The 254,274-nt window shown below is 37.4% G+C and overlaps 3 protein-coding genes across 6 annotated transcripts; all 3 read left to right on the top strand.

The window, feature by feature from the left end:
- Positions 1-11,204: 11,204 nt before the first annotated feature.
- On the top strand, positions 11,205-165,671 carry KIF6 (kinesin family member 6). 4 transcript variants are annotated; one of them, XM_066178435.1, is made up of 22 exons: positions 11,205-11,339; positions 12,215-12,321; positions 14,315-14,389; positions 26,144-26,291; positions 28,845-28,954; positions 37,280-37,409; positions 45,350-45,556; positions 50,513-50,656; positions 54,769-54,855; positions 57,819-57,922; positions 72,233-72,338; positions 73,203-73,329; positions 75,347-75,559; positions 104,971-105,073; positions 111,906-111,961; positions 134,896-134,946; positions 149,619-149,700; positions 150,684-150,819; positions 152,316-152,398; positions 159,324-159,413; positions 161,337-161,443; positions 164,302-165,671. In XM_066178435.1, the coding sequence occupies exons 1-22, from the start codon at positions 11,274-11,276 to the stop codon at positions 164,316-164,318; spliced, it is 2,349 nt and encodes a 782-aa protein (XP_066034532.1). In that variant the 5' UTR covers positions 11,205-11,273; the 3' UTR covers positions 164,319-165,671. The 4 variants fall into 4 exon arrangements, with proteins under 4 accessions (XP_066034532.1, XP_066034531.1, XP_066034534.1 ...); XM_066178434.1 differs by having other exon boundaries at positions 152,313-152,398; XM_066178437.1 differs by lacking the exon at positions 45,350-45,556 and having other exon boundaries at positions 152,313-152,398.
- A 6,368-nt stretch (positions 165,672-172,039) lies between these two features.
- On the top strand, positions 172,040-181,045 carry LOC136286639 (potassium channel subfamily K member 16-like). The gene is made up of 5 exons (XM_066178431.1): positions 172,040-172,252; positions 176,217-176,331; positions 176,864-177,030; positions 179,404-179,569; positions 180,822-181,045. Exons 1-5 carry the CDS (start codon positions 172,040-172,042, stop codon positions 181,043-181,045), a joined length of 885 nt encoding a protein of 294 aa, XP_066034528.1.
- A 4,658-nt stretch (positions 181,046-185,703) lies between these two features.
- On the top strand, positions 185,704-211,547 carry KCNK17 (potassium two pore domain channel subfamily K member 17). The gene is made up of 5 exons (XM_066178432.1): positions 185,704-185,910; positions 197,332-197,446; positions 206,366-206,532; positions 207,687-207,855; positions 209,607-211,547. The coding sequence occupies exons 1-5, from the start codon at positions 185,704-185,706 to the stop codon at positions 209,900-209,902; spliced, it is 954 nt and encodes a 317-aa protein (XP_066034529.1). The 3' UTR covers positions 209,903-211,547.
- Positions 211,548-254,274: the final 42,727 nt, after the last annotated feature.

Below are 254,274 nucleotides of genomic sequence, written 5' to 3'. Positions count from 1 at the left end.
CAATAAAACCAAAGAGAACTGAGTAGGCAAGACTATTTGGACAGTTGGTAACTGAAATTGTTCTGCAGACATATAATATCAGAATTAAACAACATTTTGTAATATATCACAGCCTGACTAGCTATTCCTAGTGCTATCTTAGATCCATTTTGTTTTCCACCAAAAACTGTATAGTGAATTCAGGTTAACCAGGGTCCTTTGAGAGATTTGTGGGATAACAGTTTCCTGGCTTCTTTTATTCACATACTGCAGTGACTGTTAAAGTGGAGATGCTTCAACGAAGCCAGAGAAAAACATATGCACTCAGTAGACAATGATGCAGACAGAAATGCCAGATATGGTATACCATATTAACAGCAATCATCATGTGTTACAGGGGATCCTAGGTAGGAATGAGAGTTCAATTCTGTGGAATGTATCAAATGTAAGTGGCTTGACTGGTATGATTTTTTTTCCTTTTCTTTCCTAGACATTCTCTTTTCTTGCAAAAGATTTATTTTTGAAAGACTCCAGGAAGCTAAGAGAGCCTATTAGACTGGCAATTATCCTGAGTCACTTCCTACAATGGTTTAAAACAACTCAGGAATCTTCTCTGTGGGCATGAATGCAAAAGTACACCAGTGCCCCACAGAGTTGAACCAGTAAACCTGAAAAGAGTAATAACCTACAGCTAATTACATCACATTTTTAATTACATTTAAAGAGTGTCAAGGTTGGAAAATAAAATGCTGAAAAGTGATAGATAGCAAACACATTATGATATGGATATGTTTAGCCACTACCCAAGTATAACAGCTGTGGCACAATGTGGGATGGGATCCAGCTGCCTGAATTTCAGTTCAAGGCATTTAGCCCAAGAAAACTTTCTCCTTGCAACTCTTGCCACAGTTGATGTGAGCCTGATGCAAACTCAGAGATGAAGTATGCACCTAAAAATGCAAGCACACAGTTGGAACTGGTGCTGCAATTTTTGTACTTGTATACTTTTAGGTGGTTTGGTTCATCAATGCTTATTCTCTTTATTGTTGTTCTTTCTGTATTATTTACTAATTAAAGAAAAAATCTCTCAACATTTCCGAAACTTTTGCCCATGTAATCCTACTGAATTTTTGAGATATCACATATCCCCCAAGGTCCCCTGAATACAATTTTACTCCACTGCTGTCATGATACTGTACTTTTCTCCTCATGTAAAGCTGCCATTTCAAGAAGTAATGCAATTTAGCCATGGCACACTCATTTGTCTTCTCAGGCAGGAAAACCTACGAAAGTTCTTCAGCTTTTCTTCTGAAAAATGCTACAGTATTATGGACATAAGCAAATAGTCTTGGCACTGGTATTCTTAGAATTTATACAAACTGTAGAGACTTCTATGCTTCAGCTCCAAGTTTTATTACCACACCAGCCAAAAGTGACCTTGTGTGCTACCCCACCTGCAGAAGAAATTAAGACAGCTTGTCTATAGGATAAGAGCACAGGATCTTGATAATGCCACAAAATATTTCCTAAGCTTTTAAAATATAAGAAATGAAACAAGGAAACAGAACAAAATGAAACCACAACAGACAGGCATTCTTTTTCCTTTGGACCTATTAAATACCACAACTAAGAAGTCATTCTCATTGGACACTTAATATTTATTGTGAATACTATTTCCAGCACCTACACAGTAGTCTATAGAAATACATTAATTTACAGGATTAAACAGAAGGCCACCAAAGTTCAGATAACATTTATTTCTTCCTAGACAGAAGAAAACCTAGTGTTATAATGAAGACAGGCAAGAAAACACCTTTACAAACTTACACTAAGCATATTGACTTCTCCAGCATCTTAGTCACTGCTGATCTTACACATAGTTCAAGATATTCAGTATCCCACAGCACCAGGATTTTGTGTCTGAAGTAAAGCAATGATGCTGGATGGGTGTGTGGGTGTGTGTGTGGCGGGGTGGAGGGGGGTGTTACATTATGTAATGGGATGGCTATTGTGCTTAAATTAAAAACAAACAAACAAACACAACCCAAAAAACAGTCAAAAAAACTTCATGAAAACCCAGTGAGCTCAAAGTGAGCTGGAAATTCTCATAACAACCAGAATAACACCTCTCATGTCTCTCAAACCCACTGTGTCTCAAATCCCAGAGTGTGGTCCTTAAGATCCCAAAGCAGCTTGAAATAAACAAAGTTAGGACACCAGCATATTCTAAGACCAAGGTACAACATATTGTCAAATGTGCCCTAAATCAGTACAATTTGTTCTGATATAACTATTTATAGAAGACACCATTGGTGAAGTTATCAGTGATGAACCAGTTAAGATAAAATTTGTTAACCAGTTTCACAAGAAAAGGTTATTGTACTTTGTCATTTCCTTTGATCATTGCAAGTGTAGACAGAAGGTGACAGGCTTAAACAAATATTTTTAAACCTTTTTGTTCATTGCACAGATTTCACGCCATAAAAGTTGTTACTATAAGATTCTTGTCCCAGTTAGGTCCAGGAATTATCTAAAACCTAAGTTTTGTTCCTTCTCCTCCCACCTTCCTCCCCCCACCACTAATTTGGCAGATCCAGGAAGGTATAACAATTTAATTGCCCTTGATCAAGTTTGTCAAGACAGGAAAACACAATTTGTTAATAAGAGAAATTCTTCAAACTTCTGAATACTCAATAGTCTCTAGCTGACATATAAAATCATGCAATATCATGTTATATGTAAGAATTATAATATTATGAAATTATAATAATAGTATATGTTTGGAGGAAGAGATACTTTCTAAAGCCTTAAACATATGATTAGATAAAAATTATACCAGCTTAAATAATTTGAAAAATAAATTGAGGGCTGGAAGGTATGGAAGGACGTGTGAACCTGCAGGAAGAGATTGGGTTGTGTGGGGACTGTTGACCAGAGCATCACAACCACAAGATTACCAACAAAGAACTGGCATCAATGCCTGGCTTCCTTGAAAAAACAGAATGAAGACACTTCTACTTCCTCCCCATCTCTGAAACATGACGAAAACTACTCTATATTACAATCAGCCATAGTAGCTCTCTGAAGTCATCCCAGAAGCACAGGACCACTAGAGTGCAGTAATGTTTGGAAGCAGCAGGGGGGATCAGAAGCGAGTGACTTCTTTCACATAGAATCAAGCCCTCTGAGGATAGTCGACTGAGCTGAGAGGTTAGCCATGAGCATCCCCAGAAATTAGGGAGTGTAAAAGGAATCCAAATGCAGGAGAACGATTAGAAATTGGTGGATGAAGTATTTTGTGAACTTTAGTGCTGGCAGAAGAGCAGAAAGCAGCTGACAGTGGCAAAAAATGTTTTTTTTACAACAAATAGCTAAACCAGCTTCTTTTCTTCACACTAGTGTTACAAGTCAGATTTTGTTAATGTCTGTAAATCTCTTTCAGATCTTCCAATGGAAATTACCATTCAAGTTTTATAAAAATATTATATAAAGGAAAAGTTACAGTGCCAGAATATATACAATGAATCTATGGGAAATCATTATTCTTCTATGTTTCAAGAATTGTTTGACAAGTATTGAAATTATTTCTCTGGGAACCAATCTGACTTAAATGTGCTTATCCCTTGACTTTTGTTAGCTCATGTTTGCATTTACTGTCCATTAATAATAGATAAACACAACAGCCTAAGGTACTTGATTCTTTTATGAACTGTAGATAATTCCACATTTCAGTCCTACATAACATCAATAGCATAGGGAAAACTGGAATGTGGCAAGAAGCCCAGGAAAAGGCAAGTTGAGTTGGATTGGGAATTAGCTGGAAGGATAATAATCCTGCAAGCCAATATTCATTAAGTAATTTTATGTGCAGCAGAAGAAAATCATGATACACACTTGGCATCTGGAGACTCGAAAATGCTAAGAAAAATATTTCAATAACTGTACAAATTGGTTAACAGTTGTGACGCAAAACAATTATTTCTATATCCCTTGACTCAACATGATTCAGTTCTACTCAGCACTATCCTGAAACTCCAATACATAATCTAAAGAACTGCTTATCAGACAGCCTAGCTGTTTTCTGAGATGTTATACAAACCTTCTTCCCATTTTTCTTCCGCAGCCATGATTTGCCCTACATCCAAACCACGTTCACTTCAGCAATGTGAGATTAAAATTCTGGAGGTGCTTTGGCATACACTGGGGCCTAGGCAAGTCCTATGAGGGCATGCAAATATATCAAAACTGTAAACAAGAATTCAAAACAGTCAATAACTAATAACAAAAGCAGATAAAAATTAGCATTCTTAAACTGGTCTTCTGGAATAAACTCATATCTGTTCTTAAACTATTAAATATGAGCCAAAATAACATTACCACCTTCCAAAGGTGTTTCATCTTTTTGTAACTCATGATTTGCACCAGACTGCACGCTTTAGTTATATGACTCTTCTGATAAGCCATTCAATGCAAACTGCAAATAATAAAAGCTCCACTGAAAAGGAAATGTTATATTACTAGCAACAATTTAGCTCCTGAACTAGCCATGTGACTCATCCAGGAGTACGGCTGCATCTCAAGGAAGGCTTTTGGATTTTCCCACTTAAGAAAGGCTGGTGCTACTCCATCTATCTGGATGAGCATTAGAGAAGAAGATAGTATTTATCTGAATGTAGATAGTAGGCAGAGATTTGGGGTTGTTTCTTTTGTTTTTCAAGTAGGATTTCTTGTTGTGCAGCTCACTGGGTCAGAATTGACCTCTGAAAATGTAATGCAGTCCTTACATATCCTGCTAGATTTATACAATGCCAAGTGGTTTTTTCTTAGTCCAAAAAAATCATAGCCTTTTCAAGGACAGTAACTGTTAAAAAATGTTATCTGTTGTTTTAGAAGTGTCTATGTGCTAGTCATCTGCAAGAAAAAATATGTTCTGAAAAAAGTCTCAAAATTAATTTATTTACTGCCTGAAATTCATTATTCATGTCAACAATCTGACATACCCATGTTTTCAAATATTGTATCTAGTACTTCATCTTCATTGCCTCAGGAAAAAATCTTCATTGCCTCTGGAGTGTGTGCAAACCACTGACCTCTCTCCCATGGGTCACAGAATAATGCAAACTTGAGAAGATTAGGTCCTGATTTTGTCAACAGTTCTCCACTGAAATATATACTGTTAGCTTAATAATAACTTAATCTAAAAAAATTGTGGTTGGCATGTATTTGTCTATCAAATTACCACCAAGAGGTTTAGCAACCTTACTTTCTGAAGGATCCACAGAACATGGAATGTAAATATGTGAATTTATAACTCACCATCTTGGTTGTAAATGACTGGGAAAGATTAAAACTCTTGACAATGCTTACAATAAGACACTAGTTTGGAGAAGAAATAATGGACATAAAGTGCAGTACAGTTACTGACTTAGGAAAGGGGATTTATTCTATTTTCATCTTTTACTGGTTTATGTTTCCTCTGTTGTCTTCAGCCATATGTAGAAAACAGGTAACATGCATATGGTCACCTGTGCTTGTAATATTAGGGTCTGAGACACAGCTTTAATTTGATAAGGATTTTATTCCAAATGCAAGAGAATTGCAACTCACTAGTTCATTACATTCTTCAGGATTCTTAAGCGAAAGATTCTAGGGAAGTCTAAAGGACTAAGTACACAATCCATGGCCAAGCTAAGGACAGAAGGTCAACACTGGGTAAATGAACAGTTTGTATTTTAATACAGTTACTCAGACAAGAAGTCTGCCTTTTCACATTGGGAAATAATTGATGTCTGCAGTCCCTGGATACCAACCCTTGCCCGTTTATGAGATTTCTCAACTGCAGATGCACATCAACAAAATGACAAAATCATGCAGCCTTAAAAGTATCTGGCATTTGAGATGCAGAATCACAGAATGGTTGAGTTGGAAAGGACTTTAAAGATCATCTCGTTCCAAACTCCCTGCCCTGGTCAGGGACATATTCCACCAGACCAGGCTGAAATTTGCAACACTAATTGAATAAGCAATAGTAGTTGGTTTATTTTAAACTCAAAACTGAATATTAACAAAAAAACCCAAACCAAACCAACCTAACTAATCCTCTTTTTTCCTTTCACTACCTGAAAATAAATAGAAAAAGGAGGATTTAAAATACTGATGCACTGTGCTTACATGAGGGCTATTCTATTTGATTTCAAACAGTTCAAGAATGCATCTTAATTTCTTAATTCACAGAATTGTATGGGGAAAACCAGTGTTGTCATGTTTACAACATGGCACAAATACAAGGAAAACTTTAGTGGGAAAGTTGGTCTTGGTATTTTAAGGCAGTTAGTGCCTCACTACTTAAGAAACCATTTTCTCTGGCTTCACTGCAGGTTGTGCTTGCAAAATTGGACATATTGTTTAATTATTTCACAGCCTAATTTTGTCCTTGAAGAAAAAGGCAGGTACCAACTCTAAACATGTTAATATCAGGCACATCTGGCTGGAGCATATTACTACATCCAAGCTGAAAAAATTGTGAGCCTGTGCAAGTGTTAGCGTAAGAAAAGAATGCTCATTGTGGCAGTTTCCTGAGATCAGTGAACTCAGGCAGTATAATTTCCCTGAGTTTTAGGTATGCTATGCTACTTGGACTATGACTCAAACTTATGCTTCCTTACAGGCGGCCATCTTTTCTTGTACAGCTCCCTTCATCACCCTGAAAAACATTTCTCATCTGCTCACCCACTCAAGTAGTGGTCACCCCCATGCTAATCCATCTTCTTATGAGATCAACTATTCTCCTTCTGTATTTTCCTTAATTACTCTTGTGTCCATTCACTTTCCCCATACTAGCTCCACACTTCCATCTATTCCATCCAAATGAAAAGGCTGAACAAAAAACCCTCAAGAGATTTGCTGCGTCTACTTACCTTTGCCTCCAAAGTAACACTTCATTTTACTTTCTTTTTTCATTTTTACATTACCTAAACTATGAATTTTATTTTTACTGGCTAGAGTTCTCCTTTATACTTATATTCTAGAGACTCTTTCCCTACAGCTCCCTGCATCATGCCCTCTATTTTCACTTAACAGTAATTGTGAAACTGAGATCATGACATTTATCCTGTTTATCTACAAAAATTAATCTTACTCCATGGCTGTAATCACCATCCATTGCATTGTTGTATATTCCCACCATCTGTCCTCCGTGAATGACAGCTGCTCTACCCTCCCCTCTCACCCAATCCCACACACAGACTCTCAGACTGTTGTTGTCTGATATCATCCTTTCAGTTATCTCTCTATGCAGTCAGCAGCTGTGCCTCCTCCAGCAACTCTCCTGTCTTTACCACATTACTTTGTTTGTCTTTAAGGTCCTGGTCCATACTGTCACACCTTACTCATGACCAACCTGCAGATAGGTTTCTGTCTATGACTTATCATTGGTATCAATTTCATTTTATACTTTCGAACATACCTTTCCCTGCTTTCTGTGATGCTAATTTTCCTTCCCCAAAAGAGCTCTGCAAAGATCTGTAGAATCATATAATTTTCTTTCTTTAAATTCTCTTTACAGCAACAGATTGATAGGAAACTCCTAGCCTCTGACTATTCTGCTGAATATTACCCGCACTATTTGTTTTCCTCTTTTCCAGCATTACCACCTGTCCTAAACTTAGCAAGAGCTGTTTGATACGCCTTTAAGTTTACACAGCGATGAACAAAACTTCTAATACTTGACTTCAATTAAGATTTATTGTAAATCAATGGTATCTAAAACTTGAATTTTATAATGTTTTGTTGAAAGTGATGGAATTTTAATCGTCTTCAAAAAAGAGCATAGACAAGCTAGTTATACAATAACTGTAAAAGAAATTATTCATTAAGCAGAATTGAACATAAGATTCTAAATTTCTCACCAGTTTTTAGATAAAAAAGCCCAAAGCCCACAGACTTTTATACCAATGGTCACCTAGAATTTTTCTCTCCTTAGTCAGAGACAAATCAACAATGGACTTTGGAAGGTTTCATAATAAAAAATCAATAAGAAAAACCATTATGCTAAAGATCAATGTGGGAAGAAGGTAGAGAAAATTATACAGATAAGATTTGCAATGCATTAGAATTACATTTATGTCTCCTGTTAACACTTCTCATGCTAGTTTCCAACAAAGGATCCAGTTTACCATTTAGGGATGAACCCCTCCCCACCCCAAGCCCCCAACCAGAAACAAAATGCCCAGCTTGAAAAAAAGATTTGTTGTCTGTTGCAGTCAGAGTCCCAGGAATCCCTAAATTCCTCCACGAAATTTTTGTTTACTCTAAAAGAGTCAAGCAATTAAAGACATGTAATTATGGATATGCATAAGCCCTAAGGAGGACATTTTCAAATTTTCTAGTTTGACTGAGTCTACCAAGACACACATTTTTAGGGCACATATAAATGTGTTGGGTAAGAATGTGAGAACAGTGACATTTTAAGGTACTTTCCAAATGTTTTTCTTACATACATGATGATGTAGCCCTGTTCCCTAAGAAACAGATTATAACAGTAGCCTGAAAGAGGAAAACATCTCTGTCCTTCTCTCAGGGCTGGACTATTAAAAGCTGAACAACGCAGTTTTGTCTACATGACGGCATCAAACATTTTAATGCTGAACATAAAGCAGAAGAAAACAAGGGTTATAGGGCTTTGGGATAATACTTGAAATATAAAAACTATTGCCTCAACTTTTTCACATTCTATTTAAATACAGAAACCTAATTTTCTGTATTACCACACCTTTTACTATAAACGTTGAACTATTGCTGGCAGCGCTCACATAACAAATTCAACAGATACTGTACCTAAATATAGGCCCCATTTCAGACTTTCATTTCTGGTCATTTAAGAAGTGTTTCTGGTCATGCAAAAGATACATATTTGGCATTAACATTTTCAGGAGTTGGATGATGACACAAACTCAGGCTTCAGCAAGAGTTTTGGCCCTTCCTGCCCAGTTGATCTATGGAAAGATTTTAGTGTTCTAACTTCTAATCATTATCTCAGCCAAATGGCATGGTAGTTGCCAAGAATAAATAAAGTCTATGAAAAGTAAAACTTTGGGGAAAGATAGAGAGGACTTGAAAGTTTGGGCTACTATAAAATTTACAAGGCTGTTTATTTGGAAGCATAGTGAGTTGCTAGGTGACATAATGGAGCACAAGTCCTTGAATTGCCAGGTCCAGAATATGCTATGATTGATATTATTTTTCTAATTGGAAGAAAATGACAACAGTAAAAGTAGACGATTCATTGTGATGCTCTATTACTTCAGAATGCAATGGCTGATCTTTTTAAAACATGGAAATGCCAGATCCTATAAGTCACACGCTCGTATAATTATTTCAAGTCTGTAGGTTGCTTGTGTTGTGTGGTTCACTTCCTCAAATCCTGGAGCTGAAGAAAGCTGACACATCTTTGAGGTTTAACATAAATGTAAATACTGAAATTTCCTTAAGTACAAGGTGATTTCCCAGAAAATACAGAAATAAAATTTCAAACAGTTAATTTAAAGCAACCCAAAACTTTTCATGTCTCTAGCATAAGATATAATCTCTAGACCTGTACATTTTTAGTTAGCTGTCACTTTCAGTCTTTTCTTGAAAGGCCATTTTTTTATTCTGGAAGCAGTTTGAGTCTAAGCCGGCTCATTGGCTTCTCTGTGCCATATTCAGACTATCCTATAATAAAACAGTGTGTCTTCACTGTGCCACTGGCTCAGAGTTTACAGTTCAGGCTTCAGGTTGAAGAAAGCCACCTAAACCACTTTCAGAGCAGGTTTGGCCCCAGAAGCAATAGTGTCATTCACCCAGCCCCATACTCCTGCTACTGAACAAAGGCAGACACAAAATGGCTTTCCTCACAATTAACTGCAATATTATAAAGTCTACTGCCCAATTAATTCACAATCCAGCTAAGCTGCTAAATAACACAGCTGACTATTAAATTTAGTTTACTGTATAGAAATACAAAATACTGTACTGTCCTGCATCGTTTCAATTCTAAACCAAGTAAACCAACATTTCAGTTCCCGAAACTTCAATTAAACATCACAATTCTTTCAGAGTTCTGGAACTGAAATTATTTATGCTTCCCTCCCAAATCCTGATCTCTTAGTCTAAATTCATTGTATGTTCTGCTTCCCTCTTGGCTGCAGTTGTTTCCCTACCTGTAGTCACTTCTGCTTCTAACATCATCTTCAACATGCCCATCCCAACTGACAAAACAAACGTTTTTTGTAATTTTGGTGCAATACCAAGAAAATAATTACTATTTATTCCACTATCCCATTCCAATGTCCTGTTTCTTCCTTCACTCTTTATTTAAACAGCAAGTAATATTTTCCACTTGTTTTTATTTTTACCCTTTTGACTTTTTGCACTTGACTTTAGATGGTGATCAGCCCTTTTCTATTTTATTCCCTGAAGGTGCACTTCTTATCCCTCACACACTTTCTGAGACAGTTATTTGCTCAGTTGAGAGGAGGAAAAAAACCAACAAAAAACCAACCCTTTTCCCTACTATTTTTGCTATTCGAAATACAAGTTCAACATAGTTTTACCATATCTGAGTTAGAGAAATTTCTATCCTCCATAATCAAGTGTCTGATTTTCCACTTAAATTAGTGTGCTTGCAATCAGTGTAATCTGATCCCTGCCACTATATCCCACCTAAACTAAGGCCAAAATACAATCATGTTGTTTGTGTGACACTTCAGTAACCACTTCACAGAATAATGGGGTTCTGCTCTTAATGCTCTGTAAGTTTAGTTCTCGTAGCAAGACATCTTCTTTTTCCACTAGACGTTGTTTCTTTTTCACAACCATTTTTATATTAGAATTAAGGAGTTGATGTCCTCAGTGCCTGTAGCCTTGGTATTTCTCTCCGTGGTGTTTCAACTGCGTAAGGGCAGAAGACCTTCTCTTGAGCCTTACACAGGTGGGATGAGCCGGGACATCCCTGCGGACACAAAGGTGCGGAATCCCCGGAGCGCTCCGCACGTCCCCCGCACCTCTGCGCTGGGCGGTGCGTGCGAACTCCCTTTGCTCGCAGCCGAGAAGCTCCGGCGGCGGGGAGCACAGCTAGCGGGGAGCCGGCACGACGGGCTGGGCAGGCGGTCACCTGCGGCAGGCGGGGCCCGGCCGCTCCCCGCTCCCTGAGGCGGTGTGGGAGCCGGGAGCCGCTCCCTGGGGCCGTGTGGGAGCCGCGCGGCGCGTGCCCGCCGGCCGTGCCCGGTTACCGTTGCCGGGGCCCGGCGGCGGCGATGGTGAAGGAAACGATCCGGGTGTTCGCGCGGGTGAAGCCGCTGGGCAGGCGGCAGCAGGCGGGGGTAGGCTGGGAGCTGTGCTCCGGGGGTGCACCGGGGATGCTCGGGGGATGCCGGGGAGATCCAAGGGCTGCCCGGGACCCGGATTCGCCGCTCGGGTGGGGGCTGCGGGGCGGCGCCCCTCCCCTTCAAGAGGCTCGGGCGGCTGGCGGGGTCTGAAAGGCTGTTTCGCAGGCGGGTGTGCAGCTTCTGCTCTCCGAAGCCTCAGGAAGTTCTTAAAATCACAGAGTAGAGGAGTTAAAGCTGTAACTGTTGGGGGAGTGGCTGAGAAACTTACTTCCAGCCTAGTTATTTGAGAGAGGCTCGGCAGGAAAACACTTGATGAGCGTCTCTGGGTTTGTGCAGTTCAACAGTGTTCTGAGCAAGGGAGGGGAACGTGTTGCTTGCTCCTGTCCCAGTGTACAGCTGCCTTCCCAAGGGATAATAAAGATAATAGAAGTGTTCCTCAGGAACCGTGCATTTAGGTCTCTTAATTGTCTTCATGTTTTAAACCAGCTCTTCTCGTCACAGCCTTTATCTTGTGGTAGTCTTTCCTAATGTATTCTTCCAGATTTTTTTGAGATGTTTGCACTGGGGGCAATGCTTTGGTTTTTTATAACATCACAGGTATTAAAGTGGTTTAGTAAGCAAATTGTGTCAAAGAGGTTACCCTTTTGTTTCGAATGTTGTTGTAGTGTTTACGTGGTGACAGGCTAATGCTGGTATGTGCTGGTTTAGTGTATAGTAGTTAAGGAAGATCTGCTCACGTATTTAGTGCAATTTTTAACAATTTTATCTCCAGACATTTACAGGTGCTAAGCTTAGGTAAGTGTTATATTTAAGGGTAATGCTGTTCTATTGATGAAGTTATTCTGTGAATTCCTATCCATCTTTATTAGAGTTACTCAGTTGATAATGAGGAACCTCTGTCCAGTCTGGAGATCATTGTGCCACGTGACTTAGCAGATGGGTTCATCAATAATAAACGAGAAAGCTACAAGTTCAAGTGAGTAGAAGCTTTGTCTTTGTACTTTCTGCCCTTAGTGATTGACAACACTATATGCAGTGCAAAAGAATCTGGAAAAGTCTAATTATAATTATAATATTAAATTATGGTATAGATGGGTTTCCTTAATAAGGGGAACACTTCAGTATATGCTCTTCACCACAATGGGTCTGGCAGCACTGGATGAAATTGTCATTCTATTGTCTGTCCGTTGCAAGTCATTATGCATTCCTAAATCTCATCTCAAACATTCATTTATCAGTTCTTCTATTTTTGCACTTTGTTTTGAATTTGTGTATGAAGACTGAAGCAGGACTGTGTGTTTTCTTGTGGTCTAATGAGTTTTCATAGGCTGGCTAAAGAAGTCTTGATGTAAAACATTCTGTTTAGAAACTGTGTTTCAGACATAGCCAAAGCAAGGTAAAGAAAACCAGAAATTGTTGAAAGAAAGAAATCATTGGTTTTAGAGTGCAATTATTTTTTAGGAATTTAAAACCAGCACAGCAACATCAAACATTTTACTACGTAAACAGAAAAGTGAGTCAACACTTTAAAATTTTGGTGATGAATAAGGGTAGATATGCAATCACCTTTAATGGTGAGATCAATACTGTCTTTTTCCAATTCAGATATGCTTCATTTTTTATAGGAAACAACAAGTAATTTGTTTCTCTATGCTTTTAAAAAAGAGAGTTCCACATAAACAACTGCAGCTCAGGCTGATGTCGTTTTACATCAGCTAAGGTAATCTGCTTGGAAAGAGAGGAGTTGCCCTCTCCAAATAGATTGATTACTACATTAGGCTGTCAGGCTGTCCAAGCCTGACTTAATAAATGCTGATATTTTTGTCTGACTTGATAATTTATTAAAAACTCTGTAGAGATGCATTTTGAGGAACCCTATGCCTTATTATCCTTAAGACAATGGAAGAATAATTGTTTGAGTTGCTTGACCGATTAGCAGGGTAGAATAAATGCTTTTGTGTTTTGTGTATTGCATTTGTCTGTAATACTGTACCCATTGCATGGGTCAGCATGGTGCCTTTCTACACACTCTGGGGAGTTCTGTGTGTGCAAGACTAGAATTCCAAATGGGGTGGCAACACAGCAGTACAGGGGGCTGCTGGAACATGTGGATGGCAACAACTTCCTAACGTAGAGTTAAGCCAAGCAGGATATTTGCAAGCATGGACAAACTGTTAAGGAATATTATGCCTAGAGGTAGCTTTTACTGCAGCGGCCATGAGATAATGAAATTCAGGATACTGAGAGAACTGGAGTAAGGCAAAAAGCAGGATCACAGCCCTGGACTTCAAAAATACAGACTTTGGATTGTTCATGGGTCTGCTTGAAACAATTCTCTGAGACACATACCTGGAAAGATGAGTAGGAAAACTGGCTGATTTCAAGAACACCTTCTCCAAGCTCAGAAACAGTCCATCCACATGAACAGAAAATGATGCAGAGGCAGCAGGAGGATTGGAGCAAATGGTCCCTTCCTACCTCAAGAATTCTGCAAAATAACTGCAGATATTTTATATAGAAAGTGACAAAACATATTTAATTAAATATCTCATTGTGACCTATAGTAATTGTGCAACAGAATGAAGGAAGTGGCTTGAAAAAATGTGAGCCTGGCTGTACTGGTGGGATGCTGTATTTGGTTATGGTGTAATTTATTTATCCAGGATTCAGTATGGTGCCAGTTACAAACACTAATTCTCTTGATAGATTTAAAATACGGTTTATTTTTTTCTAAGCCACATCATTTTATCAGAGGGTTTTATTGTACAGATCTTGTCAAAGCAGCTCTGTGTACAGCCTATTTATGTACAATAGCACAACAGCAAGCTGTGGTTAAGACTACAGGGAAAACATTGTACTGTTATGTAAGCCTAATGATGTAAACATTGTATTACAAACACAAACAAAAATGTATGAATCAAGTACTGTTTTAACATTCTAAGCAATTAGAATTTTCTTAATATTTTCAGATTTCAGAAAATTTTTGATCAAGAAGCCAAACAAGATGTGATTTTTGACAGCATTGCCAAACCAGTGGCAGAATGGTACGTTGTTGATCTTGCAAGTAACCAGGGAAAAGCTATTTCTTCTTTTGTTGCATTACTTGAAGGAGAGCATTCAACTCTTTGTCTCGTTGTTGTAAAAGTGGATTGATGTTCCTATTTATTAAATACTGACATGTCTGAATGCAGGAGATGTGCAATTCCCGGAGAATTTTATGCATAGTAAGGTTCCATTTTTAACTCTTAAAATAGCAAGGCTACTGTTGCCTCTTTTTTTGTATAGCGAGAGAAATCCTTGCCCAATTTTTTTTCTTTTGTCTGTAATATAAGCTGACTTCATTGTCTTAGAACAGTATTTTCTGTATGGTTTAATGTGGAGGTAAACCTAAAGAAAATTTTATCCCGCCATATAATTTTCATTAAGCTAGGGACTCTCATTAATGTTTGTGGAGATATTCCTAAATCTTGTCCTTATTACTTTTGTTTTAACATGTAAGGCAGTGCTATTGGCACTGTTTTTTTTTCCTCCTCCATTTTCATAATTAAACAATGCTCACATCTGACAGTTTGCAAAGGTAAATGTTTAAGACTGATGAAGACTTCTGCATTCGTTGTGTGTATTGAATGCCACTCTGAAACAGGTGGATTTTCCAATGGAAAGTGGTTTTATGCCATTCTCTTTGCTCAGTTTACTGTTTGCATTGCTGAAGTTTGTACTGGTTTTAGTGTGGGAGAAAACCCCATGCTGGAGGAAGCAGAATTTCTGCATAGTGTTTGCTTGTTTATGGAACTTGTTAGGGTTATCGAACTTACTGCTCAAAATCCAGACTTGCAGTGAGTTGGGAAATATTACTTCAAGTGCCAACTTCATTCTCATTCATTGTCTGAACCCATCTGTTGATTTAAGACATGATTCTGCAAGTTATTCCTCAGTCTATTGCACAGTCCTGTGTTTAGCACTGTAGGAAAACTAACATTTTCAGCTGGACACTAAGCCTTTCTCAAGTTGTTACGTGTAAAAAAAATATATCTATCTCTTTATAGTTTCATGTTCTTTCTCTTCATCCCTACTGTTTTCTTCTCTGAAGTCCCACAGAAGCAGAAAGGTAATTGACAGTGAAAATGAAGAGCCAGTGAATTTGAAATTTCATTAGAATAAGCTAAATATATTTAAAGATAATGCTTGTTATTTTTTCATCCAAAAGATATTTCTTTACTTATCTGACATTTTCACACATAGCTTAACATTAACTCATAGGCTTAATTTTAAATATTTCTGGGTTTAATGTTGACTGCAGAAAAAATCTTTATCTAATTTGAGGGTGTTTGAAAAGAGAAGTGTTAAAAATCTCATTGTTGCATACTATGGACTTAATTATCCTCAACAAAAGCTCAGAGTATCAAAATTAACGAGCAAGAAACTGCCTACTTTTTACAGTTGAACGATTCATCAATACAGTGCTCTAATAAACAGGAAGGGATATTCTTCTTTATTTCAGTGTTAGCTGATAAAAGACTTGGTTTATATATTCATTTTCTTCATTATGTAGGCTTTAGTTTCACAGTTTAGATATTTTTAAGTACTTGAAAGTACTTAAATGCTGTTAAAATCAATAGTGTTTAGGCAGACAATTATCTCCAAATAGGTGAGTCTTTATATTTAATGCTAAAATTGACTTATAAAATCATTCTTCATGAAATCAAGAATTTGTCTCTGAGCATTATAATGTGGTAAAACTTGTATTCTATGTTTTGCTTGTGTTGTTACTGATAATTTTAATTGTATAGAGTAGGCAATAACTGAAGTATGTTCATGTTTTTATGCACTGCCTTAATTTTTTTTACCTCTTTTTAGACAAAAATATGTATTTCAAAATATCTTCAGAGTCATGAGGCTGCTTGGCTAATGGAGTCCTGAACTGGGTCTGAAACTTATTTCACTCTGTGGTTAATGATACCATTTTTCTTTCAATCAAGAGACAATAAGAATTTCCCTGTTTCTCTTAAAGACCACAATTTTTCACAGCAAAATGTCCTTCATTATTTGTTTCTTTCACAGTCAATATTCTCTTGCATGAAAAAGCTGTTGCAAGTACACAAAATTCTGTTGTTGGAGCCACTTTACCAAGGGAACAGTTTTTGTGTGTGTATTTCCAGGGAAAAGAAAATAGCAGGAAAATATAAATGAAATAGTTCAGTACCATTTTGACATTCTTTGTCATGCATTCTTACAGTCTTGAGAAAATTCAGTTAGAGAGTTGAATGCTCAGGGGAAAAAAAAAAAAAAATCTTGGGCACTGTTTAAACTAAAACCAGAAAGGCAATGTTCAGGATTCTAAAATCTTTCTAGTTTGTTCTTGGATGGATGGAAATTGGATGGAACTTTTCTCTTTTTATTTTTTTTTTCTTTTTAAGTGTGTTTTCTTTGATGTTGGGCCACTACTTCTCTTTCTGTAAGTCCAGTTACATTGTCATGTTGCCTGTGGTTTCGGAGGCACCAGACATTAGTTTGTTTAATTTGCTTCTTCAGTCAAAAGTGCCAGCCTCTGCAAACCATTATAAGCATATGATTTGCTTGAACTTTATTACTTTTTTTCTATCCTTGAGTCATCTCTTGCATTGTTTTTTTCCCTTCTAATTTTAAATATATATTCTTGATAGTGTTTTTGTGCAGAGTCAACTTGATGTTTCAGAAGCAGCACTAACTCTGTTACTCTATCAAAAACAGAGAAAATAAATAATACCCTACTTTAAAAGTTTGCTAATGACTAAGCATTGCTTTAGCCTCACAAATAAACAAGGCTACTCTCAGAATGTTTCAAATATTAGTATTATGATTATATGCACAATCAGAAGTTAAGTAGAAAATGGTAATTTTTCTTCTGTTTTGAATTTGTTGAGTTTTCAGTTTTAATATGGTCGATGTTTTGGAATTAGATTTCTTGATTTATTAAAGAATAACATTTGAAAGTATTTTCTCTTCAGTTGTCTCATGCAAATTAAAGAGCTCAGCTGTTTATAAACCTAATTGCAATCACCTGTGATCTGAAAAATTTAATGGCCTTGGGGGTAATGCTCCCATTGCTGCAGATTCTTTCTGGTTTCTTCTCATGTGCTATAATCTTAAGACTTAGTATCTGTAATATATAAACTACTTCAGTTTACTCTCAACTGGTTTTGTTGGGTTTTTTTCTGCTGTGTATTCCTACAGAAAATATAGTAAAAATATTTTTATTAAAAATTACTCATTTTGTACCTAGATATATTTATCATCTGGCTCATCTGCATCACCAAAGTCTGTAGAATCTATATAAAGCAAAAGGACACGTTGTTTCAGATGTCATCTTGAAAGAAATGTAGCCTAAACGTTCCCCTAAATTGAGAAATCAATAATGCTAGCTGTTCTTTCTCAAAGTGACTACAATTATGAGGCAATAAAAAGTGAAAAGTTTCATTGATGTTTCTTCTCAAATGACTATTAGTTGCTTGTGTTTATTTTGACTTAAATTGTGCAATTTTGAATTCTTCAACAAGATTGCTTAATTTAAGTTACGGTCTGACATCTTTGATTCAGAATATCTTTGTGTCACTAATCTGTAATGGTATTTATAGTGAAATTATAAATATATTTAGAGATCTTAGTCAAAACAAGAAAAGATATTACTTTTTTTTTCCTATAGGAAAACTTCTGAAGTTTCTAAGGAAACTTGCCTGCACTAATCTCTTAAAAACAGCTACATGCGCATTTGGAAATCAGTTTTGTTTTTTAAAGATGAGGCATTACCAATTTGGATTTGTTCCACAAATCTGGCAAAGATATAAAGAAAAAAAAGTCATACTGAGATACTTTGTTTATTTTAATTAAAAGAAACTTTAGTCTGACCTCCAAGCGTTAGAAGATATCTGAAAACTGAGTGTCTGTGGAGACAAATTCTTCTGAAAACTTATTTCCCAGATCCCTGAAATTAAGTTCTTCCTTCTTTTTATCTTCAGTATGATTTGAAATGGGTGGGGGAGAGCTGGTTTTGCCAGGGCTGTGTTAATTTATTATTTTAATATCGATGAAGTGAGGTTTATTGAGATAGAAGGAAGGAAGGAAAATGAGACACACTGATAAAATTTTTCAGGTCTGCAAGAACTGAGATAGAGAGGGCCAACAGTACCCAAATATCAAAGATACTGGTGTCTTCTGCTTGTTTCGTTAGTATTTTATAGTTATTCAATATTTGTTTCAACCACATGCCCTTATGTTACTACTCATTTAAAATTAAGACCGCAGAACTCAGGAAAAAATAATAATATGAAGCCAAAATAAAGTAATAAAATAAATAAGTTTTAAGATAAAAGTTGTTGCTTGTTCTCAGGATTTTCTCTTACCTACTTAAAAAACGCTTACAGAATTTAGTCTTCCTTAATAAGGGGTTTTCATTGTTTTATATATTCATATTATAAACTTTGTATAGAACTTTCACTTTGAACTTTTCCAACTGATTAGAATAATTAAGTAAGAAGGGATCTCTGTAGGTCGTCTGGACTAATCTTCTGAGGAAAACAGGTCTGGCGTCTAGATCACATTTCTCAGGCCCTTTTTCAGTAGGGCCTGAGAAAGTGTCCAAATACAGGAATCCCACAATCTATCTAGGAACCTGTTCCAAGGCCTAACTACTCTCACTGTGAAGAATATATTCCTTATACCCACTTGGAGCTTCTTCTCTTGCAACTTGTGACCACTGCTTAGTGTTCCACCAGTGTAAGCCTCTAATGATCCATTGCAGAAGATGGTAATTAGGTACATGTAAGGCTTTCTCTTCTCTGGGTTGATAGGAAACAGTTCACTTGCCTTCTTGAGTGTGATGTACTGCAGCCTGAACTCAATTGGTTCTAACAGGCTTACTCCAGTTTCTTTAGAGCATTTTTCGTCTACTGGGGATCCCAAAACTGGAGACAGAACTCAAAGAGGAAAGTTTCTTTTCCTTTTTTTTTTTTTTTTTTTTTTTTTAAACGAAGTTTGGAGGTAACTGTTCTGTTCAGTTCAGCAAATCTGGTACAGCAGCAGAGGAAGCAGAGTTCTTGGTTATACTTAGGCAAAAGCATCCCTAAAGTCTCATTAACAATGAGCACAGAAACAAATGAAAAGTTCTGTGTCCATAAGCTTTAAATAGAACAAATGATCTTCACTGGAAATTAAAACAAAATGTAGTAGGAAAACCCAACCACAATAGAAAAACCTCAGTCTGCTTTCAACCTCTGTCTACTGTCACTGAGCTTTTACCACTATTTATATTGTCTCAGATACTCAAGGACAAAATACTGAATGATATTGTAGATTATAGTAACTACCCATAAATTGTCTAGCTCTCACTTGAGGAATTTGTCACTTGAGAAATGTTAGGCGGTTATAAACATAAAATATCTATCCATTTAAGTGGAATTGCTTGCATGAGTTGTACTTCTGTATCAGACTATATTTGGGAATTGGACTTCTTTCAGGAATGAGACACGGCAGTGGAGTGACTGGAAATGCCAGTATGGAACTCTGTAACATTCATTCATTTCAATAGGGGTCCAAACTGAATTTTCAAATTAAAAGTTCATATGTCACTGAGCATCTTTTTAAATCACCACTAATTCCAACTAAGTTAGAACATGTAAGTTACTTGATAAGTGAGTAAGAAAATTTGAGGGGAATAAACCACATGATATTGCTCTCCTTTACATTCATGTAAAAAATTGTCCTATGCTTGATAATGGATAGTTTCTTGAAGTCCAAGGTGCAGAAGAAAACGCACATCATAATTAATTTTTCATAAAGCCAAAAGTGATTTTCTTGAGCAATCGTCATTACATAAGCTTTTATGTAACAATACTTGGGTTGTTAAGTGGTATTAAGGTTGTACTGAAAGTGGAATATATAAGGAACATTTACTTCAGCTTTCTGTTTTCTATTATATGTCTCTTTTTCATAACAGAAGAAGTATTAAAACTAAGAGTATTCCATGTTAATTGGAAAAATATTTGTAGAATGTATGTTGGGATTTTCTAAGGTGTTAGATGTACTTTTGATGCATGCAGATAAGTGTAAATCCTGTAGGATGTTTGAGCATTTACAGCAGCCATATATCTGGATCAAATTTGAATAATCTGTGGAACGTGGTCTTACTTAATACTTTCCAGGTAGAGAATTGTTTCCCAGTGGAGGGAAAGTATCCTTTAGTATTCTGGTTAGAAAAAATACTAAAAGTATTGCAATTCCTTTCTCAAACACTGTTGTTGGGGGAGGTTTTTTTGTTAGTCTGTGTCATAGCTGGAGTTAAAACTTGAACATTTTTAATTTATCCCATCATGTTGCTGCCATAATATATGTTCAGGTTTATTTAAGAGTGGTTTCAAATCAATCTTCTAGTCAGCAGTGTGCACAAACCCCCTTTTGGTTGGAAAAGGTGTGATTTAAATTCTAAGCAACGTAGAGAGTATATTCAGTGCTTTCTTTTTGTTTAAACTTGTTGCTGTGTATCTCTGTAAGGTGAAGCACAAGCTGTTGTGTTTCTAAAAACCAACAGTAAGGTTTCAGTGCTTGATCAGAAAAGAAGCATTCAATTCTTTGGGTAAAATCTAAGAACAGATCTAATCCTTTTCTAAATTATAATAATCTTGAAGAGAACATATAATTAGATCCTAAATTATAATGCAGAATAAAAGGATAAAGAAGATTTAGGCATGTAATGAACAATAATTATTCATACTTTGGGAGTTGCTTGCCTGCAATTTATGCTGTTATTTACTTTTTTTCCATGCACTCTGTCTTATTCTGATTTCCACCAAGCAAAATCTTTTTGCATTATTTTGTGTTGTTCAGTGATACTAAATTTACTGGAGAGATTTTCTTGTTGCATAAATACTTCTTGATGAGCTCATAATACTTGGCAGATAATCATGATGTTTCTTCATCAATATTTTGCTTTAATCGACTTTTTTTTTCAGTGATCAAAAAGACATCCCACTCACCTCAACATGCAGATGTGGTTACATAGATGTACATATTTCCATTTCCAGTATATCAACCAAACATTATTTTTTCTTATATTCAGTTTTGTAATATGTGAGTCTTCATATGACTTGACCACATGTATTTTCACTGAAACACAAAAAAAATAGTCAATTTTAAAAGATAAATTTACCAAGTGTTGACATAATTATCATTTATGCTAAAAAATCTGGAAATCCTAATATTCTGGTATCATGAGTTAAATCTAAAATTCGATTTCTTTATTTCTGCCCTCTCTGGATTTGCACCTTTTGACTTTTTTGGCGCCTTTCTTGGCAGTCATGAAACAGATCTTTCACACATTAATAAGCCACGATGACAACTCAGTATATTAAATGAGATTGAAATACAACTTTTTGCAGACCTATTGCATGTCTATGTTTTCCCTGATATGTCATGTTTTTTGTGGAAATCTTGCCTTAACAGAATTTGAAGCCTCAGCCGGGTTTCTTTGAGATTTCTTTATATGCAGAAATTCAGGCCAATGAGATTTGTCCCCATTCAATGCATCTTATTGTTCACAGGTATGAACTTCAACAAGTCAGACTTACTGCTCATGCACATGACAAATTAAGTTTTCCTTGACACATTTAAGTTAGTCCATATTTTCCAGATAGAAACATAAAATATATGGTTATAAGCAGTACAACATGCTGTAGTGAATAATGAAAGTGATCCCTCTGAATTCTGTAATAGAATGCAACAAATACGTAAATTTAGAGAAGATTTTAGTCATTGTATTTTAAAGTTATTTTTCTCTGTGGTAGGTATTTTTAGGTCTAGCTTGGTATTGATGAAAAAACAAGATCCTCCAGTAACTCTGGCAATCATGACTTCAGTAAAATATGCTAGAGACAGATTTCTCCAACAGCATTTTAGCTAATCTGTCAGAGAGTCGTCCATGAATTTATGTGCTATACAATGTTGTATAAGTGCATGAAAGATCTCTTCTGCAAAGCCTCTCCTTGGATTATGGGTCTTTGTTGTGTTTTGTTTGAAGTAGTAAAGAGGCTACTTATTCAACAAAATGTCTCCTTAACCATGCCAAAATCCATCTTTCAGAGAGAAAAAAAAAAGGCAAAATTCTGATAACACCAAGGGGGCATGACTGAAAATACACTTTTAGTGTATGATTTTTATTTATGCATTGTTTTAAGTCCTCACCTGACTACCATCACTATCCATGTGAACCTGTGTGGTTTCAAATGCTGAGTTTAAAAAAATTTTGGGACTTTTGTTCAGAGACTCTGAAGAGCAAAGATGCAGACTTTGTCTGTGGGAACTGACATCTTACAAAGTAGGTTTTGCTGAAAAGGCAGAAAAGAGCTGCTGGTCTTTCCCAGCAAAGAAAAACTTCCACAACTGTTGGGGACAGCCTTAATTTGCAAATGAGAATCTTCAAGGATCTCTTAGGTGGATGCTGTTTAGAAAATGTGTGCTTCTCTTGTCTTGTCTTGCCAATTTTTTTGGTACCTGCTGTAGTTTTATTTCAGGATGAAAGGGACAAGGTGTGTATTTTTGGCTCACTGTACTGACTTGTAGCATATGAGGGACTCATCACTGTGCCAGGGGTAATTATGCAGTATAGTTTGATGTTGTTTTCTTAAATAGCATTTTATGGGTGGCTAACAGTTTATGAAAGTTTTTAAGCTTTTTATTTCCCTAAAGGAATTGTGCATCTTTGATTGAAAATATTATGTACAAATCTCAAAATTCCTGAGTATTTAGTAAAGAGGTATTGAATTATTGATTGATTTAGTATTGGTCCATCTACATATAGTTACCCTTTCAGTGTTAAATTCTTTGGGAAATGAACTAAAATTAGGTTGATGGGGTTTTGGTTTGGGTTTTTTTTGCCTTGAAGTACTTAGAAGTGGAAAAGAACGAAGTTTATCTCCAACAGATATTTCCTATGGTGAGAAGTCCACAAGGCTCATCCTGTGTTGCCATTGATTACAAATAAAGTTACTTAAAACAAGTGTGAATAAGACACATCAGACATGGATTTTTATGACTTAATCCATGTTATCACATACAGACTTTCAAAATTGACATTGACTAATATTCCCAATATAATACTTAGAATGGTAGTTATACGTCTTTAGTTTTGAAAATTGTTCTTTCACAAATATATATGTATGCACAAACCTTGAACTTTTGTGTAGTTCTTAAGTTTAATTCTTTCTCCACAAGCTGATGCAGGGGAGGCTTTTCATTTTTGCTGCATCTTTCCCTCTTATCTTTTCAGGAGGTGAGATCGTAGTGTACATCTTGCTCCTGAGCCAAAGGAGCTTTCTCAGTCCTGCCTGAACCCCTAGTCCCTTGTCTCTTATATAAGTGTTTTGCTTCTCAGACGTAGAAAGGGAATTTGTTCTCCATCCTGTCCTCATGGAGTTGCATGTTACTCTTAGAAGGCTTTGCCAGCAGTTTCACTGGTACTGTTGGTAGTCTTCTTTCCTTACAGGCTTCCTTAGCACCTCAAGCAGGCTATCCTTAAACTGACTTGGTAGTAGCTGTAATACACTGAATGAAAGAAATGCGTGCAGTAAATATGGACAGAATGTGATTATCTGTGTATATATATAATTATACACACACATATAGATACACATAAATTGAGAAAATAAGGATTTAGCTCAGAATTTAAAGAACATAACTGTGGAATCAAAATAATCTCTGTAATACAATATTAAGATAACCTATAATTGCATTGGATTAGAAGAATGCATTATTGACATGAATATGTTCACATTTTATGAGCTGTCAGGATTTTCTGGAAAACTTTTCAGAGCTGTGCTGATGCACTGCAGAAAATATAAGAATACATAAGAATCAAATAGCAAAAAGAAAACACACTGAGTTTTGCAGGTGTTTTGACAGCATATGGTATGTGACATTTTATCCTTTGTTTACATGTGAGGTGATTCTAATCAATAGCTTTTTCTGAAGTACAGGCATGTTGAGTTAATAGTTTGCAGCCACACATTCACTAGTTTTTAACATCTTACAAGGCACACCTGTAAAGAAGAGGAGTAAGAAAATTAAACAATCCGTGTTGCTAGCTCTGGAGAGCCAGGGAGCTCTTCTGTGTGAGCTGAAGAGCAACTGTACTGTGTCAGACCAAGGTTCCGTCTAGCATAGTATCTTGTCTGTCACAGGGGCTAACAGACAATGCTCAGAAGAGAAAAATAAATGAAGTATGTAGACTTGCCTCACCCATGTATCCTCTTAGTCTTTAGTTATTTGTAGTTTAGGGACTTTCTGATTTCTCTGTGATTAGTAGGCCTGAAGAAAAATTTTTTGATGATTTAGTCCAATCTCTGCTGAAGCCTGTGTGACATTTTAATGTCCAAAACATGGTGTGGCAAAGAGTTGCACAGCTAAATTACAATTTGGTGGAAGAATCATTTCCCCTGCTAGGTTTCAATCTGCCATATCAGAACTTCTGGTGATACCCCCTACCTTCTGACAACTCATTACTGTTGTCAGCATTCAGATTTTGTGACTGGGGGCACTAGAAATTCCTAAGATGGATGAATGAGGTGTTTTATCATAATAATTGTTTTGATTTTTAACATCTGGATTCTAATATCTATATACAGTCTGTCTTTGCGCGTTTTGGGACCAGATGTTCGCTGTAGCTCCTTTTAACATGTTTCTGTTTTTGTCTTTGGCATCCTACTGTAATGGATTAAAATAAGTGATTTGGCAACTACTCAGGCCTTTAAATAAACTTTAATAAGTTGAAGAATCATGGCATCTCTCATGGCGCCAGACCAGCAGATATCTATATAAATGTTTCTTTTCCTCTTATGCAAGGATTGTTTTCCCTCTTTTTATTTATTGAAATCGTTGCTTATTTGCCATTTTTTCTTTAAACAAAATTCACAAGAATAGTTTTTGCTTTTCAGTTTGTTGAAAAAAATTGAAAGGTCCTTAAGCATAGTAAATCCAATCCAAAGTTTAAGATGATTAATCTTATCTACTCCTTGGTGGAAATCAGGCGGAAGTCAATGGTGGCAGTGTGGTGAATTAGAGAAAGATATTTGAACTGGACTTTTTTTAGGCACTCCTGCAAACAGAAGTAAGAGGTGTGAAAAAGATGATGAATGCCATTTCATGCTATGCCATTAATAGCTATTTTGTCTATTCTATTGAAGCTTCTTGTACAGTCATAAGAGAAAAGCTTGCTATTACTAATGTGAGTTTGTGTGTTCTCACAGTAAATGAAGATTTTATTACACTGATTTAAGCACAGGTTCTTGTGCATACCTTTGTCCAAGCATAGTCTAATAGTTTAGTATAGTCATATTTGCAGAATAAAAGCTGGACCCTGGTATAACAGTATCCTTATGTGAGTTTCTAACCCCAGTGTAGTTTCCTGTTTGCATTTAATGAAGTCCTATGTGAAATATTTCTTGATTCTTCTGGTGTACAAATGGCACAATTCCTGACATCTATAGTCTTTAAAGCGATTAAATATCACCCTTGCAAAAATCATCTGCCAAACTATAAAGTATGAAAAGATAGTGTAAATAGTAATAAGTATCATCAGCTAATAATGGATTAAGTCAAGGCATCAAGAAATCCTTCCATTCTAGATAGTTTAAATTCTATGGAATTCAAAATATATGTACTTAAGTGTATTCTTGTATTACCAAAGACATATGGTGTGTAATTAAGAATTACTGTTAAATGGACAATTTATTCTGCCTTAAATATTAATTGTCTTCCTTTTTTTAATTGTATAGTGTTTTGGCTGGATACAATGGTACTATCTTTGCATATGGTCAGACAGGCAGTGGCAAAACTTTTACCATCACAGGAGGAGCAGAACGTTACAGTGATCGAGGCATCATTCCCAGGACTTTATCTTATATTTTTGATCAATTACAGAAGGTATGGAACATTATTTTCTGTTTATTTTTAATGTCTGGTTTCAAATATGTAACTATTGCTAAAGGTTGTTTTTATAATAGTGTTGGTGGAAGTCCTAAAACTAATGCTCCAAGAAAATATCTAACTTGACATGGTAATTACTATATGCAAGAATATATTTGTAGCTGTTTTGGTAACCTAGTTTATTGCAATAGTCTGAAAATAATGGACATCACAGTGGGATTTTTTTGTAGTTTTAAAACCCAGACTATATTTAGTTGGTGCAGCATACCTTCAGATCACAGAAGGGATTCTTCTTGTCTAAGACTTACATCAACTCCACTCTGGTTTTGTATTGCATGCACCGCATTTCATTTTGACTTTCTATGCATTGAAATGAGTCAACAAGCCAAAGGATGTGCCAGAATAAGTGCACTGATTGTTTATGTTTATTATGTTTGTGAAAAGTTTATTTTTTTTTTTGGTGTCTGAAATACTCACATGAGTGAACACAGTCAAATATTCCAGCACTTTTATAATTATAGGAGGCAAAAGTGAAGAGAGGAAGAGAGGAGTTTGGTTTAATTTATGTTTTGTCTCTTCATTTACTCCATCAGGCCTATGACTCATTAATCTTCATATTTTAGCAAAGCTATTTAATTAAGCCAATTTAAATACTATTTGACATAAACATAACTCATTCCACTGTGCTTTTATATTCTTTCAGTCATGCACTAGAGTACCAGTCTGTTTGCATAAGGGTATATGTCTCAGTTAAATTAATATGCCCTTTCTCAGGAAGGGTTAACAACAGTAAGCAATTACTTTGGCACTTTGGAAGTATGGCTTTGGCAAGTAAGTGTACAGAGCATGTGGCAGAGGCACAAAAACTTGCCATTGTGGGAAAGGAAATGAAAAAAAACCACATGATCATGTAATGTTAGACTTCTGCTGCACTCACACAACACCCGTGGAGAACTTTTGTTGTGGAAAGTGAACAGGTTTATCGTGTAATTGCCAGCAACAAACAGTGTCAACACACTAACATTCTTTTCTAATGTTAACTATGTAATAAGAGCAAAAGAAGATGAAAAATAACTAGTATGTTTTTCACCTTCTCAGCACAGAAATACAAATGTTTCCCTCTTCAGACTGGGTTTTGGATCAGAATCTATACTTAGTTATGCTTATAGAGTTATTTCAATCTTCCTGCTTCCAAATCATAGAGTCGTATATTTTTTTTCTTAGTTCATTTTAAAGACACTCTTCTTGGTGTTTTATCTTTCCTCTTGCCTTTATTTTCAAATCTTTCCCCTGTTTCATTTCTTTATGCCTGTAGCTGTAGTTTGGAAGTTGCTCAAGTAGTGGACAAGAATCATTTGTCTTCTAACCCTAAGTCGGATGAAACAGGAGAAAGTGAAATCAGGGACATGAAATACAAGACTATTTAAGCACTTACTTGGACAAAGACACTGCAATTTGAAACCAAAGAAACAAAACTTTTTACCCTAAGTGAGAAGCAAATCAAGCCCTTTGCTTTTTATAACATCTCCTTTTAATTTAGAAATTCTCCTATTTCCACAGCATCCTGTTTGAACTGTCCCATACTACATTTTTCCATCCATCTGTAGTGTATCTTTTAAATTATGTCCCTTGAAATAGTGAACTGTCATAACCAACTAAAAAAACCATGGGAAATAATTATTAAATGAAAGTGACAAGTTATATCTCAAAGTATTTTCCAAAAAGAAAACTGTAGTGTATTGAATTATTAAATTTCTACTGTGAGTGTTTTACAGTGGCTTTCTCTGATGAAAAGAAGTGACTGATTGTTCATTCTTTTTTTCCCTTGATTTTGGAAATCACAGCCCACTATTTTGAGGTTTATGTTGTTTGGATTTGGCTTTTGGGCAGGGGAAAATTATGTCTGCAAAAATCAGTTGTGTTAAATTACTTTTTGGCAATGTAACTTACCAAAAGAATTGTGATTGCACAGAAAAGCTGACATCATATACAGTTCTTTAATGTTTTGAAGAGAGTGAAAAGCAGTATGTCATTGATGTTTCTAAATGGAGTAAATCTTATTTTTGTTGCTGTTTTTACTTTCTTTTTGTTTTTTCTTTCTTTAAACATAGTCTTTCTATCCATAATATGAGCGTTTACCTTTTTATACTAACATTCCTTTTTAGTGCAGAAGTGAAAAATGTCGTGCTGCATAGTTCTGCAAGCAGCTCCCATGTTCTGAATATACAGGGACTTTTTAAAGTACACAAAACCAGTTAAAAATCCCAGACTAAACTCATCATCATGGTGGAGTTTTGTGGGGGATTTTTGTTTTAGTAAGTTGCGTGTGTGTGTGTGTGTTTTGGTTGGGGGATTTTGTGGGGTTTTTTCCTTTCTTCTTATGCGTATGGTAAAACATAAAAGTATCACAAATTGAACATGTGCACCATACCCAGGAAAAGGGAAAGAGACAAAGTGAGAAAGTGACCTAGAAGCCGTAAAAATAAATTTTTCTTCTATTCTACCTCTGACTTCTGTTTATAGCACTATTGTTTCTCCTTTCTTATCCAGGATAGCAGTAAAGTGTACACAACTCATGTTTCCTACTTAGAAATCTATAATGAATGTGGTTATGATCTGCTGGACCCAAGACATGAGGCCTCCAGAATGGAAGATTTGCCGTAAGTAATAAGATTAGAAAAAATCATCAAAACCAAGAGGAATCATTTTAATATACCCTATTACATTGTTTGGGGACTTTCTGAAGTTGTGCTACTGATCTCAGTGTTAATTTAATCAGAATACTTAGTTTTCACAATTTTATCAATGGTGCCTTAATATTCTGTTGTTTTGTGTGTTGTATGGAGGCTAGGGATTAACCGAAGGTGAAAGGATTAAAAGTGTTTGTTGCTATTATGCAGAAGAGATCTCCTGCAGCAACTGACAAGGAGAAGGTGCACTTGTTTTTCTCATGGCAGCCTGTCTCTTTGTATGGCATGTATGACTGTGTGTGCAGAAACATGTAACATGTGGCATTTCCTTGCAACAGTAATGAGAAAATCTCCCTGCTTCTATTTGGACCTTTTCCTTCAAGGATAGTTATTTTTCTAGAATCTGCAATTATGAAATAAGCCAAGTTACAGCTAGAAAAAAGTTCCACAAGGAATTCCAAAAAACAGTATATTTCCTTCAGGATGGATGGTTGTTATAATAGTTGTCATTGATCAGACATTAGCACCTACTAATGCTCGGAGAGGGGTAGTAAACAAAAGTTTCTAAGTCATGAACCCTCCAGCTGGTGAAGTTGAAGACTTCTAATTTGTAGGAAATCCAAATCCTAGTCTCCAAGTCTGAAATAATAGTTTATAGTCTGTGTTATTTTTAAATAGCTAAGCAAACACTAAATTGGCATGAATAAGTGAGTTGTTTACTGGATTTGCAAGTGCCCTGAAATTATGCTGGGCACCATGAATTTTATCACTCAGCATGACAGCAACAGACACTTGTAAACAGCAATGAAATCACTGCTGATACAGGAGGAGGAAACATACTGAAAATTCTCAATGGGGCAATAAAAGAAAATCAGTAGCATTATATTTTGAAATAGCTAATCATGTTACTCATATATTATTAAACCATTTCATTTATTAAAAAAAAAAATCTTCCAACACAGTATTTTATCATGTTTAAATGGAGCTTTATTTTTCCACATGGTATGGCATATCTAGGATGTGTATGTATGAAATAATTTTCAAGATTGATCTTTATAAAATAATCTAGTCTAGAGAATAGGAAGGCAGCAGACAAATGCAAAGGGTGGGACTGGGCTGTGAATTGGTCTAATTGTTTCAGTTTCTTTACCTGAAAAATGGAAGTAAAATTTTGCTTTATGGCACATCAGTGCTAAGAGGACTGTGTATATTTACCAGTGTCTTTCATGACGAAGTTTAGGATTCTAATTTATTACCTGTTTCCTGTAGCATGCAGACAAAAATCTTAATCAAAGGCTAGTTTAGATAATACAATTTATTTTCTGTGTCCATTTTTACAGTATGTAAAAATAGTATATTAAACTTTTTTGAACTTTTTAAAGTTAATGCGCTTTATTCAAGTTTATTGCATTATGAATTTCATTTATGAAGTTATTTGAAATATTTTATCTGAACTCATTACATTTAACATTTTATAAGAAAGAATTTATTCAATTCAAAGATACTGAATTTTAAAAATGTAATTGCAACTTTGAAACATATTTAAGGTCATGTAGCCTGGGAAATATGTCATATCTTAAAACTAGGTACTGAATATTTTCTAATAATTGTGAAGTTAAGAATCTTCTGATGAGTTTATGTATGGTGATTCAATTAAACTAAAGAATAACTCCATGTTGTGTATAAGGTTATTTTAAAAAGTAAAAGTTGATAGATAATTTGCTTGTAAATTAGGAGTAAAGCATGCTGGGATAATCGTAATTACCTGCAAACTTAGATAGTGTTAGATCACTTAAATCATTGCAGGATGAGTTTTAGTTAAGATAATAAATTTTTCTCTGCAGAGTAACTAATATTAATAAGTTTAAGGTTTTACTGTACGTGGACATTATTATTTCCGCTACATCATTTGTCAATATAATATGTTCTGTAAATTAAAACTATATGTACATGACTCATATTTAGCCTGTGTAAAAGTATTTAATGAATAAAATATGTTTTGTTTATTTTTTAATATTGTCATATGCAGATTCAACACTTAAAAATATCTGGTGTCATTCTGATCTAAAAAGGGAGTAAAAGTTGCAGGAATGGGTAGTTGCATGATTAACTATATTTCAATTACTTGATTAATTTTCCTTTATAAGAAAGCAGAGATTACAAATAAGTGAATAGTAATCATATATTTTAAAATTTATCAGGTATTTATTACCTAATATATATTTTTTGGAAAATTTTATATGCTTAAAACCTCTTAATATTTTAGTGATAGCAAATACAAAATAGCAAAAGCAAAATACAAAATAATAACTTTGATTGCTTGAAAGCCTGTATTTAATGAGAATATCAAAAAGAACTTATGTTTTTTGTACTTTAAAGGTGTCATATTATGCATAATTTTCTGTTAAACTGCACAGTGGATCATTTAAGCTTTAAGCACGAGAAAAGGCAAAGGCAGGGTATTCACCCTAAATTCTTGGGTAAATATTAGCTGTCAGTGCTGATTCCTAAGTCTTTAAGATGGACAAGAAGAGCATTGAAGAAATGTGTCATTTTAGAAGAATAAGCAAAAAAGATTAGTTAACCTTATATAATGTGCAGATTCTTCTGGAACAGAATTATTCCTATTCTTGCAAAAGAGGGGGATGTAGTTTGAATGAAAGATAGGTACTTCTGACCAGCAAACTCTGCATTCTTACTTTATGTTACCTGTTCAGTGTAAGGACTAAACACAGATTTCATTCAGGTGGTAGAAGTTATGAAAGGCTTGTGGATACACTACAGGCTTATTGATAGTACTTGAAAAATGAGACAATTGAATTGTATTTGATGCTTAAGGCAAAGTGAATAATAAACATTTTTAAAATTGTTCATTTCATCTAAACATTACATGATTAGACTTGGAATCTCAGCTCCTGAAGTCAAGGTTTTGTGTGTAGCCATTATTTGCATGTTCTGTAGATGATGAAATTTTCATCTTAGCACTGCTTACTCATTTCGTCCAGGTCTGCCAGATAAGAAGGGAAGAGGCTCTCACGAAAACAATCACAACTTTTCTGGAAATAAGTTCCTGACAAATGCGTGAATGTGGGCCATATAGCTGCACATCAATATGTCTATCTATATGTATACTTAGTCAGATTCCTACACAGAATTATGTAATTATTTACATATCTGTGCATATGTAGGGATATGTATACATATACCTATTTGTATACATGCATACAGATATTTGTATATGTACACATTAATAGGTATCATGTTTCTAATAGTACAGATATTTCTACAAGTAATGTTGGTTTTGAAATACCATTGAAATTCTATTTTAACAGAAAAAAACCCTAGTTTTCTTGATGTTTAGTTGGAATATTACTCATAACCCATAGAAGATATTTCATGTACCTTAATGTTTCACAGAAAATATACTTTAGTTTACAATTGTGACTTGTTTTATTATACAAATCTGACAGTGTTTTAATTTTGTGACACTGTAGATGAAATCCAGCATATGCAGATGCAAAAAAACATTTGAAGAATCTTACTTGCTAGAATGAAGAAATTGAATTTAATATGGACAATCTAATTCCCTTTTTAGCTGTAGAGAATTCCATGGTCATACTGGGAAATTTTGGTTGTTTTCAACACATAAAGGTATGAAATTATTACTATGAAATAAAGCTGGTAGAAGACTATTAAAATACTTACTGCCACCTTATGTTTTCATAAAAGTTTTGCAGGAGCGTTCACATTAGGAATACTTTTCTAAAGCTCTCAATGTACTGTGCGTTTGTGCCTTTTATCTCCAACAGCTTCTCAGTTGTAGTGTATTTGTAATTTCTGTAACCCAATGTTACTGAATTTCACTTTGGTTACAACCTACCAGTAAAACTCTTCCTAAAATGTTTTTATTTGTTCAGAAGGAAGAAATTTTTTGACATCATATATAACAAAAAAGACTGAGGCGATAGAACCATTAGTCAGGAATGACTAGATTAATTCATAGGTAACCAATAAGTTACTGCTTTACCTGTCTGATGGCAGGTGACCCTCTTGCATGTGAAGGCAAACTACAGTTAGTGCTGTTTTGCCTTAGAATGACAGTCTAAGTAATTGAGGAGCTACTTGTCAGAGAGCTCGGACAACCATTAGTCCAGAGTGATGTGGCCAGGGGAAAATAGAATCTAAGCTTCAAGTCAGCAACTTTTTGTGTGAAGATTCTTTAAAGTCTTCTTTGAGAGGGAAATATTTAATTTTTAGTATGATGCTGTCTGACTTTAAGAAAACCACACTTTAAGCTGAGGACCAATTAACTTGAAACATCAACAATGATACCTTTATCAGTATATTATAATAACATGCAGAACTGTTATGTTCCATGGGGTCAGTGTGAAATAATACCTCTTTAAAACAAAACCTGTTCCTGCATATTGGTAAATTACCTCAAATGAGTTTATACTCTTCTGTTTCTCTACTGCCCTCCAAGGGCCTTAAGAGTTATCAAATTGCTGACATGGAAAGCTAAAACAGCTACTGTAATAATTCCTGTTTTCCTTAACAAAAAAGGATAAAAATAAAATAAGGCTAAAGGAATAATTTTCAATTAGGAGTGAAATGTAGGAAATACATTTTATTCAGTCTTATTTTTTGATGCAAATAAGCATGATTCTCCCCTCCAGTCTCAACAGTGTTAATGTCAGCCCCTTTTAATGGCGGTACCAACTATGTAATCTGGAAACTGACCACCAACCATAAACCTTCAAGAACTATATTTTCAGTGTTCTGAAAATTATCAGTATTTTAAAACTTCAAAGGTTAATAGTATTACTTGTTCACTTTTTTATATGAAATAGGTTGTTTCAAAATTGAGTGTTCATTTTGTTACTACTGAATACCAAAGGTTAAGAGTATACAAAGTTTTGTAAGGTTAGACTTTTCTTTTTATTAATTAGGAGACAGCTAAAAACTGTTTTGAGTAATTTCTTCGAAGATTATGATTATTTTTAATTACAGTTCGAACAAATTACAATTTAAATGCATACAATAACTTCAGCATACAAGATATATTGGTAATTCACATCCATGTTTTATGTTGATTTGTTTCCTGAAAAAGAGTACAAAGTCCAATGAAGCTTTTTTAAGTTAACTTTTCTACAAGCATTTGGTGAGCAAATATCAAAGTTTATTTAACAATTTATTTTTTTTTTTTGTGAGTGAGATTATTGATGTTGCTTGCAAATTCTTACAGATTTTTGTATGTTTTGTTTGTGCATGAACCACTGATCTTGCTTTAGTTTTGATTCCTTGGTCTACGTGGTGGGGTGAGGGGAGAGAGAGAGAGAGAGTCCACAGCTTTTTCCAGATCTCAGTAAGAAAGCTTTAGCAGCAAATGGCTTAATAGGGTGACCACTTTGGTAAGACAGAATAAGAGGAAGAAGATAGGTAGCAAGTAAATCTTGCATCCCATCGCATATTGGGTGTCCTGCATCCATGCTGCATTGAACAGAGCCTGACTGGATTTCCCCATGACGCACTGCACGAGAGCAGTACAGGTCCTGACCATGAAGAGAAGGTTTCCCTTTTGCTCTTTAGAGCCTTTGTGTAATTTCCTTATGAGAAAACAACTTCCTTCTAGAAGGTGTTCTCCTAGAACTCAGTGAATTTATCCTGCAGCCAAGGGATCTGTGCAGCACAGCTCAGGTCTGAATGCCCAGCTGTGTGTACAGCACCTCACAGGCTGCGCCTACTCAGGTTCACTATTATATGAACTCCTAAATATGTAACAGTCTCCAGTCATGTCCATAACATCCAGAGCAGCCTAACTGTGTTTTTGCTGTCTCAAAACAGAATCCATTGGAGACAGTGGGAAGCATTTCCTATCACAATATGACATGTCAAGCGAAGAGTCTGCACGAGCACTTACTCATCTCATAGTTCTGCCATGTCTCATAAGGGAGATTATGCTCTAAGTCTCTACTTAGATGGAAAATCAAACGTGTGCTGTTAAAAGTTGTACTGGTAGCTGAATAACTTTGTAACCTTGCCTCTTCAATAAGTATTGACTTTGTCCTCTGTTGTGGTATTCAGGGAGTTGAACTTCTGAAAGATCATCTTTTTGGGATGATACATAACATGATTATCCTGACCATACTTTCCTAGAAGCTAAAGTTCCTTGCAGTTTTACAAAACACTACCTATATGTATCCTATAATTTTTTCTGTTCTTCTGAACAGACTTCGAGATGCATACTTGCTTCTTTCCTCTTTTATCTTTTTCTGAAATTTATTTTTGGATGTATAGTCTCCTCTATCCTCACAATGAAGTGGTATCACTATATCCTGCTCATGTATTGGCATAGAAGCCATTTATCTTCAGATGTTGTTTATTTGCATCATTATGAATAATTTTAAATGTTTAGAAAGTTTTTGAGGTTATTTTATATTTCTTCAATTCTAAGCCCTAGAGACAGATATAATAAGAGGAAACCTGACTTTTAAAATGGTCATTTTTTCCCAAAATATATTTGGGGGGAGGGGGGGTTATTATTATTTATGATACACAAATTAATGAGGTGGTATTAATTAATCATTGATGGCAGCTCAGTTGATGCAGGAAAGGGCACAAGTTATTAAGGGTATACTGTAATCAGAACTGCTCTGGGCTTTAGTGTGTGATGCACAAAGATGCATACAGAATACAGCTTGACATTATCAAAAGTTTGATATGCAAGAGCAGAATTATACTCTGGAGTTTATGCTTTGAATGGGGAAGCTGAGTTTTGTGATTATATGAGAAATGTCTTATACCACCACACAAAAATAAGGCTAACAGCAGGAGGCAATCATACATGGAAAAGCAATTACTGTGACTACCAAAGAAGCTTTGTGTGTACTTTTTACATGCAATTTTTTCTTGAAAAGAGTGAATGCATTGCAGTGTGTTAAAATTATTGCTTTATACCCATTTGAACGTTTTGACCATCAAACTGTGAACTACTCCCACAATATCTAAGAGTAATACTATGGAATACTGCTTTGATGCTTGATTTCGTTCTCAGTTTGGGGGGGAAAGTCAAGTAAAGCAGAACAAAACACAATCTCTCTGGTTTTTAAGCAACTTGAATAATTAACATGCAAGAACTACCTACTGATAAAAATTCAAACCCCATACTCCCTCTTGTGGTTTATCTTGAAGAACATGAAAAAATATTTATATACATATATGTATACATTTAGGTGTTCATCTATAGATAGAAAGTATTATTTATGCTTACGGAGGAAATAAAGTTTTGGTTTGACTAAAATAATATCTTCCAACTTTTAAAGAAATTCTATTTTCTTTTAAATTGTATTAGAACATGTAATTCATCCTGAAGGACATGTTATTTATCCTCAGATTTAATGTACTTCTGTTTTAACAGATTCTTCTCTCTCAGAGTTTTCTAAATCCAGTGAAGCAACCACTTGACCTCCATGTTGGATACTGTAGAATGTCCCAACTGAAGAGACTCTAATGGCTACTCAGTAATGCCAGTGAAGTTTAACTCCCAGTAATCATTTTAAAAGAAAAAAAAATTCCTGTGTTAAAGGACTGTTCAAAGAAGTGAAAAGGATTTTCAGTAACGCTTAGCAGCTCTTCTGGAGCTTTTGCCATATCCTTGCTACTTGCATCCAATTCCTTTCTGAGGGCTTTAGTCTAATAGAAGTGTAACTATGAACATTTCTAACAGGAAATAAATAAAATCATTCTGTTAGTTTGCTTTTAATTTAAGAAAGGGATAATTTACAATTGTAGTTACTACCATTAAGAAGAATGAAAACAGAAATAATCTTGACAAATACAAAGTTATTAGAAACATGTTGACTACAGATGTGTTGATTCTGAAATATTCCATGCCTATTTGTATGTCAAAATAACGGTATGCTTTGCTTATCATCTCTATTGGTAATAGCAAACAAACTCCTACATATTATTTGTTTGGGGTGATTCATCAAATCTCTTACTCTTGAAATTTTACTATATCTCACTAAATAAAAATCCCAAAGCTTTCTCTAAAACTTGCAGTTTTCTTATATTCCTTTTATATGTGAAGTTTCATAATAAAGGAATAAAAAGGAGGTGACAGTTAAAAAAAAGAGTCAAAGCTTTCTTTAATGTTTATCATTTATTTTTCATGTTCTTTCATTATGATTGTGTTTGCATTTTAGATTTCACCTTTTAGGCACAATCGAAATGAAAGTGTGAAACAGCAGCACATTAAAACTCTAGTTTTCATTGTTGTTTTTATTTTGCATGTAGAAAAGTGACAATAATGGAAGACTCCGATCAAAACATTCATCTTAAAAACTTGTCTCTTCAGCAAGCAACCAATGAAGAGGAAGCCTTAAACCTACTCTTCTTGGGGGACACCAACAGAATGATTGCTGAGGTGAGATTTGCTGCTCCAAATTTTAATACCACCACAGTTAAAATGGTTAAAATTATCTCTCCTCCTCTCTCAAATAAGATGTATATTTTAGAAGTTCTTGGACATAAGTTAATATCCTCTTTTTGAGTGTATTTCCACAGTGAAATTAAATAAGCATTTCTCTGATGGGAGCGTTCCATCGTGGATCTGATTGATGGTTCTTGATGTCATAACTTACTGAAATTCAAATAAGTAGAATACAAAAATTCTTGTAAACTATAGACTGACTTTTGAATGTGACATGTATCAGCATACACAGACATGTAAAGATAAGAAAATGTGTCCTTGAAAAGCATTGTCAAACATTCCCAGTAAAGTTTTTCCCTGGAAGCGTTCATCACCAGGTTCGATGGGGCCCTAAACAACTTGTTCTAGTGGAAGGTGTCACTACTCATGGAGTGTGAGGGGACTGGGGGGTTAAAACAAGATGATAATTAAGGTCCCTTCCAACTCAAACCATTCTATGATTCTATGATTAAGCACTCAATTGCCTTTGATGTACTTAATATAAGTCTCCTCTTGTTTTCCTTCTTACTGCATAAACACGTGGTGTTATATGTAAAAACACAAAACAAACCTCCTCAACCAAACAAATAAACAAACAAAACCCACCAAAAACCTAAATGGTAGTTCAAAGGAAATTCAAAATAAATATACGCCAATATTCAAACACCAAGGGTGTTTTTACTGATTCTGAAAATTACAAATTAAATGTTTCTGTGTCTGACATACGTAAGGTTTTGGTTTCTTTTTTTCCTCCATGCTTGGATATGGAATTTAAATATAAAAAGTGTATTGTATAATATGAGGACTGGCAATGTGTCTTCACTACAATGGAGTTAATTCTCTTTTAGACCTTTTTGGGTTCCCTTCCTCTGTATCTGCAAAAGGATATATCATAAATCGCTGACTAGAAAGACACTTAGACTGCATGAATAATCAGGTAGTTCTGTGTCCAGCTGGATGACCACATACACCTGCACACAGGAAGAAGCATTTGATTACAATATGTAAATAGGAAACACAAATATTTGTTCTTTCGCAAGGATGACTATTTCAACAGTTATATTTTGAGAGGTAGGAATATATCAGGGCAAGAGATAGTCAACATAAGGTCTGCTCAGAAACCTGAGCATTGAGGCAAGGAACTGCTTCATGATACTGAAATAGAAAAATTGATACTGTGTGGAGGAGAGCAACTTTACAAAGTGTAATAAAGGAGAAAAGGGTTAATCTAGAGATCTAAGGAAGAGGACTTATGACATAAAACATAACTTCTCTGGAGTTCCATGTTTTTAAATCTTGAGTTAGGATAGTACTTTCTGACCTCTGAAGATTAGAACCCTCTTAAGTAAACTTTAAAGAAAAAAAAACAAGATTAATAAACCTAAATAGAAAAGAAAGTAAAATAAATGCTGGATTCATATTTTTTTAATGATGGATTGGGCTGTGGAAAAAGGCAGATGACTGTCATGGATCACATATGAGATATGTAGCCCCTAAAATTGCAGTTCAGTGCCTTAACCCTGAATAACCTTTCTTTGAAGAGTTGACTCTTGAAAATAAGATTGACAATTTAATTTCTGTATTGCCTATGCTAATGCGGTTTTAACTTGTGATTCGAGGGGTGCATTTTTCCCTCATCACTGTACTGAAACAAAAGCCATCGCAATATTGAAAGTATTTTATAGGCACCATGAGTTCATTCATTAAATTTCAGAACCTAAGGGAACTTTTATAACTGAATGCTTCTTTCCCACGTGTAACTATATATCCCAAGCAAAGGAAAAAGAAAGGAAACTAATCTAATTTGTGTAGGATTGCTTTATTAGGCAATGTAGGACTGGTCCTTTAGTTTTGATGTGTACTATGAGTTGTGTAAATGGTAAGATGGAAGACATTTGTGCACAGACAGTTCATAAAAATCCAAACAAGAATTTTTTTGGCTCATATTTTGCCAGAGAGAAATAGGCAGAGATCAAAACCAAAACAACTGAGTGTCTTGTTGGCAGCTCTGCTGAATGTATGGACTAGATTTTTGTTTGCTTTCCAATAAAGCAGTTTCTTGTAACATTTGAATACATGAGAATCTGCAGCAACAGATTATAAAAACTGAACTGTTTTCTCATATTTTCTATCTGTTTAGACAACTTTATTATTTCAGTATCTGAAATACACACTGAGGGTTTAAAAACCAAATTTGCAATATAAGCAGTTGGTAGCAGCAACATCTAAAAAAGCTCCTGTGTGAAAATAAGTGTTTGACTATTTAGGTAGTGTTTTCAAAACATTTTATTTTGGTATACCATTAATATACCTTCAGCTGAAATGATCTTTTCTAAGTTCTTGTGATGGGAGTCTTATATGACCTCTGTCTTTTGAAATAACCTGCCTAAACCTCTGTGATTTGAGAATTCTTAGTGTATTTTAGTATTTCTCTTAAAGCAGTAGAGTAAGGTAGCCTACCAAGGATGTGCAGCAATTTCAAAAAGTGCTAAGTCTTTTTCTGAGAGTAGTAGGTCTGAAAACTGCAACTGCATGTACAGTTAGAATTTATGTTTCCTCTAATTAAAAAGTACTTTGCTTTATGACGAAGGAAATGTTTCAGTGCATAGTTTTATACCTATAGCACTCCATTTTAAAAATTTGGGACACAGTGTATACTGCAAAGTACTTGTTCCACCATTTAAAATGTTTGTAGTACTCTTGAGGCAATCAGTAAGCTTTTAGGAATTCTTAGATATGTTTATTTCAAGAAAGAATGAAGCTTAAAGCTTTAAGGATAGTTTTGGATAGTGACCTGTGAATTGAACTCATTCTACTTGTATTTATTGTATATTATTATTCTCTTGAATGTATTTGGAAAGTCACTGGTAGTGTTTGACTGCGTTTTTTATTGGATGAGACAGAAAAAATAGGATTTCAGTGTGTGAACATATGAGATTAAATGTTACTTTTGACAAAAATGCATGCTATCTAGGTAAGTGCTGCAGTCCAGAAGAAATTGGAACTTTCTGCTTTCCTAGGTTCCTCTTTGGTGTCAGTTGTTAACTTATTTCCATTCTAACAAACCTTTTATATTGTATTATTAGCACCAAGTGGCATCGTTATTTCAGGACAGGTGTTTTCATTTCCACATGTGGTAAAAAAATTACTGGTCGTACATACTACTTTGAATAGTCCTTAAACTGCTTTGGGATTTGTATGGATAAAAGGCACTAAACATAAGGTTCAATAATCTCTTCATCAGGGAATATTAATTACTTTAAAAGTTACCTGAGTTTAAAAGTTACCATGGTTCAACTGAGAAACTGTACTTGTAGTAAATATGGAAAGATAAGGTATTGCTTTCAGGAAGTAATTGCACCTGTTCTGATCCTTTTATTTTCATAGCAACAACTTTTCAATTTCAACTCTAACAGGTGTACCTAAGTGCAACTGAGGAGCCCCTTCACCTGCAACATACTATTTACAAAGGAAACTGAAGTCATACTGAGGTCTCTCTCATCTACCAGATACAAAGACAGGCACCTCCTTTTCTTCAATTTATATGCTCTTCTTTTTAGCATAGTTCTACTGGGACTGGTGGAGTTTATATTCATTAGGCAGAGATATCCATCTGAACTGTGAAATGACTGTAGCTGTCAAAACATCTTCTACAGATATCCCTCTGATTGTAGCATGACATTGGAGAAAATTGATTTGATATCAATCTTGGATGCCAGCAGTACTTTCTTTTTTTCTCCTTGCTCTTCTTTGAAAAGTTTAGAAGCAAAAACTCCTTAAGAAGAGAAAGAAGCATTCCTTTAAAAAAAATTTTCTACCTTTTCACTGTGACATTCTCTCAAAAAACTGTGAACACTCAGAATCAGCCCCTCTTTATGCATTGGCTAGTCACTAATTCACTCGTTCAGGAAAATCACGTTCTGTTGTCTAAATATGTTGATCCAAGGAAGAAAAGATTCCACTGGAATGGTGTAAGTTTCCAAGTGGAGATCGTTTGCAAAATGGGCTGAACAACTGCATTTATCACCTGTGAAATTGTTTTCTCCCAGTGGTCCGGAACCCTTTCATGTATTATCTCTGTCGAGAGTGTTTTGGCAGCCATAATCAACACATTATCCTTCCAGATAGTAGCAACTTCTGTTAGTCTAGTGGTGGTTTTTAAACAGCTTTTCATATGTCTTTGTTCTATTTACGAAACTTTCTCTTTCTTAGGTCCTCAATCCTTCAGAACTCTGTTTAGATCAGTAGCATCCATGTCTGGCTATTTTTAGTGAAAACATTTATGATAGCAGCTGCAACAAATAAAGAGTTTGGGAAATACATAAATTCCTGTAAAGGGAAGAATTCCTGCAGTGTTTACTTGATTTAAAATAGATAAGAATTAGATTAAGGTGGACAGCTTAGGTTCCAGCAAGTTTTTGGATAGTTCTTGACCTTGTATTCCTTGAGAGAAACATCTAACTCAGAAGCTTCTTGCAGTATGACTGTGATGTAGAGTCTCATTTAAGTAGAAGCCGCCTTCTTGCAGCCATTGTATAAATAGATGTAATAGTTAATGTCACAAAGCTTCTATACAATTTAATTTCAGCAAACACAGGTATACTTTTGTCCTGGAAAAAAGCAAGACTGGCTTGTTTGGCTTGAAATACACCTTGTACATATTTTCCATGATCAAATGAAAATGCTGATGCTTTACCAAGTCATGATCTTAAATGTTACTGAATTTGTCCTTTACCATGCCACAAATGGGCAGCAGTAGACGACCTGGCATTAAGCCCTTTGTAGTGTTCACGTGATATCACAAAGAATCTGAAGTTTGCTTATGTGGTTTATGATGTCACAGAATTCCTGGAAAAAATTATTCTTTGTAAGTAACTGCCGCTCATCAGTTGTTCTATATATAACTCTCACAATAGCAACCATCTGCTGAGAACCAGGCCACTCCCCTCTTTCTTTTTTTTCCTTCATCACATCAAATTAGTGTGAGGATGATTTCATATACATATGGTTTGAATACTGCTAACAAAGCCAAAATGAACTCTGAAAACCACTAAAGGAACATTTTAGTAGGCTCTGAGACACTGTCCAGAAAATGTTACTTGTTTTCTGTTTTCAAAATTTCTAAAAAGATGACTGGTGATTCTCAGAAGTTGCCTACGTAAGATAACAACCAAATAGCAAAAGAAAAGGCTTGAGTTTGGACTGGAGATGCCAACAAATAATCATTTCTGTTATGTGCAGTGCATCTACTTGTGTGGTAAAAGTAGCAAAGTGTGGGGGGATTATGCAGTTAACATTTCATAGTCACATCCCATTTAACAGTTTAAATTTTTATTGCTCGATGCTTTCTGCAGGAGTTCTAGCAGAGCTTCCTGTGTATGGGAATTGCAAAGCAGAGATAGAATCATACTGCAAAAAGGAGTATTGATGTCTTGATTAAACCATGGTTCTACTCCAAAGAAGAACTTTACAAAAATATCAGTTTGGGATTCTAGCCAATGACTTCCAAATTAGCTTCATTCATTTTTTCATTTACGAGAGAAAAAGAAGCTGTGGAGAGAAAAGCAATGAAATTTCTAATGACTAGTCCAGCCAAATCTACTTCGAATACGCAAAATAAAGTTGTGGCTAATGTATTGCAATAGAAAATAAAAACCTTGTAGAGCAAATATTGCCATGTGCTTGTTGGAACTCAGAGTCCTGAAATTATTTTTTTAGGATTTGAATTATTTTCTGCCTCTGTTAGCATTAAATTGGGGTGACTAAAAGCACATTTTGAAATACATAAGGTTTTGCTTCAGTGTGAATATCAAGTTTGTTTAAGAATACTTATTCAGAAGTATGATGACTTCTTCAGCTTCTGTCATAGCAACATTTGCTTTGTGCTTCCACCTGTACTGATATTTGATCTGGCTTAGACTTGTCTGCAGTATAGTGTGACTGATGCCATGCCTGTAGTGAAAAATGTCCCTAAATATCAGTTCTGTTGAGGGGAATGTCCTTAAATATTAATTCTGCTGTGGATTTTTAGCTGGAAAACAATAAAATATCCAGTCCTGCGTCACAGACCTGCAAATAAAAATATCATAGCTGTCCTAGTAAAATAAGTGAAGCTGGCTCTGATTATTCATGGAATCAGAATTGCTGAATAAAGTACATTTTCACAGCATATAGCTTTTTCTTAGTTAAACTGTATTTTAAGTAAGTTTGGGAGTGTTTTTTTGCTTGACACCTTTCCCTCAGCCTGTTTATTTTCATTCCAACATCACCACTCACTTCCTCTTCATTTGCCCAGCATCACCTCTGAGGACAGCAGACATGTGAGTGCACTCTGATGCTCATTTCACAGGATTATGAATTCCAAAATTCTTCCACTGAATAGAGTAATCATTTTTTAAAATTATTTTTAATTTTTTATTTTTACCTGAATCAGTTCTCAAAACCTGTTTGGTTGTGCTGGCACTATTAAGGCTGAAGAGGGGGAAGTTGAAGTGAAGATAATTGAACCAAAAGATCCAACTGAACCAAAAGATCCATATTATTCCTGTTAAAGGACTTTTCAGCTTGCATTCTTTCTGCAAAGGCTGTCCTTTCTGGATCAATAAGACAACATCTTCAATACCTGCAATGGGCAGGCCATTTTAACATCTACAGTGTTGCATGCTAAAGCAGGTTATGTTTAAAAAAAAAAAAAAGGCAATGTATTGGTATATCTGGTCTGAATCACAGGATAGGCCTACATAAAAAATTACTGCACAGTAACAGAGAAATAAAGTAGAGACAAGACATTATTGTAGGCAGTAAAACCAGGATGATTTTTTTACTTTTTTCAGCAGCTATAAAGAAGTGCAGATTTAGTTGCTGACTCAATAACATTGATTTATTATTTTACTACTCTGTTTTTTTGCAGGTCTAGCATTTATGTCCTACAAACAATGTAGTCACACTTGTTATAGTTTAGGAATAAAAATACTATCTGTATGTTAACCTTTAATCTCCATATATAATCTAAAGCTTTAGCTATTTATTAAATGAGGATTATGAGGAGTAATTTTAGATTTAAGTTTCTAACAATGCCTTGATAAACAAAAGGTGATTTTTATATATTTTTTAATAAATATGCGTATGTGATGGCATATAGGAATTTGAAATCTAAAGTTAAATAACTGAGAGCTGTTTAAATCTCAATCAAATATATTGAGAAAATCTCTGAAGTGATGTTAAGATTGCACATTTCTAAAAATTGACCAAGAATTTCCATGTTTTAAATTAAGGAGATATGGCTGTAGTTATTCCCAGAAATATACATTTAAAGATAAATATTTTATGAAAACTCTGTCATGCCACCTAAAAATCTGATACTGATTTTAGCAAGTAGAATTTTTCATAAAGGTAATAATGCAAAAGTCTAAAAGAAGTCCTAGTCCTTGTTAGACTGGTATCTACCTATCAGAAAAAAAAAACAAACAAACAAAAAAACAAAACAAAACAAAAAAACCCCACAACAAACCAATAAAAAAAGAATTGATGTCCAATGGGGAAATTAATAACTTCTCAGGAATCAGCATTCAGTAACTTTCCCTCCAGTCAAGCTGCCCTTTTCTAGTATTCCTGAGATAGTAAGGCCACTTGTTTTGCTGATTTTAGAGTGTTTTGGAACAACTTAATTGCTTACAGTACAATTTGTCCAGATTAAAGTTTTCCAAGTATTTGTCCAGAATGTGAATGTCAGGTAAATCCTTTTGGGTGCTTTATGCATGTTCATTACAGGTCCAATAGCTAAAAAATCAGATAGATGATTTCAGTTGCCAGATTACAAGAAGAGCTATAAGAGCTATAAGAAGATTTTTTTTTTCCACTGAACATTGAGAGTTCTTTTTTTCTCATCATTGTAGACGCCAATGAATCAAGCCTCAAGCCGATCTCACTGCATTTTCACTATTCACATCTCCAGCAAGGAACCTGGATCTGCAACTATCCGACGCTCCAAGTTGCATTTAGTAGACCTTGCTGGTTCAGAGCGTGTTGCAAAGACTGGAATTGGAGGTCACTTACTGACAGAAGCCAAATATATCAACCTGTCGTTACATTATTTGGAGCAGGTAAAATTGAAACCTCTAGAGTAAAGCATTTCTCCCTTTACTAAATTCCTGTTTAACAGTGTACAATGTTTTGGAAAACTTAATTCCAGTATTCAGTTAGTCTTGGGGTGTTTGTTGCAGTTTTTTAAAAATCATTGAATTGATAGGCCTTCCTTTAAAATAAAATATTTTAATTTAGGGAAAACTTAACAATTAAGCAGTAAGATTATAGTAGGCATACAGGGTAGTATTTCCAAAAGAGTTTTCTTGTTTTCTTTGGAATACTAAAGATATTGAAAAGATTTCAGCTATATTTCTTCTAAAAATGTCCTTTACAATCTTCTTCCCCTTCCACAGCTGGGATCAGGGTGTATCACTGAAAAGAAAGTGTTGGGTCAAGCACTGTAATATGGTAAATTATTAGACTCTTCTTTCATGTGTTGTTTTATTACTCTACCATTTTAAATCTTTGATCTTTTTGAGACAGAAGCTATCATTGATAATGTATTTATGGATTGGCTACCATAATTGGATTTTTACCAATAGTACCCATAGATGTAGTATACTAATAAATAAATATTTATATTATTGTCATTATTATTATTAATCTCCATGAATATTTGTCATGCAGGTGTTGTTACTAAAAAGATTTAACCTCTTAATTTAAGGTGTACTAAAATCCCTATCCTTCTGTCACTCTTGCTTTTTGGTTTTCCCCTTTGGAAAAGGCAAATATTGAGCGAATAGATTGCTCCTAACTAGTCTTATTCATTAAAAAAATATTATTTTAGACAGCATCAGTGAGAGGAAACTTTGGAGATAAAGATTTCCAGTAGAAAAATTTGGTTAATTATGATGATTAATATGTATTTCACAATAATTAGATAATTATTAAGTTAATTATTAAAACAATTATTTTAATACTGTATTTTTAAAAATATTTTTAAGGCTTTAATACCTATTCTACCATTATATTTTATATGGTTGATGCTTACCAAATTAGGGTAAGAAACACTTGGCAATGAATGAAATCTCTTTTGTTAATGCGGTGCTGTTAAGTTGCAATCACTAAAGATTTTCAAGTGTCCATTTCAGATCTCATACCTGTAAGAGAAATTAATTTCTTCCTAAGATTGAATATATGATATTGTTTTCACACTACAGCAAACACTGTTCCTGTTGCTAGAAATTACTTATTTTGGGGATTCTGATGGATGATACAGTATTTTCTCCTAAGGCTTCTTTAAAAATTTTTGTGTAGAAACATAACAAGTCTGTGAGGCTGTCATTTAGGAGGACAATTAAGTGAGATAGGGAGAACAAAAAAGGCTTAACTGTAAAATTCTGTAAAATTAAAAATTCTAAATATCTGTACTTTTTAACTTACTTTATAGTATACTTGCTATTTAGTAAAATAAACAGTTGAGGTGACCATGAAACCTGAAAATTTTGTGGGTGTGTGTATGTGACAATTTTTTAAAATAATGGTTAGGAAATAAAATTTTTTTACTTGCTGGAAAGAATATTTTTCATTTTTGTACTATGTTTATTTCTGTTAACAAAAATCTCTTGGATTTCATTTAATTTATGATCAGGGATATTTCATCTGTCAAAAGAAGAAGCTTAAGGTACAGCAGGTGGCAGTCAGTCATTTACTATCACACTGGATTTTTTTCATGGCCCTCATTTGTTTAAATTTTACCTTGAAGAAAAATGTCTGTATTTGAGTAGTACTCAAGGGAACTGATAAGGGTCAGTGCCTCTAAAATGGACGTCTTCAGCATCATCCGAATTATACTCAGGATCCCTTTTTATTTATTGTATGATTTTTATGTATTTGACAGTGAAAAATTTTATTTTTTCATGCAACTTTTAATTCTTGTTTTAGAGAAACATTGTTGGAAATAGGCATGTTGGATTCTGTCTGGGATTGTGTATCAGTAGAAATGTTTTCTAATATTGAACAAAAGACCACCCAAAACAGTAAAAATTTCTTTTTGTTCAGTGGGAATTGAACCATTGAATCTAGAACTTGCAGTGAATGACATAAAAGTTCACAAATGCCTCAAAATCAGCTTATTAAAATTCTCAACTCTTTAACTATCCACTGGTGGTCTAGTGTTGATTTTTGCCATTTTGAAACATTTTTGACATTAAAAGAGTCACGTTAAATGATTTGTATCGAGATGTCAATGGGAACACAGTTCTCTGTTACTGGTGCTTGATCTACTCATTAAATATTTGCAGCATATTAAAATGGTGTTCAAATAAATCCACTGCACTTTTACTCCAAGCAGCCTCTATGTCTAGAGAAAAATTAAGATAGTTTCATGCAGTTGATCTGAAACGACAGCAGGAATTTAGAGGTCCTTACTACCATATCTGGGTAGCTTTTTTTGTCTGAGAGACGTAGTAGTACGTTCTGAAATTACAATTTCAGTGTAACTGTGCATAGGTAGATATTCCCTTGTGATACAAATATAGAGGATCCTGGACCAGATTTAGAGTTGCAAGTTAAAGGTTACACTGCCATGTGATTTGACACTATAATGGAATTATTTCCCCAAAATAACTGAGTACAATGTTCTCACTACTTTAATGAATATGTTTGTTAACCGTCATTTAACACGTGTTCCATGTACAGAATGTTGAAAGATTTTATCCATTAGTGAATGGTTGGTTCCCATATTTACCAAAAGGGGGCTTTTTATTGCTTTGGGGTTTTTTTTGTTTTGTTTTTGTTTGTTTGTTTGGGGTTTTGTTTTGTTGTTTGTTTAGGGTTTTTGGTTTGGGGGGTGGGTTTGTTTGTTTTGTTGGTTAGTTGATTTTTTTCTGTAAAGACCAGAAGTTAAGCTTCCAAACCCTGCTAGAAATGGGAAGTAGGGTGGGAAACATAAAATAAATACCTCTGAAGCAGGAATGTGGCTTCAGAGCATGTGATATACTGAACAGCAAGATAGAGGTGTACCTGACAGCTCTGTTTCTGTAAGTGATGCACCCCAAAATCCCCATCTCTTGAGGATTCTCTGAAGGCATGGTGGTGTGAGATACTGGTGCCAGTCGGTTCCTGGCACAAAGGATGTGGACCGAAACATGGGCTCTTGAGCACACATCAGATCATGTCAGGACTGCTTCTGAGTCTTGCACTTTTATGCTTAACAGTGTTTCTGCATGTGCCAGGGAAATTTATGTGTGATTATACCTCCTGTGTTTCATATAGGATGCAATTTTACAAAAAGTGACAAGAGTTCTGACAGCAACTAGGCCTTAAAGTGGTTTGTTTGACCCACTCAAAATGAAACTTTGTGCTTTAGTGATATTATTAAGCTTAGAATTACAAGTATTAAAGAAAAAGACAAAAACACTTTTTATATCAAAAGGATAATAACACCTTCTTAAATGAGACAGTTTTCTGATTATTGCATTTGGTGCCTCTTAGAGAATCCAGATTCAGCTTCTGTACAGGTGGTCTCTGTCACTTTGACAAAGAATATTACTTTCTTCTCCTTCACATTCTCCTCTTTCTATTCCAGATCCTTTTTTTGGATTGTAAAGATTAATTTAGTGGTTAAGGTGAGGTTTTACTAATAGGATTTCAGACTAAAATCGTCTGTGTTGTGGGACTGTCACATGGCTGTACAATGGGTTCAGCATCATGACAGCTGGTCACAGGTTTTCAGTGGTCATGTGGGAAGGTTCAGATTCTAACTGGGCTGCAGACTTCCTGCATGAACTTCAGAAAAAATCAACTTCCCAGTAACAGTGTTCCCATTTATAATGGAAATAACACATCTTCTCTCTGGCTCTTTTCCCATCTTGTCTATTTCAATTATAGTATCTGTGTGGCAGAGGCTGAGAATGTGCTTATTAATGTATGTGCTAGACTACTATGAGATTTCTATGCAGTATTATAAACCAACAAAGCTTTAACGTGTTTCCATAAAAGAAGTTGTAACATGTGACATTTCAAAACCTTGATCCAAGAATGGGTTTCCAGATTCCTTTACAAGATGGTAATTTTCATATTATGCATGTGTCTCTCTCAGGACTGCCTGTGTAAGATTTATAGTTTTAACTTTTAACTTTCTGAAGACCATTAAGAGAAACTAATGCCACAAAAAGTCACACTAAATTTTCTAAAACAGCAATTTTGTAAATGTAGCATAAACAAAATACACACTGATATGTAACACTTATTAGAGAAAAACCTACTCCTGATGGTTTAGGAGGGCTTGCACAACTCATATAGCCAAAGTTTTTCAGTACAGTTCTTGGCCAGATAACAGTTCAAATCCTTTATATCACAGGACATCATGGGGTAATCTAGCTTTTTATTTAATAATTAGGTCCCATAATGTAAACAGCTGAGGAGGGAAACTGAGAATAGTAGGTGTACAATTTCCTTTTTGGCCAGGGCATATATATTCTAAACTGAACCATTTCTTTCCAGCAGTACATTGTAATCATTCACCCTTTTATTTGTGCATTGCTTTCCAAGACATTTTCTCAGAAATAAATGTATTGGCCCATCTAAGATGTGTTTTAAGAATGTATAATTTTTAAAGCATTCTTTAGCAAATATTGAGGAAGTTTTTACTTTAATACTATCCATATTTTATAGTTATGACAAAAAAGTCATGAGGAAAATTTTCAGTAAGTTCCTGTGTCTTAGGAAAAACTGTGGGTTTGAGTTTATCATGTTCAGTTTCCATGTTGCTAAGAGACTGTAAGGCTAGGGCATGATAAAATTTAATGTATTTGGTCTTTCAGGTCCAACTCTTACAAAGACATATAAACATGGTGAAATTTAACTTGGAAAACCTTCAATAAAGCCAGTGGGTTTGCAGCTAACTGTGGATTGCATAAATATCATTTTGTTGTCAAAAGTTTCTGAGCAGATTGGGTTTGTTCTTTTTATGTGTCAAACATTGATAGACGTATAAATTTAAAAGTCTTTTATTTTTGCTATTGTTTCAGGTAATAATTGCGCTTGCAGAGAAAAACCGGTCCCACATTCCTTACCGTAACTCTATGATGACCTCAGTGCTAAGAGACAGCCTGGGAGGAAACTGCATGACTACCATGATATCAACACTTGCTATGGACAAAGGAAACATAGATGTATGTTCTTTCTATCTATCTTGAACAAAAATCCTGTCACTTCTCTATAGATCCAGCTCTTTTGATCTTTAGTATAGATTAAAATTCAAGTATATAAGCTTTTATTGCTGTAGAATATGAAGAAATCCTTTAGAAAATGTGCTTGTCTCTAAGTAATCTCAAGACAAGTACCAGTTGGGAAATGACTTGCACCTAGTAATGAACTACTCTTTTTTTTCAATTTACTGATTTACTTGGTGAATAAATTTTTGATTTATTTCTGCTGAAAACCTTGGTGGAACTTCTGTTAGACTTCTTTGGAGTCAAGATTTTATTGATTATGGTAGAAAAATTGGGAGTTCACTAGGAAGGAAAGGGAATTCTGGGGGTTGGGATTTATGGAAATTTTTCAAATATTTTGTGTCCTGTCACCAATTTCCTGCACTGGAATTATGTGTAGTGATGTTTTCTTCTCTTTGTTTACAAATAGGTCTAAGTTTTTATCAAAGGGTTGTAGTGAATGGGGCTACATCTGGCTGGAGACTGCTCTGCAGTGATACTCTTCAAGGTTCAGTTCCAGGGCCAGTTCTGTTCAGTACATTAATCGATCTGGATGCAGGAGCTGAAAGGCCCCATTAGCAAGTTTGCTGATGATACCAAACAGGAGATGCTGTTGACTCTCTTGAGGGACAAGAGGCCTTGCAGAGGGATCTAGGTAGATTGAAGCATTGGATTATGATTAATGGGATGAAATTTAGCTGGAGTTCTGCACTTATAGTGGAGTAATGCCCAACAGACACATAATCTGGGAGACCAGTGGATGGAAAGTAGCCCTGCAGAAATAGATCTAGGGGTGCTGGTCGGATGAGCAGTGAGCAGTGAGCCCAAGCAGCCAAGAGGGCACCACATCCTGGGATGCATCAAACACAGCACAACCAGCAGGTCAAAAGAGGCAATTATTCATGTGTCAGCCATTCTCACCTTGAGAACTATGTACAGTTCTGGGCCCTGCAGGTTAAGAAGGATGTGAAGGTTCTTGAGTGCAGCCAGAGGAGGGCAATAAAGCTGGCTAAAGTCCAAGAAAAATGTCCTGTGAGGAGCAGCTGAGGAATTTGGGTTTGTCTGGTTTGGAGGAAAGAAAACTGAGGGTGACCTCCTTCCTCTCTGCATCTCCATGAGAAGGGAAAGTGGAGAGGGAGGTGTTGAGCTCTTCTCCCTGGTATTCTAGTGATAGAATGTGTGGTAATGGTTCAAAGATATGCCAGGGGAGGTTCAGGCTGGACATTAGGAAGCATTTCTTTGAGATGATGGTGAAACACTGGACCAGGCTGGAGAGGTGGTTGATGCTCCAAGCCTCTCGGTATTTAAGAGGTGTTTGGACAATGCCCTTAACAATGTGCTAATACTTGGTCAGGCAGTTGGACAAGCTGATCATTGTAGGTCCTTTCCAACTGAAATAGTTTTATTCTAAAACATGTAGCAATGTGAATACATAGAACACTGCTCAAAGCCATTTATAATCTGCTTATTTCCTGATTTTCCTAACACAAAAGCATTCTAATATGAATAAACAAGAAAAGAAAAACTATTTAGTCTAAGACTATTTTCTGAAATACAGTGGAAAGCATTATACTCAAACCATACTTCATCTAGTTATAGACTTTTACTTTAGAAAAGTGGACTTCTTCTGTTAAATGAAAACATATTGTTCCGATCTGCAAACATAGTTGTGCAAACATGTTGTCTGGTTACAAATGCAGCTGGATAAGTTTTTTAATTTTATTTTAAGTTCTTTGAGATCAGAAACCTTTCAAATATGAATTCATCAGGTGTGTATATCTCACACTGTGTTCTAGACCTCTATTTTGGCAATATTTAGATCAAGCAATTATTCAGAATAAGCTGTGACAATTTTCATGTTCTTGCTTTAACATATAGTATTCACACAACATATCTTATTCTTTGGTCCTCCCAAAAATAAAAATAAAATAATTTTTTAAAAAACCAACACAGCAACAAAACAAAACAAATCCTTTCCTTGCTCCCCAAAACCTGAAATGTCCAAATAATATAGGTGGATGATAAGCTAATATGTCTGAATAATATAAAAGGATGCTAAGTGAATCGCTAATCATCACAAAATGTGAGAATTAGGATAGGTGCAAGAGTCATTATCCATAGCTGTGTTAGGATTGCCTGTTGTTTTTTTCCCTTGAATGTACATTTCGCTCACAAACAATGCATAAGACAGAACTACCCCCACTATGAATTGAAGTTGTATAATAAAAACCACTTTCTTAAGGACCTGGTGTTGTTTCTTATAATGAAAGCAATGCAGCAGAGAATTCAGAGTAAGAAAAGGCACTCATACGAAGAGGACAATTAGATTATTATCCTAGAGAACTAGATTATATTCCTACTTCTACCAATGCGTTTGTACAGAATTTCTTAGATTACTACATCACATTTTTGGTGCTAGTTTTTTGGAGTGCTTGGATGAAGATGTTGATTCTGAATTGTAGATATATCACTCAATATTGCTGTAACTATAAGCAGAATTTGTTCAGCAGGAAGCTGTTTTGAACAGATGATAAAATGACAACAATTGAATATAATTTTTTGGTACTTTTGACTTCAGTTTCCATTCATTCCACACACTTGCAGCAAAGAAGGTTAATGGATTAATTCTTGTAAAGCCCTGAAGTTCTGTGATGATAAGCATGGTATAAAAATGATTAGGAAATTATATGTCTGACTTGATTACCATTTTGATGGCATAGAATAAACAAATTGTAAGCTAACATATTGAACATTGAGAACTGAATTGATTACCTACTCATTAATTTAACATGTGGTCCACACTAAACAGGGCAAAGAGATCAAGTGGAAATTTATGTACGTGTACTGTACATAGAGTGTGCTTACTATATGTATACAGCTTAATTAAAATCACATTGGCTGATCATCATTACAAAGGCACAGCAGAGGCAGACATAGACCCAAATAATACTGTATGCAACTCTTAATTGAAAGGCCTTCCTTTCCTTTGATTCTCTGTGTATATATTCTGTCTTTAGCAAGAAACATCTTTCCCCATGTAACCTTTATTGAGGGTTCCAAACCAAAACCTCCAAGCACTTACTGTTGCAGTAGTGAATTAATTTAGAGGCTATGTATAAATTCTCTTTTAAAAGCAGACTGCCGGATCCCATAAGAGTTTATCATACGGTTTCTCAAGCATCATTTGAATTCCTAAGACTACTGTCTGATATTGTATGTTTTATTATTTGACCTAACTGTAAACAATTACTGAGGTTTTTTTCATTAAATATATTTCTTGTAGCAGGGTCTGGCATTTAAATATCAGCTGATCTGGAATGTGAGAACAATACTTATCAGGATCTTTGATTTCTTTCTGTGCACTAGATGGGAGTACACAAAGGCTGTCACAGAGTTTCCCCAACCAACTCAGTCTTGTATCTTTTTTTTCTGTCTTCCATTCCAGCTGATTCCCATTTAGCTCATCAGACAGATTTTTATCTGGTATCACAGTTCCGCTGTATGCCTCCCAGTTCCGAGTCTCCTAGCTTGTTTTTCAGTTGTCCTGGATTTCCACTATTCTTCCCTTCATCTCTTTTCCCAGCTTCTTTTACATAAAATTGCCTAGTCCTCTTTTCACCAAAAAACCAACCAACCAACCAACTACAACCACAAAAAAACAAACCAAAAAAAACCCCCAAAAAACGCACACCCCAAAAAAAAAAAAACCAAAAAAACCCCACCTCTTATTAGTTTTCTCTTTTTCTCATCAGTCAAAAATTATTGCCTTCTGAGTAGCATGGCTTTGTTATCCTATAGTTCCAGCTGGGGATTTACCTGAAACACATTTGGTCAGGGGATAAACTGTATCAGTAAAATATCCTGTGATTTAACAGTTTTATATGCCCTTGTCATTAATATGCTAACCTAATTTCCCTTCAATATTGTTATTTTGGAATATGAAATGATAGAATATTTCTGTAACATACTGGCAAAATGGAAATGTGTTTTAATGGCTTCATTAGCAATGTGGCTACTTACCTGGTGCAAAGGTAATTGGAATTCTCTCTCTCTTTTTTTTTTTTTCCTTCCAGGAATCTATATCAACCTGCAGATTTGCACAGCGAGTTGCTCTTATTAAGAATGAAGCAGTTCTTAATGAAGAAATTGACCCCAGACTGGTGAGAGCTGTCTGGGGACAGGGGGAAGGAGATTGCTTGGTTTAAGTTTTATTAAGCATTAGCAGTCAAATTGATGTTGGGGATTTTATACTGAAACATCCCATTAAATCATTTTCAGATGCAAGCTCCAACTTTTTTCTATAAAATAACTCCCACTTTAATTTTTTCTTTTGGGCACAATTATAATTAAGTGAATCTTTATCAGATCTCTAAAGTCTTTCTCAACTGAAGCATCTTAAGGCATCTGAGGAGAAATGGTCACTTTCATTGTCATCTTCGTATTGCTTTTTTAGAGTGATAATTCCTAAGTCATAGTCACAGATCATTGGATGTTTCTAAAACTCTTTAAAAAATTAAGATTGCTAGTCACTTGATGAAGGCATAGAGCTGCACTGAAACAATTTGTGTACTAAAAAGCTAAGAAACCTACCAATACTAAGTACTTGCTTGAAATTGATTCAAGGAACATTTTAGATAGGAAGAAAGACCTCTGTGAAAAAAGAGGAAGACAAGCAAAGGAGACAGAAATGTGTCATTATATAGCTAATTATTTCATTCATTGTTAGTTGGTGGTAATTAGAATATTTCAGTTACTGTTCATAATTGTGCTTTTATTTCCTCTTGTCTCTTGTCCTTGAAGTTCAAAGGGAATAGATGATCCTTGTCAGGTTTTCAGCTGATTTTCTTTTTTATTATTATTAATTTTATCTTTCTTTCCAAGCAATTTCTAATGGCAATAGTTCACAGATTAAAAAAAAAAAAAAAAAAAAAAAGGCCAAAAAATAAATCCAGTAGGCATTGAACAACTTCATTTCTATCTGTCTGTTCTTTTTTCCTTTTCTACATAGATTTTCTAGTAGCAAATCATGCCAAACATTTCTTCTGTGGCCACAGAAAGCTTAGATTGAGGTAAAACACATGCAGGCTCCTGAACATTTACTACATCCTGTGGAGCTATACTCCACAGGTTTGGTATGTCTCGCTCTGCAGGATCATTTAGCAAGTAAAGCAAAAGTGGGCTCGTGAGAGTTAGAAAACCATCCCTTCTTGTGGAAAAGGCAGGGGAACACAAGTACCTTGAATTTATATGGCCCTGTGCTCATTATGGAATTTGTTGCCCATCTTAGGTATATTCCTAGGGTGCAACCTTATTATTCTAAGTGCATTAAACTTTTTTCTTCATAAAAATCATTTTATTGTAAAGAAATAATACTAACTTTATGAAATATTGAAACACAATTTATTGGCAGTATCTATCACTTGTGAGTTGATTGCATGCTTTATAGGGGGAGTTCATAATACTTTTTGGTGGATCTGAGTTAAGTCAGATTGTTGTGTAAATGTTATTCTTCATAATGGAGAATTCCTGACTTTTTATCTTACTGAGAAGATGAATTTATACCTGTTGTACTTTTAGGTGACTCATCTTTGAACCTCTCTCACTCATGGGTAAAGGATATAATTTAAACTGAAAATCAAGGTCAATGAATCTTCTGTCCATATCCTGAAATTGGTATTTCAGTTGTTGTCAGATTGAAGTTAGTCGTCCTAACAAGTCTGAACATTGAACAGAAATGTTACTATGATTCAGCTGTCTACCATTTTCCACTCCAGCCCAAAATTTAATTTTCTTGACTCAGTAGGTGGCACAAACTACATCAGAGTGTGGCACTAAAATGGAACAATATAAAATTAGAGTAAAATGTTTGGCCTGCAATATTGTCTTAAGTGTTCTTGCAACTGCTCTAATGAACAGTTGTCACTTTAATAGACTATTAAATAAAATATTATGTTAGACTTTCATACTTAATTGTAAAAAATAGTTAACTATAGGTTTAGAGTTAAAAGAAATAATCATATGCATGTTTAAAATAATTTGATTTTTAAAGTAAAAATTTAGGAAGTTACAATTAAATTTAACCATTAAAAGAAATAGAAATGGTTGAAGGATTTTTAACATCCAGTGAAAGTACATGTTGTCGATTTCAACAATCTCATTACTGGAAAGCACGTGCAATCAAAAGCAATTAATTTTTCCTTGAAAACATTCTTCTCTTGGAAACTTATTTTGCATAGGAATCAGTGCATGCATATCCAGCTAAAAATATCACTGGACGACTGATACATTTGAGCCGTATAAAGGGAAGCTTCATTAAATGATTAACCGTAAAGAATCCAAGAATGCATTCTTTCATGTCTTAGACTTAGGTATTTGCATATTTCCCTGCTTTGTAGAATATTACTTTGAGAGTTTAATGATTAGTAAAATTTGGTTTTATGCAGACATTTTTTCCCAATGTACAGATTCCAACAATTACTTCCTAGAATTTAAAAATGTCGTTCAGTTTTCCATGTAATATTTTCACATTCATTACTACAATTTAATTTCATTATGTTGCTTCATGTCATCTGTTTGTTGCTAGCAACTGGTGCATCTTACAAGTATAGTATGTTATAATTCTAATGATAGCAAAATGTCCCATGAAAAAGAAAAAAAGATAAGATTAAAATTAAGATATTGTTTTGCAACTTCTGTTTCTAAAAGGGAAAGCAAAAAAAAAATCAATTCTGTAGTTGCCCTTTCTCCAACAAAGATGTCAGTTCTAAAACGTGTTTTCATTATTAAGAGGCAAAACTAATCAGTCAGAAAAGATCTTTTTATTCTTATGTCAAATTATATTTCTCTTTTGCAAAAAATCTTTTCAACTCTTTCTGTACAGCCATGTCTTTTAACACAAGAATTTACTGAATTGGAAGACTTTTCTTGGGTTTCTGAATGGAAAAAGAGAGAAAAAAAGGTGCTTGGTGTATTTAAGGCATTTTGACAGTTTTTAGAAAAGACATCTTTTTTAAAAAAAGAGAAAACTAAAGTATATTTACCTAAACTCAACCTTCTACTCCAAAAAACATAAACTAGCCATTAATTTGTTGATGATGTTTGGTTTATGTCTTGCTGTTTATAGATGATTGTCCAGCTGAGAAAAGAGATCCAGAATTTGAAGGATGAATTGGTGCTGGTGACTGGCAAGCAAAGAACATCAGAGCTTTCCCAAGAAGAGCTACTTCAGTAATGTCTTACATAGTTTTCATTTTCTTCATTTATTATTATACTTTTCATCAGTTCCTTTATTGGCATGCATATTTAAATTCGTCTCAGAGTTTTAAATTTCCTTGAGTGAATAATAAAGTGGAGTTAGGTGCCAGTTTAGAATGGAAGATTTCCATGAAAAGCTCTGTGAGGCTGCTGGCTGTGTTTTTGCAGCCTCAGCATTGAGGAAGTGAAGTGAAGTAAACGCAAAGGATGGGAATGCCTGTCAAATGCCAGGCAAAAAGAAGTGTTGTATAATCGGGCAGAATGAAAAACAGTCTTTCTCAAAACTGGATATGCAATCTGAGTAGAGTTCAAAAAATACTCTTCTGCTGCAGTGTTAGTTTGACATAAACCAAAAGAAATCTCACATTTCTGATCCACAATTAATCAATGTCTTAAAAGCCAAATATTCTTCTTTTTTTTTTTTTGTTAACTGAACATGCTGTTGAAATATAGCATTAATTCATGTAAATACTGTAATATTCTGCAGCTTTTGGTAACAGATCAGTACACCATATGAGCTTTCTAAATATGGTGTATTTACTCAAGTTTAAATGTTCAGAATAACTGAATTCAATTTCCAGGCTTGAAATTTTGATTCTGTAGTATGGACCTATTTTATCACTGTACCTCAACTCTATAAAGAAAGAAGTGACTGCCTAATTTTGTTTGATTAGTACATTAATAGTAACCAAACTGAAGCTGTGGGAATATTTAGTCCTTAATTTCTCAAGGGACTGGTCCAGAAAACAACTACAAGTATTAACAATTTCCCCTGACACACAGGAGAGTCTGGAGACATGAGGACAGGCTTCTACCTTGAACCTTGAATTTCTCATGTAGATTGTTGTTACTATTAATCATTTACATCAGCAGTTATTAGTATATTCTCCTAACCAGAAATGTCCCTGCAGTTCCTACTTAGTTAATATATATTTATCATCTGCCCAAACATGAGAGTCAAATGCACAAATAACATTACAGAGTAGCACTACATGGGACCAAGACTAAGCATAGAAAGAGAAATACCTTTCTTTTTCATTATATGCAGAATTAAAAACCCTTATTAGTTTCTTTTTACTCTTCAGAAGATGACTGACTTTCAGTAATTTTATTCAGACACACTTAAATAATCTACATTTTGGTTTAAATAAGTGCTTTCATAACATTATTGTAAAAATCTGTCACATGAATTTTCCACTGTGGTCTTGTTTCCTGCTTACTTTGTACAGAGAAACTGGGGTTTTGGAAATAATCTGGATTTTCTAAGACCACAGTAACAAATCTTATTTCCTAAGATTTTTACCTTTTTGCCATGGAAATGGTAATCTTACAAGTAGAAATGGGTTATAAATAGTAATGGATTAATGGTTGATTACATTTCTCATTATGATTATGCAAAGGAAAACTAGGAATGTTCTGTCTGCGTACAATTGCACTATAGCGTCTGTGAGGCCTGGTTTCAGAAATGTGACTAAGAAGTGTGTCAGTTGTATGTTTTTCCTTTTTATCTATGCAGCACAATATATAGTGCATTACACTATCAGGAGGGGTTTCTTTTGAGATCGTAACAAGAAATTTTGCATCCTATTGCTCCAGAAAGAAGCAGCGTGGAGACTAATGAGTTTCTACCTGTGTTAAGTCACATAATGACAAATAACTTTCAAGGACCTCAGCTACATTAGGTCAATGCAAGATTTTAAAGTTTCTGAATTTATCATTTACTTATATTTACTCAGGCTCATGTAACACATGTGTTCATTGTTTCAAAAATAAGTTCTTTCTTGGAACAAATGTTGTGGAATTAAAAAATAGAACAGCACTTAAATACTGCTGACTGGGATATAATAATTTTCCTGAAGATCAATACTAAACAAGAAGGGCCTCAAACAATTAACCTCATCAGTCATCAAAGCCATATAATGGCATTTTTCGGGGATCATTTTCTTAATATTATTTAAAGGGGAAAAAAATTGGATATACAGAGTTTTTTCAAGCAGAGAGGCAAAGAGAGTGCCAGAAAATAACTGTCACGTACATGAGTCAGACTGGCTTGTTAGTACTTTGGGCTGCAGTTGAATGGAATGTTGAAGGCTAAGTCAATCTTTTCTAGAACAATTCGAGGGAGGGAAAATATCAAATGTCAGGGTTTATGAGTTTTGCATTTGTCTGTGCTCATGCAAACAGAACCCTCACAAAAAAACAAATGATGTGGCTCAAACACCCAAATGAAAATGTAATTAAATGATAGTATAAAAAGCTGCTACTTCAATGAAAGTATCTTTTTGTGGTTATGAACATTTATACTTTTTGAGCTTGCTTTCATATGGTAGTAACATTTGTGACCATGCTGATTTACATGTCTGAGCTTGAGGTCTGTAAATGTTCTGAGCATTTTTGACAATCAGCAGATAGCATCTAAGTGTTCTGTCTCCAGTTAGAGTCTTTCAACACACAACACAGCAAGTCTTGATGACAGTTCTGTTTATTGGAACTGGCCATCTGAGTTTGGTGCTACTCATTATCTGGAGAGTTTGTGCACATTAAAGAACAAATATTCAAGTTAGTAGTCCAAACAGAAGTATGGGCCTGGATGAGCGCTGATAAAAGCATGATTGACTATTACTGAAAAATGTCTATGTTGGGATTTGCATCTGGTTTTGCATCTAAAATGAAACCTAAATAATATTATTTATCAGAAGCCATACAGATCAGTTTGTTATGACAGGCAGAAGAAGAAAAAAAGCATGGTATAGGTGATAATGCAATATACTCTCATGTACTTTATTTCAACTGGCCACCAAAGAATGATTCTTAAGGGACTAGTATTGTAGGGGATTCTTTTATTATTATTGTTTTTATTATTGATGCTTTTTTAAAATGTCAGAGAGGAAATTCAAATTAAGGTCATTATGGATTTCAAATCCTACTTAGATATTTTTGCTAAGTTAAGATATCTTCTGTTTAAACTTAAACTGTATCTCATTGTGTGTGTGTGTATTTATATATATTAATAATTCAAGTTTATGTAGTTCTTTTCCAAATTCTTAGACTTGGACTGAAGTCTAACTGTGGTTAATTTTATTGCAAATAATTGACTAGTAAGGAGAAATGTTACCAAGGATAGTCTTGTAAAAAATAGATGTGTTTTAATTATTATTTTTCTGACTCATCATACATACTTTAACAGAGGTCACAGCAAAATTAATCTGTTGAAAGTATTCTGATCCTGTCGGGGTTTTTTTTGTTCTTTGATGCTGAGCAGAGATGGTCAAAGGTACAAAATGACAGTGAAAAATTCCATGCACTGAGTCCACATTTATTTTTTTGTCCCCCACAACACTTTATCTCAGGCACTTTTCAGTAGAAGACAGATGCCAAAATGAAACCGAGTCAAGTGATACATGTGTAGATCCATTTTTTTTTAGTTTAACACAATGCCTATGGTATTGCGTAGGGTTTTTTGCTCTCTACATTAGTTGCAGGAATTACGTATTAGTAATTGCCCAGCAAATAAGTGTTATCAATATGTAAAAATTGTATTTTGTATGTCTCTTGACTTACTAAGTCAAGAAATGACAAATATTTCTTGCAATAATGAGCTTCCTTCCACTTGTTTGCAATCAGAGCATTCCAGATGGAATTGGTGGGCTACTCAGTGCAGGTGGAATTGCTAAGTATTTGCAGGTAGCATATGAATAAGCTGGTTTTCATTCTTGATTGCTTTTTTCCTCAGTTAAACCAAAGAAGGTTCTTCGGGGATTTATGTTAATATTTTTTTCTTTTAATGCAAGGAAAAAAATCTGTCAGATAGGCTTTCCTCATTATCACTACCATGTCACATTACCATTCACTAAGTTTAAAACAAAATGGAAAACAAATGCTCTTGACTTTTCTTGGGAATGGTAAATTATAATATGACGCTACTTACCAGTTGTGTGACTAAAGCTACAGCTGTCTGGAATTCAGAATTCTGCGTTAAATGGTGAGCATTTGCATTATTGTGTCATATTTTTGATTTTATTATTTTTTTCTCATAAATGTTAAACATAAATTACTTCCTCTGCTCTCATTTTGTCTATCTAAAAAGCAAAGCTTAAAAAATTCAGCTAGACTACGTAAGTGGTTCAGAATGTAGTTCATAAAATGCTTCCAAAATCTGAATTGCTTGCTTTGGATCATACCTTCTACTTCCTCAGCAGTAAAGGGCTGATCTAAATATTTCTTTGAGCTAAAGAATTAGTTTCATATTTAAGGGAAAAAAAATAGAAAAGGACCTCTTTGAACTATTTTTAAAAAGTAGAAAATAGCATAATACATCCCAAATACAAGGAAATTGTACTCTTTCAGGCTTCTGTATTATGCTTTAGAATAGAGTTAAATTACCTTCAAATGTTTTTTGTTGTTTTGTTTTTTTTTGTGAATTGTATGCCAGCAGTAAACGGGAAAGTCCTTTTTGGTTGAATCATTTGGGATTTTTTTTTTTTTTAATAATATAAATGAGCTCACTAGCAATTTGCAGTGTGTGCCCAGAAAGTCAGGATTTCAAATCAAGGTCCTATGTTCCAGAGCACCCACGCTTCCAGAGCTTTTGCCAGTTGGAAATTGCTAAGAACAGGACCGGAAGTACTGGCTTAGCACTTTAATTTATTAATAACTTTACCTTATTTCTTTCAGATACATATGCTATTACAGACACTTCTATTTTTTTCTTCAACAGTCATATATTGTTCATCTTACTCAAGTCCTGGAGATCTCATTACTTCTGTCTTTCATTTTTTCTGTTTCAACTTTGTGACATCTGTATGCTATTCATAGTATTAACAATATTGCACTGTTGTACAATATAGAGCTTTAACAGTTACTCAGTTAAGCTGTTAAACAAATGGCTTCCTTTACAAAGCAGAGCAAATGTTCTTATTTGCTGATGTCAATGTTCAATTTCATTTGCAAGGTGGAAGAAATAAAGGCATATCACCTTGTCTTTTGTCAATGCAGCTTTGCAGACCATGCATCTGTGTTGACGTTAGCAGATTGACCAACATGAGCTGTGTAGGCAATATTCAAGAGAAAACAAGCTACCTTAGCTATAAAGTAGTCCTACATGTTATGAAATCTCTAGCAACAGCTCAGAAAGTTCAGATTCCTAATGCACGTGCCGAAGCTACATGCTTAAATTTAAATAATTTTCTGTGATCCTGCTTTTTGTTCCAGGAACCTGAAAGTAGGGGAAAAAATCTTATTTAAACTGAACACCTTTTACATTGAAACTATTCAGAGATAATAAACTGTAAAGTTCTTTTCAAAGCATAGCGAGTTTGTTTGAGCATGGGTGTGGGAGGGATGTATATGATGTACTATGTCCTGTTTTTTAGTGTTCAAAATTATACTGGTGATCTAATGTTATATGGTTTTAACAAGAATAGTGAAAGAAACGCATATTAGTGATGTGTAAAGAGAAGACATAACATAGCTTCAGTTGATTATTTAAATGTTTGAAAAAATCTTTTAGCCAATTTTCAAATACGTATGATCAAAAGTGATTATAGAAGGTTTTTGAATCCCTCTGAAATTCACTGAATATTTGGTCATCTGAGTTCTTCTGAAAGTACCACTAAATACCTGATTACATTTTTTGGCACTTTAAATACTTTTAAAAAGTCTTTTTTTTTTTTTGAGCTTATACATCTAGTTAGTAACCATTGATACTTTACAAATTTTTTTAAACTACTTCTGTCCTTTATACTGTAGGATTATCTTGGTGTTCATCCATATGGGTACTTTTGGCTTCTTTGAATTGCTGTTATGCTTGTCCTATATAATTTCATTTCATTTCAAGTTTTTCCTACTTTGTAGATACTTTGATTTTTAAATTTTGATAAACTAAAGGTTAGTTTTCTCTTGCTACTTTTAGATATACTCCAGTGATTAGAACATAACTACTGTTATGGCCACAAGTATTAGCTGGCAGTGAGTAGCATTCCTTTATGTGTGCACTTTTGGGTTGTTTTTAAAAAGTGCTGTTGAAGAAAAAAATCATCTACTCAGCAAGCTACTTGATATGTTTCTGCTCTGCAAAAAAAATTGCATGTGTAGAATTACAGGCAGTAGGCACCTTTTTCTGTCATAAGCCAGTCTTGGTCTTTTTATTCTCCAGTCCAAATCACCCCTTTTCTTATTGATAGAAAGATTTAGAGCTGTGTGCATTTCGTCATTGAAATGAATGATTTTCAACTGTGTAGAAACTCATCTTACATCTGTTTGCCACATGGTAGCCGTCTAATTCAGAAGAATCTCTGGTAATATGTAGCTGTTAGAACATGTATAGGTATTTTTTAAAACGGAAAAAATCTTCCAAACTGTAAAAACATAAGACACTCAAAGACTTACTGCTCTTACTACCCTGGTCTAAGACTGCACCAAATCAAAGCAGCCTATATCAGGGCTATGATAATAAAACTATTCTATGAAATGTGTACTGAAGGGATTGTACAAAGGCTTATGTAACTGCTTCCCCTATTTAGTTACCTTAATTAGTATTACTTCACCCAGGAGTTAGCACACTTTTGTTAAATGAGAGGTTAAGCAGCTTTTCTGGATACAGAATACGGCATTATCCTCTATATATGTCAGTTGCACTGTCATGTGCACTACCTGTCAGTAATGTATAACAGCTCTTCTCAGGGCAAGCTGGATGTATTCTCTGTACTTCTACCTTCCGTCATTTCATACACAACAATGCCTAGAAATACCTTTCTTTTTGCCCATATCTTCCATAGCATTATTCATAAAATCCAATGCTTTGAATCTCCATGGTCTTTGCATACTGATGCACACTTGAAGCTAACTTAGTTCAAGTTAGCTGTTCTTAAATGTAATAGTCATTCTGCTTCCACTATCATGCATTTTTTAGATCAATGAATTCATATAATTTGTAGAGATGTAGAGTTTCTGTTTAAAAAATATAGATATTATTAAACGTGACCATGATTTTCAGAATTAATATATTTTAAAATGAATTGATACCAGTTAAGTTACCAATAGGAAAACTACTGCAAATTCAAGGTAAACAAACTTGTTTAATTAAAACTACCTCTGTGATTACCACAAGTGCTTCATCAGCTGCCTTGTTAGCAGTCTATTTTTCATAAACTTGGATCTTTGCTTGTGAGAGAGTTCACAACTGACACACAAAATTAATTGTTATTTAAATGAACTTAATTTTGATACATAACATACATTGTCAGTGATCAGAGGTTAAAAGGCAAATTCTCTCAGAAACCAATCATGGCACATAAAGCAAGGTCAAAACAAGTCCTTCCAAATCTGTGTTTTGAGACTATGCATCCTGCAAGCTATTGAGAGCTCCAAACTTTAAAAACATACTCAGTTGGCTGGGAGTGCTTTTCTGATGCATTTCAGCTGTGTAATTTGAATCCTGGTTCATCCAAACAAATGACTGATTCAGAAGCAGATTTTTAAAAAAATATAGGTACGTGTAATTTAATTAATGGGTTAATGCTCAGTTAATCATTCTGCAGTTGTGCTATCAGAAAAAATGCATAGAATCTGAAGTAATGTGGGTAGAAAGGTTTTGTGATTTGTGTGGTCTAGACAGTAAGCAGTCTTCATTAAAGAAGTATTTCTGAAGGGAAGAAAGTAACAGAAGAGGAATAAAGCTGATAATGTAAAAGGTGTCTCTAAGCTGCAGTTCAGTGTGTGTTTACATTATTTTTAAAGAAAAAGATATAGAGAGGGAAAGGCTAGACCAAGAACTTAGGTCTGATTTACAGTCACTAATGAAAGAGCACTGTTAGTTTAGCACATTTGTGTCCCAACTGTTTATGACTGTTCTACTGTGAGTTTTCTTCCAAGCATCAGCATAAGGAGTTGGGCATGACACAGCTTGTGGTTTCACATTCTGGTAACATGATTCAAATCCGCCTGGATCAGCACTGTAGTACCTTTCTTTTTGGACTATGTTAATATGGCCACTATCAAAATAAGTTTTGAATTAATCTCGTAAGTCACTTAATACTGTTCCCTTGGCATTGACTTAAATACTTTTGTGCATGTGTGTAATCTTTTGTTCATTTTTTGGGGTTTGTTGTTTGCTTTTTTTCTGATGAGCACTGGGAAGAGAAAGCCCTGTTCTTTGTTTACTGCTGTTTTTCACAGAGAATGGGTCTTTGTTTCATACTTCCATATCCTTCATACTTCGGAGAAGTTCTGTTGGGAAAACTTCTTTTCTGATATAGCAGGGTTCTGGCAAGAGGCTTCAGGACACCCTTGCTCTCATTAGTGTGAGTTAGGCTTGCTGTTCTCAGGGCAGAAACTTGCAGTAGTAAAAACACCAGAAATCTATTAAAAATTACCTTTGGAGGCTTCATTTACTTTCATAATATTAGATAATATTTAATGCTCTATAATTTACCTTACAACATAGAAGAGAAAAAAGAAAAAGGGGAATAACTTTGGATGTCTGTGAGTTATAAAAGACATCTTCAAATGATACTGGTTTTCCTGTCATGTGAAATTAGCTGTGATCATCCATGTTCCAGTTTTGATTAACACAAACTCTGCATGGAAAGATTATTGAGAGGCTTACTAAGCTAAAACTAATAAAGAATGCAGCATCTGGCTTGCTAATGTTATTAGCTACAAAAAATGAAAGACTATTAGTTTAATATTTGTTTATATACAAAAATAGAGTTTTTAGGATTTCTAAAATATATTTTAGGTTTGGGGTTTTTTTTTAAATACTAGTTTATTACTTTCAGTGCAAGTATCTCGTGGCTAGGTACTTCTATTTCAGATTAATGGAGCCTTTTCTGATGTAACTCACCAGCATAACAAAAATTCCCTCTAATTCAAATAAATTAAATTGACCATCTTATGTTAGAAGAGTACCAAATTCTGAAATATATATTCATACTGCATATTTCCACTGAAGCAGTTAAGTGTGACAAGTAAGCAATCAGTTATTTTCAATTCAGCACTTGTACTTAGCTCAATAATTAGGTTTTCATTGAATTTCAGTTAATTAAAGAGTTTCCATCATAGCTTTTTCCTATCAAGTTGGCTTGAAAAGCAGAGTAGTGTGAATTCTTAGAGCTAAGTATTTTTTAATAAGGGTCTCTCCAGTGTGAAATAAAATTCCTGGTGTTCATCTTCAGATGATAGTACAGAAAGCATCTCTTTATGCCATTTTCTGCTCCAGTCAGTGACAGGTATTTGTTACAAAGTTTTTGGTGTCCTTTCATTACTAGGTCTTTGGCTTGATTATCTTGAATTTTAGTTTTATTTAGGATATTATTCTTTTTGCTACCAACTGATATATGGCATTTCAATTTTTAAGTTATACCAGAGAAATAGAATGTCAAAACAGGAATTTATTTCTCCTGCAGTCCATCTCTCATATAACAGGGAATTCCAGGACTGCTGTAGTGTTAGTCTTCATAAATACAGTCAAGAAAGGAAAACATAAGATCATACTGTAAGTGGCAGTGTTCACATATATTCTATATTTTGGAAAGTGGTTTTGGTATGTTTATTAGTTGATTTTTTTCTTCTTCTTCTTGATTCTAGCTGGTTCTCATTATATGTTTGAACCAAAGCATTTGGACATTTTTCCTTCCCCTCTACTTTATGAGTTACCTTGGCACTCTCAATCACATTGTAGAACCTATGTATATGATTTTTCTAAATTATTTTCCCATTGACTTTTGTCAGTTTGTGTAATGGGAAAATTAAAGCTCAGCCTGGGTTGTTTTTGGGAGAAGAAAAGCTCAGTCACATACTTACAAATTTTTCAAACATGGTGTATATTCTGTGCCCAGAATGCTCTTTCCTTTAGCAAGTTCATTATCAAAATGCCCTTCTTTGGGCAGCTTTATTTCTTAATACCTATTTTGAGAGGACATGAAAATATTGACCATTATCCTCAGGATAATAGTGTAAGTAAATAAAATGATTAATTGCTTAGGTCATTTTGAAAGAAACTCTAGTTCAGAGCTCTTACAGAAAATAGGATGTACTGACTGACTAGGTGTAAGGTCTCAGGGCTGAGCCACAATAGATGACTAAAAATAGTTTATTTCCTATGCCTTTTTGTTATTCTACTGGGACTGAGTTGAAAAATGGTCCTTTGGAAAAAGATAATTTTTATTTTACCTCATGATTTCATATTACCTTTGTTCTGCCACATACTCATGCCTCTGAGTAAGCCAGTGAAGCAAGATTTGCTAGAAAGTTCTCTGGACATCTTGTTCTCAATGAATTTCTTGCTGCTCCTCAACAGCTAGACCCTACTTTGTTCAGTGTTGGGGTGTTTGATCTGTTTTTCTGGTTCAATTCTTGCTGACATATTTTCTTGCAAAAGTCTTTGATTTGAGAAAAACAGCCTAATGTGCATTCTCCTTGTACAAAACTAAAGATCAAACATAGGTGACTATCTCAGAAGATGCTATTATTGCTAAGGAGAATGGTATTATCCATCTCTTAAAAGTAACAGGAAGAAAAACAAAAGCTATTTTGGCTCTCCTTTATTTCCAAAAAGGTTTTTCTCACTGTCTCTCTGATGGAGGATGAATACAGCCTGTGCATGGTGTTGACCAGAAGGAATGTGTTGGACTTGTTATTGTAGATGCCCTATATGAATTTCATAAATCTTTTGCAGCCTTTTTTATATAATTCTGTGCTCTAGTTTTCATATATTCCATATATTTGATTTTATGGAGTATTTAGAGATAAGTAGTAAACTGATTTAGTCAGGAATATGAGAAGTAAAAGGTTATTTAACCTGTAAATGCTGTTGTCGTTTGTTTCTGTGCCATCTAGAAAACAGATATACCTTGTCTAATACAGGAAAAAGTAAATGTACAGTAAGGTAAAGTAAATAAACAGTAAATGTACAGTAAATGTACAGAATTCCTTTTTTATGCTTATTATCATCTGTATTTTTTCCCTTGCCCTGTGATTCTTTATTGTCTCCTTGATTAATCTTGTGAATGTTTCTGGAACTGGAGTAACATTGTCTTTTTTTAGTTTGTAAAACTGAAGATCAGAACTCTGTGAATTCATATGTTGTTTTGACAGTCTTTGAGCTGATAAATCACTTAAATGAGAGATAGTTCAGTTTACTAAGGTCTACTCATTGAGAAGAGGATCTTCAAGTATGTCTGTATTGCATTGCTTATTTTGTACCTTTGTTTAGTGCTTCAGTTTTCTGGAAGAACTCCCAGAATATCCAGAATGTTGTGTTGCCAAACTCTGTATTTATTTTAGGAAGAGTTCTGGTGTTTTTTACTGAGAGAGTGAGGGAGGCAGTGATTTCTTTTGCTAGTACTCATGGAGATTTCCATGGCTGGTTTTCTTTTTTTTTTTTTCTTTCTTTTTCTTTTTTTTTTTTTTTTTTAATCCATAGAGTTTAGACTTGGATTGTCAGTTCCTTTTCTTGTTCTCATTCTTAATGATGAAATATTGAAAATTTATCTAAAAATACACTGACAATCCAGGGTTTCCTACAACTGAGAAGGAGGCTGAATTGGTTTATAACTTCAGATTTACACTGTGCTATTTCAGACTTGACTCAATCTTTTCATCCTCAGATCTCTTTTGGCTTCTATGTGCTACTTGGAAATCAAAAAATGAATTAGACTGTTGTGTTTTTTCAAGAATTCAAAAAAGTTAATGTAAGAGAGAGGAAATAGCAGTTTATATCTAGAACTACATCTTGTCTAATTTGTTAGACTTAACAAATGAACTTTGACTCTTGACTGGAATAATAATTTTAAAAAACAGAGAGTAATTTTTAAGCAATTACATATTTCCTATCTTTCTCTTGAAATATTGTCACATTATGGTAATAGTAATTAAACAAGTTAATGCAATTTATTTGATTCCCACAGCCAAAATCTGTTGTGATCGGAGTATTGGTAGATCCCTGGCAACGAGATAATCTTGGAAAGATTAAAATATCTCCTTCATAATTTCTAGTTCAAGATAAGGGCTCATTTTTATAGGTGACTTCATATAGTCAATCTAGACAGTATAATTATCAAAAAACATTTCTTGTTTCCTCTTACTTACTGAAACTAATAAGGTGCTTAAGATAGTGACAAATACTGACTTACTCTGTGTATGTGTAATCACAATCATATTCTCATTATTAGCATAAATGCCTCTTTTCCCACTGCTCACACAAATGCCTGCCTCCATGGATGATGGATTAATTCTCCTGCTCTTTGTGCGTAGTGTGTCTGGAGAGGGTAACTTTGTACTATTGGCTTTGTTCTGTTGTACTCTTAATGCTGTGAAAAATCATGTAGCATTAAGTAAAATTTTGGGCTCTTTTACTGACTAAATTTTGTTGTCTCTTCAGTTGAGAAGCAAGTCAAGGCCAATAATACTTCTGTAGCTAATATTTCTCTTTAAATATCCTCTCTTTCAAGCCCTCCACATGTACAGCTCACATTGACTTCAGTGAGTGTCCTATAAATTCAGAAGTTGAGAATTTTGGACATTTGATGACTAGAATAGGCAACATATGTGTCTTTTGTTATTTAACTGAAATGATGAAAATGGGAAAGCAGAGCTTGTCTGAAACTAACCCTCTTGTTGCCTTTTTCTTCTGTTTTGAGTATTGCCACTTAGCTATCTTGAGAGGAGATTAATGCCAGAACTTTCTGTTATGTTTTCCAATTTTCATCACAGTCTTGGCAGCTACTGATTTTCAGATATTTATCTCCTGAAAATAAAGTTGGAGGTTTTTTCTGATTGTTGTGCATCTCATTTTTTTACTCTTCAGCGGGGATTTCCTATTACTGTAATGCGAAGAATTTTCGTGAGAGAAGTCTTCAGAAGCAGGGAAATACCACAAAACATACTCTGGGCTCAGCGTTGGATGCTGAAATATTATAAAGCCTAAAATTTTTCTATCTGGTTACAACAAAGTGATTCTGATAATAAAATGGCAACAAGATTCCCAGTTCTGTAACTGAAGAGGATGAATGACTATGAAGTGACATTCAGAAAGCTTGCATATTAAGTGGGGAGCTGAACTAAACTAGTCCAAAAGAAACACTAGGCACAGAGATGAACTCTTGACCTTCTTGGGCAGTTGGGCGCTTGATGCACCTACCTTAGATTTCCTGGCTCAGGCTCAGAACTTAAGTTCATCTTCTGAGGATGATAACCTAAATAAACATATAAAGTTACAAAATTCTGCTTTAACGATCATATACCTGTCATTATTGCCCACCATTTGCCAATTAAATAATTGAAATAGCATTTGTCAGGAACCAGTAAGCCATAAAACTGAACCCAGTTCATGGAGTTTGAATTTGCACTTGCAGTTTCCCAGAAATATACCTTAGTAAGTGGGTTGAAAGTCTATGTTGGGCTTACAAATCTTCTTCCCTTTGTCTTGAGAATGAACTGCAATGCATCCTGAAACATGAAACCTGGAAAGATGGTGACAGCATGAAAAGGAAGTCTGACTCTATCTGTATAAATGTGGCATCCAGCCTAGGACATGGTATATTATGCCTGTGTAGGTTTCCAGTCTGATAATTTTAATTTTGTTTTGAAAAATAAAGAGGGTGCTTCTCTGTGCCAGATTGTCTTATGAAGACCAAACTATTGAAATAGTTGTTTCTCTGTAAGGAAGATTTGGTCAGTTGTTTGGAAAGAACACATTGCAAGAGAATAAAATGCTAATTGTATTTCATTCCTCAGAGGAAGAGCAGTAGATCTTTGAGAAATGTATAAATATATGCATTGAGTGATAATTTGCCTTACTTGGTGATTGGAGCAGGTAATTTATGCATGAAAGCTATGCTATCTGATGACTGTTGTAATTGAAAAAGAAGTAGACTTCTCTTTTGCACAAATAATCCTATGTAGTAACAAATCCCCTGCTCAAAACCTCTTAAAATCTAGTCTTCTGAGAGAGCAGGTTTTGTCTTTTCAATTATGAGATAGCAGAAGAGCAAAAGGTTACAAAATAAATGAGAAAAAGAAAAGAATACTTCTTAGATGCTTTTAGTTCTAGAGCAATTCCTTAGCCTGTGTCAGTGTGTTCAGATATGCAGTTGTAGAATCTTCAGTATCAAATCCAGGTTTAATTAATCAGAACAAAAGTACATTTCAAATGCATGGACCTTGAAGAAAAATAGTCTATTAATCTCACACAACTTGGTGCATATTATATTGTATTTGATGTGCCACTTTGCAGAGTTGTCTGATTGTGAAATTTTTTTCTTCTCTTAAAAATGTTATTTCCAGGTTGGATGAGTTAATTGACACGTTTCTCAAAGATAACGATCCTGATAGCTCTCTGGATGTTGGTGCTGACATGCGCAAGATCAAATATTGCTTCGTTCATATGAAGGTATTTTGTTTTTTTAAAGAGATGAAAGTGCAGCTGGCACTCTGAAAATAACTTGGAGACATTCATGGTTGAAAAGTGTTAAAGGAAATGCAATGCAGTGGAGAGGTACTGGAAAAGGGTGAAACAGTTGAACTTTAAAGTGCATGGGGAACTCATAGAAGATTTAAATTTAGCTAAGAAAATTCAGCAGCATTTTGTGGAATCATCAGCAAGGATCCAGGCATGCAGTAAACTGTAAGAGAGCACTAGAAGTTACTGGAATCAAGACAAGTTGTTTTTATATGGATAGATGTTCCCATCTGTATTTGCAGCATTACTGAGGCTTTATTTTGGGGAAATTATGTTGAAAGAGGTAAAAATGTAGATTAAAACCACTATATCCCTTCATCTGTTACACTAATTCTTCTGTAAGGTGTTGCAAGATTCTTCTGAATCATTGAGAAAACGAGATACACTTGCTAATTGTGAAATTATAGAACATAATACTTTTCTATATTTTGGGATATAGTTTTTTCAATTTAATAGTGTATACATCCCTGATCTTAATTTATTGTCCTTAAATAATAAGCTTTCAATTATATTTTTAGTACTGAAAGTTCTATGACACTAGAATACTGGAGTTTATTGTGTAGAAAGAGTAAAACAAACTGCACCCTTGCTAATGAAGACTAAAAAATACAATTTGTTTCATACTTGATACAATGGATATACTTTGACAGTAAACTGTGGCATGATTTTTTTTTCTGACAAGAGTATAGAAAGGTTTTACCTTTCTTACTATAGCTAGACTCTCTCACAATAGAATACAGAGCTGGATGAAAATTTAAAAGGGGTGTGATTTTTTTTGTTTGTTTCTCCTAATAGCAAATTATAAATCATCCAATGACTTCAGGTCAAAAACTGCTCTCACAAGACATCTCTGAAGAAAAAAACAGTAATGATGAACTGGAAAAACTGAAAGGACTTCTGCAACAAAGGGACAATGAAATCAGTATCCTTTGTGGTGAAAAAATATTATTTGGGTTTGAGATGATCTGACTTGCAACCATTTTTCTTTGTGTGAGAGGGGCTGTACTGGGTTAAAGGAAATACTCAATTCCCAGCTTTTGTATGACAGGACTTCTGCTTTGCACCTGCTTCTCTTTCCAGTTTTGCAAAAATCAAAATCCTGGATCCGAGCAGCATTTAGCTTTAGAATGGTCCAGCCAATAACCAACTATTATGGATCCAACCACACCTAAAACATTCTCCTCAAGCAAATTAAACTACTTTTTAGAGGGCAAAACTCTGATGCTATATAAAGACCAATCTATTACCTTACAAAGAATAGAATTTCCTCTGTGTGTTATTTTTAGCCAAACGAAGTGTTGCATTGGGGACTACTGGGCAATTTGCCCACAGAACAAATATAAAACTCATAATTTTAACATTTAAATTTAAAGCTTTTTGCACATAAAAGTGCTAAACTGCTCAGACGTGTTTTGTTCACTTAACTGTCTCACAGGAAACACGAGTAGCTGCACTGCATTGCGATGGGTGGGAGGTATTTTTAGCAGGTTGGCAGACCTGTGGGCTGGAAACTGCAGCCACTGCGACCCCAGATTTGTGGCTACTCAGTGGGGAAAGTTTGTAATACAGCAGAGAAATTAAAATATGGGGTTGTGGAATGTAAAGGTAACAGAGGTTTTTGACTTTTTTTAATAAAGAGCAAACTCAGTTGCATTCTTTGTGCTCAACAATTCCAGCTTAATTTTATATGTCAAATGAGAATAGCATTTTTCACTGGCATGTAACATGTTACCTGTCTGAACTGAGGTGACCGGAAGAGTTGCCTATTTCTGTTCTGTCACAGATTATAAGATTTTGTTTTTCCAAGGTGCAGTTTCAAATTGCTCTAGCTAAAACACTGACTAATTCCTTTCAAAAAATTCTTCCTTTTTTCAATGTAAATTTTAATATCTGAATTCCCAGAAACATTTCCTCCTGCAATAAATTATTTCATTAATATGAGAAAAAAAGTTAAAGATTTCTATCAAATGCACTTGTGCTCAACAGATTTATACAGCTTTTCTCACAGAAGTAAAAGGAAGAAACTTCTGTAAATCCATGTAAAAGTTAAATAGAAAGTATAAAGGAAGAGTTTGAAGACAAGACTGAAGGGAGTCTACGGTGGCTAAGTGACAGTACATCTTCACTAAAATATTAAATAACATGTCTAATGTGGTGAAGTGGTGGGTAGTATGGAAACTGTTGAATAAACTATGAGTTCCTTCTTGCCTACAGTAGCTAGAAGCTATCATAAAAACTGAATTAGAAACTGTTTTATTATTATTACCTACTCCAGTCAATAATATTCCCCAAAGACTACTTAGATTTTCTGCAGTTCATTAGGAAGATTAATTAGGATTAAAAAGAATAGCATATAAAAAAAAGTATATCACAGGGACTTCAGTGTTCCTAACTGAATGCATGCAGGATTTCCATTATATGTCTTCTATAGGCTGTAGACAAAATGTATTTATATCTAATATACTTCCAGTAAATTCACAATGTTACTGCAAGAAATTTCTTGAAGACTTTTTCTGAATTTTAGTAAACCTTTTGTGAAAGGCTTATAGATGGGATACACTTGCAAGGCTACCTGTAAATGAAGAGGTTTTCGCTTTTGTTTGCAAGTCTTTTTTGTTACAGAATTTAAAAAAATAAAAAAGGGACTACTCCAATGGCAATAAGATCCTGTTTTTCTGTAAATGCTTTTATCAGGAGTTGTTGGAATGGGATCAGCAGTTGTGATCAATGTGTGATTTTGTTGTTTTAGTAAGAATTAATCTGCTGTTTGGAAAAACTGAGGTGGATGAAAAGAATTGCAAAAAATATGCCCAATTTTAATTTCTCATTCACACATATGCTTCCATAATGTGAATTGTTTCACTTTGAAAAAAAAAAAGGCTTATGGACAAACAATGACACTTTAAAAAAAAAATTTATTGCCTTAATATATCTTGCAGATATTCTGGTAACTATGCTAAAAAAAGAAAAAAAGAAAGCACGAGATGCTCTTTCACAGCTTAAAGCCACCTCTGCTGCTTCTGCAGTCTTGGAGCAGTCTCATTCTATGAGCTTGGAAGAAAGTCAGAGTCCATCTAGATGTTTTAGTCTGAAAGAGGCAAAAGATTTCAGCTCTTCCATTCCCAGACTACCTCTTCTTTCCAGAACAACAGGTTAGTGTAATTAATTAAGTGAACAGATATTGGAGCATTCCAATATGATTAACAGTATATCCTTCAAATGTGAACCAAAACAAGGAAGCTTTATTCTCAGTACCAGTCACGTTGTGCTAATTCTATATCTGCAGATGCAAGGTTTTAAATTTAAAACCCTCTGAAGTGGTGATGGCTTTTCCAAATTGATATAAATACTCTATTGAACAGCCCCATGGAGCCATAGTATAAATTCAGTTGCAGGCCCTTGATTCTTTCAGTAAATTCACAGAAAAAAATGGGGGTTTGAGCATAATTCATTAAGAAATATAAGGAAATAATATTTTCCCCTGGAAGATCCATTTCAATTTATCTGTATAAGTGATACAAAAGGATTTATTTTGTGTTTAAATCATTGTAGAAGCAACTCAAACAATTGAAATAATGTTGACCAGTTAGCCTGGATCGCACAAGTAGGGCAGTTTTTATAGTGGTTATTTGAAAAGGGTTAAGTGTTGAGCATTGCAGTTTTCTTTCCTTACACCATTTAAGCTGGTTATTTATGAAAATAGGTAACAACATTCTTGCAAGCTGTTCATTTCAAAATCCACATTAAAAATACTTCCAATAACTGTTGATAGATTTTTCTTGCATGGTTTCACATTTTCTTCATTTTCTAGTTGAATTGTTTGAATAAAAAGATTTTTCAGTGTCACCAGGTTCTAGAAGTGCTAATGTTTTTGTTAGTAAAGAACATGCCTCTTCCTAGATTGTCACATAAGAGTTTTACATATTCATGATTTATATTTCTGTATACTTTTTATGCATCTTTCAACTAGCTGAAAGAAGAGTTTTCAGTGTGAAACTCAGACATGGCACTGGCAAGTAGAAACTTAGATTTTGCTAGAGTGCTAGTGGGAATGGAGTTCTTAAATGATTTATGTTTGGCAATTGTCCTCTAAAATTGCATTGTAATTGAACTAGTCAGTTGTCACACTTGTTATTTTGTTTAGTTGCTCAGCTACTGGGGAATTCCCTTTGCCTTCTACTTTTCCTATTTACCATGCTTCTTCTCATTTTATACAGAGAATTTATTGAATTTGGTGTCACAATAATATAAACTAAATATAATCACCTCCTTGTAACACAAAGCTTTTCATTACCTCAGAAATATGCTAGCAAATACCAGCTATATTTTATCAACAAATAGCTAGAATAATTACATCTTTTATACAATGCCACTTATTCTTCAGTGTTTAAAAAAACCCTCATAAGCAGTAGCAAATACTTGGTATTGATCAATGCATTCCCTTCTTGCAAACATTTGTGCAGGTATGTTCATAGGAGTTTTCTTTGAATCTAAAGTAGGAACCTGCATGTCAGCTCAAATTGGCTGGATTGTAGAACTTTATTGTCTGCATTCTGTGCTGGCCGGGCCAGGTTGGAGGGGGCCCTGAGCAGCCTGGTCTAGTGGAAGATGTCCCTGCTTCTGGACAGAGGGTTGGAACTCAGTTGTCTTCAAGGTCCCTTCCAACCCAAACTATTTTGTTGTCCTTTGCTAAGTTTGTTAAGGCATTGTTCTCACTTGAGCACAGAGCCTCATTTTTCATTTATTGAAAGCCTGGAAATTATGTTCATCATTATAAAATTATCCATCCATTTCAAAATCCACCTGAACTGTATATATATATTATATATATATAAATGCCACTTGGTCTATAGGCTTTAAGAATTCACTGAAAATTGTGAAAGGGCTTAGGCCTGAGCCAGGACCAAACTCCCAGGTAGATGCTTTAGTGTATTATTAAAGCTATTCTTCATCATTTAAACCCTTTGCATACTTTACATCATGTATGAAGTTTTCAATTTACAACATGAAGGCTATATGGTATGTTAATTATTTGAACAATCTAGCTTTCATTATTTAATTCTGTACCCTTAAACCTACCATCAGCCTGATTTAATGCAATATAGCATGATATTTCTAGTGTCTATAATGTGTTTTCCATTTTCTTATCTCATTTCCTTATCCTGAAAATTAAATTAGGAAATCAAAAGAAAGTATAGGAAAAAAATACTTAGTTTAAAAAAATAGTTGTTTGAACCTCTATCTAATAATTTCTTTTAAATATATCTATATATTTAGAACTGTACATTTATTTTGCAGTTGATTTATTGTGTAGCTGTAACATTTACTTGCCCGGAAACAGATCTTTACCATTTGGTGATAGAAGACAGAATAATATTCTTACCATTTTTTTCTGATATGATCTAGGACCATATCTACATTGGAAGATATGTGTAACTATGTTTCTTGTCTATCCTATCCAGACACTGCTTTAAGTAGGAGAAAGGCAGTCATACTATTTCACTGCTGATCTTGATGTAATAATCTGTGTTAACAGAAAATTTATCTTGATCTCATTACAGCAGTAAAACAATTCCTGGTCCAAATTTGTCCCACAGCAGGCTGACTTTGAAGCTAAATGAGTAGTAACTTCTACAATAGTAAATGTTTTTAAGGTACAGCTGTAATTTATCTCTTTTTAAGTCCATCTTGCATTGAATGTGTATGATCTTTTCAGAAGAAACTGAGTGAACATAATATGTCTTCAAAGGTTTGACATATGGTAGTATTTACCTTCCTGTACAGTCTGCCTTTTCCCACCACGTGTATGCCTGAAACTCTAAACAGAAGCCTTTAATGACCGTACAGACTTAAGGATTAACAAGGCCTAACCCCCAGATTTGATTTCCATGTAGGTTTTTGTGCAACATTATATTATATTATTGGCTGATAATACAAAGTTGTAAAGAGTTTATTCCATAGAATGATAGAAGGTTTTGGGTTATGTAAGGGTTCTTAAGAATCATCTAGTTTCAAACTTCCTGCCATGGACAGGAGTGCCACTCACTAGACCAGCTTGCTGAGGGCCCCATCCAAGCCGGCCTTGAACACTTCCAGAGATGGGAAGGTTCCACAACCTCTCTGGGCAACCTGTTCCAGTGCCTCACCAGCCTCTGAGTAAAGAATTTCTTCCTAACATCTATTCTAAACACACTGTCTTTCAGTTTAAAACCATTGCCCTTTATTTTCTCACTATCTGTCCATATAAAAAATCCCTTCTCCCTCCTTTGCTAAACCCCTTTAGGTAATGGAAGGACACCATGAGATCTCTCTGGATCCTTCTCTTCTCCATGTTGAGCAACCATAGCTCTCTTTGCCTGTGTCTGATTTAATGTTGAAAGGTACTTTTTCTGAACAGGTATGTCTTTAGCTCCTTGTTTGAATATCATTATCTGAAACAATGTCACTAGTAATGTTGAACAGGAGGTTTGATATACCACTGGAGACCTAACTAAGAACAACTGGAACTGGACGTGTGGATCATTGTTGTGTTTTGTATTGTGTTTTTCTCAGTTTGTGTCAGAGTCTGGATTAGGTCGTTCTTCTTAATAGCCACAGCAAAGAAATATGTAAATGAAGTGTCCTAGTAATGCCCTAGCTTTCTCTACTGATACTGGGCTACATAGCATTGAATTCTACATTAGTTAAAAATGATACCAGTTTACATGCAGTCAGATTTCTTTTTCTTGGATCCCAGAAGACTTCTTCTAGGAAGGAGTGGTAGGTAGACAGGCTTACCTGGAGGCAGTGGAAGGCTGCCTGCTGCTGTCATTTTGTCAAGTCAGATGGCATAAGACAGTGTACTTACAGTGAACAGACCAGAACTTGTTATCTTAGTCCAAGTATTACAGCATGAAAGAGTATATCTTGCCTTTTAATACCCATACTCCATCACAGAGAGCTCTAAATTATAAATCCATAACTACACGAGGAAGAGTGAGCAAAATAGTCTAACATAGTAGTTGCTGCTATTATTGCATCATAATATCTTTCATTAATCTGAAACACACATGACTGGCTATGAATTTAAGTTATGTTTTAGATGAACATTCCAGAAAATACAAAGATAAGTTATTGGCATAATAACCTGAACTTTACAAATGCTTCAACAATTCTGCTTTTAATATAATCATTTAGTTCATCGTAAAGTATCCAATGCAGCTTTAATTGTGTTAGTTATTTATACCTTCTAGAGATATAATTGTAGAACTACATGTAATCTTTCTTAGGAGTCGAGTCACTAAATTAGTAGTTTCAAGATAAATCAGAGAATGAATCTAGCAAAACAAAAAAAAAATCAGACTTCATCAGACAGTAGAGGGATAAATATTATGTTGTATTTTCATTTTATTGCATTATGTCACTACTTCTGTTCAGAGAAGTCTTATTTTGAAATCAGTCACTGATTTCAAAGGCTGCTTCCTGCCTCTTAGGATAATTCTGTCAGCATAAAAGACATATGATACAGTTTTTCCTCCTGCTAGATTTTTTTTCTCCTGAAATGTAAACAGTTTGGTTATCAGAAAACAGTGTAACTATTGTGGCATTTAAAGAATACAGTAAATCTTAGTAAGAGGTTCAAACGGTTGTATATGCTGATGGATTTGAGAGTGATTATTTTGCTCTCACAAAGGATTTTGTTAGGATCATGTTTTGACCAGTTTTAGCTATTTCTTTTTTCTTTCATTGAGGAGTTGTGAAGACTGAAGACAGTTTTCTGAGACTTTTGTGAAGGATTTACCTCCTGGGTATCCCACTCATGATTTAAGATCACTTTTTGCTTGACACTATGCAAACACCCATATAAAAAGTATTTCTGCTGAAGGGCTGACAAGCTGGCTTTGAAATGTAAGGTGAGAGATGGTTTCTATTAACAGATGATGCTTATGAATAGTGTGAAAGTAGTGATCATAACACACATACTGCTACATATCTGAAAGATAAAGATTTATCTTGTCTATTTTTTATATATATATGTAATAATTTGGGGAAAATGCTTCCTTCTATTGTTGAAAACCCACAGAAAGTTCCTAATGGAAAGGACTGACTGAGGTTTTCCATCAGAGTCTCTTCTATGCCTTTCAGTTCAGAAAAAAAAGGCCGGTCTCAAACCTTCAGAAAAATTAAACGCTTAGCAAACCCATATGTTTCTTGGAGAATTTTTTGTGTCCAGTAGTGCTTTGGGATATCTGGGGGCAGAGTCTTGGCACTGTGCTCATCACAGATCTTTTGTTAACAAATGCATGTAGTCATTTTATTGCTATTTGGCCAGTAAAAGAGCTCACTGATGCCTTTAAGGCACTGTTCAAAATTACTGTTGATCTTTCTCATTAGTCAGAAAAGAATGTTCTACATTTTCTGTTAAAGGTCCAGGAAAAGTATATATTCCATTTGCTCTCCAGCTGAACTTCTACCAGCTCCTAGTAAAATGTAGTGCATATTTCATTGCTACTGTTAAATCTTTGTAACAAGCTATTTAAAACAAGATGTGTTGTTTTGCTAATTCCTTAAGCATTAAATGTTTTCTATAATGTAGAGTGAGTATTTGCTACAATATATTTTTCATTATTGCCAAGTTTAAGGACCAAGCAGGAGGTATCAGACTGCACTGCTTGATTTAGTTATTTTAAAAAGTCTTCAAAATAAATTCAGCAAATGTTAACAGTCAGCATAAGCTTTGTTCAATTTGTTCAATCTGATAAGCTAAACAGAGTTATTTTTTGGTATTTCAAGTTACCAGATAAAACATGTATTGCTAGAGCTCAAATTTATGTCATAAGTATGAATGGCTGTCTATCATCAGTGAGACGTGTTTGTAGCATGTAGTCGTGGAAAATTTTTGTCATGTGCTGTTATACATTTTGGTATCTCTGTCTTAAAGATCACAGTTTTATTCCATTTTTAATCTTCTGACATGAACAAAAAGTAAGAATTAAAACTCAAAGTAGTTTCTAAAACAGAATTACCTTCTTTAAATGTACAGTGACTGCAATAAATACCAAACAGAGTAACTCTGTGAATTTATAGGAGACTCAGCTAGCTTCTGGGGCTTGCTCTTTGGTTTGTTTGGGTTGTTTTTTCGTTGGTTTTTTTTTTGTTTGTTTGTTTGGTTTTTTTCCCCAAATCTATTCTTCTATCTGTACTGCTTCCAAGAGCTTTATTTTGTTGGAATTCACAGTGAGTCCACTGTGACTTTTGCTTGAGTGAAGACTTTGAACTGAACTCACTGAGATTAGTGAACAGCAAAAAAAGAGCTGTGTTAAGAATTCTGAGACTCCAGAAACATCTCTGTAAGAAACAACAGATGATGTCATTCTTTGTGACAAAGAAATATAATTACATGTTATAGGATTTAAAGTGAGCTCTTACAATTGATATTCAGTGATAAAACCCTGTGTGTTACAATTTTTGTCATCTTAACTAAGTGTTTATAAATATGAACATAGGGTTATTTTTAGGAGGTGAAGCCCAGATTTTCTGCTTTGGAGCTTGGTCCCCATTTGCAACTTCAAAAGCAAATTTTGTAACTTGTAAGGATTTAATAAGAGTGAGGAGCAGATCATTACAGTACTTTCACTAATTTTTCAGAGACACTGGAACTTACTTATATATTGAAAATGTTGTTATGTAAAACAACTTACTGCTTCCATTAACAGCTTTTTCTTTCTCCACTTTTATTTGGTATTACAAAACATTTCTGTTTTTTCTAAGATTCTCATCATGTTGTTCTTTCCACTTCTCAAGTGGGAATCTCTTCTGATGTAGAACGTATGTTTGGAACTTGTTAAAGATGCTTTTGGCAGTTTTTACTGCCTTCCTCCTGAGTCTGTTTAGATGGGGAAACTTTCCAGTATTTTATGCCAGTTTACTGTTCTCTTATCCAGATTAGTCTGCTAAGTGTAACCTAGTGTTCCTTGGAAGTTCTTCGCTATTTCAAATCTTTTTTGGATTCCTGTTTCATTAGCCGTATTTTGGCTGTCTAAAAATACTATTGGATCCTTCAAACTAATGCCTTAAAGTTGTTTTGGGTTGTTTTTTTGTTGTTCTTTTTGGTGGCTGAAGCTCCTCAACTCTTGATATGTTAGAGATAAAATATGCTTCCGAAAGTTTCTGCGTGCTTGAAGGGTGATCAAATTCCTTTATATATTGACTGTCAGGTTTGGCAAATACCTCTGTTAAACTTCTTCCATATTATTGTTGTTATGAACGCCAGTCCTGAGAGACTACAGTGCCTTTTAACAGCGCCACTACATGCACATTATGTATGCGTGTGGATAATCAAAGTACTAGAAAGTTCTTCTATTAGCTTACCCTCTAGATATTTCTGTACAGAAATTACTAATTCTATAAATAATATAATAGTCTAGAGTTCTGTCTCTCTTTTGTTTGTGTATTTAACCTAAAAAATGCATTTTTTCATTCTGTTCAAGAAACAGGTATTTTCTTGAAACTCTAGTCTCAGCATATTTGAATATAAAACCAGAATAGAAAATATCGGAAATATTCCACAAATCCCTACCCTTTTTTTCTGATATTTGCAGTACATTTAAGCAAGTTAGGTTTCATACAAATGTTTCAGGCCAATTTCATGCTTCTGTTCCTGTACGATTTTTCCATTGGAGATTTGTATGCCCGTTGCCTCAGTGAAAATTGGCTCTTAAGTTTTGGATGCTTTCATTGAAAAAATCATTGCACAGTTCACTTACCTCTGATCCATTATCTTTTTGTCTCTTACACTTTTAACTTTGAAATATCTATTTAGTAACCGTGCCTTTGATTCATTAATTTTCAGCCCTGCTATAAGTTCAGAAAGATACTTTCAAAAAAATAACATTATGTCCACAGGTTACATTGTATTTAGGCTAATTTGAGAAAAATTAGACCATTATTGACATGGGTGGGAAAGAAAAGAATAACCACATTGTGAAGGGAAATGAGCTAACAACTACAAATGGAGTGATACTTGGTTTTCCACACTTATGCAGCAAGTTTGGTAGATTTTACTTCTAGATCTAGTAAAAGCTCTTGCTGATTTTCATTGCAGGGCTGGTCTTACAAATCTCTGGCTGAGGTGCTGTCCTGTAACCATCTACCAAGCTACACTGAAAACAGTCTTTGATCTATTTGTTCATAGTCAAGTAGCAGCTGGTCTAAGACTTCCTTAGGGCAATTTTGGCATTTGAAATGATTACACGGAGTTATACAAAGAGCTGAAGTTGTTCTTTGTAAACCTGTGCATATCAAAGATCCTTCATATGTAGGTAATTATGGCCATTTTCCTGTAGCAGAAGTTATGCGACTGAATAAATTGTTTAGCATTTGTAAGAATTTAGCAGTAATTCCAGCTCTTCTTCAAATCACTTGTATCTGACTTGAATGCAGTGAATGGTGGAATTGAGCATGGCAAAGTTCTACTTTTGTGTTCTATCACAGTGCACTCATGTTTAATCTTCTTAATAGTTTCTCTGTTTTCCATTTTTCCTGGTAATATTCTTCCTAGAGGTGAGTCATTTGGTGATGATTGAACAAAACATTTGCTGAAAGATTTTGTTGTTGTTGTTGCTGTTGGTAATAGTTCTCTGCTAAATACTCGCACAAATAACCCTATCATACTCTGAGCCTCTGCCTGATTTTCAGCATACGTTTACTAAACCCTCAATCAAATAAAAGTGAATTTCATCTTCCACTGTTTCCTAATCATCAAACCAGTGTCCAAGAATTTTCTGTAACCACTGTTCTCAGTCTTTTATTTTCTTGTGTCTTCAGTGTAAATATTTCAAGCCTTTTTATTTTGGTCACTTCATGGCCCTTGGAATGCCGCTGCATGTTCATGTTACTTAACTTGCTTATGGTTACTATCTTAGCTATTGTAATGTTTATTGTAACCCTGTAATTCCTTAAAATAAAGATCATCTCAGAAACAACATTCTGAAGTTCAGCTCTAGGCAAAATTAACACAGACATGTAATCTGAAAATCTCATGCTGTTAATATCGGATGTTGTGTTTGAAGGCTTCTGCAGTTTATTTTGTTATGCATATTATAATGTCACTTTTGCTTTCTGCTGCTATTTTAGGTTTTCTACTAACTAGATATGAAAGCCTTTGAGAATATCAGTTTATTATGCTGGAAGTCACAATAAACTTTCCTAAAAATCTAAATGGAGAGATTAACTTCTTTAATATTTATGCTATGTATTTGAAGCACAGATCTTATGAGGAGAGGCTGAGGAATATGAGGTTGTTTAGCCTGGAGAAAAGGAGGTTCTGGGTGGACCTTATTGCTCTCTACAACTACTTGAAAAGAGGTTGTAATGAGGTGGGGTCAACTGCTTCTCCCAGGTAAAAAGTTACAGAACAAGGGGAAATGCCCTCAAGTTGTGCCTGCAGAGGTTTAGTTTGTATATTAGAAAAAAATTTTACTCATAAAGGGTTGTAGAGCATAGGAACAAGCTGGCCAGGGGAGTGGTGGAGTTCTCATTCCTGGAAGTGTTCAGAAATTTTGTGGATACAGCAGTTGGACATAGTTCAGTAGTGAACATGGTGGTGGTGCTGGGTTGACAGTTCAAGCTGGAGATCTTGATCTTAGATGACCTTGGAGATCTTTTCCAGCTTTAACAATTTTATATATGTATGATTTACACTCTTTTTTGGAAGACACTGGTGTTTTTCGTCCTTATTTGTTAACAGAAATCAAACCAGTTTCTCCATATATATGTCTCAATAATACAGAGAATAAAAGAGGACATGTTCCTGCGTCACTGCCGAAACAGACAGCAGCACCACCTCCTGGGCATAAAAGTGCTGGAAATACCTGCATCTGTTCCAAAGCCAGATAATTTGCAGGAAGGGTAAAAACCCAGCATAAACTGCTGATTGATAACTTGTGGTTCAGTTTGAGTTTTTTTCTTGATTTCTGTTCTTAGTGTTTAGATGAAGTGCAAAAGCAGAAGATTTAATATTTCTTCCTGTTTTTATTTGCCCCCATAATTCTGTATATGTATGTGGGTAATTCCCTTCTGGTTTCTGATGTGTCATACACATATTTAAAATGATAAGTATTTAGACATTTATAGCTCAGTCTTTTACATGTTTGTTTTGTGGGTACTGCACCATATCAAAACATCCACATGGCTGAGGGAGGATGATTTAAGGTAAATAATCTCCCACTCTTATAGGGAATCCCCAGTTTGGGGACATAGCCTGTAAAGCTAAATTAATCAGAAAAAGGATAAGTGCTTAGAAAAATAGGTTCCGGGAAGTCATGAGGTTCATTGTATCATTGCATGACCAAACAGGATTTATTGTCAGGGCTTCTGTAAATAACTCTTGGTGCTTTGATCTCTGAAGAAGTACAGGTAGGCATGCTGTTAGTTCCCTATGATGTAAGTTGGACCTAATCATATGTCAAACACTCATGTAATTTTTTGATACTCTGTGAATTAGAGCTTTAATCTGTTTATCCTTACTGTTTGAAGAGGCAGTGTTCAGTCCAGAAAATTTCTTTCCCATGTCTAACTTCCCTTGTAAATCGTTTCAGGTTACTATCATGTATTGCTCTTAGATATGACTTTGAGTGATTTAATGGTAAATAAAACTGGATACAAAAATTAAGGTATTTTTCAAAGAAAAAAAAAAATCCCTGACAGGGATTTCAGAACTTTAGGATGGCCTGGAATGGATTTCAGTTACATTTTGAAATGTGGCCTGTTTGATTTTAATTAAAATTTTTGAAAAATGCTTCTTTGAGATTGGGATAATAATGAGGAATAACATTGCACTTCAATCCATAAAATTATTATGCATTATTATGGCAAAATGGGAAGAACTACTCAGAATGTACATTATTATTCTTGAAGAGAAAATTTTCCTGCAGTTTGTAATACAACTTGGGGGTATTTTAGACTGCAATAAATAAGCATGTTTTAATCTGTGACTGACAAGCACTGAATGAATAAAGCTTTTTCCAAAATGATTTTGCTACACCCTTCCATGCAGTTGTTGTCCTAGGTTTGATTCCTGCAGTGTACAGCTACAAATTTAAACTGGTTTGATATTGATTTTGGTATAAAAAGTATCTGCTTATTTGTTAAATAGAAAATATCTCTGCATCTATGTCATGTCACAGTTCTACAATATTTCTCTAATTAAGCCTTTGACCTAGAAGTGTCAGTCATTTGGGACCTGCCTTGTTAAAAACTCTGCTAGAAGTTGCATCTATTACAGAAGGGAAGATCTGTGGTCAGGCCATTGTTTCAGAAATGTCTTCACTGTTGGCATCCTCATGAGGTGCCCCAGAGTTTTCTTGTCTTCCACACTGTTAAAAGTCTGATTTTCTCCAGATTTTTAAAAAGACGGAATAGATTGAAGGGTGTCATCCATGAGAGGAGATGTACGTTTTTATATTCCTATGACTGAACTTGCTAACTGTAGCTCTTTATATTAAATCATTGAATTTATATTTAGGGGAAGAAAGCTTGGGTAAATTGAGTCATGTCATGAACTTTTTGAGTAAAATAAGTTTAATGCTGGATTGAAAATTTCTGTGATAATGTCTAAAACAGTGGAGGGGGATTGAAAGAGAAAATTGAAAAGACGATTGGTCTTTTATTCTCTCTTACATTCTGTTTCTGGGAGTTTTTATTTGAATGTCAGGAATCTTTTTGATCTGTTTAATGGAATAGATTAGGAGACCATGTGCTGATTACAAATAGAAAATGTGTTTCTGAATACTACTTTTGTCTTTCATGTGAAAATACTGTGGCTGCCAGGAAACTGTAGGAGGAGTAGACAGTTGAAGCAATTGATACTACAATAGTTATTGTACCTCACACTTGACTGTCTAACTCTGGGAGGAGAAAATTGATTTAGAAGGGGTAAAAAGGAAAGGGCAAGCATGGATTGGAGTTGACTTTTATAAACAGGATGGAAAAGAGCAAAAATTTTTGTGGCTTAGTATGTGTTCCTAATGAAGCTGTGAATGAGATCAGAAATGAGAGAGACTAGGTTCAAGGGAAGGAAAAGCTGAGTTACTAGGAAATAAAAAGTGAACCCAAGAGAGTTATTGAATGGAAAATGGCTAGAGAGACAAGACAGTAAGAAGTACTTTGAAATTACACATTCAATGAAATGGAAACAGGAATTGGGAAGTGGCTGCTGGTCATCCTTAACTTACCTGTAGCACACAAAAAACCTGAAGGTTCAAAGAGGAGTCACAATTACATTTAACAGAGCTTCCTTAAATTAAGAGCGCTGTAGGACGGTACAGTTTTTAACTGATGCATAAATAATTGTGATCCCTTGGTAAATTTGTTGTCTTTAAGATGAAGAGATTGGTCTGGAGTCAAAGCAACCAGATTAATAGCAGATTTTTATTTTCTTTATTGATACTTTTAAACACTTGATTTGGAAAAACTGTGTTGCTACAGTCAAAGACCTAATTTTGTCATAATAAACATTGTGCAGGGCAAGGTCTGGTAAAACACCTGTTAACAAAGTCCAAAAAAATATGATTCAGTCATTGACAGCCTGTTCAGTTCATCTGATGAGCATCATGTATTTCATGATTTTCTGTTGCAGCAGCCCAAGTGTTTGTTATAGAGGCTTTCTCATTGAAATTTCCTTATCTGCCTCTGAATGAGGCATAAATAGTGTTAATGCCAAGAATAACAATGACTGTGTTACGTCATGTGCCAATGAGTGGTCTCTCTGCGGGCTTTTCATAAGTTTCTCCTTACAGTGCATTCACGTGTGAGGCTGTACAGAGAAAAGAGAGGAAAAATAGCAAAATGGAAAAAAATGGAATAGTATCAGGTCGTGCATGGATGAAGTAGTCAGTGTGTTTTTGTTTGGAACCTGTTTGATACTATTTTTCCTGAGAAGTATAAAAATGAATTTATTATTACTGGACTTTAATGCTTTGAGTGGTCAAATATATATATTACTGGCATACGTTTCTGGGGCTAAATTGAGGTTTTGTGTGGCTGAATGGAATGCCCAGCTTGGTTGGATTGAAAAATGTCATAAGACTTTTTTTTCCCCCAGATATTTCTGCCAAGTGCGTACAGGAAGTGGCTTTGGCAGTTGTATCCAAACAAGTAACTTCATTTCCTGGAATCTGCTTTTTTGCAAAATGTAGGCTTTAGGAAAAAAAGTGTAAAGAGGGATGTTAAGTGCTAGAGGCAAGATCACCCTTAAAAGCCTCTGAGAAGAAGGCACAAATTATCAAACTGCATTTTTTCTAGATATAGTCACAACAGTGTTATCTGTTTTTTTGAAATTGATAGTTTATTTATATAGTAAAAATAATATTAATAATCTACTGATCATAACTGCAGATAATTAGTGAAACCATTATGTTTACTACGGTCCATTTCACCATGGTCTATTTTATGTCTGTTTAGTGCTTACTGGCAAGGCAGCCACAAAGTATTTGAGATATAAGAGAATGTGTTGTATGACTACTCACGTTATAAGGACCTATTAGCAACCTGAGGTTTAGGAAAACTTCTGTTTACTGTCATTAAAATAATATTTAAAAGAGAATAGATTTGCAGGTATAATTTTCAGATATAAAGGAGGCATGAGTGGTTGTAATATTAAACATATTCTGCTAAAAATATGAACATTTTATCTGACTGGTCAGGTGCTATTTTTGCAGAGTGGAAATTCATCTTTTTCTAGTCTAACTTGCTGGATTTGAGCCATGCTTTTTTCCCTTTGTTGTTTTTTTGGGGTTTTTTTGGGTTTTTTTTTTGTTGTTGTTGTTGTTGTTGTTTGATTGTTTGTGGTTTTTTGTGGGCATTTTTGAGTTTTGGGTTTTTTTATGCCTACTCTCTTGAAGTTACTAACCTTAATATTTCAATAATAGTGCTTGCACTTTAGTGCAGTGCTGGATAGCTGCCAAGAATATAAGTACTGCATTCATCTTCCCTTAATCTCAGGGTCAAATCATTGGTATTTTTCAGATTCTTGGAAACTACTAGTCAAAAGCTGGTTTGCATCACATAATTTTTTTAAGGGTCGTTGCTAATGAGGGGCTATTTCAGAATTGGTAAGAGGGAAATGAGAAATGCAGTAGCAAGAGTCATACTGTGATGCATTAGATACGAACCTTGGAAAAATTTCCATTTTCCTTGAAATAATATTACAAAATCCTTAATTTTAGACAGCAAAGTAAATGCTTAGAAAAAATCTTAATTTCAGAAAAAAATCAGATTTCACAGATAATGAAGAAATCAGAATATATTTTTTAGTAATAGATGTACAGTATGACAATATGTGAAACAACTTTGTGTAACCATTGTTCTGTGTACAATCTTTATCTAGTCATTAAAGATTCTATTAGTGGATGAAGAGACAGGAAAAATGTTTTGGAAGCAGTTCAGAACAATAATTAAAACATAAGTAAAGATAAGCAAACGTATACATTTCCCAAGTGGCACAGGCTGGATTTGCTATGTCATAAAGAGCAGTTGCTGTAAATTTTGAGGGGACTGAAAACTTTACGTTCCCTTTTCATATTTACTTCTTTTTCTATTTTATTCTTCATGCAATCATCTATTTTTTGGTTTTGTAATGTTTACTTTTTTATTACTTAAGCAGAGAAGCTTCAGACAGTTGTTAGCAGTTGTGCGCCTTGACTACTTGTGCCACTCTTACTATTCCAAAAGAAATGAAACTTCTTTGTAAGAATAATGCACGAGCTCCTGTTAATATTTGCCTTTGTATGTTACTGATTTTTCACTGATTGCTTGTGATAAAGTGCGTTGTCTAAAGGAGGTTGTTAGCTGGCTTATTCTTGTTTGTCATACATAAAGCAACTCAGCTTTCCACTGCATTATAGAGGCAATACATTGCATTGAATGAGATGCTAGAGTGAGATGCAGAGCATCTGGTTTTTATTTCAGGCCTTATTATTTACTAAGTTTGTGAACTTACACAAGTGACCTCATTTCTCTGAATCACTTTCTTCAACTGTGAAATAAATTAAGAGTGGCTTATCTTCCTTGGTCACTTAGAAATTTCATGTTCAAAGGCCGTGTGTAAGAGCAAAATCTTGTTTTTCTAACATTGAGGTGCAGTTGAAATGATTTGTGAAAGTAAGACAGTGAATTAGATGGAGAAGCCAATACAGAATCTTGGAAGTATTGACTCTTCATTTTTAGTTAGCATAACTATTCAACCCAGCTCTTGAAATTGTTTCTTTTTATTGATAACTGATTTGTTTGGGAAGCTTTGCTGAAATTCTAAACTATAGTGGCTACTTAAAATTCTGTACAAGCATGGTCAAATATATGATATGTATGATATTTATTGTAAATTCTGAGAGTAAGCTGCATGCAAGTATATTTCATGCAAAGCTGTCTTTACTTGCTCAGTAAAAGAGAGTAAAGTAGTCAGAGTGGGCTGGGAAAGTTGTGTTAAAATTATTGAATTTTTTATTATGAATCTTTTCATCTGCAATACCTCCCCACTTTGATCAGCATTCTTTATTTATGCCATTTACATCCAGCTATAATTCTGTGGAATAATTACAAATATTTGAGAAATTTCCTTTAATCTTTAAGTGTACAGAGAGAGAGTGACATTTGTTTGAATAATGACCAGTGGTTGGAAACAGAAGAATGTCATTGCTTTGTGTCAGAACTGTTAAAGCAACTTTTAGGGAATACTAGAAGAAAAAGAGTTCTGGGAAGATATCCTTTTGACTTGCAGCAGGTTTATTCAATTAACTAAAGTCTGATAAAAGGGCTTGTGGCTCTGATACAGCACATTTAATATTGTAGTAAGGTTGAATGACAAGGAATGTCCATAATTTATTGTCCCCTTTTGATCTTCAGGAAAACAAGCGGTTTAAAGCCATCAAATAAACATAGTGTACTTGGCTTTCAGGAAGAATTATGCTATTTTTCTAGTGATAGTCACCTATTTCAACATATTTTCAAAGAGCAAAACTGCTTTTAATTCTATGTCCCGGCATTAGCAGATTTAGAGCGACAGAGGTTATTAGTTCAAAAATTTTCTTTTGATCCTTTGTTGCACCTTAAATATATAGTTCAACTGATTACAAATTTTGGTTTAAAAGGAATTGAAAGAAGTTGCTTTTCACAGTGGGAATTGTGACAATATGAAATGGAATTTCACTCAAATACTTTATATTACATTATTGGGGTTTTTTGTTTAGTTTTGGGGTTTTTTTGTAAAAGAAGTTCCCTCAAGTAGCTCCTGAGACCATTGAATTTTCACCAGAAAAACTCTGTGGTATTCTGAGCCAGAGAGACAACAGGGCATTCTTGCCTCTGTGAGCAATCAGTTCTGCCTTTAATGTCCCTGATACAAGAATGTCATCACTTTTGTTTAAAATGAGAGGTTTTTGAATCACGGAAATAAAGGGCAATAATTAAAATTCAGAAGAACCCAGATTAACTTATTTTTAGTTATGATCATTCTCAACCTTAATACAATAGACATGTTAGCCATCATAACAGTAAAGTTTTCCCTATCTCTTGTTATTTACTGTGGAGACTATAGGCAGAATAGATAAAGCTGACAATAAATAAGTGGGAGCAGTTCTCTGAAGAGAATATATTTAGGTTATATCATATGTTGTATAAAAGAGAAATAAATTTTATTTTGAATTATGAAGATGTCCTAATATTTGGGGAGAAGGGGGGTTTCACTTGTTTATTCTCAGGAGCAAGAAAGGCTTTGTATCTGTCTGCTTATCTATATGTTTATTATGTACATATGTTGGCTGTCTCTTCAAATGCCATGAATGTACTTGGGGGAAAAAATACATGCACCTTTTTTTTTTTTTTTTTCAGGATCAGGAATTTAGCTTCTAAATTAATTTGCTTTCCATTATCACTGTTGAGGATGGGAAAAATGTGTAATCATGTAGTGCAAATATACATCTAATAGTACAGGATTTAGAATCATTATAGTTTTTCAAAGGCTCATGGAATTGATATATTTCTATAAATAGGCACCCACCTATAAGACAAAAAAATAAATGGTCAAGAAATTGCTAAAAATGCATGGATAGATTTCTGAAAGACAAACATTTTGTGAATTATTATAAGCAAGTAGATGTTGCCAAATTGTAGGTTTATTTTACCACACTCCAGTATCACATCTGACTTTTATATCATGGGGAATGGTTGCTGTACATGAAGACAATGAATTATTATTTTGCTGAATGTGGTTATTTGTTGTTATGGAAGCAAGACTGACTTTTAATAGCATAGACCACACTAACCCACAACTACAGGGCAAAAGGCAGTTCCTGCCTTTAGGAACAATTTAAGATGGAAGCTTCATCCAAAATTTGAATTAATTTTAGCATGATGAGATTTCAGAGATTGAATTTGAAGTTAATGTGTTTGCTTCTTTTTCAAAACTATGTTTGTAAACCCTGACCCAGTTATTTCTAATGTTTTCTCTGAAGACAAAAGATAACTTGAGTAGCACAGATCTTTTTGCCAACTTAGCGGCAATTATGAGGTTTTAGCTGTCTCTGGTTCTTCATTCTCCCTTTGTTATGATAGAAATTCATTCTCTGCAGCAGATCTGCCCTCAAAGAAGATATCTTAGTTGCTTCCGTGACCCAATATGGTGGGATTTCACCTTGAGAGTATGGGAGAATAGGAATTAATTGTCCAGTAATTTTACAGTGCTCATAGTTTTATGACTCTAAGCTCAAAACAGAAGTTTCTTTTCATTAAGCAGGAGTTCTTCATTAAAATGCATTTAGATATATTTAACCAAAAAATCTCACTCCAAATTTCTACAGTAGTAATAGCTGAAATATTGTTCATGGTCAGTGTGATCCCCCTTGCTGCTTCCAACATGTAGCAAGCCTGAGACTGTCAGGTGAACTAATTTTTCATGAACATGGTCCTCCTCTGTTCCCCTTTATATTCCTCCTTAGTTCTGGGAGGAGTACTGTAGTTAAGCATAAAATGTTTTCTTAATTCATCATCACTCAGCATGTACTATGCTCCAAAAATGAATGCGCAAAGACGAAAAGGTCCAGGTGAATCCCTGCATTGAAAGGAAAAGGCTTTGAGATCTAGCTGCAAAGGGCTAGACATACAATGCAGTAAAGAATAATTTTTCTTTAGCTATTTGAAGACTGCGAAATTGGCACTGGGGCACTCTCACACTATATATTTGAGTGGCTATTTTCACAATAACGGTGGATGTTAAGGATTGTATTTCAGGTGAGAATGATAGTACTAGTTGGAGAACTTCACATTCCTGGTTTTATTTACATTTTCAATTTAAAATATAGTGATTTAAAGCATTGCTTCTAGGTCAGACGAGTTATTAGAATCCTATGGATTGGGTTTTTTTCAGATGTTTCTCAGTCTTCTATAAGGAGTGCCTCTGCCAAGAGGAATAAACAGTGATATTTGTTTGAATTCCAGAAATATTTCTGTAGTATTAGTGAAATTTCTAAAGCATTTTTTATTCCTTCAGGCCATCTGAATTGGAGATACTTATTACCACTTACTACTTTTAGTCTTGATGTAAGAAGTGAGGTTATTGCTTTTATCATTTTGTCATGGATAGAAGGTCCCAAATTTACCACATACAAGGTTTTAGAGGCTTTTAGCTGATACATAGGATTAGGTAGTGCAATACTAACTTTCACTGACCCTGATAACACTTTAGCCCAACTTCCTTCCATCCTCCTTCACTCAGATGTACATTTAGGTGGTGTTTCTTTTGAACTGCACTGCAATAACAAGTTACACGTTTTCAGTATTCACTTTCGTATATATATATCCACCCGAAGAAAAAATACATCCAAATACATAACTTGCAGCTGCTCTGTGGTTTTACAATGACAACTTTTAACCCCCTTCATGGTGAAATTGACAGAGCAGAAGTACTGTCATACCTAAAGTAACTGAAGAGGGATACCAGTGGATGCAATAAGAGGATAGGAACTCTGTTGTCACATTAGGAACTTAGAAGCATGAAAGCCGATATTCAGTAACAATAATTAAAGTCTCATTAATGTATAACCAGAAGAAGAGTTGCCTCACAAGGGCCTAGCTTCAAGCTGAGTTTGTTGTCAGTTATATTTTTGTTGATTAAAGCAGTATTTCCATTCAGTATACATAATTTTTTCCCTGTCATGGTTGATATATTTGTAGAGTGTGGATGCGTTTTTATTTAAATGCAACTTTTCCAAGTTGTCTGTAAGCTATTAAGTAAAGAAAATCATAGATTTTTCTTAGAATTTCTTAAGCTTGGGCTGTGTTAGATAAATAGCAAAAAAACCCCCACATTCAAATGGAGTTTATTTCTCTGCCTTCATGCAGAGTTTTCCTCTGGTACCTGGGACAACAGTAGACTGGTGGTGCTAGTAATGACTGAAGTGAAGAAGGCATTCAGAAGCACTGCCTTTTTCATCTCCTGTGTAACTAGGTCCCCCACCTCATTTAGCAGGGGACCCACGTTTTCCCTGGCCTTCCTTTTGTCACCTGTGTACATATGGAAGTCCTCCTTGTTCTCTTTAAGCCATTTCTTTCCATGTTATACTTTGTGTAGCCCAGTACAAGAATGGAACAGTTAAACAGCATAGCCTCAGTACATATAAGGTGATAAGGTAATGTTAGGTCACAAATTGGACTTGATCTCGAAAGTCATTCCCAACCTAGTTGATTCTGTGATCCTGTAGACTTACTGTACAGCTCACATAAAATCAATGTGAATATCCAGTGGCACTGGAAACAGGCAATGGTTTCAGCCTTGGCAGAAAAAATACTTTTGATTGAACCAAAGGGAAGATGCCTCATTCTTTACTTTTCTCTACAGAATGAATATACTAAGGATGGAAATTAAACTTGCCTTTTAACAGTTTTCAGCTGCATCTCAAAAGGTCTTGCTGTAGATGAAATTTGATATCCTAAAAACTTGATTAGCTGTTCATATATTTTTTGTAACAAGGACAGCTACTACTTTTCCATTTTGATTAATTTATCAATACTTCCACAGAGGCAGGATTTCTCCTTTTGGAAACGACTGCTAATTACTATAGCTTAAACCCCTGTGAACTTAAGTAAACTTCGTATTATATATTAATAATGTTCAAGTTAATATTTATATTCCTTCTCATGGAATCTAAAGGTTGTATTCTTAGAATATTGAAAGTGAATACTACTGATGTTTTGCATAATTTTGTTCATAAAAATGTGATGTGCATGCTATTTGTCATTATTGTCAGAAGAAATGGATTTAAATTCTGAGCTCTTTATCCCATTTTTAGTAAGTAGTAGGATTTTGGTGAAACTAACTTAAATAGCTCTAATTTGCCGCTTTAATAAATTATTTTGATGAATGCCTCTGCTCAAAATGTTTTATTTAAAAATGCAAAATACAACTTTACTTAAACCTGCTCAGCCTTCTAGACTGTGTTAACACTGTTTCAGAGGGCAAGTACACTTACTGCATGGGTTTGGCCAAACTGCTTTTAAAAAAGGATGTATATGGAATTCAGAATAACTTTTCTTTTTTCTACAGTCTACAAAGGTTTAATGTTTCCTTTACAATTCAATCCTTCAAGATAGATTTTTTTCCATTAAAAATGAAATGTAGTCAGAAGAGTTCTTAAAAGCAATAAAAAGCCTTTAACAGCTGAGGAAAGTCTAAAACAATAAGTTTTACCTCAAGATAGCTGAGAATTTTGTAAAAAACAGTATGATAAAATTTGAAAAGCAGAAGTGAAAGTTCAGGAGAGAAATTAGCCAGTTTGATTTGTCAGGCCCCATTGCTATCTCCTCCTTCTCTGCTTTGTCTGCTATTTCAAAACCACTATAGATAAAAAATAGAATATATGAATGGCTGGACTGGCAATAACTGCTTTACTCCTGCATTCACTAATCTTTACCTTGTGTTGCCAAAATGCACTATTTGTGTAACATAAGAGGCACAATGTCCTTAATTTCAAAGCAAATTCAACAACTTTTGTCAGAGTAGGTGTTTAGGAGCGTGCAAGTTACACAAGTATTCTCTAAACTTCTGCTGAATTATGGGCACAGGACTCCCATTTTAATTTTGCTGGACTTCTGGAGCTTGTCATGTGCCTAGAAGTCATCAATTGTGAGATTAGATGAAACTTCTGAAGGCTCAATTTTGTGTGTATATTTAGAGTACAGTTAATACACATTGATGCAGTCTGTAATGTAGTAGTTACAGGATTCCTTCAGAGAGGGATAAAATGTTTCTTCAGTAGATGAGTGCTTGAAATTTATTGTGGTCATTGCTGAGGTATAACATGCCTAATTACTTTTTCAAATCTGGACATTGGTACACAACAGGCTTCTGTGTTCGTTCTCAGAGATGAACTCCAATAAAGTTTCAACAGAGCAGTAATCAAATTTCATTTTTTTACAGATAAATTTTGCTTATTTATTAATTGCTAATGTTCAGTTTCCAAAAGATCTAAAGGATGGAAGCAGTAAAGCTGTTCATCTTGAATATAAACAGATAGTACATTTTAAAATTAGTTAATTTAGATTGCTGCCTGGCAAAAAGAAATAGCTTACCAGAAAGTTTATCTCATGGCTTCTTCTCTGAGTTCTCTGCCTCCGCATACCCCATTCAGTGCGGCTATTACTGCTGGGAGAAAAAAAAAAAAAAGAAAAAAAAGATCAATTTCTCAAGAAGCGGCTCCTGCACTCCTGTAGTTTATCGCATAAATATTAAAAGAAAAAGATATCCCCAAGATAGTACTAATTAATGGTGTACCCAGTACAGAGGATTTTTTTTTCTTTTCTACCTAAGGTTTAGTATAGACAGGATTCTACTTCAGAAAACCTCAGTATCTTAATAAAGAAAAAGCTAAAATGTAATATGAAATTAAAAATACAGTAGGTTTCCAAAACCAGATTGATGTTTATAACAAGTTCTTTTCCCTCTTCTAAATTGTTCTGAAAATGAAATATGCCTCTTGTGGTTTATGGTGTTACTGGCAAGCCTGGTGGTAGAAATGATTCTCCAGACACCAAAAATACATGCAGATGTCTACAGATGTCCCTAACAAAAAACTTCACTTGCATTTGGTCCAAGCTGTTATGACTCCATTGATGTAGGTTGTCATTTTGTAGAGCTCTTAAAATATTCTTATGCACCACTCAGAGTAATTCTTCTAAAACTGAGAAATATTGAAAAGGAGAATTTAAATACCGTATCACTCAAAACAGTATAAAACATGCAAATTGAGCAAATTTTTTTGAGACTATTCTATTTTTTTAGAAATATGTTGGTCTGGTTGAAAAAAGCAGAAAAGTTTTAGAGCCTAAAAACCCTTTTTCGGGTCTAAAACAGAAGTGGCAAATGTTGCTGCTACAGCATGTCAAGTATATTAAGCATGTCAAAACTCATTTAATTTGCTATTACTCAACTGAAATCCTCATCTTAAGCTCAGTGGTCTAAATTTGATTTAAAATCAACTCTAATTTGAGTTGACTCAAGTACATAAATATAGGTCCTTTCTTGTATTTAGTAAAACTTTTACAACTGTTTCAACCATTGGGGGGAACAGATTTAGATTCCTAAAAAACAAGGGAAATGCACAGTTTCTTTTTAATATCTGGTGTTTGATGTAAACTGCACAATGCAGTATGATATATATATCCTGTTTTAGGAGAAGTTACCTGAAATGTGTGATTCTGTCATGCAGAAATCAATCTTATTTATTTAGAAGTGGCAGCACCATTGGGTGGGTCTCCTAAAGTTCTTGTGGGTTTGACTTCATATTTTCCTTCGTATCCGCCCACTGAACTTCTGCCAAGCCTACCATGCTTCATTTCATGCTTTCCCTTTGTACCTACTAATTAAGGACTTTCAATGTGTGTATGTATTATACAATTGAATACGATCTCACAGGCAGCTTTAAAGAAGTAAAAGGCTGCAAATAGCAGATGAAATTTTTTTCTCTTTGGAAATATACAAGGTGCCATGCATGAAATGTAAAATATTTCTCCAATAATATTTGTGTCAAAACACAACCATTTTATTCCCCGCTGCTGAGATCTGTAAACATTTTGGTTATGCCAAATAGCGTCTAACTGCATTCTCATCTCTATGCTCCAACTTTGACATTGGTAGCTCTGGTGCCCACTGGCTTTTTGAAGAGAGTATACTAACACAAAAGTTGGCACGCAATAAGTCATCAGTGCTAGTGCAGATAATTCTAGACCATCTTGATTCCATGCCACGTAATCTAAGAAATTATAATAAATATATATATATATGAGAAATATAAAAAATTATATATGAGAAATATAAAAAATTATATCTGAAAAATCCACAAGAAATAAAAACATCATCAGACCAAAATGATCCTGTTAACTGAGTCTGATTTTTAGGAAAATATGCACTCCACCAGGTTGAGGTCATGAACATACTTAAAGTTGCTGTTATCAGTTTCCTTTTATCCTGCAGTTCTCCCTAAAATTTTGTTTTGCAACATATGGTAGGGAAGCAAACTGATATACTAATTTTCCAGAAGAGGAAAATGAGGGAGAGATACTTCCACAGTTTCAATCTTTGAACATAAATATCACTCTAAGATTCAACCTGATGTCAGACTTACAACATTTCAGTAAGGAGCCTAAAACCACAATTCTGACTTTCATTAGACATTAAAGGCCAAGTGGCTTTTGTTGCAAAAGTAGAGGTGTTAAAAGCATAACCGTACTGCCACTTGAGATTTCTTAAAATAATGAAACTGAAGAAATTCAACTATCATATCTCATTTAGAGTTTTGTTGTTTTTCTGTGGTCTTCGACAATCTTAAAATAGTCAATTTCATGTTCTTTAAAATTAAGTTTATAGTTCATTTAACCTTTGGCTTTGAAATACAGTTCAATATTTTCCTTACTACTCCTTCAGAGGAATATTAATTAATGTAGTAGTCTAATCCTTATGAGATTCTTGTAAATAGTTGCTTGCTGGGTTTTGGAAGTATTTCAGTTGAACTTTATAAAAATTGACTTTTACAGAGTTTGCATTATATGTAATAGCTAGGGTTTTTCAGTTTTATTTTAGTCATCTTAAAGTAATCCCATTTTTCGTGATATTAATTGCATTAGAAATAGTGTTTGTCTTTGTTTTGTGTCCAACTTGCTACTGTACAAGATTGTTCTTTGCTGTTAATCATTTTCAGGGTTTCAACAAATTGTTCATTTTACCCTCTTCCTCCCCTCTAAATAAACAAACTCCAGAGCCACAGAAATTATTTTATGCCCATGTTTTATTTAGTTCATCGCATCTGAATATTCTGGTTTTCCTTCAAGGCTTTTAACTTCCCCTGAAACTGTTCAACACTGCAGGAGTTCTGTGAGCAATATTGTTATATGTCTTTCCCATTTTTGAACTGTAGTCTAGTGAAGGTAGCCATGTGTAATACACATGCTTTTCATGAGAAATTTAGCTGAGCTTTGCAGTGGGGAAGTATTTGTTGTATATTATTTTGCCATTTGTTTGCCTATTTTTAAGTATTTATTCTTTATTGACTCATTATTTCAAGCTTTATTACATCTTTCTCCATTCTGAACAGATGGCTGTGACATCTTGATGGATCCTGGTAAAGATGTAATGAATTATGCTTACATGACCTCTAATACCTTAGTTCTATTGCAAAGACTTACCAAATAATTTGTCTTTAGTTTCATTTGAAATTTTTTGCAGTTCCTCTGTTCCCATTTGATAATATCTGGAAATACATTATAGCCCGAACAGGCTGACAGTCCTTACAGGCGTGAAGACTCACAATTCAGGCTAGTTGCTATCCTGAAATTCTTCAGACTACCTTCAACTGAATGAGAGCTTTCCTTGAGCCTAAGGGCCTCTTGGCTTCTATTAATTTCAGTGGAGGGGTTGGGAACTCTTGTCTAACAGACCACTTAGTAAAAATGAAATGAAAATGGAATGACAAAGTCTTTTACTCTGAAAATGAAGTTTCTGCAAAACAGATACATGGGCAGATATGTGGACAGATGCCTTTCTCATCAGAATACATTGTCTGAACAGTTATTCCCAAGGGTTTGCTTTTGTCAGCAGTCTTAATGTTCCTCCCTCAGTACAGATCAACTTGCAATCTTAATACTTCTCTTCTGGAGAGTTGTTTCCAATTTTTTTGTGGGTTAAACCGGCAGCCTCTGGCATGAGGCCCCTGAAACCCCCTCAGAGCTCTCATACCAGGACCAAAATCTGGTTGCAGGATGGTGTTGTGAGGAGACACTGTGGTTCTGCTTTCAGACAGAGATGATGTCAATTTCATGCTATTGTTTGGCGGATTTTCCCAGACCAAACTGAAAAGCAATTTAAACTTTTTCTGTAGGCTTCATGCATTAAACTTTATGAAGATCTTCTCTCTCTCTGAGCAATAACCCTTTTACAACAAACAAACTGAAAACCAGAAGGTGGCCAGACTCAAGACTGGAAGTGTCCTTTCCAGATTCAACAGTCTTTAAATTTGTATGGGGGAAAAAAAAAAAACCCAAGAAAAAGAAAAACCCACTAAAATAAAGTACTTTAAAATTGTCCAGTATTTATAAATTTTGATCACTAATACAATCTGCAGTAGGATTTGTTGGTGCTAGATTAATTTAAAAATCAGAATGGTCTTGTAAATATACAACCATGTTTGATCACTTTTAACAACAAAATAAGGTCTATGTTTATCCCCTTGCATGCTCCTACCTACTCAATGTAGTCCTTGAATAATTCCAGTGCATAGTATTTAATTTAAAAATAGCATTCAGCCAAATAATTTCTCTGTTGGCAGTTGAAGATCCAGAGCCACATCATACCCTACATGTTCCTTTAAAGTTAAAGTTTATTTAACATTTGGTGTTTAGGATGGCTCTAAATAGCATTTGTGTATGTAACAGCATAGATTAAATTCTTAAAATCTCTAAATTAGTAAGTGATAGAATAGCATGCACATTATCTGCCAGGGTCTTTGCTGATATGCAGGCTTCTACCTCCTGTAGGCATAAAACTGAGTCCTTAAATCACTCTGGTCTTTTCTTGTCTTAGAAAGCAATCAACAGCGACCAAAAGCCTTGTTATGTTTTTTTTTTCACTGTATTTTGAATTATTACTGGTTTTGAGAGTTTAGCCCATCATCAATACTAGAGCAACCTTTCTATTTCTTGGTCAAGTCAGATCTTGTTGCTGTAATTCAGAGCTTGGGAGATATTGCTGCTGATTTACCAAGTTCAGTGGGACAGTTGTAATTTGCACATTTCAGTGGAGGAGCCTATTCAACCAAAATTTTTGTTTAATGTGAAAGCTGAGAGCATTCACTGGGTCAGAGAACAGACTGAAATCAAACCTTCAATGAGAACATTCCTAAACATACAAATTCATGATGTGGATTGAACCTGAATTTTACCAAAAATTTCAGCTATGTGAACTTGCTATAAATGATGATGGGTTTGCTGTGAATTTCACATTGTGTGAGTTTGGCTTATTTGTGTTTTGGTATTCAAGCCAAGTAACACAATCTAACAGGAAAGATATAATTAAAATTAGGTTGATACAAACTTTATCTCTTTTTTATGCAATTCTGTCAACTGGGGTTTCATGAATGTGATTGCAAAAAAATTTTATGCATTTTCCAATGATCTGAATTATTTTTTTGGTAATGACTATTCCAGGTCACATTGTAATGACTTGATGACATGTGTTTCCTGGTTCTCATCCTGCAGGATATGATGGTTCTTCGTTAGATAAGAATTTTCAAATATTTATTTTGTAACACCATGCCATGGTAATTAAGATGGAAAGGAGGAATTTTTTAGCTTCTTAAGAGTGAAAGAAATTGTTTTCTCTAGAAGTTTTAGCTGAACAATTCCACTACCCTGCCAACTACCCCTACCACATAAACCATGGAAAAGAAATAATCTTCACTACTGAGCAGAATGAAAACACAACTACTCCATCAAGATTTCACTATCTCTTGCAGTCTTTTACTGTTTTTTAGCATTGTTGTCTTCCCTTATTTTCTTCATAAATGTCTCTACCATTACCCATAGGCTGCAACATTATTCTGTAGCTGTTGTATGCTTATATTATACTGAAATACAATCTCAATAGTCCTTTCTAAGTTTCTTTCCTTTTATACCATTTTCAGAATGGGTTTTTTTACTACTTCATATGTTTCTGTATTTTGTTAAAGTGAACTGCATAAATCAGAAAATTTCCCCTTCCCAAGTGTTCTGGGAATCTATTTTTGCGTGCTTTGTTTGGCTGTACTAATTTGATGCCTTTTCAAGCTAGTGCTGGAAAATGATTATCAGGTTACCTTTAATTTTGATTGATGCATTTCTGCCAGACAGTAGTGGCAATCGTGGTAATAGTTTTGTTTTCCAAACCTACTGGTTTTACTTGTACTCTCAAAGACAGCACATGGTCAAAAGAGTTAAATACTTTACACTGCTGTGTTATGTATGAGTAAGGGCATGTCATTGTTTACCTTAGGCTTGATCAAGATTTTTTTCCAGGCTATCTGCACTTATTACAAGCTTTTTTTGCAACAAAAGCATTTCTAGGGGGTCAATTCAGGCTGCATGTTAAAATTAGTGCTAGAGATGTCATGAACGTACCATAAAATTCTGCTCACAAAGCTGTCTGTTTTTCTACGAGGCAAGCATGAAACATGAACATTATACTCTCAGGTCATCACCACAGAAAAATATATTTTCCTGAATTCTTTTGCTCTTTTGGATCACACAACAGTAAATATTGCACTATATCTTTCTTTGATTTTCTTATTCAAAAAGGGTGGAGCATTTCTGCATGTTTTGCCATTCAAACATTCCTGGTGGTTCTATTTTCAACTCAAATTTTTTAAATTAGTAACAGATGTGCTGATTCTTTCGACTGAAACAGGGGGCAAAATTTTCTCTATATTTTAAAGAAATCTTTTTACACTTTTACTGACCACTGAACCCTGAGTCATAGTTTCTGTTACCAGTTTTCTTTGTAAATAGTATCTTACATCACAGGTATCTCGCTGCAGTCAATGGGAACTTATCCTGATACACGTATGATGAGGTGCACCAGAATATATTTAGAATAACTTTAAAATGCAGCTTATGAACCAGTAAGGGGGTATTGCACATCCCAGCCTGTTAAGCCTGTTTTGCCTAATTCTTGCCTCAGCTTCACTGATGCAAATGAGTATAAGACTTGGTGATGCTGACCCTGAAAACAATGTATTTCATGCCTCTGAAATGAGCAAATTGTGTTAAAGAAAGTGGAAGAAAGGGGAGAAACCTGGAGAAGGAGAAAACACTTACACCAAAATGGCAAAGCAGGTAGCCTGAAAAAGAACTGATATATGTGCATATGTCACTGGTAATGCTGGTCCATTGGCATAAAAGATAGAGAAAACACTTGCACAGCAAAAATCTAGGGAGTTTAATAACTCTTGTTCAAAATGGATTTGGGGGCCTTGATAGCTCTGAGGCAGGAAGGCAGACTTGTGGGTAGGACAAAAGAATGACTCAGGAGGGGGAAAATCAAAAGAGAATCAAATTCCAATTAAAGGAATATCGTTTTCAAGGTTTAAGTTGCAACTTGGAGGTTGAATTAAAGGTGGAGCTATTTTGCATTCTTCAAAAAGTTTGAGTGTTAGAGTCCTCCCCCTTTCTGCCCTTTCTGAACTATCTTCATTCCTGCAATTTATTTAAGTGCAAGTCTCATCCTTTCTTCTTGCTTATTTATTGGCAAATATGTATTGGTGATAAGACAGATTCTGGTGTAAACTCTAATTCTTCTTAAGCCTTTCAATGTTTTTGTTAATAATACAGATACAATGTGTCTTACTGGGATCTATAGATCATCTAGCAGTAAGAACTGAAAATAATGCAGACTGTAGTATTTTTCTATAGTGACTTTAAAGATTTGAAGGCCAAACAAGTCTTGACATTCTGATGCACAAAAGGAAACAAATACCATGTTGTAAATGTAAAAAGGCACCAACCATTTTTGTAGGTAGAATTCTTGCTTTATCTAAAAGGGTATTGAAAAGTATTTAGTAATACATAATTAAATAAGCCTGATTTTTTTGTTCCAAGAATTTTGAAAATATTTGAGGTATATTTAGGGCACAATGTGAAACAGATGAAAGAAATACAGAAGCAAATTGCATTGTGCTGTTGTGAAAATACCTCTGGCTCACACTTAATAATATTTCATGTATTTTAAATTTTCAAAATTCAGTTTTACTTATGAATATCTAAAATTGTCTTGATGAATTTGTACCTCAGGCATTCAGACTTTAGAGAAGTGATGTGGAACATAAGTAATTCATCAGATAATAGAAATCTTTTGTCAAAAATGCTGTCCAATCAGTGGAAAACCAAACTTGGTCTTCTCTTTACCTTAAGACCCCTCGGCTGACTTGCTGCATTTATCTAAAAAGGAGTTAAATCCATGCAAAATATCTATCTTTTTATGACTCTGAATAAGTTCTCTTTTTTTGTCTTGGGGCAGGAGGAAAGATGTCACTTGGATGCCAGGAAGCTTTTGAAGTTTTCAAGCGGGACCATGCTGACAGTATAACCATTGAGGACAACAAACAGCTTCTGAAGCAGAGGTGAGTGTCACATAAAATATAGCTGGGGAAAGACATCTGAAAGTTCATCAGCAGTCTGGGCGAGAACTCATAATTTTACACCTGACATCCCAGGCTTCTGATGAGGACTCATTACAGGCACTTCACCTTTTCTTACTTAAGACATTTCATATTCAGAAGGCACTGAGTGGTATAGAAGTCTGCATAGAAATGAAAATAGCATGAGGAATCTTAGTGCACATTTCCACTGCTTTTATTCATCTTCACAGCCATTATGAAGCAACGTGGCAATGGCATTCATGATCAAGAATTATCTAGGGGAAGTGAAGTCCCTGGGACTGAATCAATTACTGCAATTTCCATTGTCAAAAATGCTTTACTGGCTTCAGCACTGAAATGGATAATAAGCTAGGAGATGCATAACATATGCATGTCTGCATGTGCATGTGTCCTTAACCTGTTTGCCAAGTGATTTTAGCTTCTCTCTGCCAGTTTTGCATTCACAAACAGAAATAATATTTTCTTCCTCCACATTTGTTGTTAATGTTGGCAAAATGCTTCATACGTCTGGTGAAAATAATGATAATGGCAAAACTTTGAAAACATGAATTTTCATACAGATTTTAAACCTCACAAATTAAACCACCAACACTTGTCTGTGTGGATAGCACTACTGCTTCAATGTCAGCTTTTCAAGTGTTAACCCTCTTAGTACTGCAAAAGAAATATACGGTTTTGAGATTGCAGAGGCCAAAAGCAAATCTCTCAATCTATATTTGTAACTACTCCACTAAAAATTGCTTAGGTGTATTTTGTTTGGTTTTTTCTATTTGGTTGGTGGGGTGTGTGTTTGTTTGATTGTGGGGTGCTGTTGTTGTGGTTTGGTTTTTGTGGAGGTTTTTTGTCCTGAGGTTTTCTCCTTCTCCAGGTTTCTCCTGCTTTCTTCTATTTTCTTAAACACAATTTTCTACTTCATCGGCATGAAAGACATTTTTTCCAGGGTCACCAAGTCTTATTTCTTTCAGTAAAACTGAAGCAAGAAATGATCTCCACATCTTTGTGACTTTCTCAAGTTCTTGCTATTTATCACTTTTCTGAACTGATTAACTTTTTACCTCAGCCACAGGAATGCAAATTACTAAGGTATTAGATGTATGTAAGCATTTATCCATGTAAACTGAATATTTAGTAATGCCTTTCTTATGATGAATTTATGAGATCATGCCATAGCAGTGCATCATCACTGCATAAATGATTACACTGCAGTCATTTCTGGTGTTGCTATTCAGAATACTTAATAGTTACAGCATGATAATGAGAGCAATACAGTTCTGAGCCATACAGTTCTGAGCACTTCCTCTAGTTAATCACAATTCTTCCATATTTTTTCTGTATGTTATTACTATGAAGCAAATCAGTATTTCCTTCTGGTTTGAGAATATATAATATTGATGAGCAGAATCTAATAAGTTTGATAGATTTGCTTTCCTTAAAGGACAAATAGATTCATACTAATGCCTTGTGTAACCCCTCTCTAATAGGCATCAGCTGATTGCTAAAATCAGTGCAAATGTGTATTTTGATACTTTGGAACAAGGCACTTTCCCCCGCCATTTGCAGTCATTTTTAGCGAAGATGCCTATAGCTCCAAGTTTACCAAGTTCATTAGAATGGATTTGTATCAAATCCAGTCTGTAATTTGAAATGCGCCTCTGAACTACTAGTTACACAAAAGCTCTGTTACCCAGCCAGTGTTCAAATTGCACAGGAAGGAGAGTGTGGACACCACATGTTTAAAGGTTACCATAGCTTCCCTTTATGTGTAGGCTTCTCTTGTTAATAATTTTGTTTATAGTTGCATAACCACTTCTGTCATACCACAAACAGTGTTTGGTTCACAAATTACTTATTTTTAGCTGTCTTATTTTTTCCTTTGGGCAGATTTTCTTGGCTTGCTAATTATGACAGAGTCCGAGAATAGGCTGAGTTGGAAGGAATCTTTAACAGTCATCTAGCCAAACCCTGCTGCAATAAGCAGGGACATCTTCAACTAGATCAGGTTGCTCAGAGCAAAGCCAAGATTGATTTTGAATGTGTCCAGGGATGGGGCATCCACCACTTCTCTGGGCAATCTGCTCAAGTGTTTAACCACTCTCACTGTAAAAAATTTCTCTCTTATACCTAGTCTAAATCTACCCTAAAGCACTACCCCTTGTCCTATCACAACAGCCCCTGCTAAAACATTTGTCCCCATTTTTCTCATAATCTCCCTTTAAATATTGAAATGCTGCAGTAAGGTCATCCTGGAGCTTTCTCTTCTCCAGGCTGAAAAGTTCCATTTCTCTCAGTCTGTCTTCCTAAGAGAGGTGTTGCAGCTCTCTGATGATTTCTGGGACCCTGTTCTGAATCCACTCTAACAAGTCCATGTCTTTCCTGTGCTCCAGAACTGGACACAGTGCTGTTGAATACATTTAGTGCTGGTAGCTCAATGTGTAGCTGCACTTTGAGCTCTGGTTGGCAGGAGCCTGAGGCAAGAGGCCTTGAACTGGCACTAACCCTTCGCATGACAAAAGACACAGAGACCTATGGTCCCAACCAGGTGGACAGACACTTAGAGACACAGTTGGAGCCAGTGCCTCAGGATGAAGAGCAGAGACTTTCCTGCTGTTAGACTGTGAGGGTATAAAAATCCAGGGTTTCCTTTGTTCAGGGTCCCTCCTCAGATGCACACAGCTCAAGGTGTTATCCCACTGTTGCATCATGATTAAATTATTTTAAGGACCCAGACATCTGAGTCTCTGCTATGGGAAACCTGGGGCTGAGCCAGTAAGGAAATGTCTGAATGTGGTAAGTGCAGGGAATCAAGCAGTTCACTTGTTGGTTCACTGGAGCCACTCATTCCAAAGGGGCTTTGGTCCTAGCTCAGGTGAGGAGAGTCTAAGTCATTTTGGCTGAGGACATGGTTAATTTTTTGTGGTAACCATGAGGGGGCAGGGCCTGGAGCCATGTGGGTATAACCAAGACCCTGTTGTTATTCAGCACCATCCTATCATGGCCAGAGGCAAAGGATGCTCTCTCATTTCAGAAAAGAGTTCCTTTTCCTTTGAGGGAGGTGTGGCAGAGAGAGTGATGGGGTAACACTGCCCCCAGCTGAAGGAGGAGCATTTTGGGTGGCATGACTGTGGTTGGGTCAACCTCCAAACTTTCTCTTTTGTGCACTTTTGTTATGAATATTTTTGCTGCTATTATTCATTTTCTTATTTCATTGCTGTTTCCAGTAAATTGTTCTTATCTCAATCATAACCTTTGCCTTTTGTGCTTTCAGCTGGAGGGGGTGTAAATGGAAGTGTAGATTTTTAGTGGGACTCCTAAATCAGAGAATACCATTCCTAAACCATTCTGGCCCAATCCCTACACAGGCAGCATCACTATACTTTTCCTAGGTTATCTATCTGTGCTTCTACTGCCTGTGCAGTAGAAATTCCTGCTTGTACTTTAGATTGATTTGCAGATCTCAACTCAGCCATGCTGGTCTCTTGCCTTCCTTGCTTGATTTCTTGCTCCTGGGGATTGTGAGCGTTTGCACTTCATGGAAAACATTCTAAAAGATGTACCAGCTTTGTTCTGTACCTTTGTCTCTGAAGGCAGTTTTCCAGGGGATCCTATTGACTAACTCCTTGGAGAGCTGGAATTTTGCTTTCCTAAAACTGTGTGGCCTAACTTTACTCTTGCCCTGGCCCATATCCCTCTGGACTGTGAACTCCACCAACACATGACCAGAGCAGCCCAGGCTTGACATCTCCATTTAACTCGTTACTTTGGTGACCAATAGGTCCAGTATCACCTCCCTCTGGTAAGGCTGTCTATTACCTTGCTTAAGAAGTTATCCTCCATGCAGTCCAGGAGTCTCTTTGATTGCCTACTGCTTGCCATGCTACTTCTTCAGCAAATGCTGACTTGTTTGAAGTCCTCCAGGTGGACAAGAGCCAGTAAGCATAATGCCTCCATTAGCCGGAGCATGAAGACCTCATAAATAGGTTCCCTTTGCTCAGGCATCTTGTAGTAGATGCCAACCACTCCGTTCCCTCTGTTGCCTCAGTCTAAGATTCCTACCCATCAGCTATCAGCCTGCAGATAGCTGTCTTTCAGAGACAGCTCTTCACACTCAGTCCACCTCTTGGTTTAGAGACCAACCTCTCCCCCCCTCCTCCTCACTTGTCTCTTCTGACAACCTGTAGCCATTGATAGACAAACCCAGGTTATGGGATTTACCCCACCAAGTTTCAGAAATGGCAACTAGATCATAGTTTTCTAGCAGTGCAGTGACTTCCAGCTGTTTCTATCTGTTGCCCACGCAGCATGCATTGGTATGAAGGCACCTCAGCTGTTGGCTGCTCCATCTTTTTAGAAGAACACACCTTAATTCCTCTAAAGTTTTATTTCCTTGGTGTTCCTGTATTGGCTCCTGTTGCCTGAGAAGCCCCTGGCATATCTCAGTAAGACATCAAGTGTGCATTATATCATTCTTATATTATTGAATGGTGAACTGTTTGTGAGCATACTTGGAGGTTTCTCTGTGAAGGTCACAACTGTTGCTTGGGCTGTGAAATTATTCATATGGATGTGACAATACATGGTCATCCATATAAAATATACATGTATTTTTTCTGTAACTATTGGTGTAAAAATTATCAAAAGCAGTCAGCTAATTAAATCAGATGCTGAAAAGCATTTGGTTTGTTGAATATATATATATATAAAAGAAAAAATCTGGTTTTGAATAAAGCTTTTCACCTACTAAGTCAGAGCTCTTCACTGGTGCAGTAGCTTAAACTGTAACTCAAAAATGTCTCTGAATTTAAAAAGTGGGAAAACTGATATAGTCAAAGAATTCAAGTGAAGCAAAATTGATTAAATTTGCCTTCAATTCAAGCTGCTTATGGGAAGTGCCTTTGTAAGATAAAAAATGTGACCTTCTACAGTTTTACAGCAATTCTTTTAAATTTTTCTTCCATACATTAATAACTGCTTCCCTGCTTAAAAGAAACCACCCTGTGTTTATACCCAGACAGAATCCAATTTCTGCAATTTGAACTTTCTATACTTGACTTCCAGAAAACTTAATAATATTCTATTTCTTAATGGAATCATGTTCTCTTAGGATTGTTCCTCTGAGGAGGAGAAAAAGCATCCCATTTTCTGGTGAAATACGCTACCAAGCAATCTTTCCAGTAGTGCCACTCCAATGTAATATTGCATAATGCATGAAGCTTTTAAATCTCATCTTAGTCAATATTTCCAGTAGTAAAATTCTACTGAGCTTACAGCTGTGATGTAGATCTAGTGTCCTTTTTGTTGTTCTCCATTTTTTTTCCATTTTCTTCTTTCCTTGCTTTCTGTTTTTTAGCTGGTTAACAGCTAACTTGTTTTTTCAGTACCTATGGGCAAGTTTCATGGAAAGGATGAGTTTCATTTGGGTCATTTGTTGTTGTAATTTCTAATAATTAAAAACAAGTGAATAGTCATTTAATTCACTGAATGTCTCTCTCATTAGACAGCTTCTGAGTTTGTCTTGGTTTACATAATGAGTTAGAGATTTGTTTTCCAAGATGTTTATATTTGAATTACTGGCATTTGTATTCAAAGACTAAAATCTTTGCCAAAATGCTTTTTCCACTAAAATTAGTGGCTAAATTCACTCTGGGGTTTCATATGGAGTATTTATCTTGTAGGTAATAGAAGCCATGATTTGGCAATTTCAGCCTTTCTGTTGAGTGGTTTCCATGTAAGATATACATGAAGTTTTTTCAGCTGACAATATAATTGTTCACTCATCACTATTCATAGCAATATCACCTTTAAGCTAGATACTGCCACTTTTATTATTATTATTATTAATGAAGTATTGGAAATAGTTTATCCACATTCAGTATTAGAGTCAAGTCTTATGTATTTACCTGACTAAATTTGTTTTACTAGGATTCATAGTCACAGATGGAATCTATTGAAATGTCATAAATTAATGCCAAATTTCAGTGTTTGTTATTGTGCTGGTTTATAAACTATGGTGTTTGAAAAACAGATACATGACGTATTCAACTGTTGGCAGTAACCGAGGAATAAAGGCTGGATAAATAGCCGACTTCAACTTTTGCAGATAAATCTCTCTGTGAACATGAATCAGAGTCAATAGCCAACATGAGATTTGTCTCAGATTCTATAAGTAATAAGTAATTGATGGACTTACTATGGGACCTGAGGGAAAGAAGGAGAGAGGTACTTCAGAGCTTCTTCCCTTTGATATTTACACAGTCCTTAATGCCTGCTCAAGGATCTAAGTCAACCCCAGTAGAAAAAGCTTTTCTAAAGTCTAACAGAAGCTTCAATGGCTTCCACCTTTTTATGTAAGAAAGAGTAAGTGCTCAGGAACCCTCCAGCTTCAGCCATTTAGGTTTTTGGAATTCAGACTTGAAAGCAAATGTTTGTGAGCAGATACCAACTTAGGCACTTGAAATTCTAACTTGTTCCAGTCTTATGAAGCAATGAGAGAAGGGGGAATTTTTCATATCCCACCTGTGTCGGGAGAAGCCATTATTTGTTTACTCTGTCTAGCCATTTTTTGAGTTAGACAGATGTACAATTTATGGATTTATTTAGTTACTTTGTCTAGATAAAGACTCTTCTAGATGGTTTCTTGTAGACCAGATAATCTCTCCTAATGGAAAATTGCTTCCAATTACTTCTACTTACAAATTAAAAAGTAGTATAGAGTTATTCTGTATTTTATTTTGGTAAACTTCTGTAACTAGTTGTTCTTAGGAATAATTTTGCATCATTATGCTTGCATTGACAGGTTTGATGAAGCTAAGTGCCTTGGAGAGAAATTAAATGAAGTGAGAAATAAAATAAGTGAGTACATTTTAACTTCATTTTACCTTTTAGCTGATGAAATCACAAAATTCAAAGATATGGGCGGAGATTCTAGTTTTTTAAAAGAAAAAAGTCAATGCACAGCTAAGACATCCAATAAGGTAAACTGTAAGCTGATGATAACAGTAATAATTTTATGTACAAGTTATGATTATTTCAAATACCATAATGTGAAATCCAGCTCCTGTCTTTGACAGGATGTCTGAAATTTATCAAAAAAGAGAAGGTATTGGCATGGGACTTTTTAATTTTATTTTGGAATAAAAGGATCTAAAACCATAATTTGAAAATATCATATCTATGGATTAAGGATTGTATTTATCCATAAATATATATGACTTCTGATAAAAGATTACTACTCTACAATTTGTACAGATTAATTAAGCAATTTTGAGGAGTGCCTCAGTTTGGTGGGGAGTTTCATCATTTTTTTTTCCTTTAAGGCCCCAACAGTATATGTTTGGTGTCCAGTTTCAGATTGCTCAATATCAGAAATCACCCATAGATATATTCAACCCCAAGGCAGGTCTTATATGATCTTCCTAGAAGCCTTTGATATGTTTCTAGTTGATTCTGGAGTTCTGTTGATTCCAAACCTGGAGGCTATCCAGGATTTCTGTCAGATGTTAAACAGTCTTTTCTGTCCCTGAAGTTCTTGGAGATCAGGTTCATGTCCTCCATTTTGCACACACTGAGGTGTGCCATGTCTCTTCAACGTTTCATATACAGGCTGTGAGGGACCAGATTGAAAGGTAGTCTGGCATCTAGGGCAAGTGGTGTAGATCTTGCTCTTATTTTCTATCTCCTCCTTCTTTGGGTGGCACCAAAATAGACATGGACAATGAAGTCATTATTATCACTTCATGTCTTAGAACAGCAGTTGACTTCTGGGAAAGGATGAATATCTCACAACACAGCTGCCAAGTGCTCTGTACTTACACCATAGCCATGATTATATTCTCTGTGGTCATAAATGATAACTACTGCCAGATTCCCCTCCCAATCACCTTTGGGTACACCACAAGTCCCTCAGAGTATATTTAAATTATGCCAGGTATGCAAAAAGCCTCAGCCATGTTGGCAATGTGTTTTCAAGCCACAGCACAACTGATTTTAGGAATAGATCCAGAAGCAGAGACATCAGGTGCTGAGCCCTGCTGCAGAACTTTTCTGAACTCTTGGTTATTTCTGTAAGACATGACACTGGAATTCCTTCAGTAGGTTAATTTTCCTCTGTCAGGCTGGCCAGAATATAAATGTCAGTACAGAACCTGTGCATGGATATTCATAGATTGACCCATGCAAGAAGAATTTCAATATCTACGTTGCATCTATGGGTCTCTGTAGTATCCATATAAACTCACTTAGCTCCTGCCAAGTAGGCTTTTTACTGTGGCAAACTTGAAAAAGCAAGTTAAACATGCTGTGGAGGACTCTCTTTCCTCTGCTGCCATCTTGAAGTCCACGCTGTTCTGCATTCCTTCTGTCTCTTAGATTTGCTCAACTATGTTATACCCAAGAAATTTCTTAGCCTAAATAAGGTGTAGCCAAAAGTCAGTCCTGTCAAGCTTCTTTCTCTTATGGAAGTTGAAATTAATTTTAGAGCAGGAACAGTGAACACCAGCAATAAGCAGCTAGGCACAAGCACATCTTTCTCAGTACCTGGGCATGCAACTGTGCTGCTTGAAGACAGGAGCCTAGCAGCCACCCTAAATGCACCTTTTACCTGGGAAAGAACAAATATTTGGAGGATATGGGGGACAGTAAAAGATACAGTTAGACACAGGGCTGTCCTGAAGGTACCACTTGCAGTGTCATGCTAGGACAGGACTTGTGTGATCTTTTAAATCCCTTGAAATTTGAGTCTCTCAGAAATAATGTAACAATGCAATATAGACATCATCTCTCAAGACTGTTTCCATGGATTGCTGCAAAATCTAGAAGAAACCCTTGGTTTGGACGGAATTGCTGTGGGTTTTTCCTCAGTAAGTTAGGCAAAACTTCTGATAGCTATAGTGCAGTAGAGTATGGATTTCGATATTAAAAATATCTGTTTAAAATTTGCTTATGGTTAAGTTCTTCAGTGTTACGAGTGAAACAGTGAAGTATATCTGGGAAACATGAGTGATACAACAACAGTATGTGTAAGCTAAATAACCAAATCCCTTGAATAAAGCAAGCAGCTTGATCCCTTGAATAAAGCAAGCAACTGTGTAACAAATCAGTAGTGTTGCACTGAACTTGACAATGCTTACATGCCTCTTGTAGGAAATTGTAATAGGTTGTAGACCACATGAATGTTGAAAATTTCCTTTAGGAATCAAGCTAGAAATGTCCCCAAAGTTCTAAGAAAAATTGCACAAAGCACATTTTGGTCTTGTTTTGGTATATAAATAGCAACAAGTAAAGCATTTTCAAAATAAAATTTCATTTCCTTACTCCCTTTTTTTATTTTGGTAGTAGAATGGGAAAATAGTATTTTCATTGAGTTTTTACTCTAGTTCTGCTGTATAAGCAAGAAACTCTATCCATGTTGTATCCATTTATAGCTATCTGTATCCTGATCAATGCAGATTATGCAGATGTAACTACTTTGTGGATGGTTTTAAACACTGATGTCTGAGGCTGAAAAGTGATCATACCATAAATTCCTTTCTTCAATTCTTTCTGTGTAACACTCTGCAGCACATGAAAATTAGCACTCTGATGAATACAAATATTACATTTTATTCATGTGTCCTTTCCTCCTGTCCAGCTTTGTTTAGAAAGTATTTGTTAATATATCGACCTATAAACACCTCCTAAGAAGTATTCAAATTTTGCATCCAGCTCAGCTTAGTCAATTCAATTACACTACCTTATACAGTTTAACAGCCTGGAGCATTTTTTTTCAGTTAACTCTGTTTCATCATAGCAGTCATACTCAGAAGATCATTAAGGATGCTAAGTGAGTTTACTAACCTGCCAAATTTTTTATTGAAATGTGATATGAGAAATAAGAGTCATCTGTGGCCTGCAACTAGATCTTTAATTTACTTTTATTGTTGTTTTGGTTTCCTTAAGCATTCCTGTCTGCCTTGTTGTGCACAATCAAGAACAGATCCCATCAATATCAGTTTCCATTATTTCTAAACTACTCTTAATAGTATGAAACTATGCACCACAGAGGCCATAATAATCCATTTCATGCAGTCTGATTATATTTTGAGATAGTGACAGCAGCATCTGGCTGTAACCTTTATGTCATAAATACCCTTTCATTCTGACTTTGGAAATATTAGTGTTTTGCAGTGAAAAGTACACACAATACTCCAACCCCATCTCAATTACACTAGCATTTCAAAAACATCAGGAAATTAGGGCTGTAAAAAAAATTGCGGTAGGATTTTCTTGATAGGCTTCTGTAGATGTTACTGCTTGCACAAAAAGATTAAGGAAAATGATGTCTAGATGTAAGGTGGATTTCAAGTGTGGAATAACTATAATATCAAAATGAGGTATTGTGACCAAAAAACCTCTTTGTTACTATACCACGTAGCCCTGGATTCTTTCTCCTTTTATGTTTAATAGCAGTAGATAGATATAGATATAGATATATAGATATATAGATATATATGTATTTTTTAAATGAGAAATAAAATTTCTTAGATTTCTGATTATGCTTACTTTTCACAATGACCTCCTAGAAGTAAGAGGATGAATTTTATTGAGGACGAAAATTGTCTTTTTTGGATACTTGGGGGGGGGGGGGGGGGAGAAAAAGAAGAAAAAAAAAAGAAAAAAAAGAAAAAGAGGGAAGTGTTTTTAAGTCAGGGTCATTTTGGTGGTGCAGTTTGCTGCATTATCACACTAAACTCTGTGTAGGCACAAATAAAGGAGCAGAGGGCTTTGGTGCAAGCATTGAGGGGCAATTCTTTTTGCAAGTCAATATTACATAAATACACCATAAAAAAGCAGTGAAGTGGTATAGATTTTGAACATGTAGAGATGTCTGGATTTGTTTGAGTGAACTATTCAAAATTGTTTACATATGACTGGAGAATGTACCCAAGGACTGGGCTTTAAAAGACAAATATGAAAAACCAACATGAGTAAAACTGGAAAAAAGTAACTGAGAGGCCAGGAAATAATGAGAACTCTGAAACCAGCGTAGGAGAAGTGGAAAGTGGGCCAGCACAGGCACGAAGTGTATTTTTGCCTTACTAGTCCGACATTAAAAACTTTCAAAGTGTATATTTTGTTAGCTAAAAAAAAAATAGAGTTTTTTTTCCTTGGGAAAAAAAACGTGCTGTGTGACTGCATGTGTTTTGTATTGTATAATTTTCAGAGAGTTAGGATCTCTAACAAGACTGTAGATCCTTTTGGTATTACTGAAAAAGATGGTGAAGGAAATTGGAAGCCTAAGGCTTTATTTCATTATAGTGAAGAAGATTTCTCTTTGCAAAAATTTGAGTGATTGTGCCTAGCACAGTGTGGCGAGTCAACCTCAGCTGACTATCTAGCAGCTCTCTCACACCCCTTCCTCAAAAGCATAGGGGTGAAAAGTAGGAAGAAAAAGATTGTGGGTTGAGATAAAGAGGAGAACATGATTTACCAACTACCAAGTTAAAAGGCTGAAGTCAGAAAAAATTAATTTATTGACAATTAAAATAGAGCTGGATGGTGAGAAGCAAAGACAAAACCTCTGCAATAAAAACTTCTCCCCTTATCCAGTCTAGCAGGAGGGGTTTTTTTCTAGGTTGCTGTTATCAACAAGGTGGTTTTACACTATTACTGCATACATTCTGTGTCAAAATACTCTGACAGTAAGGATTACTCTACACCTGAACAAACTGTAAAGCATTAAATAACAAAAAAGGACCCAACTGCTACTACATTAATCAAAGAGTGTATTGGGGGAATTACAGCTTCTATTTTCAGTGTAAATTAAACTGACATATTCATTCAGAATTTCACCACCAAAAAAAGTTTCCCATATGCAAGAATGTGGTGTGTGTTAGAAGCATTTAAGAGTAGTAAAGATTTCCAGTTCACTCCTATAAATTTCTGACTATTTTGGGTTATTTTTACTCCTGTTAGATGTAGTTTTTTCCTAGAGGAAAAAAAAGCATACTAAATGGTATTTAATGCCTAGAGGGAAGCAGCTGTTGTTTTTAGTCTGTCCAGAAATCAGCTAACAATATGATTTGATTGAAGCTGGGAGAGGAAGGGCAGACTCATGTGGGAGTAATAACTGTGTGAGGAAACAGGCACTCTCGGAATGAAAAAGGGTAGGTGGGTGGATTATGTGCACATGATGTTGATGGTGCATCTGTACCCACAGGAATGCTGAGCTGTTGCAGTGCTCTGCTTCATTTCAGGCTTTGATTTTGGTGCAGAAAATCATAGAATACCAAAGCAAATTATAATCTTTAGTGATGGCAGGTTCTAGTATTGCAAAGCAAGGTTATTGAAGAGTCCTCATTTAATTTGCTTGCAAATTTTTCAAGTAATGTTCATATGCATCACAGTTAATGGCATGCTACACTGAAATGGTAAGGATGGAGGAAAGCAAGGACAAGATATGTCAGCACTCAAAGATAATATTGATTCTGATTCACTAACTTGTATGTCACACTGCTATCTCTGTGGATGCACAGTAGATGTTAAACCTACTTCAAACATAATAAATATAAACCCAGAAATTTTATTCTTTTTGTCTTTGTGCAAGATTCTGTGTATGTATACATAAAAATCAATCTTGTTACTGTCACTCTTCCTCCCAATGTGAATGACCCAAGCAGACCTACATTAAACTCTAAAGTAAGAATATTTCACACAAGGATTTTCTTTACACCTACACAACTTTATGAAGAGAACTGATAGCAGCATTTTTGCGCAGAGAAGAAAAGCAATAAGATAGATGAAGTCAAGTTTTTTTAGGCAGAGATGGTCTGAGAGCACGCTATTGTCTGTGGTGTACATCTACGTTGTTGTAGCTTCACATGCAGGCAATAAGTTACTTGGAAAAAGACGGATCAGCTAGTTAAGAACTAGAATCCCAAGGCTGATACTAGGAATGCTACACATATTTTAAGGCATGATTATGTGAACTAAAAGAATTGAGGGAAGCCATGCATGAGCAAATAGTATTTTTAAAACATTTGCTGAAGAAGTATCTGTACTTTGGAAGGATGGAATTTCTTGTTAAAGAAAAGTTCCATGCTTTACATGGAACCTAGATGAAATGAAAGAGCTGTGATGATTTATTATATGAAAAGAAAACCCATCAAAATCAATGCACTGCTTTCTTAAAGCTCAATAATATTGGTAGTATTATCTATTTCTTTACAGTAATCTAAATGTTCTGAGTTACAGACATTAACGTAACTGAACATTGTTTCAGCCATGAATGAAGTGAGGCTACAATAAGAGAAATTACTGTGCTTTGAAATGCACTCCATTCTTTAGTGTAATATTCTGAGGTACTTATTCTTTTATGGAAATAAACATTGTGACTTCCTAGTTTCTGATTTAATTCACTGTTCTAGTGTAATTCCAGAAACTATCAAGTTCTTACGAAAACTTATATGTGCTCAGCAGATTTTACTGGAAATGACTAGTATAGAAGTAAAAATGGCAAGATTTGGTTTAAAAAGGGATTGAGAAACTTCAAGAAGAAAGGTTACATTCCACAAAAAATATGGTTCAAATGAGATCCAAACAACTCATAAATAAATTAATTGTGTATGCAGATTTAATGAGCAGATAACTCAACAATGGCATTCCACAGCATTTCATCCTTCAGGTAGCTTGTATTTTCAGCAGAGACCTTTAAAATCCATGGAACTTGAAATCTTGAAATCCTCACTAAAGAAAATCTCTAGCTGAGGTTGAGTTCTACTTGTGTATGAATTGAAAAGAAGATTCTGAAAAGATTTCCACATTTATCTTTATTATTTTTTTAGTTGATCAAGGGCAACAAGCATTAGCTATAGATTCATAGAATCTTTGAATGGTTTGAATTGGAAAAGACCTTAGAGGTCATCCACTTCCACCCCTCCTGCCATGGGCAGGGCCACCTTCCACTTGAACAGGTTGCTCTGAGCCCTGTCCCACCCAGTGCAAATGGGCACTGGGTGCAGCAAATGCTGTGCAGCTCATCCAGCACATTCTCTATCAGATGTGCTGTGTGTGCCTGCTCCAAAGCCTGTTCAGTGTCAGGCTGCATGCATGCTACATGTACCATGATTTGTATGTCCAACATCCCTTGCTGGATTGCTCAGTACCTGAGAAATTCCAGATGAACAGCCAGATCAGCAATCTAGAAGAAGCTGAAACAGTAGCTTATCATGAGAAATAGGAGATTTGACACAAACACATCAACGTAGGCTTCAAGCTCTCAGAGCAAAAGAGCCTGCCTGCCTGCTGCTTCACCACTTCTATCCTGCACTGGAATATATGGAAAATTAAAGCCACAATACACATAGTTTCCACTTACTTCTTTTCTCCTGGAATGCTGCCTGTATGTTGCAGATGTCCTGTGTCACTTGACAGAGTCAGTCTTGGTATCAGGACACAAGCTGTATCAGAAAAGAGAAAACAAACATTGTTTCTTCCATACTTCATCTCAGGTGTGTAACTATGCTTCTCAGGTGTGTAACTACGTTCTTATTTCTAAGGGATGTTGCTTATGCCTAACATAACAAAGCACATTAGCTCTGCAAAACCTGCAGCCATCTGTGAGAAAAACAGAAGAGAAAACAGGCCATGGGGACAAACAGTCCCCCAGATGTAATTTCCCAGCTGGGATGTTATTCAATGTGGCCCAGTGCCTAGAAGCCCCAGTCTGTTTCTGATCTGCAGGTCAGTTTCAAAGCAGTTTTGTAATAAATGAGGCATGTTTATGTGTCCACCAAAAATAGCAGTAGCTGTTAAAGCTGAAGCCATTCAGCATGGCTGACACAGTCTTCAGATTCTTTCTCTTTAATTTCTTGGCCCAGTTGTTTGGCAACTTAATGCTGAAAAAATAAAGTTCCTATGTGTATTTGTTTTGGATAAATATCTAAGCATCATGCCATAATGACAGCAGTTTTTGAATCTATTTTTTTTAAATATTGCATTTTGATTTTTGAAGGCAAGGAACTGGAAACACAGAAAAATGGCTGAGTTTCTAAAGATATTATTTTCTTAGCTTCTTTGTTATCATCTGCAGTTTCTTCTTTGTTAGAAATGTAATTTACTTTGCTTTGCAGGATGCTATATCTTATTTTTCTGTTTGGTTACAAATCATTCAGTTTTAACATATTTCCTTCTTTCTGTGATGAAATACAGCTTACTTTAATACTGATTCTGTTCAGGTTCTTTTTCTACCACTTCAGGCATGATTTCTATGGCCTAGTCAGCCAGGGATCTGTAGAGCATAATCTAAAATGGTGTGGTCTTTCACAGTGTCTTCTGGAAGGTCTCTCTCAAGGTGCTGTAAGGCAGAATAGGTGTCATGACTTTCACACAGGCCTGGCAGGTAATTACCACATGGTGACTGGTTACTATTCTCTTGGGGCAGGCTCAATGGTGTGATGCATATTTCCACAACCTATTTTCTTGTCCTTCGAGCAGAGATCGAGTTGGATCATAATATAAAGCAGACTGATGGGAATGTATTTTTCTTTCTTGCTGGCACTTCAGTGAAAGGTTCATGTTAATGATTTTTTGTTTGCTTCTTCATAGTGTTCATAGTGAGGGTAATCAATTAACTACTTTGTAATCAACAGATGATATTTTGATTCATATGAATTTTTTTTTTTTTTTAGAATCTCAAAAGTCTCTGCCAAGTGAGCAAGGCTTAAATTGTCTTGAAGTAGTACAGATATGTTTGCTGAGTATAAACTAAACAACCTATGACTAGGTAATTTATAAAATAATAATACTTTTAGCTGAATGAAGAATCCCCAGAAAGCTGATAGTAAGATGTGCAAATAAGGATGGAAAAAAAGACAAAAGTATAAACTTTCTTTAAAAGCCTGTAAAGTGTTATTATCCCTTTATGAAAACAGTAGAGAAAGTCTGTCTTTGCTATACTTATGGCAGGCATTGTACATGTTATAGGTCCAAACCCTAAGCAGAGCAGGAAAAATCAGCAATTTCCAAGGCTGAGGATCAAGACACGAGCAAGGTACTGAGAAGGAAGATGTGAGGGAGCAATGCTGGGGCAGTGCTATGCTCCGTTTGGCATACCAATTGTAGTTGCAGTGTCCCTGGAGCTCTGGGTTTTGTGGCTTTTTCAAGCCTAACCCTAAGTGGAGCAGAAAAATCGGAATTTTTCAAGGTGAATTTCCATTTTGTGGGTGGTTCCAAGGTGTGAAGGGAGCAATGTTGGGGTTGGCATGCCTTTTCTAGTTGCAGTGTCCATGGACTTCAAGGCTCTGTGGTTTTCTCAACACTAACTCTAAGCATAACCCCAACCCTAAGTGGAACAGTAAAAGCAGCTTCTTGCCTAGGCGCCCAGGACATAAATTGTGCCAAGAAGAAAGCTGTTGAGGGAGCAATCTTTGGGAAATGGAGTGTTCCTTTTTCTAAATACAATGCTCCGAAAGCTACCAAAATGATACCCACTAAAACCTAAGGGAACAAAGTCAAAAGAAGAGACAGGAGACAAAATTCATTAAAAGAAATGAATAAAAGAAATGTAAAACAAAGAGAAAAAAATAAAATTACATGAGATGGCATAAAGGGCAGTGAAATAGACCAAATCCTGCCTAATTGATCCTCATTGAAATCACAAGAATTCTTCATTTCAGGAAAGAAAATGAAATCTTGAAAACAGAAAAGAAAGTGTTGCAAACACACTGGAGATATGATCTAATAAAATGCAAAGAAAGAAAAGAAAATTCGGAAATGGAGTGGCTACAAGAAAATGGATAGGGATGAAATGAAATGCAGTGAAAAGGACCAAAACTTGCCAAAATTCTTACTGAAATCCCAAAATCAGGAAACGAAGTCAGAGGAAAGGACAGAAGAGGTGGATGAAATGAAATGCCTAATGGGAAAAAAAAAAATTACCAAAGGGAAAGCAATAAAAAGGCTTGGGATGCCATGAAGTACAGGTAAATGAGTAAAACCTTGCTAAAGTAATTGGTCATTAAAAACGCAAGCTTTAATTTCCTTTCCCCTCCTTATCAGGAAAATTTTCTTTCAGGAAAAGAAGCCAATTTCTTTGTGGTCCTTTCATTTGACATCGTTGCCTGATTTGGGGATTTTAGTAAGGTTAATTTAGGCAAGTTTTTGGTCTTTTCACTGCGCTTCATGGCATCCCATGCCATTGGATTGTTTTCCCTTTGGTGAAGATATTTTTTTATTATTAGGCATGTCATTTCATCAATATTGTCTCCTGTATTTTGTTTGGGTTTGTTCCCTGATTATGGGATTTCAGTATGGTTAATTTTGGCAAGTTTTGGTCCTTTTCACTGTACCTCATTTCATGCCAATCCATTTGCTTGTGGTCACTCCATTTCCAAATTTTCTTCTTTTTTTTAAATTGCATTTTATTGGATCATATCTCCTTTCCAGAGTGTTTGTAACACTTTCTTTTCTGTTTTCAAGATTTCATTCTTCCTTTCAGGAAAGGAAATAAAATCTTGCTATTTCAGTGAGGATCAATTTGGCCAGCTTTGGCCTATTTCCCTGCACTTCATGGCATCCCATGCCATTTGATTGTTTTCCCTTTGGTGAAGAGGTTGGGTTTTTTTCATTAGGCATTTCATTTCATCCTTTTCTTCTCCTGTCTTTTCTTTGATTTCATTACCTTATTTTGGGATTTCAGTTAGAATTACTGCAGCATATTTTGGTACTTTTCACTGTACCTCATTTCATCCCAATCCATTTGTTTGTAGTCATTCCATTTCCAAATTTTCTTCTTTTTTTCAATTACATTTTATTTGATAATATCTCCTTTATTGAATGTTTGTAATTTTTCCTGCTGAAATTAACATTTCTTTAATGACAAAATCTGGTGATGAAATCAAACTATAAGGCAGAAGAAGATATTTTTAAAAACATGCCTGATTAAAAAAAAATCTTCACCAAAGGGAAAACAGTCAAATGGAATGGGATGCCATAAAGGGCAGGGAAACGGACCAAAGCTTGCTTAATAGATCCTCAGTGAAATGGCAAGATTTCATTTATTTTCTGGAAAGGAAGAACTTCCTTTCCAGAAAGGACTTGAAATCGTGAAAACAGGGAAGAAATTGCAACCAACACCATGGAAAGGAGATATGATGAAAAGCATTCTAGTTTTTTCAAGCCTTACCCTAATTTTGGCAGAAAAAAAAGAGCATTTTCATAGGCACAGATGACCAGCACATATGTATTTTCATGGAGTGAAGCGTGGAGGGTGAAATTTTGGGGCAGTGGCATGCTCCCCTTGCCATGCCTTTTCCTGTGCAGTGTCCCTGATCTGACTTAGTTTGTCTCTACCTTATCCCTAAGAATAACCCTAATCCTAAGCAGAACAGGAAAATTGGACTTATAGTGAGACTGAGATGTCCAGCACACTGGTGGTGCAGGCTCTCTCCCATAAGAGCTACACCTAGGTTTATGGCAGCTGTGACAGAGCTGTTTGTTCTGCTGCTGCTGCATCATGCTCATGCTTTGGCTATTTTCAGAGAAGAGAGAAGAACACATGTCATTGCTGTCTCTTCATTATTCCTTAGCTGGTGTGGGATTTTTTTATCTGATCTGGTAGAAATGAGACCGGCAAGAGAACCAGGCAGTTATAGTAGCTTTGCTGCAACCTTTTTTTTTTTTCTTTTTTTTTTTTTTTTTTTTTTTTTCTTTTTTTTTTTTTTTTTTCTGCTCCTCCTTATAAGAAGAGGATACTATCTTTGGTAATATAGTCTTTGCAGCAGCACTCAGCAAACTTATTTCAGAAAGCAGAGGTCTTTTGGCTTCAGGGGGCAATGCATATGTTAATGGCAATGCTTAATATTGTCCATTGTTTCAGAGTCGCTTGCATATGTTTATTTTTACTTTCAAACAATAGGCAATGCCTCAGGGTTAGAGTGCATATGCTGAATGGGTCCCCAGAATGAGAAAACATGATTTGTCAAATGACTTATTCAGAAAATACCAAACTGAATGAACTCATTTGAACAGCTCTATTATGCTCCCCTGGTGTGCTATTCTTTAAACAGAAGAACCTTATTAGTGTAACAGTCACCCCAGGCCCAAGATGTTAATGTTTTCTTTGGCTCTGGGTTGGAATGTACGTATGTAGGAAACATTTTCATTTTCTAATTATTACAAATGATGTTCTGTTCTTTACAAACAGAACTATTTTCAGGGGGGAAAGTTATTCTCAGGAAGAAACCAAGTAAATATTTTTTATTAAAGGTTTCACTAGAATAACTAAAACAAATTGAGCAGGCTCATTGGATTTAATCAAGCCATTATTATAAACTTGGAAAAATAGTAACAGATTTTCTGCCTGTAAGTTGTCTTTTGACTGAATATAGATGGTCATTGCTAGATTGCTACACTGCATTTTGCTGTTTTATTAGGCTCTTTATTAGGCTATAGTATGTTCTTATGTCAATCTATTAAATTTGCTTTTTTAAAGAAAAAATGCTAGTTGGTAATTGATGCTATATTATGAGGTGTGTGTGTTAAATCCTACAATCTTTTGTACAAAAGTTTTTCTTGATCTTACAATCACAGAATATACTGACTTGGAAGGGACCAATCAGGATTATTGAGTCCAACTCCTGGCCCTGCACAGGACAACCCCTAGAGTGACACCACGTGCCTAAGAGAATTGTCCAAATGCTTCTTACACTTTGTGAGGTTTGATGCTGTGACCACTTCCCTGGGGAGCCTGTTCCAGTGCCCAACCACCCTCTGGGTGAAGAACCTTTTCCTGATACCCAATCTAAACCTTTCCTGGTGCTGTGCTCGATGATCCCAGGACATGCTTGGCCCTCCTGGCTGCCAGAGCACTGCTGACTCATGTTCAATTTACCATAGACCAAGATCCAAGGTCTCCCTCTGCAGCACTGCTCTCCAGCCTCTCTTCCCTACTATATACAGACAACCAAGTTTGCCCCATTCCAGGTGCAGAATCCGGCACCTCCCTTGTGTAACTTCATCTAGTGGGTGATAGCCCATCTCTCTGATTTGTCAAGGTCTCTCTGCAGGGCCTCTCTGCCCTCAAGGGAGTCAACAGCTCATCCCAATTTAGTGTGGTCAGTAAACTTAGTATTCCCTCAAGTCCTGCATCCAAGTAATGTATGTCTTTAGTATTGGATGGCCTGAGATTTTAACGGTGAAAAACCAAGCCTTCAAATTTCAGGGAAGCAGGCCGCAGCTTATTCAGAGTAGTACTGTCCAAGAGTGTCCTATTCCTTTCTGAGCCCAGAAATAGAAATTTGTTTTTCATCGTATCTCATGGTTCATTTACACATCCAGACAGCATTCATGCAGACTTGTAGCATAGGCATACAGACCTACACATACTAAAAGACAGTAGCTGCTTTTTCCTTATCAAACTTGTTCCTAAATCATGTGATGTCACTACAGCTGGTTGTGAATGTTGCAGAAGGAATGCAATCAACCGCAATTAGCTGTAATATGAAGATTTTGTCATGCTCTACATTTAAGGCTGAGGAAAGATGTCTGTTCTGAGCCGGTTACATCATTATACCAGTTATATATAATCAGGTTGCGTTTTAAATTGCTGAGCAATTTGAGAAGCAGACTTAGGCTTATCCACAACAGTGGATATATGCTGTGTCTTCACAGGAAGCTCTTTCAGATTTTACTGGGTTGCTAATATGTGTCTAACACTCAAGGATTCCTTGAATCCTTGTGCTAATATGCTGATATGTGTCTGACACTCAAGGATTCCTTGAATCAAGGAGTCACTTCTCGAAGGTTTGGTAAATATATTACAAGTAAATGTGCATCAAAAAATGTGTTATACACTCATTCTTACTCTGACTTGTTTCCATCATCCCGAAATGTTTATATGCATGGCCTCAAAACATGGTAGCATATCTAATCAGCTTCAGCATAGTAATTTTTTTAATGTATTTTATTTTTAATCTGTGGCATATCTGTCAGACTCTTAACATCAGTTTGTTTCATCTGACCAGAAGTTACATAGCAGTATGTGTTAAATTCCTTGGGTAAAAGCAAAATTTTAAGTTTCTGAAATGGAAGTACATAGTGAGCTCTGGAAATCCATATTTAATTTTATGTTGGACAGCCCGGGCCAGAAGAAATGTCACAAAATGAAACCGGACATTAAATTGTTGCATGGAAATTACAAAGCCATGAAGGCAGTATTGGAACAGAAAATAAACATATTCATCTGAAACTTGGATATAGTCACTCTCTGCTTAAAATATTAACTGAGACTGGTGTATTATTACCAAGAAAATTTGGGGGTAAAATCCTTTGGTTTTGACTTTGCTTGTTTGTGCTTTTAAGAACCGTTTTAATCCTTCTTAAATTTGCATATTTGAAAATGTGAAAAGGATAGGAGCTGCTTACAAAGCAATTTCTCTGACTATTTTCCTTATTCTTTCTCTTCACATTAATTTCTAAAAAATAATCAAGAGATAAGCTGCATTTAGTCATATGAGCATCCAGAGCACTAAATTCACAGATTATGGCTCCTTATCCATTTGGCATTGCTTTTCAGTCATGCTTTTTGGACTACCTTAATATTTAACTCATGAACAAATAGATGTGATAAACAACAGGACAACAGTTTCCAGATGTGCATCTTTTCCGTTTCTTTTCTAGCATATGAAGATAGTTAAACAGAATATTTGTTCACTTTGGACAATACCTAAAATAGCACTCTGGCATCTAAGGTATAGCTTAAGTGAAATTTAGGTAGCTAAATTCAGGAGAGCTCTCCAGGAAAAACAAAACCAAATAAATCCCCCACAAAAAACTGTTCACTTTATTTCCTGAATGCAACAAACTGCCATTGCTACAGCACATACAGAAGTGCTACTTTGTTGGCTGAGCTGCCTATCCACTCCCCATGGAGTATCCAGACATAATGTGTACTTCTGCTCAAGTCCCTTGGAGTGTGCTTGCTTCTATATATCCATGCTTGGCTAAAATGCCTGGTCAGAAATAAGTAGTGACAGCCAACCTTGGGACATGAAAACAAAGGTCCAAGCATTGTTTTTTAAATTCAGAAAGCATCCAGGTTCTGATTTTCAATTTCAAGGAGATGCTGAGCTGCAGTCCAAAGCCCTTAGTGTTTTATGTTGATTTTCCTAGATGTCCCAGTGTTGAATATCTGTATTTTTAGAAAAAGTGTTGAAGTGTTCCCAAAGGAACACTTCAACAATTAAGGCCTATATAGCCTATGACAGTCTGTGCTTAGAGGAAGACAGAGGTCTAGAATCATATCAGCAGGAAAATTAATTCAATTTCTCGATAGTTTTGCTGTTTAACCCTGTCAAAGCTTTTTGTTTGTTTGTTTGTTTGTTCTTTAACAGCCAGAATGTATGAAAGACTATTAGAAAAAAAAATGGTGGGATGTGGGATAAACGATGTTGTGGAAATGCAGGCCAAACAATAAACAGTTACAGGAATGTCCTTCAATCAGAAAGTGTAAGTCATCATCTTGTGAGGGAAAAAAAGTAATCTGGCCAGAATTAACAAGAGCATGAAGAAAAAGGGGAGGAGGCTTAATGTGGAGGTTAGAAGTAAATGCATAGAAATGGATTGAGAGTTTAGATGACTGGATATTGAGTAGCTCAATGAACCACAAGATCATTGAATCCAATGTTTAACCAATCACCATCTCTTCAATTAGACCATAGCACTAAGTGCCATGTTCAGTTGTTTCTTGAATGCCCTCAGGGATGGTGACTCCACCACCTCCCTGGAAATTCCATCCCAATGCCTGAACACCCTTTCAGTGAAGAAATTCTTCCTGAGAAATCAAATACATTGTCATCCTGTAGCAAGGACTGGCAGAGACTGCTATCACATTAGCTTTCTCTCTGTAAATTTGATCATGTTTGAAAGTGCTAAATGTGTCAATAAAATCTGTTATTGTCTCAACTGAATAAGGCAAGGAAGGGAACATGCCCCAGTCAGATATTTTAAATATTAATCTCAAAATGTGTAGTATCCTACATCATAGTAAAATGTATCCATTTGAATCTGAGATATTTAAATTCCAAAGGAGATTATGTTGGGAAACTGTGTATTTCCATGTGTATTTGGAAATGTGCTGAGCTTAGGCTATGGTTTGCAGCTATGAATTTGTGGAAGTCAGGGTTGTGCTTCAAATTCTGAACCTGTTGTCCTTCCTGGGAGCTCTGATTGATGAGTTCTCTTAAATCCCATCAGCTTCCTTGCTCCCAATGATCTGGCCCATCTCTTTGCTGGCAGTTGCTTCCTCCAATCTTTTCTTCCCAGCTGGCAAAAGAGGGTGTTTACTTGTATTTCAGATATTGTAGTTGAGTAGATGATAGTGTGTCAGCTTAAATTGCTGGTATGCTTGTGCTGATGTGCCAGATTCTGGAGCTAGAGCAGCCAGAACATGGGCAGACATTTCCTTCTACATCCTCTGCTGTGGGGCAGTGACCTTTGACAGCAAACTTTGGGATGGAGGGAAGGGAGAGGGAAGAGGAGAAAGGAGACGCAGTAAAATCTTAAACCACTGCAGAAGGCAGAAATTTGCTGTAGCAGGTTATACTCTACAGTATGTTACCTGAGGTATTGTCATCCATATATTTAATGCTGACGAGGGCTGTATTTCAGACCTGGAAAAATGCATGTGCATCAGAGAGGCCATGTGTGTTGCAATAGGATGCTTTCCTCCCTGGTGCCACCAAGGGCTTTCTGAAAATGAGAAGCTATCAAATTACATGGGATTTGGCCAACCATGTATTCCAAAATAAAGCATTTCCATCAGACATAGTGTTGAGCCAGTTTACTAATGCAGACTACTTTATCTCTGCACATTGTCCTAATAGAGCCAACTGACATGTTTTTGCCATTGGAGAAGGACAAAGCTTGAAAAGAAAACTCAGAATTTGTCCCAAATATTTCTCTGGGTCAGAGAAAGGCTGAATGGTTTATTTGCTCTTAGTGCTGCAGGATTTTGCATTAGAACAGAATATTTTCTTTTATTCCATGACTTTCCCTGTCATATACTTTTCATCATAGAGTGTGTTCTCATACAATTTCATCACCAGATTTAAAAAAAAATATTCTAACACATCTGGTAAGATTTCCTGTAACTATCTCTGTTTGGTCTTCTCAGTTTGAGAAATTGTTCCATTTGAATATCTACACTTCGGTTCAATGTCTCCTACTTTCAGGAACACTTTGTAAGCTGTTACAGCTCTAACCTCAAGCTCAGTTAAAAATATATCTATACAGAGTTCGTGGAAGTTTGTGATTGCTCCTCTCTTTGTCTCTGTCTGAGTGATTATTTGCTCACTATGCATCTTTAATTTCTGCTCATTCAGCAGGACTTCTTATCTGATTCAAGTGGATGCATGCAACTTCATGAATCAGATTTATTAGTTCCAGAGTCTTGAGTTGGTCTTGATAGTTGGTCTTGATAGTTGGGTGGTAGCTGCGTCCAACAGCAAATATAGGGATGTTGCACTACAAACAAAACCCCCACTTATTTCCTGTCATGGTTTAAGCCCAGCTGGCAAAAAAGCACCACACAGCCACTTGCTTGCTCCCCTCTGGTGAGACTGGGGAAAGACTCAGAAAAGTAAAAGTAAGAAAACTCACAGGTTGCTATAAAGATAGTTTAATGGGTAAAGCAAAACCTGTGTGTGCAGGCAAAGCAGAATAAGCAATTTCTTCACTCCCTATTGACAGCCAAGTGTTCAGGCACCTCCAGGAAAGCAGGGTTCCTTCACTCCTAATAGTGACTTAGGAAGACAAATACCATCACTCCAAATGCTTCTGCTTCATTCTTGTTCCCCCTAGCCTTTTTAAACTAAACATGATGCCACATGATGTGGAATTTCCCTTTGGTCCATTGGGGTCAGCTGTCCCACCTGTGTTCCATCGCAGCTTCTTGTGCACCCCCCACCTATTGACTGGTGTGGCAGTGTGAGAAACAGAAAGAAAGATAAAACAACATCTAATACCATATAGCATGATTAGGGATCCAAAATCCCTGGATGGTGAATTCCAGGAATCAGATGCCCTGGATGCATAAGAGGATGTTCTGCTAGATATTTTATGTAACACCAAAAAGGATTTTATAATGAAGAAAGTTAAACATGCAGCGTCCTATTTGAGGTGTGAAGATCTCCATGATGAAAGGATGTATTCAGATAAATGCAGGCTTGGAAAATGTAAAATTATAGAAAAATACTAAAAAAACCCCAAGAGATGAGAAGTCATTTACAAAAGCTTTAGCCTGTCAATTCTTGAGTTAGAGGTCTTTGAAACCTTATAATAGTATTATGTTGAGGATCTAATAAAACATAAGAGAAGTTTTAAAGCCTGTAACGTGGACCCAAACAAAACAACAAAACTTTTTTTAAATCAGTGGGGTTTTTAATTATAATATATTCACTTCTGTATTGTCTCAAAGCATATGCTTCAGGTCAAAGCATTCCTTGTCTGTAATACATTGGAAAATAATTTCAGATCCTTGAAACAGTCTGGAAAAACGCAAAGACAAGAAGTTAAAGGACAGCCATATTATGTATTCTGTCATATTTAGTCACAATATGGGATACTTTCCTCTGGTTTACATCACTCTTAATTAGATTTCCCTATTCCATTTTGTCTTCTCCATCTCCCTCCTTGCTTTTGTCTCCTGTCACAAAGCCGAAGTTCTGTGTTACCAGTTCATCTCTTTTCCATACCTACACGTCTCCACAAATGCAGGCCAAAACCAACAGATTTATCACAGCCTTAATGACAGCTGGCTGCATGCTGAGTGAATTCTTGAATTCCACAAAACTCTTTTTCTTGCCAAAACCTGTGGAGTTGCAGCAGTCAACATTTTATTGGGACCGTTATCTCCAGATGAAGAATGACTCTGCTGGAAAAAATTATTTGGTATCAGCTATAGACCTATTTTTAGCTTCTTGTTTGGTGAAACTTCAGAAAATACAATTAGCCATATGTTGAGAGATGTTCTCCACGTCTTAAATTCAATTTTTGGAAACCACATTTAAGCACTACCTCGTCCACAACTTTACACTTGGAATCGGAAGATGTGGTGGGGTTTTTATATGAGAATGTGATTCTACATATTTCTTTGGGTATATATTTATGTTTATGAAGATTGTAGAGCTGGCAATACTTAAGACTGAAATCTTCCTTTTGTTTATATTGGAAGATTTGTGCAGGCAACAGTACTGAAATCATCCCCTACTTCAGTCATTTATGAACTTCAAGCCTAGCATTGGGGCAATGGTGTTCTCAGAGGCAGAAAAGCAGAGCAGGTCAGAAACATTCATTCTCCCCCACAAGTATTTATTGTGAAAACAAAACAAGATTACTTTAATCAAAAACATACACAGAAAATCTCGAGGGTTTGTCAAAAATAAGAGTTTCTAAATGAAAACAATTTTTTTCCCAAATGAAATCTAAACAAACTGTCAAACTTCAAATTGGATTAAAACAAACTGGAAGATTAATTCATACCTGTCTGGCTAAGTCTTGATATGGATTTATAGTCAGGTGCGTCATGATACCACCATGTCCCCCAAATCAGAACTCATGTTTGGACTACTTTTCCCATAATACAATTTCAGTTTCTCCTTAAGAAGTTTTCTGGGAAATTAAGTTCACTTTCTGCTGCCCTGAAAAGGCAGTTTTGACTATGTAAATTGGATAAATGTCACCTTTCTATTTCTATTTAAAGAAGAAAAACAAAGCTCTTTTGCTAGAAGAATGGTAAGGCTGGAGTTTTATTTTTCTAGCCAATGGAGAAGTTTCCTTTGATTCCTCTCTGATTACAGGTGGTCTGATTCAAACTTCTCATTCTTTCACAAAGCTGCCAAATAGAAAATTTTCTTGCAACATCATCGTCCATGTCATGGATGGAGCAGAAGTGTACAAAGGTTAGAATGAAGGGAGAGTGGAACATTTGGGACAAATTCACACTGCTGAATGGTCTGACAAAGCTTGCATTACAAGTAGAACTCCTGCAGCCTCTGTGGTTTCTATCCCAGCTGTGCTCAGAGTAAAATCTATGTAATAGAAAGTCAAGACTCTTGGCTATAATCATTTAAAACCTAGTCACAATGTAGTTTGTGTTTCCACATATTTGTATTCATTGCAAGCTGTTGTCTATCTGCTTAAACTTATTCTGATCAGCTTGTTTGGCCTGCTTTTTTTTCAGTTGACCTCATTGCCACTTGAAACACAAAACATTTAGATTGCTGATGATCTGTTTCTAGCAAGGTTAAAGAAGGAGATACAACACCATTTATTAACAAGATTGAAAACTGTATGTCGCCCTTATTTTCAGGTGGCTCTTGATGAAAAGCCTGTTGTCCCTACTGGAACCATTTTTTTCAAACAGTGGCAGTTGCCTTTTGCAACTCACAGTGCTTAAGAGAGTTTCTGAGCCCTTACACAAAGATAAATGTGTAGATTGTTTCTGAGGCACCTCTGTTAAAGGTAATCCATTGAGATGAGTTCCAAGATTTCGAAAAATTGTTTCATGGCTTTCTCATGGCCCAGTGTTGAGCGAGTAACATCCCACTGTGTGAAACAGAGGAATGGAATACAAGGATCTAAATAGTCAGAATAGCAAAAAGCAATTTGAGGAAAAGGTAGCATGTTTAATCACATTTCATTGAGTATGGAAATCAACTGAGTTGCTTTATAGGGCTTTCAAAGCACAAATAGCATGAGTGTTGATCATTCAACTGGGTTTTATCAGTAAAAATTAGTAATCAAGGGTGTTTTTTCTATAGTTACAGAGATCAGCTTATTTAACTGAATGTGGTTTTTTCGTTGAGTGTTAGTACAGCTGAGATGGAGGATTTATTTGTTTTTATAGCAGGGTTAGATGAAGTTAGCTATTTCACTTAATCTGTTTCTCAGTAGCAGAAGGATTTCCTAATTTTACAGACTGCAGTTTCCTAACTTTACAGGTAACTTTAATTACAGAAAAGTTCATTAGTTTAATTAAAAATAATTATAAAGGTTAAAACTTCCTCTGCAGAAAAATACAACTCTATGTCTGTTTTATAGTCAAAGAGTAGGTAGGGTGTTTTCTTTGGTTTGTTTTCTATAAACATTCAAAACAACAAAAATTGAATGTTATAATGCAATGTATTGCAAATAATACATTTCCTACAATGCTACTCAATACTTAACAATTATTCTCATAATTTCCAAAGAACTTAAATTTGTTATAGTTCTTTTGTGCTCACAGAACAATGCAATTCTCATGACCTGTGAATTTAAATAGCTTTTTACATCCTCTGGTTAAGCATTTGCCAACTTTTAATGACTTAATTTGCCTCTGATTAGCTTACTCTGTAAGCAAACTAGACTTCAACAAATTAGACTTCACGTGTAAGCAAAGTGATATTTTTAATTCAAAATGCATGCTAATATGATCTAGATAATGTGGGGGGAGAAGTGAATCCAGCATGGATTTTTTTTTTCTTTCCCTGGTATCCAGATTTGCATCTTTGAATATTATGAACAAATCTCTGCTTAGAAATTGTTTTAATTTGAAAACTCAAGAGGCATAATCCCATCCCCTTTCAAAATACATTTACTGCTGAAATTCCATATTTAGGATTATGTTTTTCCTTTATTGGTTCCATTAATGTCTTTGTTTAATGGCATCCCATGTGGTAATCTAATTATTGTTTGGAATAATTGGGAAACTGGCCCACTGTCATAGATCAGGTAGGAAATTGATAGAAGGATAAAAGTGATATATGGGGCATGGGAGTCTAACTATGAATGCTGAGATAATGGAATTGGTTCATTTTTGTTTAAAAACCAATGGCATATGCACAGTGAGTCCTGCTGAGCAGTTGCCATGATTTAGGAATATTGCTGCCCAACTCAGTGCCCCCACCAAAGCTCTCCAAACCACACACTGCTGTCTCTCACTGCCCCATTCTCCCCTTCCCAGCTGTGGTGGGATGGAGAGAATTATTGGAGGCAAGAAAGGCGAAGATCACAGGCTGAGATAAGAACGATTTACTGGAAACAACAATAAGATAAGAAAATGAACAGTAACAGCAACAATGTTAATGACAGAGGGCACAGAGAAAGAAACAATTCACATGGAAAACCTCCCAATATTAGACAATATAGGATGGCTCCTTCTGCCATGTTTACTTGACCCTTCTCCACAGAGGAGTGTCCCTTTCTCCTGCCCCCAGCAAAGACATGAAGTGGTACAGAATAACCTCATGGTCCCCTCCCAGCTACTGAAAAATAAAGCCTGGACAGAACTAAGACAGTAGCAAAACTTGCAGAAGCTTTAGTACATGGGATATTTAAAACTGAGCAGGACAGACCAGAAGAAATGGATTTTGGGGAATTAGTTTTTCACTGGCAAAGGGGTGGACTAGTGACCTAGTATCTCGTAAGTACCTTAAAGGCTGTTTGAACAAATATTTGGAATTCCATATGTCCTCTGGTCCCATTTGGACATCTTTTCTATCTAGCAGTAGGAAATCATTATCCTGTGAAAGTGCTTGACAGTAAATGCTTAATTTTCAGTCTTTCTTACTGGACAGTTAAATCTCAGTGTATGTAGAGTCACGTTGTGCCTATTTGTTTACTTGCAGTAGAGTAATCAACTTGTCCCATGGATCACAAAAAGCCCTTAAAATTGCCCAGCAGCAGAGGAGTTTCAAACGGTGGGAAATAGGCAATGACTTCATTGATTTTTGACATTTTGAATTCTAATTATTTGCATTTTGTGTCTTTTACAGACCACCTGAAAGGAAAGATAATCCAGAAGCAGATTCAGAGAGCAGCTTTAGGTAAGAGCATAACATTTCAGATAGGATACAACAGGGCCAACAAGCTCTCTCCCAGGGCTCAATCTGCTTGGGAGGCAGGTTGTATTTTCTATGACTTTTTTTGCCACAGTACTTCTACAATAGTCCATGCCACAAAGAGCATGGACACTGTGAACTTTGCCTGAAATTTGACTCAAAAGGCGTCTGATTTTATATGTGGTGAGAAAAATAATACACAATTCTTACAGATTTGGGAGTTTGGTTTCTGATTAGTCTGATCTGAATTCCCATTAACAGATATTGATTTGTCCTGAGGCTGAGCTAATAGCCATGTTGCCGCAATCTAACATTCTTATAATTTTTCTCATTCCAAGGGTGACTAAAGGCCTATACAGTTCATTTCTTTCACATCTAGTTATTGAAGTTGAGAAGTTGTTTCTTGCAGTTTCTGTTGACACAGCTATAAAGCTAAAATTGTCTGTGTAAGTTGTTCACAAAACTGTAAAGTCATCCAGATTTGGTTTAAGATGCTTTAAGCTGACTCCACTGACTTTGTACTGAAATGGCCTAGGAGTGTTCATAAGAGAATTCCACTTTGGGGACAGTAAACTTCAGCCAAAATTTGGCAGAAAACCGCTGGGGCAATCAGTTTGGATCCCCCCTCATTTAGATCCATAAAAGAATCCCAAAATGTACCTTCCTGGACCTACTTCACATAAAAGATGGAGCTAACTCAGACCAGATTGCAGCTGATATGTGTATTTCTATGTATACATAACATAGAGAACATTTGTCTCTTAATAAGAAGAGAAAATTTGGGGACTACCTTTTCTTCCAAAAGTCAGGTGAGTAAGTTACTTCAGAATAACAAAACTGTTTCTCTTTCTAATCTGCCCATGCATCTCAGGCTTTGGTGATGATGTTATTGTTTCACACTTTTATCATTTTTTTATTTTGATTTAACAATCACCATTAAAAAGAATTTTTTTCTATGTCAATAAAGCCCAGGAATCAAACTCAGTTGATTTTTATCAGGATGAGAAGGGAAAGTGAAGGAATTGCTGATCTCTTCTGCCTGTTATCCAGTAACAGGACAAGTGTGAAAAGTTCAAAGCTGCATCGTGGAGGTTCAGATGTGATGTTAGGAAAAGATGCTTAAACAAGAACAGGCTTCCTTGACAGGTGATCAAGGTCCCATACCTGACTATTTAAAAAGTAATTGAACACCCTGGTTTAATAGTAATTTGCTTTCACTTTTGGTCAGCCCTGAAGAGGACTAGATGATTGCTGGGAGTCCTGTCAAAGTCTTCCCCTTCTTTGCCCTCCCCTTCCCTCCTCTGAAGTTCAATTTAATGGTGTCATCTTCAGAATAACATGGAATTTTTTCTTTAATTCACTCCAGATTTCAATAACATCTATTTACTAAATTTTTTAACACTCTTGCAAGTTACATCAAGATGAATCATAGCAGTGCTGTTTATGAGAATTCCTTATTTAATGTTTTGAACAATGAACTAATATATTCTGAATGTGTATTTCAATCTGAATAATATTTGGTCTTGTACACTGACTTTTTTACTACATAGAAAAATTATGTTTCAAATGCTGTTTTCAATAACTACGCTGGTTTTCAGAACATAGGTAGGTATAATTTTTCATGTCCTTGGGTAATGCCACAGTAGTGACTTTACCAGCTATACATTCACAGTGTGAATATTGCATTAGTATTTCACCTCTGTAGCAGGCAACCTGTGTGTTTCTGCCTTTTGTTTTGAGCATTGCTGTCTGCTTATTCTCACTAAGTCTGGACTGCACAAAGTATTTTCCAGTATTTACATTATTATTTTAAATATTCTGGATATTTAGACTTAATATTTATTCTATGAGTTGGGGAGTATTATTTTCCTGCCTGCCTTTCTGGATGAATGGTCTTTCAAAGAGTAACAGGTGCCAAGTCTCCCAGGAACTTCTTGATGATCAGAATGTCATCAAGATATTTTTAAATGAAAACTGCATGGTCAGAAGTCTAATTAAGGGTCTGTTGAAATCCCAACATGAAATAAAACATACTATTGTTTCAACTAGAAACAAAGTTAACATCTTCCAGCTGCCTTTTTTTTCTTCCCCTTAACTTAAAGCATTTTATGGCTAAAACTCTTCAAGAAACTATTCCAGTCAGATTTTAAAGAGTATAGATCTGTGTCCCTTACGGCTGTGCTTAAGATGTGGATTTATTTTTGAAGGAAAACACCATTACGTAGCCCATTGCTCTTAGCTATTTCTTTTAAATCACCATATGCTGGGAGTTAAAAAAGGACACAAATAGATGGGAAGGATCATCAGAGAAAAGGGATGCTCAAAATTTGTCACTGCACTACCAGAAACACTGAATACTTAATGTAAATTTACAAGGATTCACCTCAGTGTGCCTTTCATCCTTCCTAACTGCCAAAAAAAAATCTTAATGTGCAAATAAATTATTTTAATTATCTTTATGAAGATCTTTCAGAGTAACACACTTAACTGCATTTTAGGCAAGATTTAAAGTTTCTTTTGCATGCCTAACTCCACTTCAGGAGTATTTAGAATGAAATAATGTGCACACTGCTTAAGTATTGACAGCAAAAACACTGGCTCACAAACATGCTTCTGGGTGGAAAAGATGTGAGGAAAGAATGGAAAGAGAAGCTTTCCCTGAGGTTTGCAGTGTTTTAGACGAAAAGTTGGTGTTTGATTCTAGTGAAGCATCATCTTATCATATTTTTAAGTAGTATTCCTGTAAAATGAAGAGCCTGATGGCAAAACCTTTTTGCTTCTGAAGAGGGTTGTTAAGAGTAAGTTACTTTCCAACTCTGCTGTCTTTGTAAACCTACTTGAAATAAAAAAAAAAAAAAGGATAAATGGAGATCTTTGTAAGGATCTTGCATCGCTTGTACAGATTTCAATATTAAGGCACAGTTTATCAATATTTTATTAAAAAACTGCAACCAAACCACACAAAAAACCCACTTGTTTTTCCAGGTTTTGTAACTTGAATTTTAGAAATAAGATCTTGTATTTCTGGTGTTATTCAAAGAGCTATTCCCAAGTTCTTTTTTAATCAAAATTCCCTTGAAAAAGCTGAATCGTCATAAAAATAAGACTCTGACGAGGTGAGTCAGAAACAACAGATATGATTCAATCCCTGAAAATGCATACCAGCATTTGAGTTAGTGTGGCAAATGCCTGCGAGCAAAGATTTTGGCATGTTATTTTTATATTTGGATTTGTAACACATATTTGGTTTTAAGCAAATATAGGGAAATTTCTGCTTATCTTTCTTCCCTTCACAGCTTTATCTGTACCAGCTTTTCCTACATTTCCAAAGCTAGATGCCTATTCTAAAGATTTTAGTATCAGTCTATACCCTTTTTTATTCCTTGCTGTGTGTTTCTTTATAGCATGTTTCATTCTGCTTACTCACCTTTCCTTGTCTAGAAGTGAATGAACGTGATCAGCACAGAGTACAGCAGGGACAGACAGGGCTGTATAATGAATGCAGCAGGGTACTCCTGCAGGAGTATTCCAGCCAGTCTTAGGAAAGGATTTCAAGCAATGATTTCTCCAATGCTTTTGATGCTGCCACTACCACATACCAGATACCGGGATGCAAATACATTGTCTGACACATTTCTGCATATCAGAAGAGTTACAAAGGGGAACTGCTACTTCCGGAGTTGTCCAGAATCACAGAATGATTTGGGTTGGAAAGGAAGTTTAATAACCATAGTTCAATCCTCCAGCCATTGGGTGGGAAATTTTTCACTACATCAGGTTGCTCAGAGTTCCATCCAACCTGTCATTGAACCCTGCCAATGTGGCTCATGCCACTAGAAATGCTAGTCCACCATGGTTTGTACCTGCTCTGGATATAAGGTATGTTCAGGGAGTGTATGGGAGTCTTCTCTGCAACCATTGCAGCCTCTTCCAGACATATATAACATTAATTAGTCCAATAATTATGACTGTCTTGAACTCATCTGCTGTGATCTGTGTGAATGGAAAGCACATAGCACTTCCAAACTGCTGGTTTGCATCAGAGTTAATCTGTTCTTTAAATAAATCCATATTTAAATAAAATGAGCTTGGTTTCTTTCCCTGCTTTACATCTTGTAACTGAGATGACATTTAACATTTTTCATATGAAGCAGAAGAGTCTTGATCTGCATCAATGCCATGAAATGAAGAGACACAAGTGTTTTCAATCACAAAATGACAGAAGCTGAGGAAACTGGCAGTTTGTGTTTTCCCACACAAATCCAGCATAGTCCATGGAGAATAATAGATGGCCTGTTTTAAGACCAAGTCATTCTTGGTGATGAAAAATGATATCCTATGTATGGGTTAAATAAAGCATTTTAGAGTAATAATCTGAAGTCCATAATTTCAAGGAGGGTTTTTTGGTTTTGTTTTTGGGTTGGTTGGTTGGTTGGTTGGTTGGTTGGTTGGTTGGTTGGTTGGGGTTTTTTTGCTAGAGATAAGCCAAATGTACTACCAGGCATCCGAGGGCTAAAACATGCTAAAGAGCAGTGCAGTAAGTTTGCAATAGCCTTAGAGTAAGGGAAAGATTTCTCTTCAAGAGTTTACAATTTTTATATTCAGAATGTTTCTGTGTGTTATGTTCTTCTGTGCATTTGCACTTGAAATGTCAAGGAGCAGTGGTGTTTTTGCACAAGTTCTTGTGCATGCATCATACTGATTTTTGTTCCTAGGATGACCTCTAGTGGCATCAAGGCCATTTTCTTTAGGGATGAGTTTGATTTCTTTAGTCTAATTCAAAGGAAATAGGAATTCTGAGTGACAGAAAGCTGGTAAGATTGTGCTTGCTAAAAGGGACGTTTATTTTTCATTGTTTCTAACACAAAGATACTAATATTACAAGTGGATGAAAATTCAAAACCAGCACCTCTTTGTCTTTTTAAAAGAGTTTTACTCTGCCAAAGATACTGATACTTTTGAATTACCTTTGTACAATTATTGTAACATATTAGGTGCTTTTAGAAATAATTACCAAATAAATTTTTAATCAAATGTTTGCAATAGTTAGAGACAATTAATTTTGAAAACATATATAAGTAGTTGTTTGGACATTACAAGTTGTTAGACTTTATCCTTTGGTAACTGTGAAGCTACACACCATAACAAACTTACTCTCTTAGTTTTGCATGCTATTTTGTGCTTCAAGTCAGCCTAGTTTATGGCTGAAATGAAAAATTCTTGAAGAGTTTTTTATTTTTGTACCTACCAAGTTCTTCTGTAAAGATGATCACAATCAGGAAAAAAGCCACAGATTCAAAGCAGCAGCTACACTAGCTGGAATGATGCCCTTGCTTGCCACAGTACTTGAGGTTTCTTCTTAGATAATGTGTTTTGGGGATTTCCCAGCATTACATAGGAATTAAGTTTAAAATTGTAGGAGTACGTTCTATAAGAAGACACTTTTTACACCCGTCCCTTTAGGCCTCAATCTCACACAGACCTTTCTTTCCACAGATTTCTCTCCAGTCCTTCTGGGGTGTTTTGTGGTATTGTTTTTTGCTGTATTTTTTCTATTACTTTTTTTAGCAGGATTTACTACATCCAATGTTAAATTCTAGAGGCAGACATGAGTCTTCTCTTCCAGTTTGTCTTCAAGAAAGAGAATACTGATATTTACTGGAAGTCTTTGCAGCTATGTCTCCTGAATTGTCAGAGAAAATTCTGAGATTACTTGTGTGTTCCTATTAAGCTTCCCATATGACCCACTCAAATCCAGCTGCCAGATCTCAGAAAAGACCGAAGACATTTTTGGATCAAGTGACATTTTTATTAGGAATCATGAACTTGTAGCACAGCTACCCAGTACTCAGCTTTATTGACATTGACTCTGGCATTTCACTGTTGTTGGAACAGCTCGCAGTCTCTGTAAGCTTTCTTGTAGTATTTCTTTTGAAATAATGAAAAGCTCAGTGAGAGTTGTATTGTTATTTAGAAACTCCTTCTGGTGCCTAACAAAACAATCTGGAGATGAAACTTTCAATTCTCTAGTTTGGTATATTAAAATAAGATATTAAGATTCTGTGAGGGTAGTTACACGTTGAAAGAGTCATCAAAGAAGTTTGCAGGAGTTCTCTTCATGGAGTTTTCACAATATGTCTGGACATAATCTGGTTCAGTTTTCACCCAGCCTTAAGCAGTTTGAGCCACACAGGCTTCCAAGGTCCCTTCCAACCAGAATGATTCTATGATTCTAAAACACAGTGGAGCGAACAAAAAATAGATCTGGTTCTATGCACACAGACTACAGATTCTAGGCCTAAGCTTGTTTGCTTTACTTCAGTGTATCTTTGAGTACCTATCTCTTTTGGCTCTAAAAAGCTGGAAGAAAGTTTAACTAAGAATAATATGGAGTTTAAGGTGCTGTAAGTTTCTTTATTCTGGCCATGTCCAGTGGGTGTGTTGGGCAGCTTGACTAGTTCTGTTTCAGTCAAGGTTTCCTCCATGAAAGCTCTCTGTAATAAAAAATTCTGTAATCTAATGAACTGTAAACAACAAATGGAGCCCTTTCACATCTGTCTTTCTGTGAGTTTTTCAAGGTCAGACCTAGAGTAGAAATTTCTATCTAGCTGATTATGTAAAGAACAGGACAAGGGGTGAGTGTGATATCCAGCATTTTAGAACAACTTGCAGGCCTGGTAAAAAACTTCTGCCATTTTTTCTTTTGCTGAAATAGCTAAAGGAAATTAATTCATTCCCTCTTTGCTGAAAAATGTTTGCATATTTGAGATCAAAATAAATAATTACTTGGAACAAGTAGCTAATAATATCTCACAAATGTGCAGAGGTTGGATAGAACTTCTCCAGATAAGAATCTTGTGGTTGAGTTGTAATTATTTCTGGATATGTCAAGATTGTCTCTTCTCAGTATACGGTACAGTATAATTCAGCCAACAGCTACCAGAACATCAAGTCCAGTGTCCTTTCCTTCACAGGTCATAGGAAAGAGCTGAGTTATGAGAACTCCCTAAATACCTCTGTATTTCTAGTACCTTCTTGAGCTGGTAGCACAGTACAGACAGCCCAGCTGTTCTGCAGCCAGCAGGTATGTGCATGGGAGAACCAGCAAAAGCATGGCACTCCTTGTGGGATATGAACATGGCCAGCAGGAATAGGGGGTCCTCAAACCATAATCTGGTCCCTACAACTGTCCAAGTTGCACATGGCCCTAATCTAATACGTGTCATAACACTGAACAACATCAAAATGAATCTTCTTAAAGAATGACATTCCTGGTGACATGAAATCCTACAGTTGTAGTTTCAAAAATTTTATGGAAAACTCATACATCATATCAACATTTAAAAAAGCATTTAGGAAACTCATTTAGAGGGACAATGGAGTAGCCATGCTGGAGAGTGGAAACTAAACTTTCTGTAGTACTTTTGTCTTTATTCTGCACTTAACTGAGGTGAGGTCTTAGCACATCGCTCTGCTATTTGCATAGGAAAAAACTATTAGATCTGTGATAGAGGAGCTTCAGCCCAACACCTTTTGTCTTATTTGAGCCAAGAGTTAAACTAAATAATTTATAGTGCAACCCCATGCTCACAATAGATTGATTTCACCAATGATGATGTGTCTTTCCTTTGTGCTTTCCATCTCCTCTTCTCTTTAGCAAATGAAAGTAGCAGAAAGAACAAAATTGATCAGAGTGGTATAGCCATATAACATTTGTTTGGTTAGTATTCACTTCTTGAATCAAGGTCAAAACTCTTTTTTTGTCTAACTTGAAGTTAAACATCTGTCATGGCTCATCTATACCTATTCACAGCTGAAACAGAAGCAGTTAAGGATAAGCATGTATGCTTATTTTTCCTTAATATTCTTTCAAAGGACATTGCTATAAATTTAGTGTCCAGAAAAAATGCTTCTGTGCATTGTCATGAGCATTTTTACTGACAGCCACAGACAGTCCTATGCAGAATGCAGGTAAAACACCCCCTATTTTTCAAAAACACCAGGCCTATGGAATTAATCTCACAGTTGCTATGTGCATTGCATTCCTAAATGTGATCTGCAAGCACTGACCTTGCTGCCCATGTCTGTGTATGATGTTCGTGCACAGTAATCTGTGACACTCAATGTGACTGCACCTTTAGCACCCTTACGTATGTCTTATTCGTAGGAAAGTTGTGCTATATTATTCTCAGTCAAGTCCTTCTCTTGGCCAGACATTACTTTACAAAAACTTTGGTAGTTATTCAACTGCAGTCTGGATATTGGTGGTGGGGTATTCCTAATGCCTCCTGACAAAGTTTAGAAAAGAGATTTTTTTTTTCCATGAAAACTCTTGGATTTTGTAGAAATGAAAGTTTACAAAGCCTCAAAGCTTATGTATGACAAATCATACCCCTTCTTGGAAGGCAGAGAAAGATCACTCAAACATATCAGGTATGATTTTAGCTAATATTATTAACAAGAAAAATGATGCAAGAGGAATTGCCTGTAATCAAATGGTAAAAATTATTTATTAAGTGTAGGCAAGAATCTGAGTTAGTAGGGTGTTCTTGGCTAAAACCCAGCTGTTACTGTTCCACTAGATTAACTGGCATGTATGGAACATATTAAACTTGAAGCTGTTTTGTTGGGGTTTTTTTCCTCCCAGTATATTTTAATTGTGTATTTGGAAAATAACAGAACATTTTTATCCATGATGGTTTCAGAGGCTTGTATGCTTAAGTGCAGCTGACATGAAGGTAATGCCTTCTGTTTTGTATTCCATGTATTTTCAGAAAGAAAAATTTAGATGTCTACTTTCAAAGAAGAAACTTGAGGGAATTGAAGTGTGACTGTATTTAGGAAAAACAGCGCACTGAGGTGGAAAAAATAGCTCTGCTTTCCAGGTATACCTTGGAAGTTAGTTAGTTTGAGCCGGTATTAAGCCAGAAAATCAATTAGCAATGCAATGCTACCAAAAAAAAAAATGCATGCAGCATACCAATGGGTCCTCTTACTAAATTCAGTGATTAAAATAAAAATCAAAATCAACAAAATACACATCCTTAATCCCCTGCACATCCATTAACTTGTAAAATGCTGAAAACAGGACAGTGTATTTCAGTGTATTCTATGACAAACTGGCTGAAAATTTAAAAAATCTATTACATTATGGTTAAGTGAATTGCTCTAAAACTCACAATATAAACTCACTCAGACATTAGGATATTTTTATCTTCTCCCAAGTTACATTGTGCCTACTTGTCTTTGCTTTTGTATAAGGTACACACATGGTGCCCAGTGACAAACATCATGTTGCCCAGGGGAAACATAAAGAAAATGAGAATTACTTGTAAGATGATCCTGAATAATGATAGATGGGTAGTTCTTTAAAGCAACCAAAAAAAAAAAAAAAACCCCCAAAAAACTTACAACATATGCTCCAGTTTGAAAGCACTAATTCTTGAGTTTGCCACAATATGCAAAGCTGATAAATAATGCAGTAATTATACTAATGGGATAGTAAAGTCAATTCTAAATTTGGTTACTTCAAGTGACTATAGATTTAAGCAGATAAACACAAGACTATCTAGTGAAAAAAATAAATATATTTGACTGCAAAAGTACAGCTGAAGGGCAGGACACAATGTTTTTTGAGGCATAAGACAATAAATCTCTAGGAGTTTGACTTCCAGGATACACTCAGGTTGAGATATATATGAGCACCCCTGAGAGTATAAAGTTCAGGGTCACAGAGAGTTTCTTGCAAAATTTTCTGGCAGTAGACAAGAATCTGCCAGAGTATTTCAGGTTGTTGCCAGCTTGCAGTAAACTATTGTGATAACACTTGGTATCATTCTAGAAATAGTGTGTTTCATCCATGCTTTCTATATGGCTTTGAAATACTGATCCAGTTAGCAGGTGCTACAATTTCCCTCTGGTAAAAGAGAGAAATTTCTCTATTCATTAGAATAAAATAATAATATCTTAAAATGCCTCTTACACTCTTCTTTATGGGAAATAAGCACCAAAAATTACAAATCTTTATCATATGAACTGTCAACTCATGCATAGCTCACCTTCATCTCTGTGTGGGTAGCTGGTATCAATTGTATCCTGTGCACACTTCACCAAATGAGTTGTATATGAAGATGAAGCAAAAACAGTTAGCCTGAAAGCAAGCATAAAATTTCCTAGCTATTTCCCTACCCAATGTAGCACTTTCAGTCTCTTCTTTACATTTTTACATTCTTTACATTTTACATTCCTAAAAACATCTTCACGATTTAGGATTCATAATTTTTGTCACTCAGCTCTATGTGTAGTTATGTTAATGTAAAAAAACTAATACTCCTTTTCAGTATGTTGCTGACTGCTGCCAAAATAGTTCTGTTGTACAGAGCTGGATGCCAACAGAAACCCCTAGTGTACACAGAGCCAATGTTTTCCTAAACATGCATGTCATACCTCCCCACACCCCTGAAACCTGGGGCTGCATTATCCAGGATTAAATTGCAGCAACTACATTTGTTGCCCAGGAGAAGTCACTGGGGCACAAAAAGTGCATGTGGTATTACACTCCAGCTGAATGAAATCATCTCAGCTGATGCACTAAAAGCATAGAGCTAAACTGTACAGCTGAGTTTCATATGACAAACTGGCAACCAATGAATTAAAAGTGAACCCTGACTGAACAAAGCAGATACCACTTTGAGTTCTGTGCAGTTGCAGAAATTATATCTTATAGTTAATATTTTAGCAGTAGCACGTCTACTACATCTTTTAATGTATTGCAAATTTTTTAATGTATGTGTGAAAAGCTGATGTCATGATTTTTCAGTGCTTCGTAATCTACGTGTAATTTGTATATGTGTGGTTAATATATCTTTTCTGTTTCTGCATGGGAAGGCAGATGTGTACAATAAAAAGAAACTCTTTAGAGGAAAGAAAGCATTTTTTTCTTAGGTGTCTAAATTATATTTGTGAGTAAATATTATGCTTTTTATGTTTTACAGTCTATTCATTCAGTGTCCCTCTAACATGATTTTAAAATGACTGAGCTGATGTACTGAAGAATGCTAATGTTAAATATGAGATACAGTGAGCCAGTAACCTCTGCTTTAGCTTCCTTTCTTCAGCTGTAGCTGAAATTGCCTGGACTGGTAAGAGGAAAAGGGTGTGAGGCAGCAGAAGCCCAGGGGCAGAAAGAGGCCACTGCAGGGATTCATCAGGAAAGGTAAAGAGGAGGAGAGGGGAGAGTAGAAGTAGCAGGGAATGAGGAGAAGGCAGAAATAGCAGGAAACATAAGTGTTGAAATACAGTCCACAAGACCTTAGATGTCTTTTTGCTTGGAACATCAGGAAAGAGCCATGATCCTTTGTATATATTAGAGTAGATCTATTGCAAAGGTCTAGTCTTTAGAGCAGAATGTTATTCAGTTCACAAACACATTGCTGCTATGAGCAGGTATGACAAGAAACTGAAATGGACCTTGCAACAGCTTGGGAAAAGACACTGGAGAACTTACAAAGCAGTGCCCCAGCAGGCATGCCCTGGACTTGACATACTACTGGACTTCACCTGACACTGTGATCAGATCTCTTCTGCTTTTGTGACCCAAGCTCAGTGATGTGCACAGGGATGTGTAAGTTTTAGCCATTTATCTGATGCTATATCTGCTGCTGGGGCCATACCAGCTTGCAGTATACTCATCTCTTTCCATTCACAAAATTGTGCTGCTCAGCTTGTCTACAGCTATGCTTCTGCCATTCATCACCAGCTAGGGATAATGGCCAGACTTGTATTCATAGGTGAGGATGCTGAGTCCTTTTTATGATAAAGGTTTTAATCTCATAAAAAAGGCTTTATTATAATTTCTGAAGGTAACGTGCAACCAAATAATTCCGTCTACAGCATGTAATCAGCAGAAAAACACCCATCTTTTGCTGTTTTTCTATCCAAGAGACAACATTTTGCCTAAGTTTGGCTGACCTTTTAGAGCTAATATAAAAATATTTTTCCAAGTACTAGATGTCCTAATAAACCAAGGAAGGAAAGTTATACTCTGGCTTGTATTGCTCTGTAATAACTAGCAGAATTCAGTGATGTTTTCATGTAGCAAAGTCCTCCCTTCACAAACAGCATTAACATTTTAACATGTTACTCTCTTCCACTCTATATTATTTCCCTTCTTTATAAGGGCCTAGAGCTTCTGCCTCCTGAACATCAGACATCACCACAGATTGTGCAAATAGGACAAATGCTCTTCAGCTTGCTCTGCAGAGTCGCCTTCAACCTGAAATTGGCTCACCCTAGGTCTGGCTGGAATATTCATGAAAACATAATAAGGATTCTCACATGGTCTGTGAGCATGGCTCACTACAGAGCGATTAACTCCCTAAATCATTTCAGTTTGTTCCACAACAGCACATTTCCCTCGAGCCTGGCTGCTGTGTGTTCATGAAGTTCACAAAAGCATGAAGCCTCAGGGGCTCTGCAATGAGAGTCTCCCCACAGGTTCCATCTGTAGCTCTATGCTTTCCCACATTATGCCTTCTCCTGGGGATGAAATGTGACAAATCAGAAAATCCTCATCCCTTGTGTTGGGGGTTAGGTTTGTTCCTTCTTTCTCTAAAGAATTTTTTCCCACAAGTTACCAAGGAGACCAAGTGTTGGATACTTGAGAGTACTTAACCGAAACAAAGAGGTGGACAAAGGTAGAAGGGGGAGATAACGCAGGTAAAAGACAAAGCTTGAGGCAGCTGCGCAGCGGGCTCTTCTTTTTCCGGCGTTCGGGGCGAGGGAGAACGGCTGTTGCTGGCTGGAAGAGTTTCACTGTGGCCAAAGGGATCCAGTCCTGGGAAATCTACTATCACCGGTTCGGCCTGAATCCTAAGTTTTCCCTGCCACCCGTGGGAGCTGGTCCAGGCACTGCCTCGCCTTCGGCTTCTTCGGCGCTGCTCCTCTTGCTACAGCGTGACCCTGCACCCCCTGCCCTGCCGGGACATCCTGCCCCTGCCTGCCGGGACACCCTGCCATCCCAGCTACCAGCCCGGGACTTTTCCACTGTTCCAGCTTGGTGCTCTGAGGATCCTGCAGAAACACCGAAACCAAACTGCCCTGGGTTTTCTGAAACAAAGCCCTCAAGGTTCTTGGTACTGTTGTCGTTTGTTATTAATGCTGTAGTTGTTTGGTGGAGGAGGTTTTTTTGTGTTTGTTTGCTTTGTATTACATACTGGTAAAGAACTGCTATTCCTATTTCCCAAATCTTTGCCAAAGAGCCTCTGATTGTAATTTTACCTGGCAGATACCTGTCTTCCCAAACCAAGACACCTTGTAATTGTGGAAAGGTTTGCTCCTTTCCTTAAAGGTTCTGGCACAGTTATGATGACCTTTTTATTATCTGTTATGTTCAAATATAATTGGTTATACAATGTCACTGTTGTAGCATCTCCTCTGCCTCCTGTCTTGTTTGTTCACTTTAACATTTTAAGCAGGTTGTATTTTTATCTTTTCAGGGTACGCTCCCCACCACAAACATATTCACCCTATCCTTCTTTGTAACCACATGCAGCAAGGCCTTTCAATGTGTGAAATGAGACTTGTGTGTGGGTTTTGTCCACCTTGACTGCCTGTATTAACATGCTTGAGCTAAGTAATGAAATAAAACGCTTTTCAGCTTCATCTGTATTAAGCTATAGGGTGCTACTGCAAAAGATTAATGGTTTCAGCTGGTGTGCTGACAGGCAGAGACGGGTCATTGCTGCCCTCTTGTTCCAGACAGAACTCCTCTCCTTGAAGAGAGGGTGCACTCCTTAGGCCTTGTGATCGACTTACACAGAATTTATTTTCTTGGCAGAAATAAGAGTCGGGGTGGAAACCTGCATGTATTGTACAGAAAATCTTTCGGGTTTTTTCATTTTTCTTGAGTTAAAAAGTTCAAAAATGCTTTCTTGGGAACCTAAAACTCTTCTCATTCATTTCAGAAACAGAAACTGTTGTAACATTAGTAGGTAACTTTACATTTCCTTTCACCACTGAACATATAAACCATGATGGAAAGACTGTTTTACCATCTCTCAGAATAAGCGTATTGTACATTGCATGTTAACTAGCTCTGTTACAGGATAAGGAAATTATAAGCTGCTCTCTTAGACTAACTTAGACTACTCTTAAGGTATTTCCTTAGCTGTCCTTTACCTTGAAAATTTTCTCACACAGTTTCAGAATATCTTCCTTATTTATACTAATTATCTGAATTTATTGCTTTCCAAAGTTAATCTCTCTTTCAAGAGCTACTGCTGTCTCTTCTTTTGAAAGAGCTTCTGGTCTTGTTTTAGTTGCGAAAACCATTGCAAAAAGTGGTTGAATGCATTTGATAGTGTTTTATGCCACATATGAATGTTTAACTTGCTTTTATTTACATCTAAAATTAATGTTCCAGTCTTGAATTATGAAAAAACCCAATTATAAGCAATTTGATTCAAATCACTAGTTTTTGACTATGTCCTCTACTAAGTAAGGCCTAAATAAGGAATTTGAAGAAGCATTTCCAGAAAAGAGAAATGGTTGATGACCCCCATTTCATTACCTCTCAAAAGCTAGTTTTTATTTTAATTAGAAGTTACTTCTTTGGACACCATATAGTCATTGCTTAAATCTGATCATTTATCCTATAGCTGTTTCAAATCCCTCTGAAGAACTAATGTTTGATCCAGTAGAAGAGAATCTTCGAATGCAAATTGAAGAAGAAAAAAAAAGGTATTATTTCTGCCTCACATTTCTACCATCCTTCAGAAGATAAATTATACTGATAGTATATTCCAATTACAATTCTGCACACACAGCTACCCTCAGGGTTTTCTCTGACATTTTAAAAATATCAGCTCTGCGGTTCACTAATAGTTTTTAAATTTTTGTATATGCTGTTGGTTTGTCTCTCAGATGCCTCAGTAGATGAGAGAGGAAAATTTATGCTTGAGCTAAAGGTTAAAAATAAATAAAAACAGCTTAATGTCGTCCCTGAGGATTAGTGTTTGCAACCTGTTGTTTGAATGCAAATGTATTGTGAGCCTTTTGGGTTGATTCAGAAAAGTCCTGCCTTTCTTGACCTAAGGGAAACCTTTAGGTTATACAGGACTCACTAAGTGTAAATAATATGCAGAATACACATTGATTAACTGATCCTGGCTATACTGTCACTGTAGCCAGGAGGATAAAAAAAAAATAGATACAAGGATATCAGTATGAAGTATTTTGCTAGCATTTATGTTATTCACAATCTCTGAGGAAACTTCTGGCTCTCTCATACTCCTGGTAAATCTCCAAGTGTCTAATAGCCAAGTGAATGAATGAAGCATCCATGTGACAGGGGAACCAGTTTCAGCTCCTATCTGAATCCAAGATACCAGTTATTTATTAATGGTAACATGATGAGAATTCAAAAGAAATAATTTTCATAGTTGATTGAACCTGTATTTTAACTGTTAATCAACATTGATCCCACTTGAATTTCACTAACTTCTTTACAAAATAAAAGGTTTTTGGAATAAGTTTCTTGCACTTACTGTCCCGTGAAGCTTTTATATAATATGAGATGTTTCCTTCTACCATCTGTGTCCTCTGTCTCTCTGCTTATTATACATTATTTTGTAGTTTAAATCTCTAACTGTTCTAGGTAGGATTAACCCTTGTTCAGACATATGTTGGAAAATTTCTAATGCACTTTCTTCTTCTAATATTAGCTATAAAACAGTGTACAGTCGCTTCAAAGGGCTGAAAGTAGAGATTGAGCACCTGCAGCTTCTTATGGAAAAAGTGAAGATGAAGCTGCAAAAAGACTTTGAAGTCTGGTGGTCTGAAGAGGCAAAAAAATTCCAGGTATGAAATCATTTTGTATTTCTTGCATTTTCATGTAAATATAGCATCTTCACTAATTTCTTAAAGAAGTAGTTAAATGACTAGATAGAAAGGAGTATGAAAAATGGGATTTCAGGGTCTGGTTTGCCTGTGCTTATGCCAATATAAGTTGGACAACGGTAATGTGAACTATACTTGTGTAAAGCTAAAAAAATCAAACAAACCCATTTTTTCCTGCTCTATTTTCTGTTTTGATATCCTCTGAAACAACTTGATTGATGGAGAGGAATGGGCCTAAAATGCCACAACAACTCTGAAAGAACAGTACCAGATTGCAAAAAATAATCTTTTTTACTGCTAGCAAAACTATGATTTCATCAGGTTTTTTGCAGCAAATATAGTTACTTTTTAACTTCCTTTGCTCGCAAAGACTCCAGTGACCTTTCAGCTTCCCTGGGCTCTCAGAGGGTCAGCAGCTCCCAGCACAGTATGTTTCTTCACTCTCTAGCTGAAGTCCACCAGTGTTTAGGCACATAATGCTCTAATGCAATGACTTGTGTTAAAAATGAACTAAAGAGCTGTCATTTTAACCGGTATATTAGAAGTTCATAACACAGTCAGTCTGAAAACTACACTCTACTGAAACAACCTAGCTTTCTTGTGCTCCCCTTCTGACACTTTTTTAATGACTTGCAAGTAGTGACACAGCAACTCACAGCAAAGCTCTGCCATGAAACGTACATCAGCCTCTTGAAAAAGAATGCTGAGTGCAGTCCACCCCATATTATTTATTATTAACTGGAAGAGAAGATTTATGCCTTGAGGAAAAGTTGTTAAAAAGGAAGTTTTAGCCTATATTTTGGTTAATCCTCATGAGTATAAATTTAAACTGTATTTTTAAGAAAACAGCCTGAAATAAATAGAGAACTTAACATGGGGAGCTTAGTTATCCACACAATGCCACCTAAGTAACTTAAGAACAAGTTACCATTACCAAATACTTTTCCAGTTAAAATCCCTAACCATATTAGTGGCAAAGAGGATGACATTTTAGCCACCCTCCTGTCTAAATATTTATGCTTTTCAAAGCACTGCAAGTAATATTCTTGAATCCACTGCAGCACATTTTTCTCTATCCCTTAACAGGAGAGTTCCAGGATTCAACCTCTCATGATTCATCATCAGATTAGAAAACTGGAAGATGTAATTGGGATTGATTTCCTAGATCTTGACCCATCTATACATCTGAGTTCCCTAAGAAACTGAAATCAGTGAACATAAGCTGTTACATATTAAAAACCTGTAACTTGAGCTTAAAAATACTTGAACCAATCAAAATACTTTTTTCTTTGTTCAGAAGTGTTTGTGCAAGTGGAGAAAATACTGTGTGATTCAGACTCTGTGTTTTCTGAATGAGCCATTGCTTACCTTGTTATTGCTGAAATTTATAGGCCAATATGAAACACTTTTAAAAAATCCCATCCTCATAATTTTGTTTTTCAATCTAAACCCAGCAGGAAAAGCCAGAGATGGTTACCTCGCCAAATACTGCCACTGTTCCACAGTTTATCAGATCTTCGCAGCATCTATCACGTAACGGGTAAATTGTTTCTTTTTCTCTTCCTTCCTTACATGGGAAAAAAATGCAGTTTTAGTAAAAGTGCAGTTGTCCAGAATGCTTTTGCAAATATCACACTGAAACACTGTATTTTCAGTTACAACAGAAATGATTGTGTAGAAATTGAAATTTTATCATTCTGTTATTTGGAAGTCCTATTGAACGTAGGACCTCAGTTCTTTTGACTTGTTCGTCTTGGAACCTTGGAAACCCTTTTCAAGGGGCCCCATGACAGCTAAGAAGGGCAAGCCTATTACCGATAAGTTTTGCTGTATGAGGAGACTATATCTCCTTTGGGATGTATGCAGGGGACTTTAAAAAAATCTAAAATTATTTCATATATATCCTAGATAGACTTGCTACTGAAAAACGCCATGGCACTACATTCATGAAGCAAATTATTCCACAATGATATTATATTTGATATTGTAAGATGCTGATGTGTCATCTACAGGAGAAAAATGTAATCATTTTGGTTGTTTCATCAACAGTCACCTCTGATTTCAAAACCTCTAATTTAAATTTGCAGTAATAGGTTTTTTCATAACCATCAGGGAAAGTAGAGTGCAAGAAACCACATACCTGACTGTGCAGGTTTCTTTACTCAAGGACAATAAATGGAGGTGTTCTCTCCCCTTCCTCCTTCCTTTCTCCCACCCTTTTCCTATTTCCCTCCCCACCTTTCTCTGGCTCTCTTTTTCTGCCTCTCTCTCCTCCTTCTCATTATGCAATTAACATTTCTCTGATGAGTGGCTTTACCTACATTTTTATGACAGTAATCTGCATAAATGATGTTTCCTGCTTTTCAGCAAACATAGCCATTAAATAATGAATACTGAATTTTCTTAAAACTGTAAAATAGCTTCTAAGTTTTATTTTACACTCTCATGTATCTGTAGTAAATGCTTCATAATCAGTACAGAAAATGATAGACATAGTCCTCTAAAGTTTTCTGAGAAGACATTTTCAGATCTCTCAAACTGATGAAAACCAACTCCCGTCTTCTCTACTTTGTTTTCGTTCTTATTCTGTGTCCTCTCAAGACTTAGGGAAATGGTTGGCAGGTTCTAGGTCTAATCTGTGCTGTTCATTTCTGGTCTCAGGCTGAAGATTTCTTGTCCCAGAGAAAAGCTGATGGAACAGAACATGAGAGCATTTTTGCTCTAGCTTAGCGCAAATTCAGCCAAATTAGCTCAAGCAATCCATGACTGTCACTTCCTTTAACTTTGTCCTGTCCTTTGAACTAGGCACCTCTTGCACAACCTCTCTGCCCTGTTGATCTTGCAACAACAAATTTCAGTTGGTGTGCTGATGCATTGCTCAGAAGAGCAATTCTTTTTGCATTCTAATTAAAAATTCTAGAACTAAAACAAACATATAGTAATGCCCTGGCACTTTCCAGTGCAATGGGGGACTGGCCTCCAGCAGTATGGAATCCTCCTTTCCCTACCCTAGCTCAGAAACAAAATTGCATAACTAGTTTCTTTATGGTTTTTTAAGCTTTTCTATCAAACACCTTTACTGCTCATGTTTATTACTGGAGGACAAGTCTAAGAAATGTCCATCTGGCATTTTGACTAGAATAGGGAAAGGCGCGTGGCTGCTTTCAGCTGCCAGGCTTTCTTCAGAGTCCCATACTGCCTCACATGATTTCCTGCAAAAAGCAGATGTTCTTTGCAGTGAACAGTTTCTCTGTGTCTAAGTAATGGGCATATTGACTGAGGCTGACTGGATGATCCTTGCATAAATATCACAGACACAGGGTATTTATCTTCTGGAACTAAAACTGCGGAGGAAGTTGGGATGAATGTAGTTTTATTTACCCATCTCTATCAATATTCTTGCAATAATCTTTAAAAGTCAAGCACTCTTTCCTTCCTATGATTCTAGAAAGTTGATCTTATTTTATGTTAGGCTGTTTAAACATATTTTACTCAGGTACATTTCCAGCGGCATGTATATGAAAGTAAAAACACTATTTCTGCTTTTTCTGAGGCAGAAGCTATAGGCTTAACATCCCACTGTGCATGAAAATTTACTTTTTCCTGTACCTGAGTCAATAATATTTTAGAATAACAGTTTCAAATTTCACAGACTTTAAAAGAATAAAATAGTAGAATATTTCTTTCCCAAGGATTTCCTTGGCCCCATTTGACACAGGAACTTTACTTACCATTTCCCATAATTGTGTAGAATGAGTCCAGGCTACAGGCACTTCTTTCACATAGTCCTGAGACACAAATGGCTCTTTTTTTCTAACTTGCCTAAAAACCCTCTCTTTCTTTGGAATGATATTGCTATCTTCACTCAGCAGAACAACCAGCCACCAAAGCAAAAGCTGACACAAATTACATTTGATATAAAACCTGTTTCCAAAAAGGGATTCTGTTAACAGATGTGTTCAATAGATGTAAGGTCTAAAACTTAGTAGGCTAAATTCTAAGACTGCTGTTGACAAAGTATTCAGTAAAACCATTCAGACAAATTCCTGAATGGGAATGGATGTAAATACAATCTTCAGGATAGAAATTATAAATTATATAACTCAGCATGCAAAAGACAGATATATTCCTAATACACATACGTGTTTGAACAAAGTCTTTTGATCACCTTCTAGTGCATGTTTTGTGTGAATTGTTATTTTTTGACACACCTTAGTCATGTTTCCAGAGAAAATTAAGCCTTGGGAAGGCTCAAATTTTATTTTCTGCTAAGTTAATTTATAACTAAAATAACAGAGAAGGGAGGCTGGTAATCCTTTTGAGGCTTAAAAAAGATACACACACCTAAAAGGCACTTGATTCATGGCCAAATATGTCTCTTTTTTCAGTTGAAGAAATGGCTGAATTGTTAAAGTGTCAAAATGAGTCAACGTTAATGAAAGAGTTGAAAAGTGAGACCGTTTCTGCCTCAGTCAGTGAGGTCTGAAAGGTTGTGGTGCTACCTGCAATTCATACTGTATATACGTTTATGTCACTTAATGGATTCCTGTCAAGTCTGCGAGAAGTCTGAAAATGCATGTCAGGCTCAGCCCTCCATGTGTGCTCCACACATTCAGAATTAAAGCACAGCCTTTTGTTCTTCCCTATACAGTCTCTCCCACAAAGGCTTTCATTTAAGGAATTTATCACATCCTTGTCTATTCAAATTGCCTTTCTCACTGAACATTTAGTTTCAGGAGTGTTGAATGGTTCTTGTATTCCGTTTGAATCATATAAATGTTAGATAGTTATTCAAATCTTATAAAAATTTGGGATTTTTTTCCTCCTCTCAGAAGGAATGCATTCCTTTTTATCTCAGTCAAATCTTTCTTAACCTCACTCATTTCCTTTTACTGCATCTCATTTGTCCTATTCCAGCAAAGCCCCACAATATGTTCGACCTCAGACTCCTCGGCTGTTCTGTTTTTTATTCAAAATCTTCCTGGCACTTTAAATTCCCTTGGAGACATTTTCAAATAACTCTTCGTGTTGTCTGATGACTTTAAGCATCAGATTTTTTTAACAATTATTGTTCTGGATTGCAACAGTTACTCCCTATATTAATGTTGTGTGAAATAAGGTCGATGTTTACATATTTTACAGCATTTTCGATCTAATCATTTTTTATTCCTGCCAATTTTCTGCAATGTTACATAATGATAAAGCATAATCTGGAAATAACATCATCCATTAGTGACATTTCAAAGGTTTTCACATTCTTTGGTAACAACTGGAATAATTTATCTATGAATTTGCAAGTTTGCCCAAGTTTAATTTTGTATCCAACTACTAAAATGCTCAGCTTTTAAGCAGCTTGAATCTTTCCTGTCTGTACACTGAACATCTGTTCCCCTCATGTCCAAAGCTCAGGATAATGGGACAACTACAGCTGAGGTTTTCTTAACATTACAGAGGTTGCACACCTTCAGATTTTCACTTGCCATTTTAATCTACCTGATTTTCCATTATTTTTCAGCTGGCAAACTAAGTCCTCATACCATGACATGCAACACCTCTGCAGCTCTTCTACCCCATGTACTTGATGGAACTGATCAGTCCATGGATCAGTTGTCTCTGGTCCTTGGGTTCCTGCAGCAAGGGAAACACTGCTGCAATCCTGTGTATATCTCTATGACCACTGCTCCATGCCTGACTGAGAAATACACCCCCAACAGAGTACTCTCTCCCCCAACGCCCCCAAAAAACAAAGTTATCCACTGGGTGAAACTTCAGGTACTAGGTTATAAAAACAAACAGACATATAAGGTTGACAGACTATTTTTAATATGCAGAAAAAGTAGGATTTTTGCTGAAGTTCTCTAGAAACAGTCTTTGAGATTTCTTAAATTCAACTCAACGAAAAATCAGATAGAGTCAGAATGAAAATGGGAATTATACACTGTCAAAACAAGCTGAATAATGTAAGAGGTTAAAGTTTAGGCAACAGACAAAGAGACATGACTTACCTACCTTGTATGTCCACCCAAATCCAAAATGTCATCCAGGAATGCCTGTTTGTACATTAGAGAAATGCTGAATGGCACCTCTAGAGATCTCTGGATCAACCCCTTGCTTGAAGAAGACTTCCATCACACTGAAGTGTGTCAGGCATGGTTTTGTTTGGCTTTGTTGGAGCATCCTGAGATGTCCAGTCCTTCAAGCTGATCACACAGAGGGGGGTATCATTACCCCCACCCCATGCTGATATAATGACTTTCCATTAAATCTAGAGCATTACTAGAACATTTCTTAGTTTTTTGCATTACTAGAACAGTGTCTGATACTCGGATGAATAGGGAGTGTCCTGACTTCTAAAAACAGGCTAGGAACAAGTTGCATCTGAGCATACAAACTACTGTACAGCAAAAGAGTATAACTCTTTTGTCCCCTTATGATTCAGCTTATCTTGCAATCCTCCATCCCTCTAGCCTAGGAATTAGAGAAATCTCTAGGATATAAAAAAGATGGATTTGGGTTGTGCCAAACTGAGGGACTTATTTGTTAGATTAGTATACTAATTGTTAACCTCTTACGTGGAAGCAGAACTTTGAGTAATTTCAAAAATTAGTTATAAGCTTCCTTATAAATTTTCTTAACTTGCAGGAGAACAGTTTGCATCCCATGATAAAAATGTCTGCTTGCAACCCCAAAGGCACAGGATAGGCAGTTAACGTCCATCTCTAAGCACAGTAATGTTAATTTCCTGATTCTGGGCATCATCTCAGTCTAAGTGGGTTTTTTTTATATTGCTTTCCACGGGTGCCAAATTCTCCAAGGCAAGTTTTGCCATATTGTCCTCAGGTCCAGGAATGTACTTGAAAGTGACATCCCTAGAGTTCCAACCATGCCACACCTGTATTATATAGGGTTTTTTAAAATCAGTCTGAATCTAAACCCCCTTTTAAATGGGGATTTAACAGTTTTGGGCAGGTTTTTTTGCTTTAGTTTTTGTGTTGTTTTGGGGTTTTTTTATTTTATTTCAGTAGGAAAAAAAAGTAGTTCAAATATATAAACTACTGCAACTTAAAAATAGAATACTTCAGCTGACTCACAGTATTTGTAAAATTATACATTTTGTGCATGGCAAAGAGAAAGCAAAGACACTTATTTCAATGAAAAGAAAGCAATGGAAAAGAATCACATTAAGTCACATTATGTTTGTTGTAGGCTAAGAATAGAGTCAGGGATGGTTGCTGTGGTTCAGTGGATGTGTAGCGATTTATTAAACTGTGGTTTTGTGACTTGGATGCCTCAGTATCTCAGGGCACAGACACAGAGGCCTTTAAGAAAACTGAATTTAAAACACTAAATCACTTTGTTTTTAAGAACTGTCAAATCAGTGGAAAAAATGTTCAGGAAATCCTAAAGCAGAATGACGATATGAGGTTCCCAGATATTGTTAAACCACATAGTAGGTAATAACATCACACATCCTTTCTAGCTCTTGCAATATGTAGGTAATAAAGTACAAAATATTATTTACATTAAATAAGATACTGCTTTAGTTTAATTAGGGAGGTGTGAATGGTGTGGGACTCAAGGAGTTAAAGAGAATCATTCAGCAAACCTGGAGCTGTTCAACTGAAAATGACTTATACTCCTGGGCACAATATCTTCTGCAAAACTGAACCTGGCACTGTGTAATACAGTAAAATTTTAGTAATAATTTTTTTTTCCCTTTTCAAGTTCTCTGCCAGAAATATCAATTCATCAGCCAACAATGAACAAACTACTGCAGCGTTAGAAAAACAAGAATTTGCCAATCCTGCCATCTACTGGAAAAATCCTTACACTGAGTAATTTACTTTTTCCAGTCTGAGATTGGAACCAGATCTGGCAGTATATGCAACCCCCAGGAAAAGCAGAGTCCCTAGATATCCAGTGGTGGAAAACTGCCTCCCTAAAAGTGAGCTTCCTTGATAATGATATCTGCAGAGGCAGGAATGCACAGCAGCTGTTCGCAATATATTTGGTTATCATCAACAAGCCCCATCCCAAAGTCCTCACTAAGTTTTTATCCAGTCTCTCACTGATTTTGGGAATAATTTTGTCTGACTAAAGAAAGAATAGAAAATGAGAAAAGGCCTCTCTTGGCTAATAGTCAGTTTAGGAACTAAATATACCATTACAAACTGTACATCGGATATATCAAAGTCTGCCTTAGAAGGCGAATACTAAAATACTATATTTTTTATGAAGATATTTGTCATTATTTCATAGCCACAGTCTCTACATGAACATAATCATCATATGGATTAAACTAAAAATCTTCTTTCAGTAAACAAGTGTTTTATACAGATTCAAAAAATCTTGAAAAACACCTTCTTTGTAGGTAAGTAGTGTCTGTATTAATATTGCCTAGACAAGGGCTATATTCTTTTCTTTATTTCTTTCATTTTCCTTCATTACTTCATTTCCCATTCCAGTTCTTCAGACACCAGTAGAGACAGCCTGTATGAAGAGCCAGCTGTGAAAAACAATTCAATCACTTTTGGTAACCGAACTTTAAAAACAAGGTAAGAACTATACCTTGGATACTCAGAGGAAAAAGCAAAGTACAAAATAATATAATGCCTTCACAATCCTCCATCAGTCTATTTAAAAACAATCTCCTTGAAACATAAAAATAAATTTTTTTTAAAATTGCCAATTTTCCTACAACTTCCAAACTAGCTGCAGGCTGCCACATAGCTTTACAACAATCTGCTGCATCATCAGTATTACAAAGCTGGTTTCTTGTTTGGCCTGAGGCTTTTTTCTCTATAAGCTTATGAATATTCATGAATGTGTCTTGCCAGCCTTCTCAGAGAAAGAGTAAAAGAAAGAGTAAAAAAGAGAAGTCAGTGTGTGTATGTATTGCACAATTGTGGAATGCAGGAAATAGGCAGAGATTTTTTCATACTTGTGATTTTGTCTTTAAAATATTTTTAATTTCCCTCCCACAAATTATTCTGTTAAAATAAAATGGCAACAGTTTCAGGCTTGGCAAAGGTTATACGTCATGGTTTCTCAAAAGAGGTACTGCTTTGTGAAAATTAACTTAGCAGCTTAACAGAAACTACTAGGGCTTTAAGCCTCTCTATTTTTTCTAGTGTGTTTATTTCCACATTCTTTTCTCCCACTGAAACATCATGCCAAGTCACTCTACTTCCAGAAGTTATACTCTTTATTAATTCCCTTAGGAAAATATGGTCAAGTTAGTTGTTTTCCTACTGCATTAGTAAGAATAAAGCACAAGGGGTTTTTTCTTTCATTTTCCAAAACAACCCATTTCTAGAGCAGAAAAAAGTTGTGGCAAGTTTCATCCCCCAAAACCTAATGTTTTAAATTGCATTTGGGTTTAAGAAAAGCAGAAGAAAAATAGAAGCTAAAATGGAATTTAGAAAGTACCTTCTCAAAATACTGTGGGTTTTAATTTTTATATTGTTGCTAAATAACTGAAAATCAATCAAGAATAATCCCTTATTGTTGTTCTGCAGTCACCTTGTAAATTACATAAAAATAGGGGAGTTTTAACTTCAGAGTTATTTCTTCTTTGTTTTTCCATTTTTGGTTCACTGATTCAGCACCTGAGATCTTAATTAGTAGCACAAGGACGAGGATATTAGACTGCTGTATAAGTCAGTCACACAAACCACCTACTGCTACAGTCAGTAAGGAACAGTGAAAATAACTATAACTGCAGAGGTAGAATATGTAAAAAAAAAAGGTTTTCCCGTCAGTTCCACTTGTCCTGTATAGTGAATTTTTGTCACTATATTTCTCATGTCCCAATTAGTGCTTAATCTTTAAATAAGGTTAAAGATGCAGATGGAAATTTTTAGCTTTCTCAGCTGATTAGAGCAGCTTCATTGTATTACATCATCTTACACCACCAGGGGATCTGTCAAAAGCAGCCATAAGTCAATGATTTAACAGCATAGGTACAAGAGTTCAGCTGGGATTGGAGACTCAGCACCACAAAGGGTTTGCATCTGTCAGGAGATGTCCTGAGTGCCACTTGATTGTTTATTTCTGTGTATGTATGAAAACTTAATTCCCCCACTGTAGGCAAAAATTCTATTGATCTGTTCAGATGTATAGCAGCCTGAGGCAAGCAAACACATGGCATAGTAACATGCATCATTTCCTTGGTAAACTCACTACATTAAGCTTTTCCACTTGGAATTAAGTCTTTGACTGACCACTACAGTATTTTGAACCCTTTGTCAGAGATCTATAGCTGATAAACAAGTAGCCTTCCCACACTAAAGAGATAGTGGCTCATCTTAGGAACCTACACAAGACCATTAAGAAGTCCTGAGATCAATTCTCTGCTAAACTGTGCCATTTCTAACAATACATCTAAAGAATAAAATCCTTCATGGTGAAAAAAAGAGGAGACAGAAAAATTAAACTTCTTACTCACTTGAGTCCACTAGCGTACTTTCTTATTTCAGGACCCCACCAAGTTCAAGTACATCTATTCCTCTGACTGGAGACAGCCAGGCTGATGCTGACATCCTAGCTTTCATTAAAGCAAGACAGAACATCCTGCAGAAGAAAGGTAAATCCTGCCAAAAAATAAGAAGCCAAACCAAAATCTCCAGTACAGAATTTTAAAGCCAAAACAGCTTTAGTCCATATTATACTGATGCAAGTGAGAACTGATTCTGGCTTCAGTTATATTACATTATGTTCTCAGCCGTTCAAAACACTTGAGGTTCTTCACATGTATTTCTTAAGTAGCTCAATGCTGCAGTACAAAACTGTGAAGGCTCTCTGTTTTACTAAGCCACCATCAGTGAATGTCTGGGACATGCATGGCTGTGCAACCTGCACAGTACATTATTTTACCCTTAAGCAAATGCATTTGAATGTGGTTTCTTGATGATTCAAATTTTTCTGTATAGATTTTCTTTAAACTATCTGTCCTGGTTTTCATCCAGTACAAATTTAATTGTCACAGTTGAAGCCAACTAAAGATTACTCAAATGGTTGCACTGTACTCCTACCTCAGGAGGCAGACTGGCCCACTGAGCCTAGCAAAGAGTCTGTCCTTAACAGGTATTTCACCATATCAAGGTCTAATAAAAATTTCTATGAGTATTTATCGCCAGATCAAGTACTGAGAGCAATCATAGGAAGGTAATAAAGTTCACTCAAAAGTGTAGATACGGAAAATTGGCAGGAAGCAGAAAGCAATAAATAAACAACAGCGGCACTGCAAGGCAGCCTAAAAGTAATTTATCATGATAAAGAAAAATGACCTGTGCTTTTTCTTTTTCCTGAATAGTAGTTCTTAGTGGCAGCAACCAACTAGACAGCATATGAGCATGTTAGTGGTTACTGAAGCAATAACTTTCCATCAACACTTCAGTGCTGATGACAGCATTTTTCAACAGGCTATCTGCACCTGGCAGATGGTGTTAGCACTGCCACAAAGTGGGGCTTTGGTATCATACTGCTTATCAGAAAACTGTCAGGTAAATACACACTGGCTGAAAAAACAGTCTCTCTACACTCATCCAAAGCAAACACTTAGCACGCTTAGGTTTTGGGATCCCTTTTGTCTTTTTTTAAAAAAAGTTACCAGGTTTCTTTTGCAAATGAAATTAAACTGGATTTATAGGCAGTTCATCAGAAGCAGCTTAGAGATCAATGTGTCACAACAAACATTTCAGGCCTTCAGAAGGTCCAAACCTGAATCAATCTGTGACGTAATGTAATTAACAGGAGCGCATCTTATCCTCTGATCATCTCCTAAATCACATCACATCAAGAATGTCTCTCTCAAATGCCTTTTCCATCCTGATTGTTTTCAGCCAGTGGCCATCACCTGGCATCATCCATCAGTTTCAGAAGGGACGAGACATTATCAACACTGACAACTATTTAGACCCCAAGTCATAAAAGGTATTCCTGCAGAACAAAGGGCAGTCTGACACTTTTTAAATTATTCTGAAGTTCAGTTAGATAAGATGAGATGCCTGTAAGTAGATGAAAAAGGAATGGAGTAACATTTGATCATCCTGGCAGTGCAGGGCTGGATGAGTCAACAAATTGCTAAGCATAAGCAGGAGAATAAAAAAGTAAAGAGGCTATGTCTGTTGAACGAACATGTAGGGATCTGATGTGTCATAGACAAGAGACAGCTCAGCAGCAAGTTCTGAGGAGGATTTGGAGTCAACCTAGCAGATAAAAGAAGGCTTTTCTTCCTTGTGAGGAAAGGTAAAACCTCCCAGATTTAAGGGATGAAGCCAATGATAGCAGGAACCATTGAGCAAATAAAGTTTGTAAATTCTAATTTAGCAAGATGAAGGAGAACTAGATGCTTTTCTTTTAGGGGACTGGGATGGGGGCTACAATGTCCCCATTCCTGCCCCCACAAAGAAAAACTTTCAGATGTAGAGTTAGATAGAGAGGAAGAGTAGAGGAAGAATGTAGTCTCACTTCAAACTTTAGGGGAAAAACACTATGTGTCATCAGTCACATAACTTTTCCTCAAGAAATTTCAAACACACACACACACACACACACAAAAAAAAAAAAAAAAAAAAAAAAAAAAAAAAAAAAAAAAAAAAAAGGAGAAATTATTTGCCCAGAGCCATTAAGCTGAGTCAGACACTTTCATACAGAATCTGAGTGTGCTGAGTCCCACTTCAGTGCTCTGTTGCTTCCTTACCAAACTCTCATCAACTAAGATGTTCAACAGTCTTTTCTACATTTGCATGCAAATGTATTTGCTCTCTGAAAGGCTATAACACACCCAGTGCCCTGCAGGAAACAGCATGTGGAAGCATAAGGTCAGCCAAGCCAAAGTCTGCTGGGCTTAAAAACTGTCAACGTCCTTATTGCTCTTTCCTTTATTGATCCTGACCCTTGCAAACTGTTATATTAGTATCTTAGAAACAAACTGAGGGCCCTACTACACATCAGAGGAGACGAAAAAAGAAAAAAAAGAAAAGAATAAATGTGTGCAGAAGCCAACAGAGTGGAAAATAAATTTCATAAATAGAAAGCATGGGAATGCTCAATATCCTTAGTGACAGTAATACAGAGGTGGGAATGAGAGGTCTCAGTAAAGATTACCTCAGGGGCTGTAGGTTATTACCATTTGCTTTCTAAACAAAGCAGAATTAAAGCAGGTACATTCACAGGGCTTTGCCGGGATTACTAGAGCATTGTAATGACTACACTGGAAAGCTTTTCAGAAAAGGGCTACTCGGCAAACATGCTTTTGATGCCATGTTCAGTGTTAGAGAAATGAAAATGCAGAAGAGTAGATGAATGATTTTTGCATCTTAAAAGATTTAAATTAAAGGATTTTTTTTTCTTTCTTCTGTTTTGTGTTTCTGAAGTTTGTTTTAAAACTGACAATGCAACCTGAAATGTAGTCTAATGCATTTCTTTATCTCCTTTCAGGTTTGGGGAACAAATGAAATTCTTGTCACAGTCCACTATTTCCTTTTAGAAACACTGAAAGATCTTTATTCTTTCCCTTCCTCTTCTGTTTAGAAACAGGTACAAGTAAGTACTTCAGATATACAGGTTTAATTGGTAAGGGTATATAAACTGTCTTTGAGAGCAAAATCTATTTCTCCGACAATCGATATTTGAGTACTTGCACTCAGTGTCCTCAACTTGCATTATGATTAACAAAATTGAAACAACTAATCAGGAGTTTGCCAAACATGTTTTTTTATGAGAATTCATTGTGCATTTCTAAATGTTAAAATTACCTAATGTATTAATGCTCTTGTACATCTTTAATGTATATTAAAGGCTTATTACTACTGATAGGGGTTTTTTGCATCAATTTGCATAAGGCTTTATGATTATACCTATCGAACATCAAGAGATATCCATTCAATAACAGTAGTTATCTGGGTTACACAATTCCATAAAATTTCATTTGAGATTTTTCCCCCTCTAGGAATAACAGTTTTCATATCCGATTATTAGCATATTGAGATTGCATTGTAATATAAAAACAAATGTATTTGAGAAAGTAATTCTAGATTTCAAAATTTCCCAAGTTTTCTTTTTATTTGAATGGATTAAATGTTGTGCAGAATGGATGAAATATTGTGCAAAATGCACAGCCTCCCAGAATATACAGGTTTCAGAAGAAACAATTACACTTACTAGGCTTTAAACGGAACAAGGCCAATGCTTCTGAAACACCAATGAGATGTGAAAATTTAAATGCATTTATATCTTATATACAATGTAATTTCACTATTGACTTGGTACTGTTTTACCGCATAATATCCAGTTATGAAACAATTTGTTTTACACATCAAATTAAAATCAAAAATGCAATGCAAAGTACAAAGTATTTATCTGAGATATACATACTACCATACTGAAGCTGTCACATTTCATGCTAGTGATAGTCTTATAGCCATGCATTTAGAAGCATATGGGTTATTCACATAAAAATAAAACAATATATTGGCAGAAGACACATACTCTCAAGGATGTGTATTTCTTTATATACATGCTGATACTTAATTCTATGTCAAATTCATAATTATACAGAGGTACATGGTGAATCGTTGTGTTCAAACCTACAGAAGATATGTTTGTCAAATTAACAACTAATATGCAATCAATTTAAAATATTAAAGTTGTACCCTTTTTTGCATTTTAGTTTTCTGTAAAAGTCAACACAAATACCATATAAATTGGTAAGCTTTAGCAGAATTTAATATGTGCAAACTGAGATGAAAGTCAGATCTACTCCTGCTTTTCGAAGAGTTCAAGGATTTGGTCATAAGTGGAAAAACCTACAGGCCTTCTCCCTTTTATATGTCTGCTTTTTTGGAGATTATATTAAAATGTCCTTCTTCCAGAATTTTTATCTGTCTGTCATTATTTTTTTCTTCTCACTCTGTTTTATATAAACACTCTATTAAATATGCACTGTATTATTGTTTATACAGCTCTGTTGAGGAGAGCAGGGCCGTATTCCTGCTTCTATCCAACACTGCTAGCTGAAGAAGAGCCACAGGTTCCAAAATGTTTCTGGGTCAAGCATCCATTTTTTTTTTGTTTCCAGTGAAATACCCGTTGTGGTGAATTTATTTGAAGATGGGTGAAAGGGAATCACTAGTCCAGCATCTCCTTCCTTTTGACATTGAAGTATTTCCAATAGCTTTAAGTAACTGGTTAAAAGAAGAATCTCAGTGCTACCTTTGTATGAGTTATGTGATGCTGCTACTACTTGATGATTCAGTGTTTTGTTCTCAGTTTGCCACACATCTCACTCACAGAGAGAAAATAATTCCTTGCTCTCCTGTTTCAAAATTCTCTAGCGTTTTTTTACACTATTGTGTAATTACTGCAGAATTCAATCACTGTCAACAAAGTAGTAACTGATTTAAAAAATGGTCCAAGATAAAGATAATACCAGGCACTTAAGGTCTTGGACAAAAGTGGATCCAGAAATAGAAAACCAAATAAATAGAAAACCAAATAACCAAAATATGGTTCCAGAAATAGAACCATATAAATAAATAGAAAGTTGTTCTCGCATCTTTTGAAAATTTTCATAAGATTGTGTGGAAAGAAGAGATTGCTCATTTAGTAAATAATAATCTTAAGACATAAAGCATTCTCTTTTTTAAAAAACTGCTCCTCTCTTCAAAAATTTCCTTTTGGGTTCACAGGAAAATTAAGGTTAGAAATTATCTCAGCAGGTATTTAATCCCACCTCTTCCTCAAAAGAACATGTGCTACAGCATCAAACCAAGCTGCTGAGGGCTTTGTTCAATGTGGTCTTGAAAACCTCCAAGAATGGAGACCACATAACCTTTCTAAGCAATTCATTCTAATGTTTGACTCCCATCGTGACAAAAAGGTTTTCCCTAATGTCCAGCCTGAAATTTTCTTTTTGTCATTATCTCTCTTCCTCTCACAAGCCACACTGGCAAAAGCCTGGCTCCAGCTTTTGATGGCCTTCTCTTGGGTGTTGGAGGGCTTCTGGATCTCTTCTCTAAGTCTACATGGCTTTGTGAAAACATTTATTGCTTCAAGAATTTTTTGCTGGCCACAGACAACCAAAGTTCTTTCTTTTAATAATGTCTCTTTATATAACTTCAAGATTAATTTGAAATAGCCCAAGCATTTACTACATTGAAGAAACAATCAGAGGCCCACATTTATCCTGATCTTGAATCCTCTCTAAGCCACCTGTAAAACAGCATTGCTAAGCACAGCATTCCTCATGCACATCTCACTCCAGTCAATTCACATGATATCTAGTTGTGTTTCTTTCAATGTTCATATGGTAAATACAATTTATTTATTTATGATCTGCGACTAGAATAAATCCAAATATCTTTTTTTTTTTTTTTTTTTTTTTTTTTTTTTTTTTTTTTTTTTTTTTTTGTGGGGATATCTTGAGGAAGTAGCTCTTGAGTGCTAGAAATATCCATACAGGTATTTCTGGGATTAATTATTGCCAGGCATTGTAGATCATCTCATCTTTTATTTCAACACATTTCCAATCTTCTATATAGTTAATTTCAGAAGAAGATACACAGTCTCTGCTGTGTTACAGCACTGTAGCACCTGGGAGGGTCAGGATATGACCCAGATTATAATGAAGGGCAAAGGGTCTGTTCTCATTTATGTTGAATCTGCTGGGATCTGTACACAGTCTGGACCTGCATTGGTGAAACCATTGAGCTAACCAGGTTTTGGCTTGGGCATTTCACTACTTCCTGGCCACTGCAGCTTTCCAGAGAGCTCCAAGAAGAAAATGGCATAACCTTGATGTTGAGTTTCTCTTTCTTGGAAGATGGACATGCCCTAATTAAATCTCCCTCTGTCATTCCTGCATTTTTTAAGAAAGTGGCTTTGAAGAGGAGTAATGAGGTTCACACGTATAAAAGTGTAAGTATATAATATGATATATACTTACCTGATTTAATCAATCATGGGATGCAAGTATTTTACATCAGTAGTATAAACTGTGAGCACTTCAACATAATAAAATGTTAAGATCTTATAAATGTTGCTGCAAACATGCAGCTGGTGAATATGAATGCCAAGATGAACATCTGGGAATGCCCTGTTACATATAGCATATTTGTAGCTCTATATAGAATTTGTTTGTCTTTTCAAAGTGAATTTTTAATAACCACAGCAATCAAACTAATGTTTTTATGTTATTTCATATGAATCACTTTTATTGTAATCAATGTTAAACAATCTTTTTCTAATATTTTTTCTTAATATTTTCACTTTCTGCAATGTTTGCTTTAAACCCCCCCCACCTAAAAGACAAGCAAAGTAAGCTGAATATTTATGGTGGTTACTTTCCATGCCTTGATTTGACACCACCACAGTGAAACTGAAGATTCCTTTTCTCTTTTCCTTGAGGAGAAGCTTAGGAACAGCACCTGGGATTTTCTAAAGGTTACCTTCTGTTCATTTTTGGGGAGCAGCTGCAGAGCTTCATTTGACACAGACAGTGAACTAAACAAATACATGTATTTGTGGACCAACAGTGGATTTATTCAAATGCATTTATACAGATAAAGAACAGAAACAAGGTCTACCTCCAATACAATAATTACAGAATTCAAGGATTTTTTTTCTTCCTGTAGAATCTCTCTGAGACAAATATTGTTTAAATCTCAGCATTCTTTATAATATTTATATGAAAATGCTTCATGTTTTCATCTATTTGAACACAAATCAGGAAGTCAAAATAATTGATTTAAATTTGCAGTGAGAAAAAAATCAGAAGTAGAAAATTGACAGATGGCAGTGCCATGCCTGAAGAAATGCAATGGTTCTTTTATTTATATTTAATATGGTTCTGAAATTATTTCCTTAAATCTCTGCAGTGCAGAGTTTAAAAGTCATTCAAGGAGCAAAAAAATTTAAAATAATTCAGTATTTTCTTGTACAAACTGTTCAGGCTGAAATGCTTAGCATGCGAAAGAATTGATCCCTGGATCTTTGTATCCACTTTGTCAACTAGTTCTATACAGAGGCATTTCTACCAGAAAAACTAGTCCAAAAATCGTTATCAGAAGCTTGAGAATAACAGGATTAGTCAAGATATCTTTCAACTTATTTTATTATTTAATTTAGAAACAGTTTATTTGTGTTGATGTTAATTATACTTCTGATTACAATGGTATTTTTTCTGGCTTTTGAAAACCAGTGAGGAAAGTGAGCAAAACATGTCAGTTATTTTTGGCCTCTTTTATTTCACATCCCTCCATGTTCAAGATTTGTTAAGGGTTGTAAAACAATAGGTAAACATTTGGAGAACACTGAATCCTTTGATTTGCTCCAAGTAATACAATCACAGAAGTGATTATAATGTTGATTGTAAACAAGGATGTCATTTTGGTATCTGTCCTTTCCAGAATGGCTCAGATTTTCATGGAAAAGATGGATCCTATTGGGTCAGTCACACTGAGGAAGAAAGACAAATGAAGGAATAATCAAGGAGATCATGTGCAATCCTGGATTCAAGATATGTTTTGTGAGAAGTCATTCCCTAGCTTTGAGAGCAAATGCACTCTTACGTTCTACATTGGCAGGGAACACTGGAAAAGCAGGACCTCAGAAGAACACTCAAGTTCCATGTTCAGCTACTCTTAAAAAGTTCTTGCATTCTGCATTTTTTATTCCTAAAGTTTGTGAACTCAGGTTTTGTTTATTTTTTAATCAGAAGAGCATTAGAAAAGCAACAAGAGAAGTTAAGACTAGAGAGTGTGCTTTGTCATCCTGTCATAAAAAACGATTTGTTAGCATTGTTATTTCCACATATTGTATATGGTGTCTTTTTATCTGGAAGCTGAATTTAATTTCCAATGTGGTAAGCCATGCTGAACTCCCTCTTCCAGATTTGGAACTCACACAAAACCCATAAATCTTCAGTTTACTTCAAAATGTACATATTTGGATTTCTTTTTTCCTATGGCAATGCATAATTTCTGAGCTGCTGCACAGATTCTGGCTTTTTTTGGTTCCTAGATTGCATCCTGACACTAGAGGGGGAAAGAACCAAACTAATAGAAGTAACTGTAGTATAGAAATAGGCACTCTTTGACAATGTTAGTGACTTAATTTGCAAAACCTTAGAAAATTAAGATCCCAAATGTAAGTCTGAGTGGACACTTTTTCTTAAGGAGTAATTTACACTGCCAAGTTTGTCAGCTGGCATGCTTTGTTGATCTGAACTGAAAGAACAGGAGGAGACAAAAAACTGGTTATGTGCTGCATTTGTTCTTTTATATCTTATATTTTCATACCCTGAATTGTGAAATGTACTTCAACTGATAAAATTAGTCCCAGCTCAGCTGTGCACAATTCCATGGTTTGCATCCATTCAAGAAAGCCAGTAGGCCGGCATTCTCTTGGCCTGGTAGTCATAGGTCCTATCAACAACAACACAACGAACACCTGGATTTCCCACCAGAGACAGCCCTGCTAATGCAATACCCCAGGCTTGTCTGCCCAAATTGTCGTACTGGGAATGGAATAACAAGCTGTACCTTTTAGTTATGGAAGTCAGACACAAGAGTGTTGTTCTTTTTAGATGCTGTGTAAGTCATTGTCATTCTTGGCATAGAACAAGAGAAAGCTTTCCATCAGTGATAATAAACTGGATGTCTCAGCTGATTCAGATGAGTTTGTTTCATAATGTTGTTGCAATGCTTAGTACTATCAGTGCTACTTTAACTTCCATCTCCCAACTGTTTTTCAGCTGAAAAGAAACACCAGAACTCCAAGGCTCTGGGTCCTTGCACATTACGCTTCCCTATTGAAATCTTTCTGTTCCTCTACTCAGGCTGACAGACCAGTCCCAGACAAAGTCCAGGATGGTCTTCTGAGAATTATACACCATAGTTTTCACTTTTCAGAATAGTAAGTGGCCTTCTCCTGCCAGTCAGTCATCCTCCTCTGGATGATGTCTGGCCCCAGGTTATGAGCACAGTACAAATGGCAAGTCCAGGAACTTTCCCAGATACAGATATGAATCAAATCATTTTTTCAGTCTTTTTCTGTGAGCATTAGCTCTTGTTTGAAGACAGGTGTAAAACCATATTAATGCTAAGCAATGTAGGGATACCTATATCCAGAACATTTTAACCGTAAGTGAGTATAACAAAATTGCAGCCCTAGCCACCTGGTCATCGTATGTGTGTGTGTGTGTGTTTGTTTTCTTTCAGAAGCAGTGTGACGCAGATGACACTTGCTATAAAGCTCTTCCTACAGAAAAAATGCAAGCCAAGCTCATTTCCAGTGCATGATAATAATTAAGGCTCCTATGAGTGAAACTCTGATACTTTTTTAGCTAATGATTAACCTTAAGCCCTCCTGTCCCCTTAAGTATTTGGATTAAAAGGGCAATACAGTGACTGAAGGCAGTAGGCATGAGTGGTTTATTCTCTAACTCTGTGGACTAAAGGGTGAAGTCATCTACCAGGGTTCAGGAGCAGTAGGCCAGGCAGTGAGGGGAGTGATCTTATTAGGACTAGAAAAGAAAGAGGTTCTGTTGTGTGACCAAGTTGAATTCAGGATGTTCATAAGCTTCACCATGCTGGTTTTACTGGTGCCAGCAATGTTTGTACGGTACAGACAGCAGCTATTGACTTTTCCGTTTATTCAGCTCCACATTCTTCTTTCTTCTGGGGAGTCTACTGTAATTAGAGAGTTTAGAGCATTTTGTTGTACAGATGTCTAGTGTTTAGAGTAAGACTTTACTGGTAAAGACTTTTAAGAGTCTGTCTGTGGCTCTATATTCATATGACTGACCTGGGGTAAGTCATATAGCCTCAGATTTGTTTCAGCTTCTCAGACTGAAAACCAATACCAACCTCAGACGGCTTTTTTCATTTGATTGAGATCTTTGGATAAAAGCTAATAGAAGAAAAGCTCTATGATTCCCATTCTTATTAATCTATAAATGTTCACCCTTTATTTTGGATAGAGAACAGATGTGGAGGGATAGAATTACTCTGTTAGTCTAATTTTGTAAGCCCTGATACCCTGTTGTTTTATTGAAAAACTCTCCAGGGCAGTAGCTGGGAACATGGGTATGTGATTCCTGGGTGTTTTGGGTAGGTCACATCTTGGAACAGTAACCTGTGAAGTACTGAGCAGGCACCGGCAAGGGCAGATCAGCAGCATGCCCCTTCTCACCATGCACAGCCGGCAGATCAGCTGGACTTCACTGCTGGTACTGGGGTACCTCTTTTACCTCCTCCTGGGTGCTATGGTGTTCCAGTTGCTGGAGAAGCAGGCAGAAACACATTTTCGGGACCAGTTCCAGCTGGAAAAGCTCAAGTTCCTGCAGAATTACACATGCTTGGACAGACAAGCCCTGGAGCAGTTTGTACAGGTAAGAGGAAAAGGTTTCCATTATTCTGGCTCAAGCATTATTTTCATTAGAAGAAATTATGCTGCTGGGGCCAAGTAGCCAAGCATGATGTAAACTGATCAGCTGTCCATTATATTAAATATCTAACTTTATAAATAACTCAAGCCCATTCATATACTTCTTTATCTTGATCTGTGGAACTACTTTCTTTCCACAGTTATGAACTCCCAAAATATAAGTGCATCTACTGATGCACTTGTACTACATTGCAATAATTTCAGCTTCGTGGTTCTCATCTCCCTCATTAATTATTACCAGGAATTATACATGAGAACAAAAAACAAGAATCAAACCTAAAGAAGTAAGTTGCCCTTCCAAGGTTCTCCAGTCCAAACCTGGCAAATTCTGCCCTTTTGTACTAGAAATTGTCTACTACCTTTGAAGGTGGTCCTGCACTTCCAGGCCTAAAGAAAAGATAAAGTCGACCATCACAAACTGTGTTATCTATTGCTTATAAGAAGAGATAAAGGGCTTTTGTTCAGTGCATGTTGTCAGTTAATGACAACTTTAATTACATTTTAATCTTTTCCTCAAAACTGGCTGGAGATACTTTTCCTGGTATTATAGATATATTCTCATAATAGTACTGCAAGAACTGGACAGAAATTCTTGAACTTTGAATCCTTGAGTTTCTTTATGCTCAAAACATACCTAGTTGCAGAGCTGGGTGCCTAAACAGTTTGAACTCTTTCTACCACGTAATTAAAACTGATAAAAACTCAAAACAATTTGTACTGCCCTATTCAGAGGATTTCTATGAAGGTATACGATTTTGATCAACAAAAAGCCCAGACTTCGTATATGGATTTAAGCAAACAGTGAAGCTCAGATCAGAAAGGGTAGAAAAGCTGCCTGAACCTCTATGTCTACAAAGCCGATGTTCCTATTACTAATACTGTGATGTATTGCTTGTGGAACATAGGGCATTTGCCATAAAATGACTAGAGCTTTCAAGAACTTACATGCCTAAAAACACAGCTATTATTTCACAGTCATGACTTGGTGATAGTACCTGTCCTTCCCTTATCTCTTTGATAGTGATTGCAGAGGTGAAAACCCTGATTCTCATTCTAAACCTAACTGTGATCCTTTATGCGATTGAAAGGTTTATTCAAATCTCCACTACCCTCAGAACCTTAGGGGAGGTCACACGTGTCCAGATTCTTCTCTCTCTGACTCCAGTGGGCTTTTCTTAGATTCACTGCCATGACACTCAGAAAATCGCATTTTGCTGCCATGTCTCTGCTGAATTAAACACAATTTCACTTGTAAGCTGTTCCAGATGAAACCGGCTGAGGGCACCAAATCATCTACAATGCATCAAGTTTCAAAGTACTGAGACGTGGTAGTCCTCAAGGTGTATATATATATATATATATATATATATATATATACATATATGTGCAAGTACTCTCTGATCCATATTTTGCTTATAAGACATGTTTACAAATTTTTCACTTATTAATATTAGCGAACACTAGTCTTCCCATATTAAATCTCTAATGTAGGGAAGCAGTTGTGTCTCTGCATGTTTTAACTATATGGGTAAGGAGACCTGTTCATCATGTCACTAGTTCCAGTCTGAAAAGTCACAGTAGTTAGACTGCAATGAGACGCAGCTCCTGAACTCACTCTATTCAGCTAGTAAGTATAAGATGTCTTAATGCCTATTCTTTAAACCTAAATCCTGCAAATTCAACACAGATTTTTTTGGGTTTTGCATATCTATTATCACTCATAATGAGTTATCACTTATAATTCATTAACTTTTGACTCCTTTATGCATGAAACAAATTCTTGTAATTTTGTGTCAATGAACTGCATCAGTTCTGCATAGCTAAAACTCCCTAGCTCAGAGAGATGGCTCTGAGCTGCAGCTCCTAACATGAGCAGCCTGGAGCTTTGGGAAAGTGCAAATTCAAACTCTTTTATCTAGTTCATCTCTGGTAGGCAAACTTTGGTCAGGAAATTATGCCAGTCTGACAGCATAACTGAGAAGCAGATGCATTGAATAAGGAGTCCATGTTTTCATCATGTCCTTAATTTTTCAGTTTCAAAGGACGTGATAAAAATACAGACCAAAAGGGCTAAATCCTTGTCTATGACCACAGCTGGCTGCAATGCACATTGGCAGGGGGACAGGAGCAGAAACAGCAAGCAGTTTTTATTCTCTCCACATCCTATTAGAGCTTAATGTAGGTTTCATATTCTTACTGTAAATTACAGCACATTGCTTTTACATACTGACATACTCATGACTTCTCTCCCAAAGGTAACAGCTAATGTTCACCAACCATTCAGCAGCTGCCATAACCCTTACCTGAGCTGCAGATGAAAGGAGCTAGGAGCCATTATAACTGTCCTACAGGAACCTGTTTGTTGGGCACTGGGATACCATTTCATTCATAGAGTTCTTTCATGGTGTTGTACTTAACAGCATCAATTATACCAAGAAATCTGGCCTTGTCAAACTGTGTCTGAAAGGTTCGGCATTCAAAGTTGCCTTACCCTTCTGTGTTTGCTCTCATGATGTGAATGGAACTCCAGTGAGCTCTTGTGCATTGAAATGCATAGAACTGTCAAGTGTTCCTAACAGGAATAAATTAAACCTGTGATTATTTCAAAATACTCATACCTCAGTAGCTTCTGTGTGTTTCTTCTAGGAAGTAAATTAAATAAGTGACCCTAGACAATCTGACATGTTGAATTCTTCTCATTCTAAAGAAAGGCTTTTAATGGATAATGCAAAGTTCTTTGTCATATTGAAAATAAGCTCTGCTGACACTTCAGTCATGACATCACATGTGATGATGTCCAGCAGCCCTCTGATAAATTTGACCAATGCTGTAGGATTTTTTTACTAAAGGAGTCAAATTAGCTACTATACTTAGGATACTCAGTTCACCAGTACAGATAAGCTAATATTGCAGAACCTGTCCAAAATCAGATACCTTGTAGTAGTTATGTTCGCTAAAAAAGCAATCTTTCTGGGAGTGGCTAACATTCAAATCAAGGAAGAGTATCTTCTTGGGTCCCGTACTCCTGGAACCAGCTAAAGCTGGGGTTGCTTTTGACTCTTGCTCATGTCTTACATCATACATCTTTAAAAGAATGAAAGTAATTCCTTCAGGCATTTTGCAAAATTACAAAGGCTGTGACTTAGCCTTTGTAAGGTATGTGACAAACAAGGGGATTCTTAAAACCCCACCCACTGAGCAGAGGGAAACCAATCTCCCACAGAGAAATCCTTGGTGACAGCAAAGGAACACAATCTTCATTAAGGCAGTTTACAGGATATTTGACGCAGGAACAGTAATTTTTTGGCACACACTTGTTTTGATCTGGTAAGAGCTATGTGGAACAGCAGAGAATATTTTATTAGTTAATCTGTTAGAGAAGATCGAGAGAAGCCTAAAATTCACTGAAAATTATATGGAAGTCATAGCCAAAAACAGTAATTCATCCTTACTAGTACTACATGGAGAAAACAGAAATGAGCATGTTCCCCATGCCCCTGCCCACATACACAACTATACATTTACACACACCTAAATTAAAAACTTGAATGAGAGGACAGGGTTACAGAAGGAGAGAAGAGCAACTACTTTATTTTTTTATGGCACAACTTTAATTTTTTTCCTAGTTTGATCACTTTGGGAAATCCTCCACCCCCTTTCCCTTAGATTTCATCTAGCTGGGGAACCTATCATACTTCAGTGACCTGTTCTCCTGTAATAACAGTTCATGTTCCTAGCCAGCGCTATTTCTAAGTTTTGCCATGTCAGCAGAAGTTCTTTTCAGTCCAACTCTACCCTGTTATCTACACTGTTTATCACTTTGCTTGCTCAAGATGGAAAAAGTATTTACTTATCTCTGTTTCTGACATTCTTCCTCATCTTTGCTCCTTTGACCTTTTCCGCTTCAGGTCCTCATGGAAGCATGGGAAAAAGGGGTCAACCCAGAAGGAAACTCTACAAATCCTAGTAACTGGGACTTCAGCAACTCCTTCTTTTTTGCAGGAACTGTTGTCACCACTATAGGTGAGGTACTCTTTTTCCTTAAAAACTGGTGTTTCCTCCAACTGTCCTGTAAAGCCCCCAGAAATGTGTAATTAGTGGACAGAATACACGTGCAAGACAATCAACTACTGTGGGTTCTAGTTTTCTACTGGTTTCCAGTTATGATTGCTGTTTTTCCATATACAGTTTTTCCCCAAAAAAGCTGAGTGCCTACTTAGTACATGCAAGATCATTTTGTACATGGACAGCACATCTTTAGATCGCTTTGAAGCTCTGAGTCGCACTCACAACAATATCAGAGACCTATAGAAAGTTACAATAGTACCTGGAAGAGTAGTATTTTTCATGTTTAATTTTCAGCTAGTAGTAGTGAACATAAAGGTCTCATCCTAAGCAATGGCAATTTGCAGACAGATTTAATTGCAGAAAATCATAGATCCACAGGTTCCTGAAGCTTAATGTAGTTGAGCTTCCAAGCTTACAAACACTCCATGATGCCTGCAGCTTGACTGCAGAACCTTTTCACGTAGCTGTTTTCTTCTTTTTTTTCCAGGTTATGGTAACCTGTCCCCTAGCACAGTGGCAGGGCAGATCTTCTGTGTATTTTATGCCTTATTTGGAGTGCCCCTCAACTTGGCCTTCCTTAATCAGCTGGGGAAAGCTCTCAATGCTCATCTGCTTACCCTGGAAAGATGGGTGCAAAAGCCAGGGCGTGCCCAGGTACAGTGCCAATTTACCATCTGTTTTCACTGTTTCAAAGCTAGTTAAAGTTCTCTTTTCAGATAGCTGCTGCTGCTAGCTTAGATTTCCTTGTGTGAACAACAGCAGTTACGTGGCCCTCTCTATCAGAAGCTTGATACACTCAATTTACCCACAATAGCTTTAAAACTACAGGGTTTTGCTTGAGGGGCCCTAGATTTGCCTTTTTAAAACCTTACTCAGCAAAACCATAGACCTGGTGACCTTGGCAGAATACGTGCGTGTACACACATTGCCAAATCAAGCTCTTATTCTCCAGCCTATGCCAGCATCTCTCCAGAGTTTAGCTCTACACTGTGCAAAGGCAACTTATTTTTATTGGCCTAATAATCTGGCTGGAATTAGCTTTCCTGTTTGTGCCAGCAATTTAGCACTTCCTTCCTTTTCTTTTCTTCTCTTAAAATGTGAATACTCCTCACTTACAGTTTATTGGTGAGTCATTGAACTAATCCAGACATTTTTAATAAGAAAAGCACTGATAATGGAAAATACAAGAAGGTCATTTATTACAAAGTTAGTGCATGTTTCTGGGAAAAGGTTCAATAAATTGACCCCTTCAGTTAGGGAAAAGGGAGATTAGATATGTGAGATATGTTGAAACATTTCAAAGTTCTGGCACAAGTTTTTTTTTACATTTGTAAAATCTCTTGAGTCACTACATTCTTTATCTACAATGGGAAAACTATAAAGGTACCGTCAAATGCAGACTTGGATTATACAGGCAAGAAATTCTTTAGCTGCATAACCTCTGTCTGCTCCCCAAATGCATGCAGCTCTACCATCAGGACTTTCATGGTAGTATAGCTGCATCTAGTATCTTTCCTATTTTTCTGATAGCAGCTCAGTGATGTGATCTTTTATTTTCCCTTTTCACCCCTGAGTTGACACTTTGTTTCTGACAGAACTCCTATGATGGGACAGAGCTTTGGAGCTGTATCTGCTTGTTTGCTCTGAAAAGTTTATTCATAAGGAAGTTGGTTTATCTCCCAATAAATAGAATTTTGTCATGCTCTGGGGAATTAATTGCAATCAGTTATTCCTTTGTTATTCCTGGCTTATTGTTCCCAACATTACACGTTTATAAGAGAAAGTTCTTAAAAGACTGGTTAAAAAGTAAAGTTGTTCATTTCGGTATTCATTTTCATGCAAACTTTATTATGTAATTAAACACTAATACAGTACTGGAATAAAGTAAATGAGAACAACTGCAAATGAGGCAAGTATTCTTACACAGCTAGAGAGACACGACACATAATATAGAAGTGACTTGTCAAAATCACCCAGTCTCAAGCCAAGTTTCTCAAGATCAGAGCATTATTTTTTATGTGAGATAATTCAGAGAGAGAAATCAAAATATGATATCTGGACCTTCCACTTTATAAAGAGTAGTTTGGCTTTTCATCCTGTCACAATAGGCTCATTAATGGAAAATCATACTCCAGTTTGATTGCCCTTGAGGGCATTTTTAAATAACTCTAATGAGTTTGCATCAGCCCCTACATCATTAGTAAAAAGTTCACCAGAATGTGTTCCCAGGAAACGCATGAGTCCCTGATCACCATTCCTAAACTTCTAAAATCCCTTCAGGACCCATCCACTGACCATTCTTTGTACCTATCTACTGCAGTCACATATACAGTAACTTATCTCCCTGAAGGCAGATGTTTGTCCTGGGAGGCACAGATCTGTCCTGTGCTAACACAAACCAGTTCTGCTCTGAGCACTCCTAAGTTAAAAATGAAAGCAGGCAAACTGACTTCACTTAGGTTTCATCCAAACATATTTTTGGCTGAGCTCTTGCAAGCCACTTTATAAATCTTTGGAAGCAGTCATAGTGAAAAGAGCCCTAATTTGTTCTTGCCAATCTTTGTTTCATGAGTTATGCACTATGTGGTGATTTTCCTCAAAGAGAAGAGCTAGTTGACTACAAGAGCATCTCTACTTGAATTGAGATTGTAAAATGAGTATTTCATTCCAATGGCTGTCAAAGTAAGTCTTAAAATATGACTGCAGCATTCTTGAAAACTCCTTGCAAAAAGCTTTTTAAAAATCCTCCTTTTTTTCCTAATTTTAAGATTATTTTTTTTTCATGGTTAGGTACAATATCTATGTGCAAAGTAAACAGTGAGCTCAAACTGCAGTACATGGAAGCATTGGCTTATCCTTACTTTTTTTTTTTTTTTTTTTTTTTTTTTTTTTTTTTTTTTTTTTTTTTTTTTTTGCCATCGATCCCAGGTGGGGTGGATTTGTGATTCAAGAGTAAAACAGACACAGCAATTTTGACAAGACAACTGCTCCATGCTCTTTAGCTGCCATCTTCCTCTTCTCTTTTAGGTGGTTCAAACACTGGCAGTGGCCATCTTCCTGACCACTGGGACCTTGCTTTTCCTGGTGTTCCCACCATTAGTCTTCAGTTATGTAGAAGGCTGGAGCTATGGAGAAGGCTTTTACTTCACCTTCATCACCCTGAGCACCATTGGCTTTGGGGACTATGTAGTAGGTAAAAAAGAACATGAACTGGATTGAGCTTTGTTGAAATTCATAACTCGAGTATAAAACTAAATACAGGGAGCACAGATATCCATTCCACTATAGATCTGGTCAAGAGTGAACTCAGCTAGACTGGTAATAATGAGCTAATGCATTACAGGATATGAGCATTTTTTTCTTGACAGCCAACCTGGGAGTTACCCAAGTCATTTCACACATGCCACTGAACACTCATTAAACAGTGGCTGTGTCCAGGCTGCTACAAACGTTATCAAGAGTGAAAGGTGGAATATAAATAAAATTCCTTTTTCAGTATTAAGACTTTGAACCCCACTCTCCTAACACTGATTTGATTTAGCAAGTGCCTACCATTCCCAACAACAAATCATTTCAAATATTAAATAATAAGTACATAAAATGGGGAGAAGATTACTGACACCCACAGGATGCTTCTGAAACAAAACAATCCCAGTGACATTACATAGTCTTTAGACCTCTAGGTTGAGAACGTAGTGGTAGATACACATGAGGGGCTATTTTTACACACATATATTTGAACAAATGCATAATCTTAACAGTTTATGTCTAATATGTTTATTTGTTAAAACCACTAGAGTTTCTTACTTCACAAGTTATAGCTGTCCTCTCCTAAAAGTCATAACTGTGTCCCAAAAGGAGAAAAAAGAATCCCATGCTGAATCTAGCACTATGGAGTTTCATGACTGCATCAGCTGCACTGATTGTCCATGCTGTGGAAATATCAAACCAGGGATTAAGATTCTCATAACCACTTAATTAAAATGTCTACATTTCCCATATTATCCAAGTGATTGTGAATCCCAGGAACTGTGGTCATATCACCCTCCAAAAAGCAATCACTCTATCACTAAATTGTAGCTTTCTAAATCATCTGCGATCCCATGTGCCTCTTGAGTAAAATATGATTAATATGGATTCATCATTTAATTTCCAAGATTTTTTTCCTCTGTTGTTGGCTAGGAACCATTGAACTTGAGCATCCCTGATCAATATTAAACATGGCTATTTTTATTATATAGCCTCAGCTTCAGGGATTTCATGCTAACTATATGTACTAAGCTTAACCTCAGATTTGGCATGAAAAAAAATCTATCTGCTGATGGATCACACAGGCTCATTAACACATACACTTCTACAAGGACTGGAGAGGGTGTAAGAGTATGTATGTTTAGCAGACCAAAGCTGCCAAGATAAATATACAAATTTTCCTGAATTTTTTTCAGGCACGAACCCCAACAAGCATTATATCCCTGTGTACAGGAGCCTAGCTGCAATCTGGATTGTTTTTGGCTTGGCCTGGCTGGCTCTGGTCTTCAACGTGGGAGCTGACTTGATGGAAAGATACCTCCAGCTAAAGTGGCACAAGTCTGACTTAAGCTTGGCAGAAGGAGACACCACCAAATTGGAAGATGAACCTGAGCAGCCTAGAATCCATATCCCTAGCTAAGCAAGGTACAAAGTAAGCAGTCTTGAAACTGCATCTTCCATCTGTGTCTCACACTTTATCAACTCCTGTTGAGAAAGGTTGTGGACTGTTTCCTAAAGAGCAAATGTTTCAGATACATGGAAATTTCCACACCCTGTGTAGGCATCAGCCAGTTAAAACCCCAAGGAAAGAGCATACATAGTTACACAACTGTCCCAGAATTCATTTTACACTTCTCATTCTGAGGCAACTTCCCCTGAAATAATCAATTATTATCCTTTCTCTAGTGGGATTCCATTCTTATGGTCACTCATTTTCAAAAAAATCCATAGTGACTGCCTCCCAGCTTCAGTAAGAAGTCATTTCACCATGAATCTCAAGTGGAAAAAGTCAGGTACAGAAATCTTTCTGAATTTCCAATCAGAAAACAAACAAAGCCACAGTGAAATATCATCAGTTATGAACACCTGCTTAATGATGTCCACCCAACTAAGATTCAGTTGATATTGTCTGAAATGAACAGCTTTCATATAAAATAACAGCATTTCTATATTTTCTGGGCTAAAATACTTCTCTTTTAATTGTGAGGAAATTATGTGTCTGTCCAGCTCTGCCTGGACTGTTACAATTTGCCTCAGAGCAAACTGCCAGCTCAAAGCAGATCCTTATCACAGTTCATTTCACACCCACTTGAAAACAGCACTTTAAACTAAATCTAAAAGCAAGGAGACATCCTTATTTCCAGCCAGATCACAAATATCATTAGAGCCCAGAATTTGCTTTGGGCCAGTCCACAGAAGAGCTGTTATGCACCAGACAGAACTGATGCTGTACATTTACCTCTAAATAAGGCCAATGATAGGTTCTTACATTCAATCTGATCCTCTGTCAGGCCCATTGTGTGACCCATCAGAAACAGGGAGATTGAATTTATCCCAGTTACTGTAAATCAAATGCAGCAGCAGCCAACCCCAAAGGAGCTGAAAAACCAAAGTACATATAAGCAGACTCTAAGACAATAAGAGACTAGTCACTGAGATGCAGTTATGTAGCAATACTCCCTATTAAAGTAAGCTCCAGAAACTTGATAAAGCAATTATCCATTAATTTGGGTACCATGCTCAATCATCACTAACATGTTCCATGGGTATGCTTATAATTATATACACACTGCTATTTATTCAGTATGTTTATATCTCATAGTAACCATCAATTAATCCCTTTGAAATCATTTATAAGAGGAACTTTAATGTAAAAGATGAGTGAAACATGGCTGGGTACATAGACTAGCCCCAAGCTAGCGTATGTCAGAGTACAGGAACATCAAATGTCAGTCTTTCAGCAGCTACTTTGATATTTCATTTTGGAGATGTGTCCATAAAACATGTAGACACTTGTGTACGTCATTAATTTTTTACTTCATACTTTCTGAGCTAGATTTTTACTTCTGAGTAGGGTCACAACAGATGTTTGTTCTTACACCTGACAAGTAGCATGTTTTCTTTGCCAGTTGCTGACTCCTGCATAGTGCAGCGTGGCTACTCAAATCTGAAATGCTGGCATATAAGAACATTGGTTATGGTTGATTCAACTAATTTAGAAAATGAATGTTCAAATGCTTATGCCATCCAAAATTTCCCTCATGTCTTACCACTACCTACCTCACAGATTTTTATCTCCTCGGTTTTTGCACTGATCTTCCTCTACGCCCTCAGCTATTCCCATAAATTTATGCAATGGCTTTCTCTGTAGACTTTCACTGAGAGCAGGCAACTCTCTCCTGTCTGGATTTTTGTATCTTTGCAAATCTCACGGGAAACTTTGTCTCTCAGTATTTTCTGTTCTTCAGACACAATGTCTGCACTTGCACTTGTTAACATCATCACCATCACTGCACTCTGTACCTGCCTTGTGTTAACACCATGAGACACTTTTGGCCTCTTTATGTAAAAGACAAAACTGAAGTTCTGCTGACTTCTATATCGAACCTGTTTTCTTCATCTTGCTGTTTTCCATTCCTTCTGTACTTTATCGAGCTGCAGTCAGCCACAACACAAGCGCTAGTCTAAAGGTGATCCTATCCAGTGTTTTATACTGTGCTGCATGCCATTAAAAAAAAAAAAAAAAAAAAAAAAGATAAAGAGGTTTGTCAGGGATAGAAAGCACTTACTGACAAAGTGTTTCTTAAAATTATCCTTACTTGACATCTGACCGCAGGAAGTTTGGATTGTTTTTACTGCAGTCCAGAAAATTGCTCCTGTATCTGATACGAATTTTGCAAAGTAGCAGCAAATGGTGAGAATACCTCCTGGATTCTACTGCTGCATTTACTAAAGCTGACAGTAGCTGCATCTGTTCTCCAGCTGCCCAACAGAAGACTCGGAAAGCTGCCTTTAAATCAAGCATATGGCCATGCTGGAAGAGAAATGAGAAGGATATTGATGCCCTCTTCTGTGCTACATAAGCGGTATAAAATTCTTGCTTATTTTGTCAATTTTTCAAGGTTCTGAAAAGCTCCTAAAGGTCATGCACATCTATAATAAAAGTTACTTCAAGATACGTACTGGCAGCGCTGGTCCAGGTTTTGAGCATGGAGGGACCAAGTGCTTTCTGGTGGTGTTCCTCTAATAAAAGTGTAGTCATCAAGTATCAACTGACCAGCTAAGAAAAGTAACATGGAAGAACTGCACAATCACAAGGATTTGCTTTGAGCCACATGAGCACACAAAAGGGATTCTTTTGGTCTAATAACCCATTTTACCAGTGGTATATTTCTGCCCAGAATGGAGAGCACACATGCTCAGCTCCAAGCATGGAAAACAGAACTTTTGCAGCCTCTGAATGTGGCTCTGCAGGCTGTGGCAGAAGCAATGGCCCAGGCAGTGTTCATCTGTGATGTGGAAAAGTAGCACTTTGTCCTGAGCAGCTACCATCTCCAGTGCAGGGCAGGACAAAAAGCAAATGTCCTTCCAGGCTTATACTTACCCTTTTAGCCTACTCAACAAGCCCTTTTCCATCCTCAGATACACGTGCCAAATGATACCAAAGTATCATTGGCAAAGATTTAAGCCTTCCTCTGTGGAGATGTAAATAGAAGACTGACAGACAAGTGACATTCCTGAGAATACTGAAGGAAACAGTCATTTAAATACTATATGGTTCTGTAAAGATTTGTTGTGGATCTTGGTCTATTTCTTCCCAAATACCTTCTAGTAAGCACATGCCTGATAACCTGTGTTTTCATAGCATATCTTGTAGTTAAAAAACCCCAATCTCATCTGTAATTAGTTTTATGTATTTTTAGTACAAACATTAAATTCTATATGTTTAGTCCATAATATTTCTCCATAGTTACACTCTGTGCTTTGTATAAACTATCTGGGTTTAAACACAGCTAAAATGTCAAAATGTAGCTCAGATGTGTCTGTTTCCTGATCTTAAATGTGATGAGTAAATATACACTTTTTAGTATCTTTGCATTTTTTCTTACTTATGTATATTTTTATAGAAGGTTTTCTTTTATATATATATATATGATTCCATTTTTGCCTTTAAATTTCACTGAGTAATGAATACCCTGAGAAGGCAGAATTAAGGCTGAGCAATGAGCAGCATATATATTTTTCTTTTTTTCAAAGACTGTGCTCTGGATGATATCGTTACACTGGAAGTGGTCTAGCATTTGCATATTAATTTTTGCATCTTGCCAGTGAAATCATGTGTTTATGCTAATCAGATCAAAGCACATCGCAGAAAAACCATGAATTAGCACATTGCCAGAACATTTCTAGGGAGGCAATACACGTCTGGAGTCTGCCTTACTTGTAATAGACTTACACTCCACTGGTGCCACAGGGCAGCGTGAGAAGACATTACCCTCTGACAGTGTATAAAGTCACCCTGTGCAGAAACTTACTGAGTTCATTCCTCTTTAACTCATATTCTGCAACAAAATAGGTAAATTGCAAAGTTCTTATATACCCAAAACGATTTGATTGTTTTATCTACCAGTGATAGAACAGAAAGGAACATTAGATGCAGTCTTATACAAGAAAGTAATTAATCAAATAGGCTTCAGAAACTACCTATATGAAGAAAGCAGTCCCATCTTTCATAGCAAAACCATAAATTATAAAAGGACTCTGAAAAAGCTGCTACCTTTTCACTTGTTTCTATCAAAGGATTGTTATCACAAACACCTGTTTGCTACCTTTAATTAGCTTAGCAGCTGAGTGAAAGAGGAATATAGATTTATGCAGGGTGCTAGCATACGGCTCTCTATATAGTGCCAGCTGGGGAGGGAAGCACTTGGGGCTGTCGGGAGAGGCACTGGGTAGCATCCGTCGGGGGAGCGAACGTGACTCGGGGCTGGCTCCTGCTCAGGCACAATGGGCAGGGAGCCCTGGCCAGCCTCGCCCTTTGGGACACACAGGTGGGAAGTGGAGCGGCTCCAGAGAAGGGCGAGGGCGGCGGGGTGGGCTGCCGCAAGAGGAGCGGAGCTACCCCTTCATTCCCCGGCCCAGCCGGGCTCAGGACTCCCTCGTCGCCGCTGGGGGTGGGGAGCAGGCAGGGGGAGGCGCTGGGGGCCGGACGCCTTGTCTGGCCGGTGCTGCCCTCCTCCCGCCCCAGGCCGAGCCGCTTCTTCGGCGCCGGGCGTGGCGGTGGCGGCAGCGGGGTCGATGGTGGCGGTGCGGCAGCGGCGGCGGTGGGGGGTGCTGGTGCTGCTGGCGGTGTACGTGGGCTACCTGGGCATGGGAGCCGCCGTGCTGCAGGCGCTGGAGCGACCGGCCGAGGTGCGGGCGGCCGAGCACCTCCTCCGGGAGTACTGGAAGCTGCTGGCCAACCACTCGTGCCTGCAGGGGCCCGTCCTGCAGCGGCTCATCGAGGTGAGCCCCGGCGCGGCGGCGGAGCGGAGCTCAGCGCCGCTGGGGCTGCGGGGTAGGCGCTGCCTCCCGCCCGCGGGGTGACAGCGGGATGGGAGCGGCACCAACCGCGCCTCCAACCCCAGAGTCACTTGAAGAAAAAAAAAGACTTTTTCCCCGTGTAAGTGTTCGCGCACACATCATTTGTCCCGAAGAAGCCGCCCACGGCGTGGGAGCTTTCCGCGGGCGGGGGCGTCGGGCTCCCCCGGCGCCGCGCCCCGGGCTGCGGCCGCCTGTGCTCCCCGCTGGTAGAGAAATGCTTTTGTTTTCTGCTGGCCGCGGTTTTTGAAGCGCCGCCGTCCTGACCGAAGGCAAGCGGTGCCGGAGTGTCCCGTTACGTGACAATTACCTGCCGTTAATTAGAGGTGGTCTGGGTTTGCTCTTGCACTTACGAAGAATGAGTTATAGTCTGTGACATCTTGCAATAGTAAATTCTAATGGGAAGGCTTTGTCGTGGTAAACTCAACTGATGTTTATATTAGTGTCAAACCTTTTCCATCTTCTACTTGTTGTTAAAAGGGAAATAGAAAGTCCTTAGGTCTCTCAAGTTGTCCTTGAAAATGCTTCTGAAGATATTCGCAGGATGTTTGCGAAATGTAAAACAACAACAAATGCAGTCTTACTAAAGTACAGCTGGTTGCATTTTAATGATACAGATATGAGCAAAGTGACATAAATGGGTTCTCTCGTAGCTCAGCTTTTGCCTGAAAAAGAAAAACCTACAATATTGAAGTGTCTTGGTTATTTACCCAAACCTTTTGATTTCAGTAGGTGCTGGTAGTTGAGCGTGTACTCCTTGCTTTGGTGTGTTTGCCTCAAATAGATGTTACCAAGCACAAAGGAAACCTGGGGTTGGTTTGTTTTGTTTTGGTGGGTTTTTGTTTGTAAAAGCAGTGTATGATGGTGACTGAAACCATAGCAGCAGTTCAAAGAATCTAAAAGACTTGGATTTATAATTTATTTTTTCCCCCTTCTCTCCAGCAGCGAGGAAAATACAGAAGCTATCAAATAGGATAATCATATCTGGTGTTTCAGCAAGGCTCTGGTAGACAAAATTATGCTGATGCCCTATGTCACACTCTCATCCCTTACCTTTCTGTATGGTATATTCTGTGTTGGCAGTCAGTAGTACAGTGATCATATGCTATAAATTTGGACCTTTGTAAGCTACCGTGGTGACCACTCTTATTATTTATAGTGTGTGCTGAGCTAGCTGTGGAATTTAAATAGTGAGAATTATAGCAGAGAAGACCAGTCTGGCATTTCATAAAGCTAAGCTTTGTTAGCTAAGCTCCATTCAGCACCGGCCCATTGTGTAGTGAGCACCTGGCATAGCACTTACCACTTACCGAGGGGTTGCGAGGGCTTGGTGAATGATGGTAATGAGATGCTAGTAGTTGAGAGAAGATAATCAGAACTAAATAGATAGAAATGTCATTCTGCCAGTTTGTTTTACGTGTTTGCAGCATGACCTCTACTCATTCTTCATACCCCAGGAGTAGGACACCCACTCAAATCCCTTTAGACCAGAGACTGTTATGATACGCAGTATGAGTACTTAATTGTGACTAAGTAAGCCCTTTATGGGAAAGTTACAAATAAGCTTTATTTCATTTTATGCAGTGTCTGTGTGTGCCTTCATGCTCTAAGAAATCATACTCTGAGTTTGAATGGCTTTGTGTGTAATTTTGAATAACTTTAACACTGAGAAATTGATCCTTAAAAATGCACAGAACTGATGCTTTCCCATCCTATGCAGCAATCACTGGCATGCTCTAGGTGTGCTCAAAAAGATGTTTTTCTGTGCAGTAAATTGTTATTGCAGTACATTGCACATAGTTTATCAGGCACTGTCATCACGGGCTCTCTTCAGATAAGAAACTGGTATTCTAGATACACAGCTGATTATTTGCTAATTAAGAAAGACATGTAAGGAGTGTTTGTGAAAACATAAAGCAGTGTGTGAATTTTAATTGCCTTGACATTATTGGCAATCCCTCATTGTTTTTCTTACAGCTCTTTCATTCCAGGTAATCCTAAACTGTGTTTATTTAAAGTGTATAGGGGCCAATATGAAATAAAATCCTAGTTTGCTGTACAAACATAATTTTATGACCTGTTTATCACTTAGTTCCTAGTTACCAACCGGGAGTGGAAATCCACTGTTCTAACCCTTGTGCAGATGGAAGAACAACGGAGAGCTTCAGCTTTGAGGAGTTAGCCGGAGAGTACGGAGTGAGGATATGGGCTGGAGGGAAGCAAAACAAACAAACCATGCTGTAGTAGCTAGACCCGTGCATTATCATTCAGTAATTTCTGTGACTCTGGTCCTTTCCAAGGAAGAAGCAGTCTTCTGGTTAACAAAGGAGAGGACAGAAGGAGGCCAGAATACCAGACCAGCAACAAAAACAAAGGTGGAGGAGAATGTGTTAGAAAGCATGTGACATCTGCGCTGGTGGGCAGCAGCTTCCTGTAGTTGGATTTTGTTGTGGCTCTCTTGCCTGGAGGGATTGGCCAGTTCTTCCCCTGCAGGAGCAGTTCCGCAGTTCCTGAGCAGTTGAAAGCAGCACATGCAAATGCTTTACATGTCAGCCAATAAACCGTGGGTGGTCACATGTTTATAGGCACACAGAGGGCACAATGGAGGCACTGTGGCCACAAATCTCTCTACAGTGCATCCAGTGACAGTTTACTAAAAGAACACAAGTTTGTCTTTGTTGACCCATCAGGCTTTTGTTCTGCCATTGGGTGCAGTCTGACTGAGCACATGCTCACCACGAACAAGACTGAGAGCAGGCCATCCTGGTGAGCCACTAGGCAACATGCAAAGAGGGCGATATGTGGCCCTTTTATTATTGTGGTGATCTTTACATGCCAGAATTACTGAGTGTGAGATCACATCAAAGGAAGTTCTGAATGACAAGACTTGCAGAAGATGGCAGCAGATGCAATGATAAAACAGATTGCAAATGATACATGTAAAATACAATGAAGAAAAGTGGCTGGACTCAGCTGGGGAGAAAAATATCTATGTCCAGGCAAAAATAGTGCTGGTTCTAGATTCTGGAAGTGTCCGGAAAGTGAGGCGGTGCACAAAGAGGGCACTTCCTGTATGGGCATACTTCTTGGAGATGTGACCCTTTCTGATATTTTGGGGTTGGGGGCACTTAGACACGCTTTGGTGTGAATCACTTCTATTGTAGAAGTGGATCAGCTTTACTGCATAGTGTGAGTGTATATATAGCTCTGGTCCAGCTGAGCTATCCTCCAAAGTCGTTCCCTTTCCTGCATCATTTTCAGTGGTTACAGCTGCTCAGCTGCTGTACTTGCCAGTGTCTTTTTAATCAGATGATTGGCTGTAGGGCCAAGCTTAGAACAACACTTTTTGTGTCTTAGTGACATCCCTTTCATGCTACCCTTCCTTTTTTTTTTTTTTTTTTGATAGAAACCTTTTGTGTTATATACATATTTCCCTAGTACAGATGTTTCCTATATTTATTACATTGTTCTATTGGTTTTGTACTGTAGATATATAATGCTATTTAAACACAGTTGCTTGCATAAAATGAGAAAGTGAAAGCTGAGCTAATTTCCTTTTTTGGCCTAGAAAGATTCAAGGCGTAGTGAAAAGGGCCTAATGCCAAAGGGCAGGTTGTAAACTAAACGGCTGCAGGTGGATCTAGGTACTGTTATCTCCAGAGTCAACAGCTCGAGGTGCACTGAGAGTTCGAGTAGATACAGGAGCAGTGAGATCCCATGTGACTGAAAGATCCTCATCAATATCTTGGCTTGTACTGACATTGAACCAGTAGAGAATTGTGACAGCTGTCAGGAGATAAAGCCATGCAAACACAGCTTACTAAAATAATCTTGCACTCAGATGATGCAACAGGAAGGGGTGAGCAGCAGAGATCATCTGATTATCAGTGGTGAGAGTCTTTAAGGAACAGCAGTGGCTCCTGGTATTGTGGAGCTGTAATGTCTGTATAGAACCCAATTTGCTCAAATTTACTTGTCACAGATGTAATAGGATTGATCCCCTGTAATTGTTCTTTCCAACTTCATGCTTATCAAAATGTACTACTACTTTGCTCAAGTTACAGCCAATTCATCATTCTCCAGACCTGTTGGTTAAAAGACCTGTGGGTGCCTTACCAAGAAAGTGCATTCTGTGCTAATAATACCATCTTCTAGCATATGTTTGACAGAAGTTGTTGAAGGTAAAATCATTATTCTGTAAGGCAGAAGGTTGTCACTATATTATTAGATTTCTTGGAAGGTGACAGGAAGGCATATTGGTGACCTCTTTCTGGTTAGTTGACTCAGCCCTAGGTCTTCTGGTAGTGTCTGGTACCTGTGTTCAAAAAGAGAAAGGCAAGGGAAAAAGCAGGGCAGCCTATTATATCCTTCCTCTGCCTAAAGGGATGTATTCTTTTGATATTATCAAATTCTCAGTTAGAGCTGGTCAGGCTTGGTGGGAAGTAATATGGGGGTGTAGCCAGCTGGCATTGAGTGTTGAGTGTCTCAATAACCTGGCCTACCAGAAGGTTTGAGACCCACAACTAGCAGTGAATAGCTAAAGACTGGGGATGCCTTCTAAAAAGAGAAATGGTAATTCTTATCAGTTGTTTCAAGATGTGGGTTATTCTTATATGTACTTGTTCTTCATACTTTATATTTCTTAATGCAACTGAAAGAAAAACAACTAGGGAGAGAAATCTCAGATTTACAAGGATAATACAATTCAACCTTTCTGTGTTCTATAAGTTATACATGCAGCTTCTTCCAACTTCTTTCAACCGGCCCTGCCTATGTCTGTTGCAGCCCAGCAGTTGAGTAACTATTCTCATTGGGGTTTGGGAAGTGACTGGGAATCAGCAACACTTGGTCTTACAAATCGTGCCACAGATTCTTCCTTGATCTAAAAGCTTAATTTTCAGAAAAAGCACTAGTGGCTTAGAGTACCATTGGTTGCAGCATTACTACACTAGACTACATCTTTTGCTCCTTTCCTTTTGGCAAGTCTAGATGAATTCTAGAAACTGTAGTGCAGACCCAGCTGCAAAGTAAAAGTGCTTTTCCTCTCAGGGCTCCTTTGCTTTTGAGGAACTAGTGCCAATTACATTAGCAAACATTGCTGGGGAGGTGGGGGAGCAGTTATTTGATCAGCTCTCGGGTTATTCAAGGGGCATAAAGTGAAAAAAAAAAACCCAAACACAACGAATTCAAAAGAATCCAGCTGGGGTTTTAATATTTTTGTATTTTGTGCCGGTTCTTTCAGGCAGAATTCATGGAAGTCTCCTCTCCAGATAAAGACAAGGGATCAGAGCTAATGGCTGGGAAAGGTGTGATTAATAATCTATTTGTCAAATATTTGGAAATTAATTGACCTTTGTCCTTGCAATCTGAGACCAAGGTTAATGTTAACCATTTTCTTCTGATTTACAGCTGGTATTCTGTGAGGCATAAATGAATGTTTATATGCCAACATTGCACAGAATTTCCAATGCACAAAGTTTGTGAGTTGTTTTCTCATTAATTTAAATGGTAGCTTTCTGCCTTTTTAACACCTTCTTTTCCTCCTTTATATGTTGCAAAGGTGAGGAAAAGTGTCTGAAATGAGGCAAGCCATTTTCAGGAGGACATGTGTGCCCTGGAAAAGTTGATTCTTGTACATGAATATTGGGAATAAAATTTCTTACGCCAGTCCATTTTTGCCTTCCTTGGGAACTGCTTTCAAATACACTTAGTAAATACTGCTTTTACCTTTAAAGGTGTCTCAAGATTACTGTGACCTCTGGCCAGAATGCCACAGTTCAGAAGTGGGACAACAGCAGTGACAGGAGCCACAGTTTATAAAAAGGTCATTTGTATGACTCTTTCCCTGATGGTTTCCTCCAGTTAAAAAAAAAATCATGAATTCTTATGGATGTATTTGGTAGGGCCATAATCTTCTGGGGCTTTGCTTTTGTCATTTTTGCTTAACTTGCTCATTTTGGGGAGGGCAGGCAGATTAGAATCAGTCTGTTTAGTCATTTATATAAAGCCTATTTTTTGCTGTCATGATGGTGGGAGGAAAGAGAAGCATAGTGTTCTGAAGAAAGAGATTGCAAAGAACATAGTACCTCAGTTTACATATACACATTCATTCATTCATTCTTTATTGCTGATCTTAAATGCCTGTTTTAAAAGCTGTATCCTCGTCACATGCTGTTGTGACTCAATGCAGAGGTGAAAGATGGAATTTTTAGTTGATGTCAAGGAGGTCAGATTAAATAATGGTCTTTCCTTTTGCAGTACTTGGTGATCAGAAGCCGTGCTGCAGCCACAGGCTGGTGATGGAGGGGTTCACTTGTGGTGGTAATTGTGGAAGAGAGGAAGTGTGTAAGCTGAGAAAGCTGGAAGTTGCCCAGAGCTGATAACGCAGCAAACATTGGTAAATGAGACTTAGGGGTATGGCTGAAGGATGGAGTGGCTGTGTAGCAAATACAAAAGAGTAAACCTACATTTGGTGGGGAGGAAGATGCAATAGTCAAATGTTAAGTGGGAACCAAACTGCTGGGTCTGGGTTTTGTTTTTTTGGGAGTTGTTTTTTTTTTTTAGCTAGACAGTAGGAGCAGATCTTTTGAGTGTAATTCAAAGTGTATGGTTTAATTTTTGCTGCTATGACTGTAATAACTACGTTGGGTTTATTTGCTGCAAAGCTGTGTAGAGTGGAAAATTCCAGTATAGGTGAGTCACTGGTTATCAGTCATCTGTGGAAATGTATCCCCAGAGCTGTGAAGGGTTAAAATTCAGGCTGTAGGAGTGATTTAATTTTTATGGTTTCCCTTTTTGACTTAAACAAGGAAATTGTGGTAATGTTGTGTTTGGATGTTGCTGCAGAAAGAACCAGCAACTCATAGTAAATTACAAGGAAAGAAAGGAGTATTGCCATCCTAAAATAAGTGTGATAAGGGAGTCAACAGAAATCCACAGCTTCCTCACAGGGAAGCTCAATCACTTAGCTTGAATTCAAGGAGGGAATTCCTTGCGGAAATATGCAAAAAAAGCAGGCTTTTGTGCTGAGATGTAATCTAACATAGAGCTTGCATTTGCAAGCATTAGCTTATGACATTTCTAACTGAAATTTCAGAGCTTATACTTGAGAAGGGTGGAGCTGGAAGTCCAATCTGACTGTTCTGGGGCATGTTTTTATCACAAAGTTAACAGGACTGGCATCTACGTTTTGAATAGACCTCTTTGAATGGACGTCATGCTGGTGTTCTGATCACCAGCCATGGAAATATTAAGTAGCACCATGCAAAGCCTACTTGTGTAGTCAAAAATCAGAACAACCTAGTTGATGAGAAAGTGCCGCAGCCTGCAAATGAAGCTCCATTGACCAGTGAAGGTCTAAAAATATAATACCTCCACTTATAAATCCTATAGGAGTTACAATAATTCCCATAAAACTTTTATCTGTAGTTTAAAATTATGTAAGTATTGTCAGCTAAAGATGTAGTAGTCACAGTGAACTGTAAATTATTATCACTTTAGAGAGGGGGAAATAAGTGCAAAGAAGTGAAACTATGGTTTTATGTTGTACAGCTTGTCTGTCAGTGGAAACCAAAGAACCACTGCATTCTGGTTTTTTTCTGATAATTTTAACCACCCACTCTGTTTCCTTTCTGTTTTTTGAATTGCACATGTGCTTTAAAGTTCCCAAAATATCAAGCCCAACCTCTGCAAGTTCAGTATTTTTTGGGTTTGGGCAGTTGGTGGTATTGACTGGGGTCTTAGATCAGGCAGATTACTGCTTTTGAACACTGGATTTAAGATGTTTCTTCTGTTAGTGTCTTTTAATGCATCAGGTTTTGAGGCAGACACTGTACAAATCACCAGCCTAATAAAGAGAAAAAGGAAAACCCCTAGGATTTCACCTCCAAGTAATCATAAAGTAAAACAAAGTTTCTGATTCTCAAAGAGGCTGGCTAAGGAAACTAAGCACTTACAGATGCCACATGTGATTCACTTCCTTTTTAGTACTTCTTGAACCCACAGGCTTAAATATACTTCAACTTTATTTGAAAATCAGTAGCAGAGACATATCAACACCTCTTCAATGGAAAAAACAGGGAGAATTCAGCTGTTCTGCTAGAGTGCTTATAGCTGGATTTCTTCCTGTGTTCTAAAATTGTAAACCATTTTTAATTTTTCTATGAAAAAGACCAATAGCCAAAAGCATAAAGAAATATAGTAAATTAAGGAGAGTATTCACTGATATCTCCCTGAATGCTCAGTCAGCCTTCAGGAGTTTGCAATCCAATGACTTCCTGTGCCAGAAGTAATTTCTGTGCATTAATAGCCATCTATGGATTTCTCTTTCGTGAATCAGCCCCTATGGGCACATCTGCAGGAAGGCAAGCTCCATTAGTTCTACCATTCTCAGGAGAGTCAATCTTTAGTTTTCTGTCATTATGTCAAAGGTTGATTCTAGATAGTATAATAAAACATTTTTTACCTTAGGAAAACAAAAGTCAGTATCCTTATCTCCAACCACTATGAATCTTCCCTTTTAAGGGTGGCATCAGTAGCTCTTTCTTCCTGACAGTAGTGAACTTGACATTTTTTCTTGGAGTGTTCATTTATTCAAGTGGCTTTGATTTGCACAAATATTCATCGGTCCCCACTGGGCTGGCTTCTGCAGGTGGGTGCCCTCATGGTTAATGACATTATCTGGGTGTTAGATAACAAGATGGAACAAAGAAATGCTTAGAGACTCATTGCTGAAGGGGCTTGGAGACCTCAGCAAGCATACCCAGTGCCTTAGTACCAGGAACAGAAAGCAGCTGGCATGCTGCAAGCTCAGGGCTCGCTCTTTACCAATGAGTAATGGTTATGTGCTGCTTCCTTCCCACTGACAGCAGCGCAGGTCACTGTGCCATTTGGGGCAGATGCTGTGGCCTGTCTGCAGGGCCTCAAGACACAGCCTGTGCTTCCTGGCAGTAGCATCACTACTTGGGAAGCTAACAGTGGCCCTGGGATGCTGGGTTGTTACACGTCACTGCAAAGATGGCATGGGTGCTCACAACTGCTCAGCCTCTAGCTTCTAAACCAGGCGGAACAGAAGTGGTGCAAAGATGTAAAATGATACATTTAATGACTTGGTTACTGCTGCTTGCTTCTCACATGATGTCTTTTGTGGGCTGTTTCCCTTTTCTGCATGAAAGCTTTTCCATTTCTTTGGGCCAATTGTGCCACAGGTTCTTGCAATCCTCTCTGATTCTTCAATGTTTGTTTCTGGCTTTAAAAACTTGATGTTGAGTGTAATATTGTCAACTGCTGAACTTGCATCCACAGGACATCAGGCAGGAGAATGGACACAAACATGCTGTATGTTTGAGTTTTTCAAGCATCCCTGAATCAGCTGATAATACATCTGTCTAGGCATATTATGTATTCAAGACTAACCAAGAACTGCAGAGATCACAGTTTACAGAAGGAAATTTTGAGGAAAATATCAAGCTTTTTATTTCAAATTTAACTACTGGCTTCTGGAGGGGGGAAAAAAGTAGATAGTCTATACTTTTTCTGGTGTCTCTCTTGCCGTTTGACTTACTTTGGGAGTTATTTTATGTTCATGCACACCGTGGCTCCTGTCTAGGCCATTGTCTGCAGAATTTCTTACACTTCTTAAACTGAAGGTCAGGTGTTGTCAGCTTGCACCCCATGCAACCTGACAAGTGCAGACACCAGACCTGGAAGAAGAACAATGAGTGGGGAAATTACACACAACTGTTTGAAGCAAATCCTTCTGGAGGCTTCTTGGGGTAAACCTTTTCTCTCATCTCTCTTTTTTTTTTTTTTCCCCCCCTCCTTTTTTTTTTTTAATTTTTTTTTTCTCCAGGGGTAGTTGCATGGAGAAGGGAAGCAGGGCTTGGTTCTTTAATGTCACTAATACTATATACAAAATCTTTTTTTGAGTTGCCCCACTCACGTTGCAGCAACAATTCACCGAAGGAAGCAAGATGCAACATGTGTGGTTCCTACTCCTTCTCAGAGCACAGACTCTCTGCTCTGTCTCATAATTTAGAATTTATTAGATTATAATGTGACCCTGAGGGGTTTAAGTTGCCTTCAGTTATGTGTGAATCAAGATATTTCTGAGAATGCACTATCAAACAGTGTTTATTGCTTAGGAAAAATCTGTTGATCTCTGTGCTGCTCCTTGGTCTTAGTGTGAGAATTAGTAGCTCCAGGGAAAAGAGATAATGATCCTTGTAGTTAAGCTGTTGCTTGGGACCCTGGAAACAGCTTTTAATTCACAGCCTTGTGTAATATTATATAAATAATATATATTACGTAGAGCATATTATGTCAGTAAATTGGGACATGGCTTCCTTGCTTTGCAGCCTTGACATGCCAGTTTGTTTGGTGGATGTATAAACTACAACTTCCTTGTAAGACCAAAAACTGATCAGAATTTGAGTGTGATTCCTTTCATTATTGGTCGTGAAAGCTTTATCAGAAGTCTTTTTTTTAAGATAGGAACAGTATTATTTAGTATCTGAAAATCTTTTTCAGAGATGATGAATTGTATGTATTCTTAGGTACACTTTGCATTCAAAGATAATCAACTGTCAGGTGAAGTGTGGAATGTTTAGTGTCCATGCTGTGAGTAATGTTGTTTTGGACACAACTGTCATTCATTTTGTTGCATGGGAAGGCATAGTCAGATGTGGGCACTGTTAAGATGTCTGATATCTTATTTTGGCATAACTCTGCACACCTCGGCTAATAATTTCTAAGTCTTTTCCAGGAGGATTGAACACAACTAGGCATAATGCTACTCTGATGTGTTCATTCACATTTGTAGTCCCAAGGTGGGGACATATTGGCCACCCTGAGTAGCCTCAGTTTCCTGTAACACACCAGATACATTCCTCCCCAGTCCAGTGGGGTCCCCTGAAAGGGATCTGTATCATTTACATATGCGTGTACATTTGCTGCTCTGGGACTTCTGCCATTGGAATATCCCCTCTGGAAACATTTCATTTTCCTAATGAACATATCATGAGGCAGTCTTAATTGTTGTCTGTCTAGGCCTTCTCTAGTTAGATCTTACCCTCCAATCTCTTCCACATTTATCTATATAATCTACCCTGTGCAACTTTCTTTTATTGCTGTAGATGTACTTTTCTTAGAAGCAATATGCTGGCTTTTGGCTTTTCTGACCTTGCAGCCCTTTGGTCTCTAAGGCACAAGATATCTTCTATTTAAAGGGAAACAACAGAATCAGAAGTGGTTATAGTTAGGGATTTTACCAGCCAGAAGTGGAAATGCCAGTCACATGAACTTGCCTTAAAGGGGTTTGTGGGATCTCATCTTACTTTCTCTTTGCAGGGTATCATCCAAGCCTACAAGAGTGGCATAACCCTCCAGGGAAACACCACTAGCCTGGGCAGGTGGGACTTCAGTGGGTCTTTCTTCTTCTCCATCTCTACAATAACAACCATTGGTAAGAGTTCCCTGATTATGGGGCCACCTCGTAGGTGGGAAAAGAGTGGGAATGAGGACCTGTACTCAGATGCTACTCCAGCACTATGTGGTTCCCTGGAGCTTGCAGTAGGCAAGTAGGGAAGCACCCATGAACCCAGCCCTGGGAGTGCTTTCTCCGTGCCAGTGCAGTAATGATCTGTAACTGATCAGATGCAGGGATAATTAGCTCAGGACATATTTCTACTAAGTTACATGGCTTCTGGGCCTGAACTTCATGGTCCTGCACTGCCTGGACTTCCCCAAGTCTTGTGTACTCTGAGAGGTCTGAGGTGAATTTGTGCATTGAAATGGGCTTTTCCTATCATGAGGACAGGAATGATTTTGGAAAATTCTTAATACTGGATATTGCATCTTCAGAGACTATATTTATGAATTATTCCTCCAGATTACTACCTGTATTAGATGAGGACATGCTTGTTCAAGTGAAAGGTAAATAGCGGGATAAACATCACAATTCAGTTAACTCTGGTCTCAGCAAATGGGTAGTGCAAAGACATGAAGAAATGATGGAAATAAGTAGGGGGAGAGAAAATGAAAAAAATAAAATGTATTAGGTACAGAGCTAGTTAAGGCTGATGCTGTTAATTATTGTCACTTTATGTCCTCTGTCCCCAAAACCATTAATAACTTGCCCTGATGTCTTTTTCTTATGGTGTGACCCAGTATTAAAAAAAAAAAAAAAAAAAAAAAAAAAAAAAAAAAAAAAAAAAAAAAAAAAAAAAAAAGAAAAAGGACGGGAAAGTATGTGGAGAGATGGTTGTTGAGTATCAAAAATCCCTCATGGATTTCTTGATTTGTCAGCTCTCTTCAATTTTAAGTATATTTTAAAATCAATATTTTGCTTTTTGTACCCAAACAAAACCTTCTTTTGATTTCTGGTTGAAGATTGGCTCCAGAACACTAAGCCCTAAGCCCCCAAGCATGAGCCCAAAGAAAGAGAGGGTTTGTGAGTTTTCTGTGGAGGTGAGTGGGTGGTGGTTTGTCATCTTCCTGTGACTCAGTACATCTTTCTGTCGTGCTCTTTTGCACACGCATTGTTCTGGTTGGGAGCACACGTTCAGTGTGTTGCACTGCCAGGCAAGGGTTGCACCAGATGGTGGCACTGGAGGCTCATCAGACAGCGCTACACAGGCTGTGGGTTTCAAGCAGAGCCTGGTCAGTTCCTTCCAGCCTTTGGTACAAAGCAGCGTCTGCTCAGAGCTGCTTTGCTTGCCTCGGTAGTGAATCCTAATGCGTTTCTAAGCCATCAGAGCGATTGTTTCACCACGGCAAATTTAAGTTAATGATATTCAGGGAGAATCAAATTTATCATGTCAAAATATAATGGGATGTTTTTATGTTGGCAGAGATATAGCCCAAGCATTTCTGCTCTTCGACTAAGAGTAGCTGCTAAGCTACTCTTCACACCCCCTGCCCCCACTCCCCTCTTTTTAAAGTAAACTCCTCACCCTGGTGGCTATAGGGGGAGGAGGACAGGACAAGGCATGACACAACTGAGTTGGTAGCAGAGGCAATTGAAAAGAACCAAGTCTTACAACTCTTTATCACATAATTTTAAAGATGATGCTATGAGTCTAGAGACTTGTTCATGATTTTTCAATTGTGGATTTGAGAATGCCATACAAACCACTTCTATGCAGAGCACTTTAGCCCATTGGACCCTTCATTCTGCTTTTTCAAGTTGAATTGTTAGATGCATGCAGATCCTAACACTCCGTTGATAACAATAAGTTGTAAAAAAACTACAAATGGTTTCACAGAGCCTCACCCTAAATCTGTTATCATAATCTCTCTTCATGCAAATTCTTGAGATAGTGAGGGGTTCAGCATCACTGAGGATAGCAGGGCATGACTGGGAAGGATAACTGATGATGTCAAGTAAAGAGACAAGCTCCTTTCCAAACAACTCAATGAAGTTCAAAGGGGTGAGTCACAATAGGAAACTTCATGGCATGGCAATGAGATAAATGACAATTGAGAAGGCTTCTTGAGGAATTGTAGAGGTTTTAGTGTTCTTACATGGCAAGGAAGGGTTTATCTCAGGCTGTGATTATGGAACCAATCCATAATCACAGGTCCAGCTGCACAAGATTAGCCTGTAGGAGTTAAAACCCAAGGCATTCAGGCAAATGAGTTCAGGAAGGGTAGAGTTAAGATGATAATGAAGAAGAAACATCCTCAGGAATTTAGGGGTACTGTATAAGGATTTTGAAGACTGTGGATGGCCTCTATTCTATATGTTCCTGCTGCTGCAAGTCTTTTGGACCGCTTGTCTGTTTCACGTTTTTTCTTTGCAATTAATGCCATCCATGCCTTGCTGGCCTCTTATGCAAAATAACATCTTTGTGACTCTTGTCCTTAGTCTTCTCAGAGAGCACTGCCAAAACCACTATCATTTTTACCTTCATCACTTTCCTTTGAGATGCACTTTCTGTTCTTCCAGCTTCTGTATTTTACTTTAGGTGCTGTAACCCACCTTAAAAGGCTAGGTCCATTTCTCAAGTCCTTACCAGAACACTTTCTTACTGGGATACAGGAGGGGATGTTAACTTCTTTCCCTGTTAACACCAACTGAGGGGCATTAGCTTCCTTCTCCACTGACAAGGTGGGCTTAGTTTTTATGGGTGAGATTCATGGGGTTTAAATCTCCATGTCTCCTGTTGCAGCATCTTCTGCACTGCATCCTTCTTTCATTTAAATGAGAGCCTCATCTATTTTCACTACTAGTGATTAAAAGCAGCATGTGAACTTTGCTTAAAAACAAAGCAAGTTCTAACCTGCAGGCTGGACGTAGTTGGTGCCTCAGTCACAAATGTTTAAAGAACAGATATGTATGAACTAAAATCTCTTGTTTAAAGAAGTGCCCCAAGAACTGCATTCATAACTTTTGGGATGGGCAGCCCTGGCCACCTGCTGATTGCTTCTCCCTGCTGTTACATGTCTGTGCTTTCCTCATTGCTGTGTTTGACATATATCATGCCAGATTTTATGTGTTATCTCATTTTCTGTAGATTTTTCCATAAGAACTTCCTCCAATGCCTTGAAGGGTCATCTTCAGAGTTCCTGTAGTACTAAACATGATTAAAGAAAGAGAAGCTAACTTGCTGCTGGTTTTATCTCTCTGACTTCTTTATCCCTTGCCGACACAAAGTCTCTCCTTTCTGTGTTTACTCTCCCCCTACTTAGTTTGGACTTACAGGGCAGAAGTCAAAGCAAGTTCAGAGTGGGGCACAAGATCAAAGTTCCTAAAGTCAAACGACCACAGGGTGGTGTAATTTCAGAGAAGGTGATAGGGAAAGGCTCTTTCTGTAGACAGTGACGAGACTGACTCGTTTGTACAAGCCTAAGAGTAGAAGGAGTATTGTCCTCTCCAGCCTGAATGTCCCGCTTAATATTGAGTAGATGAATGCCAATGCCTAGAGCTCTGTTACCATTTTCTGGAGGCACAGCCACCAGAATTCAGTTGTGTGAATTTCAAGGGCCCTTTTTTAAATATAAAATGGGGCAAGTAAAACATCTCACCATGAAGAAAGAAGGGAAGTACCTTCTTCCTGTTCTTTCCTTCTCTGGCTAGCACAGTGCATAGCTCCTAAAAGCAGTAACCCAAACGAATGGGAGATAACACAGGCATGGATCGAGCTGTTCAAGGAGTGATGGTATTAACCACACTGTTACAGACATTTAGTAGTTGCCACAGAGGATTCCAGTTCAGGGAATAAAACAGTAGCAAGTTCAGGGCTATGAAATCCTGGTAGGGTAAAGCTTTGGGACTGCAAGAGTTTTGTGAAGATTCTGCAGTGCTGCCCAGTGTCTGGTGGAGCTCCTGAAAAATGGTCAGGTTCCTGCCAATTGCTGGCTGACAATCTGCTGGGGAATTCAGTTAAAATAACTTGATGTCTCAAAGTGGTTAAAATACAGAATAATAGCTTGGGACCACTTTCATATTTGAATTCTCTATGAACCTAAGGAATCTCTTGTGTAGGGGAGTTCTCTGCTGAAAAGCTGCCCCTCTTGATGCGCTGATCTTCTCCCTGCCCTGTGACTGCTGGCAGAGCTTCTCTACAAGCTTGGCCATGTAGGATGTGGCACAGTGGTCCATGGGAGGTCACTGGTGGGTTTGGGAACAGCCACTCATAGCAGCATCCTCTGAGCTATCTCCTGAGCCCTGGAAATGCAGTCTGCTTTCCTGACTGCATGCCATCTCACCCAGCTGAGACTCAGCCCACTGTACAGCTGTATATGTGTATGCACAGCACGAATCAAAGACTGCAGTACTCATCTGAAGCATATTTTTTCACTCACTGAAGCAGTGTGCTAACAAATTTTGCTCTCATCTGGAATTTCATAGGGCTAAAATTTTTAATAACTTCCCTGGTTCAACCAGCCAGAGTTCCAATGATCTTCCCCATATAAGACACAGTTCCTGAGATTCTGCCACCACTAGCTTTAAAATCAAATTCTTCAAAATTTTGGTTTGTTCTAATGATAAAACTGAAAAGCAAATGCAAGCAGTGTGACTGCGTGGGGCTTATGTCCTGTTTCTGTGTCCTACTTGTACAAGTTCCATGCCTGTAGCATCCTCCCTGCATAGATGGATCGGGAATAGCTGTGACTTCCCATGCCAGGTGTCCTTAGCTGTGTCCAGCTGATAGGTGTTCTTGAACTTAGGGCAGACTTGGTGGGTGTAATGTGAAATCTCACAAGAAGGTTGAGAAGCCAAGCATGTTAATATGTTTTACATAGTTATGGAGACATTCAAAGTATGAGGGAGGATAGGAACCCCTGACTTGCTGTTCTTCAGGTGAATGTAGGTGTGGTACCAAATGACCTCTGAAAATCCTAATGCTTGTAGGATTGTAGGATAATTCAGGCTTCCTGGTACTTCAGGAGGTCTCCAGTGCAACTGTCTGCTTAAAGCAGTCAGCTATGAGGTCAAAGCAGGCTAATGAGCATTTTGTCAGGGTCACCTTCCAGCTAAACTGGGGCCATGCTCACGTTTTCAGGAATCAGAGAAACATCATAAAGTTATGTGAGTGATCAGTAGGTGTATTTGTGGTTTTTCCACTTTGAATTACACAAAAATGTCTTTTCCATCTAAAGTGAATTTTCTTTTTTTTTTTTTTTTCTCAATGAAACATTTGAATTTTTCATGAAAAAATTCTTTCATTTCTCCTGGACTAAAACATCCATATCACTTGTAGAGATCACAAGAGAAAGAAAAGTTTAGATTTCCTGAAAAGTGTTAGGGGAGGAGCTGGATGTCTTAATGATTTAATTTCCTCCAGTGCCTGGGAAAATAGGAATGTGGCTCACTGAACATCATCCCAACTGCCAAGCAGAGAACTTTTTATGATTTAAATGTGTAATGCAAAATCGAATAATTCTGGCACTGACACCCCTTGGTGAACCACACAGTGGATACCTGGCCCCCAGGCTTAGATGAATTCCTGGTTATTCAAGGCAAAATACTGTCAACAAGAGCAATCTGTATATTTGGGATTAGATCATGTCTGTAGGAAGTGATGGCTTGTATACTTTCAGGTAGGAGAAATGATTTAATAAAACAAGAAGAGTTGCTTCTCTAACCAGTAGCTTTATCAGTGGTTTTAGCACTCAAACACATTTTAGGGAGATTCGGTTTACGGTATGTCTGGGTATTTTCTGTGGATGAAATTTTTTGGTAAATTTTCAAATGTTTTTCCGCCTGTGATAGACACTTTCTGTTATGAGCACTTTTTGATGAAAATACTCTTTTATATCTGGACAGTGAGAACAAACCTCTCATTGTGGGTAGCAGGAAGTTGCAGCTGCCTCAGTTAACTGAGGGCACTGAAAGTATTGTCTTGTGAATGAAAAGATCTTTCACTAATAAGTCTCATCATCTTAACAAGTCTACAGAGCTCCTGGATCCCTTATGGACTGGAATGTAATGGGAAAGTAGGAAAAAAAATCCTGAATTACTTAATATGTGAAACAGAAGCACATGAGTTAAAGCACATGGTTATGAGCATTTAGAAATAAAACCACTCTTGTTTTGTTTCCTCCAAATAAGCTTAGCTTACATTACACCTTATTTCAAAACAAGAAGAGCTATACATGCACTTAATCCAGCTGCTTCAGTAGAAGCATCAGACTTTGATGTCTCTGCAGATTTTAGTGGTCATTTCTCAGTGTGCCTTTGCTCAGACGTGTACCAGGTGACATCCCAGCAGCAGGCTCATGAAGGATGTGACAACAACTGGCAGTTTTATCACATCCTTCAGTGTAGTTTTAATTTCTGAATCTGGTTCAGATGTTCTAGCATATATCTTGTGAAGGTTTAAGACACCAATTAATACTGAAGCGGGTAAGTTCTATTTTCCCATTTCTGCTTGAGTTTTGTAACAGTTGAGGCTTATATACAATTAGGTTGGCATCTCTTTGTCTAGAGCAAAGACAAGTAGATGTAACCAGACAGGAGTAAATTTCTGACTATTTTGCGTAATCTGTAGTCTCCTATGCTATTTGATTATACTTTGTATACTATATAAAAAGCTGGTGAGACATGACTTTTTGGCATTTGTTCAGCAACTGTGTAGCAAGTCTTCAGAAAATTGTCTTAAGCTGCTGGGTCCCTGGGTAAAGGGAGCCAGAGAAACCAAATGCAAAACAGATCTGGTTTGGAGGGCTGGGCTTACTGTGCATATTAGACCTTCCTACATAATTCAATTTGACATTCTAAGTTAATTGTAACATACAGGGTTAAGTTTAGGTGCTCTGCCATCCAGCACTATGTGGCATCCCCAAAATTCTGAAGGCTGCTGTGCTTCACACATTGACCAGAGAACATGGGCCTTTCTTCTTTTATGTTTTTCTGCAGAGAAATTTAGACATCTGCAGTTAAAAGAACTGCCCAAGACATCACACAGTCTTTTAAAACTTGATATAGGAGGAAAAGAAGGGAGTAGGGCTGGGGGGAAACCATATTGAGAATAACTAGTCATAAATGTATGTGACTTCAGCCTCCAGCCCTACAGTAAATGCCCCCCAGTGCTTTCTCCTGGGCCAGGTCAGGCCACAAAACACCCTAATCCCATAAGAGAAAAAATTGGAACTAATCCACTGAAATGTCACAGCCAGTATGAAATGCATCACACCAGGTACACCTTCAAACAATTTGCTTGGAAGGGGTCATCTACCAGATGTACTTGCCTGCATGTCTCATTAACCATACCTGTTAGTCTGGAAATAGTGAAAGATGACAGAAATTAGTAATCACTGGGGAAAAGAGCATTAACATCGCAAAGCTGCTCACAAGCAAAGATGAAGACTGGCATGAAGTCTTAATTTAGCCCCTTTTGTTTGACTGTATTTCAAAACATCTAGTTACATAACATCCCATTCTTTCTGGGGGATTCTCTCCCCCTTCCCAGGGGCAGGCTCCATTGGAGGTATATTGTGTGCTTAAAATTATTGAAGGGGATGTCCTTCATATGATAAAATTCGGGATTTGTGGGGGTACAGATTTAGGAATATTTTGCCCCCGACCATTTTCTGGGTGTAGTTTGCTGGCGCACATGCACAACTAACTGCAGAGTTGTCTGTGGGGAGAGATTTTTGTTAACAAAAACTTTGCACAGAATGTGTAGAAATCCCCAGCTCATAGCTGTGTGCATTTCTATGTTGACAGTCAGTGGCTTATTTGCAGCTGGCATGTGACAGAGGTTAGTGAAGAAATAGGACTCTCAAGCTAACCACAGATGTTTGCACTCTCACTTATCTGGGATACAGAGCTCAGCCCTGGGGCCTCTCCCTGCTGGGCGCTGCTCACTTGCCCTGAGGCTACAGCACCCAAAAGCAGGGTAGCAAGGCAGCAGTGGAGGGAGTGCCTCTGTGCCTGCTGTGCTGATGGTTGGGCGGCGCAGGGAGGGGATAGCATTATTTGTGGTAAAAAGATAATCTCCTATGTGGATGTACATCAATCTCTGATGAGCAGAGGTGATTTTGGAATGTAGTCAAGGCCATAGGTCTCTGACTGGCTAGGCACTGTTGAAATGCTTGTGGTGTGCTAGTTATTCTGTCTTTGAAAGATCCTAATTAAATCTGACTTTCATGTGGCAGAAAACACTGGAAATTACAAGTGCACGTCTGCAAATTTATGGGACATTTTAAAAAGAACTTGTGGGGAATGAAGACAAGTGATTTTGAAGCCAGAATGATCTGAGAACACAAGCAAGGCTGTGATTGCAAGGCAATCTTTTATTAGATCACTTCCTATGACTGGAAGACAGAAGCAAAATTTAAAACACCTTTTTTTTTTTTTAGGTCTGAAATTGAAGTATTTTACAAAGGTTAAATATAATTTTTCCAGATATATTGACTCCAGACAATAATTTTGACAATTCAAGATATATTTGGTACTTGTGGTGCAAAAGAGTGTAAGTAAGTAGGTAGTCTTAAGTTCACTAGTCCTGTGGGACAAAGGTAGAAAAGGGTGGTTGTTATAATTAAAACACTATTGTTGTGATTCAGAGACCATCTGACAGCCATGCAAGTTCATTTACTAGGAAAGCCCATGCCAACAATGCTTGCAAAAATTGAACTAAACGGAAGGTTTGCATTTACGTCAGATCCCAGCCAGGGCAGTGGTTAGGGGAGAGGAAATTCACTGGTAAATGGAAAAGGAACTAAGCAAAATTGGCAGGGGAAAAAATGTTATTTTCCAGCCCACAATAGGATATGACAAACAATGGATGTAACTTACAGTTATTTATAAAAAAGGTCCTTTTGGAGCAGTGACCTTCTCACCTAACTTCTGTTGATGATGGAGGTTCACCCCTCCAGGAGGAAGGGGTAAGCAGAGATTTTAGATTTAATGCTTCATTCCTCCCCTGTCTAGGCTACGGGAACCTGAGCCCCAGCACTGCGGCTGGTCGGATCTTCTGCATCGTGTTTGCACTTTTTGGGATCCCCTTGAACCTTGTACTCCTGAACGAAATTGGGCAGCTGATGCTGCTTGGGGTCCAGCATTGTGCCCGTCGCCTGGAGGAGGCGTTTCACTGGCGGGTAAGCTGTATGGACAGGCATATCTCAAATAAAAAAAAAGATAGAGGACATTGTCTGGTGTTTGAGATCCTATGACTAACAAGGACAGCCTGGCTGACTATTTGACCAAAATGGCAATAATACTCAGGAATAACTGGAAGTGAATAAATTTAGTTTATGACAGCCCTATGAGGTGTCAGATAAGGTTGTTTATTAATTGAGGGAAATTCTGTGATGAATGACTTCCCCTACAGCAACAGAAGTGATAAAGCATGTGAGCAATGCACAGTCTTAGACTATCTGGTCTGTTTGTTGTCAGTTTTAGTTAGAATTGTGTGTGTAAGTTACATGGGAACATTGTGGAACAGGCTTTAAACTGGCATGAATTTACGACTTCTGAAGGTGATGCCCATTTGCGTTGGCTGGATATCAGAGTTTAGCCTCAGCTGGCATCTAAGCACCACACAGTTACTCACCCCTTCCCACTCAGTGGGATGAGGAAGAGAATCAGAAGAGTAAAAAGTTCATGGGTTGAGGTAAAGACAGTTTAATAAGTAAAGCAAAACATGCTTGTGCATACAAGCTAAACAAAAAAAGGAGTTTGTTCACTACTTTCCATCAGCAGGCAGGTGTTCAGCCATTCCCAGGAAAGCAGGACTCCATCATGCATAACATTTACTTGGGAAGACAAACTCCATCACTCTGAACATGGCCCTTTTCCCTTCTTCCCCCAGCTGAGCATGATGCCATATGGTATGGAATATCCCTTTGGTCACTTGGGTTCAGCTGTCCTGGCTGTGTCCCCTCCCAAATTCTGGTGTACTCCCAGCCTACTCACTGGTGGGGTGGGATGAGAAGCAGAAAAGGCCTTCACACTGTGCAGGCACTACTCAGCAACAATAAGAACACTTCTGTACTTCCAACACTGTTTCCAGCACAAATATAAAGCACAACCGCCTGCTAACTACTGTGAAGAAAATAACCATCCCAGCTAAAACCAGCACACACCTGGGACAGACACCCCATTTATTATAGTGGAATTCAATGCATGTTTGTATGCATTTGTGGAGTCCATTATCATATCATCATCGTCTGCAACTGGAAACTACGCTGGACTTTCCTTGCTGCACTTCTTGTGACAATCTTTTTTTTTTTTTTTCTTCCTTTTTTACTAGAATAAAGCTTCCTTCCTGATGAAGACCTGTGCACTGGTAACTGGCTTGTTATTGTTCCTCCTGCTACCTCCTGTGTTATTCTCTGACAAAGAAGGCTGGTCTTATGACGAAGGCTTCTACTATTCCTTCATTACCCTCAGCACTATAGGGTTTGGAGACTATGTGATCGGTGAGTAGTTCACATTTCATTGCTTTCACCTACTGAACAGCAAATCCATGACACACAAAGCTCCCCACTCAGCAGTTTGGCACCAGTAATCATCCCCAGGCCTGATGATCAGTATGTTGTGGTGGGCATTTGACAGGTTGGAAAAGACAGGATTTCTGCCATAGCAGTGCCACCTGTGGAAGAACAAAGACACTGTTTCCCAGTCAGTAAGTGGCACTGAAGTGGCCTGTCCCTTGGATGACTACACGACCAGGCAGGTTTAATCATAATAGTTGCTGAGGGCACACTTACCACACTCCAGTGCGTTGGCAGCCATTAGTTCTAAGCAGATGCCACTCTGCATCATCATTAACAGACAGGACTGTTTCTTCTGTCAAAACCCCAGATAAATGCTTTCTAAAAGGCAGCTTAAGTCACCTAGGTATAGACTGTTAGGCACCAGGCACTACCTCGTTTTGGATGCCAAAACCCTTTGCCAGCGGAAATGGGATTGGATCCACACCCACTGCATTTGCTGAAACACAGGACACACCTTTTTGATAAAGACTTTCTCATTAAAAACAAATTGATTATAGAAACACATGCACCCTTGAATTCCTGAGAGACAGAAAGACTAAAACATCCTGTTACAGATTTGCTATTTTCTTCATAGTACTTGCTTGATGCTTAGACAACTTAGTCGTAGTTACTTTAGGACTTGTCTGTAAAGCATCAAAGTTATGATTAGAGCTTTGTGTAGGCACACGTAAATAAGTTAGGAATAAAGTTAGCTTGGGCAAGGGTAGCCAAATGGAGCTTGACTAAAGCTGGGTCAGCTCAGCATTTTCCCATACTGATTTTACAGATGATGCTGAGCCCTGTGCTACAGCAGCTTTACTTTTCTCAGTTTCTGGTAATGCATGTGGTATTCCTTCTTCTTCCAGGTGTGCTTTCACCTATATAGTACTTTTGTGGCTGGAATACTGCCAAAGATACACTAGGTTTGGTATGGAAATAATTGAATATGTCAGTTGTGGTATGTAGAAGCTAAACAATTTTGCCTTACAATTCTGTATGTGTGGTTTATGCCTCAAAAATAAGGTTCAGGTGACCATTGCACTGTTTCCCCATTGGTGTGATAAAGAGCTGGGAGAAATAACTGATCTGCTGGGAAGCATCTCTGCAGAAAAGGACCAGGCAGTCCTGATGGGCACCAAGCTGTCCGTGATCCTGCAGAGAGTGCCTCTGTGGCTGGCTGTGAAGGCCGGTGATAATTTCAAACTCTCTTCTAAGGGCTGGAAGTTTTAGGCTTGGAGGTTTTGGGACTACTCAGGCCTCTTTACTCTGAGACTCTCTTGCTTATATCTGCTTTAACAAGACACGTACAGTGGTACATAAAACCTGCTTACATCTCTGCCTGCAGAGACCCCTGTTCCATGCTGATGGAATGTCGTGGTGCTGAGTGATAAGTAGAGAAACTAAACTCTGTGCTTGAATGTGGATAATTTGACTTTGACATGGATGCAATTTGGGATTTATTTTTCTTTCCTATGGGTTATATTTGCAGTTCCTAAGGAGTACCAGGCTGTTGCTGACACATCATGAAACATACTTACAACATCTCTTCACATGCTAAGTAGATGGCATAGTTGTGTTTTATGTAGAAATCACTAGTACTCAGTGATATTTCAACTGTCTTTGCTTTACATGTAATGTCTCCTTTGAGGGACTCTTGATCCAATATAGAAATGTTTTGGGTGATTCTGTTGTAGGGATGAATCCAGATCGCACCTATCCAAGCTGGTACAAGAATGTAATCTCTCTGTGGATCCTCTTTGGAATGGCCTGGCTAGCACTGGTTATCAAATTTTGCATCAACATTCTAGAGAGCTCCAGTGACTTCTGTCAGTGCAACAAGAAGAACATGGACATGGCAGAAGACTTGATGGATAGTAGCAAAAATAGTGTGACTGGACTTCAAAATGCGGAGATCTGCAGCGACAAAGACACAAAAATGAAAGGACCAGTTGAATCTCATTCTTACACAGCTCCTGCAGAAGCCCTCTAGGGAAGAAAAATGCCCTCAGTGTCTTGTAGGTTTTAGTGCACCAGAGATAAACCATTTAGAAATGTGTAAGTGGAGCTGCCCTGACCTGTGAATGGGGTGAAAGTTTGCTTATTGAGCTTGAAATGCTTTTATTCTGAATTGAACAATGACAGAATGTTTCATTTGCAGCACCACCACCAAGTATTACCAACAGGACTCTTAGCCAAAAGTAGATTTATGGAAATGTTACCTGCCCTCCCACCTCAGTCTATGACGTAATCTTTGACATCCCTGAACAGAACTAGCTGTTGTGCATTTCTTTGCATGATTCTTACAGCCTCTAGTTATACATATGGCACTTTGCAAATGCCACAGCCATAAAAGCATAAAAGTGATATTTAATGCGGGAAACAAGTAGCATATTGCCAAAAAAAATTGAACAGCACTGTTTAAAGCTATCTGGCAGCCATGACAAATGTGCACCATCACCTATATCTTGTGCATGTGAAAGGTGGTAACAAAGTTTTGCTCTCTGATCATTTGTACAGGGATGGCAATGAGGAAGATCTTGTAGAGGTGCCTGATAAAAACAGATGATTCCATTTTTTAAAAAGTAATTTCCACATCAGAGGTCTGTTAACAGAAAGACACCATTGGGTAGGCTGTTCCTTACTTCAGAACTTATGTGGATTCATCCTTTGAAGTATTTTGCAGACCAGATATAATCAGCTAAATGTGACTGTTCATTTAAATAGATTTGTATTTTGCCACAACTTGCAGGTCAGAAAAGGAGGACTAAAGGCAATTTTTAAGGGTCAGTGATTCCAATGTTTTCCTATGGCCAATATTAACCAAGGGCTACTTCAGTCTAGAAACAGACTGAATTTTCTTCAACTATGATCAAGAGATGCTATTGTGATGAACTTCTCATGTCATGAATGACTAGTGTACCTGTTCTAACATCTTAAATATAATCACAAATGTCTTAGATCTGCAGAATACCAGACATGCTTCTTTTTTTGTGTCAGTCATGAAACAGAACTTGATTGGGTCTTTTTAGTTCCATTAAATTCTCAATAATCTTTTGATACATTATGCCATTTATAAAGGCGCAGCAGAGTCTAACTCCTGGTGCTGTTTGTATTCCATTATCTGTTCTCGTTTTGTTATTCCTGTTGTGCTATTTGCATACTAAGCATTAACTTTGAAAACTTCACCATGGCAGCTAAGCCAGAATGAAGCATTTGGTTGAGCCTCAGCTTTTGCAATGAACCAAGATTCCATGGGATTGTTAGAGAAAAGACTGAAAACAGAGTCTGTTGGAGTATGGGACTGAGGAATTAGAAGTAGCCATAGCTATATTCACTGAAATGGAGTGAGTGAAAAATGTACAGTCTTAAGAGGCACAAATTCTGAAACATATATTGCAAAAAAAGTGGTTCCAGAAGTGACCAGTCTGAGTGTTGATATTTGGTGGAACTGATTACAGGAAAAAATGCAGCAAAGGGATCAGCTGAAGGAAATTTAGTCTGTTGACCTTTTTCTGATTGCACAGTAGTAAATGTTCTCTCAAATACTGTTTGAAGGGGCAGGAGAGATCAGGAAGGGAGGCAGTGAACCTCTTGGATCATACTGATGCAAAATAAATACATCTCAAATTTTTGAACATTGTATAATTTCTTTAACAGCCTTTAGCATAAACTTTTGTGTTCCACGTTTCATCTTGCTTATTTTTACTGATGGATACACAATGTAAGTTTTACCTGGTCTACATGAAGAAAAAAGTGTATTTCTTTAAACATGAGTAAATTACAATTCCACGTAACAAAATGCGATACCTGGATAATGCGTATCCTTTGCACCCAGTGCAAGACTTACTATAGGTGTATTGTAAAATCTGGATGCCCAGGAGGTAGTAAGAGTTTCTGCTGCCATAGCACAGGAATGACTATGTTAATCTGTTTCGACTTTTACTTGAAATGTCACAGACTCTGGGAATTTCTACCAACTCTGCTCTTTGATGAGATGGCTTAGAAAAGAGTTTCTTCTTTTGAATTTGAATGTCTATTCTATTTATCTCATTTAGTTAATGTTCCCATGTATTTTTAGGCTGTGGATGGGGTCTTCAAAACTGCCTTAGAAGTTTAGGCACCCTGAAGAGCAGAGTTATGAGACACTGGGCAGCTAATGGACATTTCTGAGAGGTAAAGGGGAGAGGAGGAATAAGGAATAGTGTGGGGAAAAAAAAGGATAAAACCTTTTGCTGATCTTGGTGCTTCCACTCTATGACAGGGTTTAGCCCCAGCCTTAGGCATGTGGTTGGGTCTCAAAATGCCTCACTATCTGCCCCAGCTGTCCTTTCTCAGTCACTTCCTTCTGCAGGCAAGCCAGTCACCACCAGCAGAGTCCTGCCACCCACAGTCTGATATCCCATATTATGTGGGAGAACTTTTGGCAAGCCACATGTACCTCCAGTGCTACAACTGCTTGCTTGGATCACCAAAAATATTAGGAATGAATGAGTCAAATACTGTCTCTGACTGGGTTCTCTGACACTGAATTAGCATGTTTTCTCTTATAAATATCCTTTTTTTTCTCAATTCCTCTCAGCTAGCTTTTGATGTGGACAATAGATATTAATATATCTGAGTCCCCTCAAAGTGCTGTGCCTCTGGTCTTTCTGTTCTTTAGAACACTATGTTGTGGTTAAATGATACAAATTTGTTCCCAGAGGGATGAGAAGAAAGGGGAGTTTTGCAACATCACAAAAACATCATCATCAATGTGTCTGCTATACCAAAATATGAAAGGTTATCTTCTCAAGGGTAAAATAAAGCAAACAAAAGCATCGTCCTGTTATCATTCATGTCACAGCTGACTTGCAGTCTTCTGTAGTCTGTATTGGAAAATTACAGATACTCCTTGATTGGATTTTTTTTGTCTCTTTCTGTTCTGATAAGTATGCAGTTTTCATTCGTGATTTCAAATTAGGCTTTCACTGCTATTTTTCTCCACAAGTCAACTTTTCCTTATTATCCTGTTTTCTTCCTTGGGAAGAGCTGAGGTTGGAAACAGGTTTGGTTAGTAGTGGTAGTTGTAAATATTTATGTAACACCAATCTCTAGAGTCTTTTTCACAATCACTTAGAGCATGATCTGCTTCTGACCTTTATACAGTTTCCCAGGAACTCATTCCCTGGAAGCAAGAAAATAGAGAGGATGCTATCTCCCCTATTTCAAGGACAAGTTCTGGCTTCAGCCTCAGTGTTTCTTATGCTGGCTCTTTCTGCCAGGCCCAGAGACATTTACCCCTTGGGGAGAGATGTGTCCAGAAGCCTGTAACAGGATGTCACAGCAGCGCAGTGCAGACTGCTCAGAACTGCTCAGTTTTTGTCTAGTTGGCTACAATATTTTGAGGTCCCTAGACTAGAACAAGGAGGCTCTTTTCCCATGATTGGTCTATGGCTTCAGAAAAACTCCAGGATGGTGTTTTTCTTGCAGTGTGTGGCTTATCTTGCAACTGATACCCCAGGTCAGATTAGAACTGAAATATGTTAGCCTAGAGGAGGTTCAGGGGGATGTCATCAATGTCTAAATATCTGCAGGGAAGGTGTGAAGAGGATGGAGTCAGGCTCTTTTTCATTGGTGCCCTGTGACAGGAAGAGAGGCAATGGACACAAACTGAAACACCAGAAAACACTTTTTCCCTATGAAAAAGTGTTGCATGAGGATGACCTGGCACATATTTCCTGGAGAAGTGGTAGAGTCTCCATCCTCGGAGATCTTCAAAAGCCATCTCTAGGTGACCCTTCTTGAGCGGGGGAGTTTGACCAGATGATGTGCAAAGATCCCTCCCAACCACAATCATTCATGATTATGCATTTTAAACTCAAACCATCCTCCTCCTCGTAGTCTACTGTACCCAGCCTTCCCTTCTCTCCAGACTGTCTCCATTAACATCCACGTTGCACTGACAGCCGGCCTGGTAGGCCTTCCTGCAATTTTGTAGGTGCTAATTATTTTTTATTTCAGTGTTAGAAATGCCCTTTAGAAGAAGGGTGGTACGGAGCAAATACAATCATTTGGGGGAGAGGGAGGGTGTCTCATCCATATGTTAGATACCATTGTACCATTCCAAAAATGTGCAATGGTGTTCAGCTTTTCAGGTTGGTATAGCCTCTTGTCAGTGTTATCTATCTGCCTGCAAGTTCCAGAAGAAGGATTTGGTGCTTCATCTCTGTCACACTTCAGGTAAGGCAAATCTCATTTTTGTTTACCCTTTCTGAAGTAGAGGATTACATTGGTACAGGTGGCTACCTTTTTAGGGGGAAATTTTAGTGTATTGAGGTCTTATAATATAAAGCTTGTTGTATGTGTAAATAAATACTCTGTCTGATGGAAAAGATGGATGCAGTAAGCAAATAGTCTTTTTCAGTACTGTTTTACCATGGCCTAGGGAACTGTGTGCTTGACAGTGTCTCCCCTTCCAGTGATCCTGGCTGTGGATGAGGTAGCATCAGGGTAGATAATTTTTGTGGTTGCCTGTGAGCACCTTTTTGCTCTTAGAAGGTTGCTCCTTCTCCTTCTCCTCCTCCTCCTTCTCCTCTCAAATAAGTATGTGGAAACTTACAGCTGAAATGGAGTTGGGTCTGAACATCTGGGCAGTTGTCACACTGAATGGTCCTGGACAAAGATTCAGAGATTTCTCAGAAAGATGGGTGATTACAATGGAACAATATCTATGCCCTGAAAAATCTTTATTTCTCAGAACTGATATTTAACCAGATGCTTAGGATGGGGGTTTTTTCAGAAAGAAATAGATAAATGTTTAAGCTAGTACTAAACAGGCAGGGAGGATCTCTGGTACCTCTTAAGTCAATGTGTGTTGCGGTAAGAGCCCCTGAAAAGCTGTCACTGTTGGAGGAGACAGCAGCAACATGGATTGTCATACTCTTAAACTGTTTGTGTTAATATAAGTGAATACGTGGTCTTTGAAACTTTTATTTCCTTTCAAATTTTGAGCTTTTTCCTTTTTAAGGGAAGTTGTACAAGAAAACATTCCTAGCAGAAAACGTATAGATCCATAGTGCTTGAGTCTGGGTGCTGGAGATACTTCTTGAGGCAGAAGCAATGCAGTGTAAATTAGAGAGGCCTTGAAAATGTTTTCGTTTTTATGGCAATATGTAACCTGTTTCTTCGCTGGTATTGAGTTAAACTCACTGGGACATAAGATTTAGTTCTCAAGTAATGCAAGTTTCCAAAATCTCTAAATTAAAACAAGAGTATGCTTACTAAAGAAAGTTATACTAAAACAGAAAAGGAAGGAAAATAACAGGAAAGAAAATGCTGAGGGTAGAAGGCTGTGGAGTTTATTACTCATTCCTAAGGAACCTGGTTATCAAATTTGGTTAGGTTCATACTTTCTTTTATTTTTGGTTATGCCTTTAAAAGCTGTGTCTTAAATAAATGAATCCAACTGTATTTAGATAGCGATTATGGAAATGCTTCAGACGTCCATTTATTTGAGTGAATAGGAAGGCCCAGTGCATAAATTTAGGGGTGAACAAATGAGCCTCAGAGGCAAAACTGAAGAAGACACAGGTGTGGAAACTGAACAAGAGGGCACCCAGTAAGGATAGGATCAAAAGGGAAGGATTAATTGGGGCAAGGAGAAATCCAGCAAGGCAGCATTTGCCCAGCTGACTATGGTGGATGAGAAACGGGTCATTGAGGGAACTTTCAATACAATTAAAAATTAGAAGTAACCTAATTTGGATAACTACTGATCAAAAAGTCATGATTGTACCACTACTGCTGTTACTTGACACATAATTCTATTATATGTTGGAGTCACAAGGCTGTTTTTAAAACATTTTAGTTCTCTAGTTTAATGTTGTTAATTGCTTTTCCCACTACTCATTTGGATCTGCTGAGTTAGAACACTGTTGTGGTACTAATGATCCTCTGCACCTCAAACTGATAAATAGGGTGTCTTCCAAATACAGGTTTAAATCTGTTGATTAAGCTTTGGTTAGAATGTAAAAAAAGCAAATTTTATGAAGGATAGTACAGAAAAATATATTCCTAGAAGGCAAGTGGAATGGATGGCTGCTTGCTATACTGAAAGTATCATAAAAAGTGCCTGGCTTCTTGGTTTTGTATGGTTTTACTGTCAACAAAGCACAATAAGGAGATTAATAGTTTAATAGGCTTTAAAATAAGTTGCTCCTTAGTAATCAATGAATGTAAGACAAGACTTTAATGCAACACAACCCATTAGGGTGCTCCAAAAATAAAGCTACATCTCAGATATTACTTAATGAGGAGAATGAAGCATTGACACCATTTGGATGAGAGGACTGGTGAAGTCTTACAGCACTTTTGAGTCCAGAGATTCCAAAAATGCTGGGTCATACTTTTCTGGCTCTGCCCTTTGAATTTTGAACTGTTACTGCAGTGCACAACGTTGTGTCTCTGTGTTTGTGCAAAGGAGAGAATGTGCTGCCAGTGTTGCAAATTATATTATGGTCATGTTTATTCCTACAGTACGTTCCCCATATCTCTCCCACCACTTTCCCAGCAAATAAAGCAGTATTTCATGATTTCTTCTTCATAAACCATTTCTTTCTCATCATTTTTTCTGATCTTGCATCTGTGCAATCTGTGTTCCTAAACTTGAATCACATAATAATCTGAGTTAGAAGGGATGCACAAGATTCATCCAGTCCAACTCCTGAGTAAATAGTTAATGCTGGGATTGAACCTGCAACCTTGGCATTATCAGCACCATGCTCTAACCAACACTGATCCTACATTAGTTTCCTCAAAACTCCCAAGCCAAACTCAGTATGCTCCTCTTGTATTTCTGCTGTGTGCTCAAACCCTTCTCCTGTGCCAGGTATGTACAGCAGAGTCTTCTCTGCTGTGCTGGGGCCAGGACTGTGTGTCATTCCAAGAGAAGGGGCAGGAGCAGAGGGTTTACAGGAACTACTTTTCCTGCTCCTGCTCTCTTCTCTTAATGATGTTTACTATAGGATCCTAGCTCTGAGGAGAGCTGAGATCTCCCCAATATCTGCACCAGTTCTGCAAGTCTTTACCTTGAGGGGAGTAAAGGGGTCCTGACAGTCTCAGGTGGTTGGCAGGCTTTCAGGTTGGTTGTAATGTACTGGAAAGCTGAAGCTTTTGTTGTCAGCTGCAGCCATGCTCCAAGCTCGTTTGGCATGTGAAGAATTTGGAGGAATGGCAACACTTAAGATCTTCAGGAAAAGCCTGGAGGAGGATGGTGATGGCTTCACACAAGTTTGTCTTCCTTTTGAGAGAATGCTAGCTGTAGTTATCCAGGAAGTGCCAGGCGGCAATGAGTGACCCCGGGAACTGAGCCCAAGTAGTCCTCCCCATGGATTCTCTTGAGATCCAGCCGCTCTGGATGTTATTGCTGTTTGTTCCATGATAGTGTTGCCTTTGGAGTTCAGAACAAAATGTTTCAGCTGAGCAATGCGTTGTAGGCACAAAGATTGAATCTGATGATATCTTTTGATGTGACATAAAATTAATGATGACAGATAGTAGCCGCAAGAGAGTGTACTGCATGATGTTCTTGTTATGACTCTGGACTAAAACTTTTGAAGTTTAGAACCTGTCCCGGAATTTCTTCATGATTTCATAAATAAGGACATCTGCCACTCTATCTGCATCACCCCTATATAAGCTCTAATTCTCAGGACAGTGGTACAGTGTTCCCTGCTATGCATGGAGGAGTAGCTAACAGAGGAATTCAGTGAATTCAAAAAATAAATAAAGGAGCTAACCAAGCCGATTTAAAAAAAAAAAAAAAAAAAAAAAAAAAAAAAAAAAAAGCAAACAGGTGAACCCCACTTCCCACATTTAATCATTTTAATCATAGTGAAGTAACTTTGTCTGGACTAGGTCCAAATATTAGGTGCACAGCCAGTGCTTTTTCTTGAAAAAAAATGGAATAAAGTGCTTGGGACTGGTATCTGGGAAGGAGGGATCCATTTTCAAGTCTTTAGTCTGACTCAGGTGGGGCAGGCCAGCAGTATGACATGATTGTCATCTACTTAAGGTTCATGGGCAGGCCATCTCAGCCACTCTCGAAGCTTTTCACTGCTCATAAATTATTAACTTGGCTGTGAGGTACGGAACTATTAGCAATCCTCTCTCTTGGTTCATGAATCACTACATGTGTAAATCTTTATGTGGATTTAGTCCTTAGGGAATTACTATAATAGGAAGCAAAAGAATATCCAGTTTGGATAGCAGTAGCCAGTGGTGTGAAGGATTGCCATCACAGGTGTCTCCAAGTTAGCTTTCATGAGTTTAGGAGCTTGTTGGTTCTCAGGCACTGTAAGAACATCTTGGTATTAGATGGACTTGTCCCATAGTGGAGCCCTTAGCCCTAAGAATGGTAAGCATGTTCCCCATATAATGTATGGCAGTTAAAGACATTTCTTTACCAAGGAATTGTCCATGTGAGCTTGCAAAAGCAGAAGTGAGAACAGCAAAGGGTAAATACAGAAGTAGCTGACTGGCATTTCCACACAGAATTCAGCCACAATTTCTTTGACAAACACCACCTGCAACTTTTCTGTTTGTAAAAACCCAATAGAGACACCTTAAAACAGCCAGCAGCTAAATGATTAGGGAAGTCATTTAGGTTAAGGCAATGTGTGTTCATATTTCTGTGTGATTAAAATCAAAGGATTTAAGTCTGTATTATAGTAAAAGCCCCAGGCTAAATGGAAGTTGATCTTTCTCAGTCTCCTTCGCTAAGAACTTGTTCCGGGGATAGAGAGACAGTGGTTCTATCTATTCCTCAGTTGTGAAGGTGTGGGGGCTGTGAAAAGGTGACATTTAGGATCTATTCCTGTGAATGTTAAATAATAACACCAATGGGGAGAAGTGTACTGGTAGAGATTGAAAAAGATTTAACTCAAGGTATGTAAGCAGCTCAAGTTCAGGTGGGGCAGAGCCTTCAAATCCTGGCCCCAAATCCCAAGTGATCACCTGCTGAATAGCTAGTAGCAATTTTGAGAAGGTCACTAGCCCCTGAATAGAGCATGGAAACACCTACAAAGCAGTTGCCACGGGAAAGCCCTGAGGATGCCAGCTACACTGCAGAACTGCTGAGCATAGTTAAGCCCTGCTGAGCTCAGGTTACATCAGACCTGAATGATCTGTTTTAAAGGATGTAGCTGTACATACAGCTGGGACAACTGTGCAATGCCATTACACAAATAAATGACGTGCAGAAATAAAGTCAACCTGTGGGTGGGTGAACAAGTTTCTCACCTATAATCTTCCTCTCCATTTGCTTTGCAATAAAAGGGAGCTGTCAGAGACTGCCAATGGGAGCTGTGTCTCCCAGCCTTGCCCTCCCTTATCATATTTCTGAGCAAAGCCAGCTGATTAAGCAGCGTCTGGTGTGACTGACCTTGTATCTGAGGTCAGTCAGAGACCTGCAGAGCAACCTGTTGATTCACTGTAACAAACAGGCAGTAACTTTCAAGTTTGCAGCCTTGGATGCCTTCACTCAGACAGGCATGGAAGAGTTACTTTAGGTCTTGGTTTAGATGTCTGTTAACTTGCTGTAGAGTTGAGCATGTTGCTGTGGCTCAGGGCAATTTTAGCCTGAGAAATGATGGATGAGAAAACTCTGCCTCTGCACAAATACACACAGGTGTGCACAATATGGTAGGAGCAGCATTTGGAGTGCAATAGGATATGTCTATGAGGAACAGTGAAGTAGAATGGGGGAACATAAGATCATATTGTAAGAACATGTGTTTCTGGAGTAATTCAAACCTTATCAGCACAAGGAAGTATTTGCCAGCATAACTTCAATTGGTATTGCTGTACCAGGAAACCCTCCTAGCAAGTAAAAAGCTCATATTACTTTCCACAAGGAAATAAAAGCTTATCTTGTTGGAAAAACTGTTGCATTCTGGCCCAACAGAGTTAGGCTGGCAATCTTGGAAGGAGAAGTAAGACTTCTCTTTATCTTTTCGCTTCTCTCTAAGTCAACTTCAGTCATGAAATGGAACTAATGTTTCTTATTCTATCGCTCCCAGGAATACCAAGAGAAGTCACTACTTAAGTTTGTGCAATACTTTCCAAAAGAAGATCTCTAATGCGCTCTACTGATGCAGTGGTGTACTGTTAAAATGCTGTGTCCACCCACACAACCCCTTAGACTGCCTGTTGTCTCTAGCTGGTGGCAGCAGCTGAGGAAAATTAGATGTGATCTGCTTGGCTGCAAGTTACTCAGAGATAATCTAGTTCCTGTATACTGAATTTCTACAGGAAAAAAAAAAAAAGTTTAATCACACCCAAAGCTTAATTAGCCTCATCATGCTAAACTCGAGCTAGTGCATGTGGCTGTAGGCATGTGGCCCTGTGTGATATGCCAGAGGCAGCTTTGGTAAAATCTTTTGATGTACATCTTTTGATGTACATGTCACTGCACAGATACCACGGAACAGTTCCAATCTTCTTTCTGCTTCTACTGTTTTTTAAAATGCTTAGTTTGCCTGAAAAAGGTACTGTAATGTAGCAGACTGATTTGTTAAATATCAGGGAAAGAACTAATCTCAGCCAGTATTAGACATCTATATACAAATTAATCAAAGGACCTTATGATTTGTCTGACCCACTTTGAGAATAAGATGAATTTCACCTCATAGTGTGTATGTCATTCAGTTGGTTTTACAGGAGGCCCGGCATTGTGCACATTCAGATGGCAGATGAATCACATCCTAGAGGTCTTTACCCACCCTGCACCTACGCCTCTGAGTAGTCTTCTGTGTGGATGCTAATAAAGCAATCACTTTTGCTTTTATTTTAGGTCAGTTTCACATTTTGGTATTCAGGCACTTGGCAGCTGTGTAATGTTTGGTTTGCAAACACTGCCAGGGAAGGGCTCAATCCAAGCCAATTATTTTCTTTACAAAGAGATAAAAACTCAAACATTTTTCTTTACTCTCACATTTTGTAAAACTTTTTTTTTTGTTTTTCTACCCCAAAAAGGCCCAGGCTCAGTTCCTATACCCTTTATATGTTTAAAGATCTTCTCTTTCCACGCTTCACTCAGGATTAGTGTGTGGCCCTGTGCTCAGTTTATATGGGGGTAGAGGTATATTTAACTCTTCTTTAGCAGCCCAGACATTGTAGAAGCTGGAAAAGGCATGGGCACATCCACTTTGTGCATCACAGGCACGTGGACTAAGGCTGACCTGTTGCTACCTGAACTGGTGTCTGAATGATGCACAGAAGCTCTTTGGAGGAGCTGGCTTTGGTGTAAAAGCAGCAGATTTCATAGGAAAGGTGCTCCCTTGCAGGTACTGCACTGAGACCCTCACACTTTGTGCTGCCCTGCTGCTGGGTTAGGTATCTCTGTATCTGTGCTTTGCTGGGTGGTGTAGACATGCCAGCAGCCACCACATAGCACTGCTGTCACCTCTGCTTTGTTGCCCTGCAGTGGAGAGGGCTGTTCCAAGGAGCACCCAAAGAGGAATCACAGGGAGTGTTTAAAGCTAGCACTGTCTCTGTTTATAAAAGCCAGGTCTCACTTCAGCTGTTTTCCCACTGAGAAGTTCTCCATTAAACTGCCAATCCAGTCTTCATGCTTCCTCCCACTCATGAAAGTCTAGAGATCAAGATAATCTACTTCCAAGATAATGGAAGAATACTAAATATATGCCAGATACTTGATTGGATAAATGAGTATATTGTAATCAAAGGAAGTGAATCATATCTTCAAACAATGTAAATTTGTACAAACTTACCTCAGCCAAGAATGTATGCCCACGGTCATATTTTCAATTGGAATTGAAAGTTAACTAATAAATGGGAGGGATTTAGGTAGCAGGTCAGTCAGGCTTGTCCAGTCTTTCTCATGCTGGAGGCCAGGTAGGAGCTCTGGGCTTTTTCCACTTAGGCCTCTAGCCTCATAGTGGTGTCTTTCATATTCCTGGTGCAGGGGGGACCCCTTTGATTTCCACTTTTCCTGTTCTGCACACACAGCAGCTGCTACATCTGCTGAAGGAAGATACTCCCTATGATGCAAAGCAGGCACTGAATCTGGACAAGACCACTTACCTGTTTGAAATGGTTTGGTCAGTCTATGCTGTTGCTCAAGAAGAGTTTCATCTGGGATGTTCACATTCTCATTTGCACAGTTAACCCAAATACAGGAGTGCTTGTAAGGCCGCCCAAGAGAAGCTTTCAGCTCATTGATGAGTCCATCTGTACCCTGAGCAATTTCTTTTTTAAAATCAAATGGTTTTAAATTAAGTATTTATCTGACCATATGATTTGATACTCTGCTGTTCAGAAGCTGGACAAGCCTGTCTTTCAGTTGGTTTGTCCAGTCTCTCCGAGGGCAGAGATACAAGATAGAGGGGCGTATCTGTTTTGATTCTTTCTTAGTTTTCTGTGTGGAAAAACTTGACTACTCTGTATCTTTTGAGCATAGACTTCTCCTGCATAGAATAATAAAGAGTGAGTAGAATATGGTCTGCTGGATGACTCCCAATGGATAAGAAAGACAGCAATTCTAGCACTACCAGAGATGAAGAAAGCAGTTGAGAAGGAGTCAGCTCAAAGATAACACCATTAGACACCAAAAAGCAAATAATGTCATCTGCGTGGACTAAGTAGCTGGTTTAGGTTTTTGTTTGGTTTTGTGGTTTGGGTTTTTTGGGGGTTTTTTTGTTGAGGTTTTTTTTTTTTTTGTAATAGATACATTAGATGATTTAGTCTCTTCTATTTTTTTCAGTTAAAATGTTTTCAATCTTTTTCTTTAAAGATCATTTTCTTCATGGTGTTGGAGAATGCAGAAATCAAACTGTTGGGCTTGTTTGATGCTGATGCCACATTGAACAGACCTCTGGCATTATGGAAAGTACCAATTTAATTGAAAAGATCTAATTTTCCATTTTTTGGATCTGTGAAATGTGATTTTAAATATAAATGAGAGTCAGACCCAAGGGGATTATTCAGATTTATTAATTTAAATTATCATCAGTGTATGAGTGGATGCTCTTGTGTCAGTTTCTAAGTGATTTTTAAGGTGGATAGATTGGGAAGTAGACAAATAGATGTATGAGCAGGTTAGTGAGTGAAGCATGAGCATAGCTCAGAAGTCATGGTTGCCTGAATGGGAGTGCATGAATGGAGGGAGCTGCTGGATGCAGGGATGCCAATTAAGCCACTGTGGGCAATGGTGGGTTTAGCTACATCCCCCTTCTCTTGATCAGCCCACCAAAAGATAGAGCTGCCCCTGGGGCCTGAGATAGGTCCCTGTCCCTCTACTAAGGTTTCAGCTATGGAATTGCTGTGAGCTCCCTCACTTGACATAGTGCTGCCTTGAGGGAAGGCCTTTCATTCAGGGCTGCCCAGGCATTATAGTGCAGCTGGGTCCTGAAGGCTGTTCAAGGACGTTTTGTGTAATGACAACCTGGTAATGAGATCATACAGCAGTTACTGGGAGGTGAGGTGAAGTAATGCCAGTGGCAAAGTGGACTGAGGTTGGTGAGGCAGTGATGAAATCTAACTCACCCTGTCTTCTTGCAGAGTTCACAAGTGTTATGAAGATGTGTGGTAGTAATTCCCAGCTTTAGATGATGTAGGTTATCCAGGGTGTAGTATGCTTTGGTCTCCTTTGAATGGTTTCTATAAACAGCTACAAACATAGCTCTCTTTCCCCACTGCTCGATTTACCGATGTCACACCCAGGCCTGCTGCTATCCCACTGCTTATTGTTACAAGTCTCAATGGCCCTGAAGCAAGGACAAAACACCCTGTTTATTGGAGTAGGCATCTCAGAAGACATTTTCCATTACTTTCAGTATCACTGTTCTTCCCCTCTCTTTATACATCTTTTGCAGCTGTGCAACGTGAAGGTTACCTGATCCAGGCTTTTCCCTGCCTCTGGTGGGAATTTTGTGATACTCTGGGAAGAGGGGGTGCTTGTGAGAGTCAAGAGATGCACGAGCTGTCATGCTTTTGGGGAAGTCATATGTACTAGTTGTGAATCACTTAAGGTGATTTGTGAATGCTGGCTATGCCTGCTCTTGCATTAACACAGTGCTGCCTGCAAGATCTGGCCTATGTGGTATTTTGTATTGTACTGTTGTTTGTGAATGCTGGGTTATCACGGATTACTTTTTTATTCGATGTTGTTGATGCACACTCATGTAGGGAAGCCAGGTATCACTTTGGATCCTATTTTCTCTTTTAAAAGCATGCAAGCCTACATGTAAATCTTCACTATAAAAAGCTGCATTCATACACTAAATCTCAGTTTTCTCTTTGTCTGCTTTACTTGAGGCAGAACATGTCTTGTGTTTATCTCAGCAATGTGTTGTAGAAAGATGAGTGCAAACCAGTGAACTGTGTGGTTGGCTGGTAGTTAAGAGGTCTGGATTCTGTTCTCCATTTTCATTTTGACCTGGTGCTTGACCCTGGAACCTCTCTTTGTTCATCTTGTCTATTCGGATTGATGGGTTTCACTCAAGTCTGTAGTGGATGGAAGTACTCAAGTCAAGAGAATCAGGGTTTCAGGGTAAATCTGCATTGCAGTTTTAAGCTGCGGTTCCTGCCTGTGCATTTGCCTAAACCCACTACTGTGTCTGCACAAAAATCTTGCTTATGTGGCTTGGATTAAGTGATAAAGCTGAAGCTATTCCCAGCTGCTAATCAGTGAATTCCTGAGAGTGCCTTTTGTTATGTATTCTTGGCTTGACAAGAACTGTTGGCTAAAATTACTTGTCTCCCAAGGCACCATCCTGTGCCCGGGATCACAGGAGCTGCTGGGTCCTCCAAGCAAGAGCCAAGTAAGCACAGCAGGCACCAACATTTCTTGTGAGATGCATGCATACATTGCTCTATAAGCAGTACAACCTTTGTCAAGCAGTTATGGCCCAGTGTACCTCACTCATGTAGCAAAGTGAAGCGTCCTGGTGTGAGTGACTGCAGGAATTTCCAAGCTGTCCCCCTTTCTCCTGCCCCCTCACTCACAGAAGTGGTGGAGGTGCTGCACCAGGTCAGGAGTCCTGCAGAGTCCTTCCAAAATGCTCCCATCAGACTGGGATCCACCCCACAGTGATCCTTTTCTTCATTTTTAGCCTGTGTCTGCTAACTAATATGAATTACTTCAGCCTGAATTCCTTTAGCAAATAAATGTACTGATTTGATATAAAAGACCATTTATCTCCCAAACTTTGGGATAGCTGAGGGTTGCAAAAGATAAGTCTTTCACATCCGTGGCTGGCGTGCTGGTTTGAATCTCTTTTCTTGCAAGGTAGTACAGGAGTTGTTCTTCCATAAATTTCTTAACAGCTTAATAATATTTTAAGAGAATATGATTCACTGCTCTCTTTACTAGGCAGTTTTTGTCAATAATTATTGCTGGCAAACATCAAGTGGTTCATGTCTGAAAACTAAAATTTTTGCTGCTCCCAGTTTCTCAGCTAGTGCGTGAGAATACTCAGTTTGCCTGTGCCAAGACTGTGATTGCTGACAATTTTGCTGGCGAGTTGAGATGTAGGGCGATGCACCTGAACACCCTTATTTGTCCACGTTACTGTTTCCTTGCACTGTTACATAGGGGCCCCGAAAATTCAAGATACGGATCTGATCAGAGATGTGTTCTATCCATGAGACAAACATCCATTATTCACCAGAGTAAATTAATCATTCTCTTTAAAGTCATTTGCCCACTGGATTATAATTTAACCTTTATCTAGGAGTGTGAACCAGGAACCTGAACGATGACCAGATGGTTAAGGAAAGTAAATGGTGTTTCCTCATTCCTTTCAAGTGGTTGTGCAGAAAATTGGTATTGTAGCTTTTGTTTAGCTTGTGTACTCATAAGCCCTTCTCCCATTCTTACTCAGTTCATGTGGTACTATCAACACCGTTAAAAATTAGATCATCCAAAAAGGACTGCTTCTCCAGGGAAGGGTGGACAGCCAAAATCCTTTACCTCAGAGTTAACTGGCTCCTGAGTGGTGCATTCTTAGAGGTGTACGAATGCAAGAATGAAACCTACCAAAAAATGCCTATTGAACTGTCTATCAGGTGCCCTTTATTTTGTGGGTGCTTGGAAGAACAAATGGTTCAAAACCAGGTTCAGAAAATCAAATCATGTTGTAACTTGTCATCAGTGAGGTTAGACCTGGGGTTCCTATTTCTTGTCTTTTTCTAGGTCAGAGACTTTCATGGCTGTGAAAAGCCTCAGATCAGTTCTCTGAATTGTTTTTCATTACATTTATGTGAAGTCTGACACTTTTGTTAAACTAATTTTCAAGATGCTGAGAATTAATTTAATTTTTTTATTGTCTGTGCCACAAGTGCACATTATTTCCTGGGAGCCTGGCTAGCTGTAAGTGACCTGAAGGCTGCAAAGTCAGTATTAAAGATAGAAGTAAGACTCTGAAATCCTGTCTCTATGACAATTCTTCTAGTCTTAAACTATTGCTTACTCAGCAATGTCATTTGCAAACATATGTTATCCAGATTTCTTTAAAGACAAACATCATGACAATCTTTTTAAAAAACATTAGCCCACTCCCATGTATTTTCATTCTGCTTTGTAGGCCAGATCAATTTGTAGGCAAGATCAAGTCTAATACCCAGAGAAGTTGTTCATGGGAAGAAAAACCCTCATTAACCTCAAATTAGACCCTACTAATGAGATTTTTAGTTATGATTGTATCAGTGAAAGCTAAATTACAATCATGTGATCTTACAAGTACCTGGCAGAGGGAAGTGAAATTCACTCAGTGCAGACACATCTGAACAAGATACTAAGTGCCTGTGATAGTTAATGGAGAGAAAAAAAATATATGGCTAGGGCATGATTAATTTAATTCCCAAGTTGTTGATGAAAGGACAGCAGATAAATCTGACTATAAAAGTATGATTTCCATTAACTATAAAGGGAACTTAGAATGACTACCTTAGGTATTCACATCACAAATGTCTAAGGGTGATGAGATCCCTCAGAGAATGAGGTCCTACAAATACTAACATGAATACAAATGTGGAGGTCACCATGCAAAGTGAACTTTGTAGTGCCAGAGCCCACAGTCAGGAAAGAAATTATTATGCTGGAGAAGTCACCATCTGCAAGGCCTACGGCCAAAAGCTCCAGGGTGTAGAGGAAGCTGTATTAAAATGCCAATAATAAGATTTGCAAGATACCGGCTAGAAAAAGCAATCTATTGTATCGGCTGAAGGGTCTTTGGTTATCTACCAAGCTGGTTAATTGAACGAGAACAAAGGTCAACAGGGTAAGGCCATGCAGAAACCTTGCAAGAAAAAAGCCCTTTAGTCAGACTAGGGCACGTTTATGAGACTGATACACCCAGCCTGTAAATGCCTCCAAGCCAGAGACGCAGGAGGAAAGCCATGTGTGCACTTGCGTGTGTGAGGATGTGGTGTTCCCCAAAGCAATGACAGTTTTTCCTCTCTGTCCACACTGTGAATTAGTCATATTCCAAGGGCACTGGGGCTGCCTGAATGGGATTTCAGGTTCCCATTGGCTGTTGCACTCCAGACTGCCATGTCCCTCTCTCCATCCCCTCCAACTCCCAGGTTTCAGTGTCTGTTCCATACAGTGATTTACGTGTCCCAGAAAGACTAAAGGTAAGCTCCTGGACTTTGTCCATGGAGAACAAAAAGTCCCCTTTTGTAGTCACCATAGCCCTGCAAGCAGTGATGGCTGTAGCCTTTGTGAGTCTGGAGAGCTGCCAGTGCAGCTGGCTCCTGCTGAACTCTTTCATGCCACAACTCCATCGCCTGCATCTAAGTCAGGATCTACCTGCACTCATGTTAACATGACTGAAGTTAATTCAGGCACTTCTGCAGGAGTTTCAGTGCACTCCACCTGGAAACTTTACTGCAGGAGATCGGGGCGTCTGAACACACAATCAGTATGATTAAGCAGAAGCCATTTATAGTTTACATTAAGTTACAGCTATAAATTCTAAGCTGCTTGTTCACACATCATCTCATTGGTTGCCTCACCTTGTCCACGCATCCAGCACGAACCCTTCAGGACACCTAATTGGTCAGAGTCCATCATCATGTTGTGCCTCCTTTATCTAGGTTTTGCATTCTTGGTAGTCAGTTTCTCAGGCTCTTCATTCTTATTTTTAGTCCTGTTGTTTTCTCAGTAACCTTGATGAATTCCTGAGGGTTCTGATAACAAAAACTACAGGTGGTTTGTTAAGATTACTTACAGTTTGGCTGATACACAGAATGGCCTAAGTTATTCAGATACATCTCTACACTTAACCAGTCCAGTTGCTGATGAGCTGCCTCCTGTCCCCACTCCACAAACACTGTTCTGACTTTTGTGACAACCTGACTGCTGAATCAGCTGTGTTGACAGGAACATTTGACACCAACAGGACTTCCTAAGTCAGCTAAGGCAACCTGTTTGTGGTGCCCTGCTGAGTGGTTTAATGCCTTGACATGAGGACTGGGATGTTTACCTTAGAGTGTTAGATGTTTATCTTTTTTTTTCCTATGTGCTCTGTTAAGTGCCTATTTAAGTTTACCCTGTCCTACACTACTGCCCCTGCCACACTAGGCACAGGGGGGTAGGTGTAAGATCTGGCTGTTTGCTGTAGTGCTTCAGTAACCTAAATATTCTTGACCACTGTCTTTATTATCAGTGTGAGCTGAGTTCCTCTGGTATTCTAGACAAATCTAGCTACCACAGCAGGTCTTTCATATACAGCAAGAGTACTCAACAGGCCAGAAAGGGTCTAAGCTAGTAGTTCCCAGATGCCAGACTTGTGGCCCATAGTGTGAAAGCAATCTCTGTTCGGTTTGTCATGCCGAGGAGTGGCTGCTGCAGCTCTCCTAACAGTGAGAGGCTGGCATGGTGCCGAGCACAGGACATGACCAGTGAGCCAGCTGCAGACGATGCCCTGGGGTCCCAGTCAGCAGTTTGGATGAGATTTTGGGACACCAGCCTAACACTTGGTATCCTGGGGTTCTGACCCATCACTCTGATTTCAGCTCCTTTCTATAATTAGAGAAAAAAGTAAAACAGCAGATCAAACCCCGTGTGTGTTCTTTAAGAACTATTGCTTTAGTGAGAGACTGGTAGTGCTGTAAGAGTCTTCCTGAGCACTACAGAGATTTGTCTGTTAACAAGAACTTCATAAAATCTTCATTATCACCACCTACCTACCAGGGGAGCTAACAATTTCACACCCTTTTTATTCTTAGCTGCACATAATACCCTCTTAACAACAAGTTAAAAATAACTGCAGGAAGAACTGAATCACACATAATTTGAACAATTAGAAGTGACAAGCTGTTTTTCTCATCTAGTAAAATATGTCCATTTGGCATACTTTGCTGTCTAGCAGAGCTCTTTTATTCACACCACTCCAGTCTCTAAGGAAGACAGGCTATTATTATTCTTGTTCCATTGAAGAAGTGGACATCTGTACTTTCAACTAGATTAATATATTGAATGCACCAGAGTTATTTTATAGACCCTGAATTTGTTATGAAGCAGACCCAGGAAACTGAAGACACAAGGCCAAGCCAAGCGGGTCCTTGTGCAAAGCCTCCCTCCTTGGTGCACAGAGTTAGCCAAACAAAATGAATCAGCCCTCCCATGTGTAGCATTCCCAATTCATAAACTGGGCCTTGTAACCACATTTGCTCCTGAACTTTCAAAAGCTTACAGGGTTTTGAGAGGAAAGCACACTCCATGTTGGAGGTGGCATAGCCATCCTCTAGAGAAAACGGGGTCCCCAAGTTGAGGATGTTACATACATGTTATACCAGACAGATATTTTTTATCGTGTTTTCATCTATGAACAGTAAAGTTCAGGTTTCTTGCTGAGCAACAAGCTTGACCTTAGTGGCAAGAGGAGAGCTGGGACCCACAGAGGGCTTGCAAAGATCTGGTGCCTGTGGGTACTTAAAGCCTAACTCCTATGACTTTTTTCCTTGGAGACCTACCATAAGTCATTGCTTTAAGCTTCTTTATCACTTTCAGAAATGAACCACTTGCATCTCATTTTTAAGGATATATATGTGCCTAAAAAGGCAGGTAAGTAGTTAGTGAATATTTCAGAGGAATTTTGTATCTATTTTCTATCAAGCAAATGTCAAATGACTTAATGCTTTGAAAAATCCTTAAAGAAGATTTCTGAATACATTTGCATCTCTGGCCACTGTTACCTCATTAGTGAAAGGAAAGCTATCATAATTGCCCATTTCTTTGGGGGCAATGATGAGATCTTGCTAGGAAATAAAGAGCTCTGGAGGACCAGTGCTGCTAGAGAATGGTAAGTAGATATGAGGGTGGCGAGAACACCTTGTTTCTGATGTTGTGTCTCTTGCCATAGGGAAAAGAGGAGGCAGTGAGCTGAAGCACTCCTTTTTACTGTATTCTTATTTCTCAATTTGTCATAGTGGTTAGCTTCTTGCTTTCACACATCTCTGACCCTCTTCACTCTGCCCTGTTCCTCCCACCTGCAAGATACACAGTTTATTTCATCCCACCATCTTGAATAATAATGGGAGCTTAATTATTCAGTGAAAGACAGTCTGACTCCTTTCTTCTATCTCCCTGAGCACTTGTGTAGTGCTCATAATTACAACTACTTCAAATAGCATGCTAGGTATTTCAGGAGGTGAAAAATGTTCTCTATTTGCTACCAGCAAATCCCATTCTTCTCTGCTTGATCCAGTCTTCTTTTTCTTCATCTGTTTTCTTGGAGCAAGTCAAGCATGTTTTGATTGTGCACTCCATTAGCAGAAAAGCAATGTCTGATTCTTAAAAATATCATGTTGATTTCCTGTGTGCTTCTGTGCCATTGAGGCTAAGAAATCCCATGTGAAAAATCTGACTCTATTAGGATGGAACTCAAAGCTCAGAAGAAATCAGTAAGTGTCCGCTTGCGGCTGTGCCAAACAAATCTGTATAAAGCACATCAAAAAGATAAGATTGATCCATTCCCGTGGTCCCAAAGGGAGAAAGCTTAGTGCATTGCTGTGCTTCCTTGCGTAAACTGTAGTGCCTACAGGACAGGGTTCTGCCTGGTACCCAGAGTTTTTCCCTTTCTACAAAGCATTAATCTTAATTCTTCACAGAGGAAATCTTTGTTCAGTAGTCCAACAAGTAATCCTTTAGTCCTTTGGTTCTGTATTGTGCTGTAGCTGAACCCATGAACCACTGGTAAACATTCCTTCTCACTGGAAACTGATAGTCCTGATTAATTTGCAGGATCGGACTGCAGAGAATTCACTCCAACAATGATAATTTGTCCCTTAAGCATTATGTCCCTTAATTTCCCTAATATTAGGCATAGAATTCTGGTCTTTTTAGCTATGAAGAATTGTATTTGAATGCAGGTGAATTTGAAGTCAGGTGTTCGAGACACTTACAAGGAGAGGTGGGAAAGGGTCCTGCAGGCTTTACATCCAGGAGGAACTGGCTGCAGGAAAAAGGAAATGAAAGAGGTTACATGATATAGTTAAGGAATGGCAGAGATTTGGAAAGTAGCGCCTCGTAAAGCAGTGAGATTCTCAGCGTCGTCACTGAATAGGAGTAGGAACCAGCCCTGCCTTGGGCAGCCACACTGCAAACAGTCGTACCTACCTTGCCTCCAGCAAGGATTATATGTTAGCAGCACTGTTATCATCACTGTTCAAGGGAAGGATCAGGGGCTTGCCTCAGGAACACCCTTTTGGACAATAGTAGCCTTCCTGGCCTCTCTTCACTTGAAGCAAGTAATAATTTACAGGTACATCAACAGCAGTCACTGCAGCCCTCAGGCAACTGAATTACTACTGCAGCTAATGCACACAGGATTGAGCAAAAGCTGCATCCTTTCACTAGCATATAGATTCTACAAATGCCTTAAAGTGGGGACAAACCCTACAGATTCCCCTGTGACATATTTCTAATCTGGGTAGCCTGCATAGGGCTGTGGAGTCAGTGTCTGTTACTTATGTATTATACAAATTACATATGATTTTGTGAAATAACACAAACGTGTAAACCATGGCACAAATTATCTCTAGTTCAGTTTTCACTGAATCCTAAGAGCTTGTGCTGATGGAACTTGTGCTTGCTTCCTGATCCCTATTCAGGCAGCATATTCAGGGCTACATCCAGAGCAGGGCTGTCTGCCCTGAGCCATTAATCTGGGTCCCAAAAAGGCAGAAGGATGCCAAATTCACAAACCTGGAAAAGCTCACTCTGCAGCTGTGTTATGAAACATCTGTGTTTTCTTTTTGTGTTCAGCTACAGTCTGGGGAATAAATTAAGAGTTGTTGGGTTCTTTTCCCTGTATAATGATATTTTTTTTTTTTTATGAACTGAATTTTAAAAATGGGAAATATTTGATGTTTTGTGAGGAATAATCTGTTTGGTAACAGCCTAGCAAAAGACGGTCTGTTTGTGTCCATAACTTTCCTTTTCTGCAAACATTCACATGCACAGCCTTCTGTTTTCTCTTACAAAACTTTTTAATGAAAATTATGATAGAAACAGTCCAGATTTTCAAAAGTAAAAATCTGCAGAACTTGGACACCCAAACTTCCCTTGGAGAAAGTATTGCCAGCTCAGAACAATCCCTGATAGGGCAGGAGACCTAGTGATGGGGTATATGGAAAAGGCTGAAGACCTTGGTTTTTTCTTTTCCTCAGTCTTTGCAGTCAAAGTCTGTCTTCAGCCTTACAGAGCTTCATGCCTTGTGGCAGAGTCTGAAGGAGACAAATATTGCTAATGGGAAGGGAAGATCAAGTCAGAGACTGTGTAAACAAATGCTTCAGCATAAGCATGGGGACGTGTGTGAGTCCTTGGGCTGTGATGGCATGGATCCAAGAGTTAGGAGGGAGCTGGCTGGTGTCATTGAGTATGGCAAGGCCATACTCTATCATATTTGAAAAATTATGGTAATTTGATGAGGCGCCCAAGGTCAAGAAAGGCAAATGTCACACCCACCTCCAAAAAAGGCAAGAAGGAATGTATTTCTTAGCAGGAACCTTGCTAGGAGCAGGATTTGGTATTAATGAGGCTGCATTTGAAGAACTGTGTCCAGCTTGCAGGAGGGCATCCAGCAAACAGCCACAAGTCAAAGGGCATGGGAGAAGACACTGAGACAGCAAGGTTTATTTGGCCTAAGAAAGAGAAGGAGAATAGGAAAGCCTATTGCCGTCTTCCACTGATGGGGAGGCTACAGAGGGAACACAGCCAGATTTTTCTCAGACATTTACCAGGAAGGTACAAAAGGCAGTGTTTGCAGTTTGCAGTACAGAAAACTCTAATCAAATATAAGAGAAGAAAATGTCCTCCTGAAAGTGACACTGCACTGGAACAGGGCAGAGAGGCTGTGGAGTTCTAGTCCTGGACATTTTCAAAATTTAGCTGGTCAAGGCCTTGAGCATCCCCAGCTAGCTTTGAAGTTAGCCCTGCAGTAAGCAGGCAGCCTGTCAGGTGACCTCAGGGATGCCTTCCAGCCTGAATTAGTCTGTGGTTCTGTGACTCTTGTGTTGTGGCTTGAGAGCCTTTCATGGGTTTTCTTTCTTATGTGTATTCCCAAAAAGAAAAGACAGGGAAGTATACATAACTGTTAAAAACCAAAAAAAAAAAAAATTCCCTTGCCCCATTAGAACAAATAAGGAAAATACCTACATACTGAAATGGATCAAATTATCTATTTTGTTCTTAGCTTGCTGTTTTCTGGAGGGTAATGATTCCAGGTAAAGAACAATTGCTTTCTAGAAAAATAAGGATGTTTTGCAAGTTACCTTCTGGCTTTTTAACAGTAGCCTGAATTTACTTGCAATGACTGGAATTTCTTCAAGTGTGTTTGAATGCTTTCAAATATAAGGAAGTCCAAATCATTGCTGCTCATGGCTGGGTCAGGAGATGGTGACTTCTGGTGTGTGGAATGCAGTCTCATCTGACACATCTGTGTGCTGGCCTTCTGCTGGGATCTTTTCTTGCAATCCCAACATTGCATTGCATCATCACTCAAAGCTGTTCTCATTTAACTCCTAAATTTAACAAGTGTCTAAGACCCCCAAATCCACATAAAAGATGCCAACCTCTAAAGATTCTTCTGACATCTTCCTTTGATACTGGAGCTCATTTATCTTAAGATTTTTCCAGAACGGAAGTAAATATGCTAGGGAGAATAAAATCAATATGATGGATAGATAAACGCTTACTGATTAAAAACATTGTTTCTAAATGCATCATCAGTTTGGTATGGACATTTACCAGCAAGCATAATTTTACTAATATAGTGCGGCCAATACCAGTCTGTAGCAAAGACTTATGGAAAAACCATCTGGCTGCAAAACATTTCTCTTACTGTTACATAGCACACAGTAAGTTTCACCACCTTCAATTCTACTTCCAAATTTCCGTTCTACAAGAATCTGTAGGAACATCTTGTCTGCATTCTCCACCCACACAAACACATGCATACACAGGCACAGTGTAAAATAGTCAATTAATTGTTGTTGTTCATATGCTGTTTGTTCTATATTCACAGCCACAGGTTTTCCAGCTGAGGTTACCAGTCTAGTTAATACAGTGGCATTATACAGGTATTCCCTCAGCTGACAGTGCTAGAGCAAAAGTGAGAAGTGATCTCTCTAGAAACAGTCTGCGCATCTGAAAGTAAAGCTAACTATCATTCTCTTCTGAGTGTGAAATGGGACCAAACTCCTGCCTGTGTCTGGGTGAGTTTTGCCTGTGTTTGGGATCATCTTCCAGTAAATGGTGAGCTGCACATGCAATAGGAACATTCCCAAGCATTTTAAATGTCCAGTATCACTCTTAGCTAGTTTAGTAATGGATTAGGACAGTCTCTTATGACAGGGCAGATCTGTATGACGTCTATAGACCAGGTCTATTTTCTGCACTTCTGTGGAGCAGTGTCAAAGACAGAATCCTTGCAGCAGCTAGCTCACCTCAGTGCCTTGGTGATGTCTGATCCCCACCCTGCTTGCAAGGCTGATGTTTGCCAACTCCACACTTCCTCCTGTTGGCCAGATCCAAATTCAGCCCTCACTGAGTTGCCTTGTAGTCTTCCCACCAAAAAAAAAAATAAGCTCTCAAAATGGTGTCATTCATTTCTGTCATGGAAAGAGCTGCTCCCATGGACCTCCCTTGAGAGCCTTACACACACACCAAGTCATGCTGCGATTCATCCTGCTTAGCTGGTGTGCCTGATACCATGATGCTGTGTGCTCCACCTTATATTAATACTCAGACTCTGAGTCCAGAAAAGCCCCTTTAGCAGCCTCATGCAGTAATAATGATCCAGCTCTCTAATAAAAGGTTAATTCCATTTTTTTCTTGTTCATCTTATCTCTTGGCCTAGAAACGAGCTACGAACATTTTTTGCATCTATAGCTGCCAAAACCCAGACGTCTTACACAAGAGCAGATGCTTAGAACTTTGTCCCTAGCTGGCTGGCAGTGCAATGCTAGAGCAGAGCCCAGTTTCCTCCCCTCCTGGCTGCAGTTCAGCCTAGATTACACAGACCCTTGAACCTGCAAGTCCCCACATGGCAGTGAGATCTCTACTTTGGTTTCAGCTGGGTCATCAAAGTTTTAGTGACACCACTGCTATGCACCTAATCTGGGGATGCTCTGCAGGCCTGAAAAGAAAGCTCTTCAAGGGTGGATGCTTGCATATGGATACATCTGCCAACAAGAGAGTTGGCAGATGTACCCATATCATCAATTTTAGGGCAGATGCTCCCTTCTGTAATTAACTTAATGCTACAAAAAAGAGCTATCAGTTCACTTGAAAGATCCTCACTATCTCTGATGGTTGCCTTGATACTAAATGTTCTGTAGTTTTAAAATTCCTATTCTTTGCAGTACCTTTTTTTTTACTTTGCCCCTGATTTATAGAAAATTTCATGTCTTTCATCTTCTTCCTTCTCCCCCACATACCTTCACATTATTTCTTAGTGTTTATCAATATCAAACCTTTATGAACTTGTGCCTAACTAGCTAACAGCATCATTACTCGTGAGTGTGAGCACAAGTCCCACCCTGTACTTGTGCCTTGGTGTTTCAGCTGAGGGCCTCCTGTGCATTGCACATGGACAGTCTCTCCTGCCTTGCACTTTTTCCTTAATCAGAGGAACAACTGAGTCTCTCTTCTACACTACTGTACACAGTTTAATGAAAAAAGTTAAGACATAAGCTTACAAAGTTGAGCATACAGATGTAGAAAACAGTATTCAAGCCAAACACTCCATGTTTCAAGAAGAAGAAGCAATTTCTTGTGTTCAGTGACATTCATACTCTGGGGTTTTTTCCAGATTGAACATTTGTTATTTGAATACTATATGAGTTGTCTATGCAAATTTCTTATCAACATAGTTAAACAACTGCAGGAACTCTGCTAATGTTCTGTGTTAACCTTCTTGTGCTTTAACAGGGCAAAGGGACCTGTACAGGACAATATACCCAGTATCCCTTGCATAAACCCATGACAACTTGAGCTCACAGTGAGCTTTTGTATCTTGAAACAAGCAAAAGGATCAGATGTTATTCACCATCCTTCTAAACTCTCCCCAGGTTTTTTGTTTCACTGTGACTGATACCTCATCACAAAACAATCCCTTCTCAAGCACTGAATCTGGACTCTACCACTGACAGCAAGCCCCCTAATCAGGCGGAGTGGAGATGGATGAGTGCAAACATACTAAGCAAAACTCATCTCAGGACTGGAGTGGTAGTAAGACGTGGATCATCTGCAGTACTTTCAATCTAAGATATATTCCTTGTCTGGCATTGTGTTTTTGAAGGCAGGAAACCCTTATAGCACTAAATAAGGATGAGGCCATGAGTAGAATTAAGCAGGACTCAATAAAAATTGCTTTAAGAGTAAAGAAGGAAGGAAAAGAGGAAATGCTAGTCATCAAAGGATGAAATGACAATTGACTAGTAAAGAACTTCAGCCGTATAAGTGAAGATACTTGTGGGAGGTTGCAAGAGATAGATTTAACCAGCCTAAGGAGATAAACAATTACATTGAATATCATGTCTAGATTACAGGTATATAGGATAAAATGATATAAGAAATTTAGACAAACGATCCAATATTTTAGTTAAGATTAAATAAGGTTAAAATATCTAGGCATCAGAAGTAGAAGTTCTGTAAAAAAAAAAAAAAAAAAAAAAACAAAAAAAAAAAACCAAAAAACCCCAAACAAAACAAAAAAAACAACAAGCAAAAAACCCAAGATAAATCAGCAGGGATGCAATAACTTTGTCAGTCCTCTACACTCAAGTGGTCACTTCCAGGGGGTGACTCACTTCTGCAGAAACTGCAGAGCAATGTGGCAGTGATTTGTCTCCCTGAGTGTGTTTTACAACTAAATAAAAAAGGTCATCAGTGATGATTCTTTAAATGTTGTTGCTTCTGTGACTAGATTTGCCTTTTGCTTCCCACTCATTCATAAACAAAACAAAAGTAGGAAAACACCAATCAATGCTGAGGGAAGATTTATGTTGCTGCATCAAGGATTCCTAAAAATTGGATATGTCTTCTTCTGAATCAAAACTAATGACTTTTTATCAATTTGTTTGCAGTGTCAGTTGTGCCTGGTGCATTTGTGATAGCTCACCATTCATCCTGAGAAAACAGAAATACAGCTATTGAATGTAGGCCACTTAGGTTTGCTTTCTTTTATGTTCCCTGATGGAGAGCTGTTGTTCAGCTGTAGCAGGGTGCAGGTGTGTGCTTTCTTCACAAGCTCAGTCCATTTCGGTAGTCAAGCTCCTGGTTAAGTGACACAGATCCTCAATTGTAACTGCAGACCATTCACCCTTTCCCCCTGCTTTCCCCTTGCATTTTCCCAACAGCTTCATCACCTGCCATGAGATGAGAGCTGGTACCTGCTGTGTACCTGTATATCCTGTGACTGATTTAAGCAGCAGAGAAATTGCATGTTATCACATCTTTTCTGAAGATTTGTTACCAGTTTTCCTCCCATCACAGGACTCATATTTGCTGGCTGTTGAATTGCAGAAGCATTTGAAGGTAAGGGACTTTGTTCTTGTTTAAAACCTCATCTCTGAACACTTCTTATACCTCTTTCCATTGAGGGAGTTAAAAAATCTGATGCTCTGGTTCTGATGCATTTTGGGCCCACTATCAAACACTGGCTGTCACTCCCCTTCTTTTTCTGAAGGCCCCTGCAAACTTTGCTTCTGCCAGTATCTCAGAATATGACTATATAGTTGTTTCAGTTGACTCCCATTACTCTTTCGTCCCTTTCCAGTACACTGCTTGTTTGCAGTTGAGAGCGTGATTATGATTTTCACTGCCTCATGTGTCAACTGCAAGCCTGAAGGGACCTTTTTACAATAGTAATAACAATTCTCAACAAAATCAATGGCACTTTCATTAGCAGTATGGAGCATCCATCTTGTTTTGCCCCCAAGAAACAGATGCCTTATTGCAGAAGATGTTACAATAGAGGCTGACACTCAGCAGTTACAGAGGAGAGCCACATCACAAGGAGGATCTGTCATGAAGCTGCCTTTAATAGGCAGCCAAAAGAATTTGGCTCACACTATGGTGAATTCTCTTATCAACAAATTTGGCATCAAAGGAATTACAGTCTTCTACATTTTCTGAGTTTGCCTGAACCTCAGTGATCTGGTGACCTCTGCCCTCATAGCAGCCTTGCTATGTGTTGGAAAGTTGGAATAGAGTTACTGTTCCAGTTTGATATGAGAAAAGGAGTTTCTCAAGCAAATGTCTACCCAAGATGTCACATCAATATAAGGACTGGAATTGCTGAACTACGTTTTTGGCACCTGACTTGACTCACAGTAGATACCTGTAAATGCAACAACAGATGCCAGCGGATCTTGCTCCAGCACCATTGCACAGGAGCACATCCCAGCTGTGCTCTCACCCACACTTCTGGGGTTTTTTTTTCCCATGAACACAGGGATAACAGGAAGAGAAAGATAGAGGAGTGAGCCTGCTGCATGCTCAAGTTTTACTTTGTTAAGAGTTAGGCCTTTGACCTAACTAGGACCTATCACAGCCCTAGGAATATGAACGTGTTTTCCAGAAGCACAGAGGCAGGTTGAGATGCTGTGGTGCATTATGACTATGATAAGCCAGTGCCCTTCCTTCTTCCTTCTGCTGCTGTATTCTGCCCCTGAAAAGGGTGCACCAGATGTGCTGATAGAGCTGCTTGTGTGGTCACTGTGTGAAGCAGATTGGGAGACTCCATCCAAAAAATAATTTCCTTTTTGTTATTTTCTGACTGGAGTGGTTGCGCAAAGCTGTTTACAGCACAGCTGCACTACTGAGGGATAGCGTGCCACTGGACAGGGTGTAAATGAGAGGAGGCATCTCTGGGGAGGAGTCTGTAAGGAGAGGAAGGAGATGATGCTTTAAATCAGAATAGCTGTGAAACTCTTTGTAATGTAAACTACAGCTGAAGTCAGTTCATCTTCTTGGGCTTTCTTTGCGGTCACTAGGGACAGATAAGCTCTTTCAGAGTGATGGAGAGCAGAAGTCCTTATCTCCATTGCTTACAGAGGGACCCCAGACAGTGAAGTGCTTAATAGTACAAATACCCCCAAAACAAGCAGTGAAGCCAAACTTCCAGGGTCTCAAGCAATTTCCATCTTGCTGTCTTCATATTAAGGAAATAACTTTCATTTTTGTGCCAAGAGTCTGCCAAAATAGCAGAAATGTGTTCCTGAGTGTAAAGCTACTTTGAAATCTGATCAGGAATCTGAATCATAACTTCACCTACCAGTCCTGACCATCCTCATCTCCTGGTGTGTTGTTTTTTGTTGTTTTTTTTTCAGATAATATACAGTGTTTAAGATAGGTGTCTATCCCCATCCCTACCTAAGAGAGATAACTTCTCAAAGTCTGCCTTGACTTCTTTTTTTCTTCCTCTGAATATGTCTTTCTTAGTTGGTGAGCCACATTTGATCCTTGAGGTTGTTTACCCAGCTCCCACTCCATTCTCCAAGTTGCTCCTTCATTAATTCAAATGGAGTCCGGGCTGAAAGGGGGGAAAACTGCACTATCCATCTTTTTGGTGAGGAGGAACAAGGGAGCTGCAGTTGCCTGTCCATCAATACCAGTTTCAGTGCTCTGCAGGATTGTGTGGCAGTGCACATTTGATATGGATAGATTATGAGTTCAGGATACTATTTTGGTAGATTAGTTGTAGGAGAACAGATCTTACCTGCTAAACTACTCCTTCCAAATATTTTGAACATCCTTGAGCCAGCAAAGAGAGTAAGAGTAGTTCAGTGTCTGACATTCTGAGGCCACAGTGGTTTTAGGTCCATGACTATGTACCCTGAAAGTGGAATTACCATAACAGGAAAGCCCAGCCCAAGAAGTGCCAGCCAGCAATGCAAGCATCCTGTATTTTCTCTTGTGAGGATGGCATTTATATTCACTCTGGTCCAGCCATATCAGAATTTGCAGTGTTTATTTATATTAGCTGGAAAAAAGACCACCCAGCTATTGCGACCACACAGTTGTCAGCAGCCATCACCCAAGCAAAACAATATTACATGTTAATTGACCATGGAATAGCATGCTGGGATTTTGTCTTCCCTTGTTTTGCTCATTCTCCCTGTGAATTACACCAATAAATCCACCATAACGCAGGTCTGTTTTTTTATTTTTCAGCAACCAACCTGCAAGTCACTTCACACTCACTACACCAAACATGGTTATATCACAAATAGGACTGCAGATTTAAGTTATTCTATAGATGTAGATTATGCATTAGCTGTACCAAGATACCTGGTTAAAATGTACTACATAAAAGTATTTCATGCAAGATCAAGCTATGTCTTGACTGTATAGAGAAATAATCAGATACCACATGAAGAGACAGTTTCCTGATAGACATGAGAATTAAAGCATGTATCTTTCAAAGATTTTTGATTTTAAACTGAAGTTATGATGATGTGTTATATCATTCCAACCTCCAGTACTGGCAAAGGTAGTTTTGGTTTATATCTGTCTTCTGTGGCATACACCCAGAGAAAACAAGACATAAGGCAATGTCAGAATGTCCTTATGCAGAATTGCAGTGTTTACTAAATCTCTGCAGCATTGCAGTATTTGTCCAAATTATACACCTTTTCATTTAGAGCTTGCTATTCCCTTCCCAGTCTCACACCTAGATAACGTTAGTTAATTTTTCTTGCATTCTACTGCAGCCCATGTGTAATGAAACCCTCCAAACCCTCCACATAAAACTGTGAGCAAAGTCATGCCTCCTATAAGAAAATGCAAGATTATTCCCAACCTGGTAGTGGGAGTTTAGGCAATTTATTTATAGTCATTCAAAAAGAAGTAATTAATAGTATGTAAGAGATCCTTGACAAGTCTTTGCCTCTTTCTTACAAGTTTGCACCTGCTGACAAGATGAACATAAGCAATTTCCTTCCACCTCTTCCTCTTGTAGTTGGAAGTAACAGGAACACAGAGGGCATCATAGATCAGGATACGCACTCCGGTAGCAGAGTGCTGAACCGTCTTCACCTGTACCAGGTAAAAATGGCCCCACCCTGTTACAGTTCGGAGATCACCATCCCCACGCCTCTGCAGACTGGTCCCTGTCTCATGCTAACACAACTATTTGTGTGGCCATGCCATGAGCTAGAGCACTGAATAGAGATGAATTTCAAATGGGAGCATGCCTCCCTTCACCCATGAACGGTTGGGGAGGGGCTGGTATGAAGGAGCATGTGGAGATGGAAGGGATCAGGGCAGGAGCAACCCAGCCAGATGGGTTCATTGCTGAAGTGCCTGTACTGTGGCAGTGCAGCCTGGGCAGATGGTGCCACTGGAACAACACCCAGTCCCAGCTGAAGGTGAGGTCAGTGCTGAATTACAGGCTGGCCTTGCTGACTCAGGAGAGATAAGGAAAAGATGTGGGTTATTCCTCTGATAGTGAGACTGTCTGTCAGGCAAAGGTCCCGAGGGAAAACCATGCCTTGTTTTAAGGGCAGTACCATGACACAGAGTGCATTACAGTAGCACTAACAACAGTGTCCCATTTTGCCAAACACCTGTAGGCAGAGAATATGGTATATCCTGTTTCAAATCCTTCAAAATTCTGCAGGTGATGGAAAATACTGCATTTGCCCTGAGTTCTCCCTGTATATTAGAGAGATGCATAACAGCTCTGTTTTCCCATTTCAGAATTTTCCCCATTCCTATCACTTGGCTATGGGAAGTCTCCGCTTCTACTGGCACCCCCCAGTTTGGCAGATGGCCACTGGCATGCCCTATTCCTCCCAGTAATACTGGCACTGGAAAAGCCAAATGCCCCCAGCATCTGAGTAGGATCTGTTCATTACCAAACATGGAGTATGGAAAGAACATTCCCTTGGATCAACCTGCCAAGAACTAACTAACTAACTGACTGACTGACTAACTAACTAACTAATTAACTAATTATCTATCTACCTATTTATTTTGTCTTCTGTAATGTAGGGCCACATTCCTAAATCTTCTGCATATTGTTTATCTAATAAATCCTTTATAGGGCAATGATGCAGGGCACTAGGAACTCTCTTTGATACCCTGATGTCTTCCTATGGCACAGTTTCTGTTGTAGTCTCTTCCCTACAGAAGTTTGTTTTGGAGTATGGTCGAAAGTTCTGTGGCCCATGGTGGAGTGTGGAGCAGATGACGTGGAGTTTTTTGGAGAAGCATTGTCTGGAGCTACAGCGGTACTGAACCAAGGTTGTTAACCACAAATGAGGCCTTTTTTGCATGTTAAATGGAATAACAGAGCTCATCAACTTTTCCCCTTGTGGTTTTTCTCTTACATCCTTAGCCCTTCACAATATATAAGGCATATCTTGAGTTCCTGAAACTTGATTGCTGTTTTATCTTCTAGCATGACAAAAAACATTACACGATTAGCACTTTTTCCTGCCTACAATGATCCTTTTCTTCAGGACCTCCATTAAAATCCTTTTGGAAATTCCACTGGCACTCCCATAACTCACTGTTAGACCTTTCCTTCCATGTCTCAGGCTCCTGACAGTGGTGCTCAAATGATTCGCTTTTGGGTTGGTCTATTGACTGCATTGCCCCGCACCACTTTTTCACACTCATGGTCCTCGTGTTGTGGATAGGAGTAAAATCACTGTCTGCCCCAACCCAAAACATCTCTTGTCAGTCTTCCCAGGTCCCTCTGAAATGGAATCCTTTATTATTAGCCATGAAACTGCAGCTCAGCTTCATTCCAGTGCAGACATCCACACATCTGCTATCCCCATGGCCTCTCCTGGCTGCCAGACCTAAACCAGAAACTGAGCAGTCGTGTCAGCACGGTGCTGCGCCTGAGCACACAAGCCTTGCTGAGAGCAGAGCAGCTGAGCTCAGATGTGAGTACCACACTAAGGCTGTCACCTCCGTGCCAGAACTGGCTCATGTTCTGGCAGGTTGGAGAGCAGGAGGAGCTGCCCTGGGACCTGCACCTGCCTGTCTAGAGACACCCTCGTGTCACTGCAAGCGGCAAGGGCTGAATCCTCACAGCACAGTGCTGCTTCCAGTGTCCAGCTGCCCTGACACTGGGAGCAGCTCCCAGCCCCGGGTCCCCAAGTCCAGTGCAACTAGAGAGTTGAGTAAAGAACCTGAAAACATTACTTCTTGGAATCACATCCTAAAGGGGAGAAACTCAAGGTTTACATCTAATGGTGTGAAAAAGACTGTAGTCTAAGCAGAAGAAGGAATATAGCCTAGTAATGCATCTTGTTTTAAAGCTAAAACATAAAAGTTAGGTTATTTTTGTTAAACAAAAAAAAAAAAAAAGCCATAATTGAAGAGTCCTCTGCTAAGCATCATCGAATGCTTTAATCACTATAGTGTAGTTAGGCAAAAAGTTTGTCTGTGATTTGGAATCACTGTACAAGCTTTATTCATTACCTGTGCAACTTGGCAGCAGTAGAGAAGCCCATTGCAGCATCAGTGGTGAAATGCTTGCTTACTTACGTGGAAAATTATTAGCATAGTTTTCTTGTTACCTAACAGCAGTCTGAATTCCTGAAAGGGATAAAGGAAGATGATCATCTCCATTCTTTCCAGCTGCACCAAATAAACAGCATTCCTCTTCCATGTTTGTTATTGCTTACAGGCAGAGACCCATTTCCTTCTCCAGCTTTGATGCTTCTGAAAAATTGGAAATTGTAGGGATGCACACTGCAGCTGCCTTCAGCCAGAGAAGGGTTAATTACAATTGCCCTGACATTTGGCACTCCATATGGATGATAAAACCTTATCTACACTAAAGCAAAAAAATGTCACCAGGATAACAAGCATTGCATTGAGGAAAAGGCAGTTCAATGAGCAAGAGCTTCTTAGTAGTAATAGGGGGCTTTGCAGCCTTTACTGTATTTGTATGGTCAAGGCAAGGAACCTTTCCCCACACTTTATCATAAATATAAAGATGTCAACTGAAAGTGCTGCACAGTTTATTTTGGCTTGAGAAGCACTAAAGTTTATATTGGTGTCAGGCAGCTTTATTTAGGGCCTAAACATTTGTCTGGTAAAAACCAATATATTTTATGTCTGGTTAAAGTATTCATAACCTGTCTAGGATAGACCAAAATGTCTAAATTTTAATCTAGAAAATTGTGAATCTGTTCTGGTGTAGTTCCCTCTTTACGCTTGTGTGGTCCATCTGTTATTACAATGTGTAAATTGCTTAAAGGGAGTAGTGACATTAAGAACATTGAGACATTTGTGGAAGAAAGCCATTAGGAGACTGAGCTGTTGTAATGAGTTAAAACCTCATGCAATTGGGTTGAATGCTTGCTTTACCTTCTGTAAAGTGCAAATTTATGGAAACAGTCATTGGAAACAAACACTGAACTGAAAGGAAGAGCCTGGCTACTCAGGGCTTTGAGCCTTATAAATGTAATAATCTGAGATGAATCTGAATAACATCTGCCTTTGCTCACTCAGATGAGTGCAAATTCACCTCACAGCCTCATGTCATTTCAGCTCATCCTTTTTTTTGAGCTGCTGATCTCTTTGAAGTGGTAATACTTCTATGGGTCCTGTGTCTCCAGAAGCAAAGGTACTGTACCAGCTTCAAGAGCTTAACTCCTAACACTCCAGATAGAGAGAGAAAGATAGTCAGTCTGTTTTGTAGGCTTTAGCTCCATGGGAACTACTGGGTTAAAATGGATGTTGGCCAAAGAGGTGGAGAAAATACCCATCTCCTCCTGAGTTTTGTCTGCCATACTCATCTGTTCTCAAATTTTCCAGTGAATGGCTTACATTTTCCTTCCTCTTGGAAGAGTTGTTTTCTTCTGTTTGCAGTCATATAATATTCCTATGCTGTCTTCAAGGAATAACATAAGGAAAGTATTTAATCTGTTTTACCTCAGGCGAATACTAAGGCTATTAAACAAACTACTATGATTTAAAAGGTGACAGTGACAGCTTCCTATCACGTGATGTAAATCGAACTAAGGTTACTTTGGCTGCATATGCTCTTATGGTGCAAAAGCAAACCTGGAGTAGTAGAGGAATAATATGCTTTAGCCTTTCATTTCAACATTTAAATTGATTTTATCCATGAATATAATTAAACAAGGATAGTTATACTGACAGTCTCCCTAACAGAGTTGTACCTAATGCGTATAAACTAAGTAGCTGATTTAAATAAACTAGAAGACCCAAAGGATTAATTTTCTTTTTTTTTTTTTTTTAATTTCTTCCCCTGATTTTTCTGCTTCTGTTTTAATTGCATCTGTATGAGCAGAGGTGTGATTTCATCTTTCATTCTTTCTTCTGGGCTTGGATACCTTCTCTTTTGCTTTCCATGAAAATTCTCACTGGCAGGTTCAAGTGGTTTAATGGAAATAAATTAAATTTGTAGCAAATATCAGATTAAAAATTAATATAGATCTTGAAAATGCAACTCTCCATTTCCAGAACAACTCACTGAAAAAAAAAAAAAAAAAAGGGACTGAAAAAACCAAAACATATCAAATAATTGGAAGGTTTCAGTGAAACCCATCTCAAAAGTAACAGCCAGGTACCTGTAAAACACATTTTAGCTGGGGAATACAGAACAGTACTCATGGTACATCAGGCCTGGACACTGAGTATGAGGGAATGCATTGACATCACTTCCTCCTATCCCCTGGTACAGGGTGACCTCCTCAGTGCCCTGTGCCCTTGGAGGAAGAGCAGGAGGGAACAAACTGGGGTAATAGGAATCTTGGGTCAAACCCAAGCAATGACATTTTCATGCTCTGAGTATTTGCCTTCTTATTCCTATCCCTCTAAGTAAATCACACCTTGCAGATTTCTCTGAGTTTACTTTTATCATCTGTGGGAAGGAAAGGGGCATGATTCCTTACCAGTATGTGCTGTGCCAGCAGATATCCGAGGGGCTGACTCAGTTATTTCCCAAACAGATTGCCTTTGTCTGTGCAATTAATAGGTGGTTCATAATATGTGAATGTATGACTGTTCTACTACAATAAATGTGTCCTCACCAAGCATTAGTATGGGATATGGATGCCTTATGCCCTAAGTAACACCTACAGTAATGTAGTCTGAAAGCTATTTGCCAGATTCAAGGAGAAGCTGAAATTGATCTCAGATCCCACTGCTGCTGAAAGCAGAGGGAAGCCCCACCTCTGCCTCTTCTGTGGGCCACAGTGATACTCATGAGGGGATGCTCATGTGGGAACTGCTCCTGCTCAAAAATGAGTTTTATCGATAAAAAGCTTTTGATTCTTCTTCTTTAGCTGAATGGCCTGGCTTTCCAGGTGGATACAGCTCATAGTGTGTAGTGGCAGCACACCGGAAGGGACAGAACTGCATGAAGTGCAGCATTAAATCGAATTAAGATAATTGGGGAAGTAAAACTTAAGTCAACAAATAATGTTGATGAATATGAGTAACTTCTTTTCTATTCATGACAACTACCCATGCAGAAAAACAAAAATGTGTCAGACAGATACGTCAGTTACAGCAAAGAAATGGTTCAGTTCTAGTTAATTCAGAGGAAGAAAGGAGTGATAAGACACATTAACCCTTGAATTAATGAACAAAATGTTTCCATTTTAGTTTGGTTAGAGGAGAAACAGAAACACTTAAGCTGCCTTTTTTTTTTTTTTTTTTTTTTGAATGCAGCCCAAGATGTGGGCAGTAACAAAGCACCAGAAAGGTTGCAATTGATTTGAAGCATATGGCAAAACTCTTTTTAAGGAAAAGGGAGGAAAAAAGTTTTGTTTGCTGGAAGAAAAAGAAATGAGAAGACCAAAGCAATTCAATCTGCTGAGTGTGAAATGCATTAGGAGGGTAGGAGTGTTGCACAGATGAATGCTGTGCTGTCACTGCCAGACACTTCTCTGCTGGCTCCCAATCCTGGAGCTCTGCTGGCAGTTCCAGCTCCATGTCGGTCACTGTCACAGTCCAGAGCTGTGGGGTCAGGAGCATATTGACCCAGCCCAGCATAGACATAGAGAGGCAGGAGGAGGGTTTGTAGGCATTTTGAAACAAAAGAGAAAAGCTTTTTAAAATATTTTGAAACAGAAATGCAGGCAGGCAATATATACCTTATTCAGATATGGATGGCATTCTCATCTGGAAACTGCACATTTGTAGTAAAAAATCCAAAGTTTCTCCAGTGTTCCCAGATTTCTGCATTCCTACCACTGCCTCTGCCGCTGTAGAGTTCTTAGCAGTCCCCTTCCCCACACACCACCATCACTTCAGGAAATCAAGTCAGCTGTGGTAGGAAGACCTGCTTTGTTTTAACTCTTACCATCTACCAGAGTTTTTTAGTATAATCACAGGCTCTGTCTTGCTTCTAGTGAAAGAAGATAATTGACCTCTTTTTTCTGTTTTGGGAGTGAAGAAGGATCAGAGAGAGATATAAAAGTGAAAGCTCTCTGTAAAGTTTTCTAAGACTGCTACATGGAATTTACAGTACAGTTGGGAAACCACTGTGCTTTGTGAGATAAATTAAAATTTGGTTGCAAGTGAAGCCACAGAGATGAAGCCACTGACTACAGAACCCAAAGCAAGCCTGCAAATTTTATTGCTTTCAGTAGACTGCTTTCAACTTCAGCTCACTGGGAATGTACTGAGTCCAAACTCACACTGTCACGTAGGCTTTGTGATCTGTGATCAAACGTGCTGTTAGTGGAAAGTGCACTGACGGTCTTTCTCAGTTTTGATGTGCCTGCATTGCCCACACCAAACAGATACAATTAATTAATATATCATTGAAGTTACAACTGACAATTCAAGCATTGATCACAGTGCCATGAGAGGTGGATCATAACTTGGAAACCAGTGCACGGTCTAACAAAATGGCACAGGAAGATATCTGGAGGAAAAGGGACAGATGTCAGCCACAGTTTGTGAAGAGATGCCACCACGCGATGTTAGGAAGCCCACATTTATTCCCTTTTGACTCTTTCATGAAGGCTTTGTGCTTCAGCTAATGGGTTGGAAGGATGTTACTGTGGACCCTTTAATGCTTGAACCTCTCTTTGTCCACTTCATCCACATTAATCTTTCTTTAAGTGTTTAGTGCTGGAAAGTGTTAGATAAAATGCTTTGAGCAATTCATGTTTATGAATTAATAGTCATTTATCACAGAATAGATTGTAACGATTCCCTTGTTCAACTTCTGTAAAATCCAGCTGAAAAATTTCATAGTACAATCAATTTATCTCCTACTAAGCCTATGGAACCCTTTCTGTAATGTAATGATACATTATAAAAATGTATTCAGAAAAGAGAACTGCAGTTTTTCCCAGTGTAGATTCAACCTGGTAGGAAATTATTTCTGCAGGATAATAGTTACTGATCTTAGCTTTTCATATTTTTTTTTAATTATTTTTCTTTTTTTTTTTTTCCCCAGTTTGACTGAACAAAATTTGGGCCAATCCAGCTCTGAAAAAAAAGAACTTTGTATTGCCTGGCATCCAGGTATGACGCAGAATCTCAGATGAAAAGTTTACAGCTGTCAAACAGGTTCTTACTGTTCTCCATTTACCATGGAGAAAGTTGGGCTAACAGCTGTACCTTCCATTTTGATACTAGCAGAGGAGTCCTTAAAATGAAGTCCATAATCAGCCTCTATAATATTAAGTTACATTTGATGATATTAAGATATATTGGAATTTAATCTTTTTAAGCACTTCAGACCAACTCTCTGCAGTGCTTTAAAATGTAATTCTCCTTTGTAACATGATAAATAGGAAAGAAATCGTGAATTCTGATAACCCTGTAGTGTGTTCAGAGTTGCCTTGAATAGTTTTAGTGTCTGTAGGGGCCTGTTGAGAGTGTTGCTTCTTTATTGTATTGGAGAGGGAATGGGCAAAGAAGTAAAGTCATGTGGACGTACGCGTACTTCTTTTCTATCCATATGCTTAATTTGTTAAGTCCTTTTCCTCAGTGGGTCTCATAGTACTATTCCAGGAATAATCCATTCCATGTCTCAGACTGAGATGCACCCTCGGTGGCAGAGGAAAGAAGAATGTAAAAGTAGGGCAGTGCCTTCAGGGGTTCACCTGTGGAGCTTGGCAGGAGGTTCATCCAGGGATGTTTGGCATTAATAACAGCCCAGAGAGCAAAGCCCTGGAGGTCTAGCTCCTGGTCTTTTGCTCTAACCTCAAACTTATATATTTACTGAGAACATATTTCTATTACTTCCTTAGCAATTTCCACATGATAATCTTAGATTTTGCTTCCCCAGTTTGTTACATGCCCACAAAAGCCAGGAGACAAACAGAGGCTCTAATGTTCTCTAAAGTGCTACTGAAAACCTGAAATGCCAGGAGCACAGCTAGGGAGTGGCATTACTGTCATAGAGCAGACTTTGCTTGGAAATGGCAGTGCCGATTAGTGCCCTTTAATGGTAGCTTCTTCTCAATACTACCTGCATCCCTGGCAGACATAAATAAATAAATACAAACCATTTCTAAACTTACTTGGTATCTCAGTTGTTCAAGAGACTGACACCTGCTATTGTAAACACCCAATGCGACCACAGGGAAAACACTGTGTCTGTTTGCTTTTATGTATTTGTAGAGCACATTTATACCCCAGTGGTATGCAAATATCTGGTTGCATCACGTTGCCTACAACTTGATTTATAACACACCTTGCTCACAACAGCCTGAGCTCTGGTAGATCATTCAGCTGAACAAACTGTCCTGCTCAGAGTGACTGGTGAGAGAGAGGCCTACAACGAGCAGCCACATGGTGGATACACAGCAGAACGTGAGGCTTTTCTTATTTTTCTGAGCAGTTGACTTAACTTCTGTAGCTCACAGAACTTCCAAAGTGCTCACTGACATACTACAAAGCAAATTAAAACTACATTTCTATGACTTAAAAGCAATTTCTTTTAAAGCAGCGAGAGCTCTAAAATAGTGGGCTGTCATGAATTATATACATTTAATCCTCTTTTGTATTTCATCCTTTTTTGAGTCATGAAACACATAAAAGTATTTTTTATATAATACTGATGCATACTTTTATGAGACAAATGATTGAACACTTTTTTGCCAAGCAACAGTGCTGAGAAATGGTTTGCCACAAATGTGTAGGGGATTAGGTATTTTCATGAAAAAGATAATAGCGGGAAAAGAATATCTCTTAGCCTCAGACCTTGTTAATTCGAATTCCTGTGTACATCTAGTTCGAAGGATGTTTTGAGTTCCTTCTTTTAATCCTTGCAATCACAAGGACGAAGCTTTGATGATTTAACGTCTCCCATCTCATCTTTCTGCCTCATTTTAGTATTTCTAGAGTGGGAGACAGCTCCCACGTCGGGGATATTCCTAAATTCATTGACAGATCTTATAGTCACTGAGAAAAAGCATCATTAATGCAGAGTTAAAACTGTCCCCTGGTATTTCATGCCCTTCAAGTCAGCTTTCGGTCTAGCACCTACATCTGAAAATATGGGAAATAAAGGATTAAAGGACATATCTCTGAAACCTTGACCACTCGACCTTCCCTGTCAATAGCACAGGAACGGTGTGCAAATCATCCAGCTATACCTTGCCCCTGTAAAGCGTTATTAGCCAGAAGGATTAGTCACAGCAGTTCAGCAAAGCTGTGATTCATGTTAAAAGCTGATGTGGATGGACCATTACCACCCGTGAATGGAGGAAAAAAATTCCTTGCCAGGTCCTTCACTTGAACAAAAGAGGGCTTCCTGTAGCTTCAAGGGCTCCTACACACCTCATTTAAGCACTGCATTGAATCGGTCGCGGGACACCAGCGGCTCTCTGTGCATAGGCTTAATGGCAGGTGAGTGTAGGGTTGGATGTGTCAAACACCTAAAGGCAGAGAGACTACAAAAGAGGAGCAAAAGGCTTATCAAAAGTGAGCGATCTGGTGTTCTGGGGGTGAGGTGCGTCAGGAATTTGACTGCGGGGCAGGTGTAGCCACCCCCCTGCAGAGTTCAAAGCCACCCTCTGGTATGGGAGCTATTCCCGGAGCTGGGGTGCACAAGCCAGGCGGGGTAAAGGTTGCCTGAACATGTACTTTAATTCTTCCTTTCCAGTGTTCAGAAACTTGTATTTTTCTGACTTGATTTTTTCTAAAAAGGCATGGGACTTCATCAGATAATCTTAGCTATACTTCAAGAAAACTATTTGAAGCTTTTCTATCTTTCCTCCTTTTCTCTAAGGGAGGAGAGAAACACGGTTGATGAGGGTTAGAAATCCTTTAGGAAGCCACAGCTATAACAGTTTTGCAGGAGAGATGCTATGGCAACTAGTTAAATATAAAGGAGGCTATACGATCTCCAAGTGATTCTCCTGTTATTTATAGAAATGGGGGCTGAAATATTTGGGGTTGCTGGTATAGATTCTCTTAAAGAAGCAGTGACGTGCACTGGATGGGATAACTACTGTATGACTCGAAAACTTGGAGCTGCACCCTGCACCAGCAGCCCGTGCAAGTACATCCCTAGCTCAAATAAGATTTTGCTCCCCCCAGATCTTCTCTGTGCGTCTGGGTTTTAGGGCTCCTGTCAGGGACAGGCAGAACTAATTAGGATTTCCATCCAGGTATGTATCAAAGAGGTCTATACTGCCCACCAGTCGCTTAGATGAAGAATACAAGTGTGAACAGCTTTAAAATGTTATTCCTGTACACCTAACCCTAGTCTTTCTCTCTCCATATGCTTCTTTTCTGCTATCTTGGTCTTCCAATTTCTTCCCATTTATGTCCCTAATCACATGCTTCATCTCCTTAATTCCAGCTATGCTTAAATCTTCTCTTTCCTTAAAGCTGTAAAACCATGCACTTGTCCCATTTGATACAATCTCTCTGTAGTGGCTGGTGAATAAAGACCATGGAAAGTAAAAGTACACAGTGTAGCACACTGATTTTTAGTGATTTTCAAGCCTCCCCAGCAGCAGGAATTTTCTTTTGGGCACCCAGCATGCTACTGCTGCTCTACAACTACTGTAATGTCACTGTGATTTCCAATAATAACAAGAATGGTCACCTTATTTTTCCAGAAATTGAATGCTAAATTTTCCAAGTTTATGGTGGCAGAAACAGAGAACATTTTTAAGATTTATCTGGAGGAATACAGAGAATACTAGAAAATGATGGTACAAAAGAGCTTAATTGAAGTAGGGTACTAGAAACTATAGGATAAAAATGACCTTATATAAATTATAGGTAAGTAATATCTGAGGGTCAATGAAGTTCAGCTTCAAAATGAGGCATGATGTAGGACCTTATTAGATCAAACAGGTAACTTTTCAGAAATTGTGACCTTTACCCAGGTGGATTTTGAAAAATAATATTTTACTGTGCAGAAGTTTATTAGAATTGGTTAATTATCTTCTAGTACATTTGTAGAATACGATAAGCACGTGAATTTGCGACACCCCTATAAAATGGATGACTGCTACTAAAGAAAAGTTCAGTGACTTCCTCTAAATGAACAGTAAGAGCAAGCCAACGGCCTCTCTGCCATGAACAAAGTCTCTGTCACCTTTCTGTTTTCTTTTCCGACACCTCCCCTTCTCTCTGTTTATAATACTGGTGTCTCTCCTACCACACCTCTCCCAGAAGCTTGTTTCTATAACATAAGCTACCAAATACAAGCTTGTAGAGTGGTAGAAAAGTACTTGGATATTCTTTTTCTCGTAACAGTCCAGCTGAAAAGTGTCACTGTTGTTCTACTCTTCCTCTCCCTCAGTTTGCTTTGTTTCTTTCACCAGCTGTCTGACATCTAACATTTTAGGCATATCCCTTGCAGACACACTGCTCTACTTGGTCTGTTCTGAGGACATGGACATAAACACATCTACTGAATGATGGTGAACAAACAATGGCATTGCTCTTACGCCTTGATTTAGAGACTTGGAAACCGCACCTAGTAAGGGTGCAAAAGAAAACAAACTCTCATACAGATCCTAATGTTCTGCTGTGCTTTTGACATTCACCTGTGAAATCGCTGTTTCTGACAAAGTCTGGACCTGTCTGCTCCACAGACACCAGATGTGGAGGCAACCTGAGGGTGTTGTGGGTCAGAAATGTAGTTTACATATGAAGACATGTAAGACTGGGACCCAAATACTGGCAGTTAATCAGGATGGTCAGAAAGGAAAAGCTCAGACAGGCATAACTCAAGAGTGAGGATTCTTATTCCCAGTAAAGCCAAAAGAATTTGCTACTAATTTTCTAAGTGTGTTCCCACAAGCAGGTAAACAGCTGCAACATGACAATGCCTGCACGAATGAAAAAGCCTCACCCAAGGTGGAGGTTGTTCACAGTCATTTCTCACTGTGCATGTGAGTAGTTCTTGTAACTTACTTAACAACTTCTAACTTGACTATCACTTCTGTATTAGACCTTTGTTCCCATCCTGTCTCCACGCTTCAGTTTAAACTCACAGCATTCTTATAGGACACACCAACACCCTTCTTCCTTTTGCAGAGGAGAAAATAAGGCATTGAGACATCATCTGCAGATAGCTTTAATATGCAAGTGATAAGATGAGTTTTCCAAATCCGTGATCCTTAGTCTAGCTGTTTCTTCCACAGTGACTTCTGTTTCCCCTGTTAGTTAAGTGTTGTATCTTCCCTGGGTTTTAAAGTCCTTCCTAGATGGCCTATATCAAAGAAGGATTGAGGGCATCTGAAATTCAGTGTCTGGTTTCTGAACCATCTCAGAAGACCCTCTGTAAAAAGGTTTAGAAAACCGTGATAATCAGTTCCTAAATTGTGTGTGCTCACCTCCAGAGAGGTCCCTAGTCCTAAGTGGGGTGTCCCACATGACAAGCAGGCGGGGCAGATGTTTAAAGCTGATGTTGACAACAGGCATTT

This window comes from Chamaea fasciata, unplaced genomic scaffold (assembly GCF_029207755.1).
Source record: "Chamaea fasciata isolate MVZ Bird 193981 ecotype frontalis unplaced genomic scaffold, bChaFas1.0.hap1 SCAF_3, whole genome shotgun sequence".
In the NCBI taxonomy this organism is placed as follows: Eukaryota; Metazoa; Chordata; class Aves; order Passeriformes; family Sylviidae; genus Chamaea; species Chamaea fasciata.
Note: the sequence above shows the minus strand (reverse complement) of the source record. Positions and strands in the feature narration are given on the sequence as shown.

What these genes read in the sequence shown, in the direction of transcription:
- KIF6 (XM_066178434.1), top strand. Translation starts at nt 11,274, where the DNA reads ATGGTGAAGGAAACGATCCGGGTGTTCGCGCGGGTGAAGCCGCTGGGC. An exon ending in TCTTCTTTCCAGAACAACAG is followed by an intron (nt 75,560 to 104,970) that starts GTTAGTGTAATT and finishes GTCTTGGGGCAG; the next exon opens with GAGGAAAGATGTCACTTGGA. An exon ending in AACCGAACTTTAAAAACAAG is followed by an intron (nt 159,414 to 161,336) that starts GTAAGAACTATA and finishes TTCTTATTTCAG; the next exon opens with GACCCCACCAAGTTCAAGTA.
- LOC136286639 (XM_066178431.1), top strand. Translation starts at nt 172,040, where the DNA reads ATGCCCCTTCTCACCATGCACAGCCGGCAGATCAGCTGGACTTCACTG. An exon ending in AACTGTTGTCACCACTATAG is followed by an intron (nt 176,332 to 176,863) that starts GTGAGGTACTCT and finishes TTTTTTTTCCAG; the next exon opens with GTTATGGTAACCTGTCCCCT. An exon ending in CTTTGGGGACTATGTAGTAG is followed by an intron (nt 179,570 to 180,821) that starts GTAAAAAAGAAC and finishes AATTTTTTTCAG; the next exon opens with GCACGAACCCCAACAAGCAT.
- KCNK17 (XM_066178432.1), top strand. Translation starts at nt 185,704, where the DNA reads ATGGTGGCGGTGCGGCAGCGGCGGCGGTGGGGGGTGCTGGTGCTGCTG. An exon ending in CTCTACAATAACAACCATTG is followed by an intron (nt 197,447 to 206,365) that starts GTAAGAGTTCCC and finishes TCCCCTGTCTAG; the next exon opens with GCTACGGGAACCTGAGCCCC. An exon ending in AGGAGGCGTTTCACTGGCGG is followed by an intron (nt 206,533 to 207,686) that starts GTAAGCTGTATG and finishes CTTTTTTACTAG; the next exon opens with AATAAAGCTTCCTTCCTGAT.